Source organism: Pseudorca crassidens, chromosome 14 (genome assembly GCF_039906515.1).
Source record: "Pseudorca crassidens isolate mPseCra1 chromosome 14, mPseCra1.hap1, whole genome shotgun sequence".
Taxonomy (NCBI): domain Eukaryota; kingdom Metazoa; phylum Chordata; class Mammalia; order Artiodactyla; family Delphinidae; genus Pseudorca; species Pseudorca crassidens.
This window is the reverse complement of record NC_090309.1, coordinates 2487146-2773199: the sequence shown is the minus strand read 5'-3', so window position 1 is coordinate 2773199 and position 286054 is coordinate 2487146. Positions and strand designations below refer to the sequence as shown.

Genomic DNA, 286054 nt, shown 5'->3' with positions numbered 1-286054 from the left:
AGAAAAAGCAATCATCGTACACTGTGACTCAGCTGTGAACTACATTTATGCTCATCATTCTGTAAACACTGGAGTGCTGTAGCCAAACTATGTGGAAACCTTACTGAGGCTGAGAGGACGGAAAGCCGGGAAATGTGTGTGAATGAAGTGGGGCACAACGGGGGGTTGCTGTATGAGGACAGACTCTACTTCTCGGGCAGGGAAGCCTGGAGGCAGCGCCTGAAATGGGAGACTCCGGAAAGAGGAGCAGAAACGTGTTGTCCGGAGACGGGAAAGGAGATACCAGAGAACGTGCTCAACCGCTGCAGGTGGGCTGCCTTCCGGAGCAGAAAATGCTCGGGAGTCTCTGCTGCTTTTCATAAAAAGCCTGTAGAACGATGTGACTTTAAAATATGTGCATATGTAACTGGGATGGAAAAACCCCACGCGGCTAAATGAGGAAAGAAAGAAGACACTGCTCTCCAAGCCCAGTCGGGAACCAGGGTGAGGACTGAGACAGGGCAGGTGACGCAGGTGACGCAGGTGCGGGCGCCCCGGCTACAGGGCTGGGGGCGAGCGAATCTTCCAGGGCGCCTCCCTCCTCCCAAGATGAGTAGACCTCACTTTGCGGAACTTGACATTCCCGTGGGAAACAACTGCTCTCTAATCACACGACTGCTCTATCGTTGCCAAAACAATAAATACATAAATAGAAACGTAGGGGCGTGTTCCTAGGGTAGGACATATGGATAATAATTTGAGTTAATGAATAAAGATTCCAGTGTTAGCCTGGGCATCATGAGAATTAATCACAAATTTTTTTTAAAAATTATTTATTTATTTATTATTTATTTATTAGTATTTTGTTTTATTTTATTTTATTTTTGGCTGCTTTGGGTCTTCGTTGCTGCACGCAGGCTTTCTCTAGTTGCGGCGAGCAGGGGCTACTCTTGGTTGCGGTGCACGGGCTTCTCATTGCGGTGGCTTCTCTTGTTGCAGAGCACGGGCTCTAGGCGTGCAGGCTTCAGTAGTTGTGGCTCGCGGGCTCAGTAGTTGTGGTGCACAAGCTTAGTTGCTCCACGGCATGTGGGATCTTCCTGTACCAGGGCTCGAACCCGTGTCCCCTTCGTTGGCAGGTGGATTCTTAACCACTGTGCCACGAGGGAAGTCCCAATCACAAATTTGATGAAAGAGATTCGAGTTCATTAAAAGTTAAGTGTTCTCCTTCCTCAGGATGCTGATCTCGGTTAGTGAAATGAGGGTCTCCCGAGCTGCCCGGGATCCCTGGGCTGAGGCTAAAGCAGATTCGGTACCATCTCACTTGCCTGTGCTCCCGGCCGCCCTGAGAGTCAAGCTCAGTTTCCAGGACGAAATCTCTTTAGTCCTCACCACTCCCCCTCAGGCCGGCTGCGTGCTCTGAATGCCGTGAATTTTTAATTAAGCTGGAGTTGATGTATACGCAGTTCCATATTCCCTGAGACCCACATGGCTTTTCTGCCTCTTTGGATGGCCTTTTCCAACAAGGCCTGCGGTAAAGCTCTCTGAGAGATGAAAGCACAAAGAGCGCTCTGGGTAGGAGAATGGAAATAGGTGACTATCATAGTCAATGTTAACAGGAACAAGCGCTCTGGAGAAAGCCAGGAGCTAGTATTTGCTGGTTATTTCCACGCGCCCCACTGCGGCCTCATTTTTCTGCTTCCCCTGCCCTTCGTACCCCAGGACCTAAGCATTCCGGGCTGCTTCGTTTGGCCCCCCGGCCCCTTGAGCTATGATTAGGCGCTGGGGTCAGCAGGGGAGGACGGGTGGGCAGTGGCCACGGGTCTCTGGTGGGAGCCCTTGCTCTGGCCCCAAGCTCTCTCTGGTTCCCACTCCACGCTCCATCCTCCGACCCATCAGTTCCTGCTGACATCAGTCCCCACGGCTGTTGTTTCCATGAACCCCTTCCACGCCCTCCGAATAGCTGCTTAATTAAACTCACTTCAATTAGACATTCTGACTGTGTCAGCTGCTTTCCGCCGAGACGCTGACCAGTAAGAGTCTGGTTTTTAGCGCTGTCATCTGTCTCCCGGTCTTTCCACCAACTCAGGAGTCCCCGAGAGCACTGGCTCTGACTCTCTCTTCTATGTGTCCCAGAATCTAGAACTTGGCCTGGTATCCAGGGGCATTCCAAGTATGCTTGACGCATGAAACATGCACCCATTAGGCGGTGTCTGTATGTGGTGCTGAATTTCAGAGAAAAACTGACGTTATTTAACACATGCAGACAAGGAGACAAGAGTGGAAGAAACATATTCCACTGTCGCTGTTTCACAGTCACTAATTGTTTAGGTCAAGCCCCCTCCCACACCCGATGCAAATGTCAAAACTATAGGCCTCCAGGGGACTTCCCTGGTGGTCCAGTGGTAAAGAAATCGCCTTCCAATGCAGGGGACGTGGGTTCCCTCCCTGGTCGGGGAGCCAAGATCCCACATGCTGCGGGGTAACTAAGCCCACGCGCCACAAAGAAGACCCAGCGCGGCCAAAATAAAACGACTATGGGCCTCCAAACCTGACTCATCTGAAGATATTGGATAAAGGTGTGCAACAGAAGCCGAGACACACAGAACCTGGGGTGGGTTTGGACAGCAAGTCCACATTCCGGATGCTTCCGGTCATTCACAGGATGTTCCATGTCTAGGGGCTTAAACAATAAAGGTCATTATTATCTCACGTAAAACTTCTGGAGGCTCAGGGTCCTCCTCTGACACCTCACGAGGTTGGCGGTTGTCCTTGCCACCCTCCTGCCCCCTTCTGAGGCCACAACATGGCAGCAGTCTTCTCAGGGAGGCCTTCAGCTGATGGGCCCTCCTGTCCATTGGCCTTGGGGCTCTCAGTCCCATGACCTGGCTGCAGGAGAGGATGGGGAATGAATGTCTGGGGTTTTCAGCCTCCACGACGGGAAGCGACCTCTACCAGCAAGAGGAAGGGGCTGAGGAAAGGCTGTTGGATAAACAACCAAGAGTGTCCGTAACGCAAACGAAAGAGGCAGAAGAGAACAGAGGCCAGGTTCTCTGAGGGGTCCACACACACTTCACTGAGAAAATTATTTCATAGACTTACCTACGTCCATTCTTCACGTGGGTTGATGTCTTTGAACAGAGGAGCTCTGGGGGCAGAAACCAGGCTGACTTCCGTCTGTCCCTCCGTGAGATGCTGCTTCTCAGAGAAGCACAGGTGACAAGCAGACGTTTCTGAGGGCTTTGCGAGATGCACAGATGGAAGCCGTCACGAGCACTGAACACACGCGCACACCTTGGTACCTGACGCGCGTCCCCCTTGGTTCCCAGTCGTATCTCATGGATTGTTAAACTTCCTTGCATTTTATAATAAAGGCATCTGACACACCAGAAGAGTTAATATTTGTCAGCAATTCTGCTGTAGGTCCTTTTTCGCCAAAGAGCTGCTTAAGCCATAAAAGGTGTCTCTGGGTTAAAGCTTAGGGTAGAATCTCATAAAAAGTGAGGCTCTAGTCTCTCTTTCAATGGATGGAAAGACACAAACCTTAAAAACTGTTTGAAAGAGGAGAGGAGGAGAGGACAAACGTTTATCAAGCTCCTTCTGTAGGCTACGTGTTTTGCATGTAACATCGTGACCCCCGTGTGTGGGGGGTGTGTGTGGGGGGTGTGGGGGGGTGTGTACATGGGGGTGTGCGGTAGGGGGGTGTGTATGTGGGAGGATACAAAATGCCTTTGCGCAGTGAGGGAGCCGACAGCCAGGACAGCTTACACAGGTCACTGGCGGTAGCGCCCAGATTCAAAACCAAGTTGATGCCCGGTTTTTGACCACTCCCCTCCCTCTGCTCCCTAGTGTGGACAGTTCAATGACCGTGTGGCATTCATCAAAGAAATTTTCTTTTTTTTTTTAAATAAATTTATTTTACTTTTGGCTGTGCTGGGTCTTCGTTGCTTCTCGTGGGCTTTCTCTAGCTGCAGCGAGCAACTACTCTTTGTTGCGGTGCGCGGGCTTCCCGTTGCGGTGGCTTCTCTTGTTGTGGAGCACGGGCTCTAGGCACGCAGGCTTCAGTATTTGTGGCACGCGGGTTCAGCAGTTGTGGCTCGTGGGCTCTACAGCGCAGGCTTATTAGTTGTGGCGCATGGGCTTAGTTGCTCCACACCATGTGGCATCTTCCCGGACCAGGGCTCGAACCTGTGTCCGCTGCATTGGCAGGCGGACTCTTAACCACTGCGCCACCAGGGAAGCCCCATCAAAGAAATTTTGAGTCCCTTATAAACCTGAGTTGAAGGGTAGAAGGTGAATGTGTAAGTTTGCTACGGCTGCTGTAACAAAGTACTGTAAAGTTGGAGCTGTAAACAGCAGAAATGTGTCCTCTCTTAGTTCTGGAGACCAGATGTCTGGGATCCAGGTTTGGGCAGGGTTGGTTCCCAGGGAAGGATCTGTTCCAGGCCTTTTCCCAGCATCGGGTGACTGCCAGCATCCTTGGGTTCGCTTGGCTTGTGGACACATCACTGCAATCTGGTCTCCTCCTTCACAGGGCCTTCTCCTCTCTGAGCATCCTCACCTCTTTGAAGGACACGAGTCACCAGACTTAGGGCCCACCCGAATCTAGTGTGACCCATCTTAGCTACACTAATTACATCTACAAAGGCCCTGTTTCTGAATAAAAGCACATTCTAAGGTTCTGGGTGGACATGAATGTGGGGGACACAGTTCAGTCCGGTGCGGTGAGGCTGAGCCCCTGACAGATGGAAGAGTCCCACTGGCACGCGAGCAGCTGGCAAAGGACGGGGGTCCATGCTTCCCGTTCTTTCAACAGACACTGGTGAGCACCTGCAAGGGGCTCTGAGCCCTGGGACACAGAGTGAACCACACAGAAGGAGGCCTGTCTCCCGCTTCCTTACCCGTTCTGTGCTTTGTTCCCCCCTCTGGGGCTCCCAGGGCAGGCGGCTGGAGCTGATGTCCCCGAAGGACCCTCACCCCTCGCGCGGGCTCACGGGGAGCCAATCGTCAGCGTTGTGAGCAGCCAAGGCCCCCTCCCCTGTCACACCGCACTCTCCGTGCTTCACCCCGTGGAGTTCTCTCTAAAATACCTGGATGTGGTGTCACTGTGTGTGTCCTACTGATGGAAAGAGAGAGTAATGAATGGAACACAGACCCTCTCATTCCCAAAACTTTGGGTTTTTTTCCTCAACGTCTTTGCAGCCAGACAGGTAATGAAAAGGTATAAAATAACCCTCGGACAACGGGGCACCGCGGGGACTGTGGTGAACGGGGTACTGCAGATATTAAATACAGATTCAAGTCTGACTTTTAAAAACTGCTCTGTGGACGTAGCTAAGATGATAAATGCTTGTGTCCTCTGACTCAGCAATGCCACTTGTAGGAATTTATCCTACGGATGTGCTCGCACATGGGGGAAACCACCCAGTGGTCATCAATCAGAGACTGGTTGAATAAATGTTCGCATATGTGTATAAAGGCTTAGCATGCAGCTACTTAAAATGAATCAGTGTTGGGCTTCCCTGGTGGCGCAGTGGTTGAGAGTCCACCTGCCGATGCAGGGGACGCGGGTTCGTGCCCCGGTCCGGGAAGATCCCACATGCCGCGGAGCGGCTGGGCCCGTGAGCCATGGCCGCCGAACCTGTGCGTCCGGAGCCTGTGCTCCGCAACGGGAGAGGCCACAACAGTGAGAGGCCCATGTACCGCAAAAACAAACAAACAAACAAACAAAAGACACAGTGTTGATTTTCTTTTTAAAATAAAAACAACCTGATTAAAAAATGGGCAGAAGAACCAAACAGACATTTCTCCAAAGAAAACATACAGATGGCCAACAGGCACATGGAGAGATGCTCAACAACAGTAACTATTAGAGAAATGCACATTAAAACCACAATGAGGTATCACCTCGTACCTGTCAGAATAGACATTATCAAAAAGAGTACAAATAACAAATGTTAGCGAGGATGTGGAGAAAACAGTCCTCACACACTGTTGGTGGGATGTAAATTGATACAGTCACTATGGAGAACAGTGGAGGTTCCTCAACAAACTAAAAAGAGAGCCACCATGTGACCCAGCAATCCCATTCCTGGGCCTATATCCAGAGAAAACATCTGAAAAGATAATGCACCCCTATGTTCATAGCAGCACTATTTACAATAGCCAGGACAGGGAGGCCACCTTAGTGTCCACTGCCAGAGGAATAGATAAAGAAGAGGTGGTACATATACACAATGGAATATTACTCAGCCCTAAAAAAGAACGAAATAATGCCATTTGCAGCAACACGGATGGACTTGGAAGGTATCATGCTTAGTGAAATAAGCCAGAGAAATACAAATACTGTATGATATCACTTATATGTGGAATCTAAAAAATAAAACAAACTAGTGAATACAACAAAAAAGAAACAGGCTCAAGGACATAGAGAACAAACTAGTGTTTACCAGTTGGGAAAGGGAAGGGGGAAGGGCAAGATAGGAATAGGAGATTAAGAGATACAAACTATTAGGCATAAAATAAATAAGCTATAAGAACATGTTGCACAGCACTGGGGATATAGCCAATATTTTATGATAACTGTAAATGGAATATAATGTTTATAAATTGGGAATCGCTATGTTGTACACCTGTAACTTTATAATATTATGAAACAATAAAATTAAATTAAATTAAAATGACAGTTTTAAAATGTACTAATATGACTCTAGCTCCACGATAGATAACAAAGTGCGGGAAGCATTTGTGCAGAACTGTACGTACTTGCCTGCACATTCGTGGGATATGCAAGGAACTGGTCATTGATTGCCTCCTGGGAGAGATTCTTCTTGACAAATACCCTTTTGTTATGTTTTGGTTTTTGAACCATGTGAATGCATTTCCTATTTTCAATAATTAACTAACATACTGTGCAGGTCAAATGAAACCCAGGGAGGGTCCGTTCTGGGAGCCCTTCCCGGGGATCCGGGCTGTGTCGGAGCCAACGATCAATCTTCTACCGTGTGCCTCATCCTCGCCTGGCGTGGAACTGGGCTCATTAGATATGTAGTTTGTTGACCCAAATCATTTCATTCTTTTTGCTTTGCGGGTCAGTACTTGAGGTTGTTCTGGCCCGAGACAGGATTCGTTATCTGCTGAGCTGCTGTCCTCCTGGACTCCTCGTGAATGGCCTCCCCCCGACCCCCAGCCGTCCAGTTTCCTCTCTCTGCTCTGGTTGCCGCCCCCAGCCCTGCACGCCCATACACGTTCCTTCTCTGTCGCTGAGACTGACCAGCCCACTTTCTAACGCCTCTGACACCCTTCCTCCACCCTAGACGAGGGTCTTCTTAACCTGGAATTGATGCTGCTGCCTTTCTACCCCCTTCCACCAGGGTTATCCAAAGACACAAATCGTATCCTGTCATTTCCTTGTTTAAAAAACCCTTTGGTTCCCAGCAAGGGTTCAACCTCCTCACATGGCACACGGGACCTCTCACCTCTGGCCCTCCCGGCCCTCCTTCCACGCCTCCATCCTAAATGGTCTCCTCCACCTTTGGGGTCCATCAGGCAGGGGCAGATCCAGCTTTTATGGGGCTGGAAACTTACACAACTGGGGCAGGGGAGGGCTTCTTTAAGAAAATAAATACAAAACTTCTAATGGAAAAAATCCCACATGAACACGAATGTTTATTTACAGCAATTAAGAATTAAAACAAGTTACACATTTAAAAAGCCTTGGAATATCCGGAAAACAAGATGATGCTTTTGTTAATTAACTATGTGACAAACTTTTGTGCCTTACGCTTTGAGAGCCTTGTGATACGGCACCGGCTCTATTGCATTTTCTATAAAGGGGACAGAAGAGAATGCATCTTTCCCCCAGCGTGGTGGATTGAAAATTCCTTTCACTGTTGGTAATCAAGTGAAGTTCCATTTTCACAACTCACGATCAGCCCGGCCGCGCTAAGAAGCAATCGTTGCACTGAAATGCCTCAAGCCTGTGGCCTCACACCCAGACGCTCTTGCTGCGACAGGTCTGGGCTCGACAGACACGGGGATTCTGGTCTATTCAATTTGGGGCGATTTCCATGAAAAATGGAAAGGATGGTAGGATGCTGTGTAACAGCAGAGGCTGCTTTAGTTCCAGGTGGTCAGTATCACACCCTCCTTGACGTGGCCAGTTATGGGCTGAGGGGAAGGGCAGACTCCCCGGAGGTATCAGCTGGGAGGCCGAGGGCAGACGCAGGCCAGGTCCAGCCCTGCTGCAGATCCCACATCCCCAGAGGGACACAGCAGACAGCAGACAAGCGGCTGGTGGAGGCCCCTGGACTGGAGAAGGCGGCTTCATGGGAAAGTAGCGTGACTCCAGGCAAGTGTGTCAGTTGCTGGAGCCTCTGATCTCTGACCTTGTGTAGAAAGGAGAGGGGACCACCTGCCTGCCTGTATTCAAGGACGGAGCAGACGCGCAGACCTGGCCCTTCTCCTCCCCCATCCCCCATAGCTGGGGAATCACAGGGACAAGTAATCCCACGGGCTGTGCTCACCACAGTACCAGGAATATCACTCCAGGGCAAGCTCCTCTGCACCCTTCCCAGGGTTTGGGTGCATCCCAAAGGAGAGAAGCCCTGCAGCCTGGCTGACTGGGGGGAATCCTGAAGACCCTCCCGGAACGGAAGAGCTGGCGGGGCCTTCCTCGTACGGAATCTGGTACCACAAATGGGGCCCCTCAGGGCTCTTCCCCTTAAACCCTCCACTACATCCCTCTCTCGACTCCAAAATCATATATCTGTTGTTAAAAGCCATCTTGAGAGATTAGTCCAGCTCCTCTGTGTTTCAGGTGAAAAAACTAATCTGTACCCACAAGAAAAATTAACTGCTGAGTCTCATTTCTGTGGGACATTGTGCTTGTTTAGGGATAAGTATGACTTACTACGCAAAGCAATGAGTTTTAAGTTTTCCACATAATATGCATTTAATGGGAAACTTCTAGAGAAATGTCCAAGCCCAGCAGACAGCTGGAGCCCATCAGGACCTCAAGCAGGTCATCAAGGGGCTCCTTGGCTTTGTGAGGGCAGCAGCAGTCCCAACACCTTGGGGATCGCCCAGGTTCCCCCAGCAGAGCGGCCGCACTGTCCACCTGCTGTGACGCACCCCGGAAAGGAACCGGAGCCTAGGATCTGAACAAAGTCATCAATTCCAGGAAAGATAATAAGGAAAGAGAAATGATTGTGGTGAGGGACCAGAACCCCCTGGTGCCCCTGTGCAGGGGGTGCTCTGGCTGGGCCTTGGTGGCATCACTGCCGAGGGCTCTGTCTGGCGCCCTTGTGAGAGGATGGGCAAGGAGACCTCAGAAGTGTCCCCATGGGGTCTCCTGCTCTCCGAGCAGTGCCCGGAGCTGGGGGCACCGGGAAGCTGCTTGTGGGAACACAAAGGCTGCTTGTGGGAACCTTGGGTGAAACACAACCCCCGGATTCTTTAGGGCCCGAGGCCTTGGGCCGCTTTGCTGGGCAGGTCGGCCCAGCAGGAGGAGTCGGAGGTCAGGCGCCTGGTCCCCGGAGGTGATGGCTCTGGCCCTGGTGTGTGGAGACGGTAGAGCGATGCCAGGCGAGTGCTGGCTGGTGTGACCGGCCGTCTGCCAGGACAGAGTCCTCCTGGGAAGGCAGGTCTGGGAGGAGGTGACAGCCAGCCTCTCCCCTTGGCCGTGCCCACCTGCCTGCCCTGCCCTGCCCCCTGGAGTAAGCCGACACTTTTCGAAGGCAGAGGGCTGTGCTCTCACTGCTTCCTGCCCACCTTTGCTTCTGAAGCAGGTAAAACAGAGGTTGGACCAGCGTCCCTCTCCACCCACCCAGCTCCACCCCGTGCAAGGCCTGGCAGAAGGGACCGGAACTGTGAAATGGGGCAGCAGGGGGTCCAGTGGGATGTGAAATACTGAACACCGCCCTGTTCTCTCTTGGGGACCTTACGGGGGTCACAGATGTAACAACAGCAGCTCGAGGCAGCAAGGCGGAGGGTCGCCTGAGTGATGGAATGAACCTCCCTCCTCGTCCCCAGAGCCTCTCTGCCCTAAGAACTCCCGGATGTGCCAGGGCAGCTTGGCCTCCTGCACAGCGCCGGACGGGGGGCCGTCACCTGCACACGAGAAAGGCCGGTGGGACTGGCCGTATGGTCCTGGGCGAGTCTCGGCTTATTTCTTCTGAATAGGCAGATGGGGTGACTCCACAGGGAGCCCCCGATAGGTGCACTACTCTCCCGGTGGACAAGCGAGCACAGATCCTTCTCACCCTGACAACCACGGGGCACCCCGTGTGCTCAGCCCCCTGACACCTCAGCTCCCTCATCCATCAAACCACAGCGTGATGCGCTCGGGCTTTCCAGCTCCGAGGTTCCAGGAAGTTGTAATGAGATGATGTGCACGGAAGCTATAAAACCCTATGTGTCTGCAAGGCATCATGATGCAATTACTACCTCTGGCCACAAGGATTGCATAGAGGAAGTGGAATCTGGACTTGGCCTCGAAGGAAGGGCAGGGCTTGGATGGACCACACAGTGTGTCCAGGGCCTGATAGATGAGCTGGAGAAACAGCAGGAAGCAGAGGCGAAGCCAAGGCTCTCTCTAGGGGAGGAGTGACGGCCTCTAGGTGGTCGTGCCGTGGAGGTTCTCGGACGCCTCTGGAGCTGCCTCCGGGGCCCTGGCTGAAGCCACAGGGGCCACGCTCCCCCTTGGCCACGCCCTGGAGCGTAGCAGCTTGTTGTCATGAAGGGAACTAGGAGGCAGACTGAGGTCCAGCACCAATGCCCTCCAGAAAGGAGCCCGTAAAGAGATTGTGATGTGTTGGTTGGACGTGCTGGAAACGCTTAACCTCACGTCTCACGCTCACCGTGCGTGGCAGAAGCTCCCTCTTCCTGGGCGCTGGAAACCACTTCCCTGAGCCGTGAGCAGCCCTGGCAGAAATGACCACTTTGAGGAAAGTCCGTTAAGTGCGTGGCACGAGGCTCCGAGAAGTTCCCAGGCCTGGCTGGCGTTGAGGAAGGCATCCGTGGCGTCGCGGACGCTGCATTTTGAGTTGTCGCTGCCGGGGGAGGTTGTCTCGGTGCGGAGGCGCTCATGCTTAGTGACCGTCCTCAGACTCTCCTCCAGACAGTCCCTGGGTGCCTCAGCTATGATGCTGCTGCTGCTAAAATGAAGCGTTGTGACGATTTTGTGTGTGTGGGCGTGTGGGGATGGTCTGCAAGGATGTCGAGCTTGTTCTTGCGGAGCTGGTTTACCTAAGGAAGGTGACAGAGCGCCACAGAAGCCAAGCACTCTGTGCACTTGCTCCTTGGGGAGGAGGGGTAGTGGCCGTGCTCGCGTGAGCCTGCCGGTCTCGGGCGGTTAGCACGCGTTGCACACCAACCCCTGGGGGCACGGGCTCCAGGTCATCATCCCGGGAGTGGAGAGGGCGCCCCAGCCCTGGGATGTGGGTGCCTTGTCTCCTGGCATCACTGCTGTGCTTCCCGAGCCGTCTTATGCCCCTCGGTCACGGTCATCAGCCTCCCGGGCTGCGGCTGGTGTTGTCCTGAGGGGACACACACTGGTTCAGCCAATGGGGAGGGAAAGGCAGGATGTAACGGCCCATCCTATTCAGGTCACTTCTCCCCGATGTCAGCTGACAGGTGGAGCTGGTCACGGGCAGAGCGGCCACTGGTCCCAGGGGGTAACACCCGGGAGGGGAAAGGGTGGGTGATTCAAGTCAGCAGGTACTTAGGAGCGGAAATCGGAAGGAACACATTTCCAGGGCCTCTGGGCTGTGCCAGGATGCAAATGACCGTACGATGATGCTTCAGGGGCTGTCAGAGCAGGGACATGGGCAGACGGGGGACACCGGCACCAAGGTCCCTCCTTCCCAGGATGTTAATTAAAACTCATTTCCCATGACGTCATGCTCATGTTAAACCACAGCGTAGAAACACAGTGAAGATTGTTTGAACTGAACATGCAACGTGATGTTCTGAGTCTCTGCAAGTCTGAGTCTCTGCAAGTCTGCCCCAGGACGAGAAGGAAGTGTGAGAAGGGGGGCGTTAAGGAGAGTGTCTAATTCCTAACCTGGGTGCCCCAGAGTCGGGACCACCCCAAAGCACCCGGGGCCTGTAAGAACGACCCCTTGAAAGAGCGCGTGTACTGTACACACCTTGTTATAAAATGGCCCAACACGGCCAGGTCATTGCCAGCCTTTACTCTGTGATTTGGGGAATGTCAAAAAAGCAGATCTGTGTGGAGTGTTTCCTAGAACCCGGTGCCAGGGAAAAGCCTCCAAGATGCCACGTTGTCTGTTTCTTTTTGGGTCCCTCAGCGGGCAACGCCCTCCCCCTCTCCCCCTCTCTGCTCCCCCACTTTGTGATGTGCTGTCACCCTGAAGATTTCTATCCTCTGAATAATCCGATTACGTTGTCCCCAGCCAGCCATCATTACAGTGAAAGCACTTACCTGGGAAGAAGGGGAAGAATCAATCCATCTGCGGTCCCCAGTGCCTGCCACCAGGCTGTGTGGCAGGCTCGCCAGGCGTGGCAGGGAGGACAGGGCTGCCCAGGGCGACAGGGCTGCGATGGAAACCGCTGGTGATGGGCGGAGGACAGGCCTGGAGCCACAGCTGCCCTGGGGGACAGCCCAAGAGGGAAGCAGGCTCACCGACTTTACAAGACACCTGGACCAGCCCCGCGTCTCGCTTTCCCTGAAATGATCCTGCTGGCCAAGCAGGCAGGCTGGTTGTCATTTGCTGGGGTTTTTGCCAACACCGGTGTGGTTGAGGCTTGACCTCTGGCCCTAGAGTCCCTCCCTCTCAGGTGCAACTTGCTTCGGTGGGAACCACCATCAGGGCGCTGAGAGCCTCTGGCTCAAGGTAAGGAAGGCCCATTTCTGCCCAGTCCCATCATCTGGACCGTCTGAGCAATTCAGCACTTTCCTGAAAACATGGAGGCCGCTGCAGTTTCCACCTCTCGGGACTCGCGTAGGTTCAGAGAGCCCTTTACCGATTGGAATTCTACCAGTTGATCGCCTTACGTTCTTATTTAATCTTTTCTTAAAGGGGGAATAGGATAAAGCATCCTGTCAGTACCTCAGGCTGCACACAAGAGGCCACATTCCTCTCCCCGAAGGCCCTTTCCGCTTCCCAGCCAGAGCCCAGCTCCATCCCGCCCACACTAGCCGGGCTGGGACTGCCTGGGCCGCTTCTGTGCTGTGTGGCCTCCTCCCAGCGGGCCGAGCCTCTCTGGATATCAGTTTTCTCATTTGTAAAATGAAAGGGTTCACTCAGATGTGCTCCAAACTTGTCTCAGGCTTTGAACATTTTGATTCTAAGATTTGGGGAATACAATAGAGTTTCAGATCACTGATCGCTTCCAGATCACAACTAGATCTGTCTCCCAATGAACTGAAAGGAACTTTTGGAACAGTATCGCTCCTTCAGTTCTGATCGCACCATCTGTGAGATGACATCTGATATCTCTTCTTCCACTGAATACCATTTGTGTAATCTTTACACTTCTTTGAATCAGTCCAATATGAAATCTAAGAATACAGTAGTTATCAAGCCGTTACCAGGGGCAGACCCGGCAGCAACCCCTCCATGAGAACAAATGAAGGAAGAGAACAAAATTAAACAAGGAAATTTGTTAACCTCTCTAACAAGGTTGCCTGCAAAGGGAAAAAAAAAAGTACATGAGAGAATTTTCCTCTAACTTACCTCTAAAACAGACCTGAATCAGTGGGTTCTTCCCCCACGAGGCAGAGCTGTAAAAAGTTTTCCCACATCTCCTAGGCCTCTGTCCTGAGAACAGAGAGGTTGGCAGGCGGTGTGATCATAACCAGCAGACAGGGTACCAATCCTTACAAATCCATTTCTCCCATTCTCCATCTTCCAGAGTGTACTTATGATACACAGCACTTACCAATTAATTACATATAAAAGGTAAATACAGGGCTTCCCTGGTGGCGCAGGGGTTGAGAGTCCGCCTGCCGATGCAGGGGACGCGGGTTCGTGCCCCAGTCCGGGAAGATCCCACATGCCGCGGAGTGGCTGGGCCCGTGAGCCATGGCCGCTGAGCCTGCGCGTCCGGAGCCTGTGCTCCGCAACTGGAGAGACCACAGCAGTGAGAGGCCCACGAACCACAAAAAAAAAAAAGGTAAATACATAATGCCTGGGGCCAGTGTGATAAACCTCTTAACACAGTAGTGAAAACACCTCCGTGCTGAACAACATGAACTCAGGGCGTCTCGCCTAATGTGTTTGGCAAATATTTTTGCCAAGCCTTTGATTCTTCAAAGCCCTGATAACCAAAGCTGTACCTTAATGGGTCTCCCCTCCAGGAAGAAACGGTTGAGTCAAAGAGGAAAATAAAAATTGAACAGACTTATTTCTCTTCACAACTTTACAGTGTTAACTGGTCGCCTCAGGGATGAATCACAAATAGCTCCACACCTAAGTGTAACTATTTAATAAATGGTTCTCTGTTTCTCACCATCGCCATGGAGATGGACATCTTGGACCACAGTGCCAGAGGCATCTCCTCTCTAAATACATTCTGAACCTCAGAGCCATTCTCATTGAGCCGGAAGGCAAGCACGGTTTGAACAGCGTGGTTGACCAGTCGGGGACTAGTGGTGTGGGTGCATACAATTCCTTCAGTAACATCGTGAAGGCCAAGGCAGGGACTTGAAAACGTTTTCAGTCAGCAAAATTCTTCAAACACCATCTGATGCAGAAAGCTTGTCCATCAGATAGAAAAGTGGAGAAGCTCTGGTTGAAGGAGCCTCGGGGAGAACAGCCAGGTGTGGGAGAGGGTTCGTGCCCTGGTCCCCTGGGGATACTTCTGCAGGCCCTGGGATGCTGGGATCAGAGGAGCTTAACACATTCCGCCCATGCTGCTTTGGGGGGAAACAAAAGAGAAGGCAACCAACCTTGATTCGCTTTTTAGCTGGAAAGCCGAGAACGAACCAGTCTATTTTTGATGCAAGAAACCCACTAGAACATACATACACAGAAACAAAAGCAACATTTTAAAGACTGCGAAAGGGACGTCATTCAGAGGCACTGGAGAGCTCAAGTCTGAATTTTTATTAAGTACAACTTGGAGGAAGGGTGGGGATTCGATGCCGGGGCAGCAACGTGCCAAGGCTGCCCTACGCTGGCTAACGGAAGCTGCTAAACCTCCAGGAACTTTGCAAGACAATAAGTCAGAAAGAGAAAAACAAATACCGTCTGCTAACACATATATATGGAATCTAAAAACAAATGGTTCTGATGAACTTAGGGGCAGGACAGGAATAAAGACGCAGACGTAGAGAATGGACTTGAGGACACGGGGAGGGGGAAGGGTAAGCTGGGATGAAGTGAGAGAGTAGCATGGACATATATACACTACCAAATGTAAAATAGACAGCCAGTGGGAAGCAGCCGCACAGCACAGGGAGATCAGCTCGGTGCTTTGTGACCACCTAGAGGGGTGGGATAGGGAGGGGGGAGGGGGGAGACGCAAGAGGGAGGAGATATGGGGATATATGTATGCATATAGCCGATTCACTTTGTTATACAGCAGAAACTAACCAATATTGTAAAGCAATTATACTCCAATAAAGATGTTAAAAAAAATTAACTACGTATCCAGCAGTCACACCCCTTGGTATTTCTCCGAATGAGTTGAAAACCTGCACACAGATGTTTATAGCAGCTTTATTTATAATCACCAAAACTTGGAAGCCACGAAGATGTCCTCCAGTAGGTGGTGATCAAATCAACTGGGGTGCATCCAGACAATGGAGTATTATTCAGTGCCGAAAAGAGATGAGTATCAAATCAGGAAAAGACACGGAGGGACCTAAATGCATTTTATTAAATGAAAGAAGACAATCTGAAAAGTCCGCACACTATGATTCCAACTCTGTGACATTCTGGAAAAGGTAAAACTATGGAGACAATAAAAAGGTCAGGGATTGCCAGGGACTGGGGGGAGGAAGGGATGAAGAGGCGGAGCAGAGGATTTTTAGGGCAGTGGAGCTACTCTGTATGATACTATAGTGGTGGATACATGTCATCATGTATTTGTCCAAACCTATAGATTACACAACACCAAGAGTGAACCCAAATGTAAACCATGGGCTCTGGGTGATGATGTGTCCATGCAGGTTCATCAGTTGTAACAAATGTACCATCTGGCGGAAGATGCTGATAATGGGGTGGGTGGGGTCAGGGGAGAGGGTATATGGGAAAATCCCTGTACCTTCCTCTCGATTTTGCTGTGAACCTAAAAGGGCTCTAAAAAATAAACTCTATTAAAAATGAAACTGTATCCATTTTAATTAATAAAGCACATTAAAATCAGAGGTAATAAACACTCAAAATTCACCACGTTCTCCTTATTTATTATATTTTGCTATTATCTGTGTTCTCAAGTTTTACTCTTGGGATACATACATCTATCGACACATCTATCGTATCTGTACAGTAGAATTATTATGTGATGGAGGCCACTCTTCCCAACTCTGTGATAAGTGGCCTCAGTTTGGTAGCTTGAAATTAAATCGGCTGGTAGGAGTACGTACACAACAGAAATCACTATGTACCAGGACTTTTTCCCCAGGAGAATTGGTTATTAAACGTCTCCAGCACACCACTAATAACGTGTACAGTATGGGCTCAGGTATTGGGATCAGTAACACATAGACATCTGAGGATGTTCATCAAAGTATGGCTTTTGGAAAAAGATTATGGAAACACAGATCTTTGTACGAATATGATTAAACTAAGTAATTCACTTTAAATTCATCCAAAGAGCTCTATAAAACGTTTCCAAGGATACTCCCTCCTGGAAGCCAGGAGCTCTAACCAATCTAAAGAATTAAATCACTCAAATTTGCAGAAGAAAAAACTGCCTCAGGAGCAGCTGCTCTCTTGCCATCGGAAGTACTCAGCTCTTGTTCTGAGAGAATTTAATTGCCAAACTGTTTACCGTAATTAAGTCTATCAGCATGGTTTTCTCCCGATGAAAATAAAGATTGGTATATTACATCTTTTGTGAAAGGAGTCTTTTATCTCCCTTAAATTATAAGTCTATTATTCAATATGAGTTCTCTTCAAAACATGATTTTTCCCCCTCAAGTATATGAAGGACAACAAAAATTAACATTGCCCTCGAGAGAGAAGCCGGTTGCGGGCACCATTATTTCACTGCAAACACTATTATAGCCTGGTACATCTCATCAAGATTATTTAAGTGTGTCTGAAGCATGTGTCTTTCACCAGCCTTTGCTTCCACTGATAGACTATGCGGTTATGAAAGAGTCGAGTTACCAATGCCTCTCTTCAATTAGTGTGATGGGGCTCCTGGGCGGGTCAAAGACGGAGGTGCTCTCACCTGGAACTGGTTGTTAGCACAGCTGCATCCTCCCAGCCCGGGCTACCTGTCAGCATCACTGGATTGAAGGCGGCGGCATTTAAAGAAGTCCCGAAGTTGAGGCCACATGCCCGGAGATTCTGATTTAATTGGCCTGTGGAGAGCCGTGGAGATGAATAAGTTTTTAAAGCTTCCCAGCTGATTCTAATACACATCGAGGATTAAGAACCCCTGTTTGAACCAATATAAAAATCATTTCAGCCGGTTGACGTGAAGTCGCTATTTGTCTATACCTGATACATAGGGGGACAAGTCAAATATGCTTGTCCTTTTCGATGACATGATTTCAGGATCTTTTTTTTTTTTTTAATTTTTTTATTTATTTATTTTTTGCGGTACGCAGGCCTCTCACTGCTGCGGCCTCTCCCGTTGCGGAGCACAGGCTCCGGACGTGCAGGCTCAGCGGCCATGGCTCACGGGCCCAGCCGCTCCGCGGCATGTGGGATCTTCCCGGACCGGGGCACGAACTCGTGTCCCCTGCATCGGCAGGCGGACTCCCAACCACTGCGCCACCAGGGAAGCCCCTCAGGGTCTTTTTGTCTATTGGCTAATGGAAGTTGGAGTCTTTCGATATCAAATAAAATCACCCTGTTTTAGGGCGACCTCCTGTGTGTAAAAGGCCGGTCCTATGAGGTCAACTCAGCTATACCCACCGAGGGTCCATTTCCCAGCCGCTGAGCAGGGAGGTGGCACCTCCACCAGCCTCCAGGCCGCTCTGGGTCCCTGCTTCTTCCTGCTTGGTCTCCTGGGACTGTCTTGCATCTGACAAGACATCTTGCATCTAAGCTGGGTCTTAGTTTCCTTCCTCCCAATTCTGTGAGACCCATATCTTTCCAAAAGAATCTTTTTCCTGCTTCTTTTTGCTTAAAATAGAGGCACCTTTTGTACCACAGAAGAGAAAGGTCCCTAACTGATGCTTTGCCATAGCCCTAAAGGAAACAGAAAAATGTGACCAGATTTTGTAAACATTTCTAAACCTAAGAACATAAAAATTCAAGATAAAAAAGTTGGGAGACTTGCCCTACAAAAAAAATAAATATTACAAAGTGTACGCAGAAAGATCAATGGAATAGAACAGAGAATCCAGGACTCAAGCATATGGAAACTTGGAGGTATGACAGAGACAGCGTTACACACTGGATAAAGGATGGACTATTCTTTTTTAAAAAAAATAAATTTGTTTAACTTTATTTTTGGCTGTGTTGGGTCTTCACTGCTGTGCATGGACTTTAGCTGCGGCGAGCAGGGTCTACTCTTCGTTGCAGTGTGCAGGCTTCTCATTGCGGTGGCTTCTCTTGTTGCAGAGCACGGGCTCTAGGTGCGCAGGCTTCAGTAGTTGTGGCTCACGGGCTCAGTAGTTGTGGCTCACGGGCTCTAGAGCACAGGCTCAGTACTTGTGGTGCACGGGCTTAGTTGCTCCATGGCATGTGGGATCTTCCCGGACCAGGGCTCGAACCCGTGTCCCCTGCATCAGCAGGTGGATTCTTAGCCACTGCGCCACCAGGGAAGCCCAGGAAAGGATATTTTAAAATGCGACCAAATACACCCAAAACTGAAAGGGAGAGACTGATGTACTTCACTACAGGTAAGTGAAAAATTTTACGTGAAAAGACATAAACTAAGTGAAAAGACAAGCCACAAGTTAGAATGAGACTTGCAATTCATATAACCAGAAAAAAACTAGAATCTACTATAGAAACAAAATTTCTACAAATCAATAAGATATCAACAGATCAAGAGAGAAACAGGCAAAGGATATGAATGGGGAAAACGCAGACAAGGGAAGCTGAGTAGTTAATAAGTATATATGGTTATTCACTAGTAATATCGGGAAAATAATTAAATTACAGTGAATGAGTTTATAGTCAACAAGTATTGATGACCATGCAGAGAAATGTGAATTCTTGAGCTAATATAAATCAGCTCAGCAATTTTGGTGAGCAGCTGGGCGATATTCGGTCCAGGTGAAGACGTACGAATATTCTCCCAACCAGTAGCGTTACTGTTACAGTTCTAACCTGGAGAAAATCTCATCCATGCGTGATGGAAGGTATGTAAAGATGGTCATTGTATGGTGTCTGTCTCAGCAAAAGAAAGGAAAAATCTAAACTTCTGTCAACAGGAAATGGGTAGACTGTAGTATATTTATATAGCGGAATACGATGTGTTCTCTACAGGAGGGAAAGTTAATGGAACGTATTTCGTTATGAGCGAGTGCCAAAAATATAACGCCAAGCTCATGGAAAAAGGCAAGTTGCAAAATTACATCACTTAAATCAGTATCAATCATTCAAAATTACTCCAAACGGTAGTTTCTATAGGAAAAATATGAAAACATGGTCAGGAAAAGCAGTGCCTAAGTTGTTTACCTCCAGTGAGGGAAGGAGGGGAGGGAGAACAGGCAGCCTAAAGGAACTTCAATTATATCTGCAATTGCGGCCCCGGTCTGGGGGTGGTGTGGCGGTGTTACGTTATTTTCCACACCAGCCCATCATGTTTTAACGTTCTTTCCTTTCAACTAAAATGCTGCTTTGAAAGTTCTCACGCCCAAAGCTGTCGTTATTTCAGGGTCTTCACCCTCTGTTGTCTCTTGGTTCAGGTGTGAGTCCCCCCAGCCACAGCCCCGGCAATGCCCAGCCTGGCGGTCATGAGCGCAGAGGCCATCACGTGATTCCTGGCCCCTTTCCTCGGACTCGCTCTGGTTCAGGGCAGAACGCCTATTTCGTTCAGTGCCATCCTATTTTCTAGGATGGTCTGGTGGGAATGGCCAGCTGCTGTCCTTTTTTTTTTTTTTTTTTTGAATGTTTATTTTTTGGCTGCATTGGGTCTCAGTTGGGGCACGAGGGACCCTTCATTGCAGCATGCGGGCCTCTCTCTAGTTGTGGCATGTGGGCCTAGTTGCCCCACGGCACGTGGAAATCCTAGGTCCACGACCAGGGACCGAACCGGTGTCCCCTGCATTGCAAGACGGATTCCCAACCACTGGACCACCAGGGAAGTCCCCAGATGCTGTTCTAATCATGCCTTTACTTGGCCTTATTACCACTGGCAGCTGTGCGACTCCTGCAAATCATCACGGTTGGGCCAGGGGACCCACGCCCTCCCAGACCCATCCCCTGGGGCTGTGCTTCCTCGGAAGAACCTCTTGGAAGGCAGGTGAGAAGCAGGTGGATGATTCTTCTTGAAACCGGGGGCAGGAAGCCGACCCTAAAACGCCATGAATTTCCCAGGTCCCAACAACAATATTGAAATATTAACAAACAAATCACGCAGACGTTAAATCCCTACAGTCCTTCACTCCGTGCCAGGTTACAGGGAACACTGTCACCTGTGGCCAGGGACCTTGGGAGTTTGCCTTCAGTCGCCTCTCCTCCTCCTTAGCCACGGTTTCTTTCCTTCCTGACACCCGGCCCCTCATTCCTGGGCCACCCAAGACCTGCCCTTCCCTCTTCATCTTTCTATCAAGTCGACGGATCCTGTCCCTGTGTGGCTAGGACTGGCATAAAGGCCTGGCCAGCTAGTTCAACTAGGGAAGGAAGCGTGGCCGGGAGTTGAGGTGTAGCTTTTTTATCCCTAAGCTGTGGGCTGGCCACAGGCAGACCGGACCCCAGAGGGCGCTGTCTTCCTGAGCCGCTCTCTAGTGAGTGCCCCTTTCCGTGGGTACTGTGAACATCCGAGCATATTCTCTCAATCCAGGGATATACTGTTTTTGCAGAGGTTGGAAGCGGGCTCAGTTCCCTGGAAGGCTCTCTCCTCACCCACAGCAGAGTTTGTCTTTATTTAGAAAGGACGCATGACTGCCTCTCCTCATGACTCAGGGCCCGGCTCCGGGTGCTGGGAGATGCCTCCAGACGGGCAGCCTGGGATGGACGGGCCCCGGAATGCTTTTCTCAAGACACCCTGGAGCCCTCTGAGGGGGGCGCTGCCGAGCGGCCTTCTCTGTCCCGGGAGCAGCCTCCCCAGGCACGCGGCTGCCCCAGGAGGGGGCCAGGCTGCCCTGCATCCCTGCATCACCGCCTGCTTCTCCCGTGCCCTCCCGGCAGGCAGCTCTTAGCAGCCAGCTGCTTCTCCAAGGGCCCGTGGCCGTGGTCCCCGAGGAGGGCTGGAAAGAGGATGTTGAAGGCATGGGAGGGGCCGTCTGGAGAGGCAAGGCCGTCTGGAGAGGCGAGGCCTGGGGAGCCGCCAGACTCTTGTGTGAGTGGACGCTCTTTGGCTGACTGGTCACTTGACCTTGGCCCGGGCCCCTGGGAAAGCGCACCCTCCTCTCTTTCATTTTATTTCTGGCTTCGAGCAAGCTTCCTATTTATGGTAACTTTCTGACAGAAGAGGGCTTTCTGGAGAATTCTAAACCCTCTGCGTGACCAGCTGCCCCTCTAGTGGGCCTGTCGCCATACCGGTATCTCAGCCGGTTTCATGGTCTTTCCATTTGGGCTCTTACATTTTAAATACGCTGAGACATCTGATGCCCGAAACCTCCTGTGATGTGACTTTGGGACATTCAGAGCCACACCCATTCGGATCATTGCTAACTAGGAGGAGAGTACAGCTAAACCCACGTGACGAATATCTCCTCTCGTTCAGGGTGTGCCCACAGCCAGGAAAAGAGCAGATGTGTCAGGTGGGCTTTGTGACTTTCCAGAACCCAGAAAATCTGAAGCCAGGTCCCCCTGAGCACGCACTGATTCGCTGTGGTTAGATTTCCAAGGACAGGTTTTGACTGTAAATGGCAGAAACAGAGGGGGAGGGAGGGGAGTCGGGGGTGGGAGAGTCAGCGAGCAGGACAGCATCTCCGGGGACAAATAAGGACAAAAAGAATCCAAATTCATACGGGATGATAAAGGCTTCAGTTAGAAAGCGAAAGACCTTGGTCTGACCTCTGTTCCAGCCCTGTGAGCAGAGGGGCCTCCGGAGGCACCCGGACCCTGTGGCACAGAGACACACGGACACAGAGGTGACCTCAGGACATTGTCCTCTGATGAAAAGGCCCAGAGACCAAACCAGAGGTTCCCACGTTTCATTTTCGAGGAGTAGCTGAGCATCGGGATTGGGGAGACTTTGAGAAGGGCTGAAGCCACCCCAGGACGGAAGCTCCAGCACTGGCCATGATCCTGGGAGCCAGGGGTCCGCAGGCAGAGCCCCTCTCGGGCGGGCAGGCCTCCTCTCTCTGCCCACAGTGGGTGGACAGCTGTGGACAAGGGTGTTTCCCCTGCAGAGAGCGTTTTGCTGACTTTGCACACTTGACTGGGAGCGCCGGGTGCCGCGTGGGGTGATCACCGAGGATTCAGCTCCTTCTCTGGCCCTTGGGATGGGCACTCCCCGTGCTTCAGGGAGGGGCACCAGGTGAGGAGGAACCTGCCCAGATGTTAAATCAGAGACACAAACCACCTGAGCAGAGAGGTCAGGGAAATGAAGGGTGTCCTCATGCTGTGGGTCCCTGTGTTTGTAACTCCTTCCCTTCCCAGCCCGAGTGTTCTGTTCCCTCCTCCACACTTGCAGGGCACGTGGAAGTACAGCGCCTCAGGGATCAACCCTCGGAGATCCAGAAAAGCATCATGTCTACATCAACCTGTCAGACCCTGCTCATTCCGTCACTTGAGGTCCCCAAGGAGAGGGTCAGAGGTAAAGAGCAATACAGGGCGTTGAGGTAAAGGGTGCTGAGGTAAAAATGGGAAAAAGTGTCTTCGGAGATGGCAACCAGGGGATGCAATCACACGCAGGACGGTCTGGTTACCGGGTCAAAGAAAGCCGCAGAGAAACATGGAGAATATAATGTGTCAAAAAATTACAGGAAAATCATGTAACCGTAGCCAAGCGAATAACGCATTAGAGATATAATGCAAACAACTGCATAAGTCGAAACTTTGTGAATTATCTGAAATTTAAAACAACTTGAAATGTTTTAAAGCTATTTCCTTATAGTTTGGAAATATTTAGAGCTTTAAAAATATTTCCGAACCCTACCAAGGAAGGACATAACCAAATTTCTAACCCAGATGACATTTTTGAAACACAGACCTGTGAAAGCAGTTCTTTTAAAAGGAAATAGAATGCCTTTCATGTCTGACATAAAATTTCCATATGTTTTAGCAATAATGTAATACTACATCCCTTGAAATGTGCAGGGCTTCAAGAGTTTTAAATAAATGTATAACTTTTTGGAAAACAATATTTTGACGGTTCATCTTCAATCTTTAAGTCGACCTGTCAGTCGTAAAGAAGGGCTCTTCTGCTCGACCGGGTCTGACATCTCTGTGAACTTATAAGGCTGAGTCCTGCTTTGGCCACTCGCTGATCCACAAACACTGGAGAGGAAGATGCTCGAACAGCCTTAACCGCTCCCGTAAATACGCAGTGGCATTTGGACAAGAGATTTCAGATTTTAAACCCTAGAGCTGGGGTCCCCTGAGAACACAACTCTGAATTAGGCTTTGATGATATGGTTTTCGAATATGACACGTTGCTGCCTCGTCTTTGTGGATTTGCTTCTCAGGCAAGTATGTTAAAGAAGGGAGAGTAGAGGAGCTTCCCTGGTGGTGCAGTGGTTGAGAGTCCACCTGCTGTTGCAGGGGACACGGGTTCGTGCCCCGGTCCGGGAAGATCCCACATGCCGCGGAGCGGCTGGGCCCGTGAGCCATGGCCGCTGAGCCTGCGCGTCTGGAGCCTGTGCTCTGCAACGGGAGAGGCCACGACAGTGAGAGGCCCGCATACCACAAAAAAAAAAAAAGAAGGGAGAGTAGAAATCAAGATTGGACCAACAGTTTTTTTTTAAAATTTTTATTGGAGTATAGTTGATTTAAAATGTTGTTAGTTTCAGGTGTACAGCAAAGTGAATCAGCTATACATATACATATATCCCCTCTGTTTTAGATTCTTTTCCCATATAGGCCATTACAGACTACTGAGTAGAGTTCCCTGTGCTATACAGTAGGTCCTTACCAGTTATCTATTTTATATATAGTAGTGTGTATGTGTCAATCCCAACCTCCCAATTTATCCCTCCCCTCCCCCTTACCCTCTGGTCGCCATAAGTTTGTCTTCTACAGCTATGACTCTATTTCTGTTTTGTAGATTAGTTCATTTGTACTCTTCTTTAATATTCGACATATGAGCGATATCACATATTTGTCTTTCTCTGTCTGACTTGCTTCACTCAGTATGCCAGTCTCTAGTTTGGGTTTTTAATGCTGTACGTGGGGCATTCAAAAGCTGTGCCGGGACCACAAAATTCTTTGTTAGGTAGGATGTCCTTTGGACGAACAGTTATTCTTAAGATGGTCAAATTCTCCTAATTCCGGGACCCCCAGGTAGAGCTTGTATGGAAGACAACAGGGACGGGCTTACAGAGATGGAGGTGCCCTGAGAGAGCCCCCCTGAGCTTTCCCACGTGGTGGACGCAGCCACGGGGGTCCCACCTTCCCCTGCTGGCTTCGTCTTCTCCCCCCAATTGCTCAGCTCCCATAGATCTTTAGCCAACAACTACATCTAGAGACGCTGAGGACTGGAGATCCTGCCTGGTGAGAAGCAAATCCAGGCGCTAATGCAACCCTCGGGCATGAGGGCTCCCAACTTGTGCTCAGGGCCCTGCGGGGGCTGTATAATCTGAACACGGAGATGTCACAAATCATGGTTTACATCTTCCCATATTATCTGCAAATATATAAACTTAACATAACTCTCTCCCAGCGGTGAGCCAGATTTCTAGGTCAACCTTCAGGCCGTGGCAGCCTTGCCCTTGGACGTGGGCAGGAAGGCTGGGCTGGGCTTTCTATGAAGAGGGTCTGCATTTTCCTGCTTTCGTGCTGGGGCCTGACAACACAGCTGCACGATGCTAGTGTTTAATGACTGCTCACGCTGCTGAACTGGGGTCCCTGGCTGGTCTAACCCTCTCAGCATCCTTTCCTACATCACCACCGTTGTTAATCGTCCTGACATGTCGCAGACTCTCAATCTGGTCTCGAAAGCCCCAGTTCCAGGCCTGAGAACCCACTGTTCTCTCTGATACTCTCGGTCATTAATTCCACAGGCATTTTCCGAGGGCCTCCTACATACCTGCACCGGCACCTTCCGATGAGACGCAGCTCCCGCCCACGGGGACTCAGCCTGATGCCACAAACTGCGTGGAAAGGTCACACGTGGGAGTGGGAAGGGTGGAGGGCCACTGGCCTGGGCCCCATGTCAGCTACCTCGGTGATCCCCTTTCTTTCACCCACGGACCGAAACCACTTTTTTTTTCATATTTATTTATTTGTTTGCACCAGGCCTTAGTTGAGGCAGGAGGGCTCCTTAGTTGCGGCACACACGGGGGATCTAGTTCCCTGACCCGGGATCGAACCCGGGCCCCTTGCATTGGGAGTGCGGAGTCTTATCCACTGCACCACCAGGGAAGTCCCTGAACCCACACTCTTGTCTCAGTTCCTGGCCTTTCAAAGCCGTCAGGGCAACAGTGCTGCTTACAGATGGGAAAGAGCGTGCAGGTTAGTCATAATGTCGGGCAGACGCACTGCACAACTTAGGAAACCCTCGCGAGTCTCCTCGGACAGGATCCTTAGCTGCCAGTATATATTCCCACATGGGGACGGCTGGGCTGAGAGCATTGGCCAAGGATGCGGGCCAATGTCCAGGAAGGGCGGACAGCCTGTGTTTGGACCAGGTCTCCAAACTATGAATGTCAGGTTATCTACTCAACAAACCCTGAAGCCCATGTGGGGTGCCTTACGGGAAGCCCCGTATCTGCTAAACAGCCTGGGGAGACACCAGCCCAGGCCCTGCCCTGCTCCCCTTCACACTGCAGGAGAGGCCCGGGCCCAGGGGGGCTAAAGTTCGTTGGGGACAAAAGGGGCCAGAAGGAGCCCCAGGAGTGGCTGAGTGGCAAATGCCCTCCGAGGGCCGCTCCTGCCTCTGGTCTCCTGGTGGCTCCTCTCTGGCCCAGCCCTGCCCTGGACCGAATCCTCAACAATGCCCTGGCGTTGCTCTCCATCACCTCCCTATCACATGCTTGTGCCCAGAAGGAAAAACACGTCAAAAAGCAAAGCGACGCCTGTGTGTGACCAGCACTAAGGTCTAGACGGGCGGCTTCCTGGGGAAGGCTGGTCAGGGGGAGGTAGACGCCACTGCTGGCAGTGACCTACGTGTAAAGTTGGGTGGTGCACGCCCAGGGGGCACCCTGTTATCCTCTATGCTGGGTCTGTGTCTTTAACGTCCACCATCAATGCACTTTTTTTTTTACACTTGAAACTAACACAAGATTGTGAATCAACGATACTCCAATAAAAATTAGAAAGACTACAATCAACGTCCTTTGAAGAAGGTGCCGCTTTGCCTGCCTGACCCTCTAGACCGCAGTCCTGCCCTTGCTTCCCCTTTGCTGCAGGGAGCTCGCCCCTTCCTCCTGAGCTGACTCAGCCCTGCTGGGTGTGCCTCGCATTTTCTGCTTATGCTGTGTCTACCCTGGACCCACAAAATACTCTTTCAGAAAAACGAAGAAAACAACAGCTCATGTGTCTTCCACTCTGTTCTGAACTTGTCTGGAAAGATTGCCTTACAGCCAAGCCCTTCCACCGTTTACAGTCACAAAACTGCAGTAGCCCGTTTTTTTTGTTTTTACTTATTTATTTATGTATTTAATTTTTGACTGCGTTGGGTCTTCGTTGCTGTGCGTGGGCTTTCTCTAGTTGCGGCGAGTGGGGGCCACTCTTCATTGCGGTGCGCGGGCTTCTCACGGCGGTGGCTTCTCTTGTTGCGGAGCATGGGCTCTAGGCACGCAGGCTTCAGTAGTTGTGGCACGCGGGCTCAGTAGTTGTGGTGCACAGGCTCAGTTGCTCTGTGGCATGTGGGATCTTCCTGGACCAGGGCTTGAACCCGTGTCCCCTGCATTGGCAGGCAGATTCTTAACCACGGTGCCACCAGGGAAGTCCCCAGCAGCCCGTTTAAGAAAACTGCTGGGGGGTCAGGCTTCCCACTGTCCAGGCTGGAATCTGCCTTGGGGTGTGTCTGGGCTTGTTTGCTGTCTGGTTCACGTGGCAGACCTTTCATTTCTTGATTAGCATCTAGATCATTTTCATGTCCATACTATTCCCGAGGGGCAGCAACACATCCGCATGGCATCCTCACTGATCACAGAGAAATATGCAAGGTAGGTGGGCTTTGCTGCTTCATCACCCTGGAGTTTCTGGGCTTTAGCTTCACATCGTATCAGGCTGATATCTTCAGGGGCCATCCTGCAACAGTGTAAAAGTCTATGTCCTCCCTGCTTTAACTGCTCCAAGCCCAGCAGACACCAAGGTACCATTTAGATTGCATTTTCTTTAAGGCTTGTCTTAGCTCAGACTAGTGTAACAAAATACCGCAGAGCAGATGGTTTAAACTACAGACGATGATTTCTCACAGTTCTGGAGGCTGAGTCCCAGATCAAGGTGCTGGCGGGTTTCGTTTCTGGTGAGAGGTCTCTTCCTGGTTTGCACAGGACTGTTGGCTGTGTCCTCACGTGGCAGAGAGAGGGAGACAGCGAGCTCTGTGCTGTCTCTTCCTGTAAGGGCACAATCCCATCGTGGGGGCCACACCCCTGCAACTTCATCCGACTCCAGTTACCTCTCAAAGGCTCCAGCTCCAGCTATCAACCCACTGGGAATTAGTGTTGTAACACATGAATTTTGGGGAGACCCAGTTCGACCCACAGCGAGGCTCAGACCACCTCGGAGTTTTACGATTTCAGTTTTACGATTTCAGAATTAGTGTTGTAACACATGAATTTTGGGGAGACCCAGTTCAACCCACAGCGAGGCTCAGACCACCTTGGAGTTTTACGATTTCAGTTTTACGATTTCAGAATTAGTGTTGTAACACATGAATTTTGGGGAGACCCAGTTCAACCCACAGCGAGGCTCAGACCACCTCGGAGTTTTACGATTTCAGTTTGCAGGTCTTCACCTTTCACTCAGCCAGTCACGGCATCCACGTCGAGATGGCTTCTTTTGCCCCTTGGAGGAGGGATCCAGGCCTTTCCGTATCTGGTGCAGTTCCTGCAAGGAGATTACTGAGTGCAACCATGTCCAGAATCCACGTCGGCCTGTCCTCCTGTTGCCTGGTAGCCCTGCTGTGGGCATGCCTTCATGCTAGGACGTGGCCACAGCAGTCCCCTGAGGCCCGTCTACCCCAGGTCCCGGGAGTGACAAGTGAGGCTGAGGCCCCCAGACCCACTGGGGGCTGCTGACTGCTCGCACCCTGGGACCCACCCTCAGTCACGGTCCTGAACCTTCCCAGCGAGAGTCCACACCTGAGATGCTCAGTGTGGGGTTCCAGGCAGTCCTGGTCCCTCACCTGGGTTGGGAAAGTCTCCAAAGTGCCTCCCTGCCCCTGAGCTCCCTGAGGGGTGACTGAGGCCTCTGCGGCAGCCTTCGCTCTGCCCTGTCCCACCCTCACTCCTCACGGACATTGTTCCCCAAGGAGCTCCCCACGGAATCTGAGTCTCGGGGTCTGTCTCCAGGGATCTGGACCCGTGACAACCACTGTGTACAGCACGGCCTTCCCCTAAGCCCCGCGGTCACAAACGCACCTTCCACAGCCAAAGACAGAGATTAAAAACGAAACCAGACTTCTCTCCAGCCAACAAGGCCACGACATGAAGCATAACTTGAACTAAATTTGAAGACATTTGACATTTGAGATGGAAAGAGCTATTTGGGCTGAGATGGCAGGTTGAGCCCACACTTTTTATCTCCTCTCCTTTCAGGGACACCGGTAGCATTACAGGAAAAGAATAAGCGATATATAAATGTAAAATTAATGAGGAGAATCACTAACAGATAGGATGCTTCAACAAAGCACTGGGAGAAGGGAGGCAGAGGTGGGTGGCAGGGGGCGGAGAGTGGGAAGAGCAGGCGGCCTGTACCCGGGGAGGTCTGGGGTGGGGAGGGCAGCAGGGGGCCCTGGGGACCAGGCCACTCGGCCGTGAACCTGCCCAGGACACAGCCAAACATGCGAGACAGTCTCCAGGCCGTGAGTGGGTCTGTTCACCCGCTGCCCCTTCTCATTACAAATTTCCAATGCTCCTTACTTTTGATTTTAAACCATATGCATGTTTTCTAGTTAAGTAACAATGAAGCGGCGAGAGGAATGTTGTGAAGAGAATCTCTTTGCACTTCTTCCTACTCCCCTTGTGGTCAGAGGAGACCTCAAGCAGGTGATAGAGAAGCAGGGCCCATGCTGTCTCCGCTGCTGGACTCTCCCTCACAGCCTTCCTGAACCTTCAGACAGCTCTGCGGGACCCCAGGGCTGCAGGGACCAGAGTGTGAGAATCACAGCATAAACTAAGGCCTAGAGACTGCATCTGCCTTTAGGCGGCTGTGTTCCCTTTCAGGGGAACGTGGTTATCGTTTCTCACCTGCCAGGCTCCGTGCGTGAGTCTAACCCAGCAGCCGTCTAATCAATTTCTCGTCTAAAACCAGCGGCGTTAGGGACCCAAGTTAAAAAGAGAAGCGCGTCCTGAAACAGTTCACAGATGGCGAGACTTGAGCAACTCCCACGGTTTAGGAAGGTCGTGAGCATCCTTCAAAACTAGTGACACGCAGAAGCCCTGGCCTTGCTCCAGGACCCTGCTGGCGGGATCTTCTGAACCAAGCATCCCGTGCTCCGTGGGGAGCTGTCGTGGGGAAGGAGCTGGTAAGAAAACAGCACCTCACAGGATGAAGGCGGTTTAAGGAGGTTAAAATGGCGATGAGGAGGTGGGAGGGATTGGGTGTGAGCCAGTTTACCGATGACCTGGAACAGTCAGGGAAGTTGGGGACTGAGAGCAGCATGTCTGTCTGTCGTCCTGGAGTGGGTGTGGAGGACGCAGGCACAGTCCCTACTGAGTTTCCCAGGCAGTGACACGCAGAGAGCACGTGTAGGGACACCGGAGACAGCAGGGGGATGCCACGCGATGTTCAGCGCGCAGAGAAATCCACTTGCTGCAGCGAATGGCAGCTCAGGTCAGTGTAACCCGTGGCTTTTCACAGCATTATTCGGAAGAAACCATAAAGGTCTGATGAAGCAGGGGCCAGTGACCTTTTATGGACAGCAGGCCTCAGTGAACCAGGGCCTGACTTCGGTGACAACTCGGCTTCTGAAGCTGGGCAGCCTCCGGAACCCTGCGCCGGGCAGGGGGTGGCGTGGATTTCACTTGGGGCCCCGACTCCCAGGGAGGTCGGCCTGGCAGGTGGTCTCCTTGTCTCCGAGGGGGGAGGGGAAGCAGACTCCCTGGCCTGGGTGTCCTGCTAGTAAGTGACAGCCGCAAACGTGGGGATCAGGACCCCTTCCTGCCGTAGGACCCTGTTCTCCAGGAGAAGCTGCTCCTGGCCTTGGGCAATCTGTGCCTTAGCAGCCCTTCAGGTGATTCTGACGTCCATCCAAGTGGAGAATCTACACGGCCCCCCCAGGACGACTAACTCAGGATTACAGGGCGGGTGAGGGAGGCGTGGCTGTGTTCAAGGTTCCCAAGGTGATTCCAGGTGAGGCGAGAAGCTCCTGACTGTGCCCTGAAACGAAGGTGCTGCCAGAAGGGAGATTAAGGGGAGTCACCAGCAGGAGGGGAAACAGGAAGTTGTTTGGTTTTTTTGCGGTACGTGGGCCTCTCACTGCTGTGGCCTCTCCCGCTGCGGAGCACAGGCTCCGGACGCGCAGGCTCAGCGGCCATGGCTCACGGGCCCAGCCGCTCCGCGGCATGTGGGATCCTCCCGGACCGGGGCACAAACCCGCGTCCCCTGCATCGGCAGGCGGACTCTCAACCACTGCGGCACCAGAGAAGCCCCAGGAAGTTGTTTTAAAGGTACCCAGGGTTTTCTTCTAAGCAGGTGAGCTGAGGAAAGAGACAGGACACACCACCAGAAGAAGACCTATTACTCACAGTTTCCAAGGGGGTGGGGACCACACAGGGCCCAGGGGGAAGCACGGCACGGGGAACTGGAGGTGGAAAGGCGGGGGGAGTGCATGGGCCAGAGCCTTTGTTGTGGTTTTCCTGGTAAGAATTGGGTGAGGCAGGGTAGGCAGGCTGCATAAACTCAGGATTGCAGAGTCTGAATAATGTCAGCGGGCTCTGGGCCGCAGGGGTGGTCCCTGGTTATCTGGGACCCTGGGGGGCTTCAAGGCAGGGGACACATTGGCCTGGGGTGAGAGGAGGCAGTTGGATGGTGGCCTCCAGGCTGGTTGGTTGCACATCAAATGTTTGCTTCTCTAGGAAATAACTAAGCCTGGGAGGGGCAGCCCCTTCCCAGGTCCAAGAGGTCCTGAGATGTCAAAGCATTATCAAATATAAAAAATTAAAACCCTAATCCACACAGAAGACAAGCCAGACAGACCCAGGCTGCCTCTTTTTTTTCCCTAATAAATTTATTTATTTATTTTTGGCTGCATTGTGTCTTCTTTCCTGCATGTTGGCTTTCTCTAGTTGCAGTGAGCAGGGTCTACTCTTCATTGCGGTGTGTGGGCTTCTCATTGCTGTGGCTTCTCTTGTTGCGGAGCACAGGCCCTAGGCGAGTGGGCTTCAGTAGTTGTGGCACGCGGGCTCAGTAGTTGTGGCGCACGGGCTTAGTTGCTCCGCGGCATGTGGGATCTTCCCAGACCGGGGATCAAACCCAAGTCCCCTGTATTGGCAGGCAGACTCCTAACCACTGCGTGGCAGGTACATTCTTAACCACTGCACCACCAGGGAAGTCCCAGGCTGGCTCTTACCAGCCTGTGGACTTGAGTTCTCAGATTCAGCCTCTTCCTCTCCAAAGTGGAGATGATGCTCCCCTTTCATAGGCTGTAGGAATTACAGGAGAGGAGGGACTACTGTGTCTGGCCCAATGGGCAAGCACCTAAGAAGTAAGAGGAAAATGAAAATGAACAACAGAGTAGTGGACTTAGGATTGAACTGAGGTGACGAGCAGTGCTTCCAAGAGAACTCACAGAAAGTAACAGAGCTCCCGACAGGGACGGGGTGCAGGTGGTGTGTCCGTGTGGTCAAGAAGAGGCCAGGGCCAGGCCTAGACATCCAGGCAACCCAGGGGAGTCTGGGCCCAGAGCAGGAGCCTAGGGCTTGGCAGGGCTGGGAGGGTAGGCACGTCTGAGAGAGAAGAAATGGAACGATCAGTGAAGGTCACCCCCGAGGCGCAGCCCGTTAGGGGCCAGGAGAAAGGGGACGCCAGCAGAGGAGACGGTGAGTGTCTGAGGCCGCAAACAGAGCTTCAGGGAGGTGGGGACAGAGCCCTGGTCCCCGGAGGCTGACCACCATCCTCTGAGCACCTGCGGAACAGAACTAAGATAATCCTCTCCCCTCCTCTCCAACCACCTGGCTGACCTACTCAGGGCAGAGATGATCTGGCCCATCTTTGTACAATATTTACAGGGTCACATGATACATCATTCAGTAAATGATGTTTAACTGCATTAGACTGAAACTCAGACCATTTAGACACTGTTCTGCTTAGGAAGGAGATTTAAATTGAGGGGCAACATTAAAGAAAGCTTTTGTTCCCCTTCATTTTTAGGGGGTGTGTGTGTGTCTGTATGTGTGTCAGACGGTTACAGCAGAAACAGAGCAGATGCCACGGAAGCCGTAGGACAAAATGCACAAAGAAGGCTGAGCCCACCTTTGCCCAGAAACACGGTCTCACAGACCCCCCAGGCCTAACTTCTGGGGTGTGGCCTGGAGCACGCCCCCTACTTCACCTTTGTGTTGACGTCATCTTTAAAGGGGTGTTCTGGGAATAGACAGGCTCCATTGGAGCTGCTCGGGCTTGGGGATTAAGACAAAAATTGTCTGAAGCCATAGCTATTTGAAAAAAGAAAATCTCCTTATTGAGTGGAAGTTATTAACTTCACTTTGGAGGGGTGTGTTCGTTTCTACTAGAGCTGCTATATCAAGTGACCCCAAACTTGGAGGTTTGGAACAACACACCTCATTGCTCCCCTGCGGTCCGCAGGTGAGCAGTCTGCGTGGGTCTCACGGGCTAAGAGCAGGGTGTGGGCACTTCTCCCGGAGGCTCCAGGGGAGAGCCCATCCCCTACCTTTCCCAGCTTTCAGAGGCCACATGCCTCCTTGGTTCACGGCCCCTTCTCCACCGGCATGGCCAGTGACAGGTGACCGAGGCCGAGCTCTGGCTGTGTCCTTCCCTCGACATGTCCCCCTCTGACTCTGACTTCCACCTCCTTTCCCTTCTCGGGACTCGTGTGATTAGGTTGGGCTCAAGCAGGATTGTCCCCTCACCTCAGTGTCGTTAGGTAAATCATACTGCAAGGCTCCTTATGCCACGTAAGGTGCAAACTCACAGGGAATTAGGACGTGGGTATCTTGGGGGTGGGCAGGGTGTTATCCTGCCTTCTCAGAATAGACACACAAGCGCCCGCGTGCGCACGCACACACGCACAGGTTTATGGGAAGCCCACCTGCCTGACAGAATGGGAATGCAGGTGGGCTGCCAGATTCCTGGTGGGCACTCTGTCTGGAGTGGGCGGTGATTAGTGGGGAAGAAGCCCGGGGCGGTGACTGAGGGTGATGAAAACGTGCTGATTCTGGTCCACACACTCCTGTGCATGGGAGGCATGGGAGCAGAGACCTTCTTCTGAGTCTGGGCGGCCTTCCATTCATGGTACTCGCCCACGGGGGTCAGGAAGGGGCTCAGGAAAGCCCTCATGGAGCGCTCCATCCTTAGACACCATCTAAAGCCCACGGGTCCAAAAGCACTGGAGCCCTGAGGGGTGGTGAGCCCAGCGTCACAGCCTGATTGGGAACACCAAGGCCAAGGGCCAGGAGAGGGCGGTTCTGAGAGTCTCGGTTGAAATGGAGGGCCTGCCAGAGGGTGGGCTGGTGGAGGGCTGCTGTGCATGGAGAAGCTGGAGGAGTGTCTGTCCAGAATAGGAAGGGAAGAAAGTGCATCTTCCCGTGGGTGGATTTTTGTTGCGTTGCCCCGTATCCCAGTAGGAAGCCCCGTTGGCTTCCGTCTGCAGCGCCTGCCCTTCCTCTTTCCGAGGGGGACACCCCATCCTTGTTCAGCCTGAAGGACACCCCCACTCTGTGTCGTGCTGAGCCAGCCGCCCAGGACACCCTCCGGTCTCAGCCGCATGTCCCCGCCCAGTGTCCCCGCCACCCTGTAGCTCTGCACTCCAACCGCCACCATTCGACCTGCTTTCCTTCAGGTTAGCGTTGCCTTCTCTGGGCGGCGCATTTAATGCCCAAGAGAAGAAAAGTTAGAACCAGCCACACTGTCTGACTTTGAAGGCGACAGCTGGAGAAGGAGCTGGGCACTCGGTGCTCGGTCATCGGCCAGGCGCCTGCCCCGCGCCCCTACCCGTTCCGTCCCTTCCCCAGCCCTGTGCCCCCGTGTTGCTATTCCTAGTTTACAGGTAAGAACTCATGCTCACGAGACCCCAGCACACATGAGGCTTATTCCCCGGTTCTGCCCCAGCCCCTCCGTGGGGATGAGCCTACCCCACTGCCCTTCTCGGAGAGTCCGTAATTTGTGAGTCCAGAGAACTCCTCCGTCTCGCTCTGGACAGGCCAGGATGAGGCCCAGAAGAGGTTAACAGACTCAGGGCTCAGCAGATCCCAGGACAGGCCGTCTTGCCTTGGAACCTGAAAAACTCCTGCAGAAAATGCAAACCGAACCCAGCGATTCGCAGACACACCACGTGTGGCGTCAGGAAGCGCCTTTTGCTATTTGAATGTCATTCAAATAAAGGATTAGGAACCATCCGGCAGCTTACACGACCATCTCCCCACGCAGAAACAAAAGAGATCCAGTGTTTGGGACAAGGGATTTGTTACTTGACCGTAAAGAAGAAAGGCCTCTTTCCCTTTTAGTGTACAATAATGGAAACTCAGGTGTGACTAGCGCGGGAGAAGGTGTACTCTGAGTAGCTACGGTCTACAAAATAAACACAAACGGAGGGTACTTTACTGTCATTTGTTTATATGCAAACCTCTTCCACCAGAATGAGAGGTCCCAGAGGGGCAGCGTTCGCTCCCTGAAGGCTCAGCTGTGTTTTCCTGAACCACAGAAAGGTTCCTGAACCACAGAATGGCTGTGTTCCTACAGCACAGCAGGTGTTCGTTAGATGCATATCGAAGAGATGAACTCACTAGGATTCTTAGAACAGCTGCCTTCGATGTAGTTAGGTTAATTATGTTGTCTCTTTTCAAATAAAAATATCTGGGAGTACCCTTGTATAACACGAACTCAACTTTCCATTTTAACAATAAGGCCAATTATTTAACTAAAGAAATTTCGCATCTGTTGAGCGTCTCATCATTCATTTGAATGAGAAGTAATAATAGAGGCCTTACTTTATTCACTGGAGTTTGGACATCGGGAAGGAAGAGGACAGTGGTTGCTGCTTTCCAGAACCTTCTATTCCCACCACCGATAGAGACCTGAGGTTAGGCTCCCTGAGGCTGTTGCAGTTTAACTGCCAACAAATAAAGCTGTAGGTGGCCAGACTGATGTGCTTTTTTTTTTCAAAATATTTATTTATCTTTTTTTTTTTTTTTTGGTGGTACGCGAGCCTCTCACTGCTGTGGCCTTTCCCGTTGCGGAGCACTGGCTCCAGACGCGCAGGCTCAGTGGCCACGGCTCACGGGCCCAGCCGCTCCGTGTCACGTGAGATCTTCCTGGACCAGGGCACGAACCCGTGTCCCCTGCATCAGCAGGAGGACTCCCAACCACTGCGCCACCAGGGAAGCCCCCCTCCATATTTTTAGGATGAGTGTCAGTCAAGATCCTTTGGTTAGAACCAGTAGAAACTCACTCTGGCTATTTCAAGCAGAAAAGAAGTCCAATGGAAAGACAGGAGGTAGCTGATATTCAGGGAAGAAGCTGAAAGGACATAACTCAGAGCAACATGGGGATCTAGAGCATGGGAACCAGAGGACCATCTCCTGCAGGTGCCACTGTCCAGGCAAATCAGCTTCAACCATTTCCATGAGTCACTCAACTCAAGAATCGCGTCCCCAGAGAGGAGATTCTTGTTGGTCTGGCTCAGGTGACGTGTCCATCCCTTGGTCCTAAGAGAACAGGATCATTGATTGAAACACCACCAAGAATGCTCACTGTGGAGGAAGGGGGAGTTTCTCAAGAAAAACAAAGGGATGTTATCAGAAGAAAAGAAGGAACAAGGGTGAAACAACACAAGTCTACCACAGCGGGCAAAGCTTCGCTTCACCCTGGTGCCTAGAAAAAAGGCAACGCAGGAGCGGAGCATTTGAAACACACTGGGTCGCATTGTCCATGGATCTGGATTCAGGAATTCGTCTGTTCACTACAACGTGTCTGCAACCACCAGACCAGAACTCCTGGTGCTTCCGTGTCCTTCACAGACGTGAACAGGGGGCAAGTTCGTGTTGCCCAACGCGCACGATTCCAGCTGGGGTGGCCCCAGGGGACGCTCTGTCTTCTTGGTTGGGCTCCAAGACCAGAAGCGAGGGTCCTTTTTCCAGCCTACTTAGGACCACTAAACATCTTGCACTTTTGTGCTTTTTGTTGATGACTTCAGGTTTAAAATGGCCCTTGTGTGTTACGCTGAAGTCCCAGGGAACAAGAAGGTTGTGATGTACCTGATGGAGAAAATGTGTGTGTTGAATGAGCTTTGTTTAGGCGTGAGTTATGGTGCTGTTGGCTGTGAGTTCAATGTCAGTCGATCAACAATATACATTAAATAAGGTGTCTTTAAACAGAAACACACAAGAAACAAGGTTATGTATCGATCAGGTGACCAGGCGCTGCCAGGAACTGAATCTTGTCTTTCTCCCGGGAGCAGTGTTTCAGCTCTCATTAATTCAGTGTTTGGGGCGACTTTCTAGATAGAAACGACTGTGCATAACAAGACTAGGCTGTACACATGTTTAGGTGACTGGTCTTTGGACTTAATTTCTACACTACACTTCTCTCAGATCTATGGTGATTTCATTTCACTTCCAACTAGCCATTTTCTCACAATTCTTGCATATTTATGCATTGAGTGTGATTTAATTGTGTGCCACACTAACATCTTGAGCGTCTCATCCCAGTGTAGGGAGGGGAGAAAAGATTGGGAGACAGGCAATGCTGAAAGAGACATCAAGAGCCTTCCTAGCAGGTTCAAGAGAAACAGTCTTTTCCCATTTAAGGAAAGCAATCAGCTCAGCTCACACAAATGCTGCATTTCCCTTGCAAATGAGGCTCGTCACCAGCTTCTCTTATGATTTCCCTCTGAGCTGGAGTGAGCTTCTTTCTTACAGCTCTGTGTCCTCATAGAAAATTGTCTCAGCCCTGAGTTATGTTCTCATCTACGGCCACTTTTAATTATGAAGTTGGCCATGAGGTTGTGTGTGAGCACGTGCCCTGGAAGGAGCTGTCTGGTTCTGTGAGATTTCTCTCGCCTAAACGTGTACCCTGGATTTATAGAAAATATTCTTTTAACATATTTTATTTATCTTCAATATTAAACTTATTGACAGGCTTATCATTATTAAGACACTTTATCAAGCGGCTTGGCTCAAACTAAAATCAAAACCTGAGTCCACGAGTAACAAAGTCCGAATCCATGTAACTATCTCCTGATGGTACCATGTGACTCGATCATCAACGCTCCGCTCTGGACAGACAGCATTTTACAGAAGACCTCGTTTGCTTACGGGAATTTTTTTTCTGCAAATGTATGGGTAGAGAATTTGTTTTAAATTACAATATTTTCAAATTTCAAGCTGTCTCATTCTGTAGGCATTCAATACGAAAATAGGTAATGAGAACGTGTTAATTTACCAAATTAACCAAATAAGAAGTAATCAATAAACATACAAGATCAAACTCACCAGTAAGAAAGTAACATGCAACTTTAAACAAGTTACAGTTGTTCAGCCATTAAACTGATAAATATCATTTGTTAATTAGTATTTAGCTAGTGTTTATAGAGGGGCAAGCCAAGAGGCACGCTTAGAAGCTGCCACTAATTAGCAAACAGGCGTGTTCTCCTGACGGGAAACTCGGCAACGCGTGTCGGCACTTTGAATCGTGTACATCTTCATAAATGTATCCTAAGGAGTGTCAACAGCCATCTTAGTTAAAGAGTTATGCACAAGGTTATTCGATGAAGCACTGTTTACATAGTGAAAAATTGGGAACACGCTGTATGTCCAATCATAAGGGAAAAGTGAATAAACTCTGGCCTCTCCTTAGGATGAAATCGTATGATGCATCTATTAAAACTCGTGTTTTGGAACAATGGGCCAGATAGTGAAACCACAGCGATATATTATGTTGCACTCATCAGACTGGTAAAAATCGAAATGTGTGGCAGCTCCAGTGTGAAACTATGTGAATTCTAGGCACTGCTTGTAGAGATAAAGCTGTGACAACCACTTTGGAGATGAATTTGGCAAGACGTCATTCCCACTTATCCCTGGGGGTGGATGCGGTCCAAGGCCCCTGATGGAGGCCTGGTAGTACCAAACCCTACATACACTATGTTTTCTCCTATACATACCTCTGATAAAATTTAATTTACAAATTAGGTACAGTAAGAGATCAACAGCAGTAACTAATAAAATAGAACAATTATAACAATATACTGTAATAAAGGTTACGCGGATGTGCTCTCTCTTTCTCGAAATATCTTATGGTACAAAGTTAATGCCTTTTCCATCTTAACTGAGCACTTATCACGCACTGTGGCTGTAACTTCTTCAGTTTCAGGTACGACAGCAAAACCAACACAAATTTCTAATCCTTCTTCACTATTTCACGAATCGGAGATTCATTCTTACTTGATCTTAATGGTAAATCTTAGCAACCTTAGGATACGATTTTCCCCTTCCTTAGTAAGTTGAGAGCTTTCAGCTTTGCACTTGAAGCACTTTGCTGCTTCTCTCTGGTGTATCCGAATTGCCAGCATCACTACTCTTGCCCTCTGGGGTCATTATTAAGGAAGATAAGGGTTACTTGAACACAAGCCTGGCAACCGTGACCGCTGATCAGCTAACTGAGATGCCTCCTAGGTGACCAATAGGCGGGACAAAGGGACGATTTGTGTCCCATCAGGACAGAGTGGGATGGCCCAAGATTTCACCACACTACTCAGAATGCTGCACAATTTAAACTTTACAAATTGCTTATTTCTGGAATTTTCCATTTAAACATTTCAGATGGTGGTTGACCACGGCTAACTGAAACCTCGGAAAGGGAAACTGGAGATAAAGGGGAACGAGGGGCACATCTGTCCATCAGCAGGACGGCGGGTGTGGTGGCGCCTTTGGGCGGTGGGTACCACGTAGCAGGGGACGGGTGGCCTAGGGTGACATGAGTCCATAAGCGGGAAGGTCCAGACAAAACGTCACCTCCCAGAAGTAATGGGAACAAAAAGCAAAATAAAGAAAAATGTGTAAAAACAAGACATCATTTATGTCAGTAACGAATCACCAAAATTTATTTGTAATCAGCAAATACATGTGATTACTTACGTTCCTTAAGTAATCACCAAAATCTGAAAGAAGGTTTCCTCTTAGTGGGAGGAAACGAGTGAGCACTGAGAGGCGGGGGTGCGCGGGGAGTTTCAGCTGTGCTAGAATGTTTCACTTCATTTTTACATTGACTAGAAAAGTAAAGTTTCTTATAAACAATTTGACAAATATAGAAAGGCACACCCCCCCCCAATCACTTATTCCGTCACCTGGTAGTATCCTTCTATTTTTTTCTATACGCATAAAAAATGATTTTTCCAAGATTGGAATCATACTATATAAACCGCTTTGCAATTTGCTGTTTTCAAATAACATGTTGTTATGTTTCCATGTCATTTAAACATTTATATTATAGAATATTTCCTTTCTTTTGCTGGGAGTCGGTTGCAAGGGTGTTCTTCCTATCTTTTTGTGAATTTTAAGTAATGCATAATTTTAAAGACTACGTGATAGTATGAAAAGGTACAATATAGTATCAGTTGAAAAAGGCAAAATACGGAATTACGTTCAATAGAATTTTATGTGTGTACACACAGACACACACACACACACAAAATGTCTGTAGTCGTTACCTCTAAGTATTGGGACTATGAATGATGTCCATTTATTTCTTCTAACATTTATGCCTCTCTAAATTAAATATCCTCTATCACCCGAAAATACAATTTTTATTGAAATATTTTGAATTGAAAACATGTAACCTATCGGGCCTTTGACTGGTGTGTGATTTAATTCACATTTTTGGGTTAAATTGCAAGCTTTCTGGGTACTCTTGGTAAAGCGCTCTGCTCTGTTAAGGTAGCGCTGGAAGGCTGCGGAAGCACATTGGAAGCCTCTTAATTACAAGGTCATAACCCTTGGAGACAGAAATCATCAGCGAGGTCAGAATCAGGGCTAGTCTCCTATTAGTAAATATCAGTCTGGGAAAAGCCATTCATTGAGCAGAGGGACAAGAGTGTCAGCGGAGAGCAAAGCATGCTGGTTCCACACACTTAACCCCCTGCACATGTCCCGGGAATAGAAGGACGCAGCTTCTGAAACAGCCTTGCACGGTTCATAGTTCTGACTCTACCAACTGAAGGAAACATTCAAAGTGCTTTTGACCTGGTTCTTCGTTTTTCTTTAGCATCTCTTCTCCGAAAAGCTTTCGCACACGAGAGAATTTTAGAACGGAAAGGAATTACAGTTACATGCTACGTAGGGTGAGAAGAGGCCTGGAACCCCATCTCCGGAGCATCATTTAAGTCAGACTTGGGGAGTTTGGCGGAGTTCTACTCACGGAGGCCGGGGTGCAGAAAGGTACAGTGACCTCCTGCGTCTGCTTATTCAACACCAGAACCTTCCTCCTAACCTATCTCAGACCGTGTGGGTCACGCGCACAGAGTTACAGGGTTCGGCTGGCTCTGCTTATAACCACAAAATATTCCTGGCGAGCTAGAAATGGGCAATAAATAATCGAGTGCCTGGTACTTTGTTTTCAGACTCAAGCTAGTGATGCCCAAGATTCATATTCTTCTAAAACGGACAGTATTTTCCTTTCACTCCTCTGGGCTTGTCCCCTTTCTCTGTGACCTCAGCTATGCTCTCCATGGGGTTTACTCGGGATTCACCCAGTGCCGTGGCTACCGGGCAAACCAGGGGCTGGGGTCTGAACTTGGGGCAGGTGAAGGGCAGCCACCTGTGTGCCTGTTGACACAGGGGTTCCAGCTAAAGTGCAAGATGGGAACAAACAAGATTTTCATGGATGCTGGTGACGCTGTGAAGGTAAAATGGGACATTCTGTTGATTTTTTCAGCATTTTATTGGCAACTGCACGTCGTGACTGTATAGCTTGATACATCTTCGAAGGCAGCACAAAGGTTTAAATGAGGGCGTGTGGAGACGTAGCTCATCTTCCCTTTTTTCTTTTCATGTAAAAACACAGACTCTTCAACATCATACCCGGGGAGTATAAGCCAGAGCGGAGAACAAAGCAAAGTGGAGCCCTGTGTTTGCAGCCTGGGAGGCTCAGCACAGCCCCGGTGTAAATACAGCCACAAAACTGTTCTCGGTGATCTTAGCACCAAACGCCAAGCCAGGCACAGCTCCTGTGGGTTTTCTGATGGCCAGTCCTGGCTTGGAGCGGACAGCTGGAGAGATCAGCGTGGGGCATGGCGCGACCTGACTGCACGGCAGCTGCCCAGGGACGGTGGGTGTGGTGGTGGAGGGGCTGTGGGGTGGGTGGCACCGGCCGGTCCTCCTCTCGGGGGGCAGCGCAGCAAGGCCCCTGGGGCTGTCCCCACGCGCTTTCCTCCCCCTTCCCTGCTGGCCTGGGTGGGAAGAACCAAGTGACAGCGTGGTCTCTGAGTCTGTGATGACAGTCGTGCAAGGAGATGTTGAAGGTGACAAATATTTCTCTCTTTTTTATTCCCCAACTTGGGCTTTGGGTGAGTAGAAGTGACGGCAAGCAGGGAAGGTGGTGGGATGGTAGAACCATCAGGAATGAATGAATGAATGGGTAAGTGAAGGCATGTATCATAAGCCGGGCCTGGAATGTCTGGAGAGCGCTGAGTCGTGATTCTGCCTTTCCTTAAACCGTCGTCTGTAGGAGACACTGATTGCTCCACCCTTGTCCCCTCGACTGGCTCCCAAAGGCCCTGCTGGGAGGGCTCCCCGTGGTGCCCACTCTTAACCAATGACGGACAATGCGAGGGCGTTGACGGGGGGCTCTCAGAGAGGTTCGTGCTGATGCTGCTGGTCTGTGGACCACACGTGGGGCAGCAAGACCCTCGGGTGGGTCTTCCTCCGTCTCTGCAGAGGGATGGTGCAGCCCTGTATTCAGCGAGGCAGTGCAGGGGCACATCTCTTGCTGAGGTGGCTGCCATGTGTGCAGAGGCTAAAAGCTTCTGAGAAGGGGGGATGCTCGAGTATTAAAGTGACACCGGCCGCTGTAACAGGTCAGCCCTGAATCTCGGTGACTAAACCCGACACAAGCCTGTCTCCTCATAGCATAAGGTCCAGTGTAGAGGCTGGGTCCACGTGGTCCTTCAGACAGTCAGGCTGATGGAGACCCTGCCATCTTCAGCAGGAAGCTTCCAGCAGCCCTGGGCCTTGATGGTCACGGGAAGATGGAGGAAAGAGCGAGGGAGAGACCCCCCCAAGTTGGCGTAGAGGTGACACACCTCTCCTCTGCTCATTCCATTGGCAGGAACCGGTCTGGTGTCTGTCTGATGCCTCCACCTATAAGTGACATCATTTTTTTACATTAGCAGGAAAATAGAGAGAAGCAGCAAGTGTAGGGAAGCAAGATTCCAGAGGCCGAGAAAATGTGCTTGGGAGAAAGCAAAGAACACCCACTGTCATGATTCCATGCTTGGAAGCTTTCTGTTGCATTTTTACACGTAGATTCTGAGAGGTGCCTGCCTGTAGCAAATTCCCCATCAACATTTTTCTTCACATGGCAGGTGCCACAGCCCTGATTTCTGCTGAAAGAGGGATTTTCACGGAGCAAACCATTTTGGTAGGTGTCATGGGGGGTGGTGTAAGACTGCGTGCAGACACCCACACTCTCTACTTGGAGCTGCCTGTCCCACCTGGTCACCCAGGGGGCCGGGAGTGCTTGGGAAGGACTTGGTTTGCATCCTGTTTTCAAAATATGTCCCCAGTTTACAATGAGAAAAGTATTTCTTTCAGTACTTCCAAATTATTATTTTTTCCCTATTCTCTTCACCCAACGTAGTTTTCCACTTTTTTCTCCTTTTAATTCTGTTCATGAATTGATATCTGGATTACCAAGTCTTCATTTCAAAAATGCACGAACTTACTAACCTTACAGCCAAAATATAGACACCCACTCGCCTCTTCCAGCCCCCAAATGCCCTGGTGTCAGGGCCACAGCTTTATGGTCTCTTTCTGGAGGAAATTTCCTCAGCTGTCAGTCCACAGACGGTCAAGTGGTCTCTGAGGAAAATGCTCGTCTTCTAGAAGGATAATTCTGCCCTAGTTAGAGCCTAGCATCAGTCTCTGCATAGTTATTGTTGTGATTTTTATGATTAACATTGGACAGCTCATCCATTTATTCATTTGCTTACTTATTTATCCCAGATGTTAGAGTTTCTGCATGTCATTATGAGACTTCACCAATACCTGTCAAAATTGCAAGCTGTCTTGCAGGAGGAGAGCATCAAAGAGCTGCTAGAAAAATAAAGAGAGTGTGAGTGAATCACCTTCCTAGCACCAAGGGGTGAACCAGAGAGTTAAAGGGAGGAAAGAAGAAACGAAGAGAAACCTGGGGTAAAATTCCTCTTCAGATATGAGATGCCGGAGACCCCCAGCCCTGCTCTACTCTCCAGGCTGGCTGGCCGAACCAGACCTCACCCTCCATCCCCTGTAAAACACACAGGCGGGACCCAGGTGCACCGCTTGTGCCGGAGGCTCCAAGGTCCCCCCGATGTACACGGTGTGTCTGACCCCACCAGTGGAATCAAAAAGCCACAAGTAAGGTGGCTTTGGTCCCAATCTCGTTTATATCCTTTCTTCAAATTGTTCTTATCTGTTAAGAACTTGTTATCAACGTTGTATAATTTCCTTGAACATTATCTAAACCAGCAAAATAGCACAAAAGGAAAGAAAGTGATTGCTTGAGCAAAAAGAAAGTTGAATGCTTTGGAAAGAGTCACCAGCCTGAACCCTCCCTAACCCACAATTAACTTATAATTTACAAGAACAATACATTACAAGCAGGCACGGTCCAGAGTCTTTCATTAAAAGGGCAACCATTAAGATCTTTTAAAAGGGGCTAAAGGTTAATAAAATTCATGACATATGCAAATGACAAGAAGAGCCAGTTCATAAAAGGAGCCTGTATACAGAGCACGTAGAAACGTTCATTGTAAGCAGTTATCACAGATGTGCAAATTAAAACTAGAATTTACTGTTTCATATAAAATTGGCAGATGAAAAATAAAATAAGACTCAGTGCTACAAAGGACGATGTGAGGGCCACTTTCATTCTCTCTTGAAATGAATCTGTACTGGAAACATTTCCTTAAAAGCACTTGGTTTACACGTATCAAGAGCCTTACAAACTGTGAATTCCTTTAAACTGAATGTTCCTGCTTCTAGTAGTTTATTCTAAATAATGTGCTATATGGTCAAAGATGTATGCACAGAGACGTTATCACAGCATCACCACAGCAAAAGAGCTGAAGCCACCTAAACGTGCTAAATTAGGAGAAATACTATATATTTATATGTGCATATATATGGAAATTACATAGCCGTTGAAGATCAGATACTTGAACAACAGTAAATGATGTGTGGAATTGCTTACTTTATAATTTAAAGAGAAAAAAGAAGCTTACAAAATTATGTGTACAAAATGATGTCATTTTTTTGGTTAAAAATTACCCTACATATTCATGTGTATGAATCTAAAAAAAAAGGAATAAGGAAATACACTAGAATGTTGACTAGGACGTTGAGATTGTGTTCCTCGTTCATATTTTTATTTACTTTTCTGATTTTCTGCAGTGAAGATATGTATATCATATATATCTCCTGTGTATGTTACATTACAAGAAAAATTTTATTTTTAAAAAGGCGCTAACAAGGAGCAACATGCCACACACGCACATTCCAAAAATAGCTGGGTGATGTTTCCTAATCCCAAATGCAGCCTCGCAGTTTAAAATGACAGGTGTCAGAGAAAAGGCTCGTTTTGGTGGTTCTAATCTGGGAGACCACATGACTTCACAAATATTTCCAAAGGTGTCTTTCCAGATGAATTTCACTTTCTATAAAGAAAAACACATATGGCAGAGTTTATGGAATAACACATTTAAAGCCGATTGTTGGATGGTTGGGTAGTTGGATGGTACCTCCTATTTCATTGGCACCGAGGCCCTAAATTCCACCAGACGCTCCAGCGCAGACCCCCAGGGCCTCAAGCCTTTTCTTTATGAACGACACCACTGTGTCTGTGGTCCCAACAACTTCAACTAGCAAAGTGGAGTCAGAAGGCCTCGGCACGCTTCTCAAGGTTAAATCCAGCCCAGGGTTAATAATAAAGCCCTCGGATGATTTGTTTCCACTGAAATCCTGACCAACCCCCAAACAACAAGGGTACCCAAAAGTACAGATGGATTTGAGAATGTCTGTGAATCCAATAACTGCAAAACTCCATCTGTGAATCTCATAATTAACTTCGTTTCCAATTAAGCAACCAGAACACACCTGAGTGATCACTCCCACCAACATCACTTAATTACTCAGAGTTCCCTTGCTCAAATTATCCCGATTTTCCCAAACATCACAGACCGATATATTTGGAATAATCTACACACTAGAGAATGAGAAATGGGTGAATAGAATATAGACTCTTCTTTAATTCAGAGTTCCAAAGATCACAGCTCCCGCTCATCCACATAGAAAACACATTGTTTTTAGAAATGGAAGTACCGAAAATGGTTCTTTTATTTTATTAAGTTAAAATATTATCGGGCTTCCCTGGTGGCGCAGCGGTTGGGAGTCCGCCTGCCGATGCAGGGGGCGCGGGTTCGTGCCCCGGTCTGGGAAGATCCCAAATGCCGCGGAGCGGCTGGGCCCGTGAGCCATGGCCGCTGAGCCTGCGCGTCCGGAGCCTGCGCTCCGCAGCGGGAGAGGCCGCGGCAGGGAGAGGCCCGCGAACCGCAAAATGCCTGCCCACCTGCATGGAGGCCCTGCGTCTGGGCGGCCTTCAGGTCGGGGCTGCACAAGGCTGATGGGAAGTGGGGTGGCCGGTGATGCCTGTCTCCTACCATCTGAAGAGCTGTCCGGAGAGAGGTGGATTCAATTGAATGTGTGTCTTCAAAAGCAGAGCTAAAAACTGAGGATGGAATTGAAAAGGAGGAAGATTCCAGCTCCACGTCAGCAGGCCTTCCAGGGAAGGGGACTAGTGAGACCCCACTGAAGGCAGGGTGGGAGCGGATGGGGCTTCAGCACCACAAAGTTGAGGTGACTGAACTCTTATCGTACAACAAAGGAAATACAGTGCACATCGGCAGAGCTTAGTGTTTAATAAGAGACCTTTGCAGGGTGTCGGAAACAACCTCCTCCCTTTGCAAATGGGAGGCCCAGGTGGTGACGGGGGAAATCCCACGCAGAGGCGGGCCCTTCCTGGCGGCTGAGGCAGTGTCCCTGCACGAGGATGCAGCCGCACGGCTGCTTTATTTTCACTGGAAATGGGTACAGTCTGTGTCTCCACCTCAGACGCTGGTGGGGCATGTGCACTGAATGGAGGACGAACAAATTCCACGAAGTCCCTGATACTTGCAAAGCAGTGATGCGACGAAAGGAAAAGGATTCCAGCCCTGAGGTTGAGGACGTTATCTCTGGTTCAAAAGAAGAGAAATCACATCAAGTGAAAACAATCGCACTGCAAGGCAGTTTATACGAGTCAAAGAGTTGGTTTGGACGCCAAAATCTAGGAATTCTGAGGGAGAGAGGCTGGGTGGGAGCAGGGAAGATGCGGGACTTGACGGCCAAGTGAGATGGAGGAGCGGGTGAGAGGGAGGGGCCCCAGGAGTGGAGCCAGGGGAGGGTGGTGACCCCGTCAGCCCGGTTGCTAGGACCTCCTGTCTTTCCCGTTCAGAGGTCCTGGGGTCGGTTTCACTTGCTCCCAGGGAGGCCGTTAACCCACAGTAGGTAGAAGGCTCTGCGGTGCACGTGTGTTCAACTGAGTCACTTTGCTGCACAGCAGATGCTGGCACGACATCGCGAACCAACTACGCTTCAATAAAAAAAAGAATACCTGTATTTTTCCCACTAGTGCATCTCGTATAGTCAAAGGCTAAGAAAATATGAAGTAAATGATAAAGTTAAAGCAACATAAAAGAAAAAAAAGAAGGCTGTGCGGGCAGTCCTCACGGCCTCCTTCCCCACACAGGCCCCTTCTCAGAGTGGCTCTGCTGAGACCCCCCGGCAAAGGTCGGCACTTTTCACCAGGATGGTTGGACGGCGTGTCCTGACACCCGGGGGCGTGCGCACGGCAAAGCGCCTCAGAGAAAGTGCTGGGCTTGGAGAGTGTGTTCACTTCACCCCAGCTCAGGGCCGGCGAGAGAGAAGTTTGCGGTCGCGATGTCTGAAAAGGGATTTCTGCAGGATGTCTGTGGGACTTCAGAAACTCAAGTTGACAACGTCGACATTTCCTGGCACAAATGTGGAGCCCCGACACGGGGCCCCTGGTACTCAGTTACCAGACGCAGCCACAGAGAGGCCGCTAGTGCGTCTTACTCAGTTAGAAAGAGCTTTTTCTTGCTGTTGAGGCAGAGGAGGAAGTAAAGACACTGAAAGCAAAGCAGGGAATGACTGATCAGGGCCTGTTAGGTTCCAAGCTTGCCCAGCTTCCCTTTCTCCCTGAATATTTACAAGGAGAGCAGACAGAGTGGATTTGAAACCTCGCAACCTGCCTCTCTAAAGCACGTGTTACCTTTGCTTTTTTCCAAATGGAGGGTGCAGTGACCACCCTCCCCCCGCCGCCGCCCTTCATCCTGAGGGGATGGCAGGAGGACAGCTCCAGGTAAACAGTTCAGCTGGTTTTCCGAGCAGATGATGCCCTGACTATAAAATAGCTGGGAGCTGGGAGGAAACTCCCGCCGACAAACAAGAGCAAATCCAGAGGCTCAGATGAGCAACGTCGCCTGCAGCGCCCCTGCCCAGCCGAGCGCAGGTGTTCTCCAGAAAAAGATGGCATTTTTAGTCCTGGGAACACATTTTTTAAAGACTGTCTTGTTTACAACCCCACTTGTTTCCCACTCAGGATCCCCGAGCCTGAGTCTCTGTTTATGGCACTGTTTGTGTTCATCCTCTAAGGACACAGCTGCGGTTTATTCAGGGACCATCCAAACTGCAGTCCCGAGAGGGTCCCACGTCCAGGGAGAAAGCTCTGTTGAGGTCTCCTGTGCACGCGCTGACTGCTGCAAGGAAAATTAATGATATTTCTGCAACGCCCGGGGAAGGGAAATTTCCATTTTTTGCTGCTCAGAAAGCTCTGCTGTGAGATTTCTCTATTGCAGTTGAATCTGTTCTGCCCCAGGGGTGCTGCTTTACCCAGTCTGCGACTGGATAACCAAGAGGCCAAGGGGAGGGGCCTGTGTGCATAAGCGTCTTTGGGCCACATGCTCTGGCATGGTTGCGGTGACCCGGTGATCTGCACGGCAGGTGCCGCCTGCTCACGCCGCAAACGCTCCTGCAGAGTCCACGTGCTTTACTGTCTGGGATGAGCCTGAGGAAGGGCCAGGGGTCAGAGCGCAAGGCAGAGCGAAGGCGGCTGCACCCAAGTGAAAAGTTCACGAGATGCGCTGCCTGGCGCCCAGCAGGTGTTTAACGCAGACAAAATAACGTCCACAGAGAAGGCATAAAGATGCGCATTCTTAGAGTAAAACGAACAAAATACCCAGCTGGGTGGCTCTACGATTCAGCATCCTTTCTAGGAGAGGTTTCCTTTTCAGGCAGCTCTCCTCGATTTGGGGCACACGGTGCGACCTCGCAGCAGCCCTGGCTCTCCCAGGGCTGAGCTTCCCAAGCTCTGACGGGCCGTCCACATCTAAGGAGCCCTTCGGCAAGACTGTGAGATGTGGGCCTCTGGAGAGGAGAAGTGACCGAGGATCCCGGTCCTTTCCTGTCTTCCCTGCACTTTTATCCTGAGGTCACCTATTGTTTACGAGGGCTTGAGGATGCCGTGTGGCCAAGAGAAGCCACAGCAGAGAGGAGCTGAGGCCTCCCACCCTCCCATCCACGTGGCCCCCCAGGGAGTCAGAGGCCAGGCCCCTCCTATTCCCTCCCAGCTCAGGCAGCACCGCGAGTGTCTATAGCTCCTTTAACTCCATCATCTGCTTCAGCAGAAGCCGTGTCATCACTTCTGAGCCTTGTTGGAGCCTATCTTGGAAGCAGCAAGCCTGCCAGATGGTTAGCACGGCCAGTCACCCCTTCTGCAGAGCGCGCTCGTCACCCCCCCCACCCTGCCTCTTGGCATCACAGGGACCCACATCTTAGTAAGAGGCTCTGGAGGAGGAAGAAGATTTTCTGAGAAAGCAAAGCTCTGTCCTCACCATGTGTAAAAGCCGGTGGAGAAATCTTATTTGGAGAGGTTGTCTTTCCATCAGACAATACCACCAGTGTCCAACGAGAGACATGAGTTAAGGAGATGCCCTACTGTTCTCGGAGCCGGGGTTCCAGGCCCAGCGCCCTCTCTGGAGCATCAGCTCCTGGAAGGCAAGGTGGGGTGAAGGACTCTCGTTCATCTTTGGATTTCCGTCTTCTAGCACATGCCTGGTGCACAGGAATAAATAATGAATGAATAGATAATGGGATACATGAATGACTATAAAATAAAGACAGCATCCAAACAGCAGCAGCTGACGCCTTGCCGACCAAAGAGACAGGAGGCATCACAGCAGCCCATACGCTGCTTTAACTGTGCACCTACTGTGTGCGGAGGAGTTGGCAGAAAAATGGGCTTCACCGGGTTCCGCTGCATATTTCAGGCATAAACTTTCCTACAATAGTTTTGCTGAAGCATTTGTTCTCACTGTGGCCTGGGAGAGGGTGTCTCTGTCATGTGCGTGAGAATGGGGTCAAGGCGGCTGGGACAGTATCACTGCAAAGCCGCTCATCTGTTAGAGGGTCTGCTGTAAGCCTCCGGTGGACTAAACGAGACTGCATCTCCTCACCTCTGAGTTCACCTGATTTTTCATGTGAAATGAACATTCCCTGCTCTTCTCTCTCATCCCTTGGGGAGACACCTCTGTGTCCACTGTTGTCTTCAGCAGCAGGAGTATAAACAGATCGATTGTGTGACAGATGCCACCGTGAACAGTGCACCATCTGTTGGCATCTTCAGGGCAGCCCTATACCCCCGCAGGAGCACATTGGTCCCCAGGGCACAGATGATGGATAAAACCTGGAGTGTTTAAGATGGGCAGAAAGGACTTGGCGGCGTTGCTAAGATAAGTACTGGCAGTGGCCGTTCCGGGTCTGCAGAGGAGATCCTTATTAGAGGAGAAAACTACTGATCTACTTGGATAGCGTGGCTTTCATTTATTTTAGGTCCTTAGCTACTTGTCTTCGGGCCCAGCCCAGGGCCAGGAGGAGAGGCACTGCTCCCTAAGATTAGAATTACTTGGCGTGAGAGCTCCCGGCTTCTGCCCCAGACGGGGCCTCTCCACCTTCTACTTGCGTGTTGGAAAGTGTCTCGAACCTCCAGATTTCATTGTAAAATGGAAGGGCAGGATGCTCTGTGCACAGTGCAGATTTGGTGAACCGACGAATTGCAGTGACCCTGGGCTGTCCAGTGCCCCAGCGGGCTGCTCTGTGGTCCAGCACGACGGTCCCTAGGCTCTGGCCTGAACCCCTGGGAATCACACGAGGGCTTTTCAAATCACAGCGTGCCAGCCCCTCACCCTCAGATTCGATTCCGCACGTCTGCGGCGCAGAGGTGAGCCTGCATTTCTGACAGGCTCCCAGGAGCTGTGGACACCGCGGGCCCAGGACCAGTGGGTTAGGAGGCGTGAGGCGATGATCCCTGGTTGAAGCCCGGCCCTTCACTTCCTGCGGCGCGATCCTGGCAAACTTCCTTATCCTGTCCAAGGCTCCATTTCCTCGTCTGCCTCACAGGACAGCTGTGAGGACTGAGTGAAGAATACGGGGTAAAGCTCGGAGCGCAGCCCTATTCAGAGCTCTTATCCACCCATAACCCCTCCCGCGCCCACAGCTGAGTTCAAGCGTCACTCAGGAACCTGGTGCCTTTGGGGTGAGTGTGAGGGGACACAGCCGAGGTCTCTGGGTGGTGAGGCTTAGGGCAATCGGAAGATCAGACGCCAGGCAGGGTGACAAAAGCAGGGAGGCCAGCCAGGGGCAGGTGGGAGTCCCTGGGGACCGAGCCACGTGTCGGCAAAGGACCGTGGCCTCGGGGTCAGCAGGCCCGGCTCTGGCCCCAGCCTCGCTCGCACCGGCCGCCGCATGCCCTCGGCTCCCTGAAGTCTCTGGGACTTAATTTTCTCATTCGCCATCGAGGAGGTTGGGTTGGTGACCTCTCAGCCCCGGAAGTTGTAGACTCAAAGGCTGAGTGTCTCAGCTGGAGTGGGAGATGTGCTGGGCAGGGGTGGGGGGAGAACTCCTCAGAGAGGGAGGGGGGCCTAGGGGGGCGGGGCCTGGGGGAGGGAAGAGGGTGGGCCGGACACAGAAGGGAGGGCGGGAAGGGAAGCTTCATCATCGGTGTGGCTGCAACGCACTGAAGGGCCAGGTCGGGGGAAGCGAGCCGCACAATTCTTAGTGAGGTTCCTTTTGTGCCTAAAGAGTGAAAGCACAGGACAGAGGAGATGGTGGCCCTCGGAGGTGTGTGGTCCCCGCGGGGCCCCTGTCATCCCGGGAGCCCCTGAGGTTTGGTTAAATGTGCTCAGAGGCCATGAAGGGTTGAGACATAACTGGTCTTCCCGTAACAACAGACAGTGACAATTTCTGAAAACTACTCCTGTGATGGTTTCCATCTTGCCTTTCTTCCTGATGGAGAATGCACACGTGATGTGTTCATAAACGCACCGGCCACAGTTTGCCGGTAGACTGAGATACCAAGGGCTGGACGGTTGGTGTTATCAACTCTTTACCCATAAAATTCCCAAAGAAAGTCATGCACAGTGATAATAAGGCATCTTTGGGAATGAAAAAGGACTCGAGTGAGATTTCCTTCCAGGTCAGATGGAAACTGGCCTTGGGCCGGGCTGAGCGCTTCATCCCGGGAGCTCAGACTGGAGAAGGGCCCCCAGTGAAGGAAGGGGTCTTACTGGGGGTGGGAGAGAGGGGGCAGCACCTGTTAGCTCTTCCACGAGGCACGGATGGGACGTATGGGGCCGGAGGAGGGGGGGCCGGAACTGCGGGGAAATGGGAGGGCAGGAGGGAGAGGGGTCTTTCTCAGCCTTTGCTCCCACAGCCCACCCTGGACCGACCTAACTCGAGAGTAAGAGCTCATCTTTCATGTGTGATCGTACATATTAGCTCATTAGCCCTCAAAAGAGCCCGCGTTCGTTATCCTAACTTCGAGACAAGGAAATGGAGACACAGAGAGGCTGGGCGACACGGCCACGTCCAAAGGGGCGGGAGCAGGCCTGGCTCCAGAGCCCCTGCTGTCGGGCTGGACCCTGTCCTTCCAGGTGGGCCACCGGGAGCAGGTCACCAGGGCTGGCCGTGGCAGCAGAGAAGAGAGAAATGCCCATGGCCGCCGACGTCTCTCCTCCCTCTTGGCGCTTAGCGGTAAGGCAGCCCCTTGTCAGGGGCCTGTGATGAATTCGAGTGTATACAGCTTTCCTCGATGTTTATCCCCGTATTTACATGCCTTTTTTCACGCATGCCAGAGGGGAACCAGGAGGGCAGTCAGCTGGGAAGCAGGAGTGAAGAGGGGGTGGGCAGCTTATGAAAAAGTGAAGAAATCACTATCTTTATTTAAGCACTGCCTGCACTGGGCACTTTATCCAGCAAATTACAGAGGCTTTGTCAATCACCAGCCAGGAGAGGCCCTCAGCCTTCCCGGCCCCGTTCCCCCTACTGTGAACCTTCACAGGCAGGGAGGCCGGAGACCCCAGGAGAGGCCCTCAGCCTTCCTGGCCCCGTTCCCCCCTACTGTGAACCTTCACAGGCAGGGAGGCTGGAGACCCCAGGAGAGGCCCTCAGCCTTCCCGGCCCTGTTCCCCCTACTGTGAACCTTCACAGGCAGAGATGCCGGAGCCCCCAGGAGAGGCCCTCAGCCTTCCTGGCCCCGTTCCCCCCTACTGTGACCCTTCACAGGCAGGGAGGCCGGAGCCCCCAGGAGAGGCCCTCAGCCTTCCCGGCCCCGTTCCCCCCTACTGTGAACCTTCACAGGCAGGGAGGCCGGAGGCCCCAGGAGAAGCAGTGACAGCAGGGGGGCCGGGGAGTGCAGGCCCGCGGAGTGAGGGCTCCAGCACTTAGCCCTCAGCCTGCAAATGCGCCCCGGAATCCCCTCTCCGTGTGGGGTTTCGTAATCAGCCTGCCCTGCTCCCCGGAAGGACTGGGGAGGTGGGGTGTATCTATATGTGGTATCTCTCTATCTATCATCTATTTCTATCCAGCTAGTTAGCTATCCAATCTATGCATAATATAATCAATTATCTATCGTCATCTCTATCATGTATCTATCATCTATCTACCATCTACCTACCCATCTTCTATCTATCATCTATTTGCAGTGGGGACACAGATTTGTCCTAATTTGTTACAACCTATTCTACCTCAAAGAGTCTAAAACTAAATCCTATTAATCATTTTTTCTAAAGGGCTCATGCAGCCCTTTGGCGCCGGCCCCTTCTTAGTGTTCTGGGTCACACGTTTTCCACCTCCTCAGGCCTCAGGGTCCTTGCATTCCCCACCTGCCTCCTCAAGGCCAGTGGTCTGTCCACTGTGCGTGGCCCGGGCACTGCTGAGGCCTCTCTCGTCTCCTAAGCTCCTCTCTCACATGCCCTGTACTCGCCCTGCACTCAGTCGGCTGCCCGGCCCGTCTTGGTTACAAACCTTGACCCCTATGTCCGGGCCACTTTCTATCCACCTAATCACCCAGGACCAGTGTCCCTGGGAAGAGGCTTTTCTTGGTGATACCAGCCGATGCCACCTCCCCTCCTTAGGATTTGTCTCCGGGGCACACCATTCGCTCCGTGTTAAATGTCCCGTTGTCTCTGCCCAGCTCTGCACACCAGCTGACTATATGCACACTTACATCCAGGCGGATGGAGAGCTTGCCATATTGGTCCACGGTGATTGCATGTGTGTGTATGTCTTACTTAACCCACTGATTTGTGAGTTCCTCTAGGGCTATACTTTCTAAGAGCTGGCACAAATGTGAGAAATAATCATCATAAAATCATATAATAGCTGGATAGATAAACTGTGGTCCATGCAGATAATGGAGTATTATTCAGCACTAAAAAGAAATGAGTTATCAAGCCATGGAAAGACATGGAGGAACCTTACATGCATGTTACTAACTGAAAGAGGCCAATCTGAAAAGGCTATAGACCACGCGATTCCAAGTAAGTGACATTCTGGAAAAGGCGAAACTACAGAGACAGTGGAAGGCTCATTGGTGGCCAGCGGCAGGGGAGGGGGAGGGATGAGTACGCACAGCACAGGGGATTTTTAGGGCAGTGAAACTACTCTGTTTGATATAATAACGGTGGATATATGTCATTGCACATTTATGAAAACACGTAGAATGTACCGAGTGAATCCTTGTGGAGACTGTGGACTTGGGTGACGATGTATCCATGCAGTCATTGTAACAAATGTGCCATCCGGGGGGGGAGGTGGGGGGCAGGGGAGACTGCACATGTGGATTATATGGGAAATTGCTGTACCTTCCTCTCAATTTGCTGTGAACCTAAAAGTACTCTAAAAACTAAAGTCTGTTCAGAAACTTATTTAATAGCTAACATGCATTGAGGACTTTTCTATGTCCTCACACAGAGCACTCGGCATATATTGTCTCATTTAATCACAGCAATGACTCTGCAAGCTGGATACCATTATCGGTCCTAGTTTACAAATATGGACACTGGGCTCAGAGAGGTTTAGAAACTTGTTCAAGGTCACACAGTAAGTACTGGCTCCATAGGCTAGGAAAAGTAGCCTTCTTTTCAAAAAAAGCCATTTGGGCCAGGGTTGAGATGGTAGGAGATTCTGGGAGACTTTGCCACTGCTCTGCGTGGGACACGTGGCCGACTGCGCTGTCTCTGTGGGACGCAGATGAGGTTCACTACAGAAAACAGAGAGTGTCTGCCCCTTGCCATCCGTAAACAGTGAGTCAGTGGCTGGAGTGGGAGGAAGTGAGATCACCAGGCACCTCTCCGTACACAAGAGTGTCTCCTTTGCCTGGGAGGAAGATTCTGCAGGGGCAGGGGGCTAGGACGTCTCCTCCCCGCAGACCTCAGCTGCATTTTCTCGTGCCGTCTGTCCGCCTCTCCCTGGTGGTTTAGGGTAAGCAGCCTCGTAGGCGGTTCAGCCAACTCCTGATTATCTCTGAGAGGCGTGTTCTCCTGCACATTTTGGCCCTTGGATGTTCTCAAGTTGTTCTGGAAAGTTCTTGCCGTTTTTTTAGCTATCAGAACGTGCTTAGTAACGTTTAGCGTCCTGTTGACTCTCCAGCTTCCACTGACTGCAGGCTCGTGGTCGGAGGGAGGCCGGACAGAGGACGATGTGCCCGCGGTGCGGAGGGGGGTTCAGACGCCCCAGGTCGGGTCGGCCCTCACAGGCCCCGATGCGAGAGCTTCTCGCTCCTCAGGAGATACCAGCCCGGCGACTGTCGAGCCCCCAGTGGAGAAAGGGCTGAGACTAGAGCCCAGAGCTCCCACCTCCTGTCTGAGCTCCTCCCCAAGTACCCTCCACACCTGTGCCGCCGCCTCGCTCTCTCTCCCAGGTGGGCTCACACTCTCAGCTGTGGCTACACCTGGGCACCTGCCCCGAAGCTCAGCTCGGGCTGGACGGGGGGGGGGGGGGGGGGGGGGGGGGGGGGGGGGCGGAGCGGGCCGCGTGCATCGCAGGCAAAGGAAACCAAGCAGCAGCGGCCAGAGGACGCCGTCCAGAGTGTTTGCTCCCGGCCGTGCTCCCTTCACAGACCCGCGGAAAGGGGGCGCTTTATCCTACTTAGGGGAGAAATAAACCTCCTACCGAGTGTCAGCACAAAAATACCTCACACGTCTTAAAGTGGCATCCGCGTGATCGAAAATCACTTCTTCGTCTGAGAATTAAAGCAACAGGAGGGAGCTGGGACCAAGGTTGCAGGCTGAGCCGTCTGCAGCCCCAGAGCCACAGAAGGGCTGGTGGACACGGCTCTCTGAAGGGAAGTGTCCGCGGATGTCGCCTGGGTGGGCCGGCTGTTCGGGACCCTAGTTCCCAGGACGGTTTGGACTTAGAAGAAGCTGGAGGAACTTTCTCTGCTCAAGGAGCCTGACGCTCCTTAGAAGAGGCTGGAAGAGGCCGCCCGCCCCGCGAGGACTGTCCCAGCATCACAAGGTGGGCCCCCGCTAGCCCCACTCGGTTTGGATCCCCATGGCAGAAACACAAATCCCTGACAGGCCCCTCTACCCATGACCCTGTTCTTTTGTCACCATCTGACAACTGCCATGGCCACCACCTTCCATCACCACGGATGGACCCCTGGGGTCTCCCGCCTCCTGCTGGACCAGTGGTGCCTTCTTTCTTTTGCTGCCAGGTTTCAACGTTTTGGAGATGCGTGTCGTAGAACTAAATATTGTCGGAGCCTCGGGGCCCATCAGACAAGGCACCACAAGTTCATGCTTCAGATTTACTCAGAGTTGCCTTCAAACACTATTTTAATGTAAAAGGGTCGGGGGAGGGGGTGGCGGGAGATTCCCAATGACATTCCGAGAGCGACTTGAAGATTTACTACTGGAATCATGGCATGTAGAACTCGTGTTCTACAAATGGGTCTCGGTTTTATATAGTGTGTGTACAGGTTGTACGTGTGTGTTATACAGTTTATATAGTGTGTGTATGTGTCTGTGTATAGTTTATATGGTATGTGTATGTGTATATATAGTGTGCATATGCGTATGTGTGTATATGGCGTGTGTTATATACAGCTTATGTAGTGTGTGTACGTGTGTGTTATATAGTTCACATAGTGTATAGATGTGTGTGTTATTCAGTTTGTATAGCGTGTGTACGTGTGTTATACAGTTGATATAGTGTGTGTGTATATATAGTGTGTGTACGTGTGTGTACAGGGTGTACGTGTGTGTTATATAGTTTATATAATGTGTGTACGTGTGCGTTATATAGTTCACATAGTGTAGAGATGTGTGTGTTATTCAGTTTGTATAGTGTGTGTACATGTGTTATACAGTTGATATAGTGTGTGAATGTGTATATATAGTGTGTGTACACGGGTGTATAATGTGTACGTGTGTGTTATAGTTGATATAGTGTGTGTATAGTTTGCAGGGTGTGTGTATGTGTATGCATGTATATGGTGTGTTATATACAGTTTACATAGTGTGTGTACGTGTGTTAGAGAGTTTATACAGTGTGTGGATGTGTGCGTTGTACAATTTAAACAGTGTATCAGCTTATATACTGTGTGTGTGTGTGTGTGTGTGTATGGGCGGCTGGGCAGCGGGTACGTCTGTAAGGCACCTGAGATTGGGCCGTAGCCCCTGGGGCATGGGTTTCTGTGGCTGAGAGCAGGTCTCCTGCTGGAACCCGAGACGGCGTCTAGCAGAAGGATGCCGCGGCCCGAGGCCTGGAGAGATGAAGTATCGAGTGGATATGCTCTGGGGCAGGCGGCCGCAGGGAAGCAGACGTGCTTTCTGAGGAAGGAGGAGACCAGACCCTGACGAGATGACCTCCAGGAGACGGTCTTCAGGGGGCACAATGAGTGATCTGAAAAGCCGAAAAGGGCAAAGATGCCCTGAGTGAGCAACCGCTTCCCACTCCTGCCAAACAACGGGAAAAGCCTGAACCTGACTTTTTATTAAGGCGAGTTTTCAGTGGTATTCTCATCATCCCAAAATAAAACGTTATCAGAAACAAGACTCCACCGTTAAATTGCAAGACTACACCTGCAGCGATGGAAAGTCACGTGGTGGCTGAGAGGGTATTTTGTTTACTACTGTTTACTTTTTTTTTTTTTTTTTGGTAACGTCTATTTGTAGAGATTCCTCTTGATTTCCAAATGGAAGGTCTACAAATGCCAAATCTGTTCTTGGTGACTAATGTCAGAAACATCTGGCCACTGAAACTCACCTCCTGGTTGGGGAGTGACGAGACCAGCCTCGAGGAAGACTTCAGTAAAACCCAGCTTTTTCACACAAATCCAATTGGCCTATGAGACAGTCACGTGACATCATGACCAGAGGCTGCAAACTAGATTTTTAAGAGGTATCCTTTTGCGCACACCTTAATATTTACAGAAAGTCTTTGTGATTATATGATCAAAGAAGAGAGTTCCTTTGCTTCCATTATGGCTTTGGGAATTTTGACCTAAAAATTTCCATTGCGGTTCCCTGGTGGCCTAGTGGTTAGGATTCCAGGCTTTCACTGCTGTGGCCTGGGGTCAATCCCTGGTCGGGGAACTGAGATAAAAAAAAAAAAATTTCCACTGCCCTTTAGCACGGTTCTATGTTGGGGTAAAAAAGTCTCATCTTAGTCTGACTTCAATCTTCTCTGACTTAAAAAAACTTAGCCTTTGTTCTAAAGTTGTACTGTATTTGATAAATGTTTCCTATAGCATATCTCGTTTATTTTCTGAAAATTCTAGTCTGTGCTTTAAAATATCAATTAAATATGAGGGGTTTTGTGTAAACATATAATTACATATTTGGAAATATGTATAACTCATAAAAGTAACCAATATAATTATTTTCATAAATTTCCTGCCACATTTTTCTTAAAGGGCACTTTAAAAAGGAGTGTCATGTTTTAATTCAATAAGGAAATAACCATAGAATGCATTTTAATAAAATAAATCTCTGATTTCCATAATAATGTATTTTTTAAAAGCAACTTCTCAAATCTCCTTTACATGAATTTTATGCTAGTAAAATGTCATAATGACATGGATAGTCTACTCTTTTTTCTTTCTCATTTAAAAAATATTTTTATGTTAACATTATAATTAAAACCCCCAGAAAGCAAAAATCATATAATTACAGAAAAGTATTGCCACACAAAGAATGACTAACATTTTTAAGGACAAAAATCATTGAATGTCCCTGTGGATTATATGAAAATTGTTTTCGCAACGGATTAAATGTTTCTGTCCCCCTAAAATTCATATGCTGAAACCAAATCCCCAAAGTGATAGTGTTCGGAGGTGGGGCCTTCAGGAGGGGATTACGTCATGAGGGTGGAGCCTCATGAAGGGGATTAGTGCCCCCATAAGGAACCCCAGGGAGCTCCCCTGCCCCTTCTGCCATGTGAGGACACAGAGAGAAGTGCTGACTATGAACTAGGAAGTGGGCTCTCACCAGACATTGAATCTGCTGGCACCTTGACCTTGAACTTCCATCCTCCAGCACCTTGAGAAAGAAACGTCTGCTGTTTATAAGCCACGCAGTTGATCGTGTTTTGTTTGACAGCCCAAGTGGACCAAGACAGTACTCGAATTTCACATTTTCCCATAATATCGAGCAAATAGAAGTGGATGGTTGGTGAGCACCAGTGTATGTGTTACATTCTCTGGAATCACTTGTTTGAAAGACCTTTGCCTTTTCTAGAAAGGTTGGAGGGTGGTCTTGTATAGGATGGCCTCTGCCGGCCTCATCCCCAATCTCTCCTTCCCCAGACACGGATGTGGAAGTTTTCTCCAATGAGTTGATGGAGGTGCTACCCGTGTGTGTAAGGGGAATACAACAACTTTTTCTGCCTTCTTTGGGTTAATTGAATACTTTTTTTATCTTCAATTTAAATTCCTCTGTTGGCTTTTTAATTATATCACTTTCTATAATCTTTCTAGTAGTTTCCCTAGAGAACACAGTACCCATCCTTAGTTTAGCACAGTCTGCATAGAGGCAATATTGTGCCACTTGTCATAAATTGTGAGAAATTTTGAACAATGTAATTCCACTTGCCCCCTTCCTTTGTGCTATTGTGGTCATATTTTCTGCATAAACCTCAAGGCTGTGCTATAGTTTTATATTAAACAGTTTGTTCTCTATTTTAAAAATCGAGGGAAAATAGTCTTTTTTTTAAAAAAAATTGCCAACATATTTACTATTTCCAGGGTTCTCCACTCTTTCCTATAGATCTGAGTTCCATGTGGTATCCTATCTCATTAGCCTGAAGGAATTTTTTTGGCATTTCTTACAGTACAAGTCTACTGGCAACAAATTCTCTCAGCTTTTGTTTATCTGGAGATTTTTTTTATTTCATTCTATTTTGTAAAAGAACTTTTTGCTAGATGTAGAATGTTGAGTTTGGAGTTACCTTTTTTTTTTTCTCTTGGCACTTAAAAGATGCTGTTGCATTGTTGTGGTCTTTACTGTTTCTGATGAAAAGCCATCTACATGTAATAACAGAATCCCCTTAATTAGCCGCTTCCAAGATTTTCTCTTGATCTTTAGTTTTCAGCAGTTTGACTATAATGTGTCTAAATGTGGTTTTTTGAATGTGTTTATCTTGCTTAGGTTTCCGTGACATTGTTGGAACTCTAAATTGATGTTTTTTTAATCAAATTCGAGATATATTCAGCCATTATTTCTTCGAACATTTTTTTTTCTGCTGCATTTTCTCTCTCCTCTCCTTTGAAGGTCCCAGTTCCTCTCATGTCAGGTTGCTTGATTATGTTCCAAAAGTTACCAAGACTCTGTTCATTTCTTCCCATCTTTTATCTTTCTCTTGTTTAGATTGGGTAATTATTATTTATCTGGCAAAAATCTGCTGCTAAGAGCATTCATTGAATTTTTTCATTTTAGATATTTTAGTTTTCAGTTCTAGAATTTTTGTTTTGTCTTTTTTTTTGAATTTTATTTTTTATACAGCAAGTTCTTATTAGTTATCCATTTTATACATATTAGTGTATATATGTCAATCCCAGTCTCCCAATTCATCCCACCACCACCCTCCCCCCGCCACTTTTCCCCCTTGGTGTCCATACGTTTGTTCTCTACCTCTGTGTCTCTATTTCTGACCTGCAAACTGGTTCATCTGTATCATTTTTCTAGGTTCCACATATATGTGTTAATATATGATATTTGTTTTTCTCTTTCTGATTTACTTCACTCTGTATGACAGTCTCTAGATCCATCCATATCTCTACAAATGACCCAATTTCATTCCTTTTTATGGCTGAGCAGTATTCCATTGTATATACTACATACCACATCTTCTTTATCCATTCATCTGTCAATGGGCATTTAGGTTGCTTCCATGACCTGGCTATTATAAATAGTGCTGCAAGGAACATTGGGGTGAGTGTGTCTTTTTGAATTATGGTTTTCTCTGGGTGTATGCCCAGTAGTGGGATTGCTGGGTCATATGGTAATTCTATTTTTAGTTTTTTAAGAAAACTCCATACTGTTCTCCATAGTGGCTGTATCAATTTACATTCCCACCAATAGTGAAAGAGGGTTCCCTTTTCTCCACACCCTCTCTAGCATTTATTGTTTGTAGATTTTTGATGATGGCCATTCTGACTGGTGTGAGGTGATACCTCATTGTAGTTTTGATTTGTATGTCTCTGATGATTAGTGATGTTGAGCATCCTTTCATGTGTTTGTTGGCAACCTGTATATCTTCTTTGGAGAAATGTCTATTTAGGTCTTCTGCCCACTTTTGGATTGGGTTGTTTGTTTCTTTAACATTGAGCTGCATGAGCTGTTTATATATTTTGGAGATTAATTCTCTGGCTGTTCATTCATTTGCAAATATTTTCTCCCATTCTGAGGGTGGTCTTTTTGTCTTGTTTGTACTTTCTGTTGCTTTGCAAAAGCTTTTAAGTTTCATTAGATCCCATTTGCTTATTTTTGTTTTTATTTCCATTACTCTAGGAGGTGGATCAAAAAAGATCTTGCTGTGATTTATGTCAAAGAGTGTTCTTCCTATGTTTTCCTCTAAGAGTTTTATAGTGTCCAGTCTTACATTTAGGTTTCTAATCCATTTTGAGGTTATTTTTATGTATGGTGTTAGGAAGTGTTCTAATTTCATTCTTTTACATGTAGCTGTCCAGTTTTCCCAGCACCACTTATTGAAGAGACTGTCTTTTCTCCATTGTATATCTTTGCCTCCTTTGTGATAGATTAGTTGACCATAGGTGTGTGGGTTTATCTCTGGGCTTTCTATCCTGTTCCATTGATCTATATTTCTGTTTTTGTGCCAGTACCATATTGTCCTGATTACTGTAGCTTTGCAGTATAGTCTGAAGTCAGGGAGTCTGATTCCTCCAGCTCCATTTTTTTCCCTCAAGACTGTTTTGGCTGTTTGGGGTCTTTTTTGTCTCCATACAAATTTTAAGATTTTTTATTCTAGTTTCATAAAAAATGCCATTGGTAATTTGATAGGGATTGCATTGAATCTGTAGATTGCTTTGGGTAGTATAGTCATTTTCACAATATTGATTCTTCCAATCCAAGAACATGGTAGATCTCTCCATCTGTTTGTATCATCTTTAATTTCTTTCATCAGTGTCTTATAGTTTTCTGCATACAGGTCTTTTGTCTCCCTAGGTAGGTTTATTGCTAGGTATTTTATTCTTTTTGGTGCAATGGTAAATCGGAATGTTTCCTTAATTTTTCTTTCAGACTTTTCATCATTAGTGTATAGGAATGCAAGAGATTTCTGTGCATTAATTTTGTATCCTGCAACTTTACCAAATTCATTGATTAGCTCTAGTAGTTTTCTGGTGGCATCTTTAGGATTCTCTATGTATAGTATCACGTCATCTGCAAACAGTGACAGTTTTACTTCTTCTTTTCCAGTTTGCATTCTTTTTATTTCTTTTTCTTCTCTGATTGCCGTGGCTAGGACTTCCAAAACTATTTTGAATAATAGTGGTGACAGTGGACATCCTTGTCTTGTTCCTGATCTTAGAGGAAATGCTTTCAATTTTTCACCATGAGAATGATGTTTGCTGTGGGTTTGTCGTATATGGCCTTTATTATGTTGAGGTAGGTTCCCTCTATGCCCACTTTCTGGAGAGTTTTTATCATAAATTGGTGTTAAATTTTGTCGAAAGTTTTTTCTGCATCTATTGAGATGATCATATGGTTTTATTCTTCAATTTGTTAATATGGTGTATCACATTGATTGATTTGCATATATTGAAGAATCCTTGCATCCCTGAGATAAATCCCACTTGATCATGGTGTATGATCCTTTTAATGTGCTGTTGGATTCTGTTTGCTAGTATTTTGTTGAGGATATTTGCGTCTATATTCATCAGTGATATTGGTCTGTCATTTTCTTTTTTTGTAGTATCTTTGTCTGGTTTTGGTATCAGGGTGATGGTGGCCTCATAGAACGAGTTTGGTGGTGTTCCTTCCTCTGCAATTTTTTGGAAGAGTTTGAGAAGGATGGGTGTTAGCTCTTCGCTAAATGTTTGATAGAATTCACCTGTGAAGCCATCTGGTCCTGGACTTTTGTTTGTTGGAAGATTTTTAATCACAGTTTCAGTTTCATTACTTGTGATTGGTCTGTTCATATTTTCTATTTCTTCCTGGTTCAGCCTTGGAAGGTTATACCTTTCTAAGGGTTTGCCCATTTCTTCCAGGTTGTCCATTTTATTGGCATAGAGTTGCTTGCAGTAGTCTCTTAGGATGCTTTGTATTTCTGCGGTGTCTCTTGTAACTTCTTTTTCATTTCTAATTTTATTGATTTGAGTCCTCTCCCTCTTTTTCTTGATGAGTCTGGCTAACGGTTTATCAATTTTGTTCATCTTCTTAAAGAGCCAGCTTTTAGTTTTATTGATCTTTGCTATTGTTTTCTTTGTTTCTATTTCATTTATTTCTGCTCTGATCTTTATGATTTCTTTCCTTCTACTAACTTTGGGTTTTGTTTGTTCTTCTTTCTCTAGTTCCTTTAGGTGTAATGTTAGATTGTTTATTTGAGATTTTTCTTGTTTCTTGAGGTCGGCTTGTATTGCTGCAAACTTCCCTCTTAGAGCTACTTTTGCTGCATCCCACAGGTTTTGGATCATCCTGTTTTCATTGTCATTTTTCTCTAGGTATTTTTTGATTTCCTCTTTGATTTCTTCAGTGATCTCTTGGTTATTTAGTAATGTATTGTTTAGCCTCCATGTGTTTGTGCTTTTTTACCTTTTGTCCCCTGTAATTGATTTCTAATCTCATAGCGTTGTGGTCAGAAAAGACACTTGATATGATTTCACTTGATATGATTTCAATTTTCTGAAATTTACTGAGGCTTGATTTGTGACCCAAGATGTGATCTATCCTGGAGAATGTTCCATGTGCACTTGAGAAGAAAGTGTAGTCTGCTGTTTTTGGATGGAGGGTCCTATAAATATCAATTAAATCTATCTGGTCTATTGTGTCATTTAAAGCTTGTGTTTCCTTATTAATTTTCTGTTTGGATGATCTGTCCATTGGTGTAAGTCAGGTGTTAAAGTCCCCCACTATTATTGTGTTACTGGTGATTTCCTCTTTTATAGCTGTTAGCAGTTGCCTTATGTCTTGAGGTGCTCCTATGTTGGGTGCATATATATTTATAATTGTTATATCTTCTTCTTGGATTGATCTCTTGATCATTATGTAGTGTCCTTCCTTGTCTCTGGTAACATTCTTTATTTTAAAGTCTATTTTATCTGATATGAGTATTGCTACTCCAGGTTTCTTTTGATTTCCATTTGCATGGAATATCTTTTTCCATCCCCTCACTTTCAGTCTGTATGTGTCCCTAGGTCTAAAGTGGGTCTCTTGTAGACAGCATACATGTGGGTCTTGTTTTTGTATACATTCAGCAAGCCTGTGTATTTTAGTTGGAGCATTTAATCCATTCACGTTTAAGGTAATTATCAATATGTATCTTCCTATTACCATTTTCTTAATTGTTTTGGGTTTGTTTTTGTAGGTCCTTTTCTTCTCTTGTGTTTCCCACTTAGAGAAGTTCCTTTAGCATTTGTTGTAGAGCTGGTTTGGTGGTGCTGAATTCTCTCAGCTTTTGCTTGCCTGTAAAGCTTTTGATTTCTCCATGGAATCTGAATGAGATCCTTGCTGGGTAGAGTAATCTTGGTTGTATGTTCTTCCCTTGAATCACTTTAAATATATCATGCCACTCCCTTCTGGCTTGTAGAGTTTTTGCTGAGAAATCAGCTGTTAACCTTATGGGAGTTCCCTTGTATGTTATTTGTCGTTTATCCCTTGTTGCTTTCAATAATTTTTCTTTGTCTTTAGTTTTTGCCAGTTTGATTACTATGTGTCTCGGCATGGTTCTCCTTCGGTTTATGCTGTGTGGGATTCTCTGCACTTCCTGGACTTGGGTGGCTATTTCCTTTCCCATGTTAGGGAAGTTTTCGACTATAATCGCTTCAAATATTTTCTCAGGTCCTTTCTCACTCTCTTCTCCTCCTGGGACCCCTACAATGCAAATGTTGTTGCATTTAATGTTGTCCCAGTGGTCTCTTAGGCTGTCTTCATTTCTTTTCACTCTTTTTTCTTTATTCTGTTCTGCAGCAGTGAATTCCACCATTCTGTCTTCCAGGTCACTTATCCGTTCTTCTGCCTCAGTTATTCTGCTATTGATTCCTTCTAGTGTAGTTTTCATTTCAGTTATTGTATTGTTCATCTCTGTTTATTGGCTCTTTAATTCTTTTAGGTGTTTGTTCTTTAATTCTTCTAGGTCTTTGTTAAACATTTCTTGCTTCTTCTCGATCTTTGCCTCCATTCTTTTTCCGAGGTCCTGAATCATCTTCACTATCATTATTCTGAATTCTTTTTCTGGAAGGTTGCCTATCTTCATTTCACTGAGTTGCTTTTCTGGGCTTTTATCTTGTTCCTTCATCTGGTACATAGCCCTCTGCCTTTTCATCTTGTCTGTCTTGCTGTGAATGTGGTATTCATTCCACAGGCTGCAGGATTGTAGTTCTTCTTGCTTCTGCTGTCTGCCCTTTGGTGGATGAGGCTACCTAAGAGGCTTGTGCAAGATTCCTGATGGGAGAGACTGGTGGTGGGTAGAGCGGGGTGTTGCTCTGGTGGGCGGAGCTCAATGAAACTTTAATCCGCTTGCCTGCTGATGGGTGGGGCTGGGTTCCCTCCCTGTTGGTGGTTTGGCCTGAGGCGATCCAACACTGGAGCCTACCCGGCCTCTTTTGTGGTGCTGATGACGGACTCTGGGAGGGCTCACACTAAGGAGTACTTCCCAATACTTCTGCTGCCAGTGTCCTTGTCCTCATGGTGAGCCATAGCCACCCCCCGCCTCTGCAGGAGACCCTCCAACACTAGCAGGTAGGTGTGGTTCAGTCTCCTATGGGGTCACTGCTCCTCCCCCGGGTCCCGATGTGCACACTATTTTGTGTGTGCCCTCCAAGGGCAGAGTCTCTGTTTCCCCCAGTCCTGTCAAAGTCCTGCAATCAAATCCCACTAGCCTTCAAAGTCTGATTCTCTAGGAATTCCTCCTCCCGTTGCTGGACCCCCAGGTTGGGAAGCCTGACATGGGGCTCAGAACCTTCACTCCCGTGGGTGGACTTCTGTGGTATAAGTGTTCTCCATTTTGTGAGTCACCCACTCAGCGGTTATGGGATTTGATTTTATTGTGATTGTGCCCCTCCTACCATCTCATTGTGGCTTCTCCTTTGTCTTTGGATGTGGGGTATCTTTTCTGGTGAGTTCCAGTGTCTTCTTCTCCATGATTGTTCAGCAGTTAGTTGTGATTCTGGTGCTGTCACAAGAGGGAGTGAGAGCACATCCTTCTACTCCACGATCTTGAACCAATCTCCTGTTTTGTCTTTTTTAATTCACATTTTTCTACTGAGATTCTCCATCATTCACTCATTAAGACCATCTTCTCCTTTGAGTTCCCGGAACATCTTTAGATGAACAGTTTTAAAGTTCAACTCCAGTGTCTGAGCCATCTCAGTTTCTCTTTCTGTTGACTACTTTTGTTCTTGATTATGGTTCACATCTTTCTATTTCTTCATATGTTGAGTAATAAAGAAACTTTTTGCACTAAACCTTTGTGGAGGATACGTTGTAGTGATTCCGTATGCTCTTGCTCTAAAGAGTGTTGGTTTTGTTCTAACAGGAAATAAATTAATGGCTGACCTCCTTGCATTGTTAAGACTTGGTTTTGTGCTCTATTGGGGGAAATCTATTCTGGTTTTTCCTTCGTACTAGGGTGAATCCTCCAGCCCTGAGACACAGAACTTACTCCTAAGGCATGGCCTTCCTGGTGTTTCAATGGAAAGACAACTGAAACTAACACAACATTGTAAATCAGCTATATTTCCATTAAAAATTTTTTTTTTATAAAAGAAGCATTTGGAGTCAAATGGTTCTCATTCCTGCCAGAGAAGAGAGGCGTTTTTAAACCATTTAAAACCATTTATTCTAGAATAGGAATAAACGGTAATAGTGTGTTCAGTCCTAGGATTTTCCCCTCGCTGCTCTGAGGCATTTTCAAAAACACATTTCCATTTAACTTTAGCTCCCTCTTGAATATTCAACTAATCATGTTCTAAATGCCAGGAAGAGAAGTATAAATCAGTCTTGCTTCTCATCACTGACATCAATAAATTTAGAACCCAGCTAACCGTTTCTATCCTGCCCACTTTTCCTTTCAGAGGCTGTAAGGAGACAGTGAACTCCAGGTACTGCCCAAGGGGGCTCCTGGGAGCATCCTGGGGACGTTACAACCCCCTGATGATCTGCCTTTGTTTTATAGGGTAGCGTCCAGCATGCTGACCTGGGCCTTCAGCGTGAGGCGCTGACCCCGCAGTGCAGCCCCAGTGCCACTGCAGTGAATCAGTGCTTTGTGGGCACAGATGCCAACGTTCCCCTTTCTTTTTATGAAGAATGCTGTCTTTCAGGGATTGTACCTACATGCTGTAGTCAGGGGAATCTTCCACCCACCTCCAATAATTGAAGGATAAATATGCAGCAGTGTTGCAGCACTGTTGCTTCTTTTGTTTGTTATAAACCAAAATACAGCGGGCTAGTTTTCCAGCTGGTGGAAAAATGCCTGTGTCTTAATAGAAGTAGGCTTCGGTTTCATACGAAGGAAATTTGAGTGAGGACAGGGCGCCTGCTCTGTAGATGCTCTTTCCACGGTGCTGTGATCACTCTATCAGGCATGACCCCGGGGGCTCTGAACACAGGATCCTGCAGTTTCTTGAATCAGAAATTGGGAAAACGGACTGGGGCTTCTGTACGCTGACACCGGAAGCGGTTCCTGAGCCCGACATGCCCTCTGGGCGGTTTTGGGGGGCATGTGGCTGCCATGGATGGGCAGGTCCTCAGCACCCCAGGGGCCAGCCTGGCCTCATGTCTTCGCCACTCTGCACCCTCAGATGCACAACTGGTCCAGCTGTGCAGACTGCACCTTGAACAGAAAATTCAAACAACTCTTGAGCACTTTCCTTTGTAAAGGTTCTCCACTAACTACCCTGCAAACTTGATTTGTAGGCAATTGGCCATACGCCATTCATTTTTGCAAATCTTGCTTTATCACTATTGAAGAGGAAAGCATCTAACTAAAACATGGCCTTTCACATTTGAACATTAGAGTCCTTGATCTCGGAGAATGGAACCCTAGACGTCATTTGTGCCACACTGTCCTTTTGGGGTTTTTCCGGAGCAGATTCGGAGAAGGAGTCTAGGACAAGTAGTTTACCCGCAAGATGGTCCCAGGGCAATGAAGGGAGGCAGCAGAGGGCAGAGCTGTGGGCTGAACCTGTGTCCCCCAAGGTCACCTGTGGAAGCCCTGACCCCCTGTGTGATGGTGTGAGAAGGTGTGACCTGTGGGAGGTAGTCGGGGCACCAGGGTGGAGCCCTCATGCACGGGACTAGTGCCCTAGAAGAAGCATCGCGAGATGACCTCTCTCCAACATGCAGCAAGAAGGCATCCACACGGGAGCCTCGAAGAAGTTTCTCCCCAGGACGAGCCGCACTGGCTGGCGCCTTGATCTTGGACGTTCAGCCTCCAGAGCTGTGGGAGATAAACGCCTGTCCTTTAAGCCCCAAGTCTATTTTGTCACAAGAGCCGGAGCTGATGGAGACAGTAGGTTGTTTTTAAGCAAGCCACCAACGAGGGCAACTCGTTGACTACCTGATGACTCCATCCATCTGGGGACCCTGAGCTGCATCCTGGAACTCCAGCCTCACCTGGGCGAGAGGGAGCTGGGGTATTTGTCCACTGATTCGGTCAGTGGGTGAAAGCACGGGGTGCTGCGTGCTCCTTCTCTGGCTCTCCCAGTTTCTGGGGCTCTGAGCTCGGAGAGGGTCCTCAGGCTGAGAGACACGGGTGGTGAGGTTGGCATTCAAGGCCCCCCACTGCGGGGCCTGAGGGGAGGGGTCTGCCCCTCCCTCTCGTCAGGGGGGTGTGGTGTAAGCTGGGCGGCTCAGGGACAAGAAGGCCATCAGTGCAGGTGGGGGCTGGTGACAAGGCTGAGAGCCCTGGGAAGTGAGGTTGAGTGGGGTCATGCAGGGCGCAGAGGGGACGCGGGCTCTGACCTCTGAGTGAGGAGAAGGCCGCTCTGAGCCCAGCAGGGACGCGCTCAGACACATGGTGTAAAGGCACCACCTGCGCTGAAGCTTCGGGCGGGAGCGTAGAAGCGAGGAGGCCGCTTAGACAGCTGTGGAAATAAGTCCCCCGCAAACGAGGACAGGGTTTGCACCCGAGCATGGCTGGAAAGGCCATTAAGAGTGACCTATTGTGGTTATATTTTGAATACACCAGGAAAGGCATCACAGGACACACAATATCCTCCCAGGCAAACAAGCATTGTTGTCACCGGTGGGGAGGGGCAGGGCGGGCCTGGAGTGTATTACACCTGACCTTTAGGAGACGTGGCGTCCAGCCCAGGTCAGCTCTTACCAAGGTTTTGCGGTTACAAGACGTGGGTCAAATCAGTGCCTTCCGCTGAACTTCAGTTTTCTCATCTGCAGGAGCGAGCGGTCACTTGTGCTTCAGAAACCACGCTGCTCTGTCTCCTTAGCAGCGTCACCCATAAGGTGAAACACAGCTTCTGCGTCCGTCACTGCCACTGGGGTCACCTCCGGGGGCCGAGCACCCCGTCCCCCAGCCCTTCTTCATGTTTCCTGGTTCTTCCACGGGCATCCCAGCCTCAGTGTGACACAGGTACAGTTAAAATTAAATTCATACGGCTAGGTTGAGAGCAAAACATCAGGTAGTCATACGAAGCCCACCTTTAGCCTTTAAAGACCCCCCCCACTTTGGGGAAGTTGAACAACCGGAGAAGAGACGCAGGGTCACCGATTCCAGAGCTGACATGGTAGACGAGGCAGTGTCTGTGGCGGATGCGATGAGAAACACACCACCAGAGGAAAGGAAACAGGGAGGGAGCTCTCCTAGGGAGGGGAGGGGGACAGATGCGTCACCAGTAGTGAAGGCTCAAGGTGTGGGGGGGAAGTGAATAAAGAAATCCAGGCCACGATGCGGAGGTGCCTTGGTGCCCACGTGAATAACAAACTAGACCAGTTAAAGCGGGGAGTGGGGCTGAGGGGAAAAGGGCTGGGTTCGGGCTCAGGGCTCTTAGGGGCATACGGGATGCTCTGGGACCTGGAAAGAACGATGAGAGAGGCCATCAAGTGTGCCGTCCACGAGCACTCACGGTGCACCAGGCTGGGCGCTCATCACCCGCCATCTGGTTCACCTCCTGCCAGCCCTGCAGGGGGCGCTGCAGGCCCACGACCCCCCACCGAAAACGCTCTGGAGAGACGTTTCAGAATTCAGAGTTTTTCTGATTGCAGAACAGAAACAGGGTGCCTATATCATATATCACCCAAGCCCCCCCCGCAGAATCCAACACGCAGCACGTACAGTCACCGGCATGAACACAGAGAGTACAGAGCCTCACGCTGACTCAGGCCAGATTTTGCCTGAAAACTCTCAGTTTTCGAACTCTCTGGATTTCAAAATCATAGATGAGGGATTAAAGGAGCCCATTTTACCAATTATATAATAGAGGGACAGGAAGGGGATATAAAGAGCGTGGGTCACAGTCTCAGGAAGAATTGGAGGGGGAGGAAACCAGATTCTCAGACCCCAAGCTATGCTTTCAAACAAAACAAAGCAAAACTCAGAAAGAAAGCAGCTAAATTAACATTTACAAAGGACTCCCTAAATGTCTACAAAACATACCATGTATCAACTTTGCTAATTATTAAACTCAATATACATGGACATGTTAATGCACTTGAAAACAGTGTGTAGATTTTTCTTTCATTTTGCAAAAATCCTCCAGCATTTTCCACGGTTGCTGAGTCACTTGAAGATAAGTAATTTCAAAAGTAGAATGATAAAAATTCTTTTAATTTTTAGAGCCAAAAATTACATTTAATAGGGCAGTGGATGCATTTTAATATTTAAAAAAATTTTATTAGGGTATAATTGACATTTAACAATATATTAGTTTCAAGTGTACAACGTAATGGTGCGATATTTGTGTATTTGCAGAATGATCACCACAAGGAGTCTAGTCACCACACACAGTTACAGGTTTTTTCCTTGTGATGAGAGTCTTTAAGATCTATTCTCTTAGTAACTTTCAAGTATACAATACAGAATTGTCAATTATAGTCACCATGTTGTACATTACATCCTCAGGAATTGTTTTATTCATATTTTTATATGTATTAGGAATTCCAAAAACAGCTGTACCTAAAATCTATAAAGGTCTTAAAACTTCTTTTGGAAGAAATGGGGTAGGAAAACATTACCTTTTATTATAAGCTGATTATTCTATTTTATTTTGAAAGCATGTACTATATTGAGGTTTTTGTGGGTTTTTTTGCAGTACGCAGGCCTCCCACTGCCGTGGCCTCTCCCGCTGCGGAGCACAGGCTCCGGACGCGCAGGCTCAGCGGCCATGGCTCCCGGGCCCAGCCGCTCCGCGGCATGTGGGATCCTCCCGGACCGGGGCACGAACCCGCGTCCCCTGCATCGGCAGGTGGACTCTCAACCACTGCGCCACCAGGGAAGCCCAAGGGGTTTTTTTAAATGAAAAAAACTGTAACCTTCATATATATTCCATGATGACTCAAAGATACAACTGTGTAGTTGGTATAAATATTTTATGATATATTTTGATAAAATATGCCTTAACTGCCTTATTGAATAATTCACTTTGAATCTGAATGAAGTCACATGGCAGTTGATCTGTTTTTGTCTGCAGAGAAAGGATTTCTGGATTTTTTTCTCCAGAGACATCCTGGGATTCGCAGTCACTTTACATCACTGGCTGCTCAGGCCGGAGCCCACAGGGCCACCTTCTGGACCACGTCCTGCCCTGAGGAGAGGGCAGCAATCTGCCACCGGAGGCCCTGCCTCTGCCTGTGGCCGCGCAGCTCCGAGGACCAGCTCCCCTGGGCCAAGATGCCGAGTGCACTTGAAACCAGGCTCATCTCTGGAGGCTTGGAGTTGCAGGATTGCCCACAGCATCTTCTTTCCTTGCTGGCCAAAGCAGAACACCAAACGCTGCCGCAGCGTGAGTAGGAGAAGGAGAAAGAGAAACTAATACCTACCCACTCATCAGGCCACCTTCTATAAGCGCACAACCTCCTGGCATTTTTCTTGTCCTTCCAGATCCTGGTAGAGCACGTCTGTGGTTGCTGTGTTTCCATCACTAGAGTTCCTACAGGCCGTCTCCCTAAAAGTGCTGCAGGCCCTGCCCCAGGTGAGAAAGAGTTACTTGCAATTATTTCATGTTATTATTATACAATCAACCATCCTTTAAAAGACCACTTAACCATGACATCTTTTAATGACTCGACGTAGCCTTGGTCTTAGCTGTTCACTTGAAAAAACGAAAAGAGGCCGCTTTGCTGGACTTGAAAAGCCTTCACACTCCCTTCACGCCATTAACGCACGTCACCCAGCTGGGTGAGTCCTGGGTTGTGGCGTGTGCGGGTCCATGATGTGTTTTTCCCTTCCAGGCTGATGAGACATCACTCCTGCCGGAGGGGTGTTTGTCTTCACATGACCAGGACAAGAGACGGGGCCAGAGAGGATCTAACTTCCATGGAATTTTTTTCTAACCAGACACTGCGATTTGGGGGGCCGGGCCATTTTTATTCTTATTTCAAATTCTCTGAGCCATGGATTTCTCACAATTTAAGAATCTTCTTAGGGACGTCCCTGGAGGTTCAGTGGTTAAGACTTCGCCTTCCAATGCAGGGGGTGCAGGTTCGATCCCTGGTCGGGGAGCTAAGATCTCACATGCCTCACAGCCAAAAAACCAAAACATCAGGCAGAAGCAATATTGTAACAAATTCAATAAAGACGTTAAAAATGGTCCACAGCAAAAAAAAGAAACAAAAAATCAGAAAAGAAAAAAAACAATCTGCTTAGTATTTTAACAGCCGTTTTAGGAGAAACTTTTGAATTTTCTAGCCTCTAGTTTGGATACTGAAATTCTAATCTCAAGAGCTGTGTACCTCTTTACCATGTTAAATTGCCTCTCACCTTTTGGCTTCTGATCCTGGAAAACAGAAGATGTAAGTTTGTGGGTCAGCATATCAGCTCCTGGGATGACACTCGTTTTCCCAGGAAAGATTCCTGAGAGAAAGAAGATGAAATGGTCTTTATCTTTTTGACAATCCCACCTGGTATGTGGGGTTTTTTTTAACCTTCAAAGAGAACATCCAGACTTGAGGATTCTGAGGGTTTTTTTTTTTTTTGCGGTTCGCGGGCCTTTCACTGTTGCGGCCTCTCCTGTTGTGGAGCACAGGCTCCGGACGCGCAGGCTCAGCGGCCATGGCTCACGGGCCCAGCCGCTCCGCGGCATGTGGGATCTTCCCGTGTCCCCTGCATCGGCAGGCGGACTCTCAACCACTGCGCCACCAGGGAAACCCGGATTCTGAGTTTTGACCTTCACGGTTTTAGATCTGATCTGCCCGACACAGAATTGGGACTTTTGCATTGTCCATGGAACTGCCAACGCATGGAAGGTAATCTTTTTCACTTATCTCGGCTAAAAACCACCAATTAAAAAGTTGCTTCTAATATAAAAAACAACTCAAAACTACACAATAGGTTTTGTTAGAAAACATTTACATTTTTTTTAAGTTTTAGAGTTTGTTTATGAAAACCGGTCATCTGTCTCAATTTTTTATTTTACGAAATAAAAGTAAGGGAAAGATTTCTGAGTATGTGAAGAACTCTATTAATTTTTTCTGGGCAATTAGTTCAGAGAGAAGAATTGGTGTTTGCTGGATGAACAGATATAAAATCATAGAGCATTAGGGATAGAAGGAATGCCAGAATCGTTTAGATCAAGTCCTCTTGGGTAGAGGGAGGGAAGCCCAGTGAGGCGCAGCGGGTCACGCCCCGGCCATCCCACGGCCCCTCCCCTGTGGACCCAGCCAACCAGCCACGCTCCGATCCATCTTGGAATCCAGCCCAGGAGGATCACACTTGTGAAGGCCTCACTCTGCTGCCTCTGGCTCAATTTGCTTGCAAACTAAGCTTTCGGCAGATCAAAGACCCCTCCCCCCTGTGGCCCCGCCCCTCCAAACCACGTGGATTCTGCTGGAGCGATTGTGCCTTTAGTGTTGCCCCCAGGGCAGGTGGCATCCAGTGGGACTTGCGCCCAGCTCTTCTGAGGCCCAATCAATGCTCTTTCCGAACCACCTTCTGCTGGGAAAAAAGTAGTGTCCAGACACGACAGCCTGGGATGAGCGGGACTTTTTACTGAAGAGCCGCTCTTGGGTCCCCAGCCCGGAAGCTGCGCGGAGAACTCAGTGTCTGCTGCGGCGGCCCTTCGGGTGCACCTCCTTCCACCCCGTGGTCTGGTGCTTTGCAAACCGGAAACATTTCTTTTTTCTAGAAGTCAGAAATATCCTTTTGAACCAAACAGTTCCAAATGCTCCACGATTCTTGACATGGCCCTGAAATGACTGGCCCTCTGCCTTTCCAGTTCGTTTTTGCTTCTGTTCTGGGGGTCTTCGTTGAGTGCGGGTGTTTCTGACGCCCTGCTGACAGCCCACTGCCCTGGGAGGGAGACCGCGGTCCCCCAGACGTCTGGAGTGCGGTCCTGGCCCTGTCTCTTCCCGAGGGGGCCTGGTTCGTCCTGATGCTCACTTTTGTGCAGAGCCGTCTTTATAACGAGTATTTGCTGCCGTCTCTTGCAGCTCTGAGAGGAGCAGGCTTTCTCTCTCACGGCACCTTTATGAGGCATCCTCCCATCTCAGCCCTAAGAAGTGGTGATCTGGCAAGGATCCAACTGATTTGATTAATAGAGACAGGCTACCTGAAAAATTTAGACTGCAAAGTGGATTTTTTTAGACGCTGAGCCACTCCACCTTGCCAGTGGTGTGCGTTAATCAAATTAGATGGAAAAATGCCAAGACTCCATTTGCTGTCCTCCTGCGGAGTTACAGCCCAGGCAACGGTCGAGATCCTGGGTTGCCTGAGGTCTGTGACAAGGGTTGGACAAAGAACTTGGCTTCTCCATCCATCCTTTAAATTCAGGCATTGTTTTCTTTTCCCCAGAGGTTTTCAAACTGTGTCTCAGTTGTGAAATCCTTTATATGCGTAAAATTTTAGGGAGAAGCCCAAGAGGTAAACGGAGAAGACCTGGTTGGCCACACGCAAAACACCGTCCCCCCCAGCGTTGAAGTGCATGTGGAAATACACTGATATACAAAAAAGTTATCCTCGACCAAATTCAGCTCTGCAATTTGTGTGGGTCAGGGAAAAGAAGAAAGAAAATAGACGGCGCACTCAGATTAGGATAATTCGAGGAGGTTTGCTTAAAAAAGTGTGGCCCAGGGCAGGGAACCTAAGTGCAGGAACTCAGGCCAGGAGCAGAGAAGCTGCGGCCGTCCTGAGACCCAGAGGGAGACGGGCAGGGAGAGGGCATCGGAGCCTGGAGGCAGGGAGCAGGCCGTACAGAGCAGGCTCCACGCCCAGCTCTTCACTCCGCTGGCAGGGCCTCCACAGCCTCTCAGAACTGAACGATTCCAAAGGCTTCCTAACAGGCTTTTGCACTGCGGAGCTAACTGTCCTGAAACCTGGTGGGAGGTCAAGGCTGGGAAGCTCCCACGATGTTCTAGTCTAGCTCACTTGTGCTTCTTGAGCCCTGCTAGATCATCCGTGCCTGCGATGATAAAGCCAATGCTTTTATCCCCTTTCCTCCCCCTGGAAACCCATCTCCGCTCCATGGAACTTTGGGAGTTTGCTAGGTCTTCTAATGATGCAGTAAAGTCTACTTCTCAGAAACTTCCACTGTTTGCTCTTAGTTGGAGGAGTGCAGAGAAAGCCAATTCCCTCTTTCATACAAGAGCCATTCGTTCCTACATTCTAATACCCAGGTACCCAGTGTCCACCTACCTGGATGCCTTCCACCTGCCCAACTGCTGGCGAGCCCTGCTTGCCTCCTGCCAACCGGGCCAGCTGATCGCTTGGCACACAGAGAGCCCTCAACAGATATTCACCAATGAGTGAATACATCCTGCGTGCGATTTCTCCTCTGTGATACTCTCCCGTTTCAATTATTTAAGGGAAGTGATGTGTGACCGCAGCCTGAGGCTCCTGCTGGTCTACTAACCACCAAGGCTCGTTATCCTGAGTGTTATTCTAACTCCAGTGAATGTTTTTTTTAAATTTTCAAATCAAATAGTAGAATCTTATAAAGATTAAGGATGTGTTAGTCTTCTAGGGCTGCCATAACCCACTACCACAGACTGAGTGGCTTAAACAACAGAAATCTATTCTTTCACAGTCCTGGAGGCTGGAAGGCCAAGATCAAGGTTCAGCGCGGCTGGTTTCTCCTGAGGCCTCTCTCCTTGGCTTGTAGATGGCCACCTTCTCCCTGTGTCCTCATGTGTCCTTTTCCCTCTATGCATGCGTGTCTGCGTCCCAAGCGCCTCTTCTTATAAGGACTCCACTCATTTCGCCTTAGGACCCACCCTAAAGGCCTCATTTTAACTTGATCACCTCTTGAAAGACCTTCTCTCCCAATACAGTCACATCCTGAGGTACTTGGGGTTAGGACTTCAACATGTGAATTTTGGGAGCGCACAATTCTGCCCATGACAGAAGGTCACCCGATTCAACCTTCATTCTGGCCGCTTTGCAGAAACGACTTCCAAAACATCAGGCATACGTGTCCCTGCCAGGCACCTGCTGGGGTCCCTGTGAGGATAGACAGCTCACGTTTCACAAGCCAGAATATTCCTTTTTTTTTTTAATGTTTATTGGAGTAGAGTTGATTTACAATGTTGTGTTAGTCTCAGGTGTACAGCAACGTGAGTCTGTGATACATACATACATACCCACTCTTTTTAGCTCCTTTTCCCATAGAGGTCATTACAGAGTACTGAGCGGAGTTCCCTGTGCTGGACAGTAGCTCCTTGTCAGTTACCTGTTTTATACATAGTAGTGCGTATGTGTCAGTTTGAGTACTCGAGTTTCTGCACACATTGGACCACAGTGGTCATCCCTGAACATTCTCCTTTGTCCTCCTGCTTTAGAAACGGCCAGGGGGAGGGGACCATTCCTTCTGCCACGGGGGAGCTGCACTTACAGACAGACTCAGCTTCACCGCTGACCCACAGCAAAGGAGGTACCTCGACTGGGCCCCAGCTGAGAGCGCTCGGTTCAGAACCACTGGAGAGTGACAGCCTCAGAGGTCCTTTTCCCACGCGAATGTGGAACCGGCTCCCTTGGCCAGGATTTTCCCAGGGCGGCTGCAGCTGGAAAGCCCTCCCCCCTCCCTCTCACACCTCTTCACGGAAGTATCCGTTCCTGAGTCCCACGCAGGAGCTCAGAATCTACATGCTCCTGTGTGTCCCAGCATTTCCACAGTTCCTTAGTGTTGACACGGGATGAAGCCATCCCATAAATGTGGGTTAATAACAGACAGGCCTTTGTTCTTCAGAAGGGAGTCTTGCAGCAAGAGAAAGTCGTGCAGGCAGGCCAAGGTCAGGGCGGCTGACGCGGGTCACCCACTGCTCTTGGCGACGTCTCCGGCCCCGGGAGGCCCTCTGACCCCGCAGGGCAGCGTGCAGGCCGGAAATCGCCGGCTTCCTTCCGGCCTCGATCAAGCTACATGTCCATATTTCCCACTCACATTCATGTTTAATAGCACGGAGCCAAAACATTTAAAGGCATGCTTCTAATCACGACTCCAAGTTCAGGCAAATCTTCCACGGATGCCTTTCACGCTGTGCGATTACACTCCATCTGCCACCTCCCTCCCCGCCACCCCCCCAAGCCCTGTTGGGCTCTGCCTTTGGGAGGCCAGCCCAGGGGCTTCTGGTTGGGTTTGGACAGTGGCGAGAAGCTGCAGGAAACTGCAAGACGGGAAGAGAGGGGTTGCGTTCCCCCCAGCCGCCCCCGCCCTGCTCAGGGCCACGCCAGGACGCCAGCTACCTCCTCCAGGAAGCCTCCTCCTTCCCCAGGTCTAGGCGTGATGGGCTGCTGCCCGTGCCACCATCTGGATGCCCTCGTGTCTCTCCTTGAGGCCCCTCCCCCTGCCCACAGCCTCTTGACCCGGCTGACCTGGATTCCGTTTCCTGCCAGGACCGTCACGATACAAACCCTCTGGAGGAGATCCCGAAGGAGAGAGAAAAATCTAGTTCTCATCTCCTCTGACCGTCCCAACTCATACCCTGAACGTCAGTGAAACTCTTCTACCTGGGGTACCAGAAATCAGAGGACTTCAACCCAACTGCGCATCAGAATTACTCAAAAAAATTTTTTTTTCTTTTTTTTAAAGCATCAGTATCTGGGCTCCACCCTCAGAGAGTCTGGCTCCTTTGACCTGGGGGACAGGGGGGGTCCACCCAGCCCTATGCAGGCGGATCAGACCGTAAACATCGGGCTGGGTGGGGCAGCACCGGGCCCGGGCATCGCCTGTTTAAAGCTTTCCAGGTGATGTTGACAGCGGGCAGGCCGAGAGCCGCCGTCCTGAACACGGCTCTTCCTGCCACGATGCTTAGCAGGTGCTTTCCCTTCTCTATGGAACAGGCCCACCTGCCCCCTTCTCATCACAGAATCATCATGGAACCCCCCCTCGGGAGCCCATCTCGCGTGGGCTTTTCCATGAAGCCATTTCTCTCCTCCATCCCAAGCAGGGCTTGGTCATTTGAACACTCATGGCATTTATCCCCCCCTTGTGTCACTCCTCTTCCCAGGCCTCATGTGACAGCAGCTGGCAGTGGCCTGGTCTCACGATGACCGTGTGTGTTTGGAAAGGACCTCACGGATGTCTCCCCCAACTTCCTGCTCAGTGAGGGAGCGAGGCTCAGGCAGTACTGGGTCTGGGGTCTCTGGGGTCACGGTTTGGTGTCCTGTTAGCACTTTTCCAAATTAAAAAGGCTGGAATTGATTCCAGATCAAATTCTAAGGCTCCTCCCCTTACACCTCCCTAGCCGTGTTAACTCCACATCGCTTTAAAATGTTTTGTAGAAAATCAATTCTATAATCACGTTTTAGAACAGAAGTGTTTTATTTAGATGTTACATCTGAGTATTAATTAATTGTTACAAACACTGTGTTCAAAACAATCCAATACTTTCAATAAAAACCCTGATTCACTTGGATTTCAGTCTCAAATGCTACTACATGAAATGCACTTAAAAAAAATAATAAACTGCTTACTTGCTTCTGGGAGATGAAGTCATGTGGCGGTTTCCCAGGCTGGGCTCAGGCTGTGGTCTTCGTTGAACAGTGAACGAGCAGTCCCAGCATCCTTTCTCACCTTCCTCTCCTCCTCAAATGCTTCAGTACCCTTTAGCCTTGCTCTGAAGTCTTGTGTGCCGGCCCCCGATACTGTAATTACGCTTAACTGATAACTGTGGGTGTGAGTGATGGCCACCTGCTCCTTTCAAATGTTCCCCACTCCTTGCTCGTCTGTACGTCAGTATTTCTGCTTCCACGATTTTAGGGTGCCAGTGGTTGGAAGATGCACGATTATCCTCTATACCACTAAGGACAAAAAATCTGAGACAAATAAACAGGCGAGCTGTCCATTGTAAGATGCCGTTGACCTGCCACATGTGCCAATGTCAGAGGTGTTAACGTATGAAAAGATGTGTGCCCTGGAATCTCTGAGATACGGGCTCCAGGCCATCCTTGCTTCCTTTCTGAGAGCTGCACGTTGACCCCATTTCTGCCTCCCAGGATTGTCCAGAGTGGACTCTGGATTCCAAATCCGTGATCCTTCACTGAGGCCACGTCACCTTCTTCCTCCTTTTATGTAACTATCATCTCTCATTAGGCTACTTTGCACCCAAAGAGGCATTTCCATCCCTTAAGAGGGGAGTTTTCAAATTGGCACAAGGAGCTTATATTTTGTGTGGTTATGACAGAGTCAAGGATCTGGAAGACAGGATCTTCCAAAGGATCAAGTTCAGCGGTGTCTTCCCTCAGCTCATCTGGGAGCCTTTTCTGAAACACTCGGTTACTTCCATGGCAGTAGCTGAAGTTATTTCCTGTGACAGAAAAGTTCGTTACATTATCCCATTTTGAAATGGGATTGTTTCTCCGTGGAAAAAGAGTAATAAGTGTTACGTACATTCTCGTGTTGCTCACAAGCTGAAATGACTTTTTAGGTTCAATTGCTTTCATCTAAACTTTTCTTTACTGTGCAGAATAAAATAGAAAATCTATTATTTTCAATGCCTGCAAAATTTTTCTTAGATTTCTCACCAGTTCTAGAATACTCAGAGACATTAAAAAATAATACTGAGGGGCTTCCCTGGTGACGCAGTGGTTAAGAATCCGCCTGCCAATGCAGGGGACACGGGTTCGAGGCCCGGTCCGGGAAGATCCCACATGCCGCGGAGCAACTACGCCTGTGCGCCACAAGTACTGAGGCTGCGCTCTAGAGCCCGCGAGCCACAACTACTGAAGCCCGCGCGCCTAGAGCCTGTGCTCCGCAACAAGAGAAGCCACTGCAATGAGAAGCTCGCGCGCCACAATGAAGAGTAGCCCCCCCTCGCTGCAGCTAGAGAAAGTCGGCACGCAGCAACAAAAACGCAGTGCAGCCAAAAATAAATAAATAAATTTATAAAATAATAATAATAATAATAATAATACTGAGGACGTAGGAATGTGTTTTCTGTGATTTGACATGAAGGGCTGTCCCTTGTGAGGATAGAACCAGATGTCTGTTCTCAGCGACGTCAGGCATTCGATGCTGGAGGAGGCCACAGTGCTGAGACCATCACGTGGCAGACAATTTAGATTCCCCTTTCCTAACTGAGGTCATGTTCTCTTTTGATGTTTAAAATAAACTGTTTCATTTGGTCTCTATGATCCTAATTTCTGGTAGATGAAACGTTTGAGAACTTGAAAATCGGGTCCTTTTTTTCCCCCTTGTAGAATGAACCAGAGACAGTGCATACAGGGGTGAGAGGCAGAGGCCTGGCCTCCAACCTGGGCTCTTCAGTTTCTAGCTGGGTGCCTCTGAGCAGGTTGCCACCAGAGCCTCAATCATAATAACAATCTCAGAGGGTTGCTGTGCCCATCAAAAGAGCTGGGTAATTAGGAACAGCCAGCATTGTTTTATTTTATGTTTATCTTATTTTATTTTGCTATCAACATTTTAAATGCACCTACTGGGCTTCCCTGGTGGTGCAGTGGTTAAGAATCTGCCTGCCAATGCAGGGGACACGGGTTCGAGCCCTGGTCTGTGAAGATCCCACAAGCTGCGGAGCAACTAAGCCTGTGCGCCACAACTACTGAGCCTGCGCTCTAGAGCCCGCGAGCCACAACTACTGAGCCTGTGTGCTACAACTACTGAAGCCCATGAACCTAGAGCCTGTGCTCCACAACGAAGAGTAGCCCGCGCTTGCCACGACTAGAGAAAGCCCACGTGCAGCAACAAAGACCAAATGCAGCCAAAAATAAATAAATTTGTAATGAATAAATAAATGCACGTACTCTTCAACCCAGTAATTCCATTTGCGTTTATGTTATAGGAGTTTACATTACAGATATACTGACACAATTGCACCAATGTGTGTATGTGTACACACCCACTAATATGGAAATATTCGTGTACTTGTGTATGTAAAAAAGAAAACAACGCCAGAAAGAAAAGTAAAAGGCCAACTGTAATGTGCTGCAAAGAACGAATACTCTTAATACATGAGAGGCCCTCAGACTTCATCAAGAAAAGAACACCATATTATAAAAGTGGGCAAAGAAGTAAGTATTCAATTAGTGAAAGAAGAAAGTTAAGTAACTGCTAAACGTGTGAGTATATGTCAACATTCACCAGAAATAAAACACACACTATAAAATAAAATAAGTATATCCTATGTGTCCATTATAAAATTGGCAAGATTTTTAGAGATAGTAATCGTTATCATCAGAATCTGAAAGTGAGTTTCCCATGCCCTGTTGACAGGGGTGTGAAAGGTACACACTTTCTGGAGCATATTTTAACAACATGGATCAAACATCCAAACCTTTGCATCCCCTCTGACAGAAGAGTTCCTCTTCTAGAAATTTATCCTGAGGAAATAAATATATTTGTACTCAGAGACTCGCCTGCCTTGGAGCAGTGTTGATAGTAGGAGAGGGAAAAGACGTGATTTAAATTTGCAACAATAAGAAATTGCTTCAATAAATTATAGAGAAATACTCTTCAGTCACTTAAAATCATGCGACAGAAAGTATTCATTGACCAGAAATTCGTTCCTTGCCCTTCTCTCCATCCTAACTCCAATTCTTCTCTGAGATCTGGGTTCAACCCCCAAACGTCCAGAAACAAGATCCAGAAAGTCTGGGAAAGCCTCCTCCCCGCAGTGTCACACACTTGCTGCGTCCCGTAAGTCTTCTCCGAAGCACGTTTCATAATCCTCGTTAAAGAATTATTTCATTAGTTGGCTTTTGGTCTGTGGGTCCCACTGGAACGTAAGTTCCAGAAAGACAGGCAGAGAAGCTGGGTCTGGTTCGTGCCCCTCAGGCAGCCCGGTGCTAGAACCGTGTAGGCAGGAGGAGATAAACTTGAGCGTGATTCATTCGGGGGAGAAAAAAATATCTTGCTATGTGTGTAGGAAGATAATACTTCAGAATATTAATATTTGGGGTGTCTTTCTTAAATATGCACATTTCTCCAAGTGTCATTTAGAGGTATTCAGATTGCCAAGAGGAAAGTTAGAATTGAAGATGGCTGTAGCAGGAATGGAAAGAGAAACAGCCAGTGTGATTTCTTGATCTCTAAAATAGGCTCTGGAAGCTGGCGTCAGAAGCAATGGTTTTGAAAGCGCGCGCTTTTGATTTGCAAGTATTGGCTTTTGTTTGAGAAAAGATTCTTGAGACTCAAAAGGGAAGGCCCAGGAACATTAAGGCCTTGAGTTTGCCTCAATAAACTGGATGGAAAAAAGGAGGGCCCGGAAAAGGGTCACCCGCAGAGGCATGGGGGCTGGAGGAAGCCAGCCCGTGTAGCCGCGTGGAGGAAAGGCCAGGCCACACTGGGAGGCGGCCGGAGCTTCCGGTCACCTGCACTGGGGCCCCTGTGGGCGATGAGCCCACACATCACGACATCTATGTCGAGGGACCCTGAGAACTGACATTTCTTTGAGGTCTGCTAGGTGTGACTGTGTCAAGTCTTAGTTTTCTAATATATAAAATGTAGTAAAAATGCCTAACTTCTGAGGCCAATGTGAAGAGTCAATCTGTGATAGTATTTGACAAAATAGATGGTTGATACAATGAATGTGATGATAGCCTGTATCCGTTTGACATTTAGTTTTTATTAGTTTTGTATTCTACATGTAGCTTTCTGATTCAGTGGATTTGCTTTGCAATGATGTTTGAGCACAAGCTCCCTGAGAGCTAGAATCTTTTTCCTCTCAACAATCACTAGGTCTTAAGGGCCTTTAAACTGAATAAACTAAGGCAATTGACCTTTAGACGTTTCTCTTGTAGGAAAACACTAAAAGACCTCAAGTATGGTAGTTTCAAATCCTTACTCTTCTTATTTTTCTTATTGCATTGACTGGGACTTAGAAAAAGTGTTAGTAAACATTCTTGATTCTTCCTGATTTTAAAGGAATGTTTATATCAGAGATTATAAAGGGAAACAGAAAATCAGTGGTTTGTTTTTTCATCAGTGGGAATAAAAACGCAAACGATCTGATGGCAAGTTTTACTTTGTCTACTCAGTACCTGTGGGATCTGATTTAGATTTTTAAAACTTTTCTGAGCCTTCGTTTACTCAGCTGTAAAATAAGGGTAACACCAATACAGGGTGTTGTGAGGAACACAAGAGAAAAGCCCAGGAACGGCACCGGGCACCTACATATTCATAACGGTTCCCCCTCCTGTGGCGTGTCCCACCTCTGCAATTCTCTAAGGGCTTAAGGCCATCCTTGAATGAGCTATGGAGTTAGCCGTCTCCATGTGCTTTCACTTGTGCCTAGATTTGTATGTTAGAAATGGCACTCATGAGAGGAGGAGAGCCTCGCCGACAGGGCTGTGCCCAAGGGGAAGTGTGGCTGAGAGATACGGGAGGGGTTCTGAGGTTCCCCTGTCCCTCTGCCCTAAAGCTCCTTCTGCCTTTCAAAGGAGCACAGGACAAAGCTGCGGGTGGACCCTTCTTCCATTGTTTTTGCAAAATGAATTTGTCAGTAAAAGTCATTTTCTAGAATGTCCAGAGGCTCCCCCAGAGATTCAATTACAGGGAATAGAATCGGCTGGTGGATGTGAGAAAAGTGTAGCCGGGGGAAATAAATGATTTAATCCCCACTGCCTTGCAATGGTTTTCTTCTCTTTCAGTGAACCGGAGGAAACGCTGGGCCCTTATTTGACATAAGGCTTTGTTATAAGCCTATTGGTTTCATCAGAACCTTACTGTTTCCTCATGTGAGTTATTTCCTTCTGCTCTTTGCTGGTGGGATGGATTTAAAGTGGGTCTAGGGAGCCTCCAGACACCACGATGGTTAACCCTTATGTTGGAGGAGTAACTTAGAAGCCAGAGGACCCAGATTTTATTCATTCTCCACATTTATCTAGTGATAGCCCTGGCCCTGAGCTGAGCTCATGGAGTTTTGTTGCTGTTGTTTAATTTTTTTTTATTGTGATAAATACACATAATGTGAAATTTACCATTTTAACCATTTTTGAGTGTACGGTTTAGTGTCGATAAGCACATTCACTTTTTTTTTTTTTCACGTGTAGCTTTGTGCAACCCCAGCAAATACCAGAGTCAACTGGACACACTGTAGAGATGTGGTTACACTTGCCAGCCACGAGCTACTAAGAACTGCAGGCCAAACTTTTAACAGATGACATTTTGATGCAAAATTCTCCATGTGTCTATGCTGTGATCCTGGGACACGTACCAGTCAGTTTGGATAGATAGTCTCTCTCTCTCTCTCTCGACAAAATCAGTAGAGAGCTGTAGCTGCCCATGTAGTCAGATGAAATAGGAACCAAAACAAAAAGGCATATTAATACAAATAAGAGGCCAAAATGTCCCAGAAACAGATTCGTGTTTGTTGGGTGTGGGTTAAGGCTTAGGAGTGAGCATGTTGGAAGGCTCTGTTACCCGCAGTCAAGGCTTATGTGGAGACAAAGGTCTGGGGTGGAGCGAGCCTCTGAGCGGATGTCTGCGGGCCCCTGCAGCCTGTGAGTCCTCACAGCCACTCTGCAGGGAGCTTTACTGTCCATGTCCTGCAGGTAAGGACGCTGGACCTCCTGGAGGTTAAGGGATTTCTCCAGGTTCACGCAGCTGGTAATTGGCAGTGCTGGGACTCTGTTTAATCCCAGACCATTTCCTTTCCCATCCTTAATCCAGCTCCACGGGACGTACAGAAATTAGGAAAGATTCATAGTCCGTGTTACGTACAATAGTGGTTCTCAAAGTGTGGTCCGCGGACCAGCAGCTTCACATCAGTATCACCTGGAAATGTTAGAGATGTTGGTCCCCAGGCCCACCCTCGAGGTTTGACTCCAGTGCTCCGAGGGTGGGCTGGACAGTCTGTGCTTTATGAAGCATCCCACCCCCCCCCCCGGGATTCCCCTGTTCCTCACGTGTGGGAGCGCTGAGTGATGAGACCCCGTCGAGGGAGCTGTGGAAGGTTGGTCCTTTCACGCCGTCCAGGTAAGAGAGGCGGTGGGACGGGAAACGGCTAGGAATGGGGACGGGTAGTGAAATTCAAATGCAGCCCAGACAGTACTGTGATCCCAACTTAAGATCACGCTGTGAGGTTCACACATGGGACTGTGTTAACTCTGACCTAAATTTTAATTTAGCCAATTACCCTCCTCCTCCTTCCACAGCTCAGCTGTCACTTCCTGCAATGACTGACCTCAGGTGTCTGGCATGTATTGAAGAGACAGTACCTCCTGTCTCTGAGGAATGTCGATTTCATCATCAACAAACACCTCCCCCAACCCCCAACCCCTGCCCTCCACCTTTTCCTGTGCTCACACACAGTAGAATTTTTGGACAAAGATTTTCGTTCTCTCGATGCGTGGAGCCTGAGGCGGATTCCTAGCAAAGGACAGGACAGACGCTCAGGAATCTGCCATCCAGTCATCGGATTTGCGCAGTTTCCTGAGGGTCTCTTGGGGACCAGGAACAATGAGATGCAGGTTTCAAATGTTTGAACAAGAGTCAAAGGCAATTTTCAGTCAGTCAGTTGTCAACGGAAGTAAAATAGATGAATACAGGGACTTGACATTGCAAAGCCCTGAAGATCTGACGGTGGTCCTTCCAGGACGGCACAGAGATGGCACGACCTCCCGCGTGAAGTAACCCACTGTGACATCCTGACATCCCCCCGTCCCGTGGAAGGACTCAGTGAGTGAGTGGCAGGGGCGGGACGTGAACTGGAGAGATGGCTGGCAGAGAGTGTCAGGGTGGAAATTTGTAGGAGGGTGTTTTCTGGCCTCCATCCCTTGGGCGGGGGCTTCCGGGGGGTGAGATGAGAGGAAGCTGGCAGACAGTGACAGCCCAGCTGAAATCCAGCTTCCAGGAATGCTTTGTTTCATTCCACATCACATGTTTGCCAATGTCATCGTAGCCTTGTAACCACACAGGAAAGGTGAAAATAGCTGTGCTGGAGTCACAGTGAATGGGGGTCTCTGAACCAGATCAACAAGACTGACTCAGCAGGAGCTGCCTGTGCATTTAAGATGCAGGAGCCCTTGATAAGGACGTTCACGCCCTGCGCGGACCAGTTAAACCTGCAGAGCCGCGGAGGCTGGGGTGGGGGCTTGGTGGGGGAGGTTAGAACCTGGTGGCTGTCAGCACCTGCCTCTTCTGTTACTGACCAGACCTGGGGGGGCGTGGCTTCCCGCTCCTGAGGCTTGTATCTCCTCTGAAAGGCTGCTTTGTAAATACAGGCCAAAAGCCTGCAGCCCTGGCTGGTGCTTTAAAACTGTCAGCCTCAGCTATTGTTATATAAGTACGCAGCCTGATTATCTGAGAACCAGGGTCAGTGTTAAGGCATCTCAGATATCCGCAAAATCTTCAGCAGCCATCTCAGCGTGTGGATTTATTAGATCAATAACACTTCGGATGTTATAATATCCCAGCAAAAAGAAGGGAAATTAACATCTACTGAGCACACAGCCCTGCAGGCACGTGTGCGTCCCAAACTTTCACAGTCCTTACACACACACTGAACCTTACGACACAGTTTTATTGTCCTTGGTTATAAATAAAGAAACAGAGATGTTGAGAGGTAGGTCTGGGTTCACAGAGGCAAGAATTTGAGCCGGGATGCCTGCCCTCCCTGCCTCACGCTGGACTCCTCGAAGTTCTGTCCATTTCCTTCTCACGCTCACCTTGCCCCAGACCCTGCCCTGCCAGCCACCTGAGCTCAGGGCTGCTCTTTTCACCACGTGCCCAGAACCCAGCGCGGCCGTGCCCTCCGGAGCTCGGCTGGGAGCCTAGTTTCCTGTCTCAGACGGAGTTCTTGTCTGGGAGAAAAGGCACGGCTGTCGTTTTGGATTAATTTGTGAACTGGCTCATTTCAAAAGTCATAAGAAATTAAATCACAAGCATGGAAGTAAAGGTAGAGAGACAATCACAGCTGGACTTGTATGACAAAGCATCACTAGCAGTTGCATGTAAACGGAAAAGCCAACAGCCATGGGGTACTTTTATAGTCAATGTTTCCACAGTTCATTTTGAAAAAAAAATAATGGACTTTCAAAATTTTTGAGTTTTTCCAACAGTATGACTACAGAATTCTCAAAAATGCAGAGAAAATGATCAGAAGCTCCTATCATTTGGGGATATTTGTCTTCTTAGGACTTAAGTACTTCTGTCAACAAACATGTCATGAGAAGAGGGAGGAGGGACTCTGCATTAGGGGCAGCGTGATCAAAAGTACAAGGTGTGGGACTTCCCTGGTGGCGCAGTGGTTACGAATCCGCCTGCCAATGCAGGGGACACGGGTTCGAGCCCTGGTCCGGGAAGATCCCACATGCCGCAGAGCAGCTAAGTCCGTGCACCACAACTACAGAGCCTGCACTCTAGAGCCCGTGAGCCACAACTACTGAGCCTGCGTGCCACGACTACTGAAACCCGCGCACCCTAGAGCCCGTGCTCCGCAGCAAGAGCAGCCAATGAGAAGCCCGCGCGCCACAACGAAGAGTGGCCCCCGCTCGCCGCAGCTAGAGAAAGCCTGCGTGCAGCAACAAAGACCCAACGCAGCCAAAAATAAAATAAATACATTAAAAGAAAATAAACTTAAACAAAAAGGTATAAGGTGTGAGGCTGTGTAGAGGGGACACAGGGAGATGGGTGTTGATGAGCTGCAGAAGGTCTGATGGCAGAAACTGGGCCAGGAGGTTAGCTCGGGGCTCATGGCCAAGGGGCACCGTCCACTCTGCCAGCCCACTTAATGCATCAGGGTCACAGACCCAGTGCCCAAGGCCTGCAGACTTTACAGGGCCTTTGAGGACTGAGAGAAAATGATTAGCCCTACACTAGGGGTAGACTCTGCAGTGGAAGTGGGTAACATGACACCCTGCTAACCAGGCAATGGGAACTCCACCCAAGCCTTCAGCAGGTCAATGTCAGAATTACTGTACCTGAAACGCAGTCTGATGTCTCTTCATGCTGCAGACCCCCCATCCCCGGCTACTCAACAGCAGCACCTGGAGGCCTGGAGCCCTCACAAACCCCCGCGTCCACCGCGCTAGCGGCAATGACATCCCCCTGGTTCCTGCAGCCAGAAGGCTTGGAATCCTCCCTGGTTTTCTCTTCCACTCGCATGTCTCACCAGGAAACTCTGTAGCTCTGGCTCCAAATGATATTTGGAATCTGATCAACTCTCACCCTCTCATCTTTCCCCCATGCCTGGAAGTGTCCCTGTCGCCCCCTCATTCTATCCTCAGCCCAGGGGAGGAACTCTTCCTCCACAACCACCAGAGCTGCCCTTCCCTGCTCAGCGCTGCTGTGCCGATCCACCTCCCTCGGGGTCGGAGCTACAATCCTCACAGGGGCTCCATCTCTCACACGCTCCCCTCCCCCCGGCCGCTGAGAGCCTCCCACCTGGGAGCTCTGGCTGCACTCCTCCCTCTGCCTGACGTGCTGCTGCCCTACATACCCACGGGCTAACTCCCCTCCTTTCCTGCATATCCCTTCTGACTGGGTTCCTATGCTGAGTGCTCTGTTTAATTCTGCACCCCTTCCCCCCTCACAGCCACCCGCACTCAGCGCTCCAGTCTCTCCCCGGCACTAACCACCTTCTAAAACACGGAGTAGTTTATTGACCTACGTTTACGGTGTGTCTCCCCGGCCAGAGCGCAAGCTCTGGGCGATCAGAGCCCTTTGTTGGGTTGACCGGAGCATCCTTGCTTCTGCAATTCTTCCTGGCCAGAGACTAGCCCTCAACAAATATTTGTTGAATAAACGGTGGATGAATTAACTTGGCAGAAGCGCGGAAGATTTCTTGGAGGAGGACAAGGCGCGTGCCGGTAGAAATATCCACCTGAAATTCAGAATTCTGCTGAAACGACAGATCCGGGCTGAAGATACAGAGTCTGCGATGTAGGCCTAGAAAGTGAAACAGCAAAATTAATGTGTATAAGTTGTGAACCTTCCTTTTCCCGTTTAAAGAAGCACATCAGTCTTCATGGCGCTGGCTGCAGCTTTCATAGTAGTACATTAAAGTGTTGTGCGATTCCAGTGGGTGGTTACACAATAACCATGTCATATCTGGGGGCATCTTGATTCTAATTTTTGGCTGTTACGAATGACTGCTATGAATATCTTTATGTTTATAGCCTTTGCTGCATTTTGAATCATTTCATTAGAAGAGATTGTCAAAGGCTAACAGAAAACCAATTTGACGGTTCTCCATGAGGGCTGCACCAGTTTCACCATCTCAACATTGTTGGAACATACACGATTCACCCTGTTACTGGCGACGCTGCCAATTAATATACGGAAATGTTGGCCTGTTTTCAATATGTATTTCGTTTTCTGTATGATTTTTATTTGCATCCTTTCCTTGATTATTTACTTGAAGCGCACTTTTTGTTTTATCAATTTGTATTAATCATTTGCCCATCTGAGAGGTTAAAAGTGCTATTTTAACTGGCTTTGTCGTATCAGGAGTAAAGTGGACGTTCTTTCTCGTGTTCAGGAGCGATCATATTTCCTCTCCCATGAACTTCTTCTATCTTTTGTCTTTGGCCTCCATTTTTAATATTCAGTTAGTCATTCAATTTTTCATTCAGTAATTATTTAGGAAGATATATGGTGGCCAAGGTTGTTGAGGGCTCAGAACAGATGAGGATAGGAGGCTCTGCTCCACAAGGCCACCCAGGGACCCAGTCTCCTTCCTTGTGTTCACCCTCCAGGCTGTTGTCCTCTCCACATGGCCACTCTGTTTGCCATCAGCAAGGCTGAGTTCTGGTCTGAGGGCAGGAGAGAGAATAAAGAGCTTGCAGTTCTCTTTGTAAAGGCACCTGGAAGGTGCACGGTTCACCCACCTGCCAGGGAGATGGGAGCACAGCTGGGCATCACCTGAGCTGTTCTGCTATAGCTCAGAGGTTTTATTTAAGAGACAGGGGAGAACGGACCTAGAGGAAAGAAAAGTGGGCTGGGTGTGTCCAAAGCACTAGCAAAGTTTAAAAGTCAAAACTAATGCATGTTTGAAGAGCTGCTTGGAGAAGAATTCTAATACCTCTGATGCTTCACCTTGAGAATCCGATGAGGATCTGCTGGGGAGAGAAGGAACCGCCAGCTGGCTCTCATCATCCCTCTTGGGTTTCGGGTAATAAACATTTATAAATTTGGACTAAAAACACATTCGCCTCTTTAGTTAATGTACAAGCCTTAAAATAGCTGCTGGCCTAACGCCTGCCCCCCTCACCCTCACCCTGCACTCTGCACTGGCAGGTGGAGCAGCTGAAACCTCAGGGAATCCAGTTGCTCCGGCCACTGCGATCGCCAGCGCTCCTGCAGACTCCCAACACCCCGGCAGTTGGGTTCAGACAGGCTGGTAAACACTGCCATTTTTTTTTTTTTTTTTGGCCGTGCCTCACAGCATGAGGGATCTTAGTTCCCAGACCAGGGATCGAACCCATGCTCCCTGCAGCGGAAGCGTGGAGTCTTCACCACTGGGCTGCCAGGGAAGTCCTCAAGACTGCAATTCTAACGTAACTTTGAGCAAACACCGATCTGCACTTGGACTGTCTGGAACCGTATATGCTGTGAGGTTTACTGCGAACTGACGAAAGCCAGAACCTTCCTTGCCCATTTTGACGTCACCTTCCGTGGGTGTTCCAGGGAGTGATATTCCACTTCATCCCCAAACTGACACTATCACCTCCTCTTGTCTACTCTGCATTTCAGGATATAAATCAACTCATCATACAGGTTTTTCCATGTACATCCACGTCTCCCACACCTATATCCAGCGCTTTATTTAATCGCATCATGCAGATGCTGTTTTCATTAGCAGTGGCAGCTGACAGGTAACCAAGCTTCACCCAGGTGGCTCTCAATGCGGCTACTGCTGACGGGGGAGCAGGGGCTGGGCCACACAGAGATCTTGGCACATCAGCTCCTGCTTTCCGTAGCTGCTGAAGCAAGCACAGTGCTGAAACCTGGGCGCACAGCAATTAGAAAGCCCCGGAAACCGCCAGTCAGAGCAGCGAAGACGGCTGCAGCGGACCTGCTGTATGTCAACCCCGATTAGGGGCAGGAATTATTTTAACCTTAAAAAGTCACTTTGTATACAGTGAGGCATGGTAACAGTCTGACAGGTAGGGACAAGGTCTGATTACAGAGCAGGAGAGGCCCTCTGGTGTGATGTGCCCTGCCGTTTGCAAGGGGCAGAGTCGGGCTTGCCATCTCCAGCTCTGGGGGGGGTCCCCACTGAAAGGCTCTCAGTGTCTGTGATGAAGGCAGAGGCTGTCCACCACCATTCCTTCTGCTCTGACTCGGATGGCTACAAAAGGCTGGCATGATATGGACAGGGAAGCCTTTGCTTCCTTCCCATTCCTGAAGAGTGATGCCAGCCACACAAACGACCTATGGTGTGATGTGGGCTCGCTCAGGCTCCATCCACACTTAGGAGCTGGGCTTGCTGGGAGGGTGGGGACCGCGGATTCTGCATCACACCCTGTGGTGGGCAGTCTCTGATGGACTTCTCTGATCTGTACTTCCTGGTGTTAAAGCCCTTGTGTAATTCCCTCCCCTTGAGTGGGCACTGGACCTAGTTTCTTGCTCCTAATAAAGAGATTATGGAAAAACCGATTGGATGTCAAGTTCAAGATTAGGTTACAAAAAGCCTGCAGCCTCTGACTTGGGCACCGGCTCATGGGAGGTCCTTCTCCTGTTCATGCTGAGGGGAGTCAGCTGCCGTGTTATGAGCTGACCGAGGAGAGGTCCACGTGGGAAGGCATGGAAGGAGGCCTCCAGCCAATAGCAGTGAGGAACTTGGGCTCTCAACCCAACAGCCTGTGTGACTGAATCCCGCCAACAGCCACGCGGGTCAACCTGGAAACTCGGAGGCAGAGCCTCATCCCCAGAAGAGCCTTCAGATGAGACCACAGCCCTGGACAACAGCATGACAGTAACCTCACGGGAGACCTTGACTCAGATGTGCCCAGGAAACTGCACCAGGTTCTGACCCACAGAAACTGTGAGATCACGTGTGCATATGGCTCTAAGTGTTACGTTTTGGGGTAATCTGTTACACAATAAGAGACAGCTAATACATAGCCTGGGACACAACACCCTGACCAGAGATCCAGAACATTTCAATTGTGTGATATGAGGTTTCCCCAGAATCTTTCATCCTACAGATATTTTCATAGGGCAGCATGAAAGAGTAAACTAGTGTCCCAGTTAATAATTCTAACTCTTTACTCCACTAAAAGCTTTGTATTAGAGTTAACAAACTACCCCCAAATGACCTGCTTTCCTTTGTTATTGTTATTCATAAATTATTCCATCCACCCCTCAGCGGAAGTATAGATGATCAGAGAACTAGAGCACAAGCAGCTTGAGGGAAGAGAAACACGGACTTACAAACTGAATAATCAGCAAAGTCAGCAGGTCTGATTTAGAGAGTGACTAACAAATGCAACTAGATCACATTGGAGAAGGCAAAGCTGGGACAGAACGGCAAGAATGTGCATGTGTGTGTGTGTCTTCTGGTTATATGTCCATTTGGGTCATATTTCAGTCTTCTGGTTCAATAATTTTGGAAAATTGGGAAGTTTAAGTTCAAATTAGAGGAACAGATTCTTCAGAAATAAAAAAACAAAAACAACTTAAAAATCAATTTGTCTAGGGATTTTCAAAATATCTTCCCCCCAGAAGTTTCTTACAAAAGTAAAATCTTAGGTAGAACTGTAACATGTAAAACAAAGAAGATGGTATTTTGTTAGCATATATTTATTTACATATTCAAATCTATAACATTGGCTCATAAAATAGATCACTGAGAACTATAGTATGAATACAGAGTTTAAGACTCAGGACTTATGGGTCTCAGATGCAGTCTTATGCCCCCTTCAGTGTAGCTGAACAGAGTTAAAACAATTATAATTCACAAAGACAGGTAGCTCCGAATTGTAAAAGTTTTAAAAACAGCTTTTTAGCAGCCTAGGATACACATCAATGAAGCTAATTCAGAAGCTTGACAGAGAAAGTGTAAGGCAATTTTTATCTAGCAATATCAAAGAAGCGCTGTTAGCTCTTAATCATTAGTCCTTAAATTTGGTGATGGTTGATCAAATACCTCAGCCCGTTTTAATTATCACTGGGAAGGAAATACTTTTTCCATGTAATCTTGAACAACATACAACTATATTAATTTTTTAAAAATCAGATACAGTGGTGCAGAATTCTTTGTCAGATAGTAATTTGAAGTTTCTAAACGTCTAATCCACTTTGTTTTTCTTCCTGAGTCCAAACTTTAGTTCTCAGTTTCAATCCTGACACTGTAACTGTAATTTAAGACATGCCAACGTAGGGGCCCGACATTGCCAGGTGGAAAACCTAAATATACACTTCACCAAGGAAGACATACAGATGGCCAAGAGGCACATGAAAAGATGCTCAACATCACTAATTATTAGAGAAATGCAAATCAAAACTACAATGAGGTATCACCCATGCTGGTCAGAATGTCCCTTATCAAAAAATCTACAAACAATAAATGCTGGAGAGGGTGTGGAGAAAAGGGAACCCTCTTGCACCGTTGGTGGGAATGTAAATTGATACAGCCACTGTGGAGAACAGTACGGAGCTTCCTTAAAAAACTGAAAATAGAACTACCATACAACCCAGCAATCCCACTACTGGGCATATACCCTGAGAAAACCATAATTGAAAAAGAGACATGCACCACAATGTTCATTGCAGCTCTATTTACAATAGCCAGGACATGGAAGCAACCTAAGTGTCCATTGACAGATGAATGGAGAAAGAAGATGTGGCACATATATATGATGGAATATTATTCAACCATAAAAAGAAACGAAATTGAGTTATTTGTAGTGAGGTGGATGGACCTAGAGTCTGTCATACAGAGTGAAGTAAGTCAGAAAGAGAAAAACAAATACCATATGCTAACACATATATATGGAATCTAAAAAAAAAAAAAGGTACTGATGAACATAGTTGCAGGGCAGGAATAGAGAGGTAGACATAGAGAATGGACTTGAGGACACAGGGAGGAGAGGGCAAAGCTGGGGCGAAGTGAGAGTAGCATCAACATATATACACTACCGAATGTAAAACAGATAGCTAGTGAGAAGCAGCCGCATAGCACAGGGAGGTCAGCTCGGTGCTTTGTGACCACCTAGAGTCGTGGGATAGGGTGGGATAGGGTGGGAGGGAGGCTCTAGAGGGAGGGGATATGGGGACATATGTATGCATATGGCTGATTCACTTTGGTGTACAACAGAAACTAACACGGTATAGTGAAGCAATTATACTCCAATAAAGATCTATTAAAAAAAAGAAAAGTTAGTTTGCATAGCCTCATGAATGCCGCCAGAAGACACGAGATGCTTGGGTCAGAGACAAAGGGCTTAGTGTTCCCAGACAGCAAGTAGCATGAGCTTCGTGTCTGCCTTGGTTCCCCCAGCCTCCAGTCGCAAGGGGGTGCCACAGAGCGGCCCAGTAGATGCTGTGCGTGTGGTGAGTTTACATCAGTGCTGAAAAACCTAGAGCTCAGGGAACTTGAGCTTCTTATAGTGGGCAGCAAACAATCAAATTTGCTCAACTGGACAGTAAAGAAACCTGTCCTGTCCCATTGGAAGATACTCCCCGTATTTCCCAAGGCTCTTTGCTGTGCAACATCTTTGAAAGGCTGGTCTGGAATAAAGATTGTGCGTGCCTCTGTTGGCAGGATGAGAACAAACACGAAAGACCTATGATCACCTCCTCATACCCAATAGCACGTTCTTCCCCTTGCCCTGAAATGTTGCAATTTAATTCGAAGGACTCCATGGGAGCCGTTCATTTTCAGCTTTTACTGTTGTCTGGAGCTCTGCAGAATCTTTAAAACCCTTCAGGGGAATTCCACACTTTGAAAATCACTTCTCCGGTTGAGACCCTTATTCTACCGTATGGAAACCAAGGCATGAAGAAGTTAAGTGGCTTATCTGGGTCCCAACTATTTAAGTGCCCATCCAGGTAATGGAATTATAAATCCAAGCAGTACTAGACCACCGCCAAATACCCTTTTCTTTAATCTAGAGATAGGTCTTTCCAAAGGTATCAGGCCGAAGAACTTCCCAGGGCATCTTCATTTGGAGTTCCCCGTAAGCGATCTCTGAGACTAGGGCTACAGCACGAGGTTATCTGGGAGGGGAGCCCAGGAAACATCACCGGGGGGAGCAGGAGAAGGAAGGAGGGTGACATAAGGTTTTTTACGAAGCAAGTTACTCCTGCAGACACCTGGACGGTCATCGCACGGGAACTCTGCTAGCCAGTGGGGCACATACCCCAGCGATCCCACCCGAGGGAGGAGGGAGCTGGCATGTTTGCCAAGCAGTCCCCAACAGTCACTGGCTGGGAGGACTCTGGGAGGTGTTCCTGCCCTCACACCTCTGCCCTGCGTTTGAGGGGAACAGACACTGAGCCAGAGAGAGCCCGCAGCACTGTGTCCCTGGCGGTGGAAGCTGGGCCCCCGGGCAGGGAAAAGGTGGGTTCCAGGGACGTGTCTGCTACACTGGGTGCAGCCGACCTTCAGGGATGGATATAAACCCGAGTGCACCTTCTCTAGTCTAATTCTCCAGCTCTGCGTTTGGGCGAGCTCTTCAAACCTGACAGGGATACTTGCGGATGGTGATTCAAAGAAGGAATTGAAGAAGACAGAAAGCACCGATCAAGGTGAGGAGGGAAGGCCTACCTGAAGAGAATTAAAAATATAGGGAGCAGAAGAGAGCAAGAGACAGGAAGTAGAGGACGAGGATGGCTAGAGCAAAGGATCATGGGCCTGGCAATCCAGGAGGAAACTATTCAGGGGACGAGGGGCTCTGGACAGGAAGCAGATTACAGACTCTGTCCTTAGACCCTGTCCACGGAGGTCCGGCTGAGTCAGAAATGTCTCTCTGTTACAGATTAGAACAGTGACTCCAAAATTTTGAACAGGAGGATCCCTTTTTACATAAAGACATGTTCTTTCAGATATCTTCTTGTGTTAGTGATAGTAGTTTAAATATCCTTCGATTAGACGGCCACAGGACGAAAAGCTACAGTGAATTCGGTAATATCACAAAACGAATTTGTGTTTTATTCCTCACCATGGCATCTGCATGGACTTGAAAAATAGCAGTTAATGCACGTACGTGCACGAGGTGAGGTTTGCTTAGACCGCAGGTGGGGAGAGCACGCTGGTCAGGGACCCACCGCAGTGACTCTCGGCTCAGACTCTCTGGGCCTCGGTCCCAAAGGGGATCATGTCAGGAGGACCCTGAAAGGTCTCCCATGGGACTGCTTTAGACATGTGTTCCTGTGCCCAGAAAACACATCACATGACACCTTCCTGAGATGGAACTCCCCTGGGAAATCTGTCTCCTGAATCTCCTCTCACCCATCAGGGTAGCTGCGCGTCCAACCTGCCTTTGTGCAGAACGATGGTAAATGGAAAGTAACTGGTGCAGAAAAGGCAAAATCCCGTGAATCCAGAGGCTCATCTTTTTAAGGGGAACCACCCACCCGAACTTTTATGCTCGGATTATGCAATCCAAGCCTGCCAGGAAACTGCTTGTGACGGTCAGTGCGTTCTCTGATGTCAAGAACCCCTGCTTTGTCAAACCAGGTGTGGGTGTGTGTGTGTGTGTCTGTCCTTTATAACAGCTTTATTCAAGGTCTAAGGCAAGTTGGTATATGGCTGTTTTAATTTGGGGTCACATCCTGAGATAATGATTTGAGTGCAAGTGATTTATTTGGTAGGTGTTATAGACTAAATTGCATGCCCCCTCAATTTATATGTTGACATTCTAAGCCCCAATGTGCCTGTATTTGGAGATAGGGTCTTTAAAGTAATAACTAAGGTTAAATGAGGTTGTAAGAGTGGAGTCCTAATCCTACATGACTGGTGTCCTTAATAGAAGAGGAAGACACAACAGGGACGCGCACACAGAGAAAAGACCAGGTGAGGAAACAGCGAGAAGGTGGTTATCTGCAAGCCAAGGACAGAAGACTTGGATGGAAGACCTGAAACCATAAAACTCCTAGAAGAAAACATAGGCCATAAGCTCCTTGACATAGGTCTTGAAGACTTTTTTTTTTTTTTTTTTTGCAGTACGCGGGCCTCTCACTGTTGTGGCCTCTCCCGTTGCGGAGCACAGGCTCCGGACGCGCAGGCTCAGCGGCCATGGCTCACGGGCCCAGCCGCTCCGCGGCATGTGGGATCTTCCCGGACCGGGGCACGAACCCGTGTCCCCTGCATCGGCAGGCGGACTCTCACCCACTGCGCCACCAGGGAGGCCCGGTTTTGAAGCTTTTAAGCCTCATCTCTAGAATGGGGATCGCTGGGCTTCCCTCGGCGGGCTGTGAGGCTCAGACAAAGCGCTTGGCAAGCGGTAAGAGCGCCGTGAATGAGTAACTATAGCATTAATAATAACTTACAATATAAATAGTCGAACATATATTGCATTTAAAAAACACTATGTCCAAAGAGTTTAATTTAATCCCACAGCATCCCTTCAAAAAACCATTATTAACTCCCAGCTTGGTATGAGGTACTCTGGAGAATTCAAAGAAATCATTCCTGCTTTCAGTCAGCTTGTGGTCTTTCAGTATCACTTAGACGTAAATGACTAAATCGAGGTCCCTCAGCAGAAGTGTGGGGAGTGAGAGGGATTCCAAGGAGAGAGAGGGTTTACTGACTAATGAGTGGAAGACACTGTTTGGAAGGGAGGGTGTCCCAGACCACCAGGTGTAAACCGGTCAGGATTATTCCTCACACACAGCCCGTTTCCAGTTTAAAATTTCCCACCAAATTCACTGACTAGAGAGAGCTGTTCTGAGAAGCACACCACAAACAGCGAAGGGAAAAAGGTATCAGATCACGGTGTTTCTAGAACATACTTTTGCATTAACTTGTGCTTTAGCGAAGAGTGTGATTAATGAAAGCAACATTCTATCCACCAGTCCTCTACGTGAGAATTGCTTTATATTCTAGAAATCTTCCCTTTTAAAATATGCCTGTAAGACATTGAATAACTAGACTTTTACATAACGGGAACCTTCACTAACTGTACGTCTCCCTGCTCAGTACTCCACGTTCAGGGAAAAAACAAGTAGTAAATTCAGAAAAACAAATATGCTTTATTAACTTTTTATTTTTTATTTATTTATTTATTAAAAAAATTGTTTTTTGGCTGCGTTGGGTCTTCGTTGCTGTGCGTGGGCTTTCTCTAGTTGTGGTGAGCGGGGGCTACTCTTCGCTGTGGTGCGCCGGCTTCTCATTGCGGTGGCTTCTCTTGTTGCGGAGCACAGGCTCTAGGCGCGTGGGCTTCAGTAGTTGTGGCACGCGGGCTCAGTAGTTGTGGCTCACGGGCTCTAGAGCGCAGGCTCAGTAGTTGTGGTACATGGGCTTAGCTGCTCTGCGGCATGTGGGATCTTCCCGGACCAGGGCTCGAACCCATTTCCCCAGCATTGGCAGGTGGATTCTCAACCACTGCGCCACCAGGGAAGTCCTATTAACTTTTTAAAAAGCAATTTTAGCGCATGGCCTTGACTTGGTGCACACGCCACCCAATCTTATACACACTTAGCACCATAAAATGAGAAGCTGTGTTCAGAATGGTGACTCTGAGGCATTATGGGTACCCCAACATCAAAAAGGTTCATTTCACTTACTATACTACATTTTTTAAGGTGAGATAGCAATTTGCAATATATATTTTTAAGATTTCAACTTATGTTCCAGCTAAAGGGGCTTTCTGGTTAATCCTTACCCAAAATGAAAATTTAATTTAGCAGAATAGCCCATTCCTGAGGCAGCCTGATTACCTGAGGGTTTATTTTATCTCACAGAAATGTTTCATATGTGATGTTCACCTAAAGGCAGATTTCAAAATGGAAATGTGAGTAAGATCCTCTTAGCTTTTCTAAAGTTATGGAGCTCCTCTTAAGACTTTTCCTATCTAAAATTAACTCCAATTCCATCCTGCTGCTAATAATCAAAAACAATTTAAAGTTTGATCATGTTTCTATTTCAGAGCAAGCAGGCTTCAAGTTTTACAGTTCTGACATGTGTATCTATAACCACAGGAAGTATTCTTTGACAAAACACATACTAAAGATTGCATAGCATGCTAACTTTCCTCCAATTTTCCTTTTATGCTAAATTGCACTTGACTTTATGGTGTTACCTCATCTGTTTTTCTTTAAACAATTAGGTAACGCATAGCTGTCTCCTGAAATCCAGATCGTTATTCAGAGCTAGAAGCAGGAGAATTGTATTGATCAGACGTGGGCAGTATCTTACTTTTTTTGGTTTGAATGAACTTTACTCTTTGTATGTGTGGCTTTAAAAAAACAAAATCCTGTCAGTCCCTGAAAGATGGATGAAGAGGTAATGGGGAGGTACTGTGGAGTTTTGGTAAGAAATTATCCTGCCATCTTTCTGTCCCTTCTCCCTGTAGACAGAATGTGGATAAGATGAAACGCTGAAATCTGCAAGTCCACCAGCATTTGTTTTGAAATTCTTAGAGTGAGTTCATAAAGGCCTCCTTGCTAACAGTCCTCTGTTCTCTTTGGCAAACTCATAAAGGTTTGGCGTTTCCGTCCATCATTAAAGATGTATTAAGTGTCTGCTGTGTCCCGGGGACACAGGAAAAGGCGCTGGAGTCACAGAGGAAAATCAGACATGGTCCTGCCCTCAGGCTGTTTACATCCAAGCTGAGAGGATGACACAAAGAGCAATAAAGTTCATTAAGTCAGTGAAATACCTACAGCACTAATAACTAGTTTTCCAGCAAAAAGTCACTTGAGGGCAGGAACCCTGCTCATTTCTGGCCCCCTGTAGAGCACTCTCTGTGTAGTAGTCAGCAATAAAGATTCATTCAATGGAACTGAACATACAAAAACAGAACCGTTTATCTCTCACAAACCAATTTACCCAACTTTTCTATTTCTGATATGGGCACCATCTTCTTTGCCGCTACCCATATCCAAACCTGTAGGTGACACTGGAGGCCCGTTCTCCTCCGCCCCCATATCCAGGAATGCCCATTCCTTTCGGGCTTTTCCTCTCAACTTGTCCTAGACTGGTTCACTCCACCCCAGTTTGAGTTATTACCATTTTAAGTGTCGCAAACTTTTTTTTTTAATTTTTATTTTATATTGGAGTATAGTTGATTTACAGTGTTGTGTTAGTTTCAGGTGTACAGCAAAGTGATACAGTCATACAAATACCTATATCCATTCCTTTTCAGATTCTTTTCCCATATAGGTCATTACAGAATAGTGAGTAGAGTTCCCTGTGCTCTCCAGTAGGTCCGTGTCGGTTATCTATTTTATATATAGTGGTGTGTATATGTTAATCCCAATCTCCCAGTTTATCCTTCCTCCGTCTAGTCACTCCACCCCAGTTTGAGTTATTACCTTTCTAAGTGTTGCAGACTTCTTTTGTTAAATTTATTTTTATATTTTTATCTTTTATTTTTGTAAGTGTCGCAAACGTCTGACCGCTCTTTTTTTCTTACCTTTCGGCGTTCTTTGGTACAGGCACCAAATGAGTCATCCCGCCACCATGATGATGTCCACACTTAATTCCTGTATCTCCTGGTCTTATCTCCTCAGGATCCTCTGCAGGCATCCTTTGCTCCTTCTAAATGGAATATCTTCTGTCCTCCTGGAGTCCTCCCACTTTCCCCCTCTCTGTCCTCAGGGTTCTAAGCTCCCTCCCCATCTGTTTCCAGCTTTCAAAATCCTAGTGTTTGCATCATTTAGGGGTTTCGGTTGCAAGAAGGAAGAGTACCTCTGGCTATCTTAAGCAGAACAGGGACTTACTGAAGGATATCAGGTAGTTTGCAGAGGGCGGGGCTGGAGGAGCTAGGAGAAGGGGGAGACCAGGAGGGTTCATGGGCTCCGTAGGGAAGTTCTGGGATCCTTCCGGCGAAAGCAAACTCCATCTCTTCCTCCCTGGCCTTTGGTACCCTCTCCAGTTTCAGAGTCCTGAGTGGGAGGAGTTTATTGGCCCATCCCAGGCCATTTGTTCTCACGGGGCATCTGGGAGTAGAAAGGCTGAGGAGGCCACTCTGCTTCCTGCCAAGGCCAAGGCTGGAGAGAAGGAAGGAAGAAGTCGAATTGCAATGACTTTCTCCCAGGAGCTGAGATGCCTGGTGGCCTCTTGGCCAAGCCTGAGGCCACCGGAGGAGGAGCTCCCTCGGGAAGGAGATAAGTTTCCTTCTGAACCTGGTGATGTTGGAAAGCTGAGGAGCTGCCCAGAGGGGCTGCAGATGAGCAGGAAGCTGTGTAAGCCTGCTGATCTGGGAGTTAATCACTGAACGTCAGGCTGGAAACGTACAAAACATGACCAACTCTCTTTAAAAAAAGGCACGTATCAGAAGAAAAACAAAGGGCCAAAGTGTGCTTTGGGAATATGACTTTTAGAGTTTGGGAGGACAGCATGCCCGACAAGGACAGACATGGGCAGGTCAGAAAGGTAGCTGTGTTACATAATCGAACAGACAACCGCATTTCAGGAAATAGCACAAATGCCATGTGCTTCGGAAAACTGCATGGGATAAAGACCGAGAAAGAGACATTGGGTTTTAGATAATGTCCTTGGTGACTTTACAAAGAATCAGAGAAGGGGCTTCCCTGGTGGCGCAGTGGTTGAGAGTCCGCCTGCCGATGCAGGGGACGCAGGTTCGTGCCCCGGTCCGGGAAGATCCCACATGCCGCGGAGCGGCTGGGCCCCGTGAGCCATGGCCGCTGAGCCTGCGCGTCCGGAGCCTGTGCTCCGCAACTGGAGAGGCCACAACAGTGAGAGGCCCGCGTACCACACACACACAAAAAAGAATCAGAGAAGGATGAGGACTTCAACTCCTGATTCAGCAAAGGTTATAAAACAGACAAGCAGTAAAAAATTGGGTCAATGTTGTTATACCCATTTTGAGTAAACTAATTTAAAATTGGGCCAGACCACTTATTATAATTCTGCTCTCCTTATTAGGAAGACAAAGTTTTCACAAAACAATGGACTGAGGGAGCTTCTTTCTCAACACCATGGAGCAGCTGGCTGTCCAACTCCCTGACTTTGGACCCATCCTGGCTCAGTGCACTGTATCCCCTCCAGCCACTGACCACTGACGGCTTCCTACTGCCAGGAAGCATGCCGGGGACTTACAGGGGAGCGAGGTAAATATCATCTCCCCATTTGATAGATTTTAGATAGGTTCAGAAACACTTGTTCCAGAGTTGAAGAAGCAGAGAGTCAACCACTCAACTGCGACTTCAAAGTTATACGGGCTCCAAGGACCCTCCTTGGGTACTTCTGTTGGGGAACAAGGAAGGGCATGAGCCGTTCGTTCAGTGACAACGCCTTGTCACCTCGGGTAAACTATTATTGCTTTAATATAATGAGAAACCAGGAGCCTAAGAAGGAATCTCATTAACATGGAACCGGGCTATTCCACCAGGAAATCAGAATCATTTGAATACCAGGATTTCCTTTTGGGAAGCCATATGGGGAGGGGATTCATGACAGACATCTGGATACATGTGCCTGTTTAAGGAACCTTGCGTCTTTCCCTCTCCTCTGGGGTTACAGGTAAGCATGTGGCCAGGTGACCGGAGGGTCCCACTACCAGTGACAACTCCTTCTGGGGCCCACATTCCTACAGCTCCTTCCAGGATTCTGCCCGGTGGGCGGGCTCGAGCTGGACACGAGGGAACTCAGGCACACACTTTGGGTTTCCTCCCCTGCTTTTAAGAAGTGCTTCCGACGATAATAGAGAGTCCAAAAGTGTCTGGTTGGGAAAGTAAATAGATACAAGGCAAACAAATAAAAATGCCCAGAAGCAGTTACAGAGAGGAAGTGACATTTTTCTGTAAGTCACTTTTCTGATGGACCGCAGGCCTGCCTCGCCGAGGGTGCCAGGCGAAGGCTTCCGGGAGGGGGGCGGTGGCCGAGCCCCAGGGCGTCCCGATAAGAAAATCAAACAAAAAGACGATGGAAAGACCACCCGCCGGTCCTTCGATACCGAAGTTGCTGCCTTGCTCGCCTCTACCGTCCTCCTATTCGCTCCGCCAGCGCGCAGGGTCGGAGCGGGGCCTCCCCTCCCCTCCCCTCCGCGCCCCGCTCGGCTCCGCGCAGGGTCCCCCGGGCCGGGCTGCGCCCCCGGCCGAGCCGCGAGCCGCGAACCCCGCGCCGGTCCCAGCGCCGCCCGAGCCCGGCCGCCGTGCGCGCCCAGGTGGGTCCCGGGCGGCGGACGCGCGGGCCTGGGCGGCCCCGGCGGCGTCACGGGGCGGAGCGGAGGAGGCGGAGGAGGAAGGGCGCGCGGCGGGCGCTGCCGGGAGGGGCGGGGGCGCCGCGGCGGGAGCGGAGGCCGGAGCAGAGCGGGCCGGCGGGCGCGGGGCTCGGCGGCGGGGGTCGGCCGGGCCCGCGGGGTCCGCCCGGGCCTGAGCGTCCGCCGAGCGGCGGGAGGAGCGAGGGGCGCAGACAAAGAGCGGCGCCTGGGCGGGCGCAGCGCGGCCGCCGCCCGGGACCCGCGCCGCTGCCCCGGCCTCGGCGGGCGGCGCGCGAGGTAAGCGGGGCCGGGGCGGGGACGGGGGACCGGGGACCGGGGCCGGGGCCGGGGCCGGGGCCGGGGCGGAGGCCGCCAACTTGGGCCGCTCTCGGAGTTGCGGCGCCGCGGGGCTGGCGGGGCGGGGCGCGCCGGGGCCGGGGGCCGGGTGCCCTCGCGGCCTGGCCCCGCGGCCGCCGGCATCTCCGGCTCGTCCCCTCCCTGGGCCGGGCGGGCTGGGCGGGCCTGCGCGGCGGTCCCGGGACTGGGCCCGCGCGGGGGCGCGGAGCGGGGGCCGGGCCAGCCCCCGGGGAGGACCGCGCGGATCGCAGGCTCCGCTCAGGACGCGGGAGGCGAGCGCGGCCCCCGGAACTTCTGTGGGTCGCGACTGTTTGCGAACCCTTGCGGAGCTGCTGTCACTTGGCGTACGGGAGGCTCTCCGGGCCGGGGCGCTTTGTGCCGGGGCCGGGCTCCGCATCTTGCCCGAGATCACCGGCCCCGGAAACAAAGTTTCTCACGATCGCGCTGCCCTGGGCTTATTCTGGGCGATCGAACCACCCAGAGGTTCTGGAAGAATTCGGTGTGTGACTTGAGGGCGTAGACGGTAACTCCCCTGGTGAGCGCAGTCGGCGTGGAGTGTGCGGGGGGTGTGATCGCAAAACGCTTTCGTTTGTGGACCGTGGAGATCGCCCTGGAAGGGCTGCGCGGGTGCCCGGGGGTTCCGGACTCACTGGCGTCTCTACAGCGCTGGGGACAAAGCAGGAGCGGGCGCGGGTCGGCCTCTGGCACCCAGGACAGGTCAGGTCGGCAGTGTCCCCCGTATTTGGCTTTGTTTATTTTGCCAACAGGTTTAAGGCTGAACCTGGCAAGTTTGCGTCTGCACAACGGGATGAGCAGGCCGCAGCGCTGGGCCCGCGCAGGCCCACCCCTTCCTTTGACCCCAAAGAAACCGCACCCCGAGAGGCCACCGGGTGTGGCTTGCGGGACCCACAGGTAGGGGGGTCCTTACCTGGTCCCGACCCAGTGTGGCTTTCTCCTGGGCTTCGCCAAAGGGATTTTGGTAGGAATGAGAGTTATTCAGGGTGTGTTTCATCCCACTGCATTTGATATCGTAAGCAACAGGACTTAAAACGACTGAAAATGAAATTAATCTGGGCTGAAATTAACTTATCAAAGCAGACCTAAACTTTGCTTCTGAACACTCCCTTAATTCACTTACCCAGGGGCCCTAGATGAACGGGTAAATGAATGACAGGATTCAGGCATGGGTGGTGGGGTCGTATAAAGAGGGTAGCAGCCAGTGAACACGAGCAGGTCGAGTGGGCCTAACCAGGAGACTCAGCTGTCGGTGTAGGCTTTTAGGTGTTTGGAACAGGGGTTTCCCCAGATGTGGGTGTTAACCGTGTTTCTGAATTAGTGACCAGGAGGGAAAATCCTACTGTGATGTTTCTCTCCTCCAGGTTGGTTAGATGTAGTTTTGAAGAAAGTGGCCAGATCTTAGTGGTCCTCTGGCTGCAGCTAGTTGAGGCTGAAATTGGGAACTTAAAGCAGCTGTGAGCTGGTAGTAACCTAGAGGCCTCACCTGGGCCCCGAGCGTCTCAGCTGCTACCTAAGTACTCAGCAGGATTGATTCTGGGCCACGGGATGACATTGCCATCTGGAGGATAGGCTGACCCGTCCCCTTCGCTCTGCATTTAAGGTGGGGCCTGATGAAGGTGATCGCAACTAGCTGTGCTCATTTGTCAGGCTTTGAGGTTTTCTTTATTACGTGCCCTGTACTTCAGTTCTCTTCATCCCTCATCTCTTTGAAGCTGCCACATTTCCCAGCCTCTGTTAAAATATTTGCATTGGGCGATTATTGAGGTTTTCCAACAAACAGATCACATGTACACAGTATTTGAGACGTGCTGTCATCCACTGTAAACATACCTGAAGTCTTCCTTGTGTGTATACAAACTGGATAACCTTTTAAAATACCCTGAAGTCTTCTCCATTGCCCAGAATGACCTGGAGCTTTCTCCTCGGTCACTTCATTAGCATTGGCTGGATGAGGTTGTGTTACACATGTTTCTCCGGGATATGCATGCTTCTCACTGCCCAGAATGGCCTCCCGTGAACCAGGGGAGAGGGCCGGTGAGATGCTTCTCCTATATGAAAAATCAAGCAGAAGATTGCTCGCTAGAACTGCAGGGTAGGGTGGTGGACCACGTTTGGAAATCTAGTAAGCTGACTTTCTTCACAGATGAACTGGAAACTCCCCACGACTCAAATCCGAGGCTTGCAAGATGAGTTTTCCCATCCAGATGAGTTGCAAATGGCCCTTCCAAAATGTTTCTCTTTCCTAAAATGAGTGATGGAAACCCTTTGTGGCCTGTTTTCAAAGGCTAAAAATGACATCGTGCTGATACTGTTAAATGCTTGAGTTAAGACAGTTTAGAAGGAGGTCAGGAGAGCCATTTAACGGTTTCAAAGTATGGAGCTAAAGTAAAGATAGTTTCTTGTTTCTTTAGGCCATTTTAGTAACACAGTTTTAAAAATGAGACTGTTTTTTTCTTTTCCTGCGTTTCACTTTGAATGGATCCCAAAGTGTGTCAATTTCTGAAGGTATAATTAACATTAACCAGTTATAACTCCCTCCCCCAACGCACACACATGCATTTGCCACAGTTGGCCCCGTGGCTTGTGTTCATTCCTTGTACACGCGGATGCCCAGAAAATACTGACTGAACACGTGAATATCGAGTTCTGAGCCTGTCAGTCATTAAGGCTCTAGGTTCATAAGGTTTTGCTTCCAGCACGTCCAGGTCCAGACAATGGGAGGATTTGGTCTGGTGGCCTCTCTATTTGGTAAATTCTCTGTCAAACGAGTCATTTATAGTCCTGAAGCTAAAATTAATTTAAAAAAAAAAAAAAAGCAAGATGAAAAGCAAACCAGCTACATCACCCCCTGGTGGGATGCCTAAATATTTTACTTTTCAATAGGTTGTCTGTCCAGGTTAACCTGAACTGGAAACTCTGGACAGAGCATTTGTTATCCCGGCCTGGTAAGCTAGCCATGTAGTGTCCTCTTACCTCTTTTTATACCATTTTTTAATGTTTTTAAGAAAAGAAGCTTCAAGTGCACTCAGAATCGAAATACTGCAATTTCCCCTTTTGAGAGTTTTGGAAAGTGGGATCGTTTTGCTGGTTGGTAGTTAAAGGAAGATCTGAAACGCCCAAGTCAGATAAAAATAACAGGTACTAGTGTTCAGATGGAAGATTATGGCTTACCAATTAGCTTTCCCATCCACCACCATACTTAGTATCAAAATAACATGGTGACGTGGGCTCCGGCCCTGATGTCTGTGTGAGGACCCCGGAGCCCAGAGACAGTGGCGGGGTGACAGAGCCCCCTGGCTGCTCAGCAGGAGGAGACGACCCCCAGAGGTGCTGGGCGTGGTAGTCCCTGGGAGGCTGCGGGTCTGCCGCAGGTCCTGATGGGCGGAGCGTGTGGGCCCCTGCCCGGCTGCAGGTGGGAGCAGGGTGGGCAGGTGAGTTCACTCTGGAGGTGACCTCCTGTCCTGATTTTGGTGTCTGAGCCCGTTGGCCTGGACATTCTCTGCGAGTTGAAGGGCGCTTGTCCCCATTCAGTGTGTGCACGCCTGCTCAGGCTGCCCTCACAGATCCCACAGGCTGAGCGTGAAAAAGAAGCTTATTTCTCGCCCTTCTGGAGGCTGTAAAGTGAGGATCCAGGTGCTGGCAGACTCAGTTCTCGGTGAGCCTCTCTTCCTGCTGTGTCCTCACACGCCCTGCATGTGGGGCGTTCTGGCGTCTGTTCCTCTTCCTAGGAGGACACCAGTCCTGTTGGGTTAGGGCCCCACCCCTCTGACCTCATTGAACTTTAGTTGCTGCCAGGGCTCTTTCTGCAGATGCAGGCACGTCGGGGGTGAGGGCTTCAGCATGTGAATTCAGGGGGCAGTTCAGTTCATAACAGTGCGTCACTCTGTTCAAAACCAGGCTGATGATTTTAGGGCTTCCTGTGGCTTCTGTCACCCCGATCTGGAATCTGGTGCTTGAGGACATCTGTGGCGGGGAGGGGAGGGGCTGGCAGCTCAGCGTTCATCACGCAGCCTCCACACGCGGGGAAGGCGGCCGCTGGGATCCAGATGCTTCAGGCTTTGAGGAGAACCATTAGGAGAGAGAACTAGCCCTGACCGATTCCGTTTGTGGACGCTTCCCCTCAGCCGGTGCTGGCTCCGCTGCAGCAGGGTTTTTGGATCAGGATCATGGTCAAATACAACAGGTACGGAAAGTGCTGGATTTGGTGCGGGAACGAGAGCGTTTCCTGGCCACGGATGGGACCTGCGGCCAGGAGCATCGCTGGGGCTGCTGCTAAGACTGTGGATCTGCTGGGAGCCAGCGTCCCCTTGGCGGGTGCGGGAGGGTTCGGTGACGTCCACGCTGATCGCTGCCTGTGTTGCTGGCCTGGGCCGGTGGGAGCTGTTCTAGGTGATCACCTGTGTGACCGCAGCTCTCCAGCTGCAAACCTGTTCACTCCTGACTCAGTCGGTCATTCCAGTGAATCATCCGACCTCCCTCCGGTCATTTCCACTGAAAACTCTGAACATCACAGCTGTTGGCACCGCCTCCTGACCTGCCTGCCTTCTCGTTAATGTCCCCAGCATTGACTCACTGCGTCATCCTGGACTCTCCCTTGCCTCCCAAATCCCAATCTTATTAATTTTACCTCCAAAAGATCTCTTACACTTGAGCCCTGCGGTACTTCCCCTCTCACTTGCACTGGCGGAACACCTCTTTCACCACGCCTACCACCCTGCTCGTTGCGCCCGGGTACCCGAGCCTGGCCGTGGTCCCATCGCTGGCTCCCCACTGCCCTCGGGTCAGCGTCCCCCGTCCTCAATGTGGCTACTGTGGGCCTGCACCACGGGCTCCTCACTGCTTTCTCAGCCTCTAAATATGCTTCCCCGCCCCCAGTACACACTGGATGGCAGCCTGCTAGTTGTGATAACGTTTATTGTGAGTTTATTTTTAAAGACTTCTGTACTTTGGGGCCGATTCAGTGTTACCCTTGTAATAACAGCATCACGGCGCAAGTGCCCCGGAACTATACCTGACCCTTAAGGAAGGAGGAGAGGCTGGCGCCGAAAACGCTGCCTGTGTCTGTTTTCATGTGGGGTGTTTCCTGAAAACGCCCCTTGAAGATTGTCAAGAGCCGTGCTGTCCCATTGAAATATAACGCGAGCCACAGGGGGGCTTTTAACTGTCTAGTAGCCACGTTAAAGATGTAAAAGGAAACAAGTGAGACTAATTTTCACAGTCTGTTCTTTTACCTGGTAGAGCCAAAGTATCTTTATTTCCACGTGTTCAACATAAAACGTTATTAATGTGACGATTCACATTCTCCTATTCGCGTGAAGTCTTTGAAAGCCGGCACGTGTTCTCCGTTCATGGCGTGCCTCTCCCCTCGCAACATTGGGGTGTTCAGCGGCCCCACGAGGCTGGTGGCTGCGTGCTGGAGGGCACAGGTCTGTACCCTTTAATGATGCAAGCTTCGTTTAGCCTGTGTTTTCCTGAGTTGAGATAGCTGAAAAGACATAGAGGAAGCAGCCTGGGATCATAATAATGGTAATTATCATTCTGTAGTGGGAAAGGTGTCATCTGTAGCTGTAAGGAATACTGTGGTATTGCAGGCACTCAAGCAGTTTTAGAGTGCTCAAACCAGATGTGGTTACCGATAATCAGGATACTTGTATATTTTACAAATGTTTTCAAATGTGTGTAGAATTCTAGAGGTTACGTTACCAATGCAAAATAACTTTTTGGGAATGTTAGTGTTCAGTGTATTTCCGATATATTTAAGTACTTAATTTCTAAGTATAGAACCTAAAAGTCATATTTCTTTAGTGATCACGGGCTTCTTCCCTAACGCACACACACCACACGTTGTAGTGACTGTGCTGACCACGTTACACAAAATACTAGCTCATTGAATGCCTTCAAAAACTGAGTGTGGGGCTTTCCTGGTGGCGCAGTGGTTGGGAGTCCGCCTGCCGGTGCGGGGGACGCGGGTTCGTGCCCCGGTCTGGGTGGATCCCACGTGCCGCAGAGCAACTAAGCCCATGCGCCACAACTACTGAGCCTGCGCTCTAGAGCCCGCGTGCCACAACTAGTGAAGCCCACGCACCTAGAGCCCGTGTCCCGTGACAAGAGAAGCCACCGCAATGAGAAGCCTGCGCACAGCAACGAAGACCCGACACAGCCAAAAATAATAAATAAATAAAAATAAATAAATTTCTATAAAAAACAGCCTGAGTGTGATTTCTTGCTGTGTTTCTCTTTATAGTCGAGGATATGGAGACATAGCAGGTCAGGCTGCCGAAGGTTCCAGAGCTGGTCAGTGGCAGATCTGGAATTCACACTCAGGCTGTCTGACTTCTGAGGCTCTGCTCTTATCCACTAAGCTAGGCCACCATCTCTTCATTAAGGTGTATCTGAAAATGCGTAAACAGAGCTGTAAACTTTTATGGTGGTGTAAGATTGGAGGAACATAATGGAAAACCATTGATAGGGAGCAGAGCTTGGAGGTCGTTCATTCTGGGAACCTCTTACCAGCCAAGTTATGCTGGAGGCCCTGGACTTTGGAAGGACATCGTGAATAAGCACCGGCTGCTCCAGTGGTCCTGGCGGGTGTGCCGCGGAGAGTCACAGAGGCACACCCGTGAGCGTCCCCGGCCTTGCAGCTCGTGCCCGCCAGCCCTCCTTTCTGAGTACCGCGGGCCAGGGGACCCCCAGACAGGCACACTCTCCAGCCCAGAGCAGGGCCTCAGCATCCCTGGAGGGTTCCTTCAGACTCACATGGCTGGACACACACCAGAGTGTGTCTGCAGGGGGGCCTGAGAACTTGCTTTTCTGATGAATTCTCAGGTGATTTGGAATTTTGGAAGACTGCTGAGCTAACTTTGTGGGAACTTCGACATCGGCTGCCGTCCTAAGCGAGGCTCGTAGTGCCGGACCATCCTAAACTCGCCCTTCCGTTGTTGGAGGGCCCTGGAAGCACTGGGTAGCCTCCCCTCAGGGCAGATGGAACTGACGTACAATCGAGAGTGTGGTGCTGTGGGGGGGACTTCTGTGTGTTTCCAGGTCGGGAAGGCGGTCTCCGATGGGCTGTCACGTGGGCGGGCTCTCTGAATTCACAGGCTTAGATTTGCAGTCCAGCTGCTTCTCTCCATGCAGCCTGTCCCAGGAGGAGCAGCAAAGATTTATTTACTTAAACAAGCTTAATAATTCTCCCAGCCGCGGAGAGGGCGGCCAGCTCGGGAAGAATCTTAGAAGAGGGAGAGATGGGCGTGAGATGCTTAGAGAAGGCGCCAGCGGCTGTCTCATTGGACGAAGCCCATCAGTGTCGGCATCGATCTTCCTTGAAGGATGTGCCTCAGTTTCGTATCCTATGAGTTTTGGCTGAGCGTTTAAGGATGTCTGCAAGTCAACCGATATTTTAATTACGTCACTTGCAAGCCTGGCTACAGAAGAGCGGTTCTGTCTCTCTTTCCCCCTTTCCAGCTGTGTTCGTTTTAAGGGCAGTCCCTTTAAAAGCTTGTGTCCCTGTTTTCAAGTCCGTGTGTGTTGGGGGCAGGGGTGGTGGGGAGATGTCGAGATTGGGGATAAACAGCTCTCTTGTTGCTCTGAGTGATGGGAACCAGCTTGGGGACATGGACGTAAAAACTGCAAACTGCTGGAGTATTTTTAAGAGACCGCGAAATAACGAGGGATTCAGGGAGTTACTTTAGAATCAGTTTCAGGACATTTGATATAGGTGAATAGTGAATTTTCACCAAACTGCTTGCTTTATTTTTTTGCGGTACGCGGGCCTGTCACTGTCATGGCCTCTCCCGTTGCGGAGCACAGGCTCCAGACGCGCAGGCCCAGCGGCCATGGCTCACGGGCCCAGCCACCCTGCGGCATGTGGGATCTTCCCGGACCGGGGCACGAACCCGCGTCCCCTGCATCGGCAGGCGGACTCTCAACCACTGCGCCACCAGGGAAGCCCTGCTTTCTTTTTTAAGGAACATACTTGGAGCAGAATCTGGCAAGACGGCTATAAAAGCAGATTTTTCCTTTCTTTTGGTTCTTCCCTGTATTTCACATTCGTGTGTGATTCCCCGACCCTGGCCATGCAGCTTAAGTCATCTGCCTTCCTTACCTGCACTAGGGTGGTTTTCCTTTATGTGTTCACTTACTGCCTTCTTCGGACTGGCCTGGCTTGTGTGTACAAGCTCCCCTCCCTTTATTAAGACGTCTGTGCTGCGTCATTTCCCTTCTTAGGGTCTCCGTCGTAAGTCTCTTTCATATGGTTCAGGAGATAAGACCCGGTGGTGACTATAAAGAAACTGTCCTCTTAAAACTGGGCGAAGGACAACAGACCCTCTGCCGTTGTCATTTTCACTTTGAAGGGTGCCTGGGTGGAACTGAGGCTCCGTCGAGGGTCGTAGATGATGGCTCCGCTGCTTGAACTTGACTGTGCCTTGCGCCAGGCGAGCTCAGCCCCGGGAGGGAAGGCTGCCCTGCTTTCTGGAAGAAGGAGATCCTCTTTTCCTTAATGTCTCAGGTCGGAGAGGGTTGTTACAGTCAAAGGCAGAAAATGTTTTCAACATACTGCATACCTGAAAATTCCCATTCGTTTTTGAATTTTCCTAGCTGGTAGATTTGGGTTAAGAAATAAAAGCAATTCACTTTGGCAAATACAAGAGGATACCTTTTCAGGTGTTAATATTAAAAAAAGAAACTTGATGGGACTTCCCTGGCGGTCCGGCGGTTAAGACTCTGCGCTCCCAATGCAGGGGGCATGGGTTCGATCCCTGGTTGGGGAACTAAGATCCCGCATGCAGCAGAGCGTGGCCAAAATAAGTAAGTAAACAAATAATTAAAAAAAAAAAAAAAAGGAACTTGGGACTTGACCCTCTACTCTTGTATGTAAATTAGTGGTTCTCGACCAGGGGTGGTTCTGCCCCTCTGGACAATTGGTGGTGTCTGAGGACATTTTCCAGTTGTCAGGACTGGAGAGTGGTCCTGGTATCCAGTGGGCAAAGACAAGGGATGCTACCCAGCTTCACACAATGCAGCAGACTGTCCCCACACCAGAGGGTTAACTGGCCGGAAAAGTCAGTGTTTCAGCAGCCTTGTTACGAGCGACTGCTCATGTACTTTGCTTAAACCTTTCAATTAATGGCCCATGTATTCTTTCACACAGTTGCCCTCTTGGAGATCATTTTTTCCCTGCAGTTTTTTTTTAAAATAAATTATTTTATTTATTTATTTTTGGCTGTGTTGGGTCTTCGTTGCTGCACATGGGCTTTCTCTAGTTGCGGTGGCTTCTCTCATTGCAGAGCACGGGCTCTAGGCGCGGGGGCCCCAGCAGTTGTGGCGTGCGGGCTCAGCAGCTGTGGCTCGCAGGCTCAGTAGTTGTGGCACACGGGCCCAGCTGCTCCGCGGCATGTGGGATCTTCCCGGACCGGGGCCCGAACCCGTGTCCCCGGCACTGGCAGATGGACTCCTAACCACTGCGCCACCAGGGAAGCCCTCCCTGCAGTTTTATAAACATCAAAAATAATACCTATTTAGAAAGCTAAACAGTGTTTATACACCTCTACAGTTAAGTATATAAAGGAGAAAGTTTAATATAACTGAGTTAACCGTGGTTTATCTATAATATTGTTGGTGGTAAAGTATGGCATGCATTGTTTTTTAAATTTTCTACTTCTCCCTCTTTGGACCAGATAAATATGAAATGCTGATTTTGTAGGAAGCATTATGAAACCTGGCTGAACCGTGGTGACAGCACATTCCCTTTAGAATGTCCACAAACGGGGAAGTAATGGGGTCCCTTATCAGTTGCTTTTAATAGGTAGTTGATTTTCAGAGTTTGGTCTAATCAAAGACCTCTGTTTACTTAGCTCAGAATCCTTACAATTGGTGATTGTTTAGAGGAAAAAAACCCCTGTTTTTGTTGTTACTAAAGTTTTTAAGATCCTAGGTTCAGCCTGCTAATCTTTGAGCTGGTCACATCTGTCAGCTTTTGAATGTTTTATTTCCTTTTTTTTATATAGTTCTAAAATAAACTCTTCAGGGGAGAGAGAACCAAAATATCACAAATTAGACCTTATCCAGGGAGGAGGAAAGGGAAAATGATAATTGGGTTGTTCGTCTCACTCAGCGTCTGGCTCAGTGGCAGAGCTGCCTGTGCGGTGGCCTGGATCGTCATGTTCTCTCTGCCCTTCTTTTTCTTGATCAAGTCAGAGAAGCCTAGAAATCGAGAGGGCTGCCAATTAGAAGTTTCCTCGGCTTGATCTAGATCTGTTTTCTGTAAATCATTTCCTGTTGTATTGCTCTCCCCTTTGACTTGGTCACTTCTTGTATCTGCTCTCTTCCTGTTCTGTTGCTAGGATAAACACAGAATGAGCACGCTGGAAATTTTTGAACTTTTCTCGGTGGAGATGGTTACAAGTACAGGCAGTCTTTTTCTTTCCTTAACCTCCCATCCTCGTGTGCACTGAGAAGGACCTAGGAAAGATTAATAGTCACTCTCTGGACAGACTTGGAGACTCTGCAGTTGTGTGCTGCATAACATTGTGTGTGTCTAATTGTTCTGTGTGTGTCACTGTATCATTTGATCCTGACTCATCGGTGGAGGAGCAAGTACTGTGACTTGGCCACTGTGGAGAGAAGGAACGTGAGGGTCACAGGGACGGGGGCTGGCCGCAGGGGTCCTGCTGTCAGGTCATGCCCCGGATCTGGAGCTGCGGACGCAGGGCTTCCTTAGGGCTTTGTCTTTAAATCCCCTCCTCCCTCAAAATAAAACGTTTGCCGGCATGCAGTAACTTCCTGACTTTTCATTATGATAGGGGCTGGCTTAAAACAGCCTCATCCTGAACTTCAATAATAGCTGGTCTAAATGTGAACTCGGAGACGTCTGGTTTCCCGTGAGCAGTGAGGGTGCGCGTGTCCACCTGCTGCTAGTTTGGCCCAAGCTGCCCGGCTCGCTTCTAACACCTCTCCACCTCCGTCTCATCTTCTGCGAAGCAGGGGCTTAACGCTGATGTTTTCAAAGACCTTTTGTGGCTCTGCTTCCCTGTTTAGAAATTGCAGCTGTGCAGTTCCTTATTCGAGAAGGGTCTTCAAAACAGAGTGGGCTGAACCGGCCTGCGCGTGGTAAACTGAGGCTGCTGGTCCCTTTTTGTGAACCTGGCTGGAGGACCGAAGGGCACGTGTGCGGGGACAAAGCACAGGCTGCCTTCTCCATTCCCGATCTGACCCACAGATCAGACTGCCGGACTAGGTTGCTGTCCCTGAGTTGTCACCCAGTGAATACTTTTGAGTGCCGGCTACAGCAGAAGCACCGTGCTAGGAGCTATGGACATAGGAAGGTGGACCACGCAGAGCCCTGCCCTCAGGGAGCTTGTGAGCCAGCAGAGTGATTTTGCAGGTTCACGATCGACTCTCGCCTCAGTGTACAGAATGAGTGCCCGTGCTTCTCTGTGGGGTCCTGTGGGTGGTGCAGGGGAGACCATGGAAAGTCCTCAAGGCCAGGGAGAATTCATTTCAGATATTCTCGGGAGAGTCAGGTAGCCCTGAGACCGTGGAGTGTCCGCTGAGCAGGGATGGTCCCGGTTGCCGCTGGTAAAGCTCTGTGGCCGCATTGCAGCTGGGGCTGGTACCCTGTCCTCCCCCGACACCAGCCTCCTTTCCCGGGACGGTGCTGTCTTCCAGGGCCTGCGTGAGGCCATGCTGTCAGTTTGCTTAGGATGAACATGTGGTTTTGGGGTCAACCACCCCGTAATTTTCAGATTATGTAAACTCTGCTTACATGTGATTTATTTGCCTACGAATGTTAGCTCTTAAAAAGAAAAAGGACAAAACTACTTATTGCTGCTTTTAATGGAATGCCGGTGTCAGGAAGCCCACTGATACTTCTAACTCCTTTTCCCTAATTGATGGCGGTGTAAGTGCATTATGCCGTTGCGTTTTAATCTAGAGAAGATTTGTTTAGTCAGATGGCTGCTTCGCCTGGGTCGGTGGCGAATATTGTGACTCCGTCCTGTTCAGGCATTTTGCAGATTTGGTTTTCATCCTGATTGTCGAGTTCGAGTGTTTCCTTTGAAATGGGAACTATTTGTTCGCTCCATTATAGATGTTAGTTTTGGTATTTTTTCAAATGCAGTGTTTCAGGTCGTTGACCTCGGCTTCATCTAGTTCCCAAATCATTGTTCCCTTTTAACAGCAAGACGGTGGACCAGTTTCTGTGTTTCTGTTTAGCATCCGGAAATAATTTAATCCTGGCATTCAAAACAATTCAAATCATAATTAGTGATTTGTCCTCTCTTTCACACTGAACTGGTTTACAGTTCCTCCTTTAACTTTTGATGACATGGGTTACTGTAAAATAGTCTTTGTGACGCATTGGAATTAATTCGTGATTCACTTAGTGTTTAAGTGAAGCTTAATTTGAGAATAACGAGAATTTAATTTGAACTATGAGTTTTGTGTTGGCCGTTTTAAAGATTGCTTGGAATACACTGATTCCTGGCTCTCAGGGACCTTAACAGGAGAACATTTGATGCCTGCTGAATAAGTCTTTTTGGGTCTCGTTCCAGGAAGCGAGGTTTTTGTTGTCGTTTACAGACTTGTGTAGAGTATGATTTTATGTGTGTAAGTACAGGTCACGTGTTCTCTGAAGAACAGCAAAAGTTGTACCGTTTCAACCAAGTAAATAACCTTACACTGTCGTGTTGAGCTAATCAATAAATGTGTTTATCTCCTTTTGCCGAGTAGACTTTTTACTAATTTTTCCGAAGTGCGCTTTGTAATTGTCGAAAGGCGTTCATGTTATGCTCTGTATATATGGATTTATGTGTAGGATGTATAGTACATATATATTTTAAAATAAACCTTTAATTTTAGAGAAGTCTTAGATTTATAGAAAAATCCCAAAGAGAGTACAGAGAGTTGCCATCCCCAGCATCCGGTTTCCACTGTTGCTAACATCTCCCGTTACTCTGGTGCCCTGGCCACAGCTCATGAAGCAAGACTGGTACTTTATTAACTAAAGTCCATACTTTTTTGGATCTTCTTACTTTTCCCCTAATGGTCTTTTCTGCCCCAGGATCCCATGCTGGAAACCGCATTCCATTTACTCATGGTGTCTCCTGAGGCTCCTCTTGGTGTGACAGTTCCTAGACTTTCCTCCTTCTGACGCTATTTTCAGTGTCGAGAAGGACCAGTCAGGTGTTTTGTGGAATGTTCCTCTGTTGGGATCTGTCTTGTGTTTTTCTCGTGATTAGGCTGGATTACAGGTTTGGGGGAGAAGACCACAGAGGGTGAGCACCGTTTTCATCACATCCCGTCCAGGGTGCATGATATCAACGTGGCTTGTCCCCACTAACCTTGACTTTCTGGCTGAGGTCGGCTCTGCCAGGCTGTCCACTGCGGGCCCACTGGGAGTGACCCAGGGCTCCTCTGTTTGCGCTGCAGTCTTGGAAGGAAGCCCAATGCCCTCAGAGGTCCGGTGGAGGGAAATGGAGTCACAGCCGTGAACCCTGCCCTGCAGAGGTCAGTCTGGGCCAGAGGAGGGCGGTCCTCAGTGCCAGGCTTGTCTGAAATGGTTCTGTCGTGTGTGTGTGTGTGTGTGAGTGAGAGCAGGTGAGTGTGTGCACGTGTGACGATGGGAGTGTCCACGGACGTTGTCCAATTTGGGCAAATAAAAACCAGCAGCAGATCTGCCTGGTTTCGGCACAGGCCCGATGCTTCACGCTCTGAGATGGCCATCCTGTGCTCAGGCAGACCCGGCGAAGGGGGGCGGAGGCCTGAGATGGTTCCTGCACGAGAGGAAGTGCTCAGTGGTGACGGAGGTCCTGCTGCGGCCCCAGCCCAGGGAAGGTGCACTGCATCTGTGGACACAGCCGCTCTGGCGGCCCTTACCAGCTGCCCAGGTGCCCTGACGCGGCTCCAGGTGTGCGTGCTAGCAGATTGGGGCTGCAGGGCGTGGGCTCAGCAGCTGGCCTGGGGAGGGGATGACGTGGGGCTTTCCTCCAGTCGCTGATCAGGCGGAAGAGTGGTTGGCCTTTCTCTGGGGTGCAGAGAGGGTCAGGTGTAATAGGGCCGGTAGCCTCTTTCACTTTCCTGTTTGTACCTCCCCTGCGCCCTGCCACGGACGGTATGCTTTGAGGGTGGAGGTGGAAGGCGCCCTGTGGGGATACTCCTTACCGTTCCGCCCTCCCCAGAGCTATGTACATTAGAGAGAATCAGTTATGTTCATTCGTGTTCATAGAACTTGTATTAGTGCATTTTGTTTATTAAAATTGACTGCATATAAACATCTGCAGTGGCTTTTTTGAACATTATTTTCTTTAAATCCATGTCTCCGTGTTAAAGTATAATTTATGATTTCTATTTTGACCTGTAGTTTCTGATGACTGTTAAAAAATCTTTCACTGAATTTTTTTTGTTTTGACTGGGGTTGTTGATGTGAGTTTTGGCGTCTATGTGTAGAAGAATCATGACATGAAAATGAGAACTCCCACTTTGCTGGGAAACGTTTAAGGACAGCATTTTTGGAATTGGCTGGGCTTGGGTTTTCTTTATAGCAAGTCTGCTGGAAGCAGCATTCCATATGTAGAAGCAGGGCTGAACAAGGTGGTCTGTTCAGCTTCCTTCCAGCTTCAAGTTGGAAGAGGACTTGCTGGAGGAAACGGTAGTGAGTAGGCGGCAGAGCGGCAAACCAGGGGAGTGGGAAGGAGTGGGGGACTGGTCCAGCCTTGGGCTCCCGGCTCGGGCTCTCTCCTCACATCCGCACGCGTTCCTGGTACAACAGCACAGGAGCCTCTGCTCTGACGGGTCCTCCCTGGGGCCCCGCCCGAGTCTGGAATCTAGGGATTTGTTGAATCTGCCCGGGTTCGTGGCATCATGGGAAGTTCTGAGTGGCTCCCCAAAGGCGGTTCTTACTCCGGGGGCCCGTGGGGAGAGGACGGACCTCAGGGGGTCCGTGGCCTTGGGGTGAAAAGCTTACATTTTTATCCTCGCTAGCTATGAATTAGTGTCTCCTTCCATTGTGGAAGTAGGGAGCACGGCCGCGGCGTTCACGGCCGTCAGGGAAACGGGCGGGTCTTTGCGTCACCACGTCGTGGTGGTTGCGGTGGTTGGGATTTGGGCTGCTGTCATCTTCCTTTGAAATTACGGGCGTTATTAGACCTGCCGTACCCTCTTGGTTAGCGTATTCATACCTGAAGAAGCACATGTGCATCTCAAATTCTTTTTCTAAGTCATACTTTAGTGCCTGTCTTCTCATACAGTCGCATAAAATGAAAACCATTTAAAAGCATCCTGAGTGGGAGGCCCTGGGCCTCCCCTTCCGACGGGGGGAGGGCGTGCATGGCACAGGGCGGGGGCCTGGCAGGTCCGGTGCAGTCTTGTCTGATGACGGAGCTGCTGGGACCCAGGCCTCGGGCCAGAGCTGGTCCACATGGGCATCGTGGAAAGTAATTTAATTCTGTTGCCTCACAGAAGTCTCTCCAGTCATGCGGTGATGACAGAACATCCCCCAAGCGCATAACATAAAATCCTTTGTCTGTAAGAAAAACCTAAGAATAATTGTACTTAAATCAGATACAAGGCCTAGTCATTGTTTTTGTAAATTTAATTATTTCAGTCGTCATAGTGGGAAAATACATATCCGTTTATTATCTGAAAAAAATGAATGTAAATAGTGTTCTGGGATTTGTGATGAGTTAATAGTCTAGTGATTGGGTTGGGTTGTGGATTCGGGACTTAGGGGTTTAGAGTAACTTCCAGCGTCAGGAAACTGTCAGGGACTTTTAAAAATCTCTCGCATTAAAGAGTTTGACTTTTTGGTTCTTGGGTGTTAATGGCAGAAGGGTCCCTGGAGTTTTTGACCCCGTATTAAACAGAAATACGTTATAAAATAAGAAGTGGCTTGGAAGAAGAGTTGGTGCACGGAGCTGTGACTGCCAGCTGCAGGGCTGTGGAGGACGCTTCCTCAAGGACGAACACGTCAGTAACGACCGCAGACCCTTACCAAACGTTCCGTCTGCCCTCCCCTAATATTGCTCTCGACTGTGCCCCTGCAGGCTGCCTCCGCCCCGTGTAAATAGGGAATTTATCCGAGTGCGGTCCTGGCGGCCTTTCTGGAGTGTTTTCACGTGGGTGTGTTGTATTTGCACACGTGTGCGGTGACCCTTGGTGGCGGCTGGCTGGGCGTCTTCACCAGGCAGGTGGGGGGGCACAGCAGACACCCGCATCCCTGAGGCATCCGCATCCCTGAGGCACCCGCATCCCTAGGGCACCCGCATCCCTGAGGCACCCGCATCCCTGAGGCACCCGCATCCCTAGTGCACCCGCATCCCTGAGGCACCCGCATCCCTGAGGCACCCGCATCCCTAGGCACCCGCATCCCTAGTGCACCCGCATCCCTAAGGCACCCGCATCCCTAGTGCACCCGCATCCCTAGTGCACCCGCATCCCTGAGGCACCCGCATCCCTGAGGCACCCACATCCCTGAGGCACCCGCATCCCTAATGCACCCGCATCCCTAGTGCACCCACATCCCTAAGGCACCCGCATCCCTAGTGCACCCGCATCTCTAGTGCACCCGCATCCCTAGTGCACCCGCATCCCTAAGGCACCCGCATCCCTAAGGCACCCGCATCCTTAGTGCACCCGCATCCCTAAGGCACCCGCATCCCTAAGACACCCGCATCCTTAGTGCACCCGCATCCCTAAGGCACCCGCATCCCTAGTGCACCCGCATCCCTGAGGCACCCGCATCCCTAAGGCACCCTCATCCCTAGTGCACCCGCATCCCTAAGGCACCCGCATCCCTAGTGCACCCGCATCCCCAGTGCACCCGCATCCCTAGTGCACCCGCATCCGTGAGGCACCCGCATCCCTGAGGCACCCGCATCCCTAGTGCACCCGCATCCCTAAGACACCTGCATCCCTGAGGCACCCGCATCCCTAAGGCACCCGCATCCCTAAGGCACCCGCATCCCCGCTGTGCCTGCCTCTCTCCCAGCTGCCCTTTCCTAGGGGCAGAATGGTCCCCGTCACTTGCTCTGGTCTCCGCAGGTACGTTTGCAGCACTGCAGGTGCGAATATGAACGTGCAGGCTGAACACACACCTTCCCATATGAGACCTGGCTTTTTGAGACATCTTTTCTGGCACTGCTCTTTTTGTCTTTTTTTTGGTGGAGTTTCTTTTAATGATAAAGGCAACCTACTAACTAACTCTTAAAGACCGTATTTAAAAAGGAAAATGCTTCCTGTCACCTTAACATCCTAAAAGAGAGACTTTTCACGTTTGTCATTAGTCCTTGAAATTATGTGTGACCATTTGTACAGTTTCATACTCTTCTTAATATGAGCATTTTCCCACCTTATTAGTAATTTGGTGATGTTTTCTTGTTGCCCAATATCCCGTAGAGGGACAGCGCCCTCAGTAGTGTAAGCTGCTTCCCGCTGACTCGGTCATTTAAATTCCTGCTCCAGTAGATGAGGTGCCTGTGTGCTCCTTTATATTTCTTTTCTTCTACTGAGCTGTTCCTTGACATAAGTTCCTCCGCGAGGGGTTGCAGAGTTAAGTGGTACAGATGTCTTTATGGTTCTTGATAGGTGTTTCCAAAACCCCCCCTTCTAAAGGGGCCGCGCCAATTCTCGGTCAGGTACAAGCATCAGTTTCCCCCAGGGTGTGAGGGCCCCTCTGGACAGGCACCTGGAGTCGACGGGTTCCAGAAGGCCTCACCTCAGAGTGACCGTGAAACAGGGCCAGAGCTCTCTGCTGTCAGAACTCCCTCCCGGTCATCCGAAGGCCAAGCTTGGAGCTTACTTCCAGGCTGGTGGCAGTTCTTTTTTTTTTGCGGTACGCGGGCCTCTCACCGTTGTGGCCTGTCCCATCGCGGAGCACAGGCTCAGGACGCGCAGGCTCAGTGGCCATGGCTCACGGGCCCAGCCGCTCCGCGGCATGTGGAATCTTCCCGGACCGGGGCACGAACCCGTGTTCTCTGCATCGGCAGGCGGACTCTCAACCACTGCGCCACCAGGGAAGCCCTGGTGGCTGTTCTTGAAAGGACTCTGTGACAGCATCTGGAGTCCCCAGCATGTCTTGTCCCTTTTGTTAGTAACAGGTCATTCTTTGGAGCCTTGTTTGGGGCGTAAAGGGGGTGATGGAATAGGATTAGCTTGGTTTTGGTCACTGGCCAAGTGAGACAGAGGTAACGGGACCACTCTTGTTTAAACAGTAATCTGATCTCAAAGGACCATTTCAGAGAAAGCGTTGCAAGACGTTTCCAGTACGTTTGCACGCCTAGAAGAGGTACGTGGGAAGAGTCTCTAGCCGGGTGTGAGCTGTCTGTTGTCCGGTAACAGGTGACGTGCCCAGGTGAGCCGTGCAAGCTCCAGAGATGACACAGCCGCATGGTTTGGAGCCGCCGTGCGTGGTTCCCAGCGGAAGGTGACTGATGGCATCCGGGCCTGACGGTCCTCACTGCCCCGCAGCCGGCTGTGCTCCCTACCAGGCAGGGGGAGTTCCTCGGTGAGGGGTTGTCCCTGAAATGACAGCCCTGCTTCTGTGTCGGGTTTCCGTGACCAACCCTAGTCAGCTCAAGGCAGAGTAGAGATCACTTTATCGTGTACCCTTTAAAAAGATTTTCAAAGAAAGTGAAGGAATGAAGGGGGGGAGGGGAGCACGATGCGGGCAGGGATGGGCAGGGGCCCGGCCGTTCCAGCTGCGGGGTGCTGGGGGCCACAGGGAGGGGGCAGACTCCACGGGTTTCTGTCTCCCTCGCCTCCTGGTTTCGATGCTCTTTTGCGCTTGCGCTGCATCCCCTGGGGGTTTATCCACCAGGCCCCCTTCAGGGTGGTCCGTGCAGAGAAGCCAGGAGTCAGGGTCCCCAGGTGCACAGCCTGGCTGCCTTGCTCGGTCCCCACACCTCCTTTCCTCCGCCTTCCCTCCGCCTGGAGGGCGGGTGGGTTTTTCCCCCAAACCATTTCCATCTGTAGTGAGTCTTAGATTCATGAGCCAATATTTTTAAAAGTGTTCAAATTAGTTTGATAATTGACCGGAGCCTTCCTGCTGCATTTTCCTGCTGTGCTGAGAGTGTCGGTCAGAGTTGGGAGTGGAGAGAAGGCTGGCGTGGGGACCTCGTCCAAGAGGACCTCAAGTACGGTGGTGCTCACCCCCCCAGGTGCGTGGCATCTGTGCAGGAAGCCCCGCAGGTCACGACACACGTGGGCCCTGGTGTTCCCCTCCCTCTGCAGAGGCAGGACCTACGCTGACCAGGAGGCCTCCTTATTCCTCCATCTGTTCCCTGGGTGAACATTTTAATTTCATTTTTGTCACGTGCGTCGTCCACGTTGAAGCGAGTCATTTGCTGTGAACTTACTGCCTCTAGGGACGATACCTAAATGGCCTGCTGGGATGTCCAGTAAAAGTAACAGTAAGTGACCTTGCAGGCTTTCACTTTCCCGGGTCAGCCTTGTTTCAACAGTACCCTATTCTGTGAAAGGTATCCTTTATAAATGTTGTATTTTGGCGTACCGATGTTAGATAGAATCACGTATTTAGGAATGTCTATTTCTGTTCATGGTGTTGTTAAAAAATAAAATCCAACTGCGTAAGTGTTAGGGATCTTACTGGCTTTATTCAGCGTTCGTGAATCGGCCAGTGTCCCATCTGCAGGTAGAGAGGAGCCTCGAGGAGCTGGACGGATGAAGGACTTTCATCCTCAGAAGGGAGCAGGGACAAGGACGTGATGCTGGACAGAGTGGGTGGGTTATTACAGGCTCACTTTCCTGTAGGGGACGGGTGGCAGGAGTCTACCAGGCAGCTGACCAGTGCTGGTCAGGCGGTTCCTGACCCACTGGGTTAAGATTCTGTTTCTGGGAGAGCAGAAACTGTAATGAGGTCTCAATTTGGTGACGTAGGGTTACAACAGGTGACTCCACTTGGGGGCCATGGTCTTGCTTTTAGCAGCATAGAGCAGGGGGTGGCATACTCTGGCCTGGGGGCCAGACCCGCTCCCAGCCTGGTCTTGTGAGTAGTCTTATTAGAACGTGGCCTGTGTTTGTCTTCCCGGTACGGGGGCAGAGCTGAGTCATTGCAGCAGAAACTGGCTCGCAAAGCCTGAGATATTTATCTGGCCCTTTTCCAGGAGAAGTCCGCCCACCCTGGTGTGCAGGGTCGCACGGGGGTGAAGTCGGAGGTCCTCGCTCTGTCACTTTGCTGGCGGGAGCTCGGCGCCTTTCTGTGCTAAGAGGCTGGGATGCTCGTCACTAAGGGGGCGTTAGGGTGAATCCAGCCCACGGACCCTGCACACCATACACCCTGAGTGCGTATCAGCTCTTTCTTCCCGTTGGTGTCACGCACACCCTCCCATCCTGGTAGCCGCTTGCTTTCTACACGTAAAAATCTGAGGTGCAAAGAGGGTTTCAGTCCCTGAATTTTCAGAAATGAAGGCATTTAAAACAGCGCTGCTCGCTAGAACTGTAATATAAGCCACAAATGTGAGCTAAATAGGGAACTTTAAATTTCCTCGTCATCTCATTAAGAAAGCAGGAAGAGAGATGAAATTAATTTCAGTAATGTGTGTATACAGCCCAATATCATTCCAACTTAGAAAAAAATGACCAGTGGGATATGTGATTTTTATTTTTATTTATTTTTTTAGTCCATTTTTTATTTATTTAATTTATTTATTTTTGGCTGCGTTGGGTCTTCGTTGCCGTGGACGGACTTTCTCTGGTTGCGGCGAGCGGGGGCTACTCTTTCATTGCGGTGCATGGGCTTCTCGTTGCAGTGGCTTCTCTTGCTGCGGAGCACGGGCTCTAGATGCGCGGGCTTCAGTAGTTGTGGCACGTGGGCTCAGTAGTTGTGGCTCGTGGGCTCTAGAGCAGAGGCTCAGTAGTTGTGGCGCATGGGCTTAGCTGCTCCGTGGCATGTGGGATCTTCCTGGACCAGGGCTCGAACCCGTGTCCCCTGCACTGGCAGGTGGATTCTTAGCCACTGCGCCACCAGGGAAGTCCGGGATATGTGATTTTTAAACGTTTGTGCTTTTTTCTTCCATGCCCGTCTCTAGACCCGGTGTGTCCTTAGAGTGGGACACAGCCAGGCCGGCTGCATCTTGGGCGCTCAGTAGCCGTGGGACCAGAGACTTGTGAATCCAGGTCTTGGATCCTCTGACACCAGCTGTGTCTCCTGTACTTCCGTTGCATCCTGACCCCAGCTACTGAGAGTTGGTGCAGAACCCATAGGTGAAGAGCTCAGTCCCACAAGACCACCCCTTCAGATGCCAGGCATAAGTCCTGAGGCTCCTGTGCTTCTGACCCACTGGCCATGAACTGGGGGTTCCCGTGACTGCCCCCCGCCCCCTTTGGGTTTGATGATTTGCTGTAATGACTCAGAATCGGGAAAGCCCTTTACCATCAATGGCTTATTACAAAGGATACAGCTCGGGGACAGCCTGAGGGAGGAGAGGCATAGGGCCGGGGGGCCGGGGGGCCGGGGGGTGCAGAGTCTGAGTACTGTCTCCTCCCAGCACATCGGGGGGTTTAGCAGCCCGCAGGCTCCCTGCATCTTGTTCCTCCAGTCCCCTCCTTGCCCTGGTGGGGTTGACAGCTCTCACTCTCTGACCTTAAGGCTGGTCCTTCCTGGCCCCATCCCGAAGCCATGAGGGGAGGCCAGCTCTGGGCCACTTCATTAGCCTCAGCTTGGGCGTGGGGTAAGGGGCTGGTTACCAATAACCAGGGACGTTCCTGTCGCTCCGGACATTCCCAGGCCTTAGGAGCTCTGTACCGGGAACTGGAGAGCAGGACCACGCATATTTGAGCCGCATCGGGACGCCTGGCTGCACCCCCACCCTTCCTCCTCCCCAGCGGGCTGTGCCCCCTTGGAGAACATTCCTCCTCTGTGAAACAGCTGATGCGGTCTTGTTTCACATTCTTCTCTACCCTCTGGACTAATCACGGCTCTCCCTGTGCTGCTAACTCCCCCAGTTCCCGGTTCTCAGGAAAAATATAGTAACATTTCTAGGGAAGCTCAGAGATACAGACTGCGTAAGTGTGGCACAAAAATTGCGACTCTGCTTCTAATAACTTCAAGAAGAATGATGAAACTGTGGAAGATAGGCCTCTGTGGCTGCAGGTCTTCTGAGAAATGGGCTGTGTGGAGAAGCCGTCCTGCCGCCTGCTGCAGGTGGAACCGCAGGGTCAATTAGATCTGGGTCCTGGCAGCTCCTGCTGCTGGGAGCTGGCTGTCAGGCTCCGCCCCGGCGTGGACCGTGTGCACTGAGGATAGCCAGTAAGACTGGTTTAGGAGGAAAGCCAGGGAAAAACTGGGATTTTTATTCCTCACGTAGGCTTTGGTCTGCCTTCCTTGTGTGATGTTTCTGCATTCTTTTTTTTTTTAATTTTAGTTATTTTCTTTATTTTTGGCTGCGTTGGGTCTTCGTTGCTGCGCGCGGGCTTTTTCTAGTTGCCCCGAGCAGGGGCTGCTCTCTGTTGCGGTGCGTGGGCTTCTCATTGCGGTGGCTTCTCTTGTTGCGGAGCACGGGCTCTAGGCACACGGGCTTCATCAGTTGTGGCATGCGGGCTCAGTAGTTGTGGATCGTGGGCTCTACAGCAAAGGCTCAGTAGTTGTGGCACATGGTCTCAGTAGTTGTGGCACGCAGGCTCTAGAGCTCAGGCTCATTAGTTGTGGCGCACGGGCTTAGTTGCTCCGCGGCACGTGGGATCGTCTTGGACCAGCGTTCGAACCCGTGTCCCCTGCATTGACAGGCAGATTCCCAACCACTGCGCCACCAGGGAAGCCCATCTGCATTCTTAGTGTTGACTTCTTGGCTTTTCTTTGCAGTTTGAAATCCAGGATTCTGGAAACAGTTCAGATCTTGGCCAACCAGGAGGACTCTGTCTCAGGCCTGTTGTCTCGCCTCTCGAGGCCCCAGTGGCCTTCGCTGGAAAATGGGTTGTCGTGAAGACAAAAATGAGCAAAAATGAGTGAAAGCAGAGAGTCCGGGGGCTGTGTGAGTGGGGCATGGTTGCCAAAGAAATTTCTAAGAATCACAATTTTAAAAAAGCAAAAATGTAATCAGCATTTTAGACATGGCCTACGTGAAATTCTTCAGACCTTAAGGGCATGATTAAAGTTTCTGTTACTGTGACTTGAGTTAGAAGCAGACTTAGTGCTAAGCTCTGTCGAATGTTGAAGATCTTTAAAGGTGGTGTTTGTACCTGGCTTTTATTCTTCTAAGAGTTATAGCTACATCAGCTATAACTATAGTTATAGCTATAGTGATAAAATACAGTGTTTTTCTACAGCTAAGAAGTGCTGAAACGTACTGTAAACTGCATGTGTGTGATCAAAATGATCCCATTTAAAATAATTTTATTATTTTAAAATTATAAATAATACATGTATTTTAAAATTAGAAAATTAATAATAATTTTATGATTTTAAACCTATCATTTCCGAAGGGTGTGCTCCAGAAACATGGGCCTCTGATCTGTAAAATAAGGGCGTCCCACTTTAGAGTCTGAATCATGTGTTAAGTCTCACTGGGCTGCCTGCCTCTATGGCCGCTGAAACTCAGTGGTCTGAGTTAATTTTTGTTGTTTGACTTTCAGACACCTTGATTGTAACAGGTCAAGAAAAGTCTGCTTGAAAAAGTATTTTTAGCCTTTTTATTCTTTCAGATATTCAAGAAAGTCATTTTAGGGAAGTAAGCTCTAGTGCATTAGACAGATTTTTCAATTGCTTATGATTTCAGTTTTCCATGTTGACAGTCCTGCTGTTAATATCACTGTTTCTGTCCTCTTTCATAGTTTTCATTCTGACTGTATAGTGAGAAGCATGAAACTAAGTTCCGGTTTGGACAGTTATTTTAAGAGTATTTTCTTTCTCATCACATGGCTTTAGGTGATTTATTTTAAACGTTATTTTCCTGTGACTAAAGGATAATTTTTTAAAAGCTAATGTTCCTTAAGTAGAGGCTGTCTTAGCTCGAGCTGCTGTAACTAAATACCACGGACCGGGGGGCTTCAACAGCAGACCTTTATTTCTCACCGTTCTGGAGGCTAGAAGCCTCAGGTCGAGGGAACAGCTGATTCAGTTTCTGCCGGGACCTACTTCCTGGCTTGTAGACGCTGCCTCCTTGCTGAGCCCTCACGGGGTGGAGAGAGGGCTCTGGCCTTTTCCTCTAAGAACATTTGTCCCGTCGGAGCCTCACGCTCTTGACCTCATCTGGACCTGTAATCACCTCCAAACGCCATCGCCCTGGGGATGAGGCCTTCAGTGTATGAATCTGGGGTAGACACAAATGTTCAGTCATAACAGAAGCTACCAAGACGCGCTGTGACTTCGTGAACCTTTCTAGAAAAAGCACGTGCCTTGCCGTCGCTCCTACCTGACTTTCTTCCGTCTGAAGTGGAAAACGCTTGTGGTGTCCAGGGCTCCCTTCCGTCGACAAGCCGGCCCACCGCTCAGCGCTTCTCCTGCAGCTGCTCCCAGGGCTTTGGCTGACTCGCTCCCTCCCAGGGCGGTAGGAGGGCCTGATTTTCCGTTCCCCCCGTCACCGTCTAGAAATTTGCTGCTGCGGAAGCGTCCAGGACTTCAGCTTGAAGCCTCGGGGAGCTGGAGCAGGCGCGCTGTCCCCTGTCTGCGGCCGTGCCCCGGAGCCCCTCCCAGCCGCCTCTCGGAGCCTCTCGGGGATGCTTGACCTTTCTGGCCCCAAGCTGGAGAACCACGAGTTAGACTGTTGATTTTAACTTTCTCAAGGCCCAGCTCATACACTCCGCTTGCTTTCTTAGTCCCCAGAGAGAACCTTCCAGATAGAACCGTGTCCCACCCACCTGCCCATGGCGAGTGAGGGTGATGCCTGGAGAAAGGAAAGTGCGTCCTGGTCCCTACTGTGAGTGTGGGGCGCGTCCTGTTCTCACTTGTATCCATCGTGCGGACGGCCCGTCCCATCTCAGACTCTCCGGAAGGGGCTGATCTCCGGGCCTGGACCCCCTGCCCCCGTGCAGGGCAGCCTTGCGTTTGGACGCCTGGCCGCACCGAGCCTGGATGTGTCACTGCGGGCTCAGCGCGGGACCCTCCCTGCAGAGACGCGGCAGGAAACGGCTCACCTCTGGGGGCTCTGAGTTTTGCTTCCTGAGCGCCTTCTGGAATTGGCTTCTCGGCCAGGGAGGGCATCTCGGAGGGCAGCCGCGTCTCCCGTGCCCTGCTTGTGACCCTCCGCGATGTGTGTATGTAGCCTGCAGAGCAGGGGGCTCTAGGCTCAGTGGAAAGGCTCCTGTGTCGTCTGCGCCCCTCACGCCTACCCCCCCAGTCCTGTGAGAGCGCGCGCACTATAGTGACTGGCTCGGTTCCTGCAGGCGGACGTCATGAAGTGCTGCAGACTGGGTGCTTATAGACACGGACGTTTATTTCTCTCAGTCCCGGGGGCTGCACGTGCGAGATCCAGGGTGGCGGTCAGTGAGGGCCTCGCCCTGTGTCCTTACTTGGTGGCAGGGGCCAGCAGCTCTGTGAGGTCCCATTCAGGGGACTTCGCCCTCACGACCTGATCCCCTCCCAAAGGCCCCACCTCCAGGCCCATGACTTCGGGGTTAAGATTTCAGCGTGTGAACTTGGGGGGGATACAGACACTCAGACCATAGCAGCGACCCCTCGGCCCATCATAGCGCGTTGCTTAAATGCCGTAGCTTCTCGGTCTGTGGTCTTCTTTTCCTTGAAAGGTTTCAAGCTTCAGTCTCCTGTCCAACAAGTATTTGAGTGTCTGCTCTGAATGCTGTGGGAGGCCCTGGCGTCCCTACAGGGGAGGGGGTGGCCCTGCTCCCCCAGCCTGCGACCCCAGCGGCTTCTCAGAGAGCGTGCGGTGGTGTGGACTCCTTTGGGTACTTTGAGGATCATTTGTTTACCTGATTTAGTTTGTTTTTTAAAAAAAACAAACCCTATTTGTATCATAGGAAAATGCCAGAGCCCCCAGGTGAACCACACGTCTAGGAATCCTAACAGGTGTCTCCATGAAGGAGGTTTTAGGTACAGGGTCCTCTGCACAGCAGCCCTTCCTCTGCCCTGTGTGATGATGGTCTGATCGACGCTCAGTGTTTTCTATATGAGCAAAAATAAAGCTGACGTATTGGTTGGAATCTGGTGGCCTGTGTGGGGAGGGTAGAGGGGTGCCTTTGGTGCCGAGCCCCTGGAGTGGTGTATCCGGGCCCCAGAGCCCCTTCAATTGTCTGTTAGGGCAGCGGTCCACGGCTGGTCTGGTCAGCTGTGGCCAGAGGACTCACAGACCCCACCATGGGGGACACTGGCAGGGGTGGGTGGGTCTCAAGTCGTGTAGGGCCCCATCACAGAAATCTGTGTCCACAGGCAGATCCAGGTTTAACTCACGTTTATTTAGCAACTTGTATGCGGTATCTGTGGGACTCCCATTGAGTAATACCTAGTATATCATCGATAAAGCAACTTTTTCTTTGAGTTATGTGTTCATCTAATGAAATACAGGTACAAACTTTTATATGACGTGTAATTGGAAAAAGACTTTCTAAAATGGGTACCAGATTGAATCGTTTAGAAATTCAGTGATGTCCCATCGTCTGAATACCCTGATTTTGACTTAACTGTATTTCGTGAAAAACAATAATCAGTGATGTTCACGGGCGAGGGTGGTGTTTACGTGCCCGTTCCGCACTAAGTAATGTGCACTGTGTGTGGTGCAGGGGTACCTAGTTGATGAGAATTTGCTTGTTTTGATGTGGATTTTAAATTCTTGACGGTTTTGAAATATAGAGAGTGGTAACCCCAGCAAGCATGTCACACGGCCCCAGCGGTCAGCAGCTGGGGACCATTCTTGTCCCATCTTCGCCCCTCCCTCCACCCCCTTCCGTGCCCCCACTGCTTTATTGTAAAGCAGATTCCAGGTATATATCATTTCTTGATATTATTTTTAACCAGAATGTAATTTTTAAATTTCACTTCAAATTGGTTTGTTTGAAATTAATTGTGTTTCCTCTCATTTGTTTATTTTTCTCACATGTCATGATAGCCCTTTGATATGCCCTTTATTGTCTCCTTTGGGCTTTAAACATTATTGATGAGTTTGCGGCTTAATTTAAATAGCTTCTGCTGTAGACAGAGGAGCTGTCTGTCTCAGGCTGCCTTTCAAGTGAAGAATCATCAGCTAATGATACCCTGTTGACAATTAGGTTTTTTCCCTTCTGACTGCCGTGCCCGGTGGCAGAAGTGAGTGCCCCACTTCCCTGTGTATAAGCTTCCCAAGGGCTGCACTGATTCACTGGGATTCTTCTGGTGTGAACTTTTTTCCTGTATGCACTAGTCATGTTCCTGATCTCCTCGTCTGTGAACAAGATGGACTAGCTCGTTGTTAAAGTTCCCTTTTGGTTTTGCGGTTGCAAAAAAAAAAAAAAAAAACCAGTATGCGGCATGATTGCTGACTCCCCGTTGCTGAGGGAGTTCATGACTCCCACCCAGGACGGGGCTTGAAGAAATGAACGCGTGGCGTTTTGCTGTGGCGCAGCAGGTGGATGTCCCTAACTGCAGGCCACCGCCGGGAGAGGTGGGTGCGAAGAGGCCACGTGTGGCCCTCGGCCGTCCCCAGGAGTCCTGGCTGGGTCTGCGCTGCTGTCCTGTGTCACCGGCAGCTCTCGCTTCCCTTTCCTGTCCTGGGTGGGGTGGGAGGCCCCCAACTTTTGTCCCACTTATAGTGGTCACATCCTGGATTTCCTGTAACACACTCGGTTCCTATCGTTTTCCCTTATTTTCATAAAGCATTCCAAATGTCTTGAAATGTCAACGTCATCTGGAAGCAGCCAAAGAAAGTTCGGGGGCGGGGGCGGGACCCTCTGTCACCAGGCGTGTGACAGGTAGGCCATCTGGGGGCGGGTGCAGGGCCGCCCAGCTGTGGACGCCAGCTGCTCCCGGTGCCTCCCCTCCCCGCCCAAGGGGGGCTGTGTGCGAGCGTGCTGCTTGTCCCCTGGCCCAGAGAAGGATCTTTGACGTTTGGAACATGACTAGGGAAAGGAACTTGAGAATTTCCTCCTAGGTTTGGTTGCTGAGTGGCTGTTGAGGGCTGGCTGCCTCCATTCCTCCTGTGGCCTCCTTCCTTCAGGCTCCCTCCTGTGGCCTCCTCCTGTGGCCTCTTCCTGCAGGGTCTCTCCTGCGGCCTCCTCCTGAGGCGGCCTCCTGAGGCCTCCTCCTGTGGCCTCCCCCATGGCCTCCTCCTGTGGCCTCCCCCTGCGGCCTCCCCCTGTGGCCTCCCCCTGTGGCCTCCCTCCTGCGGCCTCCTCCTGCGGCCTCCTTCCTTCAGGCTCCCTCCTGCGGCCTCCTCCTTCAGGCTCCCTCCTGCGGCCTCCCTCCTGCGGCCTCCCTCCTGAGGCCTCCTCCTGTGGCCTCCCCCTGTGGCCTCCTCCTGTGGCCTCCCCCTGTGGCCGCCTCCTGCAGGCTCTCTCCTGCGGCCTCCCCCTGCGGCCTCCTCATGTGGCCTCCCCCTGCGGCCTCCCTCCTATGGCCTCCTGCTGTGGCCTCCCCCTGTGGCCTCCTCCTGCAAGCTCTCTCCTGTGGCCTCCCCCTGCGTCCTCCTCCTGTGGCCTCCCCCTGCGTCCTCCCCCTGCGTCCTCCCCCTGTGGCCTCCCCCTGCGGCCTTCCCCTGTGGCCTCCCTCCTACGGCCTCCTGTGGCCTCGCCCTGTGGCCTTCTCCTGTGGCCTCGCCCGGCGGCCTCCCCCTGCGGCCTCCCCCTGTGGCCTCCCCCTGCGGCCTCCCCCTCCGGCCTCCTCCTACGGCCTCCCTCCTGTGGCCTCCCCCTGCGGCCTCGCCCAGCGGCCTCCCCCTGCAGCCTCCCCCTGTGGCCTCTCCCTGTGTCCTCCCCCTGCGGCCTCCTCCTACGGCCTCCCCCTGCGGCCTCCCCCTGTGGCCTCCCCCTGTGGCCTCCTCCTGCGGCCTCCCCCTGTGACCTCCCGCTGCGGCCTTCCCCTGCAGGCTGCCTGCCCAGCTGGTTCTAGTGCTGCTGTCCTGAAGGGCGATGTGGGCTCTGCCCAGGCTCCAGGGATCGTTAGCCATCAGACCTCAGCTGACAGGTGAGGAGCGACACAGCCCTCTGTGGTCTCCTTCTGTTTCGACTCGACTTGGAGTCACCACTGCCTCCGTTTCCAGGTGACTTCTGCTTTACCTGGGCCGCGGGTTCTTCCTTGCGGCCTCTCTCTTAGGAAATGGGAAGCTGTCAGGAATTTCGGCCAGGCCGGATCGGACAGGGGGTGCGTATGAAGTGTGAGAAGGGCTGCAGCAGCCACGGGAGAAGGTGAGTCGCCCAAAGACGGGAACTAAGAAGCTGCCGCTGTCCTCGGTCTGGGGAGCAGATACAGGACCCCTGCACTGCGCCCCGAGCAGGAAGTGGAGCTGTGGGCTCACGCAGGCCCCCAGCCCCGGGAAGCAGCTGGAGCCTCCCGGCAGGGACCGCAAGTCTCTGCCCTTCCGCCTGCCTTTTGATGTCGCACCAGGGCCGCTCTCCGGCTGGCTCGGGCCTGGGAAACAGAGCTTTCCAGTTTTCCTCCCTGGCGGCATGAGCGCGGTGCTGATGCCCATACCAGCAGGCCACAGGTGGTGCGGGGGCACTCAAGATGTGGGCGGAGCGAGTGGCCCAGTGCGCTGGCCCGTGGTGGGCAAGGGTGGTGGCTGCCGTGCGTATTCCCCGAGGGGTCAGAGGTGGACCAGCAAGGGCGGGGAGGGTCCGCTCGTCCCACAGACCTGCTCACCCGCTGGGTTTGACACGCGAACCAGAGCAGGGTTGGCACGGCCGGCCTGGGCTAACGGAGGTGACCGGCGCTGCTGGACTTGGAGAACAGGTCCTGGGCTAACGGAGGTGACCGGCGCTGCTGGACTTGGAGAACAGGTCCTGGGCGCCTGCGTGTGCGTTTCTCATCCGGGTGCTGAGTGTGAGGCCTCGGGGGCCTGCGGTTCCCCTGGCATGTCACGTGGTGGGTGGAGGGACAGGCCTCTCTTTGAAGCCCTGGTGCAGAAGGTTCACCAGCGCCAAGCAGGAAACAGCCCCAGGCATCTAGAGGATGCTGCGCCCTCCTGGCTCTCACCGAAGAGAAGATTGTCGGGGTGGCGGCTCAGGAGGGTCGAGCCAGGACAGAGGGCTTTCCTTGTCCATCTGCCTAGCTTCCCTCTGACCGTGGGAGGCTGTCTCGTTTCAGGCTAGACTTTGCGTGGCTCCCAGCTTCTGTCACCACATGTGCCTCTGTCTTCTCCAGTGGGCCTGGGGAGGTGACACGCCCTCTCCAGCTCCCTGAGCAAGAGAGGAAGTTGTCACTAGGGCAGGTGTCTTGTCAAGGGATGTTGGCGGCGCTGGGTGGGGCATGTAGGGGGCCTGGGAAGCCCCTCCCTCTGTCCCCCTTCCAGCGTGCATGGTGGGAGGTGGCCTCCGCCGACCGCGAGGGGAGGGTTGTGTGTCTGTCAGTGGCTCTGCTCTGAAGCCCACCTCCTGGGTGGGGTGCTCGGCCAGTCAGGGAACCATCCCCCATGGGGTAGAGGGTGTGTCCTGCAGGACAGCCGCCCTCATAATAACCACGCGCTGGGCGTAGGGAAAAGGACCCCAGGGCAGGGGGCAGCGTGGGCTCGGGCAGCCTCCCGTGGGGTTTGCTTGCCCAGCTGGCCTCCCCGTGCACTGCGCCTGGACGGGAGGAAAGGATGCCCCTGTCACCGTGCTGGTTGTGCACATAAATTGGGATAATGATTATTTTAGAAAGAGCTTTACGAATGCTCTAACAATATATAGCTTTCTAAATGCAGAAATCTGGTTTTAAAAGACTTAAATTGAGAAATTACTGAGAGTAATTTTATGAACAATGATTAGTGTTTATCAGAATCACTGAAAAGGCCAGCATTCAGGGCTTTTCATCTCTTCGCATTAATTTAATTAAGCGGCTGCTTTAGGTCAATTGTCATCTAGTCATTATAGTGTCTTTTGCGTATCAGAGTGTGGCAGTGTCCCCCTCTACCCCTGGCCAGGGAGAGGGTGCAGCATCGCAGCTAACCTTGGTTTCCGGGGTCCGACTTTGGCCCCCGAGTCCGGACGCCGTGGAGGACCAGCTGGTGCGCCGTGTGCTGTGACTCGGCTTGCGGTGCAGCAGGGAGGGGGGAGCTTCCCCCCACTCTGGGGTGGGGGGAGGGGGTGCACAGGAGAAGGAAGGGGGACGGAACTCTGATTTTATTCCACGAATCAGCTTTGGCGTTGGACTTCTTGGTGAGTCCATGGTGTATAGCCCACCCCTGGGTACACACACACATCCCGGGCAGGATGTTTATTTTGGGGAACTCCTAAATCTGTGCGATGGGCTTAATTTTCTTAGCTGTAGAGAAGGAGGAACTGACGTGAGAAGAGCAGTTTGGGGGACCAGCGCCCACGGGAACCGGGTGTGATCAGACTCCCTTCTCCTTCCTGCTTACGTAACATCGCATACGCTTTACCCCTGAGAGTTCGCTGGCGTTATTGTGTTTGCTGTCCCTCGATTGTCTAATTCAGCTCTCCTCTGACTTTCATAAGCCACTCCTGCTTCTGTTTGTTTACTGTTGCCTCTTCCTATGATATGGCGGTTTTTTGTTTGTTTGTTTGTTTTTTGCGGTACGCGGGCCTCTCACTGTTGTGGCCTCTCCCGTTGTGGAGCACAGGCTCCGGGCGCGCAGGCTCAGCGGCCATGGCTCACGGGCCCAGCCGCTCTGCGGCATGTGGGATCTTCCCGGACCGGGGCACGAACCCGCGTCCCCTGCATCGGCAGGCGGACTCTCAACCACTGCGCCACCAGGGAAGCCCCGATATGACGTTATTTTAACCAAGTATATTTTGGATGCGTGAGAAACTAGACATATGTTTTTTAATTGAAAAAAATTTTCTAATTGCGTGATTAATCAAGAGTAATGAGTTTTATTGTAGAATATTTGAAAGGATTTAAACGTGATATTTTCAGTATTAAAACCTTTGCTTCTCAGCATCTGGGATAAGTTGGGGCCTGATAGTCATAAACACGTAGATGTCCATCACCAGGTTTTCATACTCTGGCTTCATATGTGTGAATTTATCTAAAGGACACACACGCGCGCGCGCACGCGCGCACACACACACACATACACACATACACACACACACACGTATTTTTATTTGGTCTCTGGGTTAAAATTCTTATGTCCACCTGCACACTCTGCTTCTCCCTCGTGCCCTACAACCTGTCCAGATGGGATGGAGTAAGGTGATCGTAGTTTTGTCTACACCAGGACCCCTTTGCGAGTGGAAAGTGCTGCTGAGCCTGCAGCCACAGGGCTAGGGTAGCGTGTGGTCCCCGGAGCCGTGAGAACCCGGCCCCTCCCTTCTCACTGCCCACGCGGGACCTTTGTCTCTCGCTGGCTGTGGGCCTGTGTGTTCTGCTCCAGATTTTTCTCCCTCGCATCAGCCTCTTTATCGCATTCGACTTTGTAATACATACGCCTCACTGTTTCACTTCTCTCCTACGAGCCTCTGGGTCCCCACGTCCTGCTAAGGATCCGTGGAAATCATTTGGCCGGAGCTGTCCGTGGAGAAGCAGCAGCTGCGGGGGTTCGGGGTTCGGGTGGCAGTTATGCTTCTTTCCAGCACTGGCGGCACCGAGCACGTGTCCCCAGAACTGACCTCAGATCACGTGGGCTGACGCAGCGTCCCTGACGTTCCCGATCGTGAGGCTGGCCGTTTTTGGTGGGTGACGGGGCAGTGATTGCTGCCTGCTGCGACGTGCCCGTGGGTGAGATGCGCGCCGCCCTTTTATTTCAGGTCGTTACTAGCACCACTTGCCGCTGATCTGTGGCGGGGCAGCTGTCCCGCCAGCGTAGGGGCAGTGAGCTGCTCTGGGGCCAGGCCCTTTCCTGGGCACCTCGGACCAATGGACGGGAGCTGCCTTGCCGGAGCTTGTCGGCCAATGAGGGTTAGGGGCGGGCAGAGCTCTGAGAGTCGGCTGTCCCCCTCCTGGGATCTGCTCTGCTTTCCCCTGCCGCGGGCCGGGAAGGAGCGAGCCTGGCTCTGGGCTGCCGCTGGACTTGCACCAAAGCGGCGGCAGTGAGCCCTCACGTTGGGCTCTCTTTAAACTACGTAAGGATCTGGAAGGGACACGCAGTGGCAGTGAGAGTGTGCTGAGTGCTGTTTAGAAGTGTCCAGGGCCCTCCGTAAGCTGCCTGAGCCTGGCTGGCCCCCAGCCCCACTCCCCGGGGAGCCTGCACTTCGTCACTCACCGGAGGCAGCTCCCCTAACTCCCTTCTCGCGGGCGGGTTTGTTCGGAACGGCCGAGGCTGTGCCGAATCCAGGAGGACGGACGGCATCCCCCACAGCATCTGCAGCTCCTCGTGAGCCCCTGCCCCAGGTACGCTGTGCTCAGAAACGCCGATGGTCATGTCAGGGGTCAACCGCCCGGGCACGGTGATAGATCTTTCGAAGCTGAGAGCCTGGGCTTGTGCTTTACGGAAACATCTTATTACAATTTGATAAGCAGGCATGTGCGGGTACTTTTCTATCTACCGAGGATGGTGGGGGGCAGATGGTAAAATAAGATACGCATCGTCCTGGGACATCCCCCTCCCCATGGGGGTCTCTTCCGCCTCAGGTGGGTGGAGATTGCTCGGGTGGGAAGGGGCAGAACGCAGGGTCCCATTGGCTGTTGGCTGATGATAGTTCAGGACCGATGGTGGGCACGGAGTTGGCCTCAACCCCTGATCACTTCTGAAGAGCGCTTGGCAACTTGTGAACTGTTCCACGTGTTACGTGCCTTATGTCTGGTGTGTATGAGATGATGTAGGTTAGTAATTGCTGGTGCTGATAACGTTACTGATTTGTCAGCGTTGATATTTGATTTTCAATACGTATCCCCTGGAGGTGACTTTCTTGACCCTCCCCTATTAAAGCTTTTATTTTGTGTAAATGATTAAGTCACTTCTTTTGGTATTTCTTCAGAGCATTATAAATTTCAAAGAGCATTGTTTTGTGGTCAGTGAGTTGAGTGATTATCGCAGTGTATTTCTTTCCCCCAGAGATGTGAGAGCACGTGTCTGATCCCAGGTGTTTTTAATTTCTTTGATCCAGCTCTAAAAGAGAATCCTTCGTGTTTTGTGTATGGCTTTACAGCCGTTTTTAAAAGCCCCCCAGTTATTAAAGTCGAAGAGGAAGTCATTTGCTTCTTTATCAGGTCTGGCTCCTTGGTGCTACTTAGATTTCGCTGAACTGTAGGGCGTCGGCTGTCGAGGCTGGAGCCTTTCGGAAGAACGGCCACCGTCTGGCCTTGGGGGCCTCCCCGAGTTCCCAGAAACTCACTGTATCGGTTTCCTAGGGCTGTGGCAACAAACTGGGTGTCTTAAGACAGCAGAAACCTGTTGTCTCACAGTTCTGGAGGCTGAAAGTCGGAAGTCAGGGCGCTGACACTCCCTCTGTAACCTGCAAGGGAGTCGGTCCCTCCTGGCCCCTTCCAGCTTCAGGTTCCCAGGTCGTGGGCGCCCATCCTTGCCTCCCGAATCCCTCACGTGGCAGCCCCTGTGTGTCTGCGTCTTCTTACCAGGACACCAGTTGCATAGGGCCAGGCGCCCTTTGCTGTGCTCCGGCTGTGATGGGTGCAGTTGGGAGGGGAAAAAAGAACGTCCGTCCAACCTTCTTCCATGGCCATCTCGGCCCGACCCCGGCTCAGCTGTTGGGTGCTGGCCTGTCCCTCGAATGGGCTTGTACAGTTGCCGTGTCACAGGTAAATTCGGAGACGTCACTGCTCTGAGCACGGCAGGTGGAAGACCAGCCTCGTATCTGTTAGAAGAGGACACGCTTAGCAATTCGCAGCCCTAGCGCCACGTTGCTGTAGAGAAATCCCTTTTCTGGAAATGAAAATACCGCAGCGCGGAACAGCTGACATGGGTCCTGGAGCGGTGGGAAGCAGGCCCTGCCACTCCCTCCCTCGGCCGCTGTGACCCCTGCAGGTCCCCCGTCGGGCACTGGGGGGCCGTGGAGGGACGCATGCATGTTTGCAGGTGCTCCTGGCACAGGTCGGCCCACAGGGCAGGCGCCTAGCCTCTCGGGGCTCCTCCGAGGCTCAGCCCTGGCAGCAGGCAGTGTATGAGGGTTCCAGGGTTTGCCTGGGCTCAGCCAGTCCGGCCCCTCCCTGGGAGGCATCAGGGCACCCCTTTAGCTCTTGAGGCGGAAATGCATGGGGTGTGGCTGCCATCTCAGCTGGACCCTCCCATCGCGGTGGCTGCAGCCTCGCCGGCCTCGCTGTGCTCTGTGTTTCCTTCTCCTCCCCCTTTCCCCTGAGGGCCCCGCCGGCAGCGAGCCCTGAAATGGTAGCTGCTCTTCTTGTTCTTGGAGGTATGGGCTCAGCTGCTGTGAGATATTTGTCGACAAGGTTGACACCAGGGATGAGGGAAGAGGGCAAATCACCCAAAGATATTTTGAAAGAAGAGCCCAATAAGCTAATGAGGAGGTAAATAGGTGGGCTGAGGGAGGAGAAAAAAAGTCTTAAACGACTTAGAGCCTAGCCCAGAAGATGGGAAGGATGGAGGCCCGGTTAGCGGTCTCTGCATTAATTTGTTCCTGATTAGATGTTACTGAGATGTGAACTGGTCTACAGCTGCATAGGAGTTGCCTCCGATAGAATTTTCGGTCAAAGGCAGAGTGCCCATGTGCTGGGACTCTGCATGGAGCTCACGTATAACATGCTTTCTCTTTAGGGTGAAATAGCTTGATGCAGACGTGACTCCGAGCCGGCCCATCTTGCTGGCCGTCAGCTTTGCACCTGAACTGGCGTGTGCGGACCTGTGGTAGTTCCCGCAGTGGGCGGGTTCCTAGGGAGGCAGCCCTCACTTAGAAGACGGGTGTAGTTTTTCCACTTTGCTGCCTTGGGGATTGTAAACCAGGTTGGCATGAGGAAACCCAATGAACATTCCAAGGAATAGTCCTGTATAAATATGTCCAGGTTACGTTTTTCTCTGGTAAGAGATTAAAAATGGAAAACTTCAGCTCTTCGAGAGTGAAAACAGCAAGGCAGCCCGTTCCCTGAGTGTGTGGTGGGGATTCACGCAGAGGCCCCGGGGACGGGTGACAAGGACTTTCCTTCCGCAAAGTAGGAGTCATTTCTGTTCTTTCTTTATGTTATTGCTTGGGACAGTCAGAAATCTGAATGAGTTTGGGATTTGCAGGACAAAATGAAATGCCCTTCAGGGTCACCGTGTAATTGTCTGGGCCCGCTTCCGCTAAGGGGCAGGTCCCTTCTGTCGGATGCTGCCTCCACGCCGCAGTCCGGTGTATGGCATTTGGCAGTGATGTCATCCATTTTTATTCAGGAAAGTGTTTACTACGTTATTTTGAACAGAAATTTGCCATCTTTCTTCCCACTCCAGTGGTGTGCCCCGGGAGAAGCATTGCCACCTGCTGGTTGAGCTGGGGGGTGGGGGAAGGGGGAGGAGGGGTTGGGGTTAATTCTGTCCCGTAGCAAGGTGTTGAAAACAGCCTGTTCAGGCCCGTAAGTGTTGGTGCTGCTTTAACTGAGGCGAAGGGACACGTTAAATCCAAGAAACACTTGGTGTTTCTACTGTGAACCGGACACTGTGCTGAGAGCGCAGAGGAATATGTGTCGTTCTCCCCGCGTCCCAGTGGGGAAGGGTCCAGGGCTGTGCAGTGTGAAGAGGTTTGTGGGTGTTTACAACAGAGGTGACCATAAATGCACTGGTTCATTCCTCTAATAAAAATAATAATCACTCCCATTTCAATTGAGCACATCTGTGGGTCAGGCTGTAATACACACTTGCTTTTTTTAAATTTATTTTTTATTGAAGTAGAGTAGATCTACAGTGCTGTGTTCATTTCTGCTGTACAGCAAAGTGATTCACTTATACACATGTATTCTTTTTTCATATCCTTTTCCATTATGATTTATCCCAGGAAATTGAAGAGAGTTCCCTGTGCTCTACAGAGGACCTTGTTGTTTATCCGTCCTGTATGTAATAGTTTGCACCTACTAACCACAACCTCGCACTCCATCCCTCCACACCCCGCCTCCCCCTTGGCAGCCACGAGTCTGTTCTCTATGTCTGTGAGTCTGTTTCTGTAACTTTCCATTGGAAGGTTCTCGCTTCACCTCGTGGAAACCGTAGCGCCATCACAATTGGGAACAAAGGCATGAAAGGCTGGGCCTGGGGAGGGCACGTCTGCTCCCTGCTCCAGGCCTGAGGTCCAGGTCCGTGCCCCGAGGAGCCAGCAGGGGAGTGACCTCAGGCCACTAGCCTTTCTGACATTTCCCATTTCAGCGCTCCTAGGATACACACAAGTCGTTCGTCCTGTGATGCTGGTTGCATGGAGATGTGGGTGAAGTTAGGAAACCGTGGGTGCACTTGGGCAGCTGGAGCCTGAGGTGGCCGTAGTGTTTATAGACAGATGGGAAAAGAACTGGGACCGTCCTTTCCCCCCTCCACCGAGGGGCCTGGTGGGAAGGTTCCTTCCCTTGAGATGTCCTAGGAGAGAGTAGTCGAGGTATGGTGATGGGGGTGTAATTCCTATTATCCAAAAAGATAAAAGGGACTCAATCAAAAGACAGCTGGTGGAAAGCTGGACTATGGTTATTCTCACACTCTGCATGGACCCAGTGGGTTTTTCTGCCCTGGGCATACGGAAAATGTCAGATTTACAACAGCTCCGGGGGCCTGGAAGCCGCCTGAGCTCCTCTGACTGGCTGGTGTCATTCCAGTGTCCCCAGCCTGGAACCCTCCCCTCCCCTGCCCCGAGGTGCCGTTTGCCTTGGGGCTTGGCAGGAGGTCGGGGCAGGGGGCTTACTTCCCGGGACCTGCTGTGCCTGTCTGTCCTCGCTGGCGTGCTCCAGCGAGCCCCTGCTCGTAGCTGCTGGTGGTGAGATAGGTCCGTTCCCGAAAGATACCCGAGGGAGAGGCAAACGGTTCAACCCAGACCGCCTTCCTCGGCACCGAGCATCTTTCACCTCTTTTTTCTTCGCGTCTTTTCATCTACGTGCGTGTGGCTGTCGCATTTCTCCTTTACCTCCTGCCTCACCAGCCTTATTCTCACGTCCCTTCCGCCATCCGTTTCTCTACCAGTTAATTCATCCACTCGTCCGGCCTCTGATGGGTCCACTCTCCTGTGGAGGGCAGCGTGACTAGGGTGCTGGACGGACACAGTCACTGCCACCTGAGCGCGAGCTGGGTGCAGGGCCTAGTGCCCGGCACCCCCCTCGTCCTGGCCGCCCCAGCGCCCCTGGGCTGGCCCCGGAAGGCCTGTGACCGGGGGCCTGGCCTCTCCACCTTGGGGTTGGCCTTTGCCTCCCCTCGGCGCTGTGCCCGGCCCTCTCTGGGCGCGAGATGCCTGGGGGTTCCCTCCACTCAGGGCCGTGAAAGTTAACCCTGTAAAGGACCTGGCACCTGCCGGCCCCCGGCAGCCCCGTGAGTGCTGTCTGTCTCCCCAGATTGACTGTTCTTAACAGGGATAGACGTTCTGCAACTACTGTTGCTTTTGTCCTCATCTCTTGTCAGATATTGGCTGGCCAAAAAGTTCGTTCAGTTAGCGAATACATTGTTCGATAGAATTCTCGCTGAAAATGAAAAATGTGTCTTTTGGTCACTCCAAACCGAACAGACTTTTTGGCCAGCCCAATCACAGGAACACTGTACCTTTAAACATTTACGTCTGTATGTGTAGCTGTACCACCTATCACAGCTTGTGTAGGGCACGTAAGACTCTTCTGTTTCCGATTGCAGAACTGACCGACCTTCCCCCAGCGTCCCTTCTCCCAGGGCTTTCTGGTGTTTGTTTCCTTCCAGTGTTCTATATCCATAAAAGGCATATTTCCCCCCCTTGTTTTCTTCTTTCCTTTTCTTCATTCTAGAAGAGCTTAAGTCAGTTATAAACCATTGCCATTCAGTTCCCTGTGCCTTAAGACAAAAGCCGTCTGTGCTAATTCTGTGTGTTTTTGACACAGGAGGACTAGAGAGGACCACAGAGCTCTCAGTCACTGGTTTCAGTTCTTAAAAATGTATCGGAGTTGCCTTTCATCTTTCCAGAATTCTAAATGGCTAGAGACAAATTCCTATTGAAACTGTATGATGACCGTGGTCTGTTTAATGCACGTTCTCTGCCAGTCTCCCCTCCCTCAGGCCTCCAGTCTCCAGTGCTTGGGCCAGTCCAGGGCCTGAACTTGTCCTCCTTCCTCAGCTGATTGACCGGGACCCTCCCGTGGGGTGATGACCAGGCCGAGGGTGAACTTGAACCCGGGTGTTTAGTAACTTCTTTCAATGAGAAAAAAATTAACCGACTTCTTTTGATCCAAATAAGAGAGTTCTTTCCCAGTGAAGAAGTTTCTCTGAGTCTTTCTGATGAAGTTGATTCTCTTGCCAGGTACCATCCTAATAATATTGCCAATATAAAGGTCTGAAAAACACCCGGTAAAGCATTATTGCCCATCGCGGTCTCTTGTGAGGATCCGGCCCTGTGTTTCCTGGTTCTCAAACTTGAACTTGTTCCAGATTAACCAGATGGCTTTTTAAGACACAGAATGCTACCCCCACCCCACCCGTGCCCAGTTCCTGCCTCAGGAGTCTGGAGTGGGCCCCAGTAATTTGCATTTCTAAGAAGCTCCCAGGCGATGCTGCCGCTGGCCCGCTGGTCCGGGCGCAGGTGGAGCCGCGAGGTAAGGAAGAACAGCCCGGGCGTTGGTAGCTTAGCTGACCTTGTACACGTGGATGTCGGCTCTGCCTTCTCCCTGCTTTGATGGGGGGTGTCTGCCTTGGAGTCTAACATCCGGGTGTCCTCAGGCATGCACTGAACGCAGAAGAACAGAAGTGGCCCATCTCCAAACACCTCAGTGTTCGTTGCTTTTGCCGTGTGATGTTATCCCCTGTTTGTATGATGGGAGGGATTAAGAGTTGATTTGTGAGCTAAATATGCAGTACCCATGTCTCCTTCCTCGGAGCCCCCAGGAGGGCCTGCACGCGTCTTACACGTGAAAGTAGCCATTAGGAAGCGGCGCTTTTGATGCGATTATGATTGCAGACTCTCGTCTCCTCCCTTCCTGCAGCCTGTGTAATCGCTTATCTCCTATTTTTAGTGGCTCTCGCACAGTTGACTCAAGGTGGTAATCAATGCTGGGCTCTGCCTCTCAGGCGCCTTGGCTGGCAGGGGGTGAGGCTCTGGGCCTGGCGCGGGTGACGTGGCCCGCTGGAAAGTGGATCCCTGGGCAGGGGGCCTGGGAGCGCCCGTGAACCTCCGCCGGCCCCTCCTCGCGAGCCACCCCCCCATCCCAGGGGAGCCCGGTAGAGACTCCGGTTCCAGGCGAGGCTGCATGGAGTGTCTCACCACTCTTGGGAGGGTCTTGCTGCCCCCAGCCTGTCCTCACTTTCAGGCGAACAGCTGGGCGCCGGGTGGGCTGAAGGTGCCCCTGTTCTCTGAGCACCTGGGGGAGGGAGTCCCCTGTCCAGGTGGGTCTCTCACCGCCAGCTGGTGTGCACGGTCAGGACGTGGGTGGAGTGTTCGCCTCTTCAGCTCTGGCCTCTGAGTTGTGGCCCAGGAGGGGTCTGGCTGGCTAGTCCACTCCCGTGTGGCCGGCGAGGAGAGCTGTCGCCCCCAGGGGTTCATAAAGAATCAGCCAGAACCCCACGACCCCCCTTTGACATCAGCACACAAACCCCGAGGACAGTTGTCTTGTCATTGGAACTTGACAGGAGTTGGAGGACCCTGCGGGGGTGCTGCCCTTCCAGCTCAGGACGCTTTGGGGCTCTGGAAATACCCTGGACCAGCGTAACCGAAGGTGCCTGATACTGTGAGCCGCCCCGAAACCCTGTGGCCTGGGGCTCACCCGTCCTGCACCTGCCTTTTCTCCTTTGTTAAATGAAGTGCTTAGAGCAGAAGAGCTTTAATCCTTCCCTTTAGGGTTTAATTTCTAGTAATTTGTAAGAGAATGTGGATTTCACCTGGAGGAGCCTGGGTAGGGATGTCAATTACAGCCGCACTGTAAGGACTTGGTCATGTTTCCTCTGCCCCCCTTTAACCTCCCGTGCTCTCATCTCTGCCTCTTCACCCCAGAAGACTAGTGAGCTGTGCGGATTTCAGGATGACTGTCCTTTGGGGCCGGCAGGGCCCGAGGGTGTATGGGGTGTGGGTTCAGGGAATGCACGTTCTCCCTCTCACCGTCCTCACCAGCCGGCGCTTCCAGCCGTGATTCGATTCACCGTCCCTGGGATGTCCTTACTCCTGTATGTTTATGTGTGTAGTTTATGTTTATACAGCACTCCGATGTGTTCCGTTGTTTTATGTGGTCACCTTTTCTAGAGGAAGGAGCATTTCTAATTGGCTCACTTTATACTAGAACTGGTCACCGTGACCTCTGTAAGGAAGGACGTGCTGCAGGCTTTCATTTCTATTATTTTATAATTCAGACGTATCAGGGCCTCACACCCTTCCTGTCGCCCGTGAGCCGGGAGGAGTGTGCAGAGTCTGATCGGTGTGAAAAAGACACAGCTGCTGTTAGTCATTGTGTTTTCGTAGGACACTACTTTTTTTTTTTTGTTTTTGGCTGCATTGGGTCTTTGTTGCTGCACGCAGGCTTTCTCTAGTTGCGGCCAGCGGAGGCTACTCTTGGTTGCCGTGCATGGGCTTCTCATTGCGGTGGCTTCTCTTATTGCGGAACACGGGCTCTAGGTGCGTGGGCTTCAGTAGTTGTGGCATGCGGGCTCAGTAGTTGTGTCACGCAGGCTTTGTTGCTCCGCGGCCTGTGGGATCTCCCTGGACCAGGGCTCGAACCCGTGTCCCCTGCATTGGCAGGTGGATTCTTAACCCCTGCGCCACCAGGGAAGCCCAACACTAAATGTTTTAATATCTGTTGCATACGCAGCCTTTGCATAGGTGAGACTATCGAATGAACGGATTTCATTTTGGGCAGGTGGCCGGGGGGAGTTCAACCTGCTACAGACCTTTTTAAATTTTTTTTTGGAACTATGTTCAGAAGCAACAGGAACGGCCTTAGTGTCTTAGCAGTTGATTGTAAACCGCAGGCTCGTGCAGTGTGCACGAGGCTCTGTAGCGATTCCTTTGTGGCCTCCCCCACCTCCTCTACCCGGTCAGGCCTTGCTAACTGGAGAGACAGGAGGTGCCCGTCGTGGCCTCGCGGGTAACAGCTCTCTGCCCTGGAGCTGCTTTGCTGGCCTTCGTGTGTAGAAAGCAGTCTGGAGCCTAGAGTTTTCTAAAGGCCCTTCAAGCTCTCATATCTTCTGATGCTGTCCTGTTGTAAGATGGGACTTCTTAGTTCACAGCGTAGTTTTCATAAGGTGGAATCAAAGAATGACTCATGCATATGTCAGCTTCAGGACTTACCACTTAATGGCCAGTCTTGTTTATCTAAACTGCCACCCTCTCCAACAATTTATTTTTAAAGCAAATCCCAGATATCCTTTCATCTGAAAATATCATAGGAAATATTCCAGTAACAAAAATTCCTTATTCATTTTTGTTAATTAATAAACGGAACCGAATAGGCAGGCAGTGTTCAAATTTCCCAGCTCTCTCAAACATTTTATTGAAAAATTGCTTGTTCAAAGCAAGATCCAAACAAGGTCCATACACTGCAGTGGAATCATGTTTTCCCTGCTGTGGATTGACGGGGTGCAGGAACCGGGTCTTTTGTCCCCAGTTTGGGTTTCCCAGTGCTGCGATTTGCTAACTAGACCCCCGTTAAGCATTCTTCTGTGTCCTCGTGTGTCCTGTAAACCGCTGGCCAGATGGAAAGGTGATTCTGGTCTGGTTTTCTGGCAAGATGACTCCAGGGTACCATGCATGCTTCTGTCAGGGTGAAGCCGAATCCGACCTCTGGATCCTGACACCGAATTAAATCTCGGAGACGGTTTTGAGTGAAGTAGAAAAGAAGAGCTTTATTGCTTTGCCAGGCAAAGGGGGCCACAGCGGGCTAATGCCCTCAAGACTGTGTGTCCCAACCCGGAGGGGGTAATGAGGAGTTTCATAGTAATGGTTCAAAGAGGGCGTGGTCAGCTCGTGGACACTCTTCTGATTGGCTGGTGGTGAGGTCATCGGGAGTCGGCATCATCAACCTTCTGGTTCCAACCGGTCTGGGGTCTCCGTGCTTGTGAGCAGCAGACAGTGAACTTCTCCCACCTGGAGGGGGTTTCAGTACCTGCAAAACAGCTCAGAGATATTGTCGTGTGCATCCCTTGAGGGGAACCAGGACCCTGCCCCAAGGCTGCGCTATTGTTTCTCTCGACTGTTTGTTTCTCCCTGGTCTCTGCATCCCCTCCCTTCCCTATTTACCAACTGCTTGAATCTGCCCATTGGAACTCAGGGAAGGTTCTGGAGGCTGAATGAAGCCTATTTCCTGTAATCAAGAAGTGGGGAAGGCAGAAAGGTTTCTGTGCCCAGGAGCCCCACAGGGTCCTGCTTGGTATCAGGGGGACACGGGAGGCGTGGAGGTTGTGGCCATGGTCGGTGATTCATCAATATAGAGGGATGCTGGCCCTCGGCCCCGGCTGCCCTTCCACACGTACCAGCCCAGCGAGGAGAGCGCGCAGCTGTGTCCAAGGCCCAGTTATGCTGGGAGATCAGTGCTTTCCTTGGCAGTTTTCAGAAGAAATAGTGCTGCTTCCCCCGCATCCTCATAAGCCACTAGTGAGGCTTTTGTCTGGTTTTAGAGGAATCAGGAGCTGGTGATTTCCGGCGTTTCTCGAGTGTTTCCGTCGCTTGCAGCTGAATCCTTGCTGCTGTGGGGAGGCCCAGCTGCGTCCAGTGCCGGCTGCCTGGGGGTGGTTGGTGGGGCTTCAGGCTTCTTAGGCCAGTGTCTGCCCCAGGCCGGGCTCCCTTCAGTAGGAGATGGAATTCGGGGACCACAGTTTGGGATTCAGGGATGCTCAGTGCTCCCTGGTTGGCCATTGTGTTTGGGGCTTTTCAGTGGACAAAGGTGGTATTGTTTTGATCTATTTTTTTTTAACATAATCTATTGTAAATTTACACGATTTTTAATTCAAAATTAGAATTACAAGGTATTTTACTTCTTTGATTTTATATTTGTATCTCTTTTCTCTTAGGCCGAAAATTTTTGTCCCTAAGAACATGAACGTAATCACTTATTCGCTTGATTTTCCTACTTTATTTATACACAAACCATAGAAAGGTTTAGGATACCTCCACCAATACTTTTGCCAACACCGTGAGTACTGAAAACAGCTGAAGAGGTTTTGTCCTCACCATTTATCCCACTAGGAAAATGTAGTCAAACGATTGAGCTTCAAAGTCTTTCAGAGTATTTTCCCTCTGTGTTAATGCCACCACCTCAATATATAATTTGGTTAATTTGTTTCCATTCTGCTTTTGATTTTTAGGACTTAAAAAATTAATATTGGTTTATAATTATGTAAACTGTTTACATGGTCCAGAGCCAAAAGAGTGTCCTCAGAGAGGTTCGCTTTGTGTTTCTCTCTTCTCTCCTTCCATCGCTATTTTTAAACGGATGATTTTTCTCTTCCCCCTTGTATTTATTGCTTTCTAATGCAAGCACATACATGTCTTCATAAGTTAGATTTTTTTTTTTTTTTGCGGTACGCAGGCCTCTCACTGCTGTGGCCTCTCCCGCTGCGGAGCACAGGCTCTGGACGCGCAGACTCAGCGGCCATGGCTCACGGGCCCAGCCGCTCCGCGGCACGTGGGATCCTCCCGGACCGGGGCACGAACCCGGGTCCCCTGCATCGGCAGGCGGACTCTCAACCACTGTGCCACCAGGGAAGCCCTAGATATTTGTTTTTAATACTTGATGTTTTCTTAAATAAACAATAGCACAGGCTATACACTTACCCCAAACTAGAGTTTGAAGGGTTGCCTTCTAATGATGGGGCAAGTTGTATCTTAATCGTGACATTGAGTTAAACCGTGTGTGCCTACTTACTCGGTTATTTTGGAAGGGATAATTAAGGCGACTGCCGCCTAAATATTCTAATCCTATTCCAAAATAGTTAGAAAATGCGTGAATATTTCTGTCTTATTTTTGCTGTTTAAAAAAAAACCCAAACCTGGCCTGTTTAATTTACATGTATTCTAGTTCAGCGGTTCTCAGCCCGGTGATTTCATCCCCAGGGGACAGGTGGCATCGCCTCAGATGTCTGGGGATGTTTTCGATCATCACAGCTCGAGGGAGGGTTGGGGAGCCACTCAGCTTCTGCAGCGCGTGGGGCAGCCCTCCAGCCAAGAAGCATCAGGCCCCGTGTCCGTGTCCGTGCGTCTGGCCAGAAACCCTGCCTGGTTCCAAGGGGCCTTGAGAGCTTGGGTTGCCTCCTTCCCTCCCTCATTGCCTCCCTCCCTCTCTTCTTTTTACTCCCTTTTTTCCCTTCTTTTCCAGTAAAACTAGCTTTTTACCTCTAAGGCTTTAGGAAAACGTAAACCATTTACAATGAAAAGACAGGAGAACATCAACGACTTGTGCTTTGCCGGCTTGTGTGGAGGGAGAGCCCAGCACCAGAAAGCGCCATTTCCTTCACTCCGGCGTAAAAACCCTGTGTGTGACCGAGTATTTTGGAGGAAGCAGATTCTGCTTTGTGACGTGTCTCGGGAATACGGGATTTCTTGTTCGGTGCAGGCACGTGGAACACCCACCAGCAGGACGGTTTAAAGTGCTTGAAGTTGAAATTGTGATTCTGGTGACACTGCAACTTCACAGCGGATCCTGACGTGCTACCCGCTTATGAAAGACGTTCATTCAAAGGCACATGTGAGTGTAGGTGCCCAGTGGGCGGTGGGCAGCTCTGCTGCTCTTAGGAAGTTCTCTTGTCATTGATGACATTCCCCCTTCCTCTGGGGGAACTTTTCCCATCTCTGTACTTTCCGTGCCGCCCTTCAGTGTCTTATGAGATACTCAGTTTCAACTAAGAAGAGGGGTGAGTGATTCCATCCCGTTGTGGTTTAAGGTGACATGGATGTGGAGCTCGCTCCTTTTCTCACGTCGGGACACCTGAGGGGTGTCGGCGAGGGCCCTGGTTGCCCTCGAGCATTAGCAGAGGGGGGCCCGGAGTGTGATCGTGGGGCGTCGGAAGCAGGTGTCGGAGGTGGTCGTGTCCGGTGCTGTGATGGACTTGCTGGCCTTGGATCTCAGCATCCCTCCTGCCTGTGGTGATGCAGGGGACAGGTGATGTGGTGTCCTTCCTTAAGGTCCTGCGTCACCGCTCTTCCCCTCCCCAGTACCGCCCAGCCTCCACCAGGTCAGTTCAGCCATCTGGACACACACTGATCATGTCTCTGTGACACAAGTGAGCGCAGTACGGGTTGATCCCGTGGAAAGGTAGAGGTGTCATGGGCAAGTCAGACACTAAGGTGATGGCTCACAGGTCGTCAGCCCTGGGGAGCTGGGTTAATAGGATCATTTTGTTCAACGTTTTCCTGTGAACTTTGACTCCTGGGGCTGCTTGGATGGCACTCATGGGGGTGAAAGTGTCCTGTGATGGTTACAAAGGTGGTCCTGCAGAAATAGATCAAGTCACCAAAATCCCTTTTGATTTTAGATTCCCTGCCCCAAGACATAACATTTATTATCCTTTTTAGGCCTTTGACTGGCATCTTATGCCACCGACCTTTTTTGTTCAGTGTTTCCCCTGCCTCCCCCCATCCCCTCTCAGGAAGAGTTGACATTGACTTACAGGCCTCTTCCCTTGGACACTGAGAACCTTTGGAAGGACTCACCCCTATTTCAGCGTTTATACTAGCTTTGGGGGCAGCCCCTAAATGTTGACAGGGGTCTGAAGCCTTGGTTGATTTTTTAATTTATTCAGCACAGAAATAAACGGTGTGTGTTGTTTTTGGGTGGTGGGAGTTGAACGCAGGTCTAGGGCAGGGAGTAGTGCCCTGTGAGGGCAAAGTGGTTTCCACGTCTTTCCAAGGAGGAGAAGAGGGCACCCCTAGCGGCAGGTGGCCTTCTGATGGGGGCAGGTGGGATGAAGTTCTTAAGCACTCCTGCGCAGGTATGGGGGGACCACGTTCCAGACAGCCCCTCAGGCTTCAGGATTGATGGGGGTCACGGTCCTGGCCTTGTGGGATCCCTGCCCAGCGGTGGACAAAGCTCCTCGTAACAGTACAGGAAGACGTCATGGATTCATTGCGAGTCTCCCGCGGTCGGGCTTAGGGGTGGGTACCAAGCCTTAGGTAACCGTAATCAGTTAAAACAAAGCGAAAGGCCTTAAACTGGGAAATCCTATTGGTGTCTGCCTTCCCATAGAAGCTGGATGCTTCTAGAAAAGAAAACCAGCTCAGAAATCTGGCACTGAAGAACTCTGTCAGCGATGTAGCGTGGACTCATCGGTTTATGGTTTCATAACTTGTTAAAGGTTCTGACACTGACTGCAGATTCCCGAGCAGTTTCATCGCCTTAAGTCAGGTCTGACTGCAGATGACCAGCTGTATTAATCCGGTTCGAGTCATTTCCTAGGAGAACCGAATTACAACTCCATTTTCATTAATTTACCGTCGTGATCCATCTATTTCAGAGCCAGGATTGAATTATCTCCTACTTCCCGAAGATGCGTGTTTGAACATAACTATCTGTGGGATTTTGATATTCTGTGAGAGGCATAGGAGTTAAAGTTAGCTTGTTGTTAAGTTTTGTTTTCTTCTATCTACTATTATCATTTTGTCGAAAAAAATTAAAAAAAAATTTTAATGCATGGTTTTTTTTTTTTTTAAAAGGCAGCTGAAACCTAACATCAAGAGAAGCCTCCCTTCTGTCTCAGGCATCCAGATGGTGCCTCAGCAGGGCCAAGGCCACGGTTTCTTGTGTGTACATCCAGAATGTTCTAGAAATCGCTAAGTACTAGGTTACTCAAGCCATTTGTTTTCTTCTGGCTTTCTGCCTCTTTCTTCTTATAATATGAAGACACCTCTCCTTTGCTTATTTTTAAAAATAAGTAAAACCACTGAATCGTACACTTTACTTGGTGAATATTTATGGTCTGTGAACTGCATTTCGATTTAATAAAAAGTAGCCTTAGAGTTTGGGGACTGATTTGGAGAGAAGAAATGGATGAAGCGCGGAATGCTTTCATCTTCATGTTGTCACAAGGGACTAGTGAGGTTCTCCAAGGATCTGCATAGCTTGGGTTAAAAACATGGTTTTATGTATTGTTTAGGTGGAGAAGCCTGTGGTGAACCCACCCAGGTTCCTGGTACATAGTTAAGTTCACTCGGGTGATGTATCTCAGCAGGAGGGTAAACTGCGGGTCTGTAATTACAGTCAGCTTAACTGGGCAGCAAAGTGGTAGTTAAGATTCTTCGTGGGTAAATACACTTGCGGAGAAGAACCCAACATGTCCTTGCCTTACTTTTCTGAGTGAAGTATGTATGTTGGAAGTCTTGCCTACTTAGAACTTAGAGACATGCATCCTGTTGTGCAGGTGGATGGCGCTTCAGTACGGTGCTACTTATTAAACGGTTTGCCTACTGATGGCATTCCGGCCCTGTCCTTTTGGTCCATTTTGATACGTCCTACCCGCATTCCCCGTGGAGCCGTGTGGCTCTGTACTTTCCTCACCAGCCTGTGAGCACCTGCGCCCACTGCCACCCATCGCAGTATGCTATTTCATCACACTTAAAATTAACTTTTTTTACTTCTACTTTTGAAATACATTTTGGCTTACAAAATGTTGCAAAAATAGTACAAAGAATTCCTGTATACCCTTCATCCAGCTCCCTCACATCTTAACCAAATTGCACAAAGTAGGAAGTTGACCCAGATGCCTTGCTACTATTATCCTATTGGATGGGCCAAAAAGTGCCTCCGGTTTTATAGGTAAAAATAAAAGACACATTTTTCATTTGCACCAAGAACTTTATTGAACAAAGTATTCCCCCTTTTGTCGTTCCACTACCTTCTGCCATTTTTCAGGCAACATCGTAATTCCATCTTCCCCAAACTTTTTATCTTTTTGAGCAAAGAACTGTTCCAGGTGCCTTTTACAGTCTTCCAGGGAATTGAATTTTTTTCCATTAAGAGAATTTTGTTAAGACTTAAATAAATGGAAATCCGAAGGTGCAATGTCTGGTGAATACGGTGGATGAATCAGAACTTCCCAGCCAAGCTGTAGTGGTTTTGGCCCGGTCATCAAAGAAACATGCGATCTTGCGTTATCCCGATGGAAGATTATGCATCTTCTGTTGACTAATTCTGGACGCTTTTCGTCGAGTGCTGCTTTCGGTTGGTCTAATTGGGAGCAGTCCTTGTTGGAATGAATCGTTTGGCTTTCTGGAAGGAGCTCATAATAGAGGACTCCCTTCCAACGCCACCACAGACACAACACCACCTTCTTTGGAGGAAGACCGGCTTTTGCTGTGGTTGGTGGTTCATTTCGCTTGCCCCACGATCTCTTCCGTTCCACATTATTGTACAGTATCCAATTTTCATCGCCTGTCGCAATTTGTTCTAAAAACAGAACGTTTAAGTAGAGAATCGCATGCGGAAATACGGTCAAGGAGGATTTTTTCCGCTTAGCTTACGTGGAACCCAAACATTAAAGTGACTCACAACCAAACCTGGTGCAAATGATTTTCAGCGCTTGATCAGGATATGTTGAGTATGTCGGCTGTCTCCCGCGTGGTATAACATCGATTGTTCTCAATTAATGTCTCGATTTGATAGCTATCAACCTCAGTTGGTCTACCCGACCGTGGAGCATCGTCCAGCAAGGAATCTCCAGTACGAAACTTCGCAAACCACCTTTGACACGTTCGATCAGTTACAGCACCTTCTCCATACACTGCACAAATCTTTCTGTGCATTTCAGTTGTGTTTTTACCTTTCTTGAAATAATAAAGCATAATAGGCTGAAAATGTTGCTTTTTTCTTCCACCTTCGATAGTAAAACGGCTACACAAAAATTTACCAATTATGATAAGTCTTTTTTTTAAATGCACGCTGACATGACAGTTGTCACATACAATCTAACAAAAATTGTTTCGAATGTAGTTAAAGACAACTAAGTGCTACTAGAGCCATCCTACGGAAGAAAACCAGATGAACCTTTTGGCCCACCCAGTACTTTCTGATCTCACACCCTGATGGGTGAGAGGTGATATCTTGGTGTGATTTTAGTTTACGTTTATTTTATCATGAGTGAAGTGCAGTACCTTTTCTTACGTTTGAGAGCCAGGTATTTTCTTTCCTGGTTTTCCTGTGTCCATTGTTCTTTTGATTTGTTTTTCTTCTTTCAAATTAACCAATTTTTCTTTTCCTCTAATCATTTTTTTAACACCTTTATTAGAGTATAATTGCTTTACAATGGTGTGTCCGTTTCTGCTTTATAACAAAGTGAAGCAGTTATACATATGTCCCCATATCTCCTCCTTCTTGCATCTCCCTCCCTCCCTCCCACCATCCTCTAATCAATTTTAAGGAGCGCTCACTGCAAGGAGCCCTTTGTGTCATGAATTGCAAATATTATTTTCCCTAACTCTTTGCGTTTTGAGTTTGCCTGGAGTATATTTTGACATGTACAGAAGTTTTTATATTTATATATATTGAATTCATCTTTTGTGGTTTCTGGATTTTTAATCTTAGATTTAAAAGAAGTTCTTCCTTCAAGGTTATAAAGTATTTCTTCCATATGTCCTCCTGTGCTTCTGTTTTTCACTGTAAATCTTCAGTACATTTGGAGTTCGTCCTGTCGTAGGATGTGAAGTTTCCGGACGGTTACCAAGGCATCCTGTGGCCTTGTTTGGAGAAGTCTTACCTTTTCCCCAGTGCTTGAGCCGGCACCCTGTGTCCTGCACCAAATTCCCAGACGCTGTGGGTCTGTGTTCCTCTTTCCTCATCTGTCGTTAGTCTGTCCCTTATAGCCCACACCAAACATGAACAGGTGAGTTCTTTGAAATCTTCCCATTACTTTAAATAAACAAAACAAAATGGCATTATATCAAAGTCTAAGAAAAGCTCATTCCTGTGCTTACATGTAGGTGAATGAGACAGCACAGGCCTGAAGGTCCCTGAGTGTTTGGCACGGGGTAGAAGGCGGATGGCCCCCTCCATCGCGCACCCAAAAGTGGGTAAAAAAATGGATATCCATTCAAGGGGTCATTACGGTGGCCTCGCCTGCACTGCCCTCCGCATCCTGCCAGCCGTGTTCTTGGGTGCAGGAGGGTAAGGATGCCTGGTGGGAAATTGGAATGAAAATAGTGACAACATTTTTTTTTTAAGATTTTTTTGATGGGGACCATTTTAAAAGTCTTTACGGCATTTGTTACAATATTGCTTCTGTTTTATGTTTTGGTCTTTTTGGCCAAGAGGCATGTGAGATCTTAGCTCCCTGACCAGGGAGCGAACCCACACCCCCTGCATTGGAAGGCAAAGTCTTAAGCACTGGGCCGCCAGGGAAGTCCCAGCGACAACATTTTTTTAATGGGGGCGGGGGGGGAACATTTTGGAAAGTATGTAAGAGTTTCCTGAAGAACTTTCTTCAGTAAGTTTAGCTTCTGGTCTTTAGGAAATCTGTATCATTTAGAAATCTTGTCTGTGTTCACATGACACAGTGAAACCTCAATGGTTGACAGAGATCGTTACTGGTTTCCCCCAAGCACTTGCTCCCCTGGAAGAAAGGGTCAGTGCCGCGTCTGGCTCGGTCACCCTGCGCCGTCTGGCTCTCCTTGGTCTCCGCACGAGGGGCAGTACGCACGGGGTCAAGGCTAGGGACTCCCAGGTCAGCGGGCTTGCAGTTCTCACTGCACCTGTGCACCGGGCACACGTGTGTGCATCCCCGACTTCTCCGGTGTGATGGGGACAGTGAAGTGGCCTCCTGGTGTCAGGACGGAAGGTGACGGCGCAGGAGGAGCCTCAGCCATGTCTGTATCCCCAGTAAGTGCTGAGTAAGTGACAGCCAGTTCCTTGGTCTGTTTCCTTTCCTCGGTGTGTGTAGCTCCGCGGCACGGAATTCTTGGACTCGTGGGCTGAAGGTGAAGGTAGGCGGGGCAGGGCTTGGGGTAGATAAGAGAGGGGCAGGTGCGTGTGAGGAGAATGCAGAGAGCTGGTCCCGGTGAGGGAGGTTTGCCCACGCGTTCCAGGGTCTGACTTTGGTCTCTCTGAAAGGACGGCGGGGCGTCTGGGCTCGGCGCTCGTGAAGATGCCACCGGGTGCAGGATCCCGCGGGATCGCGTGTCACGTGTGTCTGGGTGTTTTGGTTGCTGTCTTTTGTCCACAAGAATGATCTCCAAGACAGAGTGTATTGAGCACACACCATTGAGAAGGACTTGCACCGAGACGGGAAGCAGCCAGTGGGAGTGCACGTCTCTGCTGCACGCACAGAGCTCGAGTTGGGGTGATTATGTGCGTTCGTGGCTGGTTGGCGTAAGTCCTGCCGGGATTCTCCGGTGGCCTTGAAGGAGAGGAGGGCTGGAAGATTGGAGCTGGCCGGTGTTCTGATTTTCTGAATGGAGGGAAGAGCAGGATCAGGAGAGAGACTGCTGCACAGATTACAGAGTGGGCGTGAAGCCGGGAGGCCTGTGGGCGTCTCTGCCAGCTCCCGACGCCCCGGGGCTTGATTCCGCAGGCGGCTGGGTCAGCTCGGACCCCCTTGTGAACGCAGCCCTCAGGTCTAGATGTCACCTTACCTTCTCGCCTTGGACCCTCCCTGCTGCCCTGGGCCGCCGGCTCCTTGGGGACGGCCGGTGGTCATCCGCCCTCGACGTGCTCTGTGGGGCCCCGGCCCCATCCGCTGACCAGCTCCCTTGCCTCCCTGCATGGTCTTGTGACCCAGCGCATGGTTGAGGGACAGTTGCGTTTTTACTTTCATAGTCTGGTTACACACACAAAGGGTGTAGGACGTTCGCAGAAAGAAAAGGAGAAGGTCCGAGGGACAGAGTGGTGAGAGGCCCTAGTGCAGGGCTGGCTCCAGGGCGCAAAGGAAACGTGGCGAGTGCCTCTCCTCCCCCCACGTCCTCTCACCACCCCCCCAGTGGCTTCTCTCTTTGTCTTTTTTCCTTCTTACTTTTTTAAACCGTTGCATTGCACACTGTTAAAAACACTTTTTAATTTTTTATTTTCTTTTTGCCTGCACCACATGGCTCGTGGAGCTTCCCCGACCAGGGCTCGAACCTGAGCCCCCTGCAGTGGAAGTGCGGAATTCTAGCTACTGGACCGCCAGGGAAGTCCCCCCTAGCGGCTTCTTATCTCCCCCGCGATGGCCGGGGTTGTTCGGGTCGCCTCCGGAGGCCCAGTTCAGAGGTGGGGTTTTGGGGGCAGGGTGGTCCTCTGTTCGCCCCCGCCCCCCCCCGGCCCTTTATATTAAGATGCTAGTACAGGAGACAAAGTAGCCTTTTCTTTGAGCACCTACTAGGGGCCTGGAACTTTGCCAGGTGCTTTGTGTAGTATTTGCAGCAGGTCTGCAAGGCAGTGCTTTTCTCCTTATCCTGCATCTTACAGGTGAGGAAACTGAGCTTTAGAGACAGGCATTTTGTCGAAAGACGGGCCAGTCGGGGTTGGGGCTGGCATCTCACGCGCCCAGGTGACACGCGCGTCTCCCTGCGCGGGAGGACTGTCGCGTGGAGTGGTAGCTGATAGGATGGCCGTTCCCGGACTGTGGTCTGCTAGTTTGCTCCCTCCCAGGGAAGGTCTCAGGTGTGTCCTGCCCTTGACCTTGATCTGAGCAGCAATGTGGACAGAGCCCTGGAAAACGGCGTGTGGGGTTTGCAGGCGAGGCATTGATGGAGGGATGGGGTCAGCCAGGGCTGAAGCAGAAAGAAAACTCTCGAGAAGCTGGAGCGCTGGACTGAAAGTGGAGTGGAGAAGTGGACCAGGAGGGTCAGGGAAATGCACGTGTGCCCTGCTTCCTCTCAGAAAGCACCTGCCAGGTGCAGTGTGAGAGGCCGTGCAGCTGTGATGCTGCCTGCGCGATGCGTCTCGGGCAGCACCGACGTGCGTTTCGCATCGCCAGCGTCTCCACCCTCTGCAAGGATGTCCCCACCGAGGCCACGCGTCACATACAGAGGTGATGGAGGGCGACCCACAGGGGCCTGAGCTCCCCCGTTTGGGCTCTTACCTTCCACTCGTCTGTGTGTCTGCTTTGTGGAGGCAAAGCCTACGTCTGTGTTGCCTGTTGTGTGTCCAGCACCCAGCACAGTGCTCGGAGGGCTTCAGAAATACTTATGGGGTGACTTATCTTGAAGTCCATCCAGAAGAGAGAACATTTAGGAAACCTGTCATTTTTCAACTTAGGAAGGTTTTGCTTGCAGAAGAGGCCCGAAGGGACACTGCAGTTCCTCTCACTGTTGGAAGGTTAGTCTCGGGAAGGAGAGATCAGACCTGCTTTCTGGTCCATCACAAGTTACTTTTTATGTAAAACTATTATGTTCATATATCCAGTTTTCTTTTTTAATTCTAAGGCAGGTATTAGCAGGTACTTTGGATAGCACACGTCTGCTTTAGAAGTTATCTAGAAAAGTTTAACTGAATTTTTTTATAGGTGGGTTTTCTCGCAGCAGATACAATAAAGAAGCACCACTGTGTCGTCCCACGTTTGCCTTCAGCCCCTCGCTGGCCCGAGTCCCGTAAGGAGGACGGCATCTGTGCTGTGCCTCATTTGCATACAGTGTTTGCTCGGAGCAGATATGCGTCACATTTCCATTGAATAAGTGTGACTTTATTTTTATCAACGAGGGGACTGATACTGTCTCCAAGGAAACCCAGCGTCCAAGGCCAAGTGGCAGCCTCCACTGCACGCAGCTGGTGAGATGCAGACTGGGCTGTGCAGCCACTGGAAGAGGTTCCTTGTGTCCTTTGTCACATGCGGAGGCGTGGCTGGCCTCGTCATCTGGGTGACTCTTCTTTCAGACAAGCCTGGTGTTCGATATGGAGGGTCTGGAGATAAATCTTTTCGACTGGACCCTTCTCACTTGCTCTCCTTGTCTCTGCAACAGTGGTTCTTACCTGGGGCTGGTGTCATATCCAACTCCAGATGGTCCAATACAGCAGGTCTCAGTGGGATCTGCGTGCAATGAACAGGCGGGGGGGACCCTTTCGGTCTCTGGAACGTGTGGTTAGAACACGCCGGTTTCAGCTCTTGCGCGTCACCTGAAGACACCTTGTGTTTTGCTGATTCGTAGATCTGAGTAATGGATCACAAGGTACAGGGGAGATTCATCTTATCCCCTTACTGTCCTGTCTCTGCTTGCACATTTTCACAGAACAAGTTACACGCGTGGAGACGGTGGTGAATTTCAGGGTTTACTGATTTCAGGGTGTCCTGCATAAGGGGTTGGTCAGGGAAATGAATTCAGAGAAGGCTTGAAATCTCGTCTTGATGCTGTTTCCTCTGTGCACAGAATGGCGCGGTGGAGCCCAAGTTTGTCATTCCACTGCGCGCGTAAATGAATGGATCGCAGCTTTTCTTTGAGACGTGCGGGGGACGAGGATTATCTAAGGAGACCTGGCTGCACCAGGACGTGGGCTTTCTTTCTGCCCAATGATCGTTGAAGTGTTTCCTTTGTGCCCAGTTGAAAAGCTGGGCATGGAGATTTTCATGCTCTTGCTGGGTTTCGGCTCTGGAAGTGCTTACACAGCTAATCTGGCATTTGCAATTATTTCCACTTCAAACTCAGCAGGAGGCTCTTTGGGGATATTCAGACAGAAATGACTTAATTGGATTTCAGCCCAGACACAGTATTTAAATGGCTCTTATGGATGACATCCATTGGGCAGCTGCCATGGGAAGTCATCTATACGTTTTTGATCTTTAGAGTTTAGCAGTCCTCTTTGATTCATTCAGTCTCTCTCATCGGTTTCTTGCTAATTTATATAGTAAATGAAATACTCAAGAAAAATAAATTGATAGCAATAAAATGAAGACATACGGCTCGTAAGCAGGACCATCATTTGGTTTTGGCACAGATGTGCTGCTTTCTGTGTTGAAGGCTCCGTGTCGATACTGAAGGGCTGGTTCGGGTAGTTGTGTAAGGGATTTGGGGTCTCTTGGTTTGAAGTTTGGGAGAAGAGGCTTCTGGACTCTGGGGCGCTGAGTGGGCCAGACATTGCAACAGTAGTTGCATCAGATCTTACAGGTATCACTGAGGAAGTGGAAGTTTATTGGATGATGAATGTCTGATAAGAGTCATGTTGCCGAGAGCCATATGGACACCAGCCTGTGGACGTCCCTCCCTAGAGGCACTTCTGTCTGCACAGCCTTTAAAAGGGGAGTTTGGTTATAAAAGAGCGATGGCTGCAGGAATGGAGGACATTCCTTTAGAACGTTCCAGAAGATGGGGCGGTTGAGTTCATTCCTGGGCGATGAGTTGGATTTGGCTGGACAGTGGTTTTGGGAGACTGGAGGTGGGAAGCTGTTCCCCAGGTGGCGGAAGAAATAGCAGACATAAAGGCACAGGATTGTGAAAGCAGCTGGCGTTTGGGGAAAATGTGGGTGAATACACTTTGACCGTTTTCAGAATATTCAGAAGCCCCTAATTATACTTTAAAAACACAGTGACATTAACATTTCTATTCAGTTGGAGTAATCATAAATTTGTTCTCTGAAAGTTACATTTTTATAACTATTAGCCTTTTTTTTTTAATGGGAAAATTTAGTTTATTCAACTCCCTTTTCATTCTATACGTTGTGGAATTTTTATGGAATACCTTTATGGGATACCGTAATCTACACGAGCATCAACCGTACACAGAAATGGGGGAAGCACATCACGTTGACTCATGACCCATCAGAAGTGAAGGAGGGCAACGTGAAGGGAGATGTTTTCTCACAGTTTCTTAGAACCAAATCCATTCTGCAGGAGGCTTCTCAGTTACCAGTAATTTATAAAAATTAACAAAAAAGCCAACCTTCCCACGAAACCTTTCCCGACCTTTTGCTGCAGAGCTTAATAGTTTTGCCCTCCCAGGGGCTGCTCAGGTGCCAAAGGTCATGCGTGGGCTGTTCCCGGTCTCTTTTTCCCATCACCTTCATCTAATTGCTGTCAAAACCCTATCCTCCACACTCACGGTGAGAGGCCTGTTCTGCCTCTTAAAAGGCCGGCGATGTGATGTGATCTAGGACACAGGTGGGTGTGTGACACGCCGGATCCCTGGAGCCCTATAATCCGTTTTGTCCACGCAGCCCGCTCAGCGATGGGAGGGTGGAGGCGCAGGCTCCCCGTGTCCGGCCGGGCTTCTGGCAGAGGATGGAGCGGAGGAGGGAAGCGAAGGGAGGACAGAGTTGATCTCACAGCTTCCATCTTAATTACCCGAGAGAGACATAGTGTGAACGTGTCACAGCAAAGAATCCAGTTAAAAGTAAAGTAATACCTCCCCCCTGATTCCGCCCCACAAGTTTATTAGTTGTAACCCCTCTTAACACAACCTGGTCTGGGCTTCTTGCCTGCTTTCTAAGATTCTATTTTTAAAAAGTGTGTGTGTGTGTGTGTGTGTGTGTGTGTGTGTGTGGCCTTTCTTGCGATTTCCCTCATTCTTTCAGTCCTTCATCCCCAAAAGGTTAAGGGACGTGAACTTCAGCAAAATAATCAAAATAGTGCTTCCACAGACTCACAGTTAGACGGGCCCTTTGGATCACCTGGTGTCTAAGTTATCTCAGATAAGAATTCAGTGTCTGTGTGTGTGTCTTTCTTCCTTTCTGTCTGTCTTTCCTTCTGTCTGTCGTTTTCAACCAAAGGGGTTTTATTCTAGTGTGTTTTTGTGTTGAAGGTTTATTTGGTCAGCGTGCTTTTTATTAGTGGTGTAATTACCTGGACAACAATGAAATCCTGCAGACACTTCATAAAGAACGCGGGTGACCCTTTTAAAATGTTTTATGTAATCAGACTGTCTAGTTACGGCGTTGAGATGTATACACACACACACACACACACACACACGTATGTATATATGCTGATTCTGAAAACTACGGTTTGGGTTAGTGGAAAGAGCTCAAGACAAACACCGATCAGGACTTTTGGAGGATGGAGGACTATTGTATTTAAGAGGCTAACATCAACTATATACACAAAAGCTTCCAAACCATCAGAATTGGTGTTCCTGATGTAATTCCCATCTGCTAGAATTCTGAGGCGGCGACTATAAAATTGAAGTCCACATTAAGGTTTGCATTATGACTCCTTGTCATGGTATTTTAGATAAGCTTTAATACATTTCTGGTACCACATCATCAATTTTGGATAATTCTCACGTCCACTCCCATGTGCTGATCTCACAGCTACAGGTTGGAGCAGAGGGACCCTCGTCACGGAAGATGACACAGAGGCACAGGACCGCCGGGACGTGTGGTGGCCGAGCCGGGCCTGGGACCCGTGGCCTTGGGCCACTTTGGTCCCGGTGTGTGTGGTTGACCCGCTGCTGGCAGATTTGTTCTCAGTCCTGGAAGACTTGTCTCCCTCAGGCTGTTCACAGAGTTAGAAACTCGTACTTCTTCTGCCCTGTTTTCATTAATCAGCTTCTGATGCACAGACACAATCAACTGATAACCAGTGTTAGCGTTTAAAATCGATTCCAGCCCATTGCGGAGAAATGTGATGGCTCCCTTTTCAGGACAGCTTTATCTTGAGTAAGAGTCCTGATTTCGGCGGGACCTCCTAACCCGTGGAACCCCGCATCTGGCCGTCAGCACTGAGGCCTGGCGGGGCCGCTGCGCGAGGGGTGATGAGAGGTGGGTGGATCCATTCCCTGGAAGCCCGGGTGTCAGATCCAGAAGCGCTTTCTCAGCGGCCCAGTGTCCGTCCACACGAGGCAGGAACCAGGGTTCATCTTCAGCCAGGTCATTCAAGGAGACTTTTGTGTACCTCTGTTCCGTGTCTGAAACCAGCATTCTCCCACTCAAATCAAGTTTTCCACCAAGTCGTTGAGTAGATGTGAAATACCGCTAGTTCTGCGGGAGGTCAGCGAGGCCACGCTGGCCCAGGTGGGCCTGGTCAGGGGACAATCCTGGTGTTCATTCTGAGCTGGGCGACCACCTGGGCCACCGAGGGGTCTGGTCTGGAGAGTGGTGTCCCATTGGGACGGGGAAGAGGCCGAAGAAAGGGCCTATAATAATCATGGCTTGTTTTTTCTTTTTTTTTTTTTAAACTGCAGGTCTCGGTGACTTGTTCTTATTAATTAATTAATTTATTTTTGCTGTGTTGGGTCTTCGTTTCTGTGCGAGGGCTTTCTCTAGTTGTGGCAAGCGGGGGCCACTCTCCATCGCGGTGCGCGGGCCTCTCACTGTCGCGGCCTTTCTTGTTGCGGAGCACAGGCTCCGGACGCGCAGGCTCAGTAGTTGTGGCTCACGGGCCGAGTTGCTCCGTGGCATGTGGGATCCTCCCAGACCAGGGCTCGAACCCGTGTCCCCTGCATTAGCAGGCAGATTCTCAACCACTGCGCCACCAGGGAAGCCCTGTTTTTTCTTTGTTAGTAAAAGAAAAAAGACATTTGCCTTTAGCTCTGTCTGCAGATCAGGGGTCTGGGTGGTTCCCTGGGTGTGTTTTGCATAAAGTATGAGGTTCAGTCATGAAGCTCACCTGCTGTAACCTGGGAGTCTTCTGCTTGTGTGCAGTGTTCAATAGTCAGATAACGTTGCTCAGTAATTTTTTTTTCAGCATTGACATCTAAGGGAAACAGTACCTTTGTTTGGTTTTTTAAAATATTTTTTATTTATATTTTTTTTCCGGTACGCTGGCCTCTCACTGTTGTGGCCTCTCCCGTTGCGGAGCACAGGCTCCGGACGCGCAGGCTCAGCGGCCATGGCTCACGGGCCCAGCCGTTCGGCGGCATGTGGGATCCTCCCGGACCAGGGCACAAACCCGTGTCCCCTGCATCGGCAGGCGGACTCTCAACCACTGCGCCACCAGGGAAGCCCCAGTACCTTTGTTTTATTTATTTATATAATTTATTAAAAAAACTTTTTGTTGAGGTATAGTTGATTTACAATGTGTTAATTTCTGCTGTATAGCAAAGTGACACAGTTATACCCATATAGACATTCTTTTTTTTATATTCTTTTCCGTTATGGTTGACCCCAGGACACTGAATAGAGTTCCCGGCGCTCTGCAGTAGCACCTTCTTGTTTATCCATCCCATATAGAATAGTTTGCATCTAGTAACCCCAACCTCCCAACCATCCCTCCCCCAGCCCCCTCCCCCTTTCTCAAATTAAGGTGATGTGTGTGGTCGAGGGCTTGAGTCCTGGAAGCTGTGTGATGCTGTCCCTCCCTGGTGTGAGGGGCTGAAGCAGGGCCCCCCAGCGTGGCAGACACTCCAGAGAGATGGTGGCGACAGATGACCTTTGCCCGCACCTCGAGGTTCTGGCCCTTTAGTGGTGATCTTTGTGGGGAGGAAGAGGGCTTTGCAGGCAGACAGGCCTGGGCCCGAATCCTGGCTGTGGCCTGAGGGTGTGGTGGTTTCGTTCCTGAGCTGATAGTCAGGTGTGTGTCCCAGGGTTGCCGTGGAGGTGGACGACGCCTTGGCGAAGGTGGAGCCGCCGGGACTGTGTCTCCTGGGGCCTGTCCGAGCGCTTCTCCCCAGCCTGCTCCTCTGTTTCTGCGGGTCAGGAGGAAGGAGGCTGGTCTCTGCGGGGAGCCTTTTGGGGATTCTAGTCCTCTGGGCAGTTCGGCCAGTTGGCAAGTAGGCAGGGCAGCGTGTCCAGTGACCTTGGGCCTCAGCAGAAGGACGCGGGCCTCTCATGAACCCTGAAGACTCCACTGCAGGGAAGCCCGTTAGTGATGGACGCCGACACTGGACGGCCACACGCACGGAGGTTCGGGGGAAACTGCCCCGACTCCCCAGGAGGCCGGCTGGGTCAGGCACCCCGGGCACCCTCGGCGGTGTGGGCACTCAGCCAAATGCCCCCCGAGGCTGTGGAGGCCCCCAGGTTGGGCCTGGGCTTTCCAAACACAGTTGGGAAAAAGAAAACCTCATTGTTGCAGGGAATTCAGATATCGCGTGGACTTTGCATTGGTAAAGTGATTCGGATCCAGATCCATGTGGAGAAACAGGTGCATTTGGTATTCGTGTTCATTCCTTTCCACTCCTTCCTCCTCCTCCTCTCTATTTCTGTGGGGAGATGCAGGTGATGCTAGTGGAGAAATAGCTTTAAAGACGAGCGTGCACCGTCCCACGTGTCCCCTCCCGCCTGAGCGGGCTGTGCGGAGTCCTTGAGTGACCTCTTGGGTGAGGGCCTCCACGGTCCCAGTGACCTTGAACCTGGCAGTGTTTGCAGTCGGAGGTGGTTTTCTGCACAGAAGTGTACGCGTTCCTGATGGATTTGATCACAGGTTGTAATGAAGACCTGATCTGAAATGCTCACCCTTAGCAGAGGTTTTGAATAAGCCCATAACCCAGGTTAAGCATGGTGGTGGGCAGACTGCATGTAGACCCAGCAGGAGAGCGGTTTTGGTCTCTGTGTTCATTTCTGTCTAAGGTGTGTGCTTCGTTCATTGACGCTTCGTCAGTGAAATGCTTTTCTCAAGGAAGACGCTGCCCCTCCCTCTCTCACAGTCAGTCCCCAGGCGGCCAGGGCATCTGTACGTGAACTTGAAGCAGAGCCTCCGGTTGGGGCTTCTCCGTTAGCTCAGATCCCGCACCTTTGTCTGGCTTTTCCGCCGCACCGAGTGTCGGAGGGCGGGGCTTCCAGAGCCAGGCCGTCGTGCTTTTGCGCTGGGCAGGTAAACTCTCCGGCACTAAGTTTGCTGCCGGTGCGGTGGGTTTAGAGCTTTGGAGGCCTGCATTCCTCACTCTAGAGCCGACTAAGGAGAGCCTTTCACCTCTCTGAGATCGAGAGGTTATCCCCGTGTAATAAAGATATCGAGAGATTATCCCCATGTAATAGAGATTAGCGACATTATCCCCGTGTAATAAAGATATCGAGAGATTATCCCCGTGTAATAAAAGTGGGTGTTAATATCTAACCCAGGTGGTTATTGGGAGGGTTAAATAACACCCCCTGTGAGAGCGTTGTACACGCGGAGGGCAACCCAGACAGGCCTCCAGAGGCCCACGGGCATTGGTTTGGGGAGATCTGACTCAGGCATGTTCACTTTTCAATGGAAAATTTAAAACTACAACTTAAGTCCAGAAGGACCCATGAAAATACTAATACGGCGCTGGTGCTTGCGGGCACAGCTGTGTTTAGCTGGTGGCTTTCTCCAGTAAATGGCACGTCACGGTAAGTCCCACAGTGAGAAACCAGAATCCTTGGTCGGGATCCCCAAGTCCAGATACCAGAACGTCTGTTTCTGCAGAACCTGTCGTGTTACTGTAAACACTTGGCAGAGAGAAGGGCGCCGTCCTCCTGTTGCATGTCTAACATCTTGTCCCAATCTTGTATCCCCGCTGTGTTTGCCCAGTGCCTTGTCCTGTGTTAAATCATACGTTTAAAAAGAATCATGCAAGCCCTTAAAATAATACCAGAGAATGCCTAGAGAGGAATTCATTTTTTAATCAAAATTTATGAACTTGCCTTATAACATTTTTATGAAAGCCCTACTTGAATTATCCTTTTCTATTTGACTAAAATAGAATTCGACTTTTCTGTGGGATGTTTAACGTTTTGGGTCATCCTCATGCTGGGGGTGAATTAATAGATCTTGTCGGAGTGAGCTGTCAGGACGGATCCCTTCTGGGTCTGAAGCATAATTAAAGATGACAGTGAACCCCCTCGGAGGTCCACAGAGCCTCAGGGTCCCCTGCAATGATAGGTTGGGACTGAAAATGGTTACCCAGGTGTGGTGGCCATGAGGTGACGGCAGGCTCCGCGGCCAGGAGGGGGGGGACTGCGGGTCCCCTCCGTCAGCTCCTCGGTTTGACTTCCTTGTAGTTTCGGGGTGCTGTCCTCAGATTCCTGCAGGGATTTTTTTTTTTTTCATTTTTATTGGAGTAGAGTTGATGTACAATGTTGTGTTAGTTTCAGGTGTACGGCAAAATGAATCAGTTATACACACATATATCTCTTCTTTTTCAGATTCTTTCCCCATAGAGGTCATAACAGAGTGTTGAGCAGAGTTCCCTGTTCTGTACAGTAGGTCCTTGTTAGGTATCTGTTTTATACAGAGTGGTGTGTGTATGCTCACCCCAATAAGCACAAGCTGTGGGTTGGGGGGAAGGGGTGCACCCCTCTCAGTGCACGGCCAGTGCAGGAGATGGAGTGTCTGAATGATAGCCACGCTCTGTGGTTCTTCTCCCTAATTAGGCTCCCAGACAGGCTTTGGAATTTCCGCTTGGCAACCGCGCCTTTCTTTTCGGCAGTCTTTGAGGCCATGGGCACTGGGGCTTCGGGGCGAGGGGGCTGGAGACACCTGGGAGCTCAGGTCCCTCGGCTATGGCCAGGGGCCCCCAGCCCTCCCAGCCTCTGCCTCCGAGCCGGCCCGGGGCCTGGAAGGTGGAGCAGGGTGAGGGCGTTTCGGTTTGGGTTGAGGTCATTAAATATAAGCACCTTTTTTCTGGGGTCAATTAAAAATATGGTTTCAGGCAAATAAGTCATCAGTTATTTCTCAACCAGTGACTTAAAACCAACCCAGCAAGCGGTCCTAATAGACGGTTCTTTCTGTTCCTTTTTAGATTTCCCATGTTCCTTTTCTACAAGTGATTTCCCAGATCATAACCCTCCGCTGAGGTTTGAGTTGGATTTGAGAATTTGGAGAATTCCTGCAGCTTGGTGACTTCGCGGGTGCTGTCAGTTGAAGAATTCACTTGCGGAGGAGCTCCGTGTGTGCGTCCTGTCTCATAACTGAGTGCCGAAGGTGAGTGCGGCCTCCTGCCCAAAGCAGACGGGAGCACTTGCCGCTTTTGCCTCAGATGCTCACTCTGCATCAGTAGAATGACAGTAAACGCAGCTCTGATTCGTTGAGCCTCGTAAAACGTAAGTTTCCAACGGATCTGGTTCAAAAATTAGACTCACCGTTCCTGCTTTGGCACGTGGTGGCGTCAGCTAGGAAGCAGGGCAGTGGGCACATCCAGCCTGTGAGCCGCCCTAGTGCCTCTGCTCCTGGGCCGGACAGGTAGTCTTGCGTCTGGAGGAGCTGAGCCTCCTGCGTGCCGCCTGGGCCGGCGGGGGGTGGTCCAGGATATATAGGAGCTGACTTCAGGGTGAGCTCCATCTAGTGAAGGCGTCATTCCAATTTGGATGCTGGGAAGATGAGTCTCCATCAAAACATGCAAACAGACAAGGATTCTGAGGAAGGGTTTGCATGAGAATCTGCTCGTGCGTTAAAATCGTGCCTGTAGATACAGCACGTGGACTGAGGTCATGACAGACCCTGGACAAAAGCATGTGTTGCAACAGACATTTCTTAGCCCTGACGAATGGTTTGGGACATTTGATTTAGATCATAAGAGATGCTGTCTAATGGTTCAGTTCATCTGGGGTCCCAGCTCTGGCTGGGCAGTAGAAGTGCTTTCTGAGAAGGTCCAATTTCACCTTCAGAGCGTTGCCCCGAAGTGTAGGGGTAACACCCAGTTTATGACCTTTCCCTCAAAACCTTATTTTGCTTCTAGTATTCATAAATTGCTTTGAACGATTCTATTTCTTTTTTTTAATTTTTATTTTACATTGGAGTGTAATTGATATACAGTGTTCTGTTGGTCTCATGTGTACGGCAAAGTGATCCAGTCATATATATATGACTGAATATATACACACACACACGCATACCCACCTTTCCCCTTTGGTAACCATAAGTTTGGCTTTAAGCTATTCTTGAACGTATAACTTTGGGCTATAAACTCTCTTGGTTTTATTGCTATAGATTTATTAGTTTAATATAAGTTAGAATTTTCCTTCATTTGGTCTAAAGCTACTACTGTAAGTCAGGTTTTTCTCCTCAACCACTTTTTTTTTTTTTTTTGGAATCACCTTGACTTCAGTTACATTCCCCGTTGGTGTGTGGTGAGCAGAAGGGCATGGAGTCAATATGTGGTGTTTCATAGGGTAAGATGATGAATTCTCCTTTACGATTTCTTTGGGGCAAACGACAGTCTCCCACCCGTTTAAAGGGGCGAGGCGTCCATTATGATTTCCAGTTCTGGGTCCTGGTTTGGAACTGAGAGACTAGAGCTCATCTCAGCAGCTGATCCAAGCCCTCCCCCTTACTGTGTCCCTGTAAGTGACCCTGAGGTCCCCCTCCCCCCAGGACATTGCTGGTTTTCACTGGCTTTACATCCCCCCAGGCGCTGGTCGGACCCTCCAAGGTTTCTCTTCCAGACCTTATATGGGTGGAACGCCTTTGGGTGTTTCATGTCTAATCCTGGGAGGTTTCCATTTACATAAAAAAGTCTTGGCTATGACCATTCAATTTTTTCAATAGTCATTGAAGTGGAACCTTTTAAAACTTGGTCGTTTATAAATGCAGTCACGTATTTATCAGTTTGTCAGATTTCATGGGAATATAAGCTAGGAATTAGCGCAAATCCTGGAATCTGGTCATCAGAATTCTCTAGTGATTCATCAGTCACGGAGTCTGACAGGACTTCTTTAGAAGGTCTTGGTCATGGGTGACATTAATAGACTCTCAGTGACTGTCAGGGTCCTCTTCCAGAAAGTGGTGAGTCGGGGAAGTCACACGCTTAATTGGGGCAGTATATTCTGCACAGGTGCCCAGGAGAAGTCTGTTACCATCACACAAACAAGAGTCGACGCCTGGGTACCACTAGATGGACAGTCATACATAGATTATCACGCGGATATACTTACAAAAATATTTATATGCATGTAATTTAAAATAATTACTCCTATACGTTTTATGAGAGCCACACCAAAGCCCTGATTTGCTTATTAAAAATTACTTTCATGGTTTTGAAAACTGTCCAGTGGGAAAACCACTAGGGCTGTCCATTCGTGTAATAAATATTGACTGTGAGCACAGCTGGATTCTGGGCTGTTTTTCCTGCAGTGACTGTTTTAGCAGCTACAGAAATAGATGAAATACAGTTTGAGACTCTCTTTCTCGTGGCCTTGTGGGATGGGGCGCGACCCTGACAGCTCTGGGGCTCTGGTGACAGCTGCAGTCAGGCTCTCAAAGCAAGTTTCAGGTGCCCGAGGCAGGGTAAACTGAGTGAATTTTAAAGAAGCGGGGAGTGGGGCTGAGGCGTCATGGGTCCCGAGGCACAGGGCAGGCTGGGTGCCTTAGCGGGTAATGGGTCTCCACGTCGGTTAAGCAGTAACGGGTGGGAACCCGCACGTGCTGCTGGGTCAGGGGTCTTTGATGTGCCCGCAGGAAAAGTGACGGCTTGGCCATCCTGTCACTTGCCCTGTCCTGGAAAGAAAGGAAAGCAGTGGCGACCTGGTAAAGTGCTACGTGAGGGGTCAGGCTCGGAAGCGTCTCCCCGCTGCCGGGCAGCCCAAGCTGGGGCCGTCTCAGCCAGCCTACCCCTGGGGCTGGGCCGAGGGGAGAGGTCTTGGGGAGGGATGTCTGAGCTGCATCTCACGGTGACATGAGGGGGTCCCTGAGCCCGCTGTGTCCAGGGACTGCATTTCCCTGCCCTGTATTCTTGTACACACACAGTCACACACACACACACACACACAGACACACACACACACACACATTGAAATTACGGACTTCAGAACTCCCTGGCTTGACTTTGCCTGATACAGGGGGAGTGGAGCTCATGGGAGGAGCACGGCCGCAAGCCCCTTCCTTTTCCACTGGAATGAACTTGACAGTGTATAGTCTGCACTTAATTCTTCCCTGGATAACTGAACACTGACTGTGATTCACTGTTGTGGGAAGCTGGCTGGTGTTTCCTGGGGATGGAGGATGTGAACAGCGTCATATGCTGTACGGAAGATTGTTTATCTTTTGAAAATCTACTTGGAGACTTTTTCAGGAGAGAAGCCTGGTGAGTGGAAGGACGTGGGCGTTAAGCGGGGGAAGATGGTGCGTAGGGCACAAGACTTATGGGTAGAGGAGAGTAATCGAGACCTGGATTGCAGACTGTGTCAGTTGCTGATGTGAATATACCCAAAACGTAAATGTGGGCACAGGCATGATTTTCTTTTTTTTTTTTTGAGCTTTGTTGAGGGATAATTGACAAATAAAACTATAAGATATTTAAAGCGTACATGTTGCTGATTTGATACACATATGCATTGTGAAAGGATCCCCCCATCTAGTTAATTAGCACACCCATCACTTCACATGTTTATCCTTTTTTAAAAATGAGAACAGTTAGGTTCTCCTCTCTTAGCAAATTTGAATTATATAATAGTGTTGTCAACTGTAGTCACCATGTTTTACATTAGATCCTCAGACCTTATTCATCTTAGAGCTGAAATCTTTTTACCAGCCTCTCCCTGTTTCCTCCACGCCCCCAGCCCGTAGCAGCCACATTTGTACTCCCTGTTTCTATGACTTGGACTTTTAAAAAAAATTCCAGATGTAAATGCTACCATGCATCGTCTGTCTTTCTCTGTCTGGCTTATTTCACTTAGCCTAATGTCCTCAAGGTCTGCCCATGTTGTCACAAATGGCAGAATTTCCTTCCTTCTTGTGGTTGAACAGTATTCCTGTGCGTATGTATGTGTGTTTACACGCATATACATACCTATGTATCACATCTTCTTATCCATCCATTCATTGGTGGACACTTAGGTTGTTTCCATATCTTGGCGTTCATGGCTAATGCTGTAGTGAACATGCGGGGTACAGATATCTCTTCCAGATCCTGTTTTCATTTCCTTCTTATAGATACCCAGAAGTAGGATTATTGGATCACATGATAGTTCTGTTTTTAATTTTTTTGAGGAACCTCCATACTGTTCTCCATAGTGGCTGCACCAATTTACATTCCCACCAACAGTGCATGAGGGTTCCCTTTTCTCCACACCGTCATCAGACGCTTGTTATCTCCTGTCCCTTTGATGATAGCCACTCTGACAGGTGTGAGGTGATATATGATTGCGGTTTTGATTTGCATTTCCCTGATGATTAGTGATGTTGAGCACCTTTTCATGTGCCTGTTGGCCATCTGCACATCTCTGCAAAAATGTCCTCTGCATATTTTTTAATCTGATTGTCTTTTTGCTGTTGAGTTGTATGAGTTCTTTATATATTTTGGATATTAACCTCTTATCAAGTATATGATTTACAAATATTTTCTCCCAATTCATCGGTTGCCTTTTCACTCTGTTGATGGTTTCCTTTGCTGTGCAGATGCTTGTTACTTATTTTTGGTTTTGTTGCCTTTGCTTTTGGTGTCAAATCCAAAAAATCGTCACAAGAGAGATGTCAAGGAGCTTACCCCCTATGTTTTCTTTTTAGGAGTTTTATGCTTTCAGGTCTTACGTTCAAGTCTTTAATCCATTTTGAGTTGATTTTTGTGTATGGTGTAAGATAGTGGTCCAGTTTCATTCTTTTGCATGTGGCTGTCCAGTTTTTCCAACACCATTTATTGAACAGACTGACCTTCCCCATTGTATGTTCTTGGCACCTATGTGGTAAACTAAGTGCCCATATAAGGCCAATTAAGTGAGCTTATTTCTGTGTTCTCTATTCTATTGATCTCAAGGTCTGTTTTTATGTCAATACCATACTGTTTTGATTACTATAGTTTTGACTATACAGTTGACCCTTGAACAACTTGGGTTTGAACGGTGGGGGTCCACTTTTACTCGGATTTTTTTCAATAGTAAATACGACAGTGCTGCACTTTCCATGGTTGGTTGAATCCATGGATGTGGAACCGCAGATACAGCAGAACTGTGGATCCAGAGGGCCAACTATAAGCCCTTAGTGGATTTTTGATTGCCCCTAACCCCTGCATTGTTCAAGGGTCAACGGCAGTTTGAAATCAGGGAGCGTGATGTCTCCAGCTTTGTTCTTCTTTCTCAAGATTGCTTTGACTATTCAGGGTCTTTTGTGGTTCCATACAAATTTTGAGACAGTTTTTTCTATTTCCGAGACAAATGCCATTGGAATTTTGACAGGGATTGCACTGAGTATGTAGATTTCTTTGGATAGAATGGACATTTTAACGATGTTAATTCTTCCAGTCCACGAGCATGGAGAAATCTTTCCATTTATTTCTGTTTTCTTCAGCTTCTTTTTATCAGTGTCTTATCGTTTTCAGTATACAAGTCTTTCACCCTCTTGGTTAAATTTATTTCTAGGTATTTTATTCTTTTTGATACAGTTGTAAATGGGATTGTTTTCTTAGTTTCTCTTTCTGATAGTTCATTGCTAGTGTATAGACACAACTGATTTTTGTATCATTCAACTTTACTTAATTCATTTGTTCTCACAGTTTTTTGGTGGCGTCTTTAGGGTTTCCTTTAGGGTTTTTGATATTATGATGCATAATATCATGTCATCTGCAAATATAGACTGTTTTACTTCTTCCTTTTTGATTTGGGTCCCTGTTATTTCTTGTTCTTGTCTGATTGCTGTGGCTAGAACTTCTAATACTATGTTCAATAAGTGACAAGAGTGGGGATCCTTGTCTTGTTCCTGCTCTTAGAAGAAATGCTTTCAGCTTTTCACTGTTGAATATGTTGTTTTCTGTGGGCTTGTCATATATGACCTTTATTATGGTGAGGTATGTTCCCTCTATACCCACTTTGTTGAGTTTTTATCATAAATGAATATTTTGTCAAATGCTTTTTATGCATCTACTGAGATAATCATGATTTTTGTCCTTCATTGTGTTAATGTGCTGTATCATGTAGGTTGACCTGCAGGTATTGAACTGTCCTTGCGTCCCTGGGGTAAATCCCACTTGACCATGGTATATGATCTTTTAATGTGCTGTTGAATTCAGATTCCTAGTATTTTGTTCAGAACTTTTTGCATCTATGTTCATCAGGGGTATTGGGCTGTAGTTTTCTTTTCTTGTAGTGTTCTTGGTTTTGGTATCAGGGTGATGCTGACCTCTTTTTTAAAAAAAAATATATATTTATTTATTTATGGCTGCGCTGGGTCTTCGTTGCTGTGCATGGGCTTTCTCTAGTTGTGGTGAGTGAGGGCTACTCTTCGTTGCAGTGTTTGGGCTTCTCATTTTGGTGGCTTCTCTTTGTGGTGGAGCACGGGCTCTAGGCATGCGGCTTCAGTAGTTGTGGCATGCGGGCTCAGTAGTTGTGGCTCACGGGCTCTAGAACACAGGCTCAGTAGTTGTGGCACACGGGCATGGTTGCTCTGCGGCATGTGGGATCTTCCTGGACCAGGGCTCGAACCCATGTCCCCTGCATTGGCAGGCGGATCCTTAACCACTGTTCCACCAGGGAAGCCGACGCTGGCCTCTTAAAATGAGTTTGGAAGTGTTCTCTCCTCGTTTTTGGGGAATAGTTTGAGAAACATTGGTATTAATTCTTCAATTGTTTGATAGAATTCACCAGTGAAGCCATCTGGTCCTGGACTTTTGTTTGTTGGGAGGTTTTTGATTATTGAGTCAACCTCCTAATAACTGGTATGTTCAGATTTTTTATTTCTTCATTATTCAATATTGATAGGTTTGATGTTTCTAGGAATTTATCCACTTCTGGGATGTCTAATTTGTTGGCATATATTGTTCATAGTAATCTCTCACGATTCTTTTTACATCTGTGATATCAGATGTAATGTCTCCTCTTTTTTTTTTTTCTGATTTTGTTCGTTTGAGTCCTCTCTTTTTTCCTAGGTGAGTCTAGCTAAAAGTTTGTCTATTTTCTTTGTCTTTTGGGAAAAAACAGCTCATAGTTTTACCGATCTTTTCTATGATCTTTTTAGACTCTATTTCATTTATTTCTGCTCTGATTTCTGTACTTCCTTCTACTAACTTTGGGCTTCATTTGTTTTTTCTAGTTCCTTGAGGTGTAAAGTTGGTTGTTTATTTGGGATCTTTGTTTTTTCTTAATGTGGGTTTTTATCACTCTGAACTTCTCTCTTAGAACTGCTTTTAATGCATCCCATGAGGTTTGGTCTATTGTATTTCCATTTTCACTTGTCTCAAGGTTCTTTTTTTTAATTGCAGTGTAGTTGATTTACAATATTATATTAGTTTCAGGTATACAACGTAGTGATTCAATATTTTTATACGTTATACTCCATTTAAATTTATTACAGATTAATGGCTGTGTTTTCCTGTGCTGTACAATATATCCTTGTTGCTTATACATAGTTGTTTGTACCTCTTAATGTCTCAAGATGTTTTTTGATTTCTTCTTTGACCCATTGGTTGTTCAGTAACATGCTATTTAACTTCCACATATTTGTGAATTTTCCAGTTTTCTTCTTGTAACTGATTTCTAGTTTTACACCATTGTGATGGGAAAAGATGCTTGATGTGATTTCAGTCTTCTTAAATTTATTAATACTGGTTTGTGGCCTAACGTGATATCCTGGAGAATGTTCCATGTGTGCCTTAGAAGAAATATGTATTCCGCTGCTGTTGGATGGACTGTTTTGTCAATGTCTGTTAAGTCCATCTGGTCAATCTCCTCATTGATTTTCTGTCCAGATGATCTGTCCATTGTTGGAAGTGGTATACTGAAGTGCCCTACTGTTATTGTATCGCTATCTATTTCTCCCTTTAGGTCTGTTGATATTTGCTTTATATATTTAGGTGCTCCTATATTGGGTGCATAAATATTTACAAATATTATTTCCTCTTGTTGGGTCAACTCCTTTATCATTATATGATTCCCTCCTTTGTCTCTTAGTACAGTCTTTGGCTTAAAGTCTATTTTGTCTGACATAAGAATGAGCTACCCTGGGTTTCTTTTGGTTTCCATTGGCATGGACTGTCTTTCCATCCCCTCGCTTTCAGTCTGTGTGTGTCCTTAAAGGTGAAGTGACTCTCTTGTAGGCAGCATATAGATGGGGCTTGTTTTTTATTCATTCAGCCACTCTGTGTATTTTGATTGAAGAATTTAGTCTATTTACATTTAAAGTAATTATTGATAGGGATGTACTTCCCTTTTTAAAATTGTTTACGTAATGTTTTTTTAATTCTTTTGTTTCTTTTTTCACCTCTTTGTCTCTTTTCTTTGTGATATTTTTGGAGTGGTATGCTTCAATATCTTTCTCTTTCTCTTTTGTGTCTCTGTTATAGGTTTCTACTTTGTGGTTACCATGAGGCTTACATGAAACATCTTATAATAGTCTGTTTTAAGCTGATAACAGTTTTAAGTCTGTACGCATCGTTTTCCATTCTACTATAGAAGCAGCAGTGGTTTGTTGAATTGTGCATTCAGCAGGAGAGAATAAGTTAAGCATGTCTGTCACTTTCATGTTTGTAAAGATGCTATCCCATCATATTTCTTTTAGTAAAGGAAATTTTTATTACTTGTCTTCATATCAGCCTCAATTTTTATAACAACAGTTTCCCACGGTTCATATACTAAGTAAAGTTGACTTAAATTTACCATATTCCAGCTTTTTGGTATTTTGGAGACTGCTGGTCACTCACTTTGCACCCACAGGGATTCTTTAGAAAGACTTTTCACATGCAAGACCCGTTTCTCTGTCATTACGTTTTTAGGGTCACAGCTGTTGCTGGGAGGCTAGATACCTGAAAGTAACTTGTTGAGTTTCTGCCAAAATAGAAGGGACCATCCTGTCCCCTTACCACCACTCCCCCTTCACTGGGACCCCTGAGGCACCTGGGGTAGGGCCTCTGCAGCTGGACTAGTTGGGTCTTTCTAGGGGCTACTGAATGTCTAGGGATGGCCGTAGCCTTTGACGTTCCAGTCGACATAGTGGTTAGATCTGTAATAGTTGGTTAAATAGTTGACCAATAGGTATTGAGCGTTGCTAAAAGAAACATTGCTGTGTTGATTCTACCACAGTTAACGTGCTGGTGAGTCAGTGGGAGCAGCTGTAACGTACCGGGCACTTGCCAGGTGCTTGCCCCCACCCCCCGTGTCTCCTGCAGGATATTATCTGTGGCTGGAATGCAGATCTTTTCACCCCCATTTCATAGGCAGAGACACTGAGCCTCAGGGGAGTGAAGAGGGTTGCCCAGGGTCACAGAGTGGAGCCCACAAGCAGTGTTCTGTTCTGGCCACGAGCTGCTGCTTCCAAGCCCGGGTTGCTTCTGCTCCCAGGCTCTGACCTTCCGTGGCAGTGACACGACAGTGACCTGTTATCTGAGTGCTTACCTTGAACGTGGGACTCCTTGACGCTCTGAGAGATGAAACAACTTGGCCAAAACCGTGTGCTCGTAGGGCAGAGTGGGCTGTGAACCCACATCTTCCTGACCCAAAGCCTTTCATTCTTACTTGACCGTGAATTTTATTTATTTATTTTCCCTAGCAAAACCTCGAGCAACCAGTGAGGGTTTGGAAGCGAGTCCCTTTTGGAAACCTAAAGAAGGGAGGAGGGAGGAAGGCTTTGGGAGGGGTTGGGGTGTAGGAGACAGGACCTGAATCTTCCAAAGGCCTCGGTACCTCCTGAAGACCCCAGGGCCAGCTCAGCAGGCCTCGGACCTGCACCTGTGCTCTTCCCAGATGTTGCCGTGTATTTGTGACTCCCCGCTGACCAGCTGACCTCTGAGAGGGAAGTCTTCTGTGGAGGCTGAAGGACGTCCTACACTTCCTGTGTGTGGGGTCATCCCTGGGGTCCCCTGCTCTTCCCAGGGCGCCTGTGTGCAGAGCGACGCTGCATAGAGTCGAGATTTACCGTTTCTTTACGTAGCAGTGAAATCATCCTTTTCTGATGGTTGAGGTGACGGTCAAAGTTTAGCCGAGCATATTTCCCTTTTCTGTCACAGCCGACACGCCCCAGCAGTGTGGCTTCCTCGAAGGCTGGACACAAATTAAAAACACAGAAAGCGAATCCTTTCCCACGCCCACCCCCCCAGTTCTTTTCCTTAGGACAGATTGTACCTTACAGTTTACAGAGGCATTTTCCTATAAATTCTTTCGAAGATCAGGTGATGTGGCTATATGTCTCCCCCACCCCCGTTTTATAAAAGATGGAAAAGAGCCAGGAGAGGTTGCTTTACTTGCCAAGATGGCCCGGCAGACGGTGACCCATGAGTCGCGGCTGCACCGGGGCTGCTGGGTTCTGACCGCACACGCGCTGTTTGCTCTCAGAGTCCCTGGACCAGGCGTGTAGACGATGCAGATGTGAGAGTGATTCTAAAGAACAGGCCACGCCGGCCACACGGAGCTTTAAATAAAGCACTGCTGCTCTTGAGGTTCCAAAAGTAGGAGAGGTGAAGTGTTTTCCTTGGCCTCCTTCCTCCAGAAAAGCAAAACGTATCCGTGCTGTGTGTTTGTGTGTATTGCCGGGTAGGGGGTGTAGGCTTTTGAAAAGCAAACTAGACCTCGAACGGGTACGTCTCTTGGAGGTGATGGGTGTGTTTATTACCTTGTTTGTGGTGATGGTACCAAGTGCGTTTGCATATGTCCAAACTCACGCAATTGTACACATTTAATACGTGCAGCTCCTTGCATAGCTAAGTGTACCTCAGTAAAGCTGAAAAGCACTGAACTGCCACGGCAGGATGGGAATCCCTCTACGGCCCCCCCTGCAGCGTGCGCTGATCTGAAGCAGGTGCGTGGAAAAGCGCAGTGAGCAGCCTGGTGGCCCCAGGGACCCCACGTTCCCCCGTCACTGGCGTGTCTCAGTGCAGAGAGCAGAAGAGCACCTTGGGCTTTAGATCTCTGCTGGTCAGGATCGACTTTCCTGTTGGCCTTTATTATAGCACCACAAGTGCGTTCTTTGGAAACTGTACGGCTGCAAGATGGTGATAAAACAGTATGAATAACTCAGACCGTGGAAGATCACAGTTTAAGGAGAGCGACTTTTGGTGCTGTGTTAATGAACAGGATAGTAACAGAAACAGGTTCTGAATGGAGGCCAGTACCCCTCAGTGCTTGTTGAGTGGGGTAACCGTGTCCGCCTGCTGGTCCCTGACTGGGGGCCAGCCCCACATCTCCCCTGTGCGATGACATTTGCTTTCTGAGCCTCTCGGAGTCGACCCTGACCCACAGTCGCATTGACACGTGACTTGGTGGGATTGGTGGAGACTCCCTGACCCACCCCTGGCTCTGCCACCTTTCTGTGTGCAGACCTCCCTGGGCACACAGGGCCAAGCCGCGGTCAAGGGCAGCCCAGGGCAGCCCCCAGCCCACCGGGGGAGCAGAATGCTTCATCCACAGATGGGGTGTTTCCGCAGAACGCTGCTTTCTGCTTGGGAATGAGTGGGAAATGCAGGGGATACGAGACCCCCTCCCCCAGTCAGACCGGCTTTGCTTGGAGGCGTCGGGCATGTGTAGCCTACGCTCTGAACCTGAGTTCTTGAGGTAGATTTTGTGGCCTTACAGAGGCTAAGAGGGACATTCCGTGCCCAGATGGCAAGAACGAGGAAAGCCGTCGACCCCAGGAGCGGCAGGAACGTCTTCCCTGTCGGTAGCCTGGGTCTGTGGAGGCCTGTTTTGTGGGAGGAGCTGAACGCTTACAGGCCGTCTTCAAATGACCGCATGTTATCCCCCGGAAGCTCATAGTGAAGACAGTTTTGCAGAACGTTGGTCATGTTTTCCCAGTGGGTAGATCCCAACTTGCGCTCGGAACAGAAGTTCCTGGCGGGAGCGTCAGGTGCGCGGTGGAGGGGCTGAGCGTCCCATCGTGTGTGTTGCCCTCTGGGCCTTAGTTTCCCGGACAGTGACGCGGAGGGACTGGGTGAGTGCTGGGTCTGTGATCCGGGCATCTAGGGACAGGGCCGCAGCCAACCCCACAGATTCTGGGCAAAGGTCAGGGTGTGCCACAGCTTAGACCCCTCCCCAGGCGCAGCAACCTCGTGGCGCCCGTCCGCCACCTGAGTCCCACCTCCAGGACAGGGCTCCGGGGCCTCCCTGAGCGTCAGCGGCTGAGGCTGCTGGCCTTCGTTCTCCCATTGGCCACGTGGGGCGGGCGCAGGGGGACACGGACGCTGGATTAGGGGCTGGGGGCGGTGTGGAGAGGGACACACCACGGCCCACCTCCCTCCTCTTTCCAGAAGAGGCACACAGGCCTCGGGCGCCTCGTGCCTGCCGGCTGCACTCCAGGCTGGGCAGGCAGGTCCGGGTCTCCGGGGCTGGAAGCTCCCCGGGATTCCAAGGAGCTGGCGGAGGAGAGACCCGAGGTGTCAGTGCTTCATCAGAGACATCCCCATACCTGCTTCCTTCTGAGGCTCGTGGAGGGACCTCTGAAACACGCACCCCGGGCCGCAGCTCCAGGGACTCGAATTCGGGGAAGTCTGGACGTTTGTGCTTCTTCTGTGGAGCGTCCAAGCCCTTCTGATCACCAGTTTGGAAACTGCTGACCTGGACCCCGGGTTTTGCATCCCCTGCCAGTGGGGGCGCCGCAGGGCTCGTTTGGGGCTGAGGCCTAGTGAGGTCAGGGGGAGGCGGGGGTCGGCCTCCTGGACCTGCCCGCTCCCCTTGTGCACGTTCGCCCCCACTGTGCCCTGGGCCACCTTGAAATGCGCACTGTCCTTGAGGGGCCGCTTGGGCTGCTCGGACCCCACTCCAGACCCACCTGGAGCGGGCCGAAGGGGCCCGAGCATCTGTATGTTCACACCCGTCTTCCCTAAAGGGACCTTCTGAGGTCCTGCACGTGAGGATTTTCATATATTCACACGTTAGATAATTCATGAGCCTTTAAACAATTCCATTCCTTGCCCGTTTACAGTGCGTGTTGGCAGTTGTGGTTTCTGATCCTTGCAGGGAGCTAGCCCTCGAGGGAGACTGCTCTTAGGCCCAGAAATCGAACAAACACGACGGAGAAACAGGCAGCAGCGCCGGGCACCGTGGTGCTCAGATCACAGCAGGCCCGGGAGCCGATACCTGCCCTCTACGCCTTGTGTTCTGTGCTTGGAGATTCCAGCCGGGGGGCGGAGGTTCTTGGTGGAGAAATCTCATGGCAGAGTCCATATTATTTCTGTGAAAGAGAGATGATCATTCCTCTTCTTTTAGGGATTTCTTGCCCAGTGGGGCCAGTATCTGGGTCACCTGCAGAGGAGGGATGGGAACTGGTTCCACTTTCATAGAAGGCAGTGCACGTGGTCAGTCCCACTCTGTCACTTGTGTCATACCCTGCAAACCCTGAAGGCCTTCGCGATGCCTTCCCTTCCAGAACTGGACCCTCCCACCCTCAGGGTCTGAGTCCCTCCCGTCTACGCGTCCTGACCATCCGGATCGGAGGTCCTGGCCCTGGAGGATCCCAGCGGATCTTCTGATATAACCAGAACATGATTGCACTCTGTCCTTCCTGACTCAAGGGCTGGGCCTCCGGTGTTCCCTGGCCCTGGGAGGCTGACCGCGGGAGACCCAGTTCTGTCCCCACAGGTGTTTTGCTTGCAGTGTGGATGACATTTGTGGGGGGCTGGGGAGGCTGTCACTTTGACTGTCTCAGGGATGGAAAACTTGAGGGGGCCGGTGTTCAGAACACCTGGTCACTCAGGGCTTGTCCTGCAAAAGTATAACTAACATGCCGGACAATTCTTATTCCCAGATGAGAGCCAGGTTCCAGATGGGTTTCCGGGTAAAGGTCCCTGAGCTCCTTTGACCGGCACCAGCCCCGGGGCGGGGGCCGTTCCTGACTGGTCCCCCACGGCACCCCTCCCTGTCGGCGTGAAATACCAGCCAAGTGGGTGTCCTTTACTCTCCTGGCATGCTTTGTAGACATTGTAGATGTGTGTGTATGTGTTGACAATAAAAGGATGGAAAAAGACAGACCATGGAAACGTTCATCACAATGGAAAGAAAGCAGGAATGGATGTGTTAACATCAGATAAAGTGTCTTTCAGAGTGAGGACGACCGCGGGTGTGGACGGTCCCGCCAGGGCCCGCATCACGCACGGCACAGGTAGTTGCCACGTGTCCTCGGGCTGTGGGTTCCTCAGGCCCGCCCTGTTTTTATGAGCTGACCGTGGCAGTTTTGAGGAGGACGTGTTGGGTGCCCCGCGGGTGGCATTTGTCTGCTCTTTTTCTCCTCGTTGGACTGGGATAGCGTGTCTTTGGCGGGAGGGCCGCGGAGGTGAAGTGCCGTCTTCACCGCAGGGCATCTGACCTGTCGGTGAGTTGGCGTGGCTGTCAGCTGTCCCCTGTCCGCTCCTAGCTTGTCCTCTCTGGAGGGCGTCGGCGAGCGCAGCCCACCCTGAGGGTGGGCGTGACGCCCATGTCACTTCCTGGAATTCTCCTGGGGAAGCCGGTCTTCTCCCCCATTGGTTGACTTACTCGGCCACCCATTGCCTTTTTGCTCCTTTCTCCTTTATTCTCATTTACGGCCCGACGTAAGCAGGGCTGCTCTGCATGCAGCTTGCAGGCCCCCCGACCCAGCGCAGAGTTTCTCTGCGTGGAGATGCTTCCCGTGTGCTGTGTCAGCACCCAGCTTTACCAGATGACCCCACGTTGTCTTCCCGGGCAGGGCTGCCGTGTTCCTGTCTTGGCAGAAAACGAGGACTCCCACTGCCCCCCCCCCCCCGCCTCCCTGACACTCACGCCATCACCTGGTGCATTTCTGTCCATCTAGCATAAAAAGGCATCTCGCTGTCAGATCAGATCATGGACGAGGTGCAGCTTTTTCTGTGTCGATTCATCATCTGTGCTGTCCTTCTGGGCAGTGACTTGGTGTTCACTTGCTTTCAGTTGAGTTGTGGGTCTGTTTCTTCATGAATTGCAGGACTCTTTATATATTCTAGGTACCAGTCCTTTGTTATTATAGGTACTGGTTTCGTTACAAGTATATTTCATCATATTTTGATCTATGAAGATTGATAATTCTCACTTGAGAAGCCACACTTTCTTTGAACAGAGTCTTCTACTGTGCCAGCCGTGGCACAAATGGCATACCGCTATTTATAGACGTTAATGCTTTCTTATAAAAGGGAGTCTTGTATTCTTATAATTCTGCCGGAGGGGTTTTATATATATTTTGTGTTGTTTCAGTGTTCAACAACCTATTTTAAAATTGGGGGGCTGATAAAGAGAAATGCAAGGTTTTGAAATGCCGGAATTTTGTTGACAGGACTTCACCGATGTTTGCCAGGTGTATCATGGAGTCTGAGACGGTGCCGTCTCAGTAGCCTAATGAGCTGTGCTAAACTTTCATCTTTCCTTTTCTGCTGCTGCTCTCACCAGCTGTCAGAAAAAGTTGGAAGATTCACCCTTCCTTATTGATCCGTATTTCATGAATATTTATGTATATTCCATGTACTTCCCCCGTTTTTTTTGAGGGGGGGTTCTTTTTTTTTTCTTCCCCCGTTTTATTCAAAGTAGCTGCACGACATAAAATTTAAATTTTCAACTGGAATTCTTCCATGGCTTCCCTCGTGAGTGAAGAGCCCATATTACACAGAGTAACAAATGACGATATCCAAAGGTGAGACTGTTCTAAATGAAGTTTCTTAAATTTGAATCCAACCGCAAACCAGGCCTTCAGCGTCGGAGGCAGCATCTCAGTGTCTTGTGTCCACCGGGGGGTCTGGGGGTGGAGCTCGCACAGCTGCAGAGCGTCCACGCACGCCTTCAAGCGCTGGCTGGGTGCACGGGCTCAGGCACTTCTAAGCTCTCGGTTTGCGCGGAGACAGAATCCTTGTATGCAAGGAGTCCCACTCAGCGAGAAAACAGCCAAAAATATGTGTGAAGTCCCCCGTCAGTGCCAGGAAGAGAGAAAGCAGAGCAGGGAAATTGTCAGGCGGGGGCGGCAGGGGGGATGCAGCAGCTCTTCTAGATGAGCTGGGGCCGTGGGGCTGGGCGGAGGCTTGGGTGTCATCAGGGGTGGGATGTGGACGTGAGGGGGAGGGAGATGCCAGGGAGCAGGGTGTGCAGGCCTGGGGGAAGAGCTGGCGTTGGCAGTGGTTTCGGGTTGTGTTCTGGTGTGACGGGAAGGGATGGCGGGGCTTCAATGGAGGAGGTCCAGCCCACTGTCTGTTTGCAGGTACCACAGGCTGCTGCTGGGGAGTCAGACCAGAGGGTGGGGACGGACCGGGGAGGAGAAGGCTGCCTTGTCCGGGCCCTGCTGCTGCTGGCTTGGAGCTGGGCGGTGGCAGGGCCAGCGCTGGTCGCATCTGAGACGGATTTTGAAGGCGAGCCTCTGGGGTTTGCTGATGAAATGGATGGGGACACCACGTTCTGTGGGATGTGCTAGGATTCTTGCCCCGACGGGCACCTGGGTGAATGGTCGTCTCACGTTCGTATACTCAGAGGGGACCTGGGGAGACGGGGGGTGGGATTTTGTGGTTGCTGTTCATGTGATTGGTTTTCTTTTGGTTTTGGTTCGGTGTGGATGGTGACGAGCTCTGTCTGGATGAGTCTGGAGGGCAGTGGGGCGTCCACGTGGACGTGTCGCTGAGACGGGGTAGCAGGCGGCATCTGGAGGGGAGTCGGGCTGGGAGTAGCTTGGGTAGAGACAGGGGTGAGAGGATCGAGGCCTGGCTGCTGCATCTCTGGGTCAGAAACACGAGGAGGGGCCCGTAAGAGACAAGGCAGGAGGCAAAGCAGGTCTGCGTGACCCCAGGCAGCCGAGTGAAGGGCGGCTCCCCCCGACGGGCTCATGGGCCGTGTCCGCCGTCAGCGGGCAGGAAAGATGACCCAGAAGAGAGAGGAGTACTCATGCCACGGTGGAGAGAAGGGGCAATGACCAGAGGAGCCGATCCTTCGGGAAGAGGGGGTGGGTGGGGGCCAACATGGAGGAGGTGGCCCCCGACGGTCACCCGGGGACCGGAGGGACAGAGGCGCCTGCAGCCCTGGGACCCCCGATGGCTTCTGCCTCAGCGAAGGAAGAGGCAAGGTCATTCACCAGCTCCACAGCGGGAGTGGGAGGCGGTGCTCAAGGGCGGAGAAGGAAGGTCTGGAACGGCCCTCACCAGGGAGGGCGTTCACAGAGGACGTGGGCGTGGCTTGCCAGGCAGCCCCAGGCTCCCTCGAGTCAGACACAGGACGACAGGACGTGGGCCGGGGGGCGGGTGCGTCTCTTGCACGATCGATCGGTTGCCCTGGGGCTGGTGGGGAGTGGGTGCCACCAGAGTTTCCTGCACGTGCGCACGGACATCGCTGCAAATGCTCCTGACGTGTTACCGCGTCCTGGCTCCGCTAAGTCGAGGGTAAAGGATTATGCTTGGAGGAGCTGAAGTACATACAGCAAAGACCACAGGTGGAACCAGGGCAGCCTGGCCGGTGCGGGGCAGGTTAGTGAGGGGCTGATGGCGCCGAACCTGGAGAAGCAGACGCTGTGAAGAGCAGGGTGGGGACCCAGCGGAAGGTGTCACTTAAAAGCATTGTGTGGTGGGAGGGAAGGCGCGTGGAAAACAAGTCAGATCCCATCACTCACAAGAGCTTCTTTCCTTTCAACAACACCCAGGAGCTGGACTGGAGTCAGCGCAGGAGAGCTCTGTGTGTAACACACACAAGAAGTGGGATGTAGGTCCTGCTGGTTCCAGTAAAATCTGCCGTATTGGTCCCGAGACCGGGGCGGCAGGTACACAAGGTGAGCTGGAGTAGCTCGCGGCGCCAGAAAGTCAGGATGTGCTCAGAGCACACGCGCACGCACATGTGCACGCACAGACACAGACACACACAGACATACATACAAAAACACACACACACAGACATACATACAAAAACACACACACAGACACACATACAAAAACACACAAACTCATACACACAAAAACACACAAACTCACACACGTACACACATACAAAAACACGGACACACAAACTCACACATAAAAACAGACACAAACTCACACATACACACATACAAAAACACAAACAGACACACATATAAAAACACAGACACACAAACTCACATACAAACACATACAAAAACACACAGACACACACAGACACACACACAAATACACATACAGACACACATACACACAAACTCACACAAATTCACCACACATACAGAGACATACAAACACACACACAAATTCACACAAACACACACAGACTCACACAAATTCACGCACACAGACACACACTTGCAATGACAGGGTATGTCACAGGGACACAGGAGCCAACGAAAAGAGCTCCCAATACCCAAAGTTAGCACAATTTGAGCAACAAAATAAATAAGAAGTATTGGTTGTAGCTCAAAGTATAAAATAAATACGTTTATACTAATATGAATAAATGATGGAATAAATCTAAAAATGGGGAGGAAGAGGCAGATCTCCCAGGCAGAATCCCAGATAATTTCTGCAGATCCTGGCCATCAAGGAGGTGGAGCGTCACCCCCACGGCAACTGTGGGCTGTGCTCAGAGCCTCCTTCCCCAAAGCACGGGGTGGGGGGAAGAGGAGAAGAAGGACTTTGCAGGGGGAAACCGGACAGTCAGGACTCAGCCAGGTGACGGGGTCAGCCCAGGGGGCAGTCACAGTGACAGCAGGCACCCCGAGACAACGCAGGGACTGTGGGCTTTCACCTCTGTGGTCTCCTCCCCAAAGCCCAGAGCCCAGCCCTTGTGGGGAGAAAGACATCAGACAGATTCCACACAAGGGACATCGTGCAGAACACCTGCCTGGCCCTCCTCAAAAACGGAGGGTCATCAGAACAAGGGAAGTCTGCAAAACTGTCACGCAGAGAGGAGGCTTCGGGAGACGTGACGAGTCAAGGCAAGGTGGTGTCCCGGATGGGATCCTGGGACAGAAAAAGACATTAGGGAAACACCTTAGGAGGCCTGAGTAAACCGTGGACTCCAGTTAGTGTATCGATATTGGTTTATTAATTGTAACAGATGTATCGTAGTAATGGAAGGTGTTAATGATAGGGGAAACTAAACAGTTCTAAAAAATAAAATTTATTTTAAAAAATCGCGTACAGATGCTAGAAATCTTTATTTCCTCATTGTTTTCTTGAACGATAGGGAAGATTTCCTTAAAAGAAGCGTACATTTGGGATAAAGGTTAGCGTTTATCTCTCTGGAATTTGTAGAGGTGTCTGTTTAGTAATTAAACCAGAGTAGCTCAGGTCCCTTCTCAGGAACGGGGTCCCTGCCCTGCTGAGCATGATGGGTGCGGGTCCTTGTCCCCAGAGTGAGGAACAGAGGGGCTTTCTGTAATTACCTTTCCCGTTAAATAGGAAAATCTAAGCCAGAATGTGTGGGAATGTGGGCGTAAACCACATACATCTGAAGAACTAAAATGACTGTGACAGCGTAGTCGTATTTGAGCGCTAGGAGACCCGGATCACAGGGAGTGTGTTTTGTAAGTCACTCTGCTTCTTTTACCCTTGTATGTTTCGTAAGTAGGCAGAGAATCCTGAATAATAAGGTAGCCAGGAAAGGTCAGGTATCCAATAGTGTCGCTGAATTCATTAGCGTGATTCAAGGAAGCGCATGACATTTATACTTCGATGTTTATGAACCAGGTGTTTATGTTATAGAAGTTACAACTACTTTCATGGTTGTGGAAAAAAATGGCAAACCCCTAAATACAGTGACAGAGGGCTGTCTGTTTACTTCGGGAGCAGTGGTATGCATTGTCTGAAAATACTTCATGCTCTCTTGACGTTTTAGAGGAAAGTCAGGTTTCACCAAAGATATCAATGTCCATTTTCAAAAATGGGTATTTTTCCTTTTTTTTCTTTTTAAAATTTCAGGCTTATCAAGGTATAATTGACAAAATTATAAGATATTTAAAGTGTACATGGTGGTGATTTGATATAGGTATACATCGGGAAAGTATTCTCCCCATCTAGTTAATTAGCACATCTGTCACCTCACATGTTTATCTTTTTTTGGTGAGAACATTGAAGTTCTACTCTCTCAGCAAGTTTCTATCATACAGTACAGCGTCATCAACTGTAGTCACCATGTTTTACGTTAGGTCCTCAGAGCTTATTCATTTATAGCTGAAAGCTTTTACTGTACCCTTTTACCAACCTCTCCCTGTTTCCCCCTCCCCCCAGCCCCTGGCAGCCACTCTTCTGCTCTGTCTCTGTGACTCTGACTTTTGGGGACATCTTCCCACTGCTGGTGTTTTCCCCATCACTCCATTAACTGTGATGTCTTCCAGGTTGGTGTAAGGCAGTGTTGATTCCAAGTGCAGTGCAGTTCTATGGACTTTCATTTGTTTTACAATTAATACCATAAAATAAAATTGGCTTATTAAATTGACTGTGATTCTCCAAAATGATGGTGCTTGGCTGTTACCTAATGTTCGTGACCTTCTTCCCAGTGTGATGAATGTCTAAGACACCCAGGAGGAAATTGAGAGAGGTTAGCAAAAGTTAGCAGAATAGGAACTCCATGGCTTGAGCAGTAAATTATGTGGAAAAATAGTATTTCCCAGATTCTAGCTGAAACAACAGAGTCCCCAGTCCTATTTCTTCTGTAAAATTTCCTAGGTGCTAGTGAGTTGTATTGACTTACAGGCTAGTCTCTGGAATACTGGTTTTGTCCAGGCATTTCACATAGTAAAATGAGTTGCTGGGTGATTGTCTCTTGAATACTGACTCACGTTTTAAGGTATTTTTCTAACGTGATTTAATTTGGGGCGGGAGGGAAGCGCTGATCCTGGCAGTAAGGATGAATTAACGGTAGAAATTCACTTTATAAAAGATGGGGAGAGGGTGCAGCAGAAACCCTAGATTTATAATAAAAGTATAAAATTTGGTCTTGATTGAGAATTGCCGTCCACTAACAAATCCTGTTCAAGAAAGTTCATTTAGAAAATTTTGTGTACCTCATCACACCCAGTAGGATGTCTGCCACCAAAAAGCAGAACGACAAGTGTTGGTGAGGGTGTGGAGAAACTGGAACCCTGTGCACTGCTGGTGGGAGTGCACACTGGTGCAGGTGATATGGTGCTTCCTCAAAAAATCATAAATAGAATTATGGTCCAGTGAGACCTGCCACTGGGCGTCACATAGACACAGGTGGAGCGGGGATGTCTAACATTTATCCAGCACTGACCAGGTATCGGGTACTTCCTGTGATTGTCTCATTTCATCCTGATGTCTGCAGACAAAAACGGAGGTCGGAGGTTAAGCAGCTTCCCCCCAGGGTCGCTCACTGGTAGGTGCTGAGCCTGGATCTCCCATTCCTGGCCTCCTCCGACCAGAGAGGAACATTCCCAGGAATGGCTCCCATCGGTGCCCACAGAGGAGACCTTTCCAGACTCAAAGACCGAGACTGTACAGGCCACAGCCTTTGACTGTGATCCAACAGAGTTAGAAAAATCATAAAAAGACCTTCTCCAGAATAAACCACAGAGCAAAGGTCGCTGGGGTCTTAGAGACTCAGAAGCCTCTGCCCTGTACTGGTCAGCCACGCCCAGCAGGAGCGGCTGCAGGAAGAAGGCCTCTGCTCAGGGTGGCAGCAAGACAGGTGACAGCAGGAGAGATGGGCTTCCCCGCCCCCCGCACACCCCCAGAGGGAAGGGCGTGAGGAATGGAGCTCTTTGACCCTGTGTTTTTTGTTTGTTTGTTTTGTTTTGTTTGCGGGTACACGGGCCTCTCACTGCCGTGGCCTCTCCCGTTGCGGAGCACAGGCTCCGGACGCGCAGGCTCAGCGGCCATGGCTCACGGGCCCAGCCGCTCCGCGGCATGTGGGATCTTCCCGGACCGGGGCACGAACCCGTGTCCCCTGCATCGGCAGGCGGAGTCTCAACCACTGCGCCACCAGGGAAGCCCTGACCCTGTGTTTTGAAATCGGGAAAGTTTACCCTTCAACTTGGGCTGGGCTTGCTTGGCCTCTCCTCAAGTAAAACGTTACACCACCAGCGGGGCTCTTCCCAGATCAGACCTGGAAGATCAGGAACTACTGCTCTTTCCCGCAGGTGTTTTCACTGATGAAATTTATCAAAATGAAATTGAAACTCAGTTTTTGTTTATTGGCACCCGCCTTACCCTTGGGATTTCTTTTTTTGGGCCATGCTGCAAAATTCTGCCACCCAGGACTCTACCACCTGCAAGAGGAAGGAAGCTCAGGCTTTGGGATGAGACAGTTCTCATGGGTTTGAATCCCAGCACAGGCACTTTGTAGCCTGTGGATTTGGACGAGTTATTTGATATCTCGAAGCCCCAGTTTCATCAGTCATTCAGTATGTGTATAGATCCTCTCTGTTTCAGAGGGTGTCTGTAGACCTCGGATGAGCTCACACTTAGGAAGCAGCCCAGCGGGCACGAGGGGAGTTGGCGGCTCCTCCTGTGATGGAGTGCCAAGCCTGCTCTGTTGTTTATTTTCTCTTTTATACCTGGTATATTTTTGTGCCTCAGGGAAGTGGTAAGACCTTGACCCCTGTCACAGGTTAATTAACTTGCCGAGAGTTGAAACAGCCGTGAGATTCCACATTGTGTCCTACTTAAAGTTGAAGCGTATCAGCTGTAATCAGTGATACTGCTTGTACAAAGCTACCAACTGACCTTTCTGTCCCCCCCAGGACACCACAGGTTCCTGCCAACTCCTGTCAAATTCGTTGGCCTCTGTAAAGTCTTTTATCTACAACACGACCTGAAACTTTAATCACGAATTTATAAGGTCTTTTAAAGCTGCTTCTGAGACTGTTTCTTTGAGTGGGTCTCCTTAATGCAAGTGTACTATTTTGAAGTGTTTGCAAATAAGAACCAAGGGAGGAAAACACGGTGAGAAATGAGGGAAAACATGGAAAGTGTTCCTTGTTTGGACTGACCTTGGCACAGTTGCTCACTGCGTTGGTTTTCTGCGGCTGCTGTATTCTCTCCCAGTTCTGGAGGTCACAAGTCCCACCCAGGTCTCACAGGGCAAAGTCAAGGTTGCACAGGGCCTCGTACTTCCTGGACGCTCCAGGGGAGGGCCTGTTCCTTGCTTCTTCCAGCTGCTAGGGGCTGCCCTCGTCCTGGCAGGTCCCTCCTTGACTCGTCTGTCTCCTTTCTGACTCATGGGGGCTCTGTGGTCACTCCGGGCCCCCCGGGATACTCCCTCAAGATGAGCTGACCTTAATTCCCCTATGCCGTGTAGCCTGACATATTCACAGGTTCCAGGTAGGAGGATGTGGACCTCTTTGGGGGGGCTGGGCTATTATTCTTCCAACTGCATCTACAGAAAACCTCTGTTTGAGTGAGTTTCCATAATAATTGGTTGACTGCCTCGAAGGCATGAGACGGTACAAAGAAAAATCCTCGACTCATCTTGAAGTAGATTGTATTATTGGAGTAATTCAGACTGTCTGTTGAAAATCACGGCAAGTTTGACTTTTTTCCCCCATGTAGTCAGTCTCTTTTCTTACCTGGTTCTTCTCTAAACCAGTTATTTGCTCATAGCTCTATATTTTGATATGTCTGTATCCATGTGTACACACAGGTGTTTTTCTGAAATTCCGAGTTAACATCCTAGAGGTAAAATGTTACACCTGTTCTCTCTGTCTCTGTTTTGAATTGAATTCAATAAATCGTATTCCATCCATGTAAGGTTTCTATTACACAGTGGGATTGGCAGTTTTTTAAAAGCCGTATGACCCTGGTCTTCTCTGAGGCCAGCTAGATTGGTCAGTCCGTAGAAGGATGAATGAGGCAGATGTATTGAATACATTCACTTTGAGTCATCAGTCTCCCTTTCCTTCACCTCCCCATTAAACCGGGCGGCTGAAGCCTCAGCAGCCACTGTCAGCACATAACAGGGTGTCCCACACAGTGAACAGGTAACCTCAGGTGATGCAAGTGTTCTCGGGGAAGGACAGCCGTAGGTCGTACACTGATGACCTCTGGGGAGGAGACCCTGGACAGTGGCACTTAGATGGGGAGGGAAGGGGAGGGGTCTCTGGAGAGGTGCTTCTGTGCCTGGGGCTTGAATCACAAGAGAGTAGACCCTGGGTCTGTACACTCTCCAGGGAACCCTGGTGCCCTGGAAGCATATCTGCTGCTCAGGAGAGCCTGACGGAAGGAAGGAAGGAAGGAAGGGAGGGAGGGGCCACTAAGACTGGACCAACCCCCCCCCCGCCCCGCCCCCTACACTGACCACGTGTGCTGCAGTGCACACAGCACTTTCTTTCTGACTATGGTTCCCGTTCTGAGTCTCTCTGTGTGGGCAGGGGGCTCGGAGCTGTCTTCACAAGCTCCCAGGTGAGGTGCTGTTCTTAGAACCTCATGTGACACAAGGGCAGCTGGGCTAAGGTGCACAGAGGACTCTAACCCCGGCCCATATGACACAAAACCCCGACCCCTTAAACACGACATTCTCAGGCTGCTTCCGAGCAGCCAAAGTATCTTCTGAGGCGAGGCAAATATTGCTGTTCCCATTTTACAGAATAAGCTGAAGGCCGAGGAGGACGCACAAATGGCTCAGCTAAGCGTCGAATCCCAGATTCTTGACTAATGTTTTCTGTTTGCAGTTATGACCGAGTGGTTCGACTTGGTCCCCGTGACCCCTTGGGAAGTACCTGTGAGCATTTTGGGGTGTTGGCTATTAGGAGGATTATGTAACCCAGTCATAAACCGGCAAGACGCAGTTACGGGGATCCTTTTAATGAAAGAGAGTCCCAGAATAGGATTGATATTATTTTAGGAGTTAAGTGACAACTACTGGGCCGAGAAAGTTTTTATAGCTATTCTAGTCTGTTTGGGTTTTTTAAAAAAATCTACTTCCATCTAAGACTTGGAAAAGCAGCTTATCATGTTCGGTTTTCTGAGAATTTCTTTTATTCGGTATAACATGGGGTTCTTGCTAAGCTCTATTGCAAACTGGTCACATGACATGAGACATGATCTGGCTATAAAATATTAAATTCGTGGCTCTTCTTTCTGTAGTCTTTAGGTGGGTGATAACTAGCTTAGTTAATGAAGGCAAAAATTAGATGTTCTTGAACTGCCCAAGCTGGAGGGTTAAACGTACATTATGCTTTGCATGTGACCTCTGTGATTCTTAGACTAAATCAGAATCCCATTTCTGACTTAAAGTTTCAGTAGTCAGAATGTACTTTTTCAGACTTTCCTTGTTACAGCTTTTCCATATTAGGAATTTAAGTCAGTTGTACTCTCCTTTCTGTTGTGGAATAATCTTGTTTCAGCTCCAGCCTTTTCCTATTGCAGTCCGTCCTACGCTCATAGCAAAGTGCTCCTGACTGAAAGGAACCGCTCCGGCTGGGCTCCTGGAGCAGTTTCCCGGGGCCTCGTGTGGAGCCCCCAACTCTCGCCTCCCGCACGGCTCCCTCCAGGATGGGCGTCCGAGGGGAGGCCGTGGGGTCTGGGGCCCGGGTGCTGCGGGGCGGGGCGGGGGTCTTGCTGCACCTGCTCCTGTGCGCTGACTGGCCACAAGCAGGAGAGAAAGCATGCGCGGTTTTATTCTAAGGCACTTCCGGAGTCACTTACTCCTCCTCCTTAGCCCTGGGTTCCTGCCCCGTCCTGAGCACGGCCCTCACATCCTGTCCCTCCCTCAACCACCGGGTCGTGCAGTCCCCAGCCCGTGTCCCCGTCCACGCGGCTCTCCTCTCCTGGTCCACAGCGGGGCCCTAAGGGATGCTGACCGCATCCGCCTTCACGCAGGACGCTGGCTGCCCGCTCGGCCCCCACCCAGCCCGGCTCAGGAAGCTTTGCGGACCAGCAGGTCGGTATCTGCTGAGTATCTGAGGCGGAAGTTCTCAAGGATTGGTTGCCCCTTAACTGCGGGTGCTGCTTAGGACAACGGGACAGCTGTTGATTGGCTGATACGCGAAGCATTGACGTGAGCAGGTTGTTGATTGGTGGACTGTACTCGAGTAAGGCGTCCTCATTGGCTGGCCTTCAGAGGTGCTGGGATAGAGCTTGATGGTTGGCAGCCTTCGCTGGGGTGACATGGTTATTGATGGGAGACTGTGGTCCCTGGAGGAGGTGGTTGTTGACGGGAGACTGTGATCCCTGGGTGGGGTGGTTGTTGACGTGGGGCTGTGATCCCTCGGTGGGGTGGTTGTTGATGGGGGCTGTGATCCCTGGGTGGGGTGGTTGTTGATGGGGGCTGTGATCCCTGCGTGGGGTGGTTGTTGACGGGAGGCTGTGATCCCTGGGTGGGGTGGTTGTTGACGGGGGCTGTGATCCCTGGGGGAGGTGGTTGTTGATGGGAGACTGTGATCGCTGGGTGTGGTGGTTGTTGATGGGAGGCTGTGATCCCTGGGTGGGGTGGTTGTTGACGGGGGCTGTGATCCCTGGGTGGGGTGGTTGTTGATGGGGGACTGTGATCCCTGGGTGGGGTGGTGGTTGATGGGAGACTGTGATCCCTGGGTGGGGTGGTTGTTGACGGGGGGTTGTGGTCCCTGGGGGAGGTGGTTGTTGACGGGAGGCTATGATCCCTGGGTGGGGTGGTGGTTGATGGGGGCTGTGATCCCTGGGTGTGGTGGTTGTTGATGGGAGACTGATCCCTGGGTGGGGTGGTTGTTGACCGGGGTCTGTGATCCCTGGGCGAGGTGGTTGTTGACGGGTGGCTGTGATCCCTCGGTGGGGTGGTTGTTGATGGGAGACTGTGATCCCTGGGTGGGGTGGTTGTTGATGGAAGGCTGTGATCCCTGGGTGGGGTGGTTGTTGACGTGGGGCTGTGATCCCTCGGTGGGGTGGTTGTTGACGGGGGGCTGTGATCCCTGGGTGGGGTGGTTGTTGATGGGGGCTGTGATCCCTGCGTGGGGTGGTTGTTGACGGGAGGCTGTGATCCCTGGGTGGGGTGGTTGTTGACGGGGGCTGTGATCCCTGGGGGAGGTGGTTGTTGGTGGGAGACTGTGATCGCTGGGTGTGGTGGTTGTTGATGGGAGGCTGTGATCCCTGGGTGGGGTGGTTGTTGACGGGGGGCTGTGATCCCTGGGTGGGGTAGTTGTTGACAGGGGGCTGTGATCCCTGGGTGGGGTGGTGGTTGATGGGAGACTGTGATCCCTGGGTGGGGTGGTTGTTGACGGGGGGCTGTGGTCCCTGGGGGAGGTGGTTGTTGACGGGGGGCTGTGATCCCTGGGTGGGGTGGTGGTTGATGGGGGCTGTGATCCCTGGGTGTGGTGGTTGTTGATGGGAGACTGATCCCTGGGTGGGGTGGTTGTTGACCGGGGTCTGTGATCCCTGGGCGAGGTGGTTGTTGACGGGTGGCTGTGATCCCTCAGTGGGGTGGTTGTTGATGGGAGACTGTGATCCCTGGGTGGGGTGGTTGTTGATGGAAGGCTGTGATCCCTCGGTGGGGTGGTTGTTGACGTGGGGCTGTGATCCCTCGGTGGGGTGGTTGTTGACGGGGGGCTGTGATCCCTGGGTGGGGTGGTTGTTGATGGGGGCTGTGATCCCTGCGTGGGGTGGTTGTTGACGGGAGGCTGTGATCCCTGGGTGGGGTGGTTGTTGACGGGGGCTGTGATCCCTGGGGGAGGTGGTTGTTGGTGGGAGACTGTGATCGCTGGGTGTGGTGGTTGTTGATGGGAGGCTGTGATCCCTGGGTGGGGTGGTTGTTGACGGGGGGCTGTGATCCCTGGGTGGGGTAGTTGTTGACGGGGGGCTGTGATCCCTGGGTGGGGTGGTGGTTGATGGGAGACTGTGATCCCTGGGTGGGGTGGTTGTTGACGGGGGGCTGTGGTCCCTGGGGGAGGTGGTTGTTGACGGGGGGCTGTGATCCCTGGGTGGGGTGGTGGTTGATGGGGGCTGTGATCCCTGGGTGTGGTGGTTGTTGATGGGAGACTGATCCCTGGGTGGGGTGGTTGTTGACCGGGGTCTGTGATCCCTGGGCGAGGTGGTTGTTGACGGGTGGCTGTGATCCCTCAGTGGGGTGGTTGTTGATGGGAGACTGTGATCCCTGGGTGGGGTGGTTGTTGATGGAAGGCTGTGATCCCTGGGGTGGGGTGGTTGTTGACCGGGGTCTGTGATCCCTGGGGGAGGTGGTTGTTGACGGGGGGCTGTGGTCCCTGGGGGAGGTGGTTGTTGATGGGAGACTGTGATCCCTGGGTGGGGTGGTTGTTGACGGGTGGCTGTGATCCCTGGGTGGGGTGGTTGTTGATGGAAGGCTTTGATCCCTGGGGTGGGGTGGTTGTTGGTGGGGGGCTGTGATCCCTGGGTGAGGTGGTGGTTGGTGGGGGGCTGTGATCCCTGGGGGTGGTGGTTGTTGACGGGGGGTTGTGATCCCTGGGTGGGGTGGTTGTTGACGGGGGGCTGTGGTCTCTGGGGGAGGTGGTTGTTGATGGGAGACTGTGATCCCTGGGTGGGGTGGTTGTTGACGGGGGGCTGTGATCCCTGGGTGGGGTGGTTGTTGATGGGGGGCTGTGATCCCTGGGTGGGGTGGTTGTTGACGGGGGGCTGTGGTCTCTGGGGGAGGTGGTTGTTGATCTGGTGGACTCCTGAAGCCTTTATACTGATGGGAAGCTTTCATAAGTCAATTACAACAGGTTTAAAGCCCTTTGTTATGTCCAAGGAACAGCTGCTCAGTTTTTAGGTGCTTGGAAATTTATTTTTCTTCTGTCCCAGAGTCATAGATTTCCTGGGTGGGTTAAGCCTGTCCAAGACCCCACACTAGTTCTCACCTCCTCCCCAGCTCACCCCAGAAGTGAGCACAGGAGCACAGCCCTGCGCTCAAACCGTGGCTCTGTTGTTCAGCAAGACACTGAATCTCTGATCCTCTGTCTCCCGAAAGCTCACACTTCCCTGAAAGGCGGGTGTTTGCAGAGTGAATGAGTGCCCCCATGTACTCCAGTGCCCTCCCCCAGACGGAGCAGTGCGCTGAGTTCACGCCCCGGACCCAGGAAGAGCACCTGTGAGGGGGGCTGTCAGAGTGACCTGGGGCCTGTGACACACTGTGCATGCTCGGGCCCCGCTCCTCGAGGGTCCCGTGGGGGTGAAGCTGGGCACAGCATTTTCTAGGTTCCCTCCCATGTGCTGTTCGATGTGCACTGAGACGTCCCAGGCCCAGCCAGTGCCTTACTTACCTGCTTTTCATGTAGTTAAGTCGTGCAGAAAATTTATAAATTGTTTTGACTGGTCTTAAGTGATGGGCTGTTCTTGTTCAAATCTCTTTTTGAAACTGTAATTAAGACAAACCCGGTATTCAAATAAAATATTCTCTGAAGCCCATTCCTATTACTGCTCTGGCCCCTCGCATTATTATTGAAAAAAGAGAAACGACCTTCATGACCTTCAGAAATCTAACCTGACAGTGAGTTCAGTATATAGGGAGGTACGGCATGGACTTGAGAGTTTCTGAAAGTAGATAACAATATTGTCTACAATTTGGAAATGAGATCTGTGTAAACACCCTTCTCAGATATTGTATACATTATGCCTAAGGTTTATGACACATCTCCTCCTTCCCCAAAGGTTTGTTAGCTCTAAATTTGGAAGTTAATTCATGAAAGAGGAGAACATGTATTATTTATAAGTGTCTTTAGCATCTAGCAGCAAGGGTCATGTTATTTTAAAATGGGATTCATGCTTTTGTGGAGTCAGTGCGCTAGGTCCCCTCTGTCTTCCTGAAGCCATCCCTATAAATAATGAGAACTCCTCTCTGTCAGAAAAGAAGGGGATCTGAGTCAATAGTCTTTCCATTATTCATCTCTTCCTAGTTTTGAGTAAACTTCTAGTCACTTAAAGGACTGAATGTTGAGTTTTTCTGCTACAAAAATGCCCATCTTCTACCCGAGAGGTTACGAAATAGCTCATAACTATATTCGTTACAGTCATTCAGGTATACCTTTGCTATTTATTACTTCCAGGATTGACTTAACTAGGTATGCAGTGTACTGTATTTTTTTGTTCGTTTTAATAAACTTTTAATTTTGGAGGAATTTTGTATCACGGTTCACTCTCGGTATTGAATGTTTTATGGGTCTGGACAAATGTGTCATGACACGTGTCCACTACTATAGTATTATGCAGAATTGTCTCACTGCCCTAAAAATCCCTGTGCTGCACCTCATCATCCCTCTTTCCCCTGTGCCCTTGGCCACTACTGATCTTTGTAATGTCTCTGAAGTTTTCCCATTTCCAGAATGTTATATTCTTGGAATTATTAAAGAAAAACTGACGCTTGTTAAAGAACGGTTAAGCAGACTTTACTCAGGGGGGGACTCCGAGGGATTTTTGCCATAGGGGAGAGAGATTGGGCTCAACCCCGCATACAAGAAGGAAGAGTGGGGATCTATAGCCCAGGAGCTGGGTGGGGAGTAGCTGGATGGAAAACTACTAAGAGGAAACATCAGAGGTAAGGGGGGATTCTGGCTGCACTGACCTAACAGGGTCCTTCCTGAAAACAGGCCAGGACGGTCAGACATCACCTGGGTGAGGGTGGAGGATTCCGGCTGAACCAACTCAGCAGGATTCTTGCTGAAATAGGGCAATGGACATGGAAGTACAGACACAGAAATACAATAGTCAAGGTCTAGTCTGGGAAGAGGATTCAGAGGAGCCTGACGAAAGTTTGGTCAAGGAGAGTCTTTGTGAGAATCATACAGTCTCACCCTTTTCAGACGGGCTTCTTCCACTTAGTCGTGTGCATTTGAAGTTCCTTCATGTCTTTTCATGGCTTCACAGCTCATTTGTTGTTTTCTTTTTAATTTTTTTTTAATTTTAGGCTGCGTGGGGTCTTTGTCGCTGCGCACGGGCTTTCTCCAGTTGCGGCGAGCGGGGGCTACTCTCTTGCAGTGCGCGGGCTTCTCACTGCAGTGGCTTCTCTTGTTGCGGAGCACGGGCTCTAGGCGCGCAGGCTTCAGTAGCTGTGGCACGCGGGCTCAGTAGTTGTGGCTCGTGGGCTCTAGGGCACAGGCTCAGTAGCTGTGGCGCACGGGCTTAGTTGCTCCGCGGAATGTGGGACCTTCCCAGACCAGGGCTCAAACCCGTGTCCCCTGCATTGGCAGGTGGATTCTTATCCACTGCACCACCAGGGAAGCCCAGTTTTATCACTGAGTAATATTCCCTTATCTGGACGGACCACAGTTTATTTGTCTATCACCAACTGAAGGGCATCTTGGTGGCTTCCAAATTTTGGCAATTATGAATGAAGCTGCTCTAAACATCTGTGTTTCAAGTTCCAGGAATAATTTTATATTTATGAAGAAGCTGCAAAGATAGTGCAAAGCATTCCTGACACCCCGCACCCAGTTTCCCTTAGTGCTAACGTCTTACCTGACCAGGGACGTTTGTCAAAAGTGAGAGATTAACGTTGCTTAGTGGTAGACAGTTGACTGGCTTCACTTGGATTTCACTAATTTTCATGTTCTAGGATCCAATCCAGGATACCACATTGCGGTTTGGGTGTGTCATGGTCATTAAATATGGTCATAAAAGTCAGCTTATCCTGAGAAAATGGATGTAAAGATATCAGCTATAAGGATCTGGTGTTCCTTACTCTAGTGAACACATTTAATTGTGATACGGTTATTTAGAATTTTTTGGAAAGTTTTCTGTTGTTGTTGTTTGTTTTTAGCAGAGAAGCAGAATTCCCCACGTGCGACATTAAGGTTCGCTTTATAAGGTCACCGTTTCTAAACAGCGTCCTAAAGCTTGTTGAAAGGAGGTCATCTTAAGGTTGAGTATTTGAGACCCTGGAGACAGCTGGTTGCCGAGCCGTAATAAAAGCTGTCCGGGTGTCGTTTTCCGAGTGGATGCAGCAGCCGTGGCCCTCGGCCGGGTGTCTAATGAGCCTCTCCAAATGTTTTGCTGGCAGAAGAACTCCATGAAAGATGACAGAAGAGGTCATCGTCATAGCCAAGTGGGACTACACGGCGCAGCAGGACCAGGAGCTGGACATCAAGAAGAACGAGCGCCTGTGGCTGCTGGACGACTCCAAGACCTGGTGGCGGGTGCGCAACGCGGCCAACAGGACGGGCTACGTGCCGTCCAACTACGTGGAGAGGAAGAACAGCCTGAAGAAGGGCTCCCTCGTGAAGAACCTCAAGGACACGCTCGGTGAGTGGCGGGCGCGGCAGGACCCCGGCCCGGCCTGGAGGGCGGGGCCCCGGTGCTTTCTCAGCGGGACTCGGGGTGGAGGTCATCTCTTTCATTTGCATTTGAGGGAAAAAAAAAAAGGGTATGTTTTAAATATTGACATCTTTCTACTTGTCTTTTTAAAAACTCTCTGGACATTGAGAGATCCAGTGCAGAAATATCCGGCTGGTCATTTCCTAGAGGTTCTCGAGTTTGGAGGTTTATGTGAGCTGGCCTTTCTGTGTGTTTCGGACCCCCCTGCGTGTCTCTGTCTCCTGGCATCGACTTTCTGGAGGGTCCTGAAATGGAATGACCACCTCCGGGCATGTCCCCAGGTCCGCCCAGGCCATTCCATCAAATCTTTTTCTCTCTCGAAATCCTGTGTGTGTGTGGTGTTTGCACATAGAGGAGGAGATGGCAAAAAAGTACTTTGCACCCGGGGAATTTTTTCCCTCTGTTAAACTGGTGGCATTTCACGGCGCAGTCCTGGACGGTGGCAGCTAAGGTGGGGACTAGAGCGGCGGTGTGATGCGAGGCCGCCAGGGTGACCCGCAGGGGGCCTGCTGGGCGCCCAGCTTTCTTCCCACGTGCCTGTTCCCTTCCCTGGTGTCCGGACGTGAGAAAGAGCCCGAGTCCCCTGAAGTTGATGGTGTCCGATCTCGCCTTTTCGTGGACGTCCTGCAGAGGATGCGAGAGGGTGACTTCCTGAAGGTCAGCAGTGCCTCCTTCCGTGAGCACCATGTGGGTGGCCCCCGGGACCGCTGGTTATCACGGAAGAGTTTGCTCTTGAAACAGGTCAATGTTATCATTTCCTTGAGGCTTTCCTTTTTATTTCTAACAAGACAATTAGTTTCACTTGAGGGAGGGGAACAGGCAGGAAACCTGAAAAGAAAATTAAACTCTGAATGTGATGAGTGTTGCAAAATATTCACCTTTCATTTTCTGAAGTCTTGAAGGGTCCACTGACTCTTCAAAACCAAGTAAAGGGCTTCCCTGGTGGCGCAGTGGTTGAGAGTCCGCCTGCCGATGCAGGGGACGCGGGTTCGTGCCCCGGTCCGGGAAGATCCCACATACCGCGGAGCGGCTGGGCCCGTGAGCCATGGCCGCTGAGCCTGCGCATCCAGAGCCTGTGCTCCGCAACGGGAGAGGCCACAGCGGTGAGAGGCCCGCGTACCGCAAAAAACAAAATACAAACAAACAAAAAAAAACAAGTAAAGCCTTCATTCATTGGATAGTAATTTTGTGTTGTGGGTTAGGTTATTTTCACGACTTGGAGAGAGAAATGAGACACTGGCCTGCGTGAGAATCACACCAGCTACCGTAGATTCTGCATGATGGAGAAATTACGTTTTTCATGGGCAATCTGATTCTTTTTCACAAAAGTGACCCTCTTTATTGTTTTTTCCAAGCAAGTCACTTGAAAGAAACGTTGTTGTCCTGTGCTTATAACTCTCTATTAACTGTGGCTAAGAAATGCGGGAAGCGTGAGTAGGTAAATACTTTAGGAGTGCCCTGCACTTAATTTTATTTATTTTTTCCAATTTCAGCTTCTCACCCACTAAAGTACCTTTTTTTGGAGATGCTCAACATTGTTGACTTGTTTTGTCTTCTTATCCTTTTTCAAAACTACATTCTCAAGATTCTAGTAAAGAATGAAACACCCAGAAATGGAACGGAATGCTGGGGCGTGAAATAAGGCGAAGCAAAAGCCCTCTGACTTACCTACAATTCCCTGGAACAGCTCGTCATCCCTCCCTTCAGTTTTTAGAACGAGAAGACAGCTGAGCTCTGCAGCACATGTGGCGCTGGGGTTCGGTTTTTCACGAGTGGCAGTCAGTCCCCAGGGCTCCTCTCAGAACTCGGGGGGCCTGGCTCAGCCAGCCTGTCCTCGTGTGGGTGCCAGGCTGGCTCCCCTGCCCCAACAGATGGCCCCCCAGCTCTGCGGGCACACGTCTCCTTCCACAGAGCCAGCCAAGTTCCATTTTGGGAGAACACAGATTGTTAGAAAGCTCTTCCTGAAATAGAATCAAAGTTGGCTTCTCTTTAACCCTCTCCCCTCGGCTCTCCTTGGCCCTCGAGAGCTGTGCTGGGGAGACCTGCTGCTCTTCTGTGGACCGACCACCCTTTTCCAGGCCTCCTCCCCCATCAGGTACATTACTGCCTTGGAAACGTTTGTACCTAGCGTTATTTAATGTAAAAACACCAACAAAGCTATGTTCTGAACGTCCATATCTATCCGTGGTAGTTAGTATTTGTAGTCTAGAGACTGTTGGAGGTCAGTATGCCCATTGCCGAGGAGAAATGCCCCCATTCATTGTCTGTCTTTTTTGCTTCCATGTGTTTGTCGTGGTCACCCAGAGCCTTGCTTTTGTTGGACAAAGAGAGACCTTGTTGTCTCGGCATGAGTTTTCCATTGCCCCCCTTGAACGGGGTCACAGAGAAGGGAGGTACCCAGACAAGAACCACCGTGGCGGTGTGACTTACTATTTCTCCATCATCAGACCTGACAAGGCACCAGCGTCGAGAAGGAAGGTGGGAAAACTTTCCGCAGCCTCTCCTGCCGCCCACTGGTCTCCGTTACAGAGAAGACTGGAGCTAAAGCATCCGTGGCTTCCTGTGTAAATTACCGTGACGGGTGTGCTGTTGGAATTATAGCGTGATCATAGACTGATTACGCACCCCGCGGAAGTTCTCTCTACTGTGTATTAGAAGGAGTGAAAACAACGTCAAAGTCACCACCACACATGTGGACCTTCTGATAGCGACTCGTGACCTCATCCGCATTTGTAATTCTGCTGCCATGGAAATCCACCCGGTTTCTAAAGCCACAGTTAAGATTTCCCCGCAGGCACCTGGTTTGAGACACAATAGCACTGGACTCCCCGTCAGAGTCCCTGTGTTCTCCTTGTGTGTTGGCACCTCTAACTGCCGGGGACCGGGACTCGGCAGAGCTCTCTCCTGCCTTTCTGTATCCCTGTGCTGTGCTGAGGTCGGTCGCCCACTTAATTTAATCGCACGTAATCGTTCGTTACAGTAACCTCCAGAACGCGGTACCTTTCCCAGAAAGTTCTCTCCGTTAGGAAAGGACTAACGCTCTTCCTTTTCCCTTAATAATTTGTAATTAAATAAAACGATATGACCTCGCGTTTGTAGACGGGTAGCACGTCGATACACTAGGTCTCCTCTCACGTTCAGCTTGTGATCACGATTAGTCACAGAGAGCTTTTCCACGGACAACAAGGAGCCGTCCTCAGAACCGTTCCTGCTGGCAGAGCCCAGGCGATGTTCTGAGAGGCTCGCTGCCTTCCTGGGCTCCGGCCTGGCCTCGGTGTTTTCCACGACCCGACTCATCAAACCATGCAGGTTAGGTGTTGGGCAGTGTTGTGCTGAGTCTTGCAAGATGGGGAAGCTGCTCCCGGGGAGGGATTTTACCGAAGAGCGGTTTCTGTCACCACTTGACAACGGCAGCTGGAACCCGCCGAAGCCCCGAAGGTTAGCTGTCTTCGCGATGGTTGCCTGAGGCCCAGGTGCCGACTTGGGCTACCCAGGAAGCTACGGTTCCGTTTATAATCTGTTAGCATCGCCCGTGGAGGGCTTGTTCCAAGGCACGCACATCCTTCGCTGACCACCCTCCTGCGGCATGTGGAACCGGAAGTGAGCTGGCCCCAGTGTGACCCTGCCTGAGGCCAGGTAGTCACCTGCCAGTGATGAGCTCCGGAGCGGTGCCCACCTCTGCGACTCCAAGCCAGACCTGGGAGCCGAGAGCGGCCACGGTGGGGGGACCAGTGCTCCCTAACTGCAGGAGCCCTTGCGCGGTTTGGGTTGATGCTTTTGGTCGGGGCGGGGCGGTTCCTGGGGGAGAGGTTCCCAGGGCTCCTCGAGGCATGTCCGTGTACGGCTGACTGAGCGTCTTCCCCAAGAGAAGGCCTGTGACAGAGACGGGTCACATGCCTTTAGCGTGAACTGGGGTTTTTTTCACCAAGTTGACTATCAGGGCTTACTGGGTGGGCGTTTGACAGGGCTACGTCACAGAGATAAGCAGCTAGGATGTTAGAGGGAATCCTAGTGTTACTGGGTTCCCTGTTTTAGAGATGAAAGCCAGGGCCTTACTAGCAAAACCAGAGTGGGATCTGAGTATGACAGTGATCGTGTATCGGTGTTAACGTCCCGGTTTTGTGTCGAGGATGCCCTTGTGTGTGGAGATGACACCGTGTTGAGGTGATGGGGCAGGGCGCTGGCAGCCTACTCTCAGAGAGTTCAGGGAAAATAACGTCCTTTGTGCTGTTCTTACAACTTATCTGTACATTGAACCAACGGGCAGACGTAGAGTGGTTTAGGGACTACCCCAGGCCGTGACGCTGGATCATAGCAGGGGAGAGGTTGTACCTCGGGCTTCCTGTTCTCTCCGGGCATCTGCGGTGCCGCAGGGCCTTACAATCGTCATCAGTCTTTCAGAGATGAGAGGATCGCCGAGGACCTGCTGAGATTGGACCTAACACACGAGGTTGCCGCCGGGTGTGAACGCGCCAGCGGATTCTTCCTCAGAACGGTTCCCCAGGACTTGGTTCCGAACTTTCCGTAATCATCCAGCAGGTGCCCTCCGTATCACTGGCAGGCAGGTGAGGGAAGCCTGCTTCCTGCCGGAGCGGCCCAGGCTGCTCTGGGCCAGTTCAATGTAGGCATTTTTGTTGCAACAGAGATGGGGCGAGAGATGGGCTCCAGCCTCCGTGATGGGGAGGCCGTGGGGGGATCTTCTTTCCGACGCTGCAGGACTGTGGTCTTGGCTGTGATCAGAAGCGTTCTCAGTAGGGCTGAAGCAGGGCAGGCTCTGTCCAGATGAGCCAGACGGATGCTGTAGTCGCTGGTTGTCACAGGCTGAGTTGGAGTCGTCCCTCCCTCGCTCTGTCCCTTGGAAATGCTTCTAAGCCACCTGGTTCCCCGCTGAGTGACCTTCGGGAACAATTACCAGAGGCTCTGAAACAGGGATGCAGACATGGTCTCGGGATCGGCTCCGTGTCACAGGGTGTGTGTGGATCAGACGGGGGAGGCCGGCTGGACGTTCTTTCACCTGGTGGGTAGAGTTCAGCCCCTGACTCTCTGCAGCCTGTGATGTAACTGGAAGAGTAACAGTGGCCCGGATGCGCGGGGGTCATTAGGACAGTGGCACTGCCCCTCCTGGCCCACCAGAAACGGCTGGATGAGGCCACTCGGGCCTCTCTTATCCTTGCGGAAGCAGCGTACATAGGAGGGTGAGGCTGGGGTCTTTTCAGATCCAGGCTCGGCACACGCCCACACGCCAGTTGAGCGATTTGGGGCGAGCCGTGGAAGCCGCAAAGCCTCAGCTGCGGTGTCTGTAGGGCGGGATGAGGGACCACTTGTCCCATCAGATGGTTGAGACTGAACTCCTTCACGGGAAGGATGCTCGAGGCTGGTCTTCGGTGGAGGGAGAGGCAGAGGCTGGGAGCAGGGGGCGTGTGGGAGGACAGTGAGTGAGCCGGCGGCACTGAGGGCCCTGGGTGACCCACACTGGGGAGGCCCCCATCATTAGACCTGATGCTTTTGCAAAGGGGAGCCCCAGCGGTTGTCCTGTGGTGGATGGGTGGTGGCCGTTGGGGTGTATGGCAGGCATCTTGATTCTGGTCCTCGGGGTGGGAGCGGCGGTGCCAGTGTGTCAGCAGGAGGCTGGGGACGAGATCTCAGGGTGGCCCGGGGGGATGTCACCAGCCCTGGGCTTCTAGGGAAGGCCCAGAACTCTGTGCCAACCGGGTGTGAAGCAGCAGGTTAGTCACAGGTGACTCAAGGGTCTGCAGCCTGAATGAACAACCGGCAGAAAGACCAGAGGGTTAGGGAAGTAGGACGAGAACCTGGGCCGTGATGACGAGACGCGCTGGAGTTGATGGCGGGCCCTTCGGTGGGAATGTTTCACGCTTCAGGCATGCGTCTCAACTTCAGGAGACAAAATTCAGATTTTGCTGTCACACACGGCCTGCAGGGGAGCCCTGGCGTTTGAGGCATTTCGCGAGGTTCCTCCACCAAGCTTCCACTCCGCCGTGGTCTCGGGGGCCTCCGTCTACTTTCTACAGCTGCCCCCAAGCCCTCCCCCGGGAGGGAGGCCCCGTGACAGCCGGTGCCTGGGACCCGCGGGCTCCATAACCACCATCCCCGCGCTCCCGACACCCATGTCACGCCCGAAGCCAAAAGGAAAGCTTAATGCAGCAGCAAATTCAACCCGAGACCCGGAACGGATGTCGTGTGCGTTTTCCAGCCTGTAGGCAGTGATAATGATTTCTATGTGCCTCTCTGGTGCTACCTACCTGTACACCTTTTTGTTTAATCTTCCCAGGAACCCTCAGAGGAATATACTAACATCCTTATATTTCACGTGAAAAAAATGAGACTCGGAGGTTAAGGGATGTGTGTGCCCAAGAACACACAGTAAGTGATGGGTTGAAATTCAGAGCAGGTCTGCCCGACTCCTCAAGCTCTGCTGTTGTTGGTCAGCCTCGGGGGTTGGGTATTCAGATTGCGGGGAGCCCTGGGGGGTGAGGGGAATGCCGCCTGCTTGGCATCGGTATTGGTGTATCCAGTCGCTCCCTGGTCCCGCCTGCACGGCTGGGTTGGTTTTCTCCCACCCTTGCTGCAGCCCCTGGGACTCGAGGGGACCAGCTATACTTCATAAGCATCGTTTCCTCCCGGCCCTGGGGGTTCACTTATCAATAACCGCCTGGTTCCGTCACACTGAGGGGAGCAGGAGCCTTTAATTAAAATGATTCGGAAGCCGAGTGTCCCAGGAACTCACCTGCTTTTCCCCAGATCGATTCTTATTTCGGCAGTAGCTGTGTCGGCAGCAGGCATGTTCCGGGGGGTCTGCGCGCGTGAGATTTCAGCCGTCTTTGCCGTTCACAGGCTCTTTGTGTGACACGGGTTTCTGCACTCAGGTAGTCCTCAGAATTATCCTCTCTGAAATGCCTGTCTTTTATAAAACTGTTCACTGAAGACTGGCATACTTATTTAAAAAAAGAAAATTGGAAAATAGAAAAAAACAAAAATCACCTGTGATCTTATCACCCAGAAATAATCACTGTTGGCGTTTGCATCTGTTTGCTAAGTGTCTCTACACACGTAGAATCAAAATCAGGTTGCAAAGGTGACTTCCTCGCATCAAAACCACTGTCACCAGGCAGTCAGTCCTGAAACGTCTACCCGATCGCGGAAGCCTGATCGCGACACGTGCTGGAAAGGACCTTTGCCGGGTGAGTTTGGTCCATGCCTCCCGGCTCCTTAGTGGTCAGGATGCTCTGTATAAAACCGAAGAGGAGAAGCGGATGCTTTATAGTGCATTTGTCTTAGAAGTAGTTTGGTTTCCTAGGTTGAATGTCCATAAAGAATAAGAAAATTACCGTTAGTCTTTTTACATGTCACTTAAACATACTTCCTAAACTCAGTCACCTTCTAAGGAATCAGTACAAAAAGTACAAAGTACATTTTTCTCACTTAAAGTGCAGGGCCAGACCACGCCCCATGAAAAGTTTGTATGTAACATGCGAAGAAGATTGACCGATCTCAGTTTGATTTTAAAGGTCCAGCTTCTCCAACCTATCACCTCTTCCCCGTATCAAAGCAGGGACTCTGGGTTTTCAGAGCTGCATTTAACACTTGAGGTTGACCTTTTCGGTCTCTGTTGTATAATCTACCGTTGTACGAACCCGAATTAGGTATTATGTGGCATAACTTAGAACTCTTTAGAATTCTGTCCTGCGAGATCGTTCGCGGTACGAATGACCCGCCAAATGTAATGCCCACAGACTATGGAAACGTCGACAGCGATTGTGGTGCTGGCGCCCAAAATACACTTGGGTTTGTTTGCATATATCGTAAGTGTCCAAGTATTTAGAACAAGAAACGTAAAACAACTCACAACGGATTAGTGGGAGGATAATTAGAAAATAGAGACAGATTGTTCAAAAAAATGCTAAGGGGAGAAGAGCCAGGAGAGGGGATGGGGAAGGAGGAGGAGTCTACGCTTGGGAGATAGAGGAGAAGCAGGTGTGCGGTGACACGGGGTCTTGAAGCCAGACGCGTCGGCCCCCGGGCCCCTCGAGCCCTGAGGAAGGACAAGGACACCATGTAAAGCATTTCCCAGTTTCTTTCCCAGCGACCGGCACCTGGGTTGCTTCTTATTAAAATGATCGTTTTTCTAAAGAACATCGATACCAGCCTTTCTTGACTCAAAGTTACTCAAGTGGGAGCCTTCGGTTTTAGAATAGAGAAAACGTGGACTACAGATGCTGAGAATTAAGTAAAATCTTCTCTCCGTGTTTCCAACTGCGCTTCCCCATATGGCCTGCACTCAGTTTCAGATCTCGTCCATATGTCTCGAACGTTCCTCTTGCCTATTACACGCTCGTGTCTGTCGCCGGGGCCGGTGTGGGGTGCAGGGGGGTTTGTTCAGGACGGGTGCCGTGGTGCTGACTGCAGAGCCTCTGGGGCTGCTGGAAGGCCAACCAGGCGCCTCCTGCCCTGAGCCCCGCGCCCTGCAGCCACCGCTGCTCTCTGCACGGGCGGGCACCTGCTCACATCACTTTGTCCACAAGCCGCTCCCCGATCAGCCCCTGCAGCCTGCCGTCCCTCTCTCTCAACTCTTAACTTCGTTCTCTGCTTCCAAACTCACGGATTCTGTGAGCGTCCAGATTGTCTCCCGTGGTTCTCACTGCTGGGAAGCCACCTGGAGGGCAGCTCTTGGTGAGTTTTCGGGCTGGGGGTCTCCTGGAAGCCAGCCATCCTAGGGTGGCTGTTTGCAGGGAACCTCCATTGATTTTATAGTTTTGGCTTTTTTCACGGAGCAAAGCAGTTGAGAGTCTAACTTGGAAAATTTACAAGTGGGTGTTCATCGTGGAGCGTGGATTGGTAGTGAAATGGTTGGGGCCCTTAGGCGCTGATCTAAAGTGACCGGTCCTGTAGTATTTAGCCCAACACGCCCAGCCAGACACTGGCGACAGGAGTTGGCTGTAGGATCCAAAAGGGCCACTGACGGCTCTCCTGTGGTTGTTTCTGTGTAGCCTAGTACGTACAGTTAAGTTTAAAAAGTGAAGTTCATTCGACACTTCGGGCTCTCTGTGTAGAGTCCTTGAATCCTGGAAAGGGCTCTGGAGATAACCTGGTCCACAGCTTCCTATGAAAATGAGGCACGCTGAGTTACTTGTCCAGGGTAACAAGGTGCTTCACAGCAGAGCCAGGAGCAGGCCTTGGGCCCAGGCAGGGCGCTGCCACAAAAGCCAGCCGGGAACGAGGGCCTGGCGGCCGAGCCCAGCTACATCAGGACCCCTCCCTGGAGCCGACAGGGGCCTGGCCTCTTAGTAACCAGACTTCACCTTGTCCAGAGCAGCGTGTGGTCCCGGAAGCCCTTCTGTCCAGCCTTGGAAGATGGCGTGTCCCTTGCACTTCCTAACTGAAGGCCAGCTTTGCACCGAGGAACGTCCTCTCCTGAGATGCAGCAGAGGGGCCCTCGTGTCTTAGCTGCTCCTGAACCAGAGAGCAGGACTGAGGCCAGGCTGTCCCGCAGGAGCATTTGAGGGAGAAAACAGACACGTGCACACCTCCGTGGAGAAAGCATCACCTGTTCTTTTCTCCACCGGACCTTGCCCTCAACCAGAGAGGAGCGATAATAGCGGTAAAGCACCACGCCCGCAGTCGCGCGGCTCCTGCTGTGTACGGGACGCTACATTCGGTCCCCTCCTCAGGCTTTGGAGCCTCACAGCCGCCCCACCAGTGCCACTGACATCCCCGTGTCACGGCTGCAGAAACGGGAGAAGAGAGGGCAGAACTGCCAAGGCCACAAGCCAGTGGGGCAGGAGCGGGGTCAGAACTGGGGTCCGGTTGTCTGCCAGCCGCTCGCCCCCACCAGCGTGTCGTCCCTTTACTCGCTCGCTCTCTTTTTTGTTACCATATTTCATCTTGCTGAGCAGGCGTGGGCTCAAAAAGTTGCGCTTGTGAGCTTCTGCCCGGGGCTGACACTGCGTGGTGCTTCGGAAGGTCACGTTGAATCCGTGCACGTGCGCGGCCCACTCCCACCCCTGTTCTGTACACTCAGAGATGCTTGTGCTGATGCAGCAGGTATGTGTGTTGAGAGGTACTGAATATGTATTTTTAATTACAATCTATAATTACAATTTTTTAAAAAATTCTTTTGACTCGCATCCGTGCTACCGTTTGGCTTTTGCATTTGGTTGACCATATCCTGTGCTTCTAAACCGCTTTTCTTCAGGCTTACACATTCAGTCATGTTCTATGCCTGCCTGCTCACGAGGGAACGGGCTTTCTCGGGGGCAGGGATGGAAATTCCGGTTCTGGGCCCGTGGGCCTGTGCGATGGTAGCCTTTGCCCCTACGCATCTCCGTCTTGTGCTACCTGCTGGTACATCCGCCCGCTGGATAGGGGACCATCTGGGCACGTGGATGGTGAATGGCTCCCTTGTCCCTCGGCCAGCTGGCGGCCCGACGCGGGCCGTGTGAATCTGCCACAGGGGTGGCAGCTCCCATCCATCGCATGAAGGCTCCTTCCTCCCCCTGCCCCGTCCTGGACCAGCCCTCCCTGAACTTGGGGGTTCCATACGGCACGTAAGGGCACGTTTCATCGTAGGGTGAGGGGTACGCACCTAAGGTGCGCGTGCCTAGGAGTAAAGAAGTAAACCCCCTGGGTTCGTGGCAGTTTCGGGGGGGGGGAGCATGGAGCCCCCGGTGTTTCCCACAGGCCGTACAGCAGACTGACTCCGCTTTAGGAAAGGACGGTGGTTTTCACCTTCGAAAGCTTGATTTAAGCTGCTAGTGGGAGAAAGGCTCCTGGCCCGACTTTATCCTCAGCCCTTCACCTCCCTGGGGCCTGGCACATCCCGCCCGTCAGGAGAAAGTGTTCCCCGCTCTTGCTGTTAGGACCTTACAGGGCAAGCGTCTGCTTTGCTGGTACTGACGTGGCAGCGGCAGCCGCAGGGCTGCGGTTTCCTGCGGGTGAAATGGGTCCCCGGGACCAGCTGGACAGTACCAGGCATCTCAGACCTGGGCATGAGAGCCATCACCCGGCTGCTCCAGGTGACGCCTGCCCTCCTGTCACTCACTCAGAGGCGTGACCGCGGTGCGACCCGCTGGACGTGCAAGCCCAGGGAGGACGAAGCTGACCCCTAGGGCTGCATTTAGTCCTCCGTCCTGGACGCGGCTGGGAAGTAGGGTGTCCTCCTCTTCGAGTGGACCCGGTCCCTGTCAGTGAGGCAGGCGCGGTGCCAGGCGCAGTATCTTCCACCAGTGACGCGGGGACGAGGGTGAGATGGACCAGCTCTGTGCCCTGCCCGCCACAGTCATGCTGCCTCCGCCGGGCGCGTCTCTGCCCCTCCCTCCCCTCCCCGGACCCCTGCCCAGTCCCCCCCCCACCCCCGTTCTCCACACACTCTGCATCCTCCCCAGGCTCGCACGTCCAGCAGGTAGCAGCGGTTGCGCCTCTGAGTGACAGGAGGGGCAGGTGCCACCTGGGGCAGCCACGCCCCAGTCTGCTTGGCCTGAGCCCCGGCCGCCTCTCAGATGCTCTGCACTGACCAGCCCATCCGTCGCTCTCCGGGCTGCCCTGGGGGGTTCCTCCGAGACCCACCTCGGATGGGGCCGGTGGCCCTGGGTCCCCGTGCAGAGCAGAGCAGAAGTCGAGGTCAGGGGGCTTCGGTCGGTTAGGCCTAACGTCCATGCCACCCAGAATCACAGACCTCGAGTGCGGGCTCTTGGGGTAAATATTCAACCCCAGGCTGCTCTAGGATTAGGAAGCACGGCCTGTGTCTGCTCACCCCCGCGCACAGCCTGGGGGCTCCCCAACTTTTGCTCTGTTTTCTGCGGCGTTCTCACCCACGCGTACCTGTTTTCTCAGGGGGGCTCACCAGTTTGGCGTATTTCAGGAGGTGAGGTGGAAGCGGGGAACGAGAGTGGGGAAGGGTCATTTTATTTTTTCCAGAGCCCTTAATCAAAGTGACAGAAATCCAGAAATCAACCCAAAAGTAGCTAAAGAAAAACAACAGGAAGAAGAGGAGAATTTAAAGAGGGATTAGCTCACATCATTGGGAAGCGTGGTTGGATTCCCGGGCTCAGCTCACGTCATCCAGGTTCTGTCTCTGGGCCTCTTCTTCACACAGGCGCCTACAGGTGTGGCTGACTCTTGACAGCCGGTTTCCCCCACCCCAGGCTGCAGGGGGAGTTCTGATCCGAGCCCTGGGGATGGGCCCTGCTGAGACCGCGAGAAGAGAGAAACTGTTGAACAGAGATGGCATAGAGGGTGTGGAACAGATTAAAGCAAGAGAGAACTACTGCATTAATCCTAAATGGTGGTCCTTCAGAAAATCCTTCAGTTTAGTAGATGGGAGGTTTCTTCCTTTATTCAGATACTCGACTGTGAATCCTGGCACTAGACATTCTCTGAGTAGTGGAAGCTAGTCTGAAAAACTAGATACAAACTAAATGAACATATAGGACCACGAATAGCTATTAGGAGCCAAACATTAAATATATCCTCTTACCTGGAAAGTTATTTCAGCTACTTTGTCCCTGAACCAATCTTGTCAGACCTCCTTAGCGTTTAGTGATAAAAAGCTTCTGTATTAATAATTTCAGTTGACGTTCCTAACCCTGATGGGGAAAAAGCCCCACAGATTAATAACCTCTATGCTTAACTTAGTATAAATGACATTTTAAGTGCAAGGAAATTTTCTACCTGCATCTGGTTTATGTCACAAATCTGATTCGTAGCAAAAATAAAATGGCTTTGCCGCAGAGCTCCTGAAACTCAGGTGCGCTGTGTCTACATGTATGGGCTGGAGTACTTGTACGAACTGTCCAATTTGTTTGGCATTTTATCTTAAATCTGCAGACTTCCAGCTGGAAGATGGCAGAACATATTTGAAAGTCGTCCGCTATAACATCCCTTTATCTTTTTTTTTGGTGGGGTGGGGGTACGCGGGCCTCTCACTGCTGTGGCCTCTCCCGTTGCGGAGCACAGGCTCCGGACGCGCAGGCTCAGCGGCCACGGCTCACGGGCCCAGCCGCTCCGCGGCATGTGGGATCCTCCCGGACCGGGGCACGAACCCGCGTCCCCTGCATCGGCAGGCGGACTCCCAACCTCTGCGCCACCAGGGAAGCCCTTGCTTTTTTTTTAAGTAGTGATTTCCGTTCCTTCTTCGTTCTTTCCTCGTGGAAGGTATGGCATTTTATACATTACTGAACGAGCTTAGAGAAAGTCATAACTTTGCGGGAAGAAAGTTACTCAGCATCGCCAAATGCAGCGTGCTGGCAGGAGGAAAGGTTTCCTAGTGGCCACGTTCTACATATTCTCATCCTTGATGTGATGGGTCCAGTGCGGGCCGCATCAACACCTGCAACAAAACGTCCAAACACCACATTGTGTACAGTGGAGGATTTTACGATGAACTTGAGAACTAAAAGAGACGCACACCATTTGAATTCGTCCTAGATCTTGTGAAAACATGTTAGTGCTCTCCGGGCCTCGGTCCATCCATCGTGGCCTGGCCGGAGCTGCCTGGGTGTCCCACACCACGTGGTCGGTACCCGAGGCCAGGGTGTGGTGAGGAATGTGGCCAGCTGCTCTGGGAGGTGCTTCTGTCTGCGGCCCAGGCTGACCCGGAACCCGTGCTCTGGCCCTGGGGAGCAGGCCTTGGAAAGGGCCAGGAAGCACGTTCTCCCAAATGTGGCCCAGAGAGGGGGCGAGCGGAAGCCCTGGTTAGCGAGGGCATCTGGTGGGCCAGGTCCTGGTTAGTTACTGTTCAGTAGGTGAAGATGGGCTGGGACTTGGCAGACGGGGTGTGAGGCTCTTGCCTCTCCTGTCGGGAAAAACGTGAAATCTGAAGGAAATTAATCACATTATCCTTGTTAAAATCACAACACACATTGGAGTCAGGTTGTGTTTTTGATACAACTGGAAGAAGGAGGTGGTCTGACTTGAATGAACGAAGAAAAAGAGAGCAGAAGATGTGGGGAAATACACAGGCAGAGAAAGTGGGGAGCAGGGGAGTTCCCACACTGCCTCCTTCCCTAAAAGATAACGGATTTGCCTTTGAATTAGAGCCTGGACGCCAAGGCCGTTCAGAGCCTGGGGCTCATACACGGGTCTCTGTCCCCTCCGACCTGGCATCTCGTAGCTGGCACGCGGCGGCAGTCACGTGGCCTCGGGGGAGGTCCAGGCAGGGGGAGATGACAGGGTCCTGAACCTCCAGAGCCTCCTCGTTCGACATCCTTGTGATCCCAGCCGCGTGACTCTCCGGAGCCCTTCACCTGGTTGTCCTCATTCAGAAAGGCCGCCCTGGCTGCTGGTGGTGTGTCCCCTTCCCTCTGACGCCTCTCTCCTCCCTCGTGCTGTTCCCCGGGGCTCCCCAGGGCTCCCAGCCCTTCGGGCCCCATCCACCCGGGCTCTGGCCTCGGGCAGAATCAGGGTCAGGGAAGAACTGGGGAAGAAGAGGAAGCTGAGAGCCTTTGTCAACAACCCAGGACTTTGTTCTGTTTACTCATTTCCACCCGACGCCCCCTCCAGCCTGCCCCAGCTGTCCCCAGACTTGTCCTGGGGCCCCGGCCTGTTGCTCCTGATGCAGTTCTTATCCCAAACCTTCTTTCCCTAACCTCAGCCCCACTTCCACCTGGACACACAGGGCCCATTTCATTCCCTAGAATCAGAGGAAGTGTTCATCACAGTTTGGGAGGGTGCGTGAGGGGATCTGGAAACCCCATTTCAGAGCCCTGAATGCATTTGCCCATGGAAATCATGACACGAGTAACGAGCATCTGCCGTCACGCTTCACGCTAGCCTCTGACGGAACTGTGCTTCTTGGTGACTCTGGATTAAATAGGCTTTCATTGGATCACGGTCTGTCTGTGCCACTCCACTGGCTGCGTGTGTTGGGCCAGTTCCCTGGTCTCGTTCAGGCTCGGTTTCCCCATCTGCAGAAATGGGGGGAGCCGGGTCTGTCACAGGACCGTCGTGAGGTTCAGATCATGTAGATGTCAGTGCGGCCGGGCTCCTCCCTACCCGCCCCTGACACACACCTGCCTCCTGCATTTCACGGCGCCAGCCGCCATGTATCTCTGCTCCCATAAGATAATGTTTCCCAGGTGCCAAACGCCTGACGGGCAACGTTTCTGTTTGGGTGGCCGTCTGGCACGTAGGGTCACGGCCAAGAGTGTTCAGAGAGGACTTAGACCCTCTCCCGGTAAAATATCTGAGAAAAAAGAAATTCAACACCCAGCTCAGCACCAGTTAGGAAGAGTCATAATTATTCGTAAAGCACGTTCTGTGCTTTATACGCATAATCTGAACTTAGGTACCTGTTCTAGGCTGATTTGTCCTCAAAATTCATATGTTGATGTCCCATTCCCCAGAATCTCAAAGTGTGGCTGTATTTGTATAGGGCCTTTAAACAGGTAATTAAGTTTGAATGAGGTTTCTTAGGCTGGCCCTAATTCAGCATGACTGGTGTCCTGTAAGGAGAGGAAATGAGGACACAGAATGCAGGCGCGGTGAGAAGGCAGCCGTCTGTAAGCCAGGGAGAGAGGCCTCTGAAGGAACCAGCCCTGTTGACGCTTCATCTGTGACTTCCAGCCCCCAGAGCCATGAGAAAACACGTTTCTGTTGTCGAAGGCCCCCAGTCTGTTACGGCCCCCCTCTCAGACTGATCCGGTGCCATCGTCCACATTTTAGGGTAAGAAAACTAAGACCCAGAGAGGCTAAGTAACTTGCCCAAGAGCACACAGCTAATTAGTGGCTGACGCGGGATTCCTGCTGGGGCTGTGCTCTCAGTCGTTCTGCTGTGCTACCCCCAAGACCCCAACCCGGAGTTGCCTCAAAGACTGTTTAGGTCATGTTAGAGCAAAACAGGTTAATTTTCCAGGGCTGTTTGTATGTAGAAAGTTCCAGTCTTGATAGAGACATATAAGCTTCTCTTATGGGCAGGGAGTGTGCCTGTCTTACCTCACTCTCCCCAGAGTCTAGGAAGGTTCCTGGAAGGAGCTCAAGGCTGAAGTAATTAAATTATTTTGTGTTTGAAAAAAAGCAGACAAAGCAGTATGTTCATTCAGCGGTATGACTGACTTACGTAAGTGTCTTCCACGACGCATTATGAGGCATAAGGTCTTCCATGGCGTATTACGAGGCATAAGGTCTGCCGTTGTCTTTTCTGTTGATCTTGACACCTTTCCGCCTTTTTTTATATGTATTTTAATTTTATTGGATTATAGTTGACTTACAATGTTGTGTTAGTTTCAGGTGTACAGCAAAGTGATTCAGTCATACATATACATATGTTTCATTCTTAGATTCTTTTCTCATATAGGTTATTCCAGAGTATTGGGTAGAATTCCCTGTGCTCTACAGTAGGTCCCTGTTGGTTATCTATCTTACGTATAGTAGTGTGCAGTGACACCTTTACGTCTTGATGAATATTCTAAAAGCTGCTCTTCCCTGGCTCTTCAGGTAGGCTTCCTCACTCACAAATTTGGAAAGGTCTCCTAGAGAGTTATTTTTACATGTTATTTCTTGAAATCGTTACCCATAAAGATTGCACTCTGCCTGGCCATTCCCGCTCCGCTGCTGACGGCCCCGGGAGGTCTGAAGGCCTTTGTGCCCGAGATTTCTGGGTGGAAGTTTACTTCCATGAACTGTCCCGTGTGCCTCTGGATTAGGACGCCATTGAATCATCACAATGCCGTGGCATTGCAGAGTTGAACTCACCTAGCTTTGAAATCAGAGGTTGAGAGGTTCATGTTTTCAGGTGTAAAGTAAATGAACTCTTACATGGAAATCGAAATGTTTAACTTGGCCCAGTGTCCCGGCTTACACTTCATTTCCCGTGCACTTGAGTAAGACGCTGAAGAACAAAAAGAAACAGCAGAAGCCATTAGCTTAAAGAATTGGTGTCTCGGAGCCTCCCTGGTGGCGCAGTGGTTAAGAATCCGCCTGCCAGTGCAGGGGAGGCGGGTTCAAGCCTTGGTCTGGGAAGATCCCACATGCCGCGGAGCAGCTAAACCCGTGAGCCACAATTACTGAGCCTGTGCCCTAGAGCCCGCGAGCCACAACTACTGAGCCCACATGCTACAACTACTGAAGCCCAGGCACTCTAGGGCCTGTGTTCCGCAACGAAGAGTAGCCCCCGCTCGCCACAGCTAGAGAAAGCCCGCGCACAGCAACGAAGACTCAACGCAGCCAAAAATAAATAAATAAAATAAATATATTAAAAAAAAAAAAGAATTGGTGTGTCCACTTGAAGATCCAAGCGAGTGAGCACTTATCACGGGTGTGCTGTCACCTCACACTCCTTGCCCTGCGTGTGGCACTGAGCGGAGCACGTGTCCCGGGGCAGAGAACGCAGCCGAGGCGGGTCTGCTCTGGAAGCCAGCGCCCAACTCTCCGTGGTCGGAGACGATCATGACGCCTCCTTTCATTCCTCTGAGCACCCCAGCTGGCAGGGGAGTAGGAGCAAAGGTAATTCTCAGGACCAAGCTGTCTTTACCGCAGGGAATTAAGGGAGAAGGAGGTACAAGCTACCCATAAAAGCGCTTTGGTGTCCTTTCAGGAGAAAACAAACGTTTGCCAGTGGCCACAGTTTCCATGCCACGAAAACCTCCTCCCTGACTTAGCTGGGAGACGTGGCGGGTGAGCGGCATGGCGGGCCCCCCCGTCCAGGTCCACGTCCGCATCTCTGGGGCCGACGTGCCCTCCTCCCCTCGGCTCACTTTCTACAAGGTTCCGGAATTCCGTGCATTTTAACCAGGTTAAAGCATTTTTTCCTTAGGGCTTTTCCAGCTGTGTTCCTCAGGCACAGGAAGGGATAATTTTCACATTGTAGCTCAGCACTGACTCACATATGTGACTGAAGCAGCAATTCTATGTTTGATGCACTCTGAGATTTTCTATTTTGTTCCCTTTTAAAAAGAAGACAGCACGTTACACACAGGCTGGTCACAACCCCGTTAAACCGATTTTCTGATCCATTAGTGGTTTTTCAATCAGAATGTGAAAAATTCTGCCTTAGATTTAACGTATCGGCTATTTTTTTTTCTTCTAATTCACTCATCACAACTTGTGGGAAGTCTCTGCAGTGTTGAAAGAAAAGAACAGAAGGAAGGAGGGGTATGGGTTTCTGCCCAGCGGGGCCGCTCCACTGCCAGGTGGCCCCGGGAAGGCACTGAGTGTCCTCGGATGGAGGAGAGGGTGCTGGCCTGAGCACAGGCCAGCCCTGAGGGGTGCTGAGAGCTGGGGCAGCTCTGCAAGCTCATTTTGTCCAACTTCCCGTCCAAAACGCATGAGACGTTTTCTGTCCTGTCTTTTTATTTTATTTTTTTAGGTCTTTTGTAGTAGTGGCACAGGGATGCTCTCATCATTTTCAGACTTTACACTGTCTTATCCTCTTGGTTTGCTGGTGCTCTAGCAGGTTTTTGAGGAAAGCAGAGAGATCGGTTTTGGTAATAACCAGCTTTTAGGCGTTTAGCCACTGTCACCTTCTCTGCTGGTGAGTGGCTGGTCGCCAGCCATGGGACCCAGTCCGTCCTATATCAGGTGCAGGTGCTGCCTCTTGGACCAGGCCCCGCCCTGAGCCCTTGTCGGGTCGCCAGACGCTGAGCCCCGTGCCCGCGTGGAGCCCATGCCGGGTCCCCACGCGCTGAGCCCTGTCCCCGCACTGAGCTTTGCCGTGTCTCCGCAGGCCTCGGCAGGACCCGCAGGAAGACAAGCGCCCGAGATGCATCGCCCACACCCAGCATGGACGCGGAGTTCCCCGCCAACGGAGGCGGCGCCGACCGCATCTACGACCTCAGCATCCCGGCCGTGGTCAAGTTCGCGTACGCGGCCGAGCGCGAGGACGAGCTGTCGCTGGTGAAGGGCTCGCGCGTCACCGTCATGGAGAAGTGCAGCGACGGCTGGTGGCGGGGCAGCTACAACGGGCAGGTGGGCTGGTTCCCATCCAACTACGTGCTGGAGGAGCTGGACGAGGCGGCCGCCGACGCGCCCGGGGGCCCGAGCCTGCGGCCCAGCGCCGCGCTCAGCAACGGCCAGGGCGCGCGGGTCCTGCACGTGGTGCAGACGCTGTATCCCTTCAGCTCGGTCACCGAGGAGGAGCTCAACTTCGACAAGGGCGAGACCATGGAGGTGATCGAGAAGCCCGAGAACGACCCCGAGTGGTGGCGCTGCCGCAACGCGCGCGGCCAGGTCGGCCTGGTGCCCAAGAACTACGTGGTGGTGCTGAGCGAGGGCCCGGCCCTGCACGCCGGCTCTGGCCCCGCGGGGCCTGCGCGCGCCGGCCGGTTCGCGGGCCGCGAGTGGTACTACGGGAACGTGACGCGCCACCAGGCCGAGTGTGCGCTCAACGCGCGGGGCGTGCAGGGCGACTTCCTCGTCCGCGACAGCGAGTCCTCGGTGAGTGCGGGGTTGGGGGGGCAGAGGGGTGTGCCCGTGTGTGTGCACGTGTGTGGGTCTGTGTGTGTGATGTGTACACGTGTGCGTGTGTGCACGGGGCGCGCAGGGCGGCTTGCTCATCAGGGACAGAGAGTCCTCGGTGAGTGGAACGCTCGAAGGAAGCGGAGAGTGTGTATGTGTGCGTTCGTGTGCCATTCCCTTCTCAGGTGTGTGAATGGCCTCAAGCAGCAAGGGTATTTGGGGCTCATGTTAAGAGGGATGAACACGGTTGGTCTGTGTTCTGAGACCCCCCGCTCTGCCGTGGGCTGAAATCCGCCTGGACTGCCCGGCCTTAGCTGCACCTCTCCTCCGGGAGGTGCGTTCTTGCAGACGGCACGGTAAGTACAGTGTGTTGTTAGCTTCTGAAGGTTTGCTGCCTCTTGACTGAGATCACCCCTGTTCTGTCGTGCAGACTCAAATGTCATTCTCTCGCCTGGTTTCCCCGTTAATGACCCCGTCTCAGCCCTGGCGGCTGACCTTGTTTCCTCTCTGGGTCTGAGACACATCAGATGTTCTCAGCAAGGCGGGCACCCGGGTTCTGACACAGCCTTTTGTTGGTTGGTTGGTTTTGCTTTTTAAGCCGTGTAATCCTCAGTACATCTCTGCCTCAGGCACCACTGAGTTTATTTCTGAAAAGCTTTTAAAGCACTTAGGAAGAGAACAGAAACGGAAAAGACAGTTGTCGAGAGAGAGGAGTTTGTGTGTGAGAGCGGAGTCGGCGGCATGAGGCCTCTCGACTTGGAGCAGATTGGTTTCCAGCACAGGTTCGGAGGTCTGTGTTTCAGGTGTATGGCCGAGCCCGTCTGGGGGAACTGGGCTGTGTCACGCGAATTAGCCTTTTTGTGTTTTCATTGTGGAGGTGCTACTAAACCGATGTTGTCGATCCCTGCAAATACACCTTCCAGAGTGAGTCCCCCCGAAAGGAGAGTTTTGAAGATCGAGTCCAGTGTAATTTCCTTTGTACTGGTTCCTGCAGACTTCAGCTTAATTTTTAATTTTTTTTTCTTTTTTGGCTACATTGGGTCTTCGTTGCTGCACGTGGGCTTTCTGTAGCTGCGGCAAGCGGGGGCTACTCTTCGTTGCAGTGCGCGGGCTTCTCATTGCGGTGGCTTCTCTTGTTGCAGAGCACGGGCTCTAGGCATGCAGGCTTCCGTAGTTGTGGCACGCGGGCTCAGTAGTTGTGGCACACGGGCTTAGTTGCTCTACGGCATGTGGGACCTTCCTGGAACAGGGAACGAACCCGTGTCCCCTGCATTGGCAGGCGGATTCTTAACCGCTGTGCCACCAGGTAAGTCCCAGTTTAATTTTTTAAACACAACCTGTAAGACTGGTAAGCTCGTGCTATGTACTGTAATTGTTGTCTTCTGGAAAGGTTGATACCACAGTAAGTAAGTGCATAGTCAAGGTTCCTGTTGACTGATCTGGGAGGAGCTCGAGGCCCCAGAAGTAATTTTCCCCGTCAGAGAGGGGGGCAGATGTGATGGTGGTGGAAACTGGCCCCCCTGATGGCGGCAGCAGGTCGTGGAGTCGGCGGCGCCTGCCCTGTGCTTGGGCAAAGCGCTCAGGGCCTGAACGCTAACTGCATCTGAAGTCTGAATACTGAGCTTTTCTTTGCTTTCTTTTTTTTCTTAAATTTTAATTGAATTATAGTTGATTTACAATGTTGTGTTAATTTCAGGTCTACAGCAAAGTGAATCAGCTATACATATACATATATCCCCTCTGTTTTAGATTCTTTTCCCATATAGGCCATTACAGAGTATTGAGTAGAGTTCCCTGTGCTATACAGTAAGTAGGTCCTTGTTGATTATCTGTTTTATGTATAGTAGTGTGTGTATGTCAACCCCATTCTCTCAATTTATCCCTCCCCCCTTTATCCCCTGGTGACCATAAGTTTGTTTTCTACCTCCGTGACTCTCCTTCTCTTTGGTAAATAAGTTCGTTTGTACCTTTTTTTTTAGATTCCACATATAAGCGATACCATAAAGACAAATATCATATGATATCGCTGAGGTTTTCTTATCCAGAGTTGGTGGTTTCTGGCAGGACATCACGTTAAGTTGTTCTAACGTGAGGTCAGCTCCGTGCACAGCTCAGGGCGGAGGCTTCAGAGAATCGGGTCCGGAGCACTTCCAGCCCTCCTGAGAGAAACTCAGAGGAAGCACCGGTTACCCGATCAGAGTAGGAGGTGATCAAGGGACAGGTTCGATCCGAGTCGAGGAGTATTGTCTTGATTTTGGAATGTTGGGTTTGAAGAGACGTCTGAGAAGGGAGAGGGCTGAAAGCAGCCCCCCAGTGTGGAGACAGGGCCCCACGTCCTTCTGTCCAGGTCTGGGGTAGGGGACAGTCCTTGGCAGAAGGTAGAGGGACATCGCTGGCTTAGGGAGGACCTGTTGCTTTTCCATGGGACACACATGCAGGCAGTGGTCACTGTCTGATCTCGGGACTGAGTCCTTTTGGAGGTGGAGGGGTACTTTATCTGGCCTCCATCCCAGAACTTGAAGAAGCTCCAGTGTCACATTTGTCTCACATTATTAGAGAAAAAGCTAACTTTTTCTAAATCATTGAAACATTTTGGCATCTCTAAGGTGAGAGCCTGGGCTCCAAAGCCACCGCCAGGCCGGTGTGAGCCCTTAGCTTCATAATCTTGCAGGTTCTGGGTCAGCGTTCCTGCCAGACTCAGAGGCATCCCCATTTAATTTCCTTTCCTTCCTTGTGGTCTGTGGGCCCAGGGCTCGCCTTGGGTTGAGGGAACTGCAGGACCTCCTCTGTAAGCACAGCTTTTTTAGAGTGCATCTTCAAGATGCGTTTCATTTTTTAAATATCCTGAGGGATTCCAAGGTAAATAAGCTCGACTCTTGCTTAGTATTTTGCATTTAAAAATATTTCATATTTTTCTGTTTTGAAAAGTAAAAATATACCCAGCTCTGAGTCCTGGGAAATCTGTGCTTGCGGGGGATGGATACGGGGGGGAGGGGGAGGGAGGGATGTGCATATTTCAGAAAAAGAAGCAAAACTTTGGCATAGCCTGCAACATCCCGGGTCAGTGATATGCTGGGTGTTTCAGAGGTATCTGTTAGACATGTTTTATCAGTCAATGAATGAACCAGACCACCCTGCTTTGGCTGTCCTTCCTGTCCTGAATCTTAATATCGACTGTTCTTTCTTCATCTTCTCTCTCCCCCTCCCTTGCTCTCCTCCCTCACCTGCAATTGTCATTTATCCTCAGCAGCTAAAGATGAAACGGTATGGCTGCTTCTTCTCCATATTTAACCATCATACCTCCACCTGCTAATCCAAACCTCATTAAATCTAGCAAATTCAAAATTCCTACCTGCCTTCTGATGCTCAGCGTAAATCCTTATATATTTGTTCAGCCTCATCCTGTGGATGTGGTTAGGAAGCTCTGCTTACGATGGAGAATAACCAGTAACTAGATTTCTGTGTGCTCTGTAAGTGGTCAGTGTTGTATTTCTTCCATTACTATAGAAAGTGACAGGTTACAACTAGGATGAGGTCTGCGAAGCATCAGCCTGTGGTATAGGAAGGCATTTTTCTCTGTAAGACATTAGGGATCCCAAAGGGAGCATCTGTTTCACCTTATTTATTGTGTCCGCCAGTAGTATTTGGATACTAATGTTTTGTCATACAGCACATTCACGTGTAAAAGACTTGCTAAAGATAACTTACTGTATATATTGGCCACACTAACAGTCTATTTGGGTTTCATCTCTTACTCTTTTAAAAAAAATCTATTAGAATTATTTGGCCAGGAAGAAACAGAATAGAAGGATTAGCATAGTTCCTTGCTATATTTTTCAAATTGCATTTCTTATAGTAATTGGAACTTTTTTTTTTTTTTTTTTTTTTTTTTTTTTGCGGTACGCGGGCCTCTCACTGCCGTGGCCTCTCCCGTTGTGGAGCACAGGCTCCGGACACGCAGGCTCAGCGGCCATGGCTCACGGGCCCAGCCGCTCCGCGGCATGTGGCATCTTCCCGGACCGGGGCACGAACCCGTGTCCCCTGCATCGGCAGGCGGACTCCCAATCACTGAGCCACCAGGGAAGCCCTGTACCTGTAGTTTTTAACAGCACACACCCACAGGCAGACCCGGAGTGAGGGACGGGGGGCTACCGCCCCGGCAGGTGCACGTGGGCCCTTCCAGCCCATGTTTTCTGCCCTGGTTGTGGTTTCTTCCCCTGGTGAAGGGGAAGCACCTTGTGGGGCGAGGTGAGAAGCCTGGACAGAGGGAGGAACGTTTGCATTCGGCTCTGGTCGGTGCTCGCTGAACATCTCCTTCTTGGAGGCAGGCGGGCCCACCTCTTCTCTCCCCGCTGCCAGGGGTCTTCACCGCGTGTCCTTTGGAAACAGTTCCTTGGCGACTTGCAGAAGAAATTCTACAAGAAGCATTTACGTTTCGGTCTGGAGATGCGGGCAGGGAACGTACTTGCCCAGCAGAGATGGTGTCCGAGGCAGCTAACGGTCCCGATATTCAGATACGCAGGAGGCCCAGTGCGTGTACCAGCCAGAGCCAGGCAGAGTCCCTGTTGCATTTCAAGGAGGTTGAGATAGAAAAACGTCAGGTTCAGGGACGATTGTTGCCTGACCCCAGGCCAGAGGGGGGCAACCCTTTTTGGTTCAGGAGCCAGGTCTGAGCCGTGTCGAGGGTGATCTGAAGGAAATGATGGGTTCCTTTGTACCCCCGCCGAGGCCCCTCCTCTCAGCATCCCTTCTGCCAGGGGCCCCCTGCCGATTCCTGTGGTAACTTCCAAGGCGGGAGAGCTCGTGTCCTCACCCATCCTGCTACTTCGGTTTCCTCTGTCCAGATTATAAGGTTTCCACCGGAATTACACCAGTTTTTTAGCACATAAACTTTTTTTAAAAATGTTTTTTATTGTGGTGGCAAAATATATATAACATAAAAGTTGAACATTTTAATCATTTTCAAGTGCAAGTTCAGCGACGTTAGGCGTATTCACATTGTTGTGCAAGCGTTACCACCATCCTTGCCCAGAGCTCTTCCGTTTCCCTCACTGGAGCGCTGTCCCCGTTGAATGCTAACTCCCCATGCCCTCCCCCAGCCGCAGGCTGTTTTCTACTCTCTGTCTCTAGGAATTTGACTAAGTACCTCCTCGTGTAAGTGGAATCACGCAGTGTCTGTGCTTTTCTGTCTGGCTTACTTCACTCGGCATAATGTCCTCAAGGTTCCTCCGTGCTGTAGCCTGGGTCAGAATGCCCTTCCTTTTTTAAAGCTGAGTGATACTCCATTGTTTGGATGGACCACGCTTTGTTTATCCGTCGTCTGTCAAAGGGCAGGTGGGTTGCTTCCACCTTTTGGCTACCGTGAATAATGCCACTGTGAACATGGGTGTGTAAGTGTCTGTACAAGTCTCTCTTGGCCTATTTGTGGGTGTTTCTCATGGTGCTGTTACCAAGCAGTTCCTAAACGTGGCCTCAGTAGCACTGCAAGAGCAGCACAGAGAAATAAAAGAGTCGCCCCACGGAGCTCATAACACAGAAAGCTGTTTTATCATTCTGTTAGATCACCCTCCCTAGTCGTCCAATAGAGCCTTCTTTTATTTTTATTTTATTTTCTTATTTTTTGGCCATGCCACGCAGCACGTGGGATCTTAGTTCCCTGACCAGGGATCGAACTTGCGCCCCCTGCAGTGGAAGCGTGGAGTCTTAACCACTGGACCACCAGGGAGGTCCCAATATAGCCTTCTTTTAATCAAAATTGATTCCCTGTCTGTACTTACACCACAGGCTGTAAATTGATATGTGTGTGTATGTATATATATATATATATATATATAATATCATTTATTATTGATAAGTCACTCCAGGCATGGCATGGCCAAAAGACAGAGAATGACAAGGGCAGTATTCTAAAAGTCTGTCCTCCGAGGTGTTCCCATTAACTTTAGGACATGCATCTGGGGACGCAGGGAGGGATAATCGCACACGCACATACTAACTTACAAATGGACCGTAAACACTTCCGTTGAAAGATTAGGTAGATGGACTTTGAGGGCCGTACTGTGCTTGCCGGTCGATTTCTCTTCACTTGTGTAAACAAGTCTATTTCAGAAGCTAATGAGAGCCATCATATTTGATCATGTCACCTGTGGGATTGGCTTTAGGCCTATAGAGTAAATATTTCAGAGACACATTTATAGGAGAATAGAAAATGCCAGTCAGAAGGTAAACTGATGTAAACACAAAGAGGAGAGCTCCTGTATAGAGGGGGAGTCAATTTTGATGAGAAAAGCCTCTGCCGGACGGCTGGGGGTGGCGGTGATCTAATGGGTGATGGACCTGGAAGGCTGGGGGTAGCGGTGATCTAATGGGTGATGCACCTGGAAGGCCACTTTTCTGAGATGAGAACCGGGAGAGTATCGATCAGCGGAGTACAATCTGCCTTCAGCCCACTGGCTCTCAGGTTTCTTTGGCAAAGGAGCTACTTCTCTGGACAAAAGAGTACCTTCCTTAAAGAAGCAAAAAAGAGAGAAAAATTTCCATGTACCAGACAAGGGGGAAAGAATGACACAGCTTTTGATAAGAAATCGACAAGGTGACCCCTCTTTGGGGGCAGAGAGAGCCTTAAATATTTGTATCAGTTGTTGGTGCTTGAAGACCAGCATGACCAGAAATCCACCCAGCGCCCAGCTGGGAGGCTCAGTAGACCGCACAAGGGGCACTTCTATTCTCATCTTGCCCTAAAATCTGAAGTGAAAGATACGTGGACATGTTAAGGTTATTAAAGACTCAGGAGGGCCTGGGAGCAAAGTCCCTGCTTCCTCTGTTATTTCTTCACAGCCACGTGCTTAGAAAAAAATCACGTGAACACCTAGGCTATTGGGGATGGAGGATGAATCAAAGGATATTGTGGGCTCTTCTCAGTGCTCTTTTTTTTTTTTTAATACTGGTGATGAGAAAATCGTGCTTAAATCTTCAGTAAAGGAGAGAAATATTTGACCAGGGGGTCTACTTTATAAAAATATAAAGGTGCTTTTCAGCAAGTGTTTGAAACAATGGATCGAGTTGGTGAAGCTGTAGAAATAGTATCAAAGATGGTATAATTTGGTTTTCCTTCCTAAAAGTTGTTGTGAGCAGAAATTGCAAAGAGGTAAGATGGAAGAATTACCTGAAGGAACGACTAGTGGAAGAGATGCTCAAAATTGGAGATTCACCTGTCAGTGCACTTACTGTGATCCGGTGTGGAGATGTGGAGTGCAATCAGGGTCTAGTACTCCGAGGGATTCATATTCAAATAGGGACCTAAAATCTAAAGACAAAAATAGTGATAATAAAAGCCCTGAGAGAGGGTGGTTTTTTGTCAGTCTATCAGCTGTCCTCACACTCCCCTTGGCAAATGACTGCCTAAAATGTCAGGTGAGTGAATGACTTAAACTAACAGATAATTCTTCAGAACCCCAGGTTCAAAAACTGTGAGAATAGAAAAGTCAATTCTTTGAAGAATAGTCCGAGGGAAGGAGAGAACAAGAAGTGATGTGATGTTTGAATTCAATTTGAAAAGTTAGCACAGTATTCTGCAAAGAGAAATTATACCAAATAAGGAGAGAGGGAACCATGGGAACATTTGGACAGTGGGAAGAAGCAGGAAGATAGGATTGAAGGGAGGACGGAAGCTAGGTGTTCCAAAATTGGAAACAGGTACAGGACCCAGTCTAGGTTTTAGTCCAGCCCAAGACAACTTTAACAACTTGCGGTCCCGTGGTGGCTTAAAAAGATGTCCACAAATCATCTGATACCCGTCTTTTCAAAGGGTGGAGGTGACGGCCTCCCCGTCAGCAGGGTGTCGCTTGATAACTCACATCTGATGAATAGAATGTGGCAGGAGAGGTGGTGGGCGACTCCCGGGACTGGGTCGTACGTGCGTGTGGCTCTGCTGCATCTGGGACCGCTTGATTTGTGGGGAGCCGGCCGCCACGTTGTGGAGGTGCTGAGGCAGGACTGTGGGGAGGCTGCAAGACCAGGGACGGAGGCCTCCGAGCGGCTCATGTGAGCGGACCACCTTGTACGTGGACCTGCTTCCCCAGCTGGGCCTTCGGATGACCGCAGCCTCAGCCCATGTCTTCCCTACAGCCTGATGGAGCTTGACGGCCCCAGGTCAGTCAAGGTTTAAGGCACTCCCAAATGCCCAATTAGAAATTGTTATTTAAGCCACTGGGTTTGGGATAGATTTGTTACACAGCGGCAGACACATAGTACGAGTAGCCCAGGTAGGAAACAGGACCATAATAAGATAGGAGACAACTGGAACTGAACATTAAAGTTCAGGAGGTTGTGCTTTGCCCTTTGTGTTTAAAGAGAGAACAGACAGGTGGCTTTCATGTCAGTGATGTTCCTTTCCTTCTGCTGAAACCCAGGAGGAGACTTCAGAGGTACCAGGTGGCAGACGTAGGGGTCTGTACAGCCTCAGTCACTCCCGGGCCAGTTCGCTCAGCGACCATCTGTTGAGTGCGTATTACGTATCAGGCCCAGTTTTTTCTCCCAAATATATAAAAATAAGAAAGGAGGAGCCTCTCCCTCAGAACGCTTAGAGCCTCGTAGGAGACCCACGTAGACAAGCACTGATGACAGTGGTCAGAGTGCAGTGCGGTGTAGTGCTTCTGCGCTAGGACGTAGGCTCTGGTAGGTGATGTGGAGCTAGGACGTAGGCTCTGGTAGGTGATGTGGAGCTAGGACGTAGGCTCTGGTAGGTGATGTGGAGCTAGGACGTAGGCCCTTGTAGGTGGTGTGGAGCTAGGACGTAGGCCTCTGGTAGGTGATGTGGAGCTAGGACGTAGGCTCTGGTAGGTGATGTGGAGCTAGGACGTAGGCTCTTGTAGGTGATGTGGAGCTAGGACGTAGGCTCTTGTAGGTGGTGTGGAGCTAGGACGTAGGCTCTGGTAGGTGGTGTGGAGCTAGGACGTAGGCTCTTGTAGGCGGTGTGGAGCTAGGACGTAGGCTCTGGTAGGTGGTGTGGAGCTAGGACGTAGGCTCTGGTAGGTGGTGTGGAGCTAGGACGTAGGCCCTTGTAGGTGGTGTGGAGCTAGGACGTAGGCTCTGGTAGGTGGTGTGGAGCTAGGACGTAGGCTCTGGTAGGTGGTGTGGAGCTAGGACGTAGGCCCTTGTAGGCGATGTGGAGCTAGGACGTAGGCTCTTGTAGGTGATGTGGAGCTAGGACGTAGGCCTCTGGTAGGTGATGTGGAGCTAGGACGTAGGCTCTGGTAGGTGATGTGGAGCTAGGACGTAGGCCCTTGTAGGCGATGTGGAGCTAGGACGTAGGCCTCTTGTAGGTGGTGTGGAGCTAGGACGTAGGCCTCTGGTAGGTGGTGTGGAGCTAGGACGTAGGCTCTTGTAGGTGGTGTGGAGCTAGGACGTAGGCCCTTGTAGGCGATGTGGAGCTAGGACGTAGGCCTCTTGTAGGTGATGTGGAGCTAGGACATAGGCCTCTGGTAGGTGGTGTGGAGCTAGGACGTAGCCTCTTGTAGGTGGTGTGGAGCTAGGACGTAGGCTCTGGTAGGTGATGTGGAGCTAGGACGTAGGCTCTGGTAGGTGGTGTGGAGCTAGGACGTAGGCCCTTGTAGGCGATGTGGAGCTAGGACGTAGGCCTCTTGTAGGTGGTGTGGAGCTAGGACGTAGGCTCTGGTAGGTGGTGTGGAGCTAGGACGTAGGCCCTTGTAGGCGATGTGGAGCTAGGACGTAGGCCTCTGGTAGGTGGTGTGGAGCTAGGACGTAGGCCCTTGTAGGTGATGTGGAGCTAGGACGTAGGCTCTTGTAGGCGATGTGGAGCTAGGACGTAGGCCCTTGTAGGTGGTGTGGAGCTAGGACGTAGGCCTCTGGTAGGTGGTGTGGAGCTAGGACGTAGGCTCTGGTAGGTGATGTGGAGCTAGGACGTAGGCCCTTGTAGGTGGTGTGGAGCTAGGACGTAGGCTCTTGTAGGTGGTGTGGAAAGCATGTTCTCTGGAGACTTTAATTGAAAGCCGTTCTAAACAATCGACGAGATGCTGATGGCTGTCTTTATAAAGCTTCATAAGGAGCTTAAAGAAGGGCCACTAGGTGACAGTTTTGCTTAATACGTCCCCAAAGATGCTGTGCTTCTGGCATTACTGTAGTTTATTCAACTGCCCCGGTCTCTTCCCAGTTTCAGGAGTTCTCTCTGTTCCATAGTTGCAAAAACTGAAGAACTGTTGGGAAACTTGCCCAAGGTCTCAAAGCCAGTAAGTAAAGGAGCCAAAATAGGAGAGCAGGCAGCCTGGTAGTGGAGCCAGTGACTCAGCTCTCCTGCTTCTCAGCAGCACGACTGTGGTGGAGAACGGGGGCCTGGATGGGTCACCGCCTGCCCGTGTCACGTGACCATCTGCTCATGGTGGACTGGTTCCTTACAGACTGGTGCTTCTTCTGAAAACAGCTAGAATAGCTGGACAAAACATTGAGACAAACACAGAGCAGCAGAGAAGTAGACCTTCAGTAGTCTATGGTGCTGGGGGGCAGAAATGGGAGGTCAGGCCCCCTGAGGGGGCAGGGCCCCCAAAAATCTATACACTGGGATCAAAGACAAACTGGGAATAACACCAGACTGTAATCAGTTACATCCCTCATTGAACTAAGGTGCCCTGCCCACCCTGGGTGCAGAAGCAAAGCAAACCCTCTCGGAGGACAGTAATACCATTGAGAACCTCAAAGTGTCTCTTTGATTTTTTTTTATACACAATATGCAGCATTCAAAGAAAAATTACCAGGAGACAAAACTAGATGACCAAAATCAAAGGCGGGGGGAAGACATTAGAACAGACCCACAGATTTCAAGTTTTTATTTTATTTATTTATAAATTATTTATTTATTTCTATTTTTGCCTGCATTGGGTCTTCGTTGCTGCACACAGGCTTTCTCTAGTTGTGTTGAGCGGGGACTACTCTTCGTTGCAGTGTGCGGGCTTCTCATTGCAGCGGCTTCTCTTGTTGCAGAGCACAGGCTCTAGATGCGCAGGCTTCAGTAGTTGCAGCATGGGTGCTCAGTAGTTGAGGCACGTGGGCTTAGTTGCTCTGTGGCATGTGGGATCTTCCCGGACTAGGGTTCGAACCCGTGTCCCCTGCACTGGCAGGCAGATTCTTAACCACTGCGCCACCAGGGAAGTCCAGATTTTGAGTTTTGAAATGCAGTCTTTAAGGTATATGGATAAATAGGTTCAAGAAACTCAGCAAGATGAATGTGAGCAGAGAATTAGAAGTAATAAGGGAGAATCAAGTGAGAATCCTAGGACTAAAAAATACAGTAACTGAAATTAAGGACTTGGTGGGTTTACAGCAGATTAAACGCAGCTGAAGAAAGGATTGGTAAATAGGAAGATAGCTCAGAGGAAGAGAGATTTTAGGACACACGTGCAAAAAAATAAAAGGACAGAAAATACAGAAAAGAGCATAGAGGTTTTGCTACAGACCGAATGTTTGCATGTTGTCCTTCCCCCCCAACTTCCCACCTTGTTAAATCCATAGGCTGAAGCCTGATCCCCAATATGATGGGATTGGGAGGGAGCCCTCTTGAATGGGATTAGTGCCCTTATAAAAGAGCCCCTCTGCCACATGAGGACACAGTGAGAGGGTGGCTGGCTGTGAACCAGGAAGCAGGTCTTCACCAGACACTGAATCTCCTGGCTACTTCACCTTGGACTTCCAGCCTCCCGAACTGTGAGGAATACACTTCTGTCATTTTTAAACCACCCAGTTTATGGTATTGTCGTAAACAGAACTAAGATTTACAGGACCAAGTGAGAGGTTTAACATACATGTAATTGGTGTTCCCAAAGCGGGGACGTCGGGGTGGGGGTGGACAGGAGGGTGGAGCTGTGTTTGAAGAGGGATGTGCCCCCGCCCCGTGACCCACTAGTGGCCGAGCCCAGTCTTCCAGTTTCAAGTTCAGCACCTTTAGAACATCTTTCATTGTGACACGTAATACACAAAAAAATTTCATTTAAAAAGTACATGTTGAACCCAGGTCAGGCAGGTCAAAAACTAGGACCCAGGTCAAGGTCAAGAGATAGGACGTTGGCGGCCCTCTGGAAGCTACTCACATACCTGTATGTGCTTCCTGATTGCACTGCCCCTCCTGCTAGAGATCACTGCTCCCTTTCACTGGGAGCTGGTCGTTTTCTTTACCGTTTTAGACGTATGTTTGTGTGTTTGGGTTCTGCCTGCTTCTGGTTTGTACAGTTGATATCGCACTGTGGCTGTTCTTACTTTCTTCTTTTGTCCACACTTCGTGAGATCGTTCAGTCCGTGTGGACGCATTCATTTTGTTGTGTGATGAAGCGTCCGCTCCTGTGTTTATTGACTCCTGCGGTGGACGTGAGGCATGTCGGCACCTGGGGCCAGCATGAGTAGTCCTGCTGCACCTGTACACGCTCCTCTGAACCCGAGCACGCCCTGGGGTGAGACAGCCGGGTCCTGGAGAAAGCGCGTCTTCAGCTTCTCGATGGTGCAGAGACCCTGTGTCCAGGCCCGCAGCAGTTCCGGCTCGTGCTCCCACCACCGGGAGGGGTTCCCGGTACAGCTCTCTCCCTGCCTCGGAAATGACCGTGGCTTGCTGGCTCTGGATGAGGGACTCACTCTGTACCCAGCGTGGGAGGCGCACAGCACTCCCTCGTGTGGGCCTGTGTCTCCAGGTCATTCGCGCCCCAACTGCTGGGCTGGTGGGTTTCGGTCCTCTTTCTCAATGCAGACAGGCCAGCAGACACCTGTCACGGTTCTGTGACAAGCTTAGGGTTAGAGCATCGCTGAGTCCTCCCGCCAGCACCCCCCGCCCGTGCAGGTGAGTGTGGCTCCGGCCTTCCTCACTCGACTCCCGGAGGCTGGGAGCTGAGCCTGGAAGGATCACAGCCCTCGTGTACCAGGCCGATGGGGCCGACTTCTCAGGGATCGTGCGGGGCAAGTTCGTTCCGGGCCTGGAGCAGCCGCGTCTCCGTCAGATCCAGGGCACCGGCTCGGTGTGAAGGGAAGAGAGTCCCTGCTGTCCCTTCTGGGGGCTTCCCCACAGGGACTGTCTAGAGCAGGGCCTGACTTCTCAGGACAGAGTCAGAAGGGCATCCGCGCCTGGGGGTGAGCTTGGCCCGGCGGGGCCGCCTCCTTCGAGAGGCTCCTTAGCCCGCAAAGCTCATTCCTGTCTTGTCCTCGTGGCTCTGAGCATTTGAAAACCCTGCTGGTGGTTGGCTCAGAGCCCATTTCTCAAACTGCATCGGCGTCCCCGGGAGGGCTCCTGAAACACAGATGTCTGGGCCCCGCCCCAGAGCTGCTGGTTCAGGGGTTCCGTGCTGGGGCCTGAGAACTCGACTTTTCACCTGACAGATTCCAGGAGACGCTTATGCTGCGGTCTTGGGAGCTCAGTTTGAGAACCGCTGATCCATTTCATCTTCAGGCTTCGTTTAGAATTTAGTGGTAACACGTAACAGTGCATTTTAGTACGTAGATTGGAAAATGTACTCCTGCTGAATTGCGATTGCCCGAAAGGTTCAGCAGCCCTGCTTGACGTAAATTTAGTTCATTCTATGTCCTTAACGTCAAGGTTTCTACTCAGGAGCCCACGAAATTAAAAATTACTTTCTCTGCTGCATTGGTTTTACTGCTGTAATGCACATACACACATGACACACCATGATGTTAAACGAAGGAGCTTAAATTAAAAACAAATTCAGAATCGTCTGTGGATCATGGGGCTTAATTAAAATTGAGCCTATCACACGCCGACTCTGACTGACTCCCTACTCCCTCCGTACGACGCCACTTTGTCTGTGAATTGATTAAAGTATCTCTAAAAGGAGCCCAGTGCCTGGCTTGTGCTAAACTATGAAACTGAAGTCGCCTTCTGTCCTTATCTGAAGGCACAGACTCATGGCACAGAATGTATGTGCTTATAAAAATTAACAGATGCTCGAAACTAAACGTCCCTTCACAAAAACCTGAAGCCCCGGGAGAGAGCTGAGCGGTCCCTAGTGTGTATGTGCTGCTGGACCCAGGGGCGTGGTGACTGCCCACGGAGCTTCTCCTCCACCCACCAGGACTGATCACCGTGTGACAGTGGCCCCAGGACCGGGGCTCCGGGCCATCCTGTGCAGAGCACCTGTCGGGCGGTACCTGTTTTAGTTTGTTCTATTTTCAAAACCGTATACAACATGCACCTTGGGCGGGAATACTGAAGACACCGAGGCCAGCTCGCATCCATCGTGTTCAGTTTCCGGAAGAAGGTAGTGATTTGAGAATTGTGCGGGACGATTACTTAGAATGTCCTGTGCTGTTTAGCTGGTTGACAGGGTCATCGTGACATCAGCGTTCGTGACGATTCCTTTTTTTTGAGGGGCCGTCCAAGGCCCCTGCGCCCCATCCGCACTCGCCCTCCTGGGCTGGCTCAGAAGATCTTCACCCCATGGTGATTCATTTCTAAGAGATCAAATTGGGGAAATAATTTTCAAGTTCTGTGTCTCCTTCCCCACCTGCTCTGGGCCCCTAATCCTCTAATGGCCATGATTCTGAAACTAATACCTAGCCCAAGGTCTAATCAGAGATAAAACTTCCTGTCTCTTCCTGGGTTTCCTCCAAGTCGTCAAGCCCTGGGCTTAGTATGGAGATAAGGTGAGGTTTTTCCCTTAAAGATTTGTTTTTATTTGTTCAGTTTGGGGCAAAGGGACACACAAATACAAACTATAAATCCATGTGTCTCTGAGATGCGTTTCTGCCTACAGCTGTGACAGGTGGCAGCCCGCCCCAGAGCTGGATTTTCTCAGACCCCCATTTCCCTGAGTTGTCATTCATTCATATGGAGTGATCTCTTGTTTTGCAAGATTTGTACACCTTAAATCGAATGTTTGCAGAGTCGGCGTAAAAGCCGGTGGATGGGGGCGGGGTGCTTGCTGGTGTTGTCCTGATGGGAGGGATGTGAAGCAGGGGCCGGGCTGGTGGGTGCTCACCAGCAGTAAGTTCCTGGCTTTGGAGAAAGGAGGCAGCCTGGTCTAGGAATTCAGTTTAGACCTGGATTATCCGGCTCCCACCATCCGTAGGGCTCCCTGCGGAACACAGCCGTGGATTGGACGCGGCCCTACCCGGCCTGATGCGTCAGGACGCCTTCTGCTGGACAGTAGCCAAGGGCGGCCGAGCTTATCGGCTTCTCCAGGGCGGTCAGCTTGTGAGCTGAGACCTACGGGAATGGTCGACCAAGGAGGGGGACAAAGGCTGGCTCGAACCACATGAACAGGAGTGAAAGTGGGACTGGGGTTGGGAGGGGCATCCTTCTGTCTCCTTGGTCGGATCTGGGGAAGTGGGGACAGGTGACAGCCCTGGTGGGCCGCGGTGGGCGGCTGGCTTTTATTCTGAGGCCGCTGAGGGAAGCCAGTGTCCGTCCTCCTCTCCCTCAGCCGCGCCGGCCACTTAGTGCCTCCGGAGAGGCAGGACCCTCTCCCTTTCTTCACCGACGTCCCCCCTCCCCTCTTCAGCGCTCACCCACCAGCGCGCGTCTCGGGCCCAGGTCCGGTTTCTGTGGAGGCCTTTCCTGACCTCCCGCCCCGAGTTTAAATGCCCTATGCCACCTCAGTACTCCCTCCTTTCTCTCTGCAGAACTCAGCACAGTTTGCGCCTGTGTACCAGCTCCTTCTTTATCCGTTTCCCCCACTGGATGGTCACTTCCAAGAGAGCAGAAGCCCATGCAGAGCATACATGCTGTGCTCTCATGCACACGCAGCCAGGGCATGGCCTGTTTGGTGTGAGTCCGTGTTCAGTAAATAATTGTTTATCGAATTCAGCAATACTTTTTTCCCAAAGAATATTCCTCATTCAGTGTCTTACCCTACATATTTTTCAATAAATGAGATGAAAGACTAATTTTAATAAAAGTAATAATATCTTTCTAAGATATAATATATGCACATATACCTAGGGCACTGACATAATCACAAATTTAAACATTTCTCAATAAAATCTGTACATGAACCATAGTATAGCCGCCTCTGGGATACTATGAACCATGTTAAAATGCAACCAGAATTTTCCACTGCTCTTAAAATATTTATTTTTAAATAGCTGAGAATTAGAAAAAATTTAAAATTTTAAATTGACATATAGTTGATGTAAGATATTCTGTAAGTTACAGGTGTACAGTGTAGTCATTCACCATTTTTAAAGGTTATACTCCATTTACAGTTATTATAAAATACTGGCTATATTCCCCTTGTTGTACAGTATATCCTTGTAGCTTATTTTATACCTAAAGTTTATACCTCTTAATCCCCTACTGCTGTATTGCCCCTCCCCGCTTCCCTCTCCCCACTGGTAACCACTAGTTTGTTCCCGATATCTGTGAGTCGCTTCTTTTTTATGTTCGCTAGTTTGTTGTATTTCTTAGATTCCACATGTGAGATCATACAGTGTTTGTCTTTCTCTGCCTGACTTCTTCACTTAGCATAATGCCCTCCGAGTCCATCCATGTTGCTGCAAATGACAAAATTTCATTCTTTTTTATGAATGAGTAGTATTCCATTGTATATATGTACCACATCTTTTTTATACGTTCGTGTGTTGACGGACACTTGGGTTGCTTGTGCACCTTGGCAATTGTAAATAATGCTGCTAAGAAACGTTGGGCTGCATGTATCTTTTTGAATTAGCATTTTGGGTTGTTTTTTTTTTTTTTTTGGATATATACCCAGCAGTGGAATTGCTGGGTCATATGGCGGTTCTATTTTTAGTGTTTTGAGAAACCTCCCTACTGTTCTTCACAATGGCTGCACCAATTTACATTCCCACCAACAGTGCAAGAGGGTTTCCTTTTCTCCACGCTCTCTCCCAACATCTGTTATTTGTGTTCTTTTTGATGACAGTCATTCTGACAGGTGTGAGGTCGTATCTCCTTGTGGTTCTGATTTGCATTTCCCTGATGATTAAACGATGTTGAGCATCTTCTCATGTGCCTGTTGGCCACCTTCATTTCCTCTCTGGAAAATGTCTATGCCGTTCGTCTGCCCATTTTTTTAATTGGGTCGTTTGTTTTTTGATATTGAGTTGTATGAGCTGTTTATATATGTTGGATATATATAAATAACCCCTTATTGGTCACATCATTTGCAAATATTTTCTCACATTCAGTAGGTTGTCTTTTCATTTTGTCGATGGTTTCTTTTCCTTTGCTGTGCAAAAGCTTTTAAGTTTAATTAGGTCCCATTTGTTTATTTTTGCATTTATTTCCTTTGCTTTAGGAGACAGATCCAAAAGAATATTGCTACGATTTACGTCAGAGTGTCTGCCTGTGTTTTCCTCTCGGAGTTTTATGGATTCCAATCTTACATTTAGGTCTTTAATCCATTTCGAGTTTATTTTTGTATATGATGTTAGAGAATGTTCTAATTTCATTCTTTACAAGTAGCTGTCCAACTTTCCCAGCACCGCTTACTGAAGAGACTGTCTTTTCTCTATTGTATATTCTTGCTTCCTTTGTCGTAGATTGATTGACCATAGGTGTGTGGGTTTATTTGGGGGCTCTCTTTTCTGTTCCATAGACCTACGTGTCTGTTTTTGTGCCAGCACCACGCTGTTGGGTGAACTTCTAATAGTGGTAGGAGTTAGAGAAAGTGAAACTTCTAGCTGCTGCCTGTATAGAAATGACTTTTTACAAATTCGAGAAATAGCTTGGGGAAATGAAGATTTAACAGCGGTTAACAATGGTGCTGTCCATTCCACAACGAGTCTCCAGTTTTCAAATAGTGAAATACATTTAGCACCGAAACCCTACTAAGCAAAGTGTCAGTTTTCTTCACTGCAGAACACGAGCATCTCAGCCGACCTCTGGGTCGTTGTAAAGACCAGGAGCCGCCCCAGGCATGGACGCAGAGCCCGGTGCCCCGCCCCCGGCCCTGCTCGTGGCTCGTGGCTCGTGGCTCGTGGCCCAGGGCCGGGTGGTAACTGGTGTCCTCTTTCCTCTGCAGCCCAGTGACTTCTCCGTGTCTCTCAAAGCATCAGGGAAGAACAAGCATTTCAAGGTGCAGCTGGTGGACAACGTCTACTGCATCGGGCAGCGGCGCTTCCACACCATGGACGAGCTGGTGGATCACTACAAGAAGGCCCCCATCTTCACCAGCGAGCACGGGGAGAAGCTCTACCTCGTCCGGGCGCTGCAGTGAGCCCAGTGGACGCGCCCCGGAAAGGCGCCCCGGCCCGGGCCCTCCCGCAGGCCCGCTCCCGGTGGCCGCCCCGTCCTTGCTCTCTCCAGCTGGTTTCCCTTTCTGTCCGGGTCGGTTCGTTTGCCATCCGCCCTCCTTTGCCGTCCCAGGCCCTCCTGGACGGTTTTGGTGACGGGGAGGTGAAAGGGGACGAGTCAGATCACTTTATTCCTTCTCCGTGGGAGCCAGCCTTAGTCTGTTCAAATCGCTCGTGCCAGCCAACCCCCCCTTTAAAGACATCGGGCGCGGTTTGGGTGCGCCGGAGCCGCCCTTACTTCCGTGAGCCACAGCGCACGTGACAGCGGGGCCGGGCCCTGGGTGGCACCTGCCCAGGGACCACCTGTCCTGGTCCCGGCATCCCTGGATCTGTGTCATTTGCGTTCACACAGCTCCCAGACTCTCCGGGGGTGACCCCGGGCACTCGTAGCAATACTGGAACCACCGGGTGAGACGGGAGGGAAGAAGCTGTCCAGTGCCTTTGGGGCTGCACCTGCAATAAAGAAAAGAGGTCCTGGAAAGTCGGTCCGGAGACTTGGAAAGACAGAGGTTTCGGAAATGTTCCCCCAAGAGATGCCATCTGCATATAGTGCTTTTTCCTCTTGCCCTGCGGCTCGTTTCAATCTCACAATGATGTATTTAATTCTCAAAGTAATATGTATCTATAGCCATTTGTTGACACTAATACAGATGATTAAGGAAAACAGCTGATCTTTGGGAAAGGGGAGCGACCAACACTTCACACACACATACACTATATATATATAAAAAATTTGCTTTACAGGGAAATTCTTCAGGGTTTACAAAAGGATATGTGATTGGTAGTAGGAGACACAGAATGTTTATGAAGAAATTGCATTTTCTTTTTTCTTTACATTTGAACTCCTTTATAGTTTAAATATACACTCTTGAGATGGGCACATTCCTACAGCTGAGGAAGGGGTCTTGAGACCTCCTAAACTTGCATACTCAGTTTTTTGGATATTGTAATAAAAAAGTATTATGACACGACTCTGTGTGTGTTCATCTGTGGCAAAGCTCGGACTCAGCGATGGGACAGGAGCCCCTGCAGCCTTTCCTGAAATTCTCAGTGCCCGAAGTGGGGAGTGTTTCTAGAGAGGTGTTCTAACAAATTTATTACTCGTGTGTTTTCTTTCTCTACCGCCGCATTTTTTTATCTTGAAATAATTTTAATGAGAGCGACTCCAAGAGAAACCGGAATCTCAAGCTTGCCTTTACTCTTACCTTTACTCTTTGGAAATTATGTGTTAAAAATATTTCACCAGACTGTTGTCAGCTAGCCCTCCCTCCCCCAGCTTTCCTCTCCCCCGTCCAGCTTTCCTCTCCCCTGTCCCGCCTGCCTTCCGTGCGCTCGGGAAAGCCTTTGTCGAGCCCCCAAGGGCACTGGGCACCGGGAATACAGAGCCACAGGGCGCGGCCTTGGCACCCCCATGGCTGACCACAGCTGACGTGTGCTCAGCGCCCCCTCTGGGCCGGCCATGGCATCCTCATCCCAGCTCCTCGAGGCCGTCCTGGGATCGTCCCCATCACACAGATGGAGAAGGTGAGGGGCAGGTGATCGCACGGGCACGGCTGGTGCCTCATGGGGCAGGTGACAAGCCCAGGACTCTGGCTTTGGGGCCACGCCCTCCCAACAGCGGCCGGGAGGCTTCCAGGAGATGTAAGGTATGTGGTGAGAGTTTGCACTGAATCTGCCATTCCTGCTCTCTGTGAGTTCATTGTATCTTTAGTTGTTGCCTTTGAAATTAGACATCTGGTGTCTGGGACCTGAGGTTGGGGGCACCTAGTTACATAAGAACAGAGCTGTCCAGGTGAGTGAGGCGGACCATCACCTTAGCCAGAACAGGCGGGTTCTGGACATTGTCATGGAAATCCCACTTCTTCCCGATTCTCTGATCTGCCTGCTGTGTGTACCACGTCGACATCATGCGGGAATCCCTCTACAGCGTGAGTGCCTGGACAGCAGAAACACTGATTTACACAGCAATTCAGGAGGAAACAGTTAAAGGACACACTACAGACACACGTTTTGGCTTCAGGAACTTCGTTAAGGCTTATAGCTGTCATTGACAATTATTCTTCATCTCAAACGACCGTGTGGGAGTCTCCAGCTGCGTGGGGTCGATCAGGATTCGTATCTATGCACTCCGGGACATATGCACTCCGGGACGTCCTAGCACCAGGTGGGCCAGCGGAGCGTGAACTGCTAGTCCCAGTCTGAGCCTGTCGATAGAGTGGGTGCGAGGGAGGGGATGTCAGGCAGGGTCCCCGTGTGGTTTGGAGTGTGGACCGCCGACGCTCTGTCCAGGCCTGGCCAGAGATTTCCTGGTCAAATCTGGTTTTGCCGTTCCCTTGCCTCTTTGCACAGACAGCAGAGGACAGTAAGGTCGGTTCTGCTCATTAGTTTGCGTTAAACGTGGCTTCATTTTCCATTAACGGCCTGTGCGTTACAGTCTGGGGCTACCAGGCTCTTCACGAGTGGCTTTTGCCAAATGCCATTAAATCCTGTTTCTAGGAGCTAAAACTGTCCATCTTCTCTTCCAAAGTGCCTCACACATTAAAGTCTTAAATTGTAAATTAGAATCTTTGTATCTCCTGAAACTCTGACATTTCCCAACAAAGCATTTCTGGTGCCTTACCGTTTTGTCTTTGGTTTCTGTGTACTGACTGGTTTATAATCTCCTCTTTTCGCCATTTCTACCGCCCGGCGCCAGAACGCCAGAATAATTTCTCAAGACCAAAGTTCAGAACTGAGAGGATGAAAGAGCTTGAAAGGATTCTTTTAAAATGCTACTTTTCAATAAGCACAGGTCTAGTTTTGGCCAGTTGCTCACTAGAATCCAGCATTGTTCATCTGTGAGTGTTTGGTTCACGTAATTAACATCATTTCCGCTCTAACACCTGGCCCGGGTGCCCTCTGCTGTCCCCAGAAACAGCCTCCCCTGTGCAGACGTGGCCGCTCCGGTGGGAGTGCTGGGTCATCCTTCTTGGCCCCATGACTTCAAGCAAATTATCCAGCCTTTCTGAGTGTTTGCGCCCAAGTCAGCAGGGCTGCTTCCACCTCTGTACTGCGGGTCCTGCGGGGTCAGCTGGGGTGGCGCCCTGGACAGGACCGTGTGCTGTGGCCACGACCACAGGGGACGCCAGCCAGGCCTCCGTGTGTCACGTGACCCGCGGGACCCTGCCCTCACTCCCCGTGGGCTTCCTCAGGGGCCCCACCCAGAGCTCTGGCCCCAGGAGGCCCTCAGGGAGCGTGGTCCTCAGCCTGCGGTCTTAGAGCCAACCCGCCCCCTCTCTTAGAGCTCAGCCTCATCCAGCGTTTGAAGACGTGCTGCTCCAGCCAACTCCTCCTGGAGCTGCAGCCCCAAAGCCATGCTCGACCGCATCCTCACTTGGGTAGCTGACAAGCCCGCATCCCTGGAAGTCACCTCTCTTGAGGGGGACACCCCTCGGTTTTCTCCATGTTACTGGGAGGAAGCCCTCACCTTTCTCGGCCCCAGCTGGCAGCGCCGTAGCCGTCGAGCGTCAGGCAAAAGCTGAACATGCCAACGACCAAAGGTCCTGAAGACCTTTGCCCTGTCTCAGCTGCCGTCGCTGTGACAACATACCGTAACCGAGTGGGGTGGAAACAGATTTACTCCTCGCCGTTCTGGAGGCTGGAGGTCTGAGGTGGCGGCGTCAGCCTGGCAGGGCTCTGGCGAGGGCCTCCCAGTTTGCAGACCTCCGACTTGGACCCTCCAGTGGTGGAGAGCCAGCAGCCCTCCGGCTGCTCTGATGAGGGTGCTAACCCCTTCAGGATGCTCCACCCTCACCTCATCGCCGCCGCCCGAAGGCCCGACTCCCGCCACCTCCCGGGCCAGCGGCTGGCCTCTTCCGAGCACTTCGCTGGAGGTGCCGCATACCTAGTTAATATGCACACGTTACTGTAGGTTCCGAGGGTCGACAAACGTGTTTACGGTTCTCTGGCTGCTCTCGCTATGTGATGATGCCGACGACTTGAATGGATTGTAAAAGAAAGTTTTGTTTTTTTAAGAGTCTACCTCTTTCACGGTAGAAAATGCAGTTTTCTACTGCATTACAAATATTACAAAAAACCATTGCAATACAAATATTTTTTAACTTAGAGGCAATGGAAAAAGTTGGACGTACTAAAAATATACACTTGTTCTGAGGAAGGTGACCAGGAAAATTAAAAGTATAATTCTTCAATCAAGACACTGCCATATTAGGGGAACAATGATAGTCTCCTAAGTTCTTAAGTGGGGTATCATCAGATGACAGGTTTGATGACAATCTTTTCCATGTACAGCAAACTACCCTAAAGGAAGAAACTGGAGAAGTGGGATCCCTCCACCACCAGATTCTGTTGGGGGGCCAGATGCAGACATGCAGCCCGGAGCACCCTCTTCTCAGCAGGTGGTACCCCACTGCCGGATACAGCGATTCAGACCAGGAGGGTAACAGCTCCATCCGTGAGAAAACACTCCTCCATGAGCTTCTCAACTGCGCTGATACCCACTGGAGGGCAGGGGCTCCCGGGACCTCCTGTGGGGAGTGGGGCCGGCACGGCAGGTGCTATTGTCTCCCACTCTGTGTGCACACCTCCTGCAGCCTCACAGCCTGCCCTTTCTGTGCCGTGTCTGGAGAGAAACATCTGGTTGTCGATGACTAGAATGGGCTCTTTTAAAACACAAAATACCAAACCCATCCTTATTTGCCTCTACCTCCACTTGGATCTCTCCTAGCACAGCTCCCAGCCTCACAAGCTAACTGGAAAGACGGTGATGGTCCATCCTGGGGGGGAGGTCCTGTTACTTGACTGGAAGTCACTACTGAAGATGGATGGGCCCGACGGCTGGTACAAAAACCCACTGCATGGACGTATATACACTACCAAATGTGAAATAGAGAGCTAGTGGGAAGCAGCCGCATCGCACAGGGAGATCAGCTCGGTGCTCTGTGACCACCTAGAGGGGTGGGATAGGGAGGGTGGGAGGGAGACGCAAGAGGGAGGGGATATGCGGATATATGTATACGTATAGCTGATTCACTTTGTTATACATCAGCAACTAACACACCGCTGTAAAGCAATTATACTCCAATAAAGATGTTTAAAAAAACCCAAAAAACTCACGGTGACAGTGTCTTAAAATGCATGGCCTCCTCCCCAGGGGACGGGCATTCGACCAGCTCCTAAGCTCAGCTCGGGGACCAGGTTCTGCAGCCAAAGTCAGGAACCGAAGACCAGAGCCTTGTACTCGAGCTCCCGCTGATGGGTGAGCCTGTGGAAGAGTAGGTCGCGGCCTGGGGAAACCCCAAGGCCACGGAGGCGGCGGTCCTCCCTTCCTGGTTGTTGAACTGCAACTTTGGCGTCCACCTTGGATCTAAGCCCGAGCCTGACCTGGGTCACTCCAGCAGCGTGACCTCCGCCAAGTCCTGAAACCCCTGTGCCTTCATGGCCTTGGAAGCACGGGTGCAGACCTACTCTCTGCTCAGCCATTTAAGGGTGATACTATAACTGTTAGACGTTATCATACGTGTAGATGAGGTGAGCTGCTTTGCATAATAACGTAAAATGCTTAGAACCTTTGTACAGCCTGTTAAATGATCTTAATGAAAAGGGAAAAATAGATTAATGTGCTGAATTATTATCTAAATGAAGCCTTTGGTAATCCGAGTTTCCAGACCACATCTGCTGGTGGGACCACGGAGCCCTGGTTTAAACAATTTCAACCTGGAACATGGGTCTAGTCACAGATGGAATTCAGACGCAGAATTCCTTTCTACAAAGACCAGGCGCTCCCTTCCAAGGCCATGAATAGTAGAGAATAATAATAAGGCATGACCTTGAAGTAATGAAACCAATGGACATATTTGCCCAACCAGAACGCAGATGTCCAAATAGATGTTAATTCGTCACCGGTCACATTCGGTGTTGGAGGTTTAGGGGCAACATCTTTGCTGAAGTGCTTTGGCTCGTTCCTTGGAGAAAGCCCGTCTCTACTGTGGTGCAGCCTTTGACTCCCCGTGGTCGATCCTGAGGGCTGTTGTTTTGTATTTTGGGGTTTTTTTTTAGGTGTGAATGGTGACCTTGGTTATAAAACTATCTAGAAATTATTTTAAGGCATTGGTGACATTTTATTTTCTTCACACTTTCTAATATTACCCAAATGTTCTACAGTGGATATGAATGATCGGACCGAAAAGTACATTTTTAAAAATTCTTTATTTTTTAAATGGCATGGACCAAAATTGTGTGAATAAAAATCAGTGTCCAATCGGTTGCACTGGTTGTAGAAAAATATTTAGGAGAGAGATTTCTGCTGCTGACTTTGCTTGGTTTCTGGTGGTATTAGAACATACTTTTATCTTTAGTCAATGTTTCCATCAAAAACGCCTGTTAGGAACCTGTTTGTCAATTTTTAGAATGTAACGAAGTCAGTTAACAGCACGGTGGGTGGTGCAGAATACTGAATTCGTAATCGAGGTCATCTGGAAAGATTCCTTGAGAGCCTTCTCAGTGAAGCCTCCCTGACCTTCCTGATCACCCTTATTCTGCTCTTATTCCCCCCCTCCATAGTACTTACCAATTTCTGACATCCTGGATAATTCCCTGATTTTCTCTGGTTATTATTTACTGTCTATACACACACACCTCACAGGGCTGAAATGAAGTTCCACGTGGGTGGGGATCTTGTGTTGTCAACAGTGTTTAGCACGTAGTAGGTACTCAATATTTATCTACTAGCTCTGCTTGAATCAACCTGAGAGGAGAGTGGACTCAGCCCTTTCATCCCTGACGTGCCTTGAGGAGGCCCTTGAAAAAGATGCTTGCTTGACTGGGAACGGTTAGCGCATCCATACTTCTGCTTTCAAAAGTCTAGGTGGAGTTCCATCGTCTTTCCGCCTTTTGGTCAGCCCAGCTCTGTCTCCGTCTGTGTTCCCATCCCCCACCCACCTCATCACCAGCTCCTGCCTTTCTTGGGCAGCCCCGCACCACCTCTTCCTCCGGGAGGGGCTCACGGGCCCCCAGTTCACAGCGCCCTGCTGCGCTGAGTAGGAACTGCCAGCCACGCTGCCTTGCCTATTGCCTCCCCTCAACCATCCGTCCTTCCCGGACATGGGCTTCCACCTCCTCACTTCGCTGCTAGGAAGGCCCATCCACTCCTTCCTGCCCACAGACACGATGACGTCCAAACTCCAGAAGCCGGCGCGATCCCGCTGCCCTTGGCCCCTCAGGTCCTCGGCGTCTCCTGATCAAAACTAGGTTCTCACAATCCCACAGACAGGCTCTGCCAGGCACTCCCTCCTCCCTTCTGCGGCCGTTTTTGTAATAAGAGGGACTTTGCGCATCAGGCCCGCGTCCCAGCCTCTTCCCCACGTCCTCCTTAGTCACACTGCCCCTCCGGGAAGACCTCGGCGTGTATCTGTGCCCAGCTGCTGCTAGCCAGCCTCTCTGTGTGTCTGTGTCTCCTCTCTCCCGTCAGGCTGTCAACAACTCTAGAGCAGGTTGAACAACACAAAATTGCCTTTTTTTTTTTCCAGGTCAGAATGGTTGAATGTTGACAATTTCTTAAGGTTCAACCTAAAAACTTTTCTCAAAGTTCTTCACACTGTGCTCCCCGATATTGTAGGAGCTTAGCAAATATTTTTTGGTTAACAAGAGAGAAAAAGGGAAGCTGAGAAATATGAAAATCACATCCTTCTCTCTGGCTTAATGAGAGTTAAACCAAACCCACCTTAAACACTCGGAAGGAGGCCCGGGCGTATAATCGCACGTTGGTCGCAAAGTATATTCCAGGTCCCAGTGGTACTTTGATTTATATGGAAACCTTGTGGGAGGACAGACCACCGGCCCCTGGGTCTGCATCTCGGATTACGATCACGTGCCATCTGGAAAGGAGCCCAGGGGCTCGTTCAGTAGAGCTGTTATTTCTTATCTGTCTAATCCACCACAGCATTTCTGGAAAATCCTTTAAACTAGACACCACATGTGGCCTGTGACCTATTGTGAGTTTTTTAAAAATTGTGGTAAAATACACATGACAAACTTTACCAGCTTCATCTTTTTTTTTTTTTTTTTTTTGCGGTACACGGGCCTCTCACTGCTGTGGCCTCTCCCGTTGTGGAGCACAGGCTCCGGACGCGCAGGCTCAGCGGCCATGGCTCACGGGCCCAGCCGCTCCGCGGCATGTGGGATCCTTCCGGACCAGGGCACGAACCCGCGTCCCCTGCATCGGCAGGTGGACTCTCAACCACTGCGCCACCAGGGAAGCCCCGGCTTCATCATTTTTAAGTGCACAGTTCGGTGGCACTAAGTACATTCACGTTGCTGTGCAACCACCGCCCCCCATCTGTCTCTAGAACTTCTTTATCTTCCCAACCTGCAACTCTGTCCCCATTAAAAACACTAACTACCCAGCTCCTCGCCCCAGTCCCGGGTACCCACCATTTACTTTCTGTCTCTGTGCGTTTGACTCCTCTGGGGACCTCATATGGGTGGAATCATATAGTATTCATCCTTTTGTGAGCTTATCATAATGTCCTAAAAATTCATCCATCTTGTAGCATGTGTCAGAATAGAAAAGATCCGAAAGGAAGTTACATGAGTTAAAAAAAATATACAGTTGGGGCTTCCCTGGTGGCACAGTGGTTGAGAGTCCACCTGCCGATGCAGGGGACACGGGTTCGTGACCCGGTCCGGCAGGGTCCTACATGCCGCGGAGCGGCTGGGCCCGTGAGCCATGGCCGCTGAGCCTGCGCGTCCGGAGCCTGTGCTCCGCAATGGGAGAGGCCACAACAGTGAGAGGCCCGCGTACCGCAAAAAAAAAAAAAAAAAAAAAAAAAAAAAATATATATATATATATATATATATACAGTTACCAAACGCTGGTTCTTCCTTAAATTTTAAAATCCAGCTTACAAATCTTATTCTATTTACAAACCCAGCATTAGGCAATTCCTTTTAATTACTTTGATTAATGTCTGTTTTCATTTAAAAATGGAATTAAACTCCTTTAAGTATTTTAAATTCATTTATATGTCTATTAATTAAATTTCCTTTTTAAGTGCTTAAGTCATGTAATTAACAAACCTTTCCAAGTACTTAAGTAGTCCTTGGAAATCTAATAAATTAAACGTATAAATATGGTTAAGTCTTAACCTCTCTTAAATACTCCAATGCTGTTTATACTTTTGCTAAGATTCCAACCTAAACTCAAAAGTCTAAATTCAGTTATACATTTTAAATTAACAAGCCAAATTCTCTTAAATTTTATAAATACATGAACTACCAAATATACAGTTTCTTATCTCAAAAATATTAATGCTATAATTTAATTCGTTTAAACATCTATATATTTAATTCAAAAATCTTCCTAGGATTGAGAAATATTTACCTACCAAAAAAAAAAATCATTGTCATCCCCAACGATGTGGCTTAACTTTCCTAAAAGGAATCTGGGTTTGCCTTCTCAGCTACAGGGATTTTTTATGATGGGGGAGGTCCCCGGCCCAGACATCCATCACTGGGTTCCTCTCTTGGACTTCAGACTTACAAGCTCCTTTGTCTGCAAACCGGCTTAAAATGCACGGTCAATCCACACCACTTTGATAAGCTTTCCTTGTCACTTTCCCACACCCAGAGGCCAGTGGTCCAAGCTCGTCGGACCGGCTCCTTTTCCTCCTGGGCCAGCCCTGCTCTCCGTGACCCTGGCTCCTTCCTGAGGACAGATTTACACAAAGACCTCTCACAGCCGATTCCCTCTGTCCCTAGAGGTCCCTGGGCTGAGTCCCTGGGTAGCAACGGAAGCGGCAGCCAAAGGCAGTGACCCGATCGTGCTATTGTGTGAGCTGGAAGTCATCGGGAGGGCAGCGGGGCCCAGGGCTGACTCACCAGGCACACCTGCCCACCCCCTCCCTCAGGGCTGGGGCGGAAGGAGCTCCCAGGATGCCCTGGGCCTCACTCCACACCCCTGGCCCCTGGCCTGACCACTGGGGGCCCCTGGCCTGCCTCATCCTGGCTTTGCCTTCTCTCTGCCAGTACAGAGGTGCTGAGCTCAGACCCTGGACACAGCAGCCCCCCAGCCCACCCCAGTTCCTGAGCCAGTCATGACCAGAACTGCCCGTACACGTAGGAGGCGCACCCCACCCAGAGTTAGAGATTGGGCAGAAACTGGTCGCCTGCAGGCTCCAGGGCTCAGGATCTCAGGGATGAGCCCTGTCCAAGCTTTCCTGAAACCTTCAGGCTGCAGCCTTTCTAACCGGGTTGAGAGGCTGATCGGCTGGGCAGTAGCCCAGGGTACAGAGGCTGGGACAGCAAAGCTGGGCTCATACGTGGAGCCCAAGGATGCCAGTCACAGAACCAGACCTGGTGGAGAGACGCACGGGGCAATCCCTGGGGAACCAGCACTTTCAAAGGGCTTAAACCCGGAGCAAATGCACTAATACGGATGATGTCCAAGGCGGGGGCCGGTGAGACCCGGCTGACGGGGATCTGGGAAGGAGCAATGGGCCAGGAGGGCGGCCAGAGCTGGGGGTCAGGTTCCAGAAAGACTGGAGGACATTCTTGGGGGAGCCAGGGCAGCTTTGAAATGAGCCTGCAGCTGACCTGAGCTGTCCAGCGCGTGCAGCTCTTGAGTACTTGAAATGTGGCGAGTCCAGATGTGCTGAAGTGTAAATTGCATACCCAGTTACGAAGACGCACAAAAAAGTGTGAAATAACTCATGGATACGTTTTTGTGTCAATAATATGTTGAAATAAAAATGTATTGGATCTATTGGGTTAAAGAAAATGCTTTCTTAAAATTCATTCCAACCTCTTTCTTTTCATTTTTTAAGCTGTGTCTATTAGAGAATTTAAAATGACATAATTGGGCCACATTATATTTTATGGGACAGAGTTGCTCTGGGCTGTTTATCCACCTGAATTCCCCAGGTCCCCCAGCTGGGCCCCTTTTTCTCCTTCCAGCCCGTACCTCTCACTGTTGAACAATTCTGTCCTTGGAGCGCAGCGTGGCCGTGAGAGGGAAAGGATGGTGCTACAGAGCAGGAAGAGGGAGAAAACAAAGAAGCTCCTGGAAATTAAACATGAGATGCCCTTATTATAGATTTATCAGAGGGGTTGAGGAGTACTTTTGAGAAAAATCTTCTAAAATAGAAGAGGTTAAGAACATTATAGGATACACAAGAACTAACCATCAACTATGAGGAATTCTCACCCCCAGAAAATGGGAGAAAATGGCCAGAAGAAAGTGATCCCAAGTACAGGGAGACAGACCCAGGAGGGGATGCAGAAGCTAAGTCCTCATGTGTCCAGCAGGAACATGATAGAAAGTGCCTAAGACTGAACGACTGGGAAAGGGCAGCTTTACCACATTATGCAGACATTTGGTCCAGACGTAGCTGTTAGGTGGTGGTCTCGAGAGAAGGGGGCAGGGCATCGCGAATCCGTGAGGAGGAGAGACCACCCAGCCCACCGTCGAGGACCCCTCACCCTCTTACTTACAACAGGAGACATGATCCCAGCCAAAATAAAGACATAAATGTGAAAAGCAAAGCTTTTAGAGGACGCCTTAAACAAGATTTTTGTGAATTTGAAATGGAAAAAAAATTTATAAAATGTGTAAGCCTTGAGGGAAATAATAGACAAATGCAGCCCCATTAAAAGGAAGAATTTCCGTTTCTCCAAAGAAGCTTGTCAGCATTTTCTGAGCTGGATTTTGTAACAGTGCTTGCGTAGGTTATATAGGTTGTTCTCTGCCTGAGCGAGAACTACTCACGTATTAGTGACTCACGCATTCACGCATTCACTGAACAAATGTTTACTGAAAGCCCACTCTGTGCCAGGTCTCGACATGCATGGGGGAAAAACAGTAAACATCACCTTCATGAAGCTTATATTGGGGGGGGCGGGGAGGGAAGACAAACAATAAATAGTTAACATAAAAATGGGTAAATTACCTTATCTCATTAGAAAGTGGTAAGTGCTATGGAAAAAGTAGAATAGGGAAAGGGGGCTGAACTTTGGGGGGGGTGCTGGTTGGACATGTGATTTTAATAATGTGGTCAGGGTGGGTGTCATTGAGAAGGTGACATTTTAGCAAAGGCTTAAAGGAAGGAGCTTGCCACAGAGATATCTGGGTAACAAATGCCTGATATCTTTGAACAGCTGTGTGAAGAGCACACGTGCTGCATCTGGAGTGAGTGACTAAGGCAGAGAGGAGAGCAGACGGGCCGGGAGAAGCCAGAGGGTACGAGTCCCACCGGGCCAGTGGATGAGCCGGGCTTCCCGTCCCAGTGAAGTGGAGGGTCTGAGCAGAGGGCAGACTTAGTCTGTCCTAGTTGCTTCTTTAACAGCTTCGTTGAGTTATAACTGATATACCACAAACTGCACCTATTTAAGTGCACAATTTGATCATTTTGACCCAGGTATACACTTGCGAAACCATCGCCAAACCAAGATAATGAACAGACCCATCCTGCCCCTTTGTACCCCTTCCCCCAGCCCTCCGCCAGGTAGCCACTCACTGCTTTCTGTCAGCAACGATGAGTTGCATTTTCTAGATCACACGGTGTGTACACATTTCATCTGGCTTATTTGTGACTTATCCTCGCTGTTTCATGTTTCCACAACCCATTCCTTTTCTTTGCAGAAGACTGTCCCATTGTAGGGATGGACCAGAATTTATCCCCCAACCTGCTAGTGGGCATCTGAGTTGCTTCCAGTTTTGACTATTACAGATAAAGCTGCTGTAAGCATCTGAGTCCCGGTCTGGGTATGTATTTGTGCCCTCTTTTCTCTTGGGTAAGTGCCTGCAGTGGGGAAGCTGGGGCACGTAGCAGGTGCAGGTTTACCTTCACAAGAATCGGCTCTTTTGCAGAGTAGTCGTGCCGTTTTGCAGCCCACTACCAGGGAGAGTTCCAGTTGCTCTACACCCTCGCCAGCACTTTTAGATTTTAGACAGTGCAACAGGTGTGTCGTGATGTCTCACTGTGGCTTTAATTTGCATTTCCCTAATGACACATGACGCTGAACATCTTTTCTTGTGCCTTTTTGCCATCCAGATATCGTCTTTGGTAAAATATCTGTTCAGACCTTTTGCCCATTTTTAAAACTGGTTGCTTGTTTGCTTATTATTGAGTTATCAAATCCATATTCTGATAAATTTGGCAAATATTTTCTCCCAGCCTATGGCTCATCTTTTTTTTTTTTTTTTTTTTTTTTTTGCGGTACGCGGGCCTCTCACTGCCGTGGCCTCTCCTGTTGCAGAGCACAGGCTCCGGACGCGCAGGCTCAGCGGCCAGGGCTCACGGGCCCAGCCGCTCCGCGGCATGTGGGATCTTCCCGGACCGGGGCACGAACCCACGTCCCCTGCATCGGCAGGCGGACTCTCATCCACTGCGCCACCAGGGAAGCCCTATGGCTCATCTATGTATCCTATTAACTGTGTCATTCAAAGAGCAAAAGTTAATTTTTTTCTTTTATGGATCATTCTTTTTGGTGGTGTAACTAAGAAATCATTGCCTAACCCAAAGTCACACAGATTTTCTTCTATGCTTTCTTCCAGAAGCTTTATTGTTATACATGTAAGACCTTGATCCATTGGGGTTGATTTTTGTATATGGTGCAAGTTATGAATCCAAAGTTAACTTTTTACATGAATGTAAATTATGAATGTTTGAAACTGTGAATATTCAATAGTTCCAGTGCCATTGGTCGAAATGATTATCCTTTCTTCACTGAATTGTCTTTGCCCCTTTGTCAAAATTAAGTTGTTTACATATGGGTGGGTCTACTTCTGAACTCTATTCTGTTTGCCAATGTCTATGCCAGTAACACACTGTCTTGATTATTGTAGCTCTACAATAATTGTTGAAATCAGGGAGCATTAATCCTCCGACTCTGTTCTAAGTTGTTCCGCCTATTCTAGGTCCTTTGTATTTCCATATAGATTTTAGAATCAGCTGGTTAATTTCTACAAAAGGAAAAGGTCTGCTTGGATTTTGGTTGGGTCTGTTTTGAATCTGTGGATCAATTTGAGTAGAATTGAATCTTCCAGCCTAAAAGTAAGGTCTATATCTCCATTAATTTAAATCTTCTTTCATTTCCATCAGGAAGGTTTTGCCGTTTTCAGCGCACGGATCTTTCCCACCTTCGGTCAGATTTATCCGTAAGAACTTAATACAGTTGACGTGATGTTAAGTAAAACTGATTTTCATTTCAATTTCCAATTGCTTGTTCCTAGGATGTAGGTAAGTACTTGATTTTTGTATTTGGATTTTGTGAGCTGCAACCTCGCTAAACCCATTGATTCTAATAGCTTTTTGTGAATTCCGTTAGGTTTTCTACGGAGACAATAATGTTGCCCGGGAACAGAGAGGAGGAGGTGTAACAGACCACGGGGGGCTGGGCTCACCTGGCAGGCTTCCAGGAGGTGGTGACGAGAGGAAGTGAAGCTGCTGCCGCAGGCCCGAGGCTCCCTCCTCAGCCCCCCCCCGCCTCGGTGCAGCCGGAAGCTGGCATCGCTTCGGGCCCACCCCCTGATGCAAACGGGGGAGATTTCATTTGGAACCAGTCAGGTGGCCAGAAAGGCAGAGCCCGAGACACTTGCGTCGCTGCCTGAGGAGAGCAGAGGTGGGTGGCCCAGGAGCCAGCAGGTGCGGGCTGGGCGCTGGTGATGCGGCACCTGCCTGGTCATCATGGGCGCAGCTGGGTCTGCTGGGTGACTCCTCCTGGGGTCTGCTCCCGTTCTCCCAAGCATTCTGGAAGCCACCTAGCCGCCTGGGATAAACCCTTTCTACTGCAGCTCCCTCACGGTTCTAGGATCCGGGCAAGCGCTGGCCTGGGTGTGGCAGCCCAGCAGCCCTAATAATTGGGCAGGAAGGGATGGATCGGGGCCCCTGTGGGCTGCGTGGGAGGAATTCTAGGTTGTCAGGCCTGGCAGGAATCTAGCACCCCCACTTTGCAGCGGAAAATAGTAGATGAAAGACGACATTTAGAATTACGGGAGCCACATCTTAAACCCCAGGACCAGCTTCTGGTGCATACGGGGCACTTGTGCCCAGAATGGTGTTGCAGAGGAACTGAGTGGAACCTTTTGATCCATAATTGGAGACTCCCCTTCAAGCCCATGTGCACTGGGCCATCCCCCGGCGTGAGAATCACCGCGAGGCCAGCAAGAAGCAGCAGCTGCTGGAACCCGGCGGGGAGCGGCCATCGAGAAAAGGCTCGTGACTGTTTTCCCCTGTGTCAAACTAATGGAAAAGCAGCCTTCCCAAGGACCCAATTTATGCTGATCGATAAAGTGCTTCGCCAATTACGGCAGCGAGAGGCTGTTTAATTGTAACAGGGCAGTGGTGTGCGTTACATCAAACGTTTGTTTTACATCTGAAAACCCTAGAAATGGAAATTAATAGCTTCACGCAGGAATGGACTTACTCGTGGGAGACCAGCGATGCTGAGCGCACCCGCGATGACTCACTTTGCTTCAAATTCATTTCTGTGATGGAAACACAAAAAGTGATTTCAAGAAGGAAAAATCGGTTGCACGGAAATCTGGCGAGTTTTCGCAAGAACTGAATTGCTCTTTTGTTTCCTGACCTGTGGTATGAGGTTGTCAGCTGAAACTGGGTCTCTGCTGCGTCAGCACAGCGACAGGCCTGCTGAGAGGCGGAGAAGGCCGCGCGTCCGGTAGTGGCCCTGCCCTTGGGCTGCACACCAAGGAGAGGGGAAGGCAGGCCCCCCAAGGCCGGGGCGCTGCCAGCTCAGCGCGGTAGGGGAGATTCCACGGGGAGGGTTCTTAATGCAGATGCGGTCCAGCACGAATCAGGACCAAACTTTCATTCAGTTGTCATCAAGATTAAAGAAACCAGGAGGAACAATGTGTTCAACCAATGAGGGCTTTTTAAAAAAAAACCCAACTCAACTGATTTCGTCCATTTGCATAGAGTCCAGAAGGAACTTGTCTTTGTGACCCACCCTTAGCCCCAGGCCTGGCACGTGTACCTGCTCTGTTTAATAAACGATTGTTGAGTGATGTGAAACCAAGGCAGAGCTAGGAGTAAGAAAATGCCTCGGGTGACAAGGCCAGCCTACGGCAGCATTCTGGTTTTTGAGAAAAATGGGCCAGATGTGGGACCCTAACGATCGATGATCGACGCGGACAGCAGGAGCTGTAAGCTTCTCTGTAGCCTGAGTGGAGTCTGGGAGGATCTCAGAGGGGTAGGGGGCAAGGAGGGTGGAGGGCCTGGGCTGGAATGTCATAGCAGCCACTGTGAGCAAAATGGATGGAAGAAAATGATCTTCTTGGCCCCCTTCCAGCCAGACAGCCCCAGCCTGCGTTAGCTCCCTGCCACCAGCCACAGAGAGGCTTCATCCTCTGCCGCCCCGCACTCTGGGGGAGTTAGAGCCCCTTTATGAAATAATACGGATGGTTACTGATTAAGGTCCTTCAGCCAACACTCTGCAAATCTTAAAGCTGACTGTTGGAAACCAAATATATTTCCCCCCCCAGAGTTAAATGAATCAGACATTGCTAGAAGGCTCCCTCTCTTACCCCCAGTACAGAAATTACACATGTTTTTTTGAGCTCTCCTAGGATCATGTAAGTCAGAGGGCACTTAAGTTGTTCCAAGGGCTAGAGGAGAGAATGTCAAAACCAGGAAGAGGAAAGTGGTTGAAAATGGTTGAAAATCGGCAAATTCCTCCTGTTGGTAAATCAGCTGCCCTTTTGCCAAATGCCGGTGAACAAAATATTCTAGAAGGAAGCAGCCCCAGCTCGCTCTCAGCTCCAGCCTCGGTGCCTCGTAGCTCTGGCCGCTTCCCCCAGGGAGGGGGAGGGCCGTGAACAGAAGGGCCGATGTTATAGGACACACAGCCTTGCCTCATGCTCAGCCAGTGTTCAAAAATTGCGGGAGGGATCTGTCCTCGTCAGATCTGGGGAAAGTCATGGGAAGTGTTTGGCCCTCGGGGAGTCACAATACCTATTGACGTATAAAGGCTCTGAGGATTCCTGCACCAGGAAAAGCTCCCTTGGAGCTTGCTAACAGCGTTTTGCGGGTCACAGAGAAACAGGCACCGGGAGACAGGCTCGGGATGCTGTAGCGGCGTTGGGGGTGCTCTAGGCAGAGTCTCCAGGCTGTTGCAGGGTCCCTTTCCCAAGGCCCTTTCCCAAGGCCCTTTTAGGGGGAGGCATGTTTTTGACCGGAGGAGCATCTTCTTGGGTGTCTCTGACTCTGGAGACCCAGGAGGGCCTAAAGGTTCAGGTGGGGAGTTCAAAATAGACAATTCTGGAAGTCCCACAGAGCCCTTCCTCCCTGGGGTCCTGGAGTCAGAAAAAGTGCGAAAGGGAATCTTTGCTTTCCTTCTAGATCAGTGCAGGTTTAGTAGACAAAAGCGCAACCCGCAGGTGACATTTTAAATTTCCTAGTAGCCATGTACGCTTGAAATTAAGGTTAATAGTATATTGTATTTAAAACAATATATCGAAATAATCTTATTTCAACAAGTATTCAATAAAAATTATTAATATTTTCTTTCTGGGGATTTCTTAAAGTAAGTTTTCTAAATCCAGTGTCTGTTTGACGCTTAAATATATCCCAGCTCAGACCAGACACACTCCAAGGGTCCAGTGGCTGCAGGTGGTGGTGCTTCCAGATGGGACAGCCCAGCCCTGGATTGGTACAGCTTCTGCACGAGACAGGAAACAGGTTCCGGGTTTACCCTGCCCTGTGGAAGTATTTGGGTTAAATTGTGATTTCCCCTCTGAGATGGTAAATTCTGTGTCAACTTGACTGGGCTAGGGGAAACTTCATTAGCTGGTCAAACATTATTTCTGGGTGTGTCTGTGAGGGTATTTCCAGACTATATTAAAATCTGAACCTGTGAAACAAAACTGCAATGGGATGTCACGTCACACCGGTCAGAATGGCCACCGTCAAAAAGTCTACAAATAAGAAATACCGGAGAGGATGCGGAGAAAAGGGAACCCTCCTACGCTGTTGGTGGGAATGTAAATTGGTGCAGCCACTATGGAGAACAGTATGGAGGGTCCTTAAAAAAATTAAAAACAGAGCTACCATATGACCCAGCAATCCTGGGTATGTATCTGGAAAAGACAAAAACTCTATAATTTAGAAAGATACATGCACCCCTATGTTCATAGCAGCACTATTCCCAATAGCCAAGACATGGAAACAAGCTAAATGCCCATCAACAGAGGAATGGACAAAGAAAATGTGGTGTGTGCACACAATGGACTATTACTCAGCCGTAAGAATGAAATATCACTATTTGCAGCAACATGGATGGACCTAGAGATCATCATACTAAGTGAAGTAAGTCAGAGAAAGACCAATACCCTGTCGCTTACATGTGGAATCTAAAAAATTGATACAGATGAATTTATTTACAAAACAGAAACAAATAGAAAAAATAGAAAACAAATTTATGATGACCAAAGGGGAAAGAGGGGAGGGATAATTAGGAGTTTGGGATTAACAGATACTCACTGCTATATATAAAACAGATAAACGACAAGGACCTACTGTATAGCACAGGGGACCATACTCAATATTTTGTAATAACCTATAAAAGAATCTGAAAAAGAATAAATATATGTATGTATGTATGTATAAGTGAATCAGTTTGCTGTACACCTGAAACATTGTAAATCAGCTAGACTTCATAAAAATACATCTGAATTGGGGGACTGAGTGAAAGACCACCCTCTGCAGTGCAGGTGGGCGCTGTCCAATCCCCTGGGGCCTGGGTGGAGAGGGAAGGTGGGGGGAGGAGACCTTGCCGTCCAAGTGAGCTGGGTGTCCATCTCCTGCCCTCAGTCCTCCAGATTCCGTCCAGAACTTACACCTTCAGACTCGCCTGAGTTACACACCGGCCTCCTGGGTCTCCAGCTCGCAGACGGCAGACCGTGGGCCTTCCCAGCCCCGTCACCGTGTGAACCCATTCCTGTGATAAACCCCGTCTGTATGTCTCTGTGTATCCTGTCGGTTCTGTGTCTCTGGAGAATCCCGGCCCACACCCTCTGTCCTGGGAAATCTCGAGGCCGAGAACCCTACCCATCACGGAGTCCTCCAGGAGGCCCCAGCATTTAATCACCGTGTGGTCACCAGACACATTGGTCCTTTGCTTTCCCGAAAGTCTCCTGTGACCTGAGTTCCCAGCATCGCTGCTTCTTCCTGGCACACGTGTGGTGAGCAGGCTCCCCTCTGACGAGCCGTGTCTGTCTGTCTGTCTGTGCAGCTGATCCCCACCCCCTTGGCTCTCTGACCTTTGACATCGATGGTCTGCATGGAACAGTCACTTTTTCTTCTGTTTGATCCAGGAAACAAAACGTGCTTCAAATTGGACAGACTTGGGTCTAAGTCCCACCAGGGGGTGAGTTTGGATGTGGCCAACTCCTCAGACATCCACTGAGTGGCCTCCACGTCCCAAGCCCCAACTCAGGTGTCCCCCTGGGGCAGAGCAAGGGCAGCCGGTTCTCCCCGGGACCCCTCCCTGCCCACCTCCGTGGAAGCACCTGGAACTCGCAGGCACTGCCCCCCGGTTGGGGGCTGTCAGAGGCAGGGCTCGGCTAAGCGGGTCTGGGGTGGGCTGCTCAGTACCTACCCCCATCCCCTGAATTTCTGCCTTGCTGTCTGCCTCCGGGGGATGCAGGCCTGCCAGCAGGGCAAGGAGCCACCCAGCCACACTCCCCGTTCCCCACCCACCGGTTTCTGCCACGTTTACCGAGATGCGCCCTCCCCCAGGATCCTACAAGACCAAGTTGCTGATCAGTTTACGTTCTGGTTTTCCTTTTTGCAGCATGAGGCCCCAGCCTTCCAGGGCTGTCTGGAGAGAAACATGCTAACGCTGGGAAGAGGTCACTTCGGGGCAGTGCGGGGATGGCGGCGACCCAGCGATCCAGGACCTGGGCAGCAGAGGTCCTGGCCCCAAGACCTCCAACAAGCCCTTCCTGCTCTGCGGTTCCGGAATGAAGGTACCACGCGATGGACTTGAAGGCGTTCCCTTCACAAGGCCAGACGCCTGAGCAGCCAAAGAGGCCCAGCCGGGTGCCGGCCGTTCTGAGCTCCTGCAGGCCCGACCTCGACGTGCTGCGTGACCCGGGTCCCAACGGGGCGCCAGGATCTGCCACGCTGTCCAGGGGCTTTAAAGCGGCAAGAACGTTCGCAGCTCATGCAGCGGCTCCCCATTCCCCTCAGGAGTCCGGTCCAGCCCTGCCCCAGGACCCGCCAGCCCCCTCCAGCTCACATCCGGCCTCGTTGGCCACTTTTCTCTTACTTTTGTTGTTTTTTTCAAGTCTCTCCAAAGGAGGCTGCGGAAAGGGAGATACAGGGAAACCCAGTGACACGGCTACCTTTTGACAGGCTTAAAAAGATGGTTGGGTGAAAAGTCTAAAATGAAGGGCTGAAAACATTTTATCTCGGCACAAGTGGTCTTCGATGAACCAAGTCGTGACTGGACCCTGGAAGGGGGCTCCGTGCCTTTTGGGGGCAGCCCCGCCTGGTGAGTGGTGACAGGAGGGGGGCTGGGGGGGGTGGCAGCCGAGGACCTCCACCCTCCCCCATCTGCCTTATCTGCTTATCAAACGCTCGTACTTTCTATATGAAAGGTAGTTATTTCCGTGCAGAGTCTGGTTTTTTAAACACAGTATCCAGCGTTTTGTGACTTCCTGTCTTCTGACAGTGTGGTTTTGGGGAGTTTCCCCCACTTCAGTGAGCGCTGACTCTGCCGGGTCAGGTCGAGGCCCGGATCCACGGGCTGAGTCCCGGGAAACCTCTGGGGGAGCAAGGCTTCTTCAGGGCCTGCTCCCTGCTCCCACCTCAAGGAGTCACAGAGGCTCTTGTCTCTGAGGACAGAGCCTTGCTGGGTGGAGGGGAGGCGCCAACGAGAGACCCCACCACCTGCTGTCTGCAGGGAGGGGAGGCCCGTGACTGCCCCCCACGAGGGGGCTGGACCAGCACGTGCATCCTCTAGACCTCATCCCAGAGCATCACCTCCCTTCTCTCCCCTGACTCTACATCCTTGGAGAGCATGTGGCCAAGAAAGCGGGTCTCGGCTCTTCCCCTTCGGAAGGAGCAGAAAGGAAACAGCACACGCCGCCAAGCAGGCCGCGTCCGCCCCCCGCCCTCCTTCCTGCTGCCCTGGAGCTGGCGCTGCTGTGCCGGCCGTGGCCCTGACGTTCCCGCAGACCCAGGCAGTCCGCTGATGTCACCAAGGGAGCGTGTGCTCTGAAAGCGTCCATCTCTCAAGTTCCATGGGAATGTCACTGGAAAGCAAGGCCAAGGTCAGGGACCCTTAAAGAAACTGCACAAACGAGGCTCTGGGTTTTGGAAGACAGAATAGAAACACCCAGAGCAGTCAGTACAAGATCCCGTGGGTGACCAGCCCGCCTGCGGCCAGGGGCCAGTGCACAAGGCTGAAGAAGCTGCAGAAGAAGAGGAAGGGTTTCTCCGCACCCCGATTTGTTCAGAAGGAAATTAGGGAGCCCTGAGGTGCTGGCTCTGACTGGACCCAGCCTCAGGGAATCTGAGGGGCTCATATTCTGGAGCTGCCAGGGGTGTCTTGTCCTCACACTGAAGAGGGAGGTGACACAGTCAGAAGCAGAAGGACAGACAGGATTACTTGGTGACCATGGAAATAACACCAAAGCCATTCTTTATCCCCCGGACTTGGAGACGTGCTAAGGAGATTAGGAAAGATGCCTGGAAGGAGCAGAAACGCTGGGAGGGATGGTCATTTGTTCATTATTCTAGAAGGTTAACTGATGACTGCCCTGGTCAGGCCAAGTGCTGCAACTCAGGGTGCACCGTGGGCAGTGCCAGCCCCTCTGGGGCTTACACTCCAGGAGGGGAAGTCAGGGGTCACACCTGCCTACAGGGATGTGGAGGGCACAGCCCAGCGACAGAAGCCACCAGCCCCTGTGACGCTCATAGGACAGCTGGACTCTCCGTCACCCCAAGTGGTGGACGATGCAGGACGTAGAGATTCCAGGCCGTGGCTCGTCCTTGGGTTTGGGCGCAGATGTGGGGCGAGCGAGGGGCAGGGGGGTGGACACAGGGTAGCCCTGTCTCTCCATCCACACCCGTTGGGCCCGTCTACAAGGTGAGATGTGCTCACGGATCCGTCCACTTCAACAATTCTAGAGAAATTCAGGAGCGATGGACCCGTAGGAAGGACCTAAGGGAAAATAAGACATTCCAGGATCGTTTTCAAGTTGTTTCATCTGTTGTACAAAGTAATCAACACCCTGCTTAGGATCCCCACCAGGCCCCTGCTTCACCTCGGAGGCCCCCAGCTGGAAGCATGTCTCTGCCTTTCAGGAAAGCGGAGGTCCTGGGTGTCATCAGACTCAAGAACCTCCCTGGGTGCTGGCCGGGCATTGGGGCAGCCCGTCCCGCCTCACGCGGACATCAGGGTGCAGGGCGCCCTGAGGCACAGGGTCAGAGCAGAGAGCCTGCGCGGGCATCTGGCCCTCCTGCTGCCCGGCTGTGTGAGTCTCGCATCTGGACACTGGGTCTCCACCATGCGCTGGCTTTCCAAGGCAAGCTTTCAGAAACCAGAGCGTTTCCTCTGATGACCTTAGAGAAACGAAATCAGCCTGGAGGAAAATAATAAAGATCTTTTTAAGATGATGAGAAAGGACAGAATACCTTAAAAATAATAATATTTTACTTAAAATATGGCTGCGTCAGAAATGTGAGACGCTACAAAAGCCACTCAAAAATGACAGGAAGTCAGCAAGTTGTTTAAGTAGTTAGTGACGCAGGTGTGGTGTTTAAAATGCCCCTGGGTCTTGGAGTTATTGGAATCGACTTAGATTGAATCTAGCCTGGATCAGATTTTCCTCCTGAGGTCATCTGCTACCTCTCTAACCTAGAAGCAGAGGCTTTAGGAGTTCCCAGGAAATGATGGCTAAGTGACTAAGTGCTACTCTTGGTAACGCATCTGCTCCTCTCAACCAGTTTCTTGTACTTGAAAAAAATTTTCTTTTCTCCCTCTGCCCAAAACATGTAGCCGACCTCTTGAAGATTTAATTTGCATTTGTCAAAGCTTTCAAAATTACACCTAAGGCTTCTCTTGCCTTTGTTGAGGGCTCCAGCCAGTATTTTGACCATCCGTTTCCCGTCTTTTCTGAAATGGCCTCACCAGCTCCCCTCCAGCCTATGCCTCACCCCACCATGCCATGTGCCCACCAGGACGACAGAGTCGAGGCAGAGACACGGCCCCACCGTCCTCGTGGCCTCAAAGCACGAGCCGTCTGGGGCACGAAGTGTGTGGCTGCGTGTAGGGTACATCCCTGCGACAACAGCAGATGCCGGGACTTCCTTTTTCTCGTAGGTCGGAAGGTCCAGTGTTCAGAGCAGGGGCCCGACCACAGGGCACATCTACCAAGGTAGCTTCACGGAAGGGATGTGCCTGCGATGTTCACTGCCAGATGCAACTGTGTACCTGCTGCTTGAAGTCGGTCTTCTGCTCAGACGCCCCATCCAACGTACACACGTGGACACACACACACTCACTCACACACTCCCACACCTCTACCCAGCACACACTCACATGCACACGTACACACACATGCGTACACACACACATACACTTATACACCTCTACCCAGCACATGCACACACACACGTGCACACACTCACATACACTCATACACCTCTACCCAGCACACACTCACATGCACACGTACACACACTCCCACACCTCTACCCAGCACACACTCACATGCACACACACACGTACACACACTCCCATACACTCATACACCTCTACCCAGCACGCACTCACACGTACACACACACAGACACACACACACTCCTTTCCACTTACAGCCCAACTTCATCCTCCTGTTACTGTATCTCACCCTCTTCTTTCCCTTGTTGGGTTACCCTTAGGAATAAGACCTGCCTAGACGTCTTCAAGCCTGGGTGGCCCAGCTAATGAGCAGCGTGGCTGAGAAGAAGGTGATTCCCAGTTTTATGATCCTCAGACCCTGGGATCCAGGGTCCCCTCCCCCAATGTTACCACTATCTTCCAGGGACCGGACAGAAGCTTGGCGTTCTCCCGGACCATCACCCTTTCCTATTAAAATAGAATCTTAGCTGGTCTCCTTGCCCCTGGCGTCTGTCTGTTCACAGAAATCCCCCTCCTCTGTGCCACCAGATGGGCTTCTAAGTTACCACGTCTCTGGTGGCTTCCTACCCGGCTATCCAGAGCTCCCCATTCCCCACAGGGGAGAGTCCCTTGGGGGCTCAGTCTGGCTTTCGATACCTCTGCCACGCAGCCGTGTCTCCGCTGAGGCAGTGGGGTCAGGGAGTCAGAGCAAACTTTCTAGATCAAAGTGAGCTGGGTTTTTTTTCCCAGTTCTGCCACCCACTGACTGGGAACTTTGGGCAAGTCTTTTAACTCTCCGAGCCCTGGATTTCTCACCTATAAAGTAGAAACAGCCACTATTATCGAGGGCCTCCTGAATGCGAGGGCCCAGGCTGAGCTCTTGTGAAGGGCGGCCCCCACCAGTGTGGCCACTGCCCAGGTCAGAGCGTGTTCTTATTGCTCCAGTGTGTTCAGTGGATGTAAGCAGACTCTGGTGGGAGTTTACAGGTCACCCCATCTCACCCTTTCTGGGTGGGAAGTTACAGTGACAGCAAATGGCAGACTGACCTCTGAGCAGGCCCCCAGCAGGCCCGCCTCTTCCTGAGATGCACCAGGAAAGACAAGCGCCGCCCACGAGGAGTTCTTGCCAGAACTGGGTCTGAATCTGGTGGAGCCGACGGCCCCCACTACCCGATCCTGCAAACCTGGGAGAGAGTGTACGAAAGGATCCCAGGAGGATGCGGTCGGCAGGGCCCCAAATAGAGGGAATGTTGCATAAACTGAGCTGAGTCGTGCATGGGTTTCCTCTCTGAGCAAAGAACACCTACGTCAAGTTGCCGTCACCACAACCTCCATCGCTAAAGTTGAGAGAGGCCGGAGAAGCGTCTAAGGCTGCCCCCACTAGGAGCTCCCGTCCCTGCAGGCTTGTTCTGTCCTGGCTGTGTCACAAGGCTGTATCCATGCCAAGACGGTGCCTGAACACCCTCCACGCGCCAGACTCAAGTCAGAGCCCGGGACGCTCCAGCGAGAGCGGTGGCGGGGGGACACCTGCCCTCGAAGGGCTTATGGTCCACCTTGTTCCAGAAGGAAGGAAGCCCAGAGCCGATGGGGAGGGAAATACGGCCATGACGCGGGGGAGGGCTGTGAGGAAGTCCTTGGAGGGACACTTAGGGACAAACAGAAATGCTGTGGGTCTGGGTTAGCTTTTGTATTTTAAGCATTGGCGGAGGGACTTCCCTGGTGGTGCAGTGGTTGAGAATCCACCTGCCAACTCAGGGGACACGAGTTCGAGCCCTGGTCCGGGAAGATCCCATATGCCGCGGAACAACTAAGCCCGTGCGCCACAACTACTGAGCCTGCGCTCTAGAGCCCGCAAGCCACAACTGCTGAGCCCACATGCCACAACTACTGAAGCCCATGCGCCTAGAGCCCATGCTCCGCAGCAAGAGAAGCGACCGCAATCAGAAGCCCGCGCACCACAACCAAGAGTAGCCCCCGCTCGCCGCAACTAGAGAAAGTCCACGCGCAGCAATGAAGACCCAATGCAGCCAAAAATAAATAAATTAAATAAATAACTAAAAAAAAAGAGTTTGGTGGGCAGATTTGTCAACATCTGTCCGTCCTCAGTAATGCACTTTGGTAAAATGGAAAAAAGTCTGTCATGTCCACCACGGACTAACAATACAAATACACTTAGTTTTATTGTCTCTCTAACCATGTCTAGACCCATCCACAGAGAGGTCTCTCTCCTGTTCTCCCTGATGTCCATTTTCATCATGTCACCTCCAACCTCGATCATCTTTTTTGCATAAACTCTGCTTCCCAGAGCCCTGCCTCCCCAAGACATGGTCTCAGTAAAAGGGGTCATTCAGATCCTTATGACTGAGGAAGAGCTCTGGGGAGAGATTTCAGGATGGAGGAGTGCCCACGGCCGGGCCCTTCCAAAGTGAGCAGCTGTGCAGGGGAGCCCCCGGCGTCTCCTCCCTCCTGTGTCTCTGACACTCCCTGTTGTGACCAGACCCGGACAGCGGGGGACCTGGGGCCTCCCAGCCCTCCCATGGCTGCATCCCTGATGTGGACCACGATATGGCCGGAATGTTCATGAGAACTTGGCATCTGAAAGGAGCCCAGCCTGGCTGGGACTCTGTTCCCGTGTGTCCCGCCTGGCCACAGTGAGACGAGCCACAGGCACGTCGCTCTAATTACCTGGCCCTACACCTGGATCCCGAGCAGCAGCAGAAGGGGCTGAGCTGTTTGCTTTTGAGCTCATCCCAGGTGCTCACCTCCAGCTGCTGGAGAGCAAAGCCATCACAACAGCCTCTGATGCCAACGGTCCTTGTGTCCCAGAGGGATTGCGCGCAAGGTGGAAGGTAAACCTTTTCTTTTTTCTCTTGTAGGAAAGAGCAGGGTTTACTCTAGCAAAATAGTCAGAAGACTGTTTTTGCCATTTAATGAAATTCTGAGGTTGAGATTCTGTGAAGAGAATCTGAGGCAAAGGGACCATTTCCACCCGAGTGGGGAAGGCAAATGCCTCGTTCTCTCGGCTGTTGCCATGCTGGGGACCCCAGGTAGCGCCCTGGGAGGGGCAGGTGTGTGGCTCTTTCTCTCCCACCCTCCCCCCCAGGTTCTGGCTGTGTCCTGCTGGGGTCCTCAGTCCAGTGCTGAAGGAGCACATCTGGATGCCGCCAGGTTGCCACTGCCTCTCCGGAGAGGATGGGTTGTTCTCGGTTATTTTCCCACAGCTGGATTTGGAGGGTGCATTACTGACCCCAGTTCTTCAGCACCCCCCGTACCTGCATCTTTGCTGTGTGAACTTATGGTTTTTCCCCAAGAGGAAGAACACATCTCCCTCCCTAAACTTTGGCCACGTGACTCGCTTTGGCCAGTGACTTGGAACAGAAGGGATGCGGTGCCGATTCTGAGCCCAGGCCTCAGGGTGCCTGGATGTTTCTGTTTGCTGTCTGGCACCTCTGCCTGAACTAGACACATAAAGTAATTAAAATGCTAAATTTCGTCTTCTGTATATTATGTATATCTTACCATAATTTTTTAAGTATCTAAAATTTCTAAATGTATAAGAAATAAGAAAAATGTTTTTAAATGAATTTTAAACATTTAAAAATAACACACGATGAAATCAAAAGTTATCTGTGTAGTGGTTAGAAAACCTTGATGTTCAACCAATTTTCTTTCAAACAATACAATTAGCTCCGAAATCAAAAATTTTAGACTCATGAAAACATTGCCAAATAAGCAACATAGGCATAATTGGCTAAAAATAGTTGTGAGGGAGGGGAACAAAAACGGAATTCTGGGTGACAGAGGCTCTGTGTGATGTTGGGTGAGGCACTTGACCTCTCTGGTCCTCGGTGGCATCCTCCACAAAGCAAGGGGTCAGCCCCAAGAACCAGGACTCTGTCCTCATTGGTCAAGTGAGTCGGGTGTGGTCCTTCCAAGCTTTACTGCAAGGTCAGCAGCAGTCCTGCCCCGAAGGCAGCAGGACTCCTTTCCTGCAGCGTGAGGTCCCCTTGCAGATGGAGACATCAAGACCCATTTCCTTTCCTCTCGCGCCATCACTTTGGGCTTCACAATTAACCTGCTCTTCGTCGTCTCCCCTCGACCCTGACCTGCCTGCCCCCATCAATAAATGATGACGCGTTTTTGGAAAAGGAAGGGCAACACTAAAGCCATGCTGATCAGTACTTGCTTCACGGAGACGGACGATCGCTTAGGAATCTCTTTCTTGAGAAAAAGGAAGGAAGAATATCTGTTAGGTTCGGTGCCAAGATATCGAGTGAGCCTGGACTTTCTCGCCTGTTGGGAAAAAGATGTGAACGGTTGACTCTGAGCAGGAGGGCGCACCCACCTCCTCCTTCCGAGCTGCTGGCAGCGGCCTCTGTGCGGCTCTGTCAGGACCATCTCCGCTCCATGGACGGGCGAGCGCTGGGCGGCGGGGAGAGCCTCAGTTCCTGGATGGACAGCTTAACAGAGGGAGTGGGAACACTTGTGCTATCCTGCCCAAGCCTGTGCGGACGCTGAAATGATGCAAGGGCTTGGCATTCAGAAACTGAACACACAGTTACCCGGGCCCAGGGAAGGCTTTCAAGGGGAAACCAGGGACTTCCCTGGTGGCGCAGTGGTTAAGAATCTGCCCGCCAACGCAGGGGACACGGGTTCAAGCCCTGGCCCGGGGAGATCCCACATGCCGCAGAGCAACCAAGCCCATGCACCACAACTACTGAGCCTGAGCTCTAGAGCCCGCGAGCCACAACTACGGAGCCCACGTGCCACAACTACTGAGACTGCACTCTAGAGCTCACGAGCCACAACTCCTGAAGCCCACGTGCCTGGAGCCCATGCTCCACAACAAGAGAAGCCACCGCAATGAGAAGCCCGTGCACTGCAACGGAGAGTAGCCCTCACTCGCTGCAACTAGAGAAAGCCCGTGCGCAGCAATGAAGACCCAACGCAGCCAAACATAGATTAAAAAAAAAAGGGGGGGGGAACCAAACGTTTGGGGTGCCGAGAGGATTTGCAAGGAGCAACCTGAAAACAGGTTCAGGATACACTATCGTCCCTCAGTATCTGCGGATGCTCCAGTCCCTTATACGAAACAGCGTGGTGTTTGCATACAACATAGGCACTTCTCAGTATGCAATCCTGGTAGTTGAACGGAAAGGCAGGCTCAACAAAGCGTCAGGGGTGTGCTCCCTGCTGCTCACGTTTTAGAAAGGAGAGAAGGCTATGAGCAGCTGTCGCTAGAAACACGGGGATTGCTGTAGGCAGCAGATGGGAGGCGGGACGATTCTGGTCTGGAGGGAAGCACAGAACCCCAGTACTGTTGTGATCCCGAGCCTTCTGACGTTCTAGTCTCATCAACAAAGAAACGATCTCAGGCCAGATAGGCAGCTGGTTTGCAGCCCAGAGGACCAGCCTTTGCCTCTGGCGGCCCGTCTTCTGATGTCTGATCCTGTTTGCAACCCAGCCCTCCGCTTCTGACCCCCTCTCCTGAAGTTTCTCCCTCCCTTTTTTGTTTCCTTGCTTTTTCTCTACAATTAGCCTCATTTTGAGTCTTCAACCATCCAAAGGCCTCTTCGACCGCCCCATGGTTCCTTGGCAGTCTTTTTCTCAGACAAAAGACTGGGTCCCTTGCCCTGGGGTCAGTGACAGTGCAAGTCCCTCGCCTGCAGCATTGCCTGGTACTCCTATAATCCGTCCCTGATTCTACAAGACTCCACAGTTTCCACTGGTGCAGATTCCAAGTAGGTCAGGAGCTGGTGTTCGCTGATCAGAGGCTCCCAGGGATCTGCAGATCAGAGGCAGTCGGGTGTCTTGTAACCTTGGAGGTGACATCATTCAGAATCAACACAGGCTGATCTCGGTGATGCTGGAAGCGATTTGGAGATAATGAGCCTCTGTCAACTTGAGAGGAAGACGTTGTTTACATCACAGCCCCCTCTGCTGAGCCATTTTTGAACACAGTTGGGCTTTCAGTCTCTCTATGAAAAGAAATTTTAACAAAAGTCGTTTCCAAGTGGGAAAGTACCACTGTTTCTTCCACGGGAAAGTAGAGTTGTCTAGTGAAAGCCTCTTGTCCAGATCCGCACGTGGGGACCCAGGGGAGCCTGCAGCCTCTGTTCCGGGCCCAGGAGTTGCCGCGTGTGTGGAGTGTGAGCCGGGCTGAGGCTGGGGTCCTAGTTCCTGCGTTGCTGTCGTTTGTTTCTGGATCCACTCAGTTAGCAAGATGGCTTGGGTCTGTAAGAGGAAAGTAATCATCTTCGCTCCTTCCTTTTGGCCCAGCTAAGACGGGATTGGATAAACCGCTGAGGAGAGCAGTCTCGGCCTCTGTGCCTCGACTGATGGATCGATCGGGATCCTGGCTGACCGGAGGGATGAGGGAGGAGCCTGAATGGCTTGGCGGCCAGCGTCGTCAGGGGATCGCGCTCTCCTGGAGGGCTGCTGGGACCACTGAGCACAGCTCCTCTTTCCGGGCAGCCAACGGCCCCCCTCTTCCCTGGAAGAGTGATTTCAGCTCCAGGGAGAAATTTGCTCTGCTCCCCCGAAGGATCAGACCACCGGTGTCTTTATAATCCTTAGTGCCTCAGGATGGAGGGGGTGGCAGTATTAGTCCCAGCTGTATAAACGCCACATAAATGTCGATATTGTTTTAAATTGCCTATTAAAGGCAACAGCCAACTCCATGAAACTGTTTTATTTATTTATTTTGTTTTTGGCTGTGTTGGGTCTTCGTTGCTGCGCATGGGCTTTCTCTAGTTGCGATGAGCGGGGGCTTCTCGTTGCGGTGGCTTCTCTCATTGCGGAGCACGGGCTCTAGGCATGCGGGCTCCAGTAGTTGTGGCACGTGGGCTCAGTAGTTGTGGCTCGCAGGCTCTGGAGCGCAGGCTCAGTAGTTGTGGCGCACGGGCTTAGTTGCTCCGCGGCATGTGGGATCTTCCCGGACCAGGGCTTGAACCCATGTCCCTGCATTGGCAGGCGGATTCTTAACCACTGTGCCACCAGGGAAGTCCCCATGAAACCGTTTTAAATAAATGTAGATTGCCCAGTTCCGTGGCCTCTGTGTTCATCCTCTGTTACCTCAAGGCTTTTTGTCTTAAAATGAGCTCCAACCCACTGCACAAAACTGGCAATTTGTCTGAAAGCCGAGCTCAGCTCCGGGTCTATGGGAGGGAGGCAACACTGCCCGATTCCTCTAAGGATGGTTCTTCCAAAGGAAGGGGTTGGGGGCAAAGGGAGATGGGAGCAGAAGAGGAAAGGTGAGCATGAGGAAGGAGGAGAGGGTCTGGAGTTTTCAAAAGTGAAGGAAAGTAAAGACAAAGAGGTAAAAGTAAGAGGGAATGAAATTAAATTTCCCGAAGCACAGGGAGGTCATGGCCCACGCCTTACCCACTTCCAGGCTCTTGCAGACACCCCTGCTTTCTTAAAGATCCCCTAACTTTCTGGCTCTAAATCATTACTCTGTGGATTTCCTGTGCTTCCCCTGTGGACAGGGCAGGAGTTGGCATTGATATTCCTGCGTACCTTTCACAGCTCAGAGTATAACTTCCAACAAGTCAAAACTATGGTGTCATCCTAAGCTTGAATAAATACGTCAAACACCTATTAGATTATTAATAAGGGAACACATATAATAATAATGGTGATTCAGAAAGCAGATGAAGGAATGGGGTAGTTGTAGGCATCTTGAAAAACAGAATGAAGAATGAGATTGTCGATTCTATCTGTAAACAGTGGTTTAATGTTCTACAGGACGAGAGAACCACAGCTTCTCCAGGGGGTAGAAATCGACCGGTGACTGCACAGCCTGGGCTCTAACCAGTGACCAGCAATGTGGAACAGGTATATTCTCCTAGAGATCTAAACACCCCTTGGGCAGGCCTGTTAATGCCACAGTGTGACACTGACAGAACAAGCTGTGCCCCACTCCTTATTTCCAAGTTTTAGATAATTTCTCTTAAGATAGGGGTTCACTATATTTAGGGAATGACCACAAGAACAACATATAAATCTCACCTTATGTCCTTTAAGTAAGCAAATCTTTTCTAATTCCCATGACCTGTTTAGTGTAGCTCTGGGACCCCTCACTGGACTGTGGAAATTTGAAGGATGCAGGCCTGTTGACTTGAGAATGCCCTTTCATACTGTGCGGTTAACATACTTTAATGAAGTCCTGGGTCACACGTGCACCCTGAAGACACAGCATTCGATGACGCTGTGTGTAACACGCCTGCTGCGCTAGTAAAAGCCGGTTTTTCATGTCACCTCAAGCAGGCCTAGGCTTTCCTCCCCGCCGGATCTCATATTTTATTGAAAAATTTTCATATAACTAAGATATTAAATGGTACTTAGAATATTAGCTTTTATTCAACTCTGAGTTGACTCTGAATCATTTCATACGGTTAACAGCTGACAGAAAGCAATGTACTTACATCCAGGTCTCACATAAATAGTAAGGTCCAGTTTAATGGAAGCAAATAAGGAAAGTTTTAAAGACCATTGTTTGAAACATTTTGCTAAGTTCCAATGTTTCTCCTCTGCCCCAGCTCTACACTAAGAGGCCAGAGCTCAGCTCAGCTAAGGGCAGAGTGAAAAACCCACCCTCATTCAGCCGTGCAGAATTCTGCGCACCTGCCTTCCTGGTGACACGTGTGCTGGTGGCGGCCCTACTGTGTCCCCGCTGCATCGCTCTCCACCCAGAAACCCGCCCGCTGGCTGCGGTCCAGAGGGACACGGAGCAAGCCTGTGGGACCTGCTGGCGCCTGGTCGCTTCTCCCAGACGTGGCTCTTCAGTCGCCTAGAACTGCTGTCAGGCTGGAGGGTTCAGCCAGTGTCGATAAACCAAATAACTCCTTTGGGGGCTAAGGATTCTGCACCCCGTTCCAACATGGGCTTTTTTTCCCCACACCCAGCCATTCTCTGTGACCCCAGCTGGGTGTCATCCAATTCGACTCAATTCTGACCCTGTCTCCCTGGAGATGGCGTCAGATCCCACAGATCCCACAGGCTGTGCTTCCAGCCCGCTGGCTCTTCATCCCGTTTCTCATCTGTGCACAGGGGACTCTCCTTGCTGGGGGAGTCATTGGCTCGTGTGTGCATGTGTGTCTGTGCCTGTGTGTGTCTGTGCCTGTGTGTGTGCGCACGAGCTTCCCTTCCGGAGGTTGCTCTTGCTTTGCCCACTTAGTTTAACACAGTGGTTTTAGCACGGCCCCTCATGTATGAACTGAGCCTCAGGCTGGGATGAAGAGAGCAGAGTAGCAGGAGCGCAGGGCTGCCTGGGGTGTGACTGGGAGGTGAGTGTGGAAGGGTAGGAGGAGGGACTGTCAGGAAGGTTCTCAGATGCTGAGCTGAGGGGCACGGCTTTTGCTATGGAGGGAAAACAAAATGTCACGTGGAGAGCGAATCATCACCTCTCTTACCTGTTTTGTGTACCCGAGTTTTATATATGACCCTCTGTAGAGGCAGACAGAAATAGCCGTTCTTCCCTTCTCTCAAAATAACAGAATCCACATTCCTGCCCAACCCAAAGGCATTCCAGCTTATCCTGCAGCTACAGAGGTCACATACGGATGTTCTAGGTAACGAGATGCAATCAGACCCGCCCAAGGCACTCGCAGGAAATCGCTTTCCTTGAAGTCAGAGTTCTCTCTTCCTAGATGTCGGCTGAAGTGGCTCAAGCTTCACTCCCTCCTGGACCAGGAGGATGGGACAGGCCTGGGCATGACAGAGCAGATCCTGACAGACTCATGGAGCCACCAATAGCCCTGCACCGGCTCTCCTGCACCTGACCTCTTCATGCTTCTGGCGTCCTTGGGAACCTGCACTCACTCAGTGGTCTCAGTGCTCTGCAGCTTCTCTGCCTGTCAGCTCCTACTTACTTTGAACTCATCTCTTAAAACAATTCCTTAGGTTTTAGAATTGTCAACTCTACCTTTAAACATTTTCGGCTTCCTTTATTCACTTTTAATTTTTCCTCTACGTGGACAGTCCTCAGAGAACTGGATGAGGGAAGGATGGCTTGTCCTCTGGAACTTTTGGTCATATTTTCCCTTATTTAGAAACAGAGGCTACAAACAGGGGATGTTAGACTTGGAAGCCATGGCAGAGCTCCTGACTTCACTCTCCACCGCGCTGACAGACGCCTCCTGTCCCGTGAGAGCCCTGCCCTTTGCTTCCACTCGCAGCTCCAATAAATGCTGCTTTCACATCACCTGGAAAAATTTGCTCCAAATGACTTAAGCTGCGTCCTCCCAAAGAGTGAGGACTTCAGACAATCTGCCCTTAGGCTACAAAGCAGAGCAAGGCTCGTCTCTGCTGCCACCCCTTCCCAGCCGGGGGGACGCCTTCTGAATATGGCCGGTTATGCAAGGCCCCAGCCCTTCGGAGCATCACCCGGCAAAGCTCAGGTATGGAAATGTGCCCTTGAGCGGCTGCTATGACAGGTGGGTGGGAGAGGGTGGGAGGATGCAGGGAAACAGCAGGGAGGGCCTCCGGCCTCCGAGGGATCAGGAGGAACCCACACAGGTCCCCAAGGCAGCCGCCATCCTCCCTAGCAAAACCGACGGTGTCCAGATGAAACCTGCCAGCAAGCTCCGCTTTCCTTTCACTCCGAGTGATGTTAATCAAAACTCACATGGGCCGGATTCTCACCAGATGGACAGCAGCTCTCCCTTCTGTGCCGTCAGGCCTGCCCCTGGCCCTGCCCAGTTAGGCTGAGATGTTTGAGGCCCGAAAGAAGAAAAGCCGGAGAATGAGCCCCACTTGCATAGACTGAGAGCACCGAGCAGAGGGACAGATTCTTGGTCTCCTGTAGGCAGACAGGCTCGGGATGGCACAGGTGGGCCCTCCACGGAAGACCCTGCATGCCCCCAACCCAGGTCGGTCAGGTCCAGGCAGCGTCCTCCATCACCCCAGGGGGAGGCGAGGCAGGTACGGCTCTGGGCCACAGTCAGAAGCAAGGATGAAGCAGCCCAATGGTCAGTGTTTTAAGAGGTGAAACAGCTGGTCTGCCATCCTGGAGATTCAAGAAAGGGCTCCACTGGGTCCCCACAAGCCCCCACTGAGTCCCCAGGGAGTAACCTGGCGGCTCTTGGGTCCGTGAGGTCAGAGGGCTTCGCGAGGCAGGAGTGTGAGAGCTGCAAAGGCAGAGGTCACCCTACCGCCCTTCAATTCTCAGTGCCAACAACAGGCTTTTCAAACTTCTTCGGTGAAATAGAACACACAGAAATGTGCACTCGGGGGGAGCGTGCAGCTCACAGGTTTTCCAGAGTGCACCAATGTTCCTCCAGATCAAGAAGCAAAATGTGCCACCCTATATGTAGAGAGAGCTGCCACCTTCCCCAAGAGAAAAGCCCACAGAAAAGTGGATGACCCATCTGAATACGTGAATTTCTAGCAACACGGGTGACGTATCCGGGAGTCTTATAATACGTGCCCGTTAACCTGATAATGAGAAATATTGAAAAATCACATTTTAATGAAGAAATATTGTCTTTTTTCTCTCCCATATCACGAAACAATATTACTCAGAGTCTTTACATTTCTCTTTGGTCTCAACGTCTTTTGTCAACTGATCTGAACAAAGGTACCAAGAATACACGATGGGGAAAAGATAGTCTCTTCAATAAATGGTGTTGGGAAAACTGCATGTCGACATAAAAAAGAATGAAATTGCAATCTTATCTTACACCAGACACAAAAATTAACTCAAAATGGATTAAAAACTTAACTGTAAGACCTGAAACCATAAAACTCTAAGAAGAAACGTAGGGGGAAAGTACCTCAACATCAGTCTTGGCAATGATTTCTTTGATACGACACCCAAGGCACAGGCAACAAAAGCAAAAATGGACAAGTGGGAAACAACAAACTGAAAAGCTGCTGCAAAGGGGAAAAAAATCAACAAAATGAAAGGCGACTGACAGAATGGGAGAAAATACTTGCACACCATATATTTGACAAAGGGTTAATATCCAACGTATATAGGGAACTCCCAAAACTCAACAACATAAAATCCTCAAATAACCAGATTTTTTTAAAGCTCAGGGTGTGGAACTGTGCCCTTGAGCATACAGATGGCCAACAGGTGTATGAAAAGATGCTCGACATCACTAATCACCAGGGAAACACAAATCAAAACCATAGAAACGTATCGCCTCACACCTGTCAGGATGGCTATGATCAAAAGGACAAGAATAGCAAGAGCTGCTGAGGGGGGACTTGCGGGGAAGGGAACCCTCGTGCACTACCGGTGGGAATATAAATTGGTGCAGACACTGTGGAAAACAGCATGGCGAGTCCTCAAAAAAGTTTAAAATAGAGCTACCATACAGTCAGCAATCCCACTTCTGGGTATGTATCCAAAAAATCGAAATTAAGATCTCAGGTATCTCTGCTCCCATGTTTACGGCAGCGTTATTCACAATATCCAAGGCATGGAAGCAACCTAAGTGTCTACTGATGAATAAATGGATTAAGAAAAATATATGATCGCATATACATACATTTAGTTGAATATTATTCAGCCTTAAAAAGGAAGAAGATCCTGCCATATGTGACAGCATGGGTGAACCTGGAGAACATGATACTAAGTGAAATAAGTCGAACACAGGAGGACAGACACTGCGTGACCATGGAATCGGAAAAAGTCAGACTTACAGAAGCAGAGAGTAGAAGGGTGATTGCCAGGGGCCGGGGGGAGGGGAGGACGAGGAGGTATTATCATAGGGTACAAAGTTTCAGTTACACAAAATGAGTATATTCTAGAGATATATTGTCCAGCCCAGTGCCCCTAGTTTGTAATACTGTATCGTATAGTTAAACATTTGCTAAGAGGGTAGGTCTCATGTTAAGTGTTCTTATCATATATATACACACACAAAGAATAATAATAATAAAGAGGGCAGCAGGAACATTTTGTAGGTGATCAAGGTGATAGTTTCACAGGTGCATACTTATGTCCAAACTCACCAAGTTTTATATGTTAAATACAAATAGATTTTTGTACGTCAATCATAACTCAATGAAGTGTTTTTTTTAAAAGTCTGTTTATTACAGCAAAATAAAGAAAGAAATAAATGTTACCCGTGCTCCCAGAATCCTATCTCCTGCCACTTCCAGTCACCACGCTCCCAGTGGGAACCCTCTCCTGACCTCTGACACCATGGATTCCTTTTGTCTGTGTTTGCACTTTATATAAATGTCACCATGCAGGGTGTATTCTTTTGTGCATAGCTTCTTTCACTGCATATTATGTTTACAGTTGCATTCATTCATACTGTTGCATGTGGTTGGAGAGCATTTGTTCTCCTTAGACTATAGAACTCCGCTGCGTACAAAGACCACAATCTGTTTATTAGAGGCTTGGTGTTAATACACTTCTGATTAGTGTCATTATGTAGGCTGGGTGTGTAATCAGGAAGAACCTCTGTATCCTGTTACCAGTTAATCACTAAAGGGAGTCTGCCTATAAGCTTAAATTCTCCATAACGGCCCATCTCTGGGACCCCTGCCTCCCAGGTAATGAGCATTCAGCTAAAATACCTGTGTTTAGCTCCCAGAAAACCTCCTGAGCAGGCCCACCTGTGAATGACAGCACGAGAGAGAAATTAACACCTCCCCTCCAGAGGCTGCCGGGAACCAGGAAGTGCTTGGCTTTAGTCCCGCCCCTTTAAATATTAGAATGGTAAATTTGAACTTTTTGGGGCAAAGTGCCTTAGATAATCAGGAGAAAGTTGGAAAAATTAGATGATGCATTTGGAATGAACCCTTCTCAATTGGTAGATGGGGCACTTAAAGCGTTCAACAGGAAACAACAACAGAAGAAAGAAGATGCAAAAAGGAAACGGCACTTTTTCGGTAAGCCCCCATTGGGGAAGGAACAATGTCAGGAGGAAGAACCTTGCAAGACAGGTTGCCCTGGGCTAAAATATAAGAAGGAAAATAATAAAAGATGAGAGCCTCCCACGTGATAGAAAGAGGGGAACACTATGATGAATGAAGAGGCCCAGGGGCTCCCTTGGACCTGAGGTGCTTCATGTCCCACAGGAGCCCCGGGTGAAACTGACCCTGGGGAGTGAGCTGATGGGCTTTCTGATAGACCTCGCCCTTCACCAGAACAGCTTGACCTCAGGGTCCCACCAGAATGCGCGTTAAGCCTACGGATGGCGCTCATGAGAACCGCAGGAAAGGAGACAGAGCTCTTCCCCAAGGTCTACGAAAAGGTAAGACCAGAAGTGGGTGCGGATGGCACCCCGGGAAGGCCAAAAACACACGGCCAATATGAACCGCATTAAAAAGGGACGCTGGGACACCTAATCTAAAACAATATCCTCTGAGGCAAGAGGGTCACTTCTCCCACAGACTGACTGGTCAGAATACCAGCCAGCCTAGTCACCAAGGACAAAGAGAAGGCCGAGGAGCAGGGTTTCACCGGATCACACCTCGCCTGCTCCGAAATGTAGCGCACAGTCGTCTGATTCCCGAGGTGCTCACGCACCCTGTGCTGCAGCACATTCGTAATAGCAGCCATTACGGGAGAGATGCCACCTTGCAATGGACTCAAGTATATGTGATGGGGCCTAACCTACAAAGTCCAGCAAAGGAGTCACCCAACCTGCATGATTTGTGCTAAAAATAACCCAGAGATGGCTATCAGACCTCCCCAGATGGGGACCCGAGCCACTGAGGACTGGACTCAAATGCCTTGCGCTGCAGGAAATTTCAGATAACCCGCTAGTGTTTGTGGACATTTTCAGGATGGGTGGAAGCGTATGCCACCCGGACAGAAAGTCTGAAGTGGTTAAAGCCCTCCTTAAGGAAATTATCCCCTGATTTGGACTGAAGCACTGGGACTACATTTATCCTGGAGACCACAAGCAACAGGAAAAAACGAGAAAATGAATCGCACGTTAAAAACGAACAGCTCTAAATTATGTCAAGAGACTAATTTAACCTGGGATAAGATCTTGCCAGTTGCCCTGCTACAGATCAATGGCTCCCAGAAGCAGCTTAAATTAAGCCCCTTTGAAATAGTGTATGGAAGGCCGCTCCTGGTGCCTGCCCGGTGGGAGAATCTATAAATGCTCTAACAGACCTAGTGGTTGCCGATTGTGTTAAAACTTTGGGCTCTGTTCATGAGTTCACCTCCAACAGGTCTGCCCACCCAATCGAAGTAGATGGGGATTCCACTGTAGCGGAGAAGGGGCAGCGTATTTAATTTTGTACAAGTAAATAGCACAAGGATTTAGTATATATCTTTATTTAGTATATATATATATATATATACATATTGGGAACCAAAACCCCAGGTTCCATTACAAATTAGACAACAAACTGCTAAGGGGTTTCATCAGGTTCAAGTAGTTGTAGATAGAAAAGGAAAGAGGATTTTTACCACCAACTAAAGATTCTAAAGAATGTTCATTGCCCCCGTTCAGCAGGAAATAGGCAGAGCAGCGTTCATCCCTTTCCCCACAAGACTGTGGATGGACATTAACAGTGGGAAATTGTAATAGGGAAGAACCTATTAATTAATCGAGTTAGCTTGTATTCTATTACAAGTTAATCTCTGAAGGGATGTTGCCTATAAGCTTAAATTCTATACAATGGCCCATCTCTCCGATCCCTGCCTCCGAGAGATTAAGGTAATGAGCATTCAGCTAAAATACCTGTGTTTAGTTCCCAAGAAACCTCCTGAGCAGGCCCACCTGTGAATGACTGCACGAGGGAGAAATTAACACCTCCCCTCCGGAGGCTGCCGGGAACCAGGAAGTGCTTGGCTTTAGTCCCGCCCCTTTTAGTATAAAAGGAGCCTGAGTGCTGACTCAGCTAGATGCTTCTTTGGGCGTCCGGCCCGCCATCTTGCTCTGCTGGCTTCCCAGGTAAACTCACTCTTCTTTGCCCCGGCAGCTCGGCTCTCAGTTTATTAGCCTGTCGTGTGGCGAGCAGTACAGGCTTGGACTTGGTAACGAATTTTGATGAAGCCACCCAGGAGCCTTGCTGCTCGTGGCCTGCCAGCCCTGGCTGGGGAATTCTGGGGTAAGACCCTAGCAGCTGCCGGGACCCCTTGTCCTGGGGATCTGCCTTCAGAGTTCTGTGAAGCAGCACCGGCCGCCCCAGCGCTTGGCAGTGGAAGGAAGGAATCGACGTTTGGGAGCCGACGGGCTGCGTACGGTAGGGTAAGTGGCTCCGGTGTGTACAGCCGGGAACTTGATTCCTCTCCGTTTGGGGCTTTTTGTTTTGTTTTGTTTTGGTTTTGCGGCGTTTGGGGCTTTTTCTCTGGAACAAGCCAGTTTGTTTCGTATTGGAGTGGGGTGTACCCTGTTGGAGAGAGGAAAGAGTTGTTGGACTTTGACCCGATTCATGAACTGGTTCGTTTGCTTCTCTGAAGGCTAGCACTTGTATGTGCTGTTTGTGTTTTATCTTGAATTTCTGTCTCCAAAAATGGGGAATGTTTACTACCAACTAAAGATTCTAAAGAACATCCATCGCCCCCGTTCAGTAGGAAATAGCCCGGGCAGCCTTTGTGCCTCTTCCCACAACTGTGGACTGGACGTTGACAGTGGGTAACGGTAATCGGGAAGAACCTCTGTATCCTGTTACCCGTTAATCACTAAGGCGAGGCTGCCTATAAGCTTAAATTCTCCATAACGGCCCATCTCTGGGACCCCTGCCTCCCAGGTGTAATGGGTTTTCAGCTGAAATACCTGTGTTTAGCTCCCAGGAAACCTCCTGAGCAGGCCCACCTGTGAATGACAGCAGGAGAGAGAAATTAACACCTCCCCTCCGGAGGCTGCCGGGAACCAGGAAGTGCTTGGCTTTAGTCCCGCCCCTTTTAGTATAAAAGGAGCCTGAGTCTAACTCAGCAAGAGGGTTCTTTGGGGCACGAGCCCACCATCTTCTTGGTCTGCTGGCTCCCGAATAAAGCCGCTATTCTTTGCTCCAGCAACTGGTTTCTCAGTTTATTGGCTGTCGTGTGGTGAGCAGGACGAGCTTGGACTCAGTAACAGACGGAAACAGTCTAGTTCACTGCGTCCACCTCTTCCAAGGTGGCAGTTCTCCATAAATTCCATTTCATCCAATATTTAGGAGTAACTTTCCCTTTCTCCTAGTCTATTTCATCGATATATTTGTGGAGCAGTTTAGGCTGTGAGTGGCCTTCAGGCAGTGTCCCCGTAGAGGTGCCAGACCAGGTCCTAGAAGGAGCAGTTTCGACAGCCCTGGGAACTATTGTGGAATAACCATTGCGGTGAGTCTATCCGGTGACCTGGAGTTAGGAATATCTGCCCTGCTTCCTCCCACGGCTACTCTGAGGATGAAGTAACATAACACAGATATTACAAGATTGTTAATACAGTATGATAACAACTTCATAAAGAGATGTGCATGTTATATCCAGGCTAAACCAAAGCAAAGCAAAAAACACCCTCGTGTAAGCTTAGGGAGTTTGTTTTCTGATTATAGTTTGTAAAGTCCATATATTCTGCACAGAACATGCATGTGTTTTAATAAGTATATGTCATAAAGGTCAAATCTATTCACAGAAGAGCCCTGGAATCTATGAATGACAAAATAAATAAAAGGCATCATATATTGCTTTATTGACTCCCAAGGAAGACTCCGCGGTGTTTTAAAAATAGAAAGTTTTGCACCGTAATCTAATTTGGCAACCAAAGAACAGAAACAGCCCCTGCTGAAAGATTAAAAGAAAAATAAAGTGCTTCATGGTTCAGGCCGCCGAGAGATAAGGGGCGTCTGGGTTCCTCAAGTTACTTTTCTTGAACAAGCAGGTGGTTGTCGGGTCCGAGAGCACTGCTCTCCTGCCTTCTGTGTGGTCCTAGGTTCTTAGGCATCATGATAAGGGGACAAAATAAGGTCTCCCCAGGAGGCAGTGTGGCAGCAAGACTCAAGCCTTGGATTGAAGCAAGTACAGCTAAGAGTTTGTAGGAAACTATGCTCCCTCCTTCAGTAAAATCAGGGCACTCGGGGCTTCCCTGGCGGTCCATTAGTTAAGACTCCGCGATTCCAATGCAGGGGGCGCCGGTTCGATCCCTGGTTGGGGAACTAAGATCCTGCATGCTGCGTGGTGTGGCCAAAAAAAAAAAAAAAAAAAAAAAATCAGGTAACTCAGAGCAAAGGAATAATCTCACCATCTAGGGCTGGACGAGGCCAGGTCTGCACTTCTGTTACTTGAAATCCAAGTGGAATCTGGAGATTTTGATGGGCTTCTTTTTTGGTACGCTTTGGCATTTGAGGCCAGTTTTAAACATAAGAAGCACTTTATTTCTAAAAGGTCCGTTTTCTTATAATCCATTGTTTGCATAGGGTGGCTTATGGAGTAGCAGTATCGGTATCACCTGGGAGTTTGTTAGAAACGTATCTTAGGCCCCTCCTTGCTGCTTGGACCCCTGCCCACGAATCAGAATCTGTTTTAATAAGGTCACCAGTGATGCACATTAAAATTTGAAAGTCCTGGGCTTCCCTGGTGGCACAGTGGTTGGGAGTCCGTCTGCCGATGCAGGGGACGCGGGTTCGTGCCCCGGTCCGGGAAGATCCCACGTGCCGCGGAGCGGCTGGGCCCGTGAGCCGTGGCCGCTGGGCCTGCTCATCCGGAGCCTGCGCTCCGCAACGGGAGAGGCCACGGCAGTGAGAGGCCCGCGTACCACAAAAAAAAAAATTGAAAGTCCTTCTCAAGAAGGAAATTTTGGAAAATATAGGAAAAGTGGAGAAGAATGGTTTCAGTGTGTCTGCCTCCCGTTCCCCCACCGTGTGTGTTGGCCTCTTTGCACAGTCGTATCCAGTTGAGCAGTTCTGTAGCTTGTTTCCACTTAACCACATCATGACACCTGCCTGTTTTCACATCCTTTTCCATAAACAGTTCATACGGTTGCACAACATCCAGTAAGCGAATGTACTCCAGTTAATTCCATTCAATTACATCAAGTTGGACACTTAAGTGGTTTAAATTTGCTTATAAGTAATTTAACGAGAAATATTTTTGAGCCTAGCAATGTACATATTCAGAATTTTTATTTTTTTTCTGGGACAGATTCCCACAAAAGAATTTAAATTAAAGCTTTTCTCTTTATAATAAGACAAGAACATTTGCATTATAAAAAGTTTTAAAAGCATGAGAACACAAATCTACATATGTGATAAATTTGCATAGAAACACACACACACACAAGGGCATGTAGAAACTGGTGAAATCTGAATAAGGTCTGTAGTCAGGCTAATAGTTAACTTTCTGGTTTTGGTGATTGTATTATAGTTATTATGTAAGATGTAAGCATTGGGGGAAGCTGGGTGAAGGATACACAGGATCTTTCTGTACTATTTTTCTAACTTTCTGTGAATCTAATTCAAAATAAGTTAAAAATATGGGAGAAGAAAAACCATAAAACAATCCAGTCACTCGAGCACAAATCCTGTTAACATTTTGGTATATTTCTTTTTTTTTTTTTTTGCGGTACGCGGGCCTCTCACTGTTGTGGCCTCTCCCGTTGCGGAGCACAGGCTCCGGTCGCGCAGGCTCAGCAGCCATGGCTCACGGGCCCAGCCGCTCCGCGGCATGTGCGATCTTCCCAGACCGGGGCACTAACCCGTGTCCCCCGCATCGGCAGGCGGACTCCCAACCACTGCGCCACCAGGGAAGCCCATTCTGGTATATTTCTTTTCAGTCTTCCTCTAAGCAGTGATTTAAAATAGTAATGCAAGATAGATCAAGGGCTTTTAAAACATTTCTATGCTGTACTTCGCTGGGCATAGCTTTGATGAGAAACCATAATAACTAGCCAACAGTAATGGGCTCAGAAAGGCTGGTTCGAGCTGTGTTGATTGCAGTGTTGAGAAGGACATCCCCACCAATGAAAACATATATTGTCATCAACGTTTAAGCTTTACTTCCCCACAGCCCTTTCCTTCACTTTCTGGGCTCTATTTCCATCTCTGTCTTATCTATGCACCAATCCCAATTTTTAATCTGATGGCTATGAGGAAACTGTACGAATGCAGGTTTTGAGGACAATAGTTGTCACTTGCTTTCAGGGGGTGTACACAGAAGGCACACAGAATTCCTCCAGCTAAGCTCTCAGCTCTGCTGCTTGGCTGCCTTTGCAAGAAAGGGCGCCAAGAAAATGACTCAGGTGTTTGCAGTTAATTAATGCCCTGATTCCTAATGGGAAACACTTAAGTCAATGGCACTGGAGGACACTCGAACTCCCCTCCAATTCCAGCTTTGTGCCTTCTCAGCCCCCAAACTCATCTCCATGGCAACCCAAGAACCTTTGTTAAAACTCGGCTCAAATGGCATCTGTGAGATGCCAGGTCCAGTAAGCCTCTGGGCACAGTGATGGGCCCTGCTCTGTCCTGCCCCACACCTGGCCTGCAGCTCATGCGCTGCCCTTTGGGGCCTGCAGTGAAATGTGGAGGCTCCAGGCCCTCTCCATGACCTTGGCCCAGGCAGTTCCACAACAGGGCTGTTTCAGATCTAGAAACGAGATGGGTGTACAGGTCTTCTGTGTCTTCCACTCTAAGATTCAAGGCTGTCTTATCAGGCAGGCGAGCGTCAGAATCCCAGCGGCGTGATGATGATGGAGTTAGTGTTGCTTCGTCCTGCCAGAATTTCAGGCTGACCCTGGCTGGCTGTGGTCTGTTGGGACCAGAGGAAGGCGCCCTCTCTGGTCTCTCTTTCACCATCCGGCGAGTAGGCATTCCTTCCAGGATGGTTGGCGTGAGCGTCTACCTTGCCTTTTCCCTGGAATAGCAGGGGATGTTAGGAAAAACACTGAAGCCTTAGTTCCACCCAAAAAAGTCTGCTTTCGCCCTTCCTGGCAGGGCCAACTCACCCACCAGGCGCAGCTGGCATGGTGCCTGGGGCCCACAGAGTGTTTGTATTTTGTCTAAAATCAGAAGAAAAAGCTTTTAGATGAAAGGTTTTAGTATGCAACATTAAGATATTTGTCTTTCTACCAACACAGTCGTAAAATACGATTTTCAGTACTTTCTACAGAGGAGGGGCCCACAAAGATCTTCACATGGCCCTGGCAGGGGTCCCCTACGGCGTCAGGATTTTAAAAGTCTTCCCAGGTGATTCTGTGCAGCCAGGGTGGAAAACCAACGGCTTTAAGGGAACCCGAGTGCCCTGTACCGTGAAATATCCCCACCTGGCCTCCCCGACGCCTGGCCAGATATTCCAGTTTTAGAGAAATTGAAATTGATAAAATGTTTTCAATTCAACAGAAAAATTGTTTCTAGAAGTCTTCATTCAAATACTTTGCAGTTACCGGAGACAGATAGGCCATGGAAAGGTACATTTTGGTGTGTGACAAGAGGAAGGAGAGCGGGGAGTGTCTCTGGGTACCTGGGTGTCTGGGTGGGCTGGGAAGGGGGTCTGCTGACAGGATGGATCCCAGGGGCCATCTGGACAGCCAGTGCCCCCCGTGGACTGTTTACCAGGTCATCACGACAGGTGCAGCTCCAGGAAACCGTCACCAATGCTGGGGCCGCCCACCGTGGCCCGCCGTGTCCTGCAGCCTTGGGAACTTTGATAATTTCCAGCCCTCAATTCCAGCCAAAAAGAAAGCTACTGTCAAGTTGTGTTTGGGGGAAAATGGAAGCGTTTTCTCAGTCTCCGCCAGCTTTCAGGGCTGCCTTTGAGAATTGCCATTATTTCCACAATCATACAGTGAAGCAGAGCGTCCTTACCTGACAAGCGCAGGTAGGTGAGAGGTGCCTTCTGTCCTCCCTTTGGGAACAAGCTTTCTGACTGCGTCCCAGGCTCCATCCGGAGCACAGGACCACAGCACCACCTGTTGGCTTCCTGAGGACAGCTCTGTGATTCCCACAGGTGTCTGGAGGTGTAGACACTGACCGCTGCCCCCAGTACAAGAGAAAGAGAAGACAGGGAGGTGCTCTCTAGCCTAGGCCAGCAATCTTGGTCCTCCCCTCTGGAAAGATGAGGTGGTTTGACTGCATTTGCCAGCATGGAAACTGTTACAGCAGAGTGGAGAGAAAAACAATTTTTTTTCAAATTTAGAGAACTAACATTGAACACTACGAGATCAGTACAAAGCGTGATATTATTCCCAAGGTCTGAGGGCCTCATTAAAACAAAACAAAACAAACATGTATTGGGGTAAATCTATCAAGAGAGGGGAATACATCACGGTCTGTTAGAAGGAACCAAATGTAGGATTTTAGCCTGGAGAGACGTTACCTCCTCAGTCTCTAAAACATTGCTCTCCATCTGATTTAGGGCACAATTCTTATCGTTAAAAATGTCTGAGCATATCGCCCCATTATGTGTCTATGCATGGACTTCTACGCTAATGTCTTTTGCACACTGTAAAACTACCAAACAAATGAAAAATCAATATAGATGTAACTCGATGTTCTGATGTTCTTTTCCACGGTCCAGTGGGGTGTCTGGCATGTTCCCCAGGGTGTACCCCTCACATGGAAGCCACAGTCCAGACAAGGAGGCACTGAGTGTGGCCAGTTGTTTAATCAATTATCTACTTAATAAAATCAGAACAGAAACTCAGGACACAATCTCCATTAAGCTTCCTGATGGGTAACCATATATCGATGTGCCAGGAGGGTCGTGCACGTTAATCCTACGAGGCTCTGCAGTTGGAACCTTCCTAGACCTCACCCCCGGGCTCTCTTCTTTTGGCTGGTCCTGATTTATATCCCTTATAATAACTGGAATCATAGGTACAGTGTTTTCCTGTGAGTCGTTCCAGGGAATCATTGAACCTGAGAGGGTTGTGAGCGTCCTCTGGACTTGTAGCCTGGTGGTCAGCAGTGTGGGTGCCTTGGGAACCCTGGGACTTGTGGCTGGTGCCTGAAGTGAGGGGAGTCTTCTTTGGGACCAAGTCCGTAAATCGTGAAGTGTGCGCTAACTGCCTGGCTAGTGTCAGAGCTGCACCGTGGTATTGCACGCCTTCTGAACTTGGCTGTGTCCATCAGACTTCCCTTAGGGAGGTAGCTATTTAAAAAAAAATAAGCATGTGTAAGCTGTTTTTAAATATGTATATAAGCTATTTTTTAAATGGAATATTTGAAAGAAAAAGGTGCTAATAGTAAATTTATCAGTGAATCCCAGGTTTCCAAAATGAAGGGCTATAGAAATTCAGCCAGTGTAACATTATACCTAAAGATTTGGACAGACCGAAATTAATAGTACATGATTATATATGCCTACTGGGAGATTAAAAATTCTAGCTAATTTAGAAGTCTAGTAAGTTGGTCTGTGCTTAATTAAAGTTTCACAGTGTTGGAATCCCTGAGCCAAAATGATTTTTTTTTCCAGTTTATGTGCCTACTTATTTACTTGCTTTTATATCATTTCAACCTATTTAAATAAAAAAAAATTCAAGAAGTTATCAAGGTTAAATGAGGTTTAAAAATCACAGCAAAAAAAAAGGATGGATTAGTCATGATCTGTGATAAGATGTTATCCTTGGAGATCTGGAAATCCTTCAGTCTGTATTATTAGTGCTGTAGTCTTTTAGTGTTTGGTTTGATTTTCCCAGACTTGACAGGGCAGGGGACCCCTACGGGAAAAGCTGGTCGAAGGACAGGGGCCTCCCCGTTAGCCAGGGAGCGCCTGGGCCCAGCAGGCAGCACGGCCTTCCCAAGGGTCTGTGGCTCCCAGTCGGTTGACCCTTCCTCCCTCGCAGGGAAGACGTAGGAGGAATTCAGTCTCAGGATACCTAGTTCCTTGTGATTTATGGTGTTGCCAGACCCAATCCCAAGCGCATAATTCATCTGTCCCCGTTAGCCAAGATCAGTTTCGCATGGAAAGGGCCCAGATGACTGAATTACCGAGCACT

General features: G+C 50.1%; 1 protein-coding gene and 1 long non-coding RNA gene across 8 annotated transcripts; both read left to right on the top strand.

The window, feature by feature from the left end:
- Nucleotides 1-104949: 104949 nt before the first annotated feature.
- On the top strand, nt 104950-239575 carry NCK2 (NCK adaptor protein 2). Of its 7 annotated transcripts, XM_067704021.1 has the most exons (6): nt 155858-156072; nt 156170-156353; nt 168729-168910; nt 200629-200870; nt 219616-220325; nt 238334-239575. In XM_067704021.1, the coding sequence occupies exons 4-6, from the start codon at nt 200645-200647 to the stop codon at nt 238526-238528; spliced, it is 1131 nt and encodes a 376-aa protein (XP_067560122.1). In that variant the 5' UTR covers nt 155858-156072; nt 156170-156353; nt 168729-168910; nt 200629-200644; the 3' UTR covers nt 238529-239575. The 7 variants fall into 7 exon arrangements, with proteins under 7 accessions (XP_067560125.1, XP_067560121.1, XP_067560124.1 ...); XM_067704024.1 differs by lacking the exons at nt 155858-156072; nt 156170-156353 and adding an exon at nt 104950-105145 and having other exon boundaries at nt 200632-200870; XM_067704020.1 differs by lacking the exons at nt 155858-156072; nt 156170-156353 and adding an exon at nt 104951-105145.
- Nucleotides 239576-258806: 19231 nt separating this feature from the next.
- LOC137205830 (uncharacterized) lies at nt 258807-275522 on the top strand. The gene is made up of 3 exons (XR_010934303.1): nt 258807-265072; nt 269970-270059; nt 270764-275522. It is a non-coding gene; the product is annotated as an uncharacterized lncRNA (long non-coding RNA).
- Nucleotides 275523-286054: the final 10532 nt, after the last annotated feature.

Bases quoted from the DNA above. Each gene is read 5' to 3' on its own strand.
- NCK2 (XM_067704024.1), top strand. From the start codon at position 200,645: ATGACAGAAGAGGTCATCGTCATAGCCAAGTGGGACTACACGGCGCAG. The intron at 200,871-219,615 runs GTGAGTGGCGGG...GTGTCTCCGCAG, and splicing joins GAACCTCAAGGACACGCTCG to GCCTCGGCAGGACCCGCAGG. The intron at 220,326-238,333 runs GTGAGTGCGGGG...TTTCCTCTGCAG, and splicing joins TCCGCGACAGCGAGTCCTCG to CCCAGTGACTTCTCCGTGTC.